The sequence below is a fragment of the Colletotrichum karsti genome (genome assembly GCF_011947395.1).
Source record: "Colletotrichum karsti strain CkLH20 chromosome Unknown Scaffold8, whole genome shotgun sequence".
NCBI classification, from domain to species: Eukaryota; Fungi; Ascomycota; class Sordariomycetes; order Glomerellales; family Glomerellaceae; genus Colletotrichum; species Colletotrichum karsti.
The window spans coordinates 1,202,590-1,432,724 of NW_024065908.1; the positions used below are offsets into that span (position 1 = coordinate 1,202,590).

The 230,135-nt window shown below is 54.5% G+C and overlaps 65 protein-coding genes across 65 annotated transcripts; 34 read left to right on the forward strand and 31 right to left on the reverse strand.

The window, feature by feature from the left end:
* Positions 1–10,029: 10,029 nt before the first annotated feature.
* Positions 10,030–14,157, forward strand: CkaCkLH20_03486 (hsp90-like protein; the record flags this gene model as incomplete). Its single annotated transcript, XM_038886205.1, has 5 exons — positions 10,030–10,867; positions 10,922–10,954; positions 11,007–12,100; positions 12,154–13,656; positions 13,717–14,157. The coding sequence occupies 5 exons, from the start codon at positions 10,030–10,032 to the stop codon at positions 14,155–14,157; spliced, it is 3,909 nt and encodes a 1,302-aa protein (XP_038748714.1).
* Positions 14,158–16,446: 2,289 nt separating this feature from the next.
* On the reverse strand, positions 16,447–18,491 carry CkaCkLH20_03487 (uncharacterized protein; the record flags this gene model as incomplete). The annotated part of the gene is made up of 2 exons (XM_038886206.1): positions 16,447–16,677; positions 18,408–18,491. 2 exons carry the CDS (start codon positions 18,489–18,491, stop codon positions 16,447–16,449), a joined length of 315 nt encoding a protein of 104 aa, XP_038748715.1.
* Positions 18,492–25,154: 6,663 nt separating this feature from the next.
* On the forward strand, positions 25,155–26,010 carry CkaCkLH20_03488 (hmg box protein; the record flags this gene model as incomplete). The annotated part of the gene is made up of 5 exons (XM_038886207.1): positions 25,155–25,273; positions 25,328–25,361; positions 25,417–25,593; positions 25,647–25,701; positions 25,754–26,010. The coding sequence occupies 5 exons, from the start codon at positions 25,155–25,157 to the stop codon at positions 26,008–26,010; spliced, it is 642 nt and encodes a 213-aa protein (XP_038748716.1).
* A 3,082-nt stretch (positions 26,011–29,092) lies between these two features.
* CkaCkLH20_03489 (condensin complex component cnd2) lies at positions 29,093–31,818 on the reverse strand (the record flags this gene model as incomplete). Its single annotated transcript, XM_038886208.1, has 4 exons — positions 29,093–29,341; positions 29,399–30,994; positions 31,044–31,662; positions 31,727–31,818. The coding sequence occupies 4 exons, from the start codon at positions 31,816–31,818 to the stop codon at positions 29,093–29,095; spliced, it is 2,556 nt and encodes an 851-aa protein (XP_038748717.1).
* Positions 31,819–32,556: 738 nt separating this feature from the next.
* On the forward strand, positions 32,557–35,623 carry CkaCkLH20_03490 (sodium/calcium exchanger protein; the record flags this gene model as incomplete). The annotated part of the gene is made up of 2 exons (XM_038886209.1): positions 32,557–35,225; positions 35,278–35,623. 2 exons carry the CDS (start codon positions 32,557–32,559, stop codon positions 35,621–35,623), a joined length of 3,015 nt encoding a protein of 1,004 aa, XP_038748718.1.
* Positions 35,624–36,543: 920 nt separating this feature from the next.
* CkaCkLH20_03491 (uncharacterized protein) lies at positions 36,544–37,378 on the forward strand (the record flags this gene model as incomplete). Its single annotated transcript, XM_038886210.1, has 3 exons — positions 36,544–37,147; positions 37,213–37,280; positions 37,334–37,378. The coding sequence occupies 3 exons, from the start codon at positions 36,544–36,546 to the stop codon at positions 37,376–37,378; spliced, it is 717 nt and encodes a 238-aa protein (XP_038748719.1).
* A 1,062-nt stretch (positions 37,379–38,440) lies between these two features.
* CkaCkLH20_03492 (uncharacterized protein) lies at positions 38,441–39,340 on the forward strand (the record flags this gene model as incomplete). Its single annotated transcript, XM_038886211.1, has 2 exons — positions 38,441–38,530; positions 38,633–39,340. The coding sequence occupies 2 exons, from the start codon at positions 38,441–38,443 to the stop codon at positions 39,338–39,340; spliced, it is 798 nt and encodes a 265-aa protein (XP_038748720.1).
* Positions 39,341–39,695: 355 nt separating this feature from the next.
* Positions 39,696–43,439, reverse strand: CkaCkLH20_03493 (uncharacterized protein; the record flags this gene model as incomplete). The annotated part of the gene is made up of 3 exons (XM_038886212.1): positions 39,696–40,159; positions 40,213–40,901; positions 40,951–43,439. 3 exons carry the CDS (start codon positions 43,437–43,439, stop codon positions 39,696–39,698), a joined length of 3,642 nt encoding a protein of 1,213 aa, XP_038748721.1.
* A 2,427-nt stretch (positions 43,440–45,866) lies between these two features.
* CkaCkLH20_03494 (uncharacterized protein) lies at positions 45,867–46,991 on the forward strand (the record flags this gene model as incomplete). Its single annotated transcript, XM_038886213.1, has 1 exon — positions 45,867–46,991. The coding sequence occupies one exon, from the start codon at positions 45,867–45,869 to the stop codon at positions 46,989–46,991; it is 1,125 nt and encodes a 374-aa protein (XP_038748722.1).
* Positions 46,992–48,183: 1,192 nt separating this feature from the next.
* CkaCkLH20_03495 (uncharacterized protein) lies at positions 48,184–51,856 on the forward strand (the record flags this gene model as incomplete). The annotated part of the gene is made up of 6 exons (XM_038886214.1): positions 48,184–48,973; positions 49,857–50,422; positions 50,495–50,805; positions 50,877–51,182; positions 51,253–51,451; positions 51,530–51,856. The coding sequence occupies 6 exons, from the start codon at positions 48,184–48,186 to the stop codon at positions 51,854–51,856; spliced, it is 2,499 nt and encodes an 832-aa protein (XP_038748723.1).
* A 700-nt stretch (positions 51,857–52,556) lies between these two features.
* CkaCkLH20_03496 (uncharacterized protein) lies at positions 52,557–53,588 on the reverse strand (the record flags this gene model as incomplete). Its single annotated transcript, XM_038886215.1, has 1 exon — positions 52,557–53,588. The coding sequence occupies one exon, from the start codon at positions 53,586–53,588 to the stop codon at positions 52,557–52,559; it is 1,032 nt and encodes a 343-aa protein (XP_038748724.1).
* A 3,592-nt stretch (positions 53,589–57,180) lies between these two features.
* Positions 57,181–58,743, reverse strand: CkaCkLH20_03497 (uncharacterized protein; the record flags this gene model as incomplete). The annotated part of the gene is made up of 1 exon (XM_038886216.1): positions 57,181–58,743. The coding sequence occupies one exon, from the start codon at positions 58,741–58,743 to the stop codon at positions 57,181–57,183; it is 1,563 nt and encodes a 520-aa protein (XP_038748725.1).
* A 1,121-nt stretch (positions 58,744–59,864) lies between these two features.
* Positions 59,865–61,532, reverse strand: CkaCkLH20_03498 (uncharacterized protein; the record flags this gene model as incomplete). The annotated part of the gene is made up of 3 exons (XM_038886217.1): positions 59,865–60,754; positions 60,808–61,000; positions 61,053–61,532. The coding sequence occupies 3 exons, from the start codon at positions 61,530–61,532 to the stop codon at positions 59,865–59,867; spliced, it is 1,563 nt and encodes a 520-aa protein (XP_038748726.1).
* A 3,097-nt stretch (positions 61,533–64,629) lies between these two features.
* CkaCkLH20_03499 (eukaryotic translation initiation factor 2 gamma subunit) lies at positions 64,630–66,294 on the forward strand (the record flags this gene model as incomplete). Its single annotated transcript, XM_038886218.1, has 3 exons — positions 64,630–65,153; positions 65,222–66,208; positions 66,264–66,294. The coding sequence occupies 3 exons, from the start codon at positions 64,630–64,632 to the stop codon at positions 66,292–66,294; spliced, it is 1,542 nt and encodes a 513-aa protein (XP_038748727.1).
* Positions 66,295–66,607: 313 nt separating this feature from the next.
* On the reverse strand, positions 66,608–68,245 carry CkaCkLH20_03500 (uncharacterized protein; the record flags this gene model as incomplete). The annotated part of the gene is made up of 4 exons (XM_038886219.1): positions 66,608–67,300; positions 67,354–67,652; positions 67,715–68,110; positions 68,176–68,245. The coding sequence occupies 4 exons, from the start codon at positions 68,243–68,245 to the stop codon at positions 66,608–66,610; spliced, it is 1,458 nt and encodes a 485-aa protein (XP_038748728.1).
* A 789-nt stretch (positions 68,246–69,034) lies between these two features.
* On the forward strand, positions 69,035–71,299 carry CkaCkLH20_03501 (uncharacterized protein; the record flags this gene model as incomplete). Its single annotated transcript, XM_038886220.1, has 2 exons — positions 69,035–71,059; positions 71,111–71,299. The coding sequence occupies 2 exons, from the start codon at positions 69,035–69,037 to the stop codon at positions 71,297–71,299; spliced, it is 2,214 nt and encodes a 737-aa protein (XP_038748729.1).
* Positions 71,300–71,675: 376 nt separating this feature from the next.
* CkaCkLH20_03502 (mitochondrial ATPase) lies at positions 71,676–72,174 on the reverse strand (the record flags this gene model as incomplete). The annotated part of the gene is made up of 3 exons (XM_038886221.1): positions 71,676–71,715; positions 71,785–71,916; positions 72,044–72,174. 3 exons carry the CDS (start codon positions 72,172–72,174, stop codon positions 71,676–71,678), a joined length of 303 nt encoding a protein of 100 aa, XP_038748730.1.
* Positions 72,175–75,046: 2,872 nt separating this feature from the next.
* Positions 75,047–76,079, forward strand: CkaCkLH20_03503 (14-3-3 family protein; the record flags this gene model as incomplete). The annotated part of the gene is made up of 5 exons (XM_038886222.1): positions 75,047–75,107; positions 75,164–75,470; positions 75,526–75,767; positions 75,820–75,890; positions 75,945–76,079. 5 exons carry the CDS (start codon positions 75,047–75,049, stop codon positions 76,077–76,079), a joined length of 816 nt encoding a protein of 271 aa, XP_038748731.1.
* A 536-nt stretch (positions 76,080–76,615) lies between these two features.
* CkaCkLH20_03504 (DnaJ domain-containing protein) lies at positions 76,616–77,176 on the reverse strand (the record flags this gene model as incomplete). The annotated part of the gene is made up of 1 exon (XM_038886223.1): positions 76,616–77,176. One exon carries the CDS (start codon positions 77,174–77,176, stop codon positions 76,616–76,618), a length of 561 nt encoding a protein of 186 aa, XP_038748732.1.
* A 413-nt stretch (positions 77,177–77,589) lies between these two features.
* CkaCkLH20_03505 (60s ribosomal protein l25) lies at positions 77,590–78,183 on the reverse strand (the record flags this gene model as incomplete). The annotated part of the gene is made up of 3 exons (XM_038886224.1): positions 77,590–77,625; positions 77,682–77,742; positions 77,807–78,183. 3 exons carry the CDS (start codon positions 78,181–78,183, stop codon positions 77,590–77,592), a joined length of 474 nt encoding a protein of 157 aa, XP_038748733.1.
* A 715-nt stretch (positions 78,184–78,898) lies between these two features.
* Positions 78,899–81,091, forward strand: CkaCkLH20_03506 (pre-mRNA-splicing ATP-dependent RNA helicase PRP28; the record flags this gene model as incomplete). The annotated part of the gene is made up of 1 exon (XM_038886225.1): positions 78,899–81,091. The coding sequence occupies one exon, from the start codon at positions 78,899–78,901 to the stop codon at positions 81,089–81,091; it is 2,193 nt and encodes a 730-aa protein (XP_038748734.1).
* A 1,159-nt stretch (positions 81,092–82,250) lies between these two features.
* CkaCkLH20_03507 (amino-acid transporter Arg-13) lies at positions 82,251–83,317 on the forward strand (the record flags this gene model as incomplete). Its single annotated transcript, XM_038886226.1, has 2 exons — positions 82,251–82,364; positions 82,427–83,317. 2 exons carry the CDS (start codon positions 82,251–82,253, stop codon positions 83,315–83,317), a joined length of 1,005 nt encoding a protein of 334 aa, XP_038748735.1.
* Positions 83,318–83,629: 312 nt separating this feature from the next.
* Positions 83,630–84,332, reverse strand: CkaCkLH20_03508 (benzodiazepine receptor family protein; the record flags this gene model as incomplete). Its single annotated transcript, XM_038886227.1, has 3 exons — positions 83,630–84,002; positions 84,070–84,163; positions 84,221–84,332. 3 exons carry the CDS (start codon positions 84,330–84,332, stop codon positions 83,630–83,632), a joined length of 579 nt encoding a protein of 192 aa, XP_038748736.1.
* Positions 84,333–85,893: 1,561 nt separating this feature from the next.
* CkaCkLH20_03509 (arsenite resistance protein ars2) lies at positions 85,894–88,704 on the forward strand (the record flags this gene model as incomplete). Its single annotated transcript, XM_038886228.1, has 3 exons — positions 85,894–86,017; positions 86,121–88,126; positions 88,183–88,704. 3 exons carry the CDS (start codon positions 85,894–85,896, stop codon positions 88,702–88,704), a joined length of 2,652 nt encoding a protein of 883 aa, XP_038748737.1.
* A 1,469-nt stretch (positions 88,705–90,173) lies between these two features.
* On the reverse strand, positions 90,174–92,192 carry CkaCkLH20_03510 (uncharacterized protein; the record flags this gene model as incomplete). Its single annotated transcript, XM_038886229.1, has 8 exons — positions 90,174–90,260; positions 90,308–91,239; positions 91,292–91,396; positions 91,445–91,472; positions 91,525–91,530; positions 91,586–91,613; positions 91,668–91,873; positions 92,046–92,192. The coding sequence occupies 8 exons, from the start codon at positions 92,190–92,192 to the stop codon at positions 90,174–90,176; spliced, it is 1,539 nt and encodes a 512-aa protein (XP_038748738.1).
* Positions 92,193–94,246: 2,054 nt separating this feature from the next.
* On the reverse strand, positions 94,247–96,294 carry CkaCkLH20_03511 (cyclophilin type peptidyl-prolyl cis-trans isomerase/CLD; the record flags this gene model as incomplete). The annotated part of the gene is made up of 3 exons (XM_038886230.1): positions 94,247–94,384; positions 94,442–96,105; positions 96,231–96,294. The coding sequence occupies 3 exons, from the start codon at positions 96,292–96,294 to the stop codon at positions 94,247–94,249; spliced, it is 1,866 nt and encodes a 621-aa protein (XP_038748739.1).
* Positions 96,295–96,951: 657 nt separating this feature from the next.
* Positions 96,952–97,712, forward strand: CkaCkLH20_03512 (uncharacterized protein; the record flags this gene model as incomplete). Its single annotated transcript, XM_038886231.1, has 2 exons — positions 96,952–97,481; positions 97,538–97,712. 2 exons carry the CDS (start codon positions 96,952–96,954, stop codon positions 97,710–97,712), a joined length of 705 nt encoding a protein of 234 aa, XP_038748740.1.
* A 744-nt stretch (positions 97,713–98,456) lies between these two features.
* Positions 98,457–99,751, forward strand: CkaCkLH20_03513 (phospho-2-dehydro-3-deoxyheptonate aldolase; the record flags this gene model as incomplete). Its single annotated transcript, XM_038886232.1, has 3 exons — positions 98,457–98,580; positions 98,637–99,539; positions 99,591–99,751. 3 exons carry the CDS (start codon positions 98,457–98,459, stop codon positions 99,749–99,751), a joined length of 1,188 nt encoding a protein of 395 aa, XP_038748741.1.
* Positions 99,752–100,363: 612 nt separating this feature from the next.
* CkaCkLH20_03514 (cytochrome c1) lies at positions 100,364–101,656 on the forward strand (the record flags this gene model as incomplete). The annotated part of the gene is made up of 4 exons (XM_038886233.1): positions 100,364–100,429; positions 100,570–100,727; positions 100,866–100,928; positions 100,984–101,656. 4 exons carry the CDS (start codon positions 100,364–100,366, stop codon positions 101,654–101,656), a joined length of 960 nt encoding a protein of 319 aa, XP_038748742.1.
* A 1,238-nt stretch (positions 101,657–102,894) lies between these two features.
* Positions 102,895–103,761, forward strand: CkaCkLH20_03515 (uncharacterized protein; the record flags this gene model as incomplete). The annotated part of the gene is made up of 1 exon (XM_038886234.1): positions 102,895–103,761. The coding sequence occupies one exon, from the start codon at positions 102,895–102,897 to the stop codon at positions 103,759–103,761; it is 867 nt and encodes a 288-aa protein (XP_038748743.1).
* An 868-nt stretch (positions 103,762–104,629) lies between these two features.
* On the reverse strand, positions 104,630–105,961 carry CkaCkLH20_03516 (putative 26S protease regulatory subunit 7; the record flags this gene model as incomplete). Its single annotated transcript, XM_038886235.1, has 2 exons — positions 104,630–105,739; positions 105,788–105,961. The coding sequence occupies 2 exons, from the start codon at positions 105,959–105,961 to the stop codon at positions 104,630–104,632; spliced, it is 1,284 nt and encodes a 427-aa protein (XP_038748744.1).
* A 631-nt stretch (positions 105,962–106,592) lies between these two features.
* Positions 106,593–108,367, forward strand: CkaCkLH20_03517 (t-complex protein 1 subunit delta; the record flags this gene model as incomplete). The annotated part of the gene is made up of 4 exons (XM_038886236.1): positions 106,593–106,646; positions 106,706–106,757; positions 106,820–107,475; positions 107,525–108,367. The coding sequence occupies 4 exons, from the start codon at positions 106,593–106,595 to the stop codon at positions 108,365–108,367; spliced, it is 1,605 nt and encodes a 534-aa protein (XP_038748745.1).
* A 1,131-nt stretch (positions 108,368–109,498) lies between these two features.
* On the forward strand, positions 109,499–110,651 carry CkaCkLH20_03518 (uncharacterized protein; the record flags this gene model as incomplete). Its single annotated transcript, XM_038886237.1, has 4 exons — positions 109,499–109,614; positions 109,671–109,815; positions 109,916–110,443; positions 110,505–110,651. 4 exons carry the CDS (start codon positions 109,499–109,501, stop codon positions 110,649–110,651), a joined length of 936 nt encoding a protein of 311 aa, XP_038748746.1.
* A 264-nt stretch (positions 110,652–110,915) lies between these two features.
* Positions 110,916–112,276, reverse strand: CkaCkLH20_03519 (fmn dependent; the record flags this gene model as incomplete). Its single annotated transcript, XM_038886238.1, has 3 exons — positions 110,916–111,534; positions 111,605–111,923; positions 111,973–112,276. 3 exons carry the CDS (start codon positions 112,274–112,276, stop codon positions 110,916–110,918), a joined length of 1,242 nt encoding a protein of 413 aa, XP_038748747.1.
* Positions 112,277–113,013: 737 nt separating this feature from the next.
* CkaCkLH20_03520 (uncharacterized protein) lies at positions 113,014–113,754 on the forward strand (the record flags this gene model as incomplete). Its single annotated transcript, XM_038886239.1, has 2 exons — positions 113,014–113,138; positions 113,214–113,754. 2 exons carry the CDS (start codon positions 113,014–113,016, stop codon positions 113,752–113,754), a joined length of 666 nt encoding a protein of 221 aa, XP_038748748.1.
* Positions 113,755–114,656: 902 nt separating this feature from the next.
* On the reverse strand, positions 114,657–118,268 carry CkaCkLH20_03521 (uncharacterized protein; the record flags this gene model as incomplete). The annotated part of the gene is made up of 1 exon (XM_038886240.1): positions 114,657–118,268. The coding sequence occupies one exon, from the start codon at positions 118,266–118,268 to the stop codon at positions 114,657–114,659; it is 3,612 nt and encodes a 1,203-aa protein (XP_038748749.1).
* A 5,887-nt stretch (positions 118,269–124,155) lies between these two features.
* Positions 124,156–125,082, forward strand: CkaCkLH20_03522 (uncharacterized protein; the record flags this gene model as incomplete). Its single annotated transcript, XM_038886241.1, has 2 exons — positions 124,156–124,836; positions 124,891–125,082. 2 exons carry the CDS (start codon positions 124,156–124,158, stop codon positions 125,080–125,082), a joined length of 873 nt encoding a protein of 290 aa, XP_038748750.1.
* Positions 125,083–125,251: 169 nt separating this feature from the next.
* Positions 125,252–127,030, reverse strand: CkaCkLH20_03523 (putative U3 small nucleolar RNA-associated protein; the record flags this gene model as incomplete). The annotated part of the gene is made up of 1 exon (XM_038886242.1): positions 125,252–127,030. One exon carries the CDS (start codon positions 127,028–127,030, stop codon positions 125,252–125,254), a length of 1,779 nt encoding a protein of 592 aa, XP_038748751.1.
* A 1,682-nt stretch (positions 127,031–128,712) lies between these two features.
* CkaCkLH20_03524 (uncharacterized protein) lies at positions 128,713–131,175 on the forward strand (the record flags this gene model as incomplete). The annotated part of the gene is made up of 4 exons (XM_038886243.1): positions 128,713–129,024; positions 129,109–129,776; positions 129,844–130,140; positions 130,200–131,175. The coding sequence occupies 4 exons, from the start codon at positions 128,713–128,715 to the stop codon at positions 131,173–131,175; spliced, it is 2,253 nt and encodes a 750-aa protein (XP_038748752.1).
* Positions 131,176–131,964: 789 nt separating this feature from the next.
* Positions 131,965–133,196, reverse strand: CkaCkLH20_03525 (uncharacterized protein; the record flags this gene model as incomplete). Its single annotated transcript, XM_038886244.1, has 2 exons — positions 131,965–132,725; positions 132,803–133,196. The coding sequence occupies 2 exons, from the start codon at positions 133,194–133,196 to the stop codon at positions 131,965–131,967; spliced, it is 1,155 nt and encodes a 384-aa protein (XP_038748753.1).
* Positions 133,197–134,373: 1,177 nt separating this feature from the next.
* On the reverse strand, positions 134,374–135,287 carry CkaCkLH20_03526 (uncharacterized protein; the record flags this gene model as incomplete). The annotated part of the gene is made up of 3 exons (XM_038886245.1): positions 134,374–134,739; positions 134,790–135,082; positions 135,137–135,287. The coding sequence occupies 3 exons, from the start codon at positions 135,285–135,287 to the stop codon at positions 134,374–134,376; spliced, it is 810 nt and encodes a 269-aa protein (XP_038748754.1).
* A 1,339-nt stretch (positions 135,288–136,626) lies between these two features.
* Positions 136,627–137,751, forward strand: CkaCkLH20_03527 (uncharacterized protein; the record flags this gene model as incomplete). Its single annotated transcript, XM_038886246.1, has 1 exon — positions 136,627–137,751. The coding sequence occupies one exon, from the start codon at positions 136,627–136,629 to the stop codon at positions 137,749–137,751; it is 1,125 nt and encodes a 374-aa protein (XP_038748755.1).
* A 620-nt stretch (positions 137,752–138,371) lies between these two features.
* Positions 138,372–141,526, reverse strand: CkaCkLH20_03528 (putative MCM2/3/5 family protein; the record flags this gene model as incomplete). The annotated part of the gene is made up of 3 exons (XM_038886247.1): positions 138,372–138,950; positions 139,000–141,092; positions 141,145–141,526. The coding sequence occupies 3 exons, from the start codon at positions 141,524–141,526 to the stop codon at positions 138,372–138,374; spliced, it is 3,054 nt and encodes a 1,017-aa protein (XP_038748756.1).
* A 449-nt stretch (positions 141,527–141,975) lies between these two features.
* CkaCkLH20_03529 (coatomer zeta subunit) lies at positions 141,976–142,703 on the forward strand (the record flags this gene model as incomplete). The annotated part of the gene is made up of 3 exons (XM_038886248.1): positions 141,976–142,102; positions 142,165–142,402; positions 142,463–142,703. The coding sequence occupies 3 exons, from the start codon at positions 141,976–141,978 to the stop codon at positions 142,701–142,703; spliced, it is 606 nt and encodes a 201-aa protein (XP_038748757.1).
* Positions 142,704–142,880: 177 nt separating this feature from the next.
* Positions 142,881–144,215, reverse strand: CkaCkLH20_03530 (translation initiation protein sua5; the record flags this gene model as incomplete). Its single annotated transcript, XM_038886249.1, has 1 exon — positions 142,881–144,215. One exon carries the CDS (start codon positions 144,213–144,215, stop codon positions 142,881–142,883), a length of 1,335 nt encoding a protein of 444 aa, XP_038748758.1.
* Positions 144,216–145,198: 983 nt separating this feature from the next.
* CkaCkLH20_03531 (putative calcium-transporting atpase type 2c member 1 protein) lies at positions 145,199–151,459 on the reverse strand (the record flags this gene model as incomplete). The annotated part of the gene is made up of 6 exons (XM_038886250.1): positions 145,199–146,413; positions 146,466–147,815; positions 148,447–148,643; positions 148,694–150,007; positions 150,054–151,227; positions 151,292–151,459. The coding sequence occupies 6 exons, from the start codon at positions 151,457–151,459 to the stop codon at positions 145,199–145,201; spliced, it is 5,418 nt and encodes a 1,805-aa protein (XP_038748759.1).
* Positions 151,460–157,083: 5,624 nt separating this feature from the next.
* CkaCkLH20_03532 (double-strand-break repair protein rad21) lies at positions 157,084–159,065 on the forward strand (the record flags this gene model as incomplete). Its single annotated transcript, XM_038886251.1, has 2 exons — positions 157,084–157,347; positions 157,398–159,065. The coding sequence occupies 2 exons, from the start codon at positions 157,084–157,086 to the stop codon at positions 159,063–159,065; spliced, it is 1,932 nt and encodes a 643-aa protein (XP_038748760.1).
* A 1,028-nt stretch (positions 159,066–160,093) lies between these two features.
* CkaCkLH20_03533 (quinate permease) lies at positions 160,094–161,856 on the forward strand (the record flags this gene model as incomplete). Its single annotated transcript, XM_038886252.1, has 4 exons — positions 160,094–160,193; positions 160,247–161,062; positions 161,115–161,639; positions 161,702–161,856. The coding sequence occupies 4 exons, from the start codon at positions 160,094–160,096 to the stop codon at positions 161,854–161,856; spliced, it is 1,596 nt and encodes a 531-aa protein (XP_038748761.1).
* Positions 161,857–162,511: 655 nt separating this feature from the next.
* CkaCkLH20_03534 (AMP-binding enzyme) lies at positions 162,512–164,313 on the forward strand (the record flags this gene model as incomplete). The annotated part of the gene is made up of 2 exons (XM_038886253.1): positions 162,512–164,158; positions 164,227–164,313. The coding sequence occupies 2 exons, from the start codon at positions 162,512–162,514 to the stop codon at positions 164,311–164,313; spliced, it is 1,734 nt and encodes a 577-aa protein (XP_038748762.1).
* A 187-nt stretch (positions 164,314–164,500) lies between these two features.
* Positions 164,501–165,673, reverse strand: CkaCkLH20_03535 (uncharacterized protein; the record flags this gene model as incomplete). The annotated part of the gene is made up of 4 exons (XM_038886254.1): positions 164,501–165,051; positions 165,121–165,259; positions 165,319–165,412; positions 165,477–165,673. The coding sequence occupies 4 exons, from the start codon at positions 165,671–165,673 to the stop codon at positions 164,501–164,503; spliced, it is 981 nt and encodes a 326-aa protein (XP_038748763.1).
* A 3,238-nt stretch (positions 165,674–168,911) lies between these two features.
* On the forward strand, positions 168,912–170,243 carry CkaCkLH20_03536 (uncharacterized protein; the record flags this gene model as incomplete). The annotated part of the gene is made up of 2 exons (XM_038886255.1): positions 168,912–169,223; positions 169,275–170,243. The coding sequence occupies 2 exons, from the start codon at positions 168,912–168,914 to the stop codon at positions 170,241–170,243; spliced, it is 1,281 nt and encodes a 426-aa protein (XP_038748764.1).
* A 650-nt stretch (positions 170,244–170,893) lies between these two features.
* CkaCkLH20_03537 (major facilitator superfamily transporter) lies at positions 170,894–172,650 on the reverse strand (the record flags this gene model as incomplete). The annotated part of the gene is made up of 5 exons (XM_038886256.1): positions 170,894–171,729; positions 171,792–171,989; positions 172,054–172,183; positions 172,234–172,384; positions 172,442–172,650. 5 exons carry the CDS (start codon positions 172,648–172,650, stop codon positions 170,894–170,896), a joined length of 1,524 nt encoding a protein of 507 aa, XP_038748765.1.
* Positions 172,651–174,078: 1,428 nt separating this feature from the next.
* Positions 174,079–177,456, forward strand: CkaCkLH20_03538 (CoA-transferase family III; the record flags this gene model as incomplete). Its single annotated transcript, XM_038886257.1, has 2 exons — positions 174,079–174,602; positions 174,660–177,456. 2 exons carry the CDS (start codon positions 174,079–174,081, stop codon positions 177,454–177,456), a joined length of 3,321 nt encoding a protein of 1,106 aa, XP_038748766.1.
* A 3,407-nt stretch (positions 177,457–180,863) lies between these two features.
* CkaCkLH20_03539 (uncharacterized protein) lies at positions 180,864–181,280 on the forward strand (the record flags this gene model as incomplete). Its single annotated transcript, XM_038886258.1, has 1 exon — positions 180,864–181,280. The coding sequence occupies one exon, from the start codon at positions 180,864–180,866 to the stop codon at positions 181,278–181,280; it is 417 nt and encodes a 138-aa protein (XP_038748767.1).
* Positions 181,281–182,139: 859 nt separating this feature from the next.
* On the forward strand, positions 182,140–184,007 carry CkaCkLH20_03540 (cystathionine gamma-synthase; the record flags this gene model as incomplete). The annotated part of the gene is made up of 3 exons (XM_038886259.1): positions 182,140–182,322; positions 182,428–183,177; positions 183,231–184,007. The coding sequence occupies 3 exons, from the start codon at positions 182,140–182,142 to the stop codon at positions 184,005–184,007; spliced, it is 1,710 nt and encodes a 569-aa protein (XP_038748768.1).
* Positions 184,008–184,560: 553 nt separating this feature from the next.
* CkaCkLH20_03541 (uncharacterized protein) lies at positions 184,561–185,785 on the reverse strand (the record flags this gene model as incomplete). Its single annotated transcript, XM_038886260.1, has 2 exons — positions 184,561–185,184; positions 185,237–185,785. 2 exons carry the CDS (start codon positions 185,783–185,785, stop codon positions 184,561–184,563), a joined length of 1,173 nt encoding a protein of 390 aa, XP_038748769.1.
* Positions 185,786–188,057: 2,272 nt separating this feature from the next.
* On the reverse strand, positions 188,058–189,437 carry CkaCkLH20_03542 (uncharacterized protein; the record flags this gene model as incomplete). The annotated part of the gene is made up of 1 exon (XM_038886261.1): positions 188,058–189,437. One exon carries the CDS (start codon positions 189,435–189,437, stop codon positions 188,058–188,060), a length of 1,380 nt encoding a protein of 459 aa, XP_038748770.1.
* Positions 189,438–191,437: 2,000 nt separating this feature from the next.
* On the forward strand, positions 191,438–193,777 carry CkaCkLH20_03543 (uncharacterized protein; the record flags this gene model as incomplete). Its single annotated transcript, XM_038886262.1, has 2 exons — positions 191,438–192,100; positions 192,152–193,777. 2 exons carry the CDS (start codon positions 191,438–191,440, stop codon positions 193,775–193,777), a joined length of 2,289 nt encoding a protein of 762 aa, XP_038748771.1.
* An 887-nt stretch (positions 193,778–194,664) lies between these two features.
* CkaCkLH20_03544 (GDSL-like Lipase/Acylhydrolase) lies at positions 194,665–196,006 on the reverse strand (the record flags this gene model as incomplete). Its single annotated transcript, XM_038886263.1, has 2 exons — positions 194,665–195,798; positions 195,848–196,006. 2 exons carry the CDS (start codon positions 196,004–196,006, stop codon positions 194,665–194,667), a joined length of 1,293 nt encoding a protein of 430 aa, XP_038748772.1.
* A 718-nt stretch (positions 196,007–196,724) lies between these two features.
* On the reverse strand, positions 196,725–197,345 carry CkaCkLH20_03545 (uncharacterized protein; the record flags this gene model as incomplete). Its single annotated transcript, XM_038886264.1, has 1 exon — positions 196,725–197,345. One exon carries the CDS (start codon positions 197,343–197,345, stop codon positions 196,725–196,727), a length of 621 nt encoding a protein of 206 aa, XP_038748773.1.
* Positions 197,346–201,981: 4,636 nt separating this feature from the next.
* On the reverse strand, positions 201,982–203,912 carry CkaCkLH20_03546 (patatin-like serine; the record flags this gene model as incomplete). Its single annotated transcript, XM_038886265.1, has 3 exons — positions 201,982–202,695; positions 202,746–203,562; positions 203,632–203,912. 3 exons carry the CDS (start codon positions 203,910–203,912, stop codon positions 201,982–201,984), a joined length of 1,812 nt encoding a protein of 603 aa, XP_038748774.1.
* Positions 203,913–205,507: 1,595 nt separating this feature from the next.
* On the reverse strand, positions 205,508–206,780 carry CkaCkLH20_03547 (uncharacterized protein; the record flags this gene model as incomplete). The annotated part of the gene is made up of 2 exons (XM_038886266.1): positions 205,508–206,476; positions 206,529–206,780. The coding sequence occupies 2 exons, from the start codon at positions 206,778–206,780 to the stop codon at positions 205,508–205,510; spliced, it is 1,221 nt and encodes a 406-aa protein (XP_038748775.1).
* A 2,096-nt stretch (positions 206,781–208,876) lies between these two features.
* CkaCkLH20_03548 (protein kinase activator) lies at positions 208,877–210,002 on the forward strand (the record flags this gene model as incomplete). The annotated part of the gene is made up of 3 exons (XM_038886267.1): positions 208,877–209,243; positions 209,296–209,407; positions 209,459–210,002. The coding sequence occupies 3 exons, from the start codon at positions 208,877–208,879 to the stop codon at positions 210,000–210,002; spliced, it is 1,023 nt and encodes a 340-aa protein (XP_038748776.1).
* A 2,422-nt stretch (positions 210,003–212,424) lies between these two features.
* On the reverse strand, positions 212,425–213,141 carry CkaCkLH20_03549 (uncharacterized protein; the record flags this gene model as incomplete). The annotated part of the gene is made up of 3 exons (XM_038886268.1): positions 212,425–212,564; positions 212,646–212,976; positions 213,100–213,141. The coding sequence occupies 3 exons, from the start codon at positions 213,139–213,141 to the stop codon at positions 212,425–212,427; spliced, it is 513 nt and encodes a 170-aa protein (XP_038748777.1).
* An 11,162-nt stretch (positions 213,142–224,303) lies between these two features.
* On the forward strand, positions 224,304–226,170 carry CkaCkLH20_03550 (bZIP transcription factor; the record flags this gene model as incomplete). Its single annotated transcript, XM_038886269.1, has 2 exons — positions 224,304–225,070; positions 225,123–226,170. 2 exons carry the CDS (start codon positions 224,304–224,306, stop codon positions 226,168–226,170), a joined length of 1,815 nt encoding a protein of 604 aa, XP_038748778.1.
* Positions 226,171–230,135: the final 3,965 nt, after the last annotated feature.

Genomic DNA, 230,135 nt, shown 5'->3' on the forward strand with positions numbered 1-230,135 from the left:
TATGCTCAGTCTCAATATACACAACGAGTGCACTCTAGGACTTGATGTGTTCTTTCATCCGATGCTGTCTATGTTGCTGACCAAAGTGATGCCGGATCTTCTGGATCTTCTTTCTGGTTCTTTTGTCACCCGCGCCCAACTCGCTTTCTCCTTTCTTCTTCATTCTCAAGCACACACAACACATTATATAACTGACCTTCTGCATCTTCCCTCGTTCATCTCGTGGCCCCTTTTGCCCTGGTCAGTCCAAGAGCCCGCGATATCCTACTTCCCATATCGTGCTTCTTCATTGTTCCAATCGATCAATACCAGGCCAGTTGTTGGTGTTGGTCGTGATCACGGTTGGAACATTCGGCATCTATGCCACCACGCATACGCATGTCTTACCTAGATTTCCATCCCGGACCTTTGTCCTCGTGCTCTCGGGTCAACTGTCTTTGGGCAGGCAGGCATCTGGCAGACATCATATTCGCCCAAAAGCGCTCTGAGGTCTATGTCTTATGGGCGGGAGCCACGAGGGAAGCATCTCGATACACCGGGAGGATTTGACGGTATTGGGCAAGCAAGATGGGAGGAATCGGAGTAACGTGTCACCCACCCACCTCCATGTGTTGATTCGGATCATGAGTTGGGGCACGACTGGGATACGAAAAGGTTCTATGTCTTGTCCGTTGAAGAATCTCCTAGATCCATACTCCACGGCAGAAGAATTGTTTTTCCCGCGATCTGTAGAAACACACCACGCCATGGCTGAAGGACGGAAAACCCATCTTGGCTCTCATATCAGACGATTCGATGCAAACAAAGAGAGCCGACATCGCAAACCCTCACCTTCTGAGTCTCAAGTCCTTGGGGGATATCTGCTTCTGCAAGCCTGGCTCTCCGCGGCAGACGACTTCCGATTGTGAGCTGCTTCGTCATCTGGGCTTTCTTCCCCCACCACGACTACGTGTTGTTGAACGGTCCTGAGAGAAACCCAACGACAGACACCACGGGAACAACTTCAACGTCCAAACACAATCCCTCTACCACGTTGCAAGGTTCCTTTTCCCAAGCCGGGCCCCAGCAATCCTGTGCTCCAACAGGTCCAAAGTCGAACACCCAAAAACTCGAGCCACATCAGAAACGAACATCGGTTTTCCGTACCTCCTCTCCTCAGTCCCCCTCTCGAGAGAAAATTCGTCGCGGGATCCGTAAAACCCAAGAGCAGCTCTACCAGACCCTCACCGTTTGAAACACGAAGATCATTGAGATCTCCCCCTCCCGAGCGTCCAGAGAACGGGGTGGTGCGATCTACCGATCATCGTCCCCCCCCCCTCTCATTTGGCTCCTCCGCGCCCCCACGGTGAGTGACTTCCTCACGGACACAACAATCTTACTTCTGCGCGAACGTATCAGGCGAACCGCACATCGTCCCCGAGTAAAATTCAGAAGGGACGGCATATCGTAGGCTCACTCGTAGCCTTTTAGCCTTGGCTGTTGGCCGAGGGGCGACGTGGTGCGTGATGTTTGATATCATCATCAACACTCGGTGTCCCTGATATCTCGGATGGGGAGAGCCTCATCTCGTGGACCCCACACAAGCTGTATCGAGAATATCAGTTCTCTACTTTTGTGGCTTCCAGGTCGCCGAGTCTGTCATGACGTATCCGTTGTTCTATATGTGCCTTTGCTCGGTTTGAACCTCGCGCGTTGTTCTCAACTTTGGTACTGATCAAACTAGAAGAACGCAAACCAGTATTCTAACGACCAGGGGCGTGGTCTTCTAGCCGCACCACAACGTAGGAAAATGGGTCAGAGTGCGTTCATCACCAGTTCGAACTTTGAACCGGATGAGATGGCGTCGTCTGCCACTTGGCTTTACGAGTCTGCGAAATATGATGCATCAGAGAGCCCCCTTCTGTGGAGTACTGACCAAGATTGACGGCTCGTACGTATTTGAAGGCATCGTGGCCACGGTTTACGCTCCACGAGACGCCGATCTGTAAATGAAATACGCTCGGGGATATGGGTCTAAGTCAGCTGCTTAGACGGCAGCTCAAGCCCATCCTCTGTATGGAGACACGTGCGCTGTTATAGCTGGTCTTCGGCGTTCGCGGTGAACCTCGATGGCAGCTTGGAGGCACGAGTGACGTGACAAGTACGCCACGATGTAGCCGTGTACAGGCGAGAGCACACGCCCTGCTTATTGCTACACATGAACTTCTGCGAGCACCAAGTGACTGCAGATCGTGGTCACGAAGCGTAGCACTCGGCACGATGCGAGCCATCAAGTGGCATACCGACAGCTTGTCCGGGCGTGGTTGTGTAATGCCACAGTACCACCACACGCAATCGTGCGTACGGTGACAAACACACATGCCTAGTATTGTAAATCGCGATCCAAGTTGGTCTCATGAGATTCTTCGCCGGGAACCGAACACGGCTTCTAACCCGGATACGCATCCCTCGGTCAAACCCACTCGAAGGCCTGGAGTCATCGTAAGCCTTCTTTCAAAATAACCCAAGTCCGAGACTGTCACAAGCGCATGAACACGCACGGAAAGATATGATTCCCCGTGGGATGCAGCTTGATATGCGGCCGAGGAAGCTTCGCGGAGGGGAGTTCCGGGGCTGCTCCACCTTACGTCCCTTCAAACGGTCATCGACGTAAGTTTGTTAAGGGCATACTGCGTAGTATTAGTGCCCAAGCATGACGCGGGGCCGGCCGAGAGAAAGTCATCAGAGACCCCTGCCAGTCAGACCTCAGACAGAATAAACGAGGAGAAAAAGCATCTTTCTAAGGTTGCCAAGGTTCCGTCGTCGTTCGAATGAAGGCATCGTGAAGCGTAACCAGGCGATGCAACCCCAGCCGAACCATGCGCCGTGCGCATGTGAAAGCGCAACACGTCCCCAACTCAAAATGCTGCGCGACCCTGCTGTAAACTTCAGACCAAAGCTCTTCAAGAGATATTGCGATCGGCCCCCTCTGTTTCTAACGCGGGGCCGCCGGGGACGGGGCAGCTCATCTCTGCGCAAATGCTGCGTTTCTCAACCCGGTCTGGTAAGCCTTGGTAATCCTGGGGAAGTCGGGTCTGCCTGGTTAGGGGGCCGAAGCCAAAGTAAAAAAAGGCTCTGGCATGTATGAGATATATTTTCTCCGAATGCAGCTGGAAGCTTCCCGTGTCATGAGCTCTCCGTTCTATGACGTGGTACGGGGTACGGAATCGTGATGGCATGCGATAGCGCGCGATTTGCAGCAAAGCAACTGCCAGACAGATGGTTTGCGTGTGGAGCAGGATTGAGTTCGACTGCCAGGATGACCCCATACGCTTGGGCTTCTAGGTCGCAGTAACGCGAAAGCATATTGGAGGTTGAAGCTCTTGTCGCCTGAGCATTGGATCAGGGCCCGAGGTTCGGAAGAAAATGAGGTCGTCTCAGAATCAAGAACCATAGAAACGGATGAGCGTCCGTAATAACAGACGGGGTTATGAGCAGACCCGTCCAGCGTGGACCCCTTTTTCTGGTCGTTGGACACCTGCTATTGGTGAATGATGCCAGCTGCGGTGTCCCCGATCGACGAGAGCTTGACTCGAACAGCGATGTCGAAGCTCTCTGGAGTCTGTTCCGGTGGCCAGCGTCACTTGACAGCGATGGAGAGCTCCCCATCTTTGCCAAATCAGGCAGCACGTAATGCATCCCAACGTTACATCACACTCTGCGTCCTGAAACCTCAGAATCCACGTGTGCCAATACGCAAGTCGAGAATCCACAGACCGGCGAGGATTTGACGTTTGGATTTTGACGGGCCGGAGGAGCCAGCTTTAGGGCGACGACCGGCCGGTCATGCCAGCTGATCAAGCCACAATAGCTCCGAAGGACGTCCGATGGACACCGGCCGTGGAGCCGGCAGCTCGAATTCATTCGACTTGAACACGCCAAGAGGGCGCACAACCACCGCCGCAGCTTTGCGGATGCTCAGTCAGTGGATTTGGCGCTCGAACCGCATGGTGGTCTTCGACTCTCGTTGTCTCGCCAGTCGGTGGTCCACATTTACGGGAGTAAGGTAGAGGCTGGGTAGCGTGACATTTGGCTCCAGACGACATCCCAAGCAACATAGTATTTTCAACGTTTGGACTTGTCAAACGGACCCTACGGACCCCCTTCGAAAAAGATGGTGACTGTACCCGTACGGATAACGAAGTCGGGGTTCAAGGAAGCCGTTGAGACTGTCGGGTCAGGCCTCGCATTTCCTCCAACCGGTAAACACCGACTCGATGGAAGGCCCAGCAAGTGACCTGTCGCTAACACGACATGCGTGCTGAAGCGGTGACCGGCATGTAGCCCAGGGTCAAGTGGACGTTGCCTCGCAGTGGCAACTGTGCCGAGCCCGATCTCAATACAGGGTTCCGTAGTCTTCGTCCATTCAACTGGACAAGACGAGCGGGGGGGAGACGAACGCATCCGTGATCCAGAAAAAAGTCTGTACAAAAGTCTTAGCGCAAGCAAAAGGAACGGCCCCGTTTCGTGGCTCACGGAGTGACCGCTCCCAAAAACTGTCTAGTATCGTCTCGCGGTGAGTTCCACCCATTCTTTTTTTACTTCTTTTTTCTGTAGTTTGTCGGAGACTTGTGGCTGGAGGGCGGCTTCGCAACAGAGTTTCTGTCGAGAACAATGCTGAGGTTACCAAGTTACCCAATGAGGACAACGGCTTGGCGGACGGCTAGTGCGGAGGTGATCGTACCCTTGAATTCGCGACTCACGAGTAGGAAGCGTATTGGCCGATGCGCCGATACGAGTCAATCGCTGCTGCAGGGTCCTCCGTGGGAGAGTGAGATTTGATACGTTGTTTAGCCCAAAAACCCGGCATCGTGTAACCGCTGCCCGAAGTACTAGCAGCCTGTAGTTCCGGCGGAGACAATGCTCGGGTTAGAGGTCTGCTTCTTGGTGTCTACCATATGGCCTGAACGACGCCTTACGGTGTGATTTCCTAGGAAGCACCCAGCAACGTGCGAGCCGGAGCGATAACGCATCACTCCGAGAGTCAACCATCTCAATGGTCGCAAGCGAGCAGCCAGAAAGGATGTCGTCACTGACGGGCGCCCAGCTGCTGAAAAGGCTCATATGAGAAACCGTGGCGCCTGTCGATCAAAAATGAAGTCCAAGCGAGATGGCAGTGCTCTCCTCGCCAGGTTGAGGCGCGCGTCAGTAAGCTGTGTGCAAGTGAACTATGTTCCTAGCTCGTGGTCTTACTCTTCGCTGTGTTCCATGTTGATGCACAAAGTAGACGGGGTAGTGCACATTGCCCTCTCCCTGTTCTGTTGGTACCCGAGCCAAGTGGTTACGGAGATATCGTAGCTGGTCACCGTGATGTCACCGGAAAACGTCCGGAATTCCAATCGCTTGCAGCAAATATTGAGTAGTTCGGTGGCGTTATTAAACGCCAGCTGGCGGACAGCGCTTGTCTTGAATGGAATCCGGGCTGTCTGAAGCAGACGAGGCGTAACGGGCTTTGGCTATGGCAAAGGCACACGAGAACCGTCGAAGACGCCGTCCACATCAGACCACGACGTGAGGATTTGGACTGCATTAGCCCTTGACGGAAGATGTGATGTAGGGGTTCCCGCTCCCGCTATGTATGCTGCTAAAAAAGTCAATCTGGCGCTCGTGCATTGTCAAGACGCACGTCGAAATAGGGGTTCAAAAGTGTGGTCTAGGCGCCATCTCGAGTCTCTTGCAGCCAGTTCTTGACCAGAAACAACTGGGTGGCCAGTCGGACTTCTGGTGCGGATTCTGGCGATGGGACGGTTGGTCGGTGAAGTTCCAGACTGAGCTGATCCAGATAGGCAATCCAAGTGTGTGTGGCTAAAGCAATCGTGACCGACAATGTGAGGGAGATTCCGATGTCGATACTGGCATTGACCTCGTTCCGATGGGATTGTTAAACAGGTACGTCCCGCCAGGGACGGCTAGGAATCGGAACACCCTTGGCGGCAGGCTACGGTCGAGTCAACCGATTGTACTCGAGGCAGGGCGGTGTGGCTCAGGGCCGAATCAGATTAGCGACCTCCAGAACCACAGTGACGTCGGCGGCTTGGGCATCTCGGCAGGCAGCAGGGAGCCGATATCGTGGTCGCAATGTTTGGCGGAAGAGATAGGATAGGGAGCGGTGGAAAGCTCGGTTGGATTGTCTCGCTTTCTCAGGGCCACCGGTTGACATGAATTCAGCTCCTGTAGGAACGTTTCTGGGGAAAGTGACGCGCGGGGAAATGTGCTGTAGACTCGGGAGGGAGTTGGAGGCCTGTTGGGTTGATCAACATGGTGATAGGGTGCCAGCTGAACGGATTAATATGAAAGGATGAGCGACGCGAGGGTCTTGAAACGGGCGAACGAGGCCATGCGCGACGATCTTAGGACGGCATTTCGGTTTTGTCTTTTCTGACAAGTGGAAACCTTGAAAGTGACCCTGACGATCGGGTGCTTGCTTGCTGAATTCTGATGGCGAGAGCCAAAAAGTGTGGCAGTCTGCAGAGTGTTTGTCGTTGGCGAGTATGGTGTTGGTGGTGGTGGTGGTGGTGCTAGCTCGTCAGAGTCAGAGTAGAAAGCTGCAGCCGAACGGGCGGCCACTCGCCCGGGGTAGCGGTTGGCGGTTGGCGGCGCACGCGCATACGCATTTTCAAGGGAGACAGTCGCAGTCCAGCTTGGTTGCACCGAGAGGCACCTGAGAATCGTAAGGTAAAGAAAAAATAATAAAAAATCAGTGAGTGGCTCCTTTCTTTTTCGTTTGAGTGGAGAGAAAGAGAGGAGGGGGAAGGAATACCTTACCTTAGGTGGGAGAGTGGGATGGGACGACGGGACCGAGACCCGGACCCTGCGCGCTTCCTTCCATTCTTCTCTTTCCCAACTGGACGCTGCAGCAGCAGTCGTCACTCACAGTCCAACCTCACACCCTCAGACTTTCACTTTTCAGGAGCCCACCGCGTGCCTTTGGTGAGGAGGTGACTGTGCAGGAGAGTACGGTCACGTACTGTGCGGCTACATCGCTTCATTCCATTCCTCTTCCATCCATCTGATAGAGCCCCCCGTTTCGCTTCCTTCGCTACGGGTTCGGACAGTCGGACTCTCTTCGAATTTTCTCGGTCTACTCCCGGCTGGCTATCTGTGGAGGAGTAACGAATGCCGCAGGCAAGCAGTCATTCAAACATCATCAGCCAGACGCTGGATGGATGTTCCTTCTTGTTGATTTCCGGCTGACGATCGAAGAAAAAAGATCTCGATCTTCTTCGTCATGTGCAAAAATCTGGAACCTGTTCCCACTGCTTGCAAACAGCTCAGTAGGGAAGGCATGGCTTGGAAGCGCAACCAAACACGGGAAGTCCCTGGTGAGCCATGTGACAGCCCAGCGCAGGACTCGCCTCCCGTCCTGTCTAGAACTCCTTCTGGGGCTCTAAAAGTGCCTCTGGACTCGCCTCTGGACTCGACTCGACGGGACTCGACCTGGAACCTCTGCTGGAGCTCCGAGGAGCAGCACCATTCGTCGCGGCCTGGTTCAGCGCAGCGGTACGGCGGTGCAAGGTGTGGAGACCAAGGGAATGCAACGCAACGCTACGCTGCTGGGAGGTCGATGCTCAATACTCGATGCTGGATGGCCGCAACATGGGACGCTGTACAGTTATTCCGTACCGTTGCCGCAATTCTCTGGATATGGATGGAGAGATGGGGGCCGCCAGGAGCCTCCCGCCGTCACCAGCCTAACAATGCTACCTTGGCTCCCGCTGTCGTTACCAATCGATGGCATTTTTGGAGACGCCGGTCCTCTCTCGGACTTGTCACGCTCCAATGTAACATGGAGAGTCTTGAGGACGAGAACGACGAATCGACTCCCAGAAGCAGTAAACGGCGACGAAACCCCTTTTCATGAAAAATTGCTCTCAAAAGTATCTCCACAGTGAGGAAATGCGTTGGTTTTCCCCACACCAATGCGAGAGAAAACGGTTCCAATCCACAGACTAGGCCGTCTCGGGACGCTCCTGCAAGTGCCCAAGCAGCCACACGGTACACACATCAGCGCATGCGCTGACAGACCGGGATGACAGTACATGCGGTATCACCCCTGCGACGTCGAGGTCGTCTGAGGTATCCGTACCGTTAGCGTTAGTGTGGTCTCTCTCCGAGATGCATTGCCTTAGCTGACCAACCTCAAGGCTCGCATACAAGTACACTCGACTGATGGAAAAAAAAAAAAACGAGCAGGCCCAAGACAAACGACATTGCGGGCAGACGAGCCGGTTCAGTCGGTAGCAACGGCCAATATGTCCCAATGCGTTGGTTGGGGCGGCCTGCTCGCCAGACGGGGAGTAGACTGCTTCAACGGTGTGCGCTAGTCTCTCCGTATTCATTCTTGAGACGAGTCCTTGGGGCCATGGAAAGTCAAGGGAAAAGGGGAAAGGTAAGAAGATTCAGAGGGCAAACAATTGGCAGATGTCGGTTGATAGCATATGATGAGCTGGAACACGACTTGTACTGCACAGTACGAGCGATCAGCCACCGTTCCTCTCGCCTGGATGGAGTGAAGGCTACGAGCATGTATGTATGTACCCTTTGATGATGCTTGCTAAGTGAGTACTCTCAAGTACCTATTCCCAACTTCACGTCGCATCACCAGAAAAATCTCAGGGCAGACTGAGGCTTGGGGGAGGGGCACGACAGCAAAGGATGAGCCAATGTGATACACTGAATCGTCTAGTCGGTTGGGAGAAGTGCACAAGAAACCGCTAACAGCGCCTTCCGGGCGTCGACGCTTGTGCTGCGTTAGGAAAGAAAATTGATCGATCACCATTCGTATTTCCATGTCACGGCGGGTGGGAAGAGAACGAATTGCTGTGCTTTGGAGGCTCCGTGGCTCCTTCTTCCGCCCTTGACGGTGAGCCGTACCCACTCGACCTGACCTCATTCGCTGCGTGTCCTCGGGTCCCGGTCGATTCAGAAAAGTACCCGTTGCCGCACATTCGGCGCGGGCAGGTACGCGCAAGGCTGGACCGAAATGTGTTAGCGTCCTTCTGTCCCATCCGTGACGTTGAATCAGCCAATGACGTTGGGCTTTTGAGACAGGGCCTTTACCGCATGTACCTTTGTATGCGAGTAGGTAGATTCCATGTATCGAGCCTCGGGAAGACGACCCTAACTGAGCCGGAGTTCAAGTACATCCTCTCACACCAATCTCCAGCAGTCCTCTTCAGTCTTCTGTACGGAAGCATGTTTTCGTGCTGCCTCTCTACCCCCCGTGCCTGTCCAATCGACTCCAACCAGCCCAACGCGCCAGAGCCAGCACCGCTGCAACACCTTCACCTGCACCGTCTCTGAGGTTCGCCTCGTCGAACCAATTCTCTCCACCTCCCACAAGCCCCCCCCTTCGCCTGCCCATTCCATCCCACCCCAATCCCTACATCCGCCCTCCTCCATCTGCTGTGGTATTGGATCCGTTAAACCCCCCCTGCTGCGTCTTGTTCCGCCTTATCTCCTCTCTTCTCCAGTGCTGTGGTCCTCCTCTCGCTCTGGCTCTTTGCGACCTCTAGCCTCTAGCAGCAGCTCGTCCTATCCGCCTGACCTTTCTCGGGGCGTGTCTTCTCGCTATTTGCTCGCCTCATTGCTTTTTACCCTCTTTCTTTGCCAGATTTCGACAAACCCACCAACATCACCTCCTTCCCTCCTCTCCTACTCCTCCAGGTTGTCCATCATCCCGCACCTCACCGCAAACACCAGTGTTATCACCTTTTGACGCCTCGGATCGACGAGATTCGGGCGGGTGGAACAGACTCTACCTCCTCCTCACCTTTCACTGTTGTATTTACTTTGGTTCCAGGCCCTGACCAGAGCTAATATGCTGCCGATTGACAACGACTACTCTTCCTAAATCTATACCCGCTCCGTTCCTTTCGTACCGAACCCCTCCACCCTCGACCTTCACCTGTCGACTGCAGACCTCTCTCCCATTGGCAAATCCCTGGGCGAACATCTTTGCTCAGCTTGTCAGCCCGTTGATTAACCAGGATGGTCGACGACTCAGCCTTGGCCGCTGCCGCGGCCATAGTACAATCACTCGCCGCCGATGGTTCGACACCGATGTCCCTACCCCTCAAGGCCGATGCGCGAATCGAGCTCCCCGGTCGTGATACCCCGGCGAAGCGAAGCCTCGAGGCCGAGTTAGCCAAGCTGGCCCAGAGAATCGAGAAGCTCGAGAACAGAGCCCACGCCTCCGTCGCTTTCCCGGAAACACCCAACGAGGTCCACGATTCCCTTTTTGGCGACGACTCCGAGGGCACATCGCCGTCATCATCAAATAGCCGATCCATCCCCAGGCCAAAGTTCCAACGCGAAGGTACCGCCACAGACGACCCAAGCCTCGCAGACAGCCCGCTGACTGACGAAGCTTTGGAAAGCTTGCAAGAGAAGGTGCTTGACCAGGAGAAGGGGATTTCTAGCGCGAGACAGGAAATAAGCAGTGTCAGCGCCCAACTCCTCGAGCAGAAGGAACTGCAGGAGCAGGCCTTCTTCAAGATCGAACAGGAGAGAGTCGCTACCTTGGAACGGGAACTATGGAAACACCAAAAGGCAAACGAGGCTTTCCAAAAGGCCTTGCGCGAAATCGGTGAGATCGTTACAGCTGTCGCGCGTGGAGACCTTTCCAAGAAGGTCCGCATGAACACTGTCGAAATGGACCCGGAAATCACCACCTTCAAACGGACAATCAACACCATGATGGATCAGCTACAGGTATTCTCAAGCGAGGTCTCTCGCGTCGCCCGAGAGGTCGGAACCGAAGGCTTGCTCGGCGGCCAAGCCCGCATCGAAGGTGTCGACGGTACATGGAAAGAACTCACGGACAACGGTATGTTGACTCGTCTCGCGTCGCCCCTGATCAGTCAAACTAACCACGCACCAGTCAACGTAATGGCTCAAAATCTCACGGATCAAGGTAAGTCTTCCCAAGATACAGGCTGGGAATAAGTGATTCTAACCCAATTCAGTGCGCGAAATCGCATCGGTAACCACGGCTGTCGCTCACGGCGACTTGACTAAAAAGATTGAACGCCCTGCCCGAGGAGAAATTCTGCAACTGCAACAAACGATCAACACTATGGTGGACCAACTTCGAACATTCGCATCTGAAGTCACACGCGTCGCCCGCGACGTCGGAACTGAGGGTATACTTGGCGGACAAGCTGACGTCGAAGGTGTGAAGGGCATGTGGAACGAGTTAACGGTCAATGTCAACGCGATGGCAAATAATTTAACGACACAAGTGCGAGATATCATCAAGGTGACGACTGCCGTCGCCAAGGGAGATCTCACACAAAAGGTACAAGCGGATTGCCGGGGCGAGATTTTCGATCTCAAGTCTACCATCAACTCCATGGTCAACCAACTTCAACAGTTTGCCCGGGAGGTCACCAAGATTGCGAGAGAAGTCGGCACTGAGGGCCGACTCGGTGGCCAGGCCACCGTCCACGACGTTGAGGGAACTTGGAGAGACCTTACCGAGAACGTCAACGGTATGGCCATGAATTTGACGACACAAGTGCGCGCCATCGCCAAGGTTACCACCGCCGTCGCCAACGGTGATCTTACGGAGAAAATCAGAGTACCCGTACGCGGTGAGATTCTCGATCTCAAGAACACCATCAACACCATGGTTGACCGTCTCGGAACTTTCGCCTTTGAGGTCAGCAAGGTCGCCAGGGAAGTCGGCACCGACGGAACACTCGGCGGGCAAGCCCAAGTCGACAATGTGGAAGGAAAATGGAAGGATCTCACCGAAAACGTCAATACCATGGCATCGAATCTCACATTACAAGTCCGAAGCATCTCCACTGTCACACAGGCCATTGCGAACGGCGACATGAGTCAGAAGATCGAAGTTGAGGCCCAAGGAGAAATCCGGGTCCTCAAGGAGACCATAAACAACATGGTCGACAGGCTGTCCAACTTCTGCAACGAGGTTCAGAGAGTGGCAAGAGACGTCGGCGTCGACGGCAAGATGGGCGCTCAGGCAGATCCTGCTGGATTGAAGGGCCGCTGGCGTGAGATCACAACGGACGTAAATACCATGGCTAGCAACCTGGTGAGTACAACCACATGACGTAGTGCGGAATATGGCAACTAACCAACCTGCAGACGACCCAAGTGCGCGCCTTCTCGGACATAACCAATTTAGCCACAGACGGGGATTTCACAAAACTCGTCGAAGTCGAAGCATCAGGCGAGATGGACGAGCTCAAACGAAAAATCAACCAGATGGTGTCGAATCTACGGGATAGTATCCAGAGGAACACACAAGCTCGTGAGGCGGCAGAATTGGCCAACAAGACGAAGTCCGAGTTCCTGGCAAATATGTCTCACGAAATCCGCACACCCATGAACGGTATCATCGGCATGACGCAACTCACCCTGGACACAGACTTGACGCAGTACCAGCGAGAAATGTTGAACATCGTCAACAGTCTCGCCAATAGTCTACTGACAATCATCGACGACATCTTAGATTTGTCCAAGATCGAAGCTAGGAGAATGGTCATCGAGGAGATCCCGTATACTTTACGAGGAACCGTCTTCAATGCCCTCAAGACTTTGGCTGTCAAGGCCAACGAGAAATTCCTCGACCTCACGTACCGGGTCGACAGCTCTGTGCCTGATCACGTCATCGGAGATTCTTTCCGTCTTAGGCAGATCATCTTGAACCTGGTTGGCAACGCCATCAAGTTCACCGAGCACGGCGAAGTCAGTCTCACGATCAAGAAGGCCGACCCGGCAGAGTGGAAGTGCAACCCCGACCAATACGCCATCGAATTCATCGTCACCGACACTGGTATCGGCATTGCCGCCGACAAACTCGACCTCATCTTCGACACTTTCCAGCAAGCTGACGGATCAATGACCAGGAAATTCGGCGGTACCGGACTCGGTTTGTCCATTTCGAAGCGCCTAGTGAAGCTCATGGGCGGCGACCTGTGGGTTAAGAGCCAACATGGTCAGGGCTCTGAGTTTCACTTTACGTGTCGCGTTCGTTTGTCTGATCTTGGTGTCGAGTCCATCGAGAAGCAGATCAAGCCGTACAAGGGTCACCAAGTTCTCTTTGTCGACAAAGCGCAGACGTCGTGCGGCCCGCAGATTCGCGAGATGCTCTACAAGATCAGCTTGGTGCCTGTCGTGGTCCAGTCGGAGAAGGATCCGGTGCTTACCGACATCCGCGACGCCCAGGCGATGCCCTACGATGTTATCATCGTCGACTCGATCGATACGGCCAGACGGCTTAGGTCGGTGGATGACTTCAAGTACCTGCCGATCGTTCTCCTGGCACCGGTTGTGCACGTCAACCTCAAGTCTTGCCTGGACCTGGGTATCACGTCCTACATGACGACGCCTTGCACCGCTGTCGACTTGGGTAACGGTATGATCCCTGCTCTTGAAAACAGAGCGACGCCTTCTCTCGCGGACAACACCAGATCTTTCGATATCCTACTCGCCGAAGACAACAGGGTCAACCAGAGGCTCGCCGTCAAGATTCTCGAGAAGTACCACCACGTGGTCACCGTTGTGGGCAACGGTCTTGAAGCTGTCGAGGCAATCAAGCGCAAGAAGTTTGATGTCATTCTCATGGATGTACAGATGCCTATCATGGTAAGTCCCGGAATTTCTATTAAGAGTCTCTCTTGAGTGCGAGCTAACCCCACCCGGTAGGGCGGCTTTGAGGCAACTGGCAAGATTCGTGAGTACGAGCGCAGCCTCGGCACGCATCGTACCCCTATCATTGCCCTGACAGCCCACGCCATGATGGGTGATCGTGAGAAGTGCATCCAGGCCCAGATGGACGAGTACCTGTCCAAGCCTCTGCAGCAGAACCATCTCATCCAGACTATTCTCAAGTGTGCAACCCTCGGCGGTCAGTTACTTGAGAAGAACAGAGAGAGGGATCTGGCTCAGCAGGTCAGGGTCAAGGCCAGCGGCAATGAGCAGCCTCAGTCTCACCTGCGCCCACCCTTGGAGAGCCGGGCCTTCACTTCAAAAGAACCAATGACGGGCCCTAGTCCAGCCAGCCCAGCTGCGGCCACCGCGGACCAGGATGACCCCATAACCAGGGCACGTAACGGCCTTTCCGACTCGCGCAGCCTAACAAGCTAACTTGATTACTTGTTTGTGCGTGTAGCTGCTACTGAGGTCACATAGTTCCTAACTGGGATGTGCAGGGACAGGCTCAGAAAAAACGCAAGTGGCGACCCGAGTAAACCAAACGAGACACATCGTTTTCCGACGAAATACCCAAGAAAGATATAAGAGCAGTAGTGGATGGATGTGGCACACGGACGCCGTCGCTTCCTCATTCTATCCGACATTTCTCTCACTGTTTACACGCGGCACGAGAACTTCAAGCGCCAAGAGGGCATTCCAGGAGAACGATAAATTCTTTTGAGTTTGCCATACATACGGGATGTGCATGTTGTTGAAGCACACGGCAAATGCAACCGGTTTCTTTGTGAGCTGGATGCATTGAATCTCCAGATGGGAGCATGCACACAAGGGGGCAGAGGTCGTTGGGAGTTTCATCTTTCTTGTTGTCTATGAATCAAGGGGCGAGGACAGGCGTCACACTGTCCATCTTCTTCACCTTCTCGTTAACCTTCTATTGTAGTTTTACTTTTTAGTACGCAGGAGTGGAGACAGAAAGGAGAGAACACCTTCTCAGCAGCCAGTGTCGTCGCTTGCTGTCTTTTGGTTCTCTCCTGTACATGGCGATGAATGGTCTGCTGGGCACCAGAGAGGCATCTGCCCCATCTGGTAGTCTGGCAGGGTCTTAGTTGCCATGAGGGATTGGGACAGAGGTTTCCGTTTCTTGAGAACAAGCATGACAGGTGGATAGCGGGGACAGACGGGGTTTTGATTTTTATTTTCCTCCAAACCAGGTTACAGCAACAAGGCGTCAAATATGGGCAGGGTGGGATTGAGACTACTACTACTACATTGATATCAAAGAAGACAAGCCGCCGTATGGCCAGGCCGAATTTCCGAGCTCACCGAGTCCCTTCTTTTCCCACCTTTGACTTTGTCACCTGGACGGATGCTGAGTTACTATTGATGATGACGAGAGTCACCTGCTCCTGACTCACACATACACCACAGGTTTCGCTTGGAGCCGAACTGGAACGAGACATCGTCACTTTTCAAGCCAGGGCCTCTCTCTCGTCCTCGCTGCCCTGCATTCTTTCCTCCACGTTCGTGGGCCGCGCCCGCGCAAGAAGGCTCTCTCTCTCTCTCTCTCTCTCTCTCTCTCTCTCCTTCCTCCCTCCCTCCCGCAAAGTCACATGCGCCGGAGTTCGTCTCCGGATCAATCAAATGGAGTCATGCTCGGCGAACGGCGAAAGACAAGACGAGACAGGAACGAAAAGCCGGATCCGATCGACTCCTGTCTGTCTGTCTTGTCTAGCTTCGGCTGCGATGGATGGCCGCGCCGGATGTGAGTCGGTACCCGCTGAGGGAGGCTACATACATACACATCGCTTGGCCAGAGGAACGCAGAAAGGGGGAGGGGCAAGATGAGGATGGGATTTCCGCCTTTTTGTTCGGTCGGGGTTTGATAATTGTCCATGTTGTTTTGGGCATATGTGTTTTTTGCCACGACAAAACCACAGCCAAGCCCGCAGTTTTCTCAACTGTTTCTGCATCCAACACGTCAAAGATTGTGTGACGTGTTCGGTTCCCTACAATGTCACTCTACCCAGGCAGCGCGGCCGCCCGCCCGCCCTGACGAGCCCGCTGGGAATACAAACACTCCGATCACGATCTCGATACACGGTGTGTCATTGTTATAGGAACCGGATGTCTTGTATTGATGCAGGTCGTAGGTATACCACAAGAAAGCCCCCAAGCGAGTGGCGAACCGAGATATTCGCACGACCCCCTCCTCCTCTTTTTCCCACCTTTTGTCGAATCTAGACCCTCGATGCCCGTCGATTCTGATCCCTCGCCGCCGTCCCCAAAAACCGCAATCTTGCATATTGCTTCCGACGGTGGGAACACGAACGATGGAGAAGCAAGAGTGCGATGTGTGGTCGGCAAGACGAGGCGCGATAGGCCAGGTCGCAGAACGCGGTGCGCCGGCAGGCAAAGTAGGGGTGAGGTTCTCGCCTCTTGATCTTGAATAGAAAAGGATCGTCGGTCGCCCACGCGGGAAAAAAAAACCTCCTCCACCCCTCCAAACATCGCCACCCGGATGTTGTACCGGAAATATGTCAAAACCCCATGTTTTAGTCTCCCTACAGCAGCAATTTCCATTCTTTCGTCGCGGGTAGTTGCAATGGCAAAGCTAAGATCGCGATGATGAGGGTGATCGGCCAAACCGACGAGATTGAGACCGCATTGATCCGCCTTTCGGACGCGAGCCGCCTCGACAGTGCTGGCACTCCTGATATCCGTCTAACGGTCCTTCGACGGCCCAGAAGCAGCGCCATGCCCAGAGCCGTTCTGCTCTTTCTGCCCGTTAGAGGAGTCTCCGTTGTGGGCATCGCCCTTGTTCGGCTTGTCATCCTTGGCGGTTGCGGAACTGTCGCCTTCCTTCTGGGGCTCTTCGGTGGCTTCGAAGGCGGCCAGGAGGGCGTCTAGTCTGTTCTCGAGGTTTGTGAGGTTCGCCTCGAGGGCGCTGGCAGCCTGTTCGCCTCTATTTGCGGTTCCCGGTTAGTCTCATCTCTGAAATCCAGCGTGGAGAAAAAGCGTTTGCAAGAACGCGTCTACATGGGCAAAGGTGAATGGGATTCAGTCTTTTCCGTCCGGCCACTTGGCTGGACCGGACGCAGGAGGGAGGGGTTGGTCGTTTCGGGGCGTTTTGGTAGTCCAGACTGCTGGGCATTGAATTGGGGGAAAATGTTCTCGAGCGATCGCGAGGGCTGTCGGCTGGGACTGGAATGGGAGCTTTAGCCCCGGGCGTGAGTTGTTGAAGGAAGTGTTCGCGCCCGGGATTTGGGCGGATGGTCTGGACCAAAGGCCTAGAACAGCGCCGACGTGGCTTTTGCAGCGGGAGCCGTAGCCGAATGCCATCGTATCGCGGTATCTCGTGACAAGCAAACTCAAGCATTGTCGTGCCACAACTCATCGGCCGACCCTCCCTCTGTGAGATCTGACGACGGAGGCGGGTTTCTCGTGTGAATGCAATGTCCCAGGCGTATCGTCTCGGGCAAAACGGTGAGGGGCGGGCAAGAATTGCGACGGGGTTGATGGATTTCCTCTGTCGGAACAATCCCGTGCATGGTCCAATCCATTTGTTGAAAATGCCATGTCAGATCTAGACCACAGTCTAGACCGGAAACATAGAGCAGCTAAGCACCAACTGACAACCGAGGGTGTCGAGCTGAGTGCACCATGCAGCAGACTAGGGGGAAGAAAAGACGGGATTGCCAATGGTGTCTTAGCCCAGGTACGGGTTAATGCGTGAGGTTTTGCAGCAAAGCGCCAGCGATTTTGGGCGGGCAGGCTTCTGCTGCGCTGTGATGCGCTGTAAGCCGTGGTGTGTCGTACTCGACTGGCCCGGCCCTACGTATTCCTCAGGGGCGGGCTTTCGGAGGCAGCTCCGGCTTGGGCGAAAGGGCAAGCAAGCTATTCTCGACACTGGTTTGTGCTAGGCAGGGGAGGAGGGATGTTTCAGTGGCTCACACCGGGGGCGCGTGTGCATGATGGCGGTGCTGGCATTTGCCTATCCAGACGAGGGACTGGGGAGGAACATAATGGAAAATGCTCGTTGAAGGGGCGTACCGTAGGAGGTCTCTGTAGGCCTAGAACGCGAGCCAAACGTGGTCAGCCCTGGAACATTGTGCGAGGGGTTTCCCATATCGCGCCACCCCCCCGTCTGCCTCGGATGAATTGTCTGTTGATTTCTGCCTCTCTCTCCTCTGGCCTTTCGACCGAGCTGGCTAGCTGCTCCTCAGGTCCTCGGTTGCAACAACACCTGCAATGAGTCGACACCAAATGGCCGCTCGCTGATTCCTGCCCTTTGAACACATTGTCTGTCTTGGAGCCCACCACAACATCCATACGGTACGGTACAGATAAGGGTCCAGACCGCCCCAGTTCCGATGGATGGGAACAATGAGCGAACCAACGAGCGTGCCAGACCATAGGCGGGGGCAAATGATGCCAGATAGCCGGGCGGAGCGCGAACGCGGAATTGAGAAAGCAGAGGAGCCTGAGGAGAAAGCTAGAGCCTGAGGCGCCAGGAGAGAGGGAAACGACAACTGACAAAGCACAGCCAATGGCTGAGAGAAGGGCAAGAGGAACCGGGTTTGCCATGGTTGAAGGCTTGAAGCAGAAGTTCTGCATCAGCATGACCCCCGGCCCCCCTTGCTCCGACGGGGTCGCAAAATAGCATGCAGATACGGACGACATACCTGGGCGATGTTATCCACCGACTCGCCGTCGGGCCTGTTCGTTGTCGGGGAAGCGGGCTCGGGCTCCTGAGACGCTGGGGCCATTTTCGGAGACGGCGACGGAAGCGCGAACGAATCGAAGTCGTCGGAGGGAAGGGAAAAAAGTAGCTGAAAAAAACTGGGAGAATATGGCCTGATTTGGGGGGCTCTTTGATGGAGTGCCGCCCTCTTTTCTTGTATCTGGCGTCTTTCGCCTTTTCTTGCAAGTCTGCCGTAATGTGGGAAATGCGGATACTCGCTCTACTTCTCTCTTGACGGTCGATGCTTGTTCCACGCGCCGTAGCTTCTTTCGAGAAGAGAAAGCGGATTTTGTCGAGCTAGGGCGGAAAGCTGATGAGAATTGGACTCTTGGGGCTCGGTTTTGTTGACGGTGGCCTCAGCTGAACCTCGGTGGCTTCCACTTGAGCGATTCGGTAATGCCGAGCGAAAGGCGAAAATTCGGTGTCGTCTCAAGGGTGTAAAAATGCGGATTTTCCAGGATGGATGAATGGGATTTTGTAGGGGCTTGTTGGTGTTGGGCGGCAGAATTGCGGTCTTGCTCAATCCCCTCACTCGGGTCGTAGTTGTCCCCTCCAGAAGACTGGGACAATGACATCCCTCAGGTCGGTCCCAGTGGAAGGTGGGGGTCCCCTCCAACGGTTGGCGCACGGGCACTGGCATACCGCCCGAAAAAAAAAGGAGAGAAAAAAAAGGAAACGACTGTGACAAATTTGACTCATGCATTGCACCCTTCATATTCTCCAAGTTTTTCCATTCTTCCAATCAGTCGCCCAGATCGTCTAGTTGGTTAGGATGATACGTTGTGGTCTTGTTACGCAGCAGTTCCGTGTTGACGGCGGTTCGAATCCGCCTCTGGGCACATCAATTTTTGCCGTTACCCCAAAATTCTCTTCGATCCCCATCTTGTTAATGCCAGTCTCGACTGCGTCGATTTGACGTCAATTCAAGATCGGGCTCGTTTAGACTTTTTGCTGTTCCTCCAATTCCCTACCCAACTCTCATCGAGATGTCCATGTTGCTTGTAACACCAGGTGAACCTCTAGGCCGCAACTGGAGAAGCCATGCCCGCAATACCGTAAACAACGTCCGCTCTACATCCTTGACATGGAATCGGTTACAACCTGGGCATGGGGATGCAATGGCAAGGGTCCCAAAACTATCGCGGTCTGCTCGGGTTGGTGACAACGCCTGACTCTTGTGGTCGATCGTCATTCGGTAGATGGAAAAGATGGTCTGCTCATCCATGTCGCACGCTGTCAGAAGGTCGAAAAGTCGAAAACTAAGCCCAGGATTACCATCGGTAACCATCAGTGTTGGTCTGATGTTGTCGTACCCTGGAAAGCCGCCGACAGGCCAAGTATCAACTGCAGAGGAGAGTGAACGTCGGCCGGAGTGCACGCCGGAAAGGCAGAAGGAGTGTGTGTCAACCAATCCTATGACGGTATGCCGTCTTGGTGGGAGCTGCAGCGTACGTGCCTCAAGGCGTTCTTGCGAGGTTCTCCAAACTGTCGCTATCCAAATGCTTTCTTCGCCTGTCTTGCAGCCAATTACTGAACATTCATCACACTGTGTAGACACTCACGTAGGCATCGTGAAGTAAAAGTCGCAGGACGAAGTGAAGGCTGACAACAAACCAGAGCGCTTCCTGTACCTCTCCTCCAGTTGAGACCATCGCATCCGATGATCAGTATCGGTACTTTGAAACAAAGCCCCTCTGTACCTCTCACACAGACAAAAACATACACACTGGTGTTGTGCTGGGTCAACCCCACTTGGCGAGCCTATGTACACTGTACCTGGGCACTAGGTAGGTAGGGGGGAAGTTGACAGTTTCCGGTGATCCACTCATCGAGGCGTACTAGGCACACTAGCCTTTCTTGGGATCACTCTGGCTTTTTCGATGCCGCACCGCAAATCAGATGCTGACAACAACCTTCTGTTACTCGGATCTTGATCAAGGCCATGATATCAGATCCCAAACCGAAGCACATGGGATGCTGCCCCTTCTGACGCATTGGCGTCCAATCTTCCCGAGAGCAATTGGTGGCATTTGCTGAATCTCGATGACCTGGAATGGGCGTTCGCGATCGAGATGTTGGGATTTACCGTGTCCCACGACACCCATTTCCGTAACATACGGTTCCTCTCAAACCCGGCATCTTCCATCTTAAGGTACGGCCAACGCGTGCTCTGACAGCGTGGGTGAGTCCCGGTTACATCAGCATCGATCTTTCTCCCACCACCATCCGTACTGCCGCTGCTAAACATCAGCTTCAGCGTCAGCCCTGTTACCGTGCCTGGTCGTGATCTTCTGTGCCGTCCGCGATCGAAAGGTCCCAAGCGTGTAGCTGTTGAGATATCCCTGACACAACGACGTGTTTTCTCACATGGCCCAGAAGCCAAGCGCAAACAACAGTTCTGTGCCAATGGTATGCGTAGTGTCGCAGTAGTGTCCCTTGCAGTGTTTTGTTTCCTCTTCAACTCCTCCCATTTCTCTCACACCAGTGGTCTCCATTCGTGCCGCGCCTGGAGAAGCCGATCCTTAGGCGACGCTGGAAAGCATTTCTTGGCCCATCTAGATGCGCGCTATTTCCCATCTTTGATGAAACTCTGGTCCACGAGCGCCTTGCCGTTACCTACAACTCAACGTCAGCCGGCATGGCCATCGTAAGAGGGCCTTGAGGACCCCAGTGAGTGGTAGGTTTCGCAAGGCGCGCGCCGCATCGAACCTACGTCACGGCGGGAAGCTCAGATCGAAGTAGTCGGGAGGTAGCGTATAAGTGGTTTGCGACGCTAGTTTCTGGACGGTAGCGCGTTCCGCTGTAAACCTCTCAGCAATTGTAGGGTCGATAGATTGACGCCCTCCCTCATCGGTCGGACATACGGATAGGTGGTTGCGTTCAGTTGGATGGCCCAGGCGTTCGCTCCTCAGTGTTCGCTTGAAGAGTCCAGAACATTCACTGATATCTTGACGGTGGCGACGGGATGGATCGTTCTACATATTTTTTTGACAACGGGACGAATTGATGAAGCAAGTGGTCTCGGTCATCGTCGATAATAAATATCTTGCATGCTGGTCCGGCGGGTTCGTTGTCGACTCAGTATCCATGATCCTGGAGTTGAAAGATCGAAGAGCAGGACGTGAGCTGCCTGGCACACCTGGCTAAGACGGATCCCTTGGAAGATTTGATACCTGCAAAAACCGGGTTTGGGTTCATATCTGCAACTCAAGTTGACGAAGCGATTATTGGACGCTCCTTTCCGTGACCTTGGCAACAGAGATACCTGCGCCTGCATCTCTCTGATTTGGCGTCACTTGGTTTGGTCGATGTCTGGCTCGTCCAGTAAGATGGCCCGAGTTCCAGAACGCTCTGATGGATTGTGGAGCCGTGGTGTACATGCCCTCTCAGCCTCACGTTTTGAGAGAGGCCGACAGAAAATACCATCTCCAGCCAGATGCGCAATCTCTAGCTGGCGATGGCCTTTTCTCGCCCCCTTCGCCACAGGACGAATTTCGCGATCGTGCACCGATGGGGTGTGCTGCCAGGCGTGCCGCCGTTGACCTGGCCCGATCATTTCCCAAAGTTTCACCGCATGGTCGTGCCATCAGTAATCGCATTGCGAGAATCCGATTACTCTCGAAAAGAGGAATGCCGTGTGAAGTCGGCGAGAAAAGTGACGAGAGCCTTTCAATCAAGGGGTTCGTCGTATTTCGTGCTTCATGTAGCCCTTAGTTGGAGCTTGGCTGGATTGCATGCTACTCGACCAGTCGTGAATCGCGCGTCTGGTTACTCCCTCCGACACCTGGTCGTTGAACTTGGACGGGCTGGTGTTTCCGTTGAACGCATTTCCCCAAACCGTGAAGACAATAACTGTTGGTCGGCCGTGGAGGTCGACGTATCTGCCTGACGTCCGCCATTCGCCGGCCGCCGTCTCATCCGCGCCGTACCATTCGGAGAAGTAGGCTGTGAGTAGTAGACCGGACTGCGGTGCTACAGTGCTGCGGTACTTCGATACCCGGACGCAGCGTTCCAGTGGGCTCTGCGGTGGCCAGATTCATCCGCGTGAGCGTGCTGCGGCAAGGGTGGTAGGGGATTTCGATGCGCGGCGCAATTTTCGATTTTCAGGTGTCTTCCCAGACTTGGTCTGATGCTCCGTCTCTCCGCATGGAGGGGTGAATGTAACCATGCTGGCTTAGTCTGCTCAGACGCTGACACGTCGAGAAGCGCGACTCTAGCGTGCCTGGGACAGGCGTCTTGAAGTGCACGTCGAAGTCGAAGGTGAGCATCGAGATTCAGGGCCGCGGGCTGGGCTGTGTTTGATTTTTCGACCTTCGTCTAACCCAGGCGTCGATATGTGTTTCTCAAGACCGGCAGGGTCCTTGATGGTGACAATTATGTTCTCCCTCGATTTGCCAGGATGATACCCAGCACATCGAGGTCACTTCGCATCCTCTGCCGCCCATGGTTGTGGTCGCGACCGTGGACTTGACTCCGGGCCGTCTGTCAGAATATCGAGTAACTGTGTTTGATGACGATGGTAGTATTGTAGTGTAGCCAATGCCTTGCAGCGAATTGTGGAACGCGGCGGGCAGTCTGGTGTTTAGTTTGAAAGATTGAAGAATGTTCAGTTCAAAGACAGCTGGAGAGGAATGACGGGCCTGGTCTTGGAGGGCTCGAACATGGCTGCGAAGAAGGTACCTACCTTAGTGAGTGTATTGTTGTTGATCAAGGCACGGATGTATTCGCAGGAGCGGTTGACTGTGCTGCTGCGAGTTTTCGGGCATGGGACGGGAGCAGCCTCCCAAGTGCACCTGGTGGTGGTGATGATGAGGAAGGGGGTGTGGATGTCGATTGGGGGCGTCCCCTGTTCTCTTCTTTCCACTGACAGTTCTGGCCTGAGGTGTGACGGGAAGGAGCAGCTTGCAAGTGCCTGGACTGGTGGTACCTACTTAGGTAAGTGACGGGGAACGGGAAAGAGCACGCAGACATGTACCGGTACGGCTCTGGGGAGCATTTGCGGTACTGAAGGTAGGTAAGGTAGGTACTCCGTAGAAGCCCCCATCTCAAGCGGCCGTTTCCTGTCCCTGACTCGCTGATTATCCTTGTCATCCACGACCCGGGAAAGAATCCCCATTATTTTTGCTGGTGGAATCCCGCTTTTATTTACCATGGGCTTCCAGTGAAAGCTCCTTGTTGATGCTGCTAGATTCCTCTGCGACTTCTCAAAAGTCGGTTTTTGCGATCAGACGCCAGCAAGCTTGTTATTAGGTATTTGGCCTGGGTACCTGGAACTCGCCAAACCGCAGCACCAATACCAACCAGACCTAACAGACTCGTATGTACCCTAACCTCTGCGCCCGGTAGGTAGCTACGAATACATGCCCATGACCCAGGTAGCTCTTGCTGCCTGAGCCGGTTTCCAGAGGCATCACCCCAGATCATATCTTACTTACGAAGGTCTCAGAAGGCTAGAGGTACCTACACTAACTATTCGTACTCTGCGCTACCTACCTTACGTATCTACCTACCTACATCAAGAGACACCCACACCCACCTGACAGATTCCCTTTCGACACCTCTGACCTCACCTTTCCATCCGCGTCGATCACCGCGGGGCTGGCACTGTTCTTCCTGTTATTCTTCGATAAACGGTTCTCTTCCGTCTTCACCTCAGTTCGCTCTACCCGCCCTGTTCTACGAAGACATCCTCCGTCTGCCATAACACCGTCAACGAACCCCCCTGGTGTTTCTTCACCGTTCCCAATTTCCAACTTCCGCAGGGGACAAGAAAAAAAGACTTTTGCTGGCGGGCCTTCATTTTCTTCCCCAAACCCATTGCCAGCCTTTTTCCTTCTTCTCGAACAAGCAACTCTTGGGTCTCGATTCACTCCAGACTTCCACTACATTGGCGCGCCGACTCGTCTTCCCGCCATCCATCCATCCACCCATCCAATTCTTCCCCTCCACTTACTTCCACATACCAAATCTGCCCTTTCCAGGTCCCCGTCGTTCATGCGGCTGTAGACCGCCGAGCAGGCTCTGAAAGACGCAACACTCGCCGCTGTACGTATCCTCTCCAGTCTTCTTGTGTCAATGTACGGAGTACACACATCCCACCTGGATCTTGAAAGCCCCTCTCTGCTTGGCCCATCCCATGTCCCACACCTCAGAGCTCGGTCTCCTTTACCATGTCATCGAGATCCCTCTCGTATATTGCAGCCACCACGTTGGTATATCCACGCCAGACTCGCCGTATGCTTTCGTCCCTGACAACCGTCCGTTAACCTTCTCGACAGATCAGTCTTCCGTCCAGTACACCAAGGGACCTCGACTACTACCACTCTTCCGCCACCGCATCGCTTCCTGCTTCGCCAAACATTCCGAGATAAACTTGTCGCCCACGCATCGCCGTCTCAGTCTATCGTTCGCCGCGTGCCGCCTCTCAGACACGCTTCGTTATCCAGGGGGAAACTCCCAATGATTGTTGGCTGGACTTAGAGCAACAAGAAGTGCTTCGACTTCGAGCTAGGAAATCCGACCGACAACCAGATGGGAACGAATTGACCGACGACAAACGAGTAACAATACGCTGGCACTGAGGCGCTCCTTCATCAAGTTGAGCAGAGAATCGCTGTCGAGGAAATCCGAACACCTCCACAACCCGTCCGACGAGCAGACACGTCCGAAGTCCAAACCCTACCTCATCATGGCGCAAGAACTGGAAAGCATCTTCGCCGAGCTGGGCATTTCTCAGTACCTCGACGCATTTGTCGAACAGGGTTTTGATACTTGGGAGACCATATTAGATATCACCGAGTCCGATCTGTAAGTAGGCGGCCGACCGCGTCGCCTTGCAAACGTGACTGACATTAGTCTCAGGGATGCTCTGCAAGTCAAATTGGGCCATCGACGGGTAGGAACCCAACAACTGTGCGCTTGAAATAAGCATAATCTGACGGAGGAAACAGAAACTGCAAAGACGAATCGCTAATTCCAGAGGTCACGCTCCCGATGCATCGCTGGTCTCGCCGACGAGAGCAAGTGTAGAGGAGCCGAAGCCAGAGGCACAAAGACCAGAGATTCAACGACCTGAAAATAAGGACGGACCCGTTGTAACCAAGCGGAAGTACAGACGTCACCCGAAGGTTCGTATCGACACTCTTGTGATCATGTATAGTGGGTACTAACAATTTATCAGCCTGATGAAAACGCGCCAGAGCGTCCGCCTTCCGCCTACGTGTTATTCTCAAACAGTGAGTCCTAAAACTTTTGAAGACTCCGTTCTCAGTGTTAATTTGGTTTCAGAAATGCGTGACGAGTTGAAAGGTCGCAATTTGACCTTTACAGAAATCGCCAAGCTTGTGGGAGAGCATTGGCAAAACCTCTCTCCTGGGGAAAAGGAGCCATACGAGACATCCGCGTTAAAGGCCAAGGAAAAGTACAACCATGACTTGGCCGAATACAAGAAAACTGCCGAATTCAGGAAGTACACCGCGTACTTGGCTGATTTTAAGGCTAGACAAGCCAGCGCCAATCAAGGTAATGAAGGAAACGCCGTTTAATATTTTGAGACGGCACTGATGCGTACTTAGCAAAAGAGTCTTCCAAACGTCAGAAGCTTGACACGGGAGCAATTCGTCTGCAAAACGGTAGTGCGAGCGCGACGCCAGGAAGTTTAAGCAGTACAGGTAGTGGGAGTGAGAGTCAACCAGGGAGCGAACCACCCCCAAACAGGAAGCAGCGAGTTGGATCCGTGGTGTCTTTGCCCGAGTCGCAGTATTCGACAGCCGTGCCCACGCCCATATTGCAACATCACCAAGCCATCGACGAACCGGTGCACTCGCCTACCAGCACTCAATTCGACCGTGAAAGCCTTCAGTCGACAAGTCCACGCGCATCACACAGCAGAAGCCGACGCCCGACATGGACCGATATCCATCAGGTTCCTCCTGAGGCAGCTCCAACGCATCTACCCCCACTAGCGGATATTGGTGTACCGTTGAACGGGATTTCGAGATCACCGGAGGCAAACGGGTTCGGCGGTTATATTCCCCCAAGGCATCCGCAAGTGCCACCACCGTTGAAACACGAGTATTCGTCAGCAGGAAGCTCTGCGTCATCTGGCTCTCTCCCATCGTATCCCCAAACGCCGAACCTCAATCCGCCCAACAATCATCAACTTCCGATCCGCGACTTGCTTCAACAACCGGACACATTTGCGGCGGTATCGCGAAGTGCGCAAGACCCTAAAGCAGTATTCTCCCCTCAGCTTCAAGGTCCATACGGGGCTAGGAACGGTACTTTCAAACATCCTTAGCATAGCTTTCGGTAGAGGCTAATGAGGTTCCAAGGTTACCACTCGCCGCCGCAGCTGTTGCGGTACCAATCAAGCGCGTCCTCGTCGGGGGCCGAGGGTTCTCTCCCGTCATCGTCGCACGCATCTTCTCATGCATCTTCTCAAACCTCGCTAGGGGTTCAAGAGCGAACCGACTATTTTCCCGATAAGATGAGGGCTCTTATCCAGGCCAGCGAAATGGTAGGCCGCCGTCAATGAGCCGACACGTTTCGTGCAAGACGTCGCTCGAAGAATATGATCGTATTTTGTTATCTGAATCTGCCGCCTTGGGTTTTAAATTGAAATCGGACTCGGGGGGAAAATCGTCGGTGTGTTTTTGTGGATGGACGGCGGGCGTACTGAGCCGTCAAAGGGTCGGTCGATGTTGGTGTGTGTGAGTATCTGAAATACCCTCATGGTTTGGCATCTTGCTGGGCATTGTTTTCCGGGAGTCCTTTACGGCAGTGTGTTTACAAACACCGCCAATGGCGTTTTGGGTTCTGCAGACCTGGCATATTTTCTCTTTCTCGCCCAGTTGGGTTCATGAGTTGTGTGACACGACCAGACGATAGGGTTCATCTTGAAGGGTAGGAATGGGGTGGATATGGCATGACATTTGTGAAGCTCTCTAACAAACCAGAGGGGCCAAAACTTTTATATAAACCAGTTAACAGAGAGAATAAGTTCAATCAACAGGATATAGGGTATGACAGGACGAAATGGTATCAAGTAAGCACTTGCCGACTGATTTGTGAAGGGTGACTGGCCCAACGTGGTAGACTTACCTGAAGTGTATACAGAGAGATAAGATGACGTGAGGTGAACCAACAGACGAAGCGGACGAGACGACCTTTTTACTCATTTTTCATCCTTCACACGCAACAGCCAGCAAATGCCGACGCCCGTTGGGAAACCAGGTAATTAACCAAGGTCGGGTCGGGGTCCGGTCCCGTCTCTGTCTCTCCTGCATACCCTCAGAGCCTCCAACGTCATCATGTGCTCAAAATTTCGGGGTCCCTCACCCTCCTTGTCTTGTTTTTTCTTGCAAGTTGCCGGCCGCGCGCGCGCAGAGGCGGTAGACCGACCAACCAGCCTTGCATTTCGGACCCCACTACTCTTGTACCCCTGGCTTCAATCCCCGCCGATCACTAGACCCTGCTTGTTCGACCGTCATCAGGAGGATGGCCGAGTTTCGAGACGAAAATGTCGAGGTGCGTTGGGTGTTCAGGTGCGTGTAACGTCTTGGGAGCTGAAAAGGAAAACGGAAGATGGAAGAAGGGAATTGATTGCCTACCTGCCTTATTCTTGTCCGATGCGCACAGATGTTCAGATGATATCGCCTACTCGTCATCCTCATCTTCATCCACAAACCACCGCACTCATCAACCCAGGGGAGGCTACCCTTTTTGTTTCCCACGTGCGTTTCTTGTCAATCATACTCGTTCAAGGGACTCAAGCCCCCCTTCCCAACATGCCAGGTTCCTAATACGTCAGTTGCATCGACCAAAGCATGCAGAGCGACCTGGACCACGCGGGTTAGCGCGCAAGGCCCCCAGGCTAAGGCCGAGGCGGGATGACGCGATGCGATGCGTCCCGGAGCGTGTCATCCTTGGAAAAGCATGGCCAATTGCTCTGGTTCGTTCATCCTGACTATTTGGAGCTGGTGTGTGTGTGAGAGAGAGAGAGAGAGATGGTGGGTGTATGTATGTGTGGGTGGTCTTGGCTGAACTAGAGAAGCCGCGTGCGCCTCGCCTCTTCTTCGTCTCTTCTTCAGATGCTTCATCGGATGACATTGTCCCAGAATCCGCGCCTTGCTTTGATGGCATTAGTGTGCCTTTCCTTATGTCTACTACGCAGTAGTCCCGGGTCCAAGGTCTCGGGTAATTCTTGGACATTCGAGCTAGAGGTGAAGTAAGTGCCTAGTGCCACCCGTCATCCCTTCCCGCCTTCGCATGATAGGATGGACTTGCACCAAAGCGCATAGATGCAGACACGACACGGGACAAGCTTAATGCGATCAAAGGTTCAAGAAAATGGAACACCGTGTCAGGGCCGGTTTGGTTTTCTCATTCATTACATAAGACGTCACGCCCAGCAGGACTCCCGGCGCGGGTTTTGGGGTCCCCGAGCGAAAGCAAGGCCTAAGACAAATGGTTTCTTGATAGCCGCCGCCGCCGTCCCAGGTCATTCATTATTGAATCTCGGAAAAACAAAACAGGAAATCAAACATGTCGTCATTACAAGCAGGAGCAGCGCCAGAGGGGGCCGACCCGCCTCTTTTTAAACCTTCCGTCTTCTGCGAACTCGTCTTAATCGCCGCCTGCAGAGATCTCGGCCGTCCAGTCCTTGCGGATCATGAGCTCTGTGAGATCCGGCGTCTTCTCGACAACCAGGCCCTTCTCGTTGGCCAGGTGGAGCAGACTGATGAAGCAGAAACTTGTGGAGATGTCCTCCATCTGCGGCTTGTTGTAGACTGTCTGCAGGTTGTTCATAACGTCGGTGAACTTCAGGGTCGGGTCCTTTGAAGGGTCCTCGGGCGGGCTTGGTGTGGGAGTTGCCTGAGAGAGTATCAGTATCATGTCCGTCTTTCCATGATGGGTTTGTGTTTGACTTACGGTGGCTTCTGGCTCGAGACTCTCGAGACCCATGCCCTTCCAGATTTCTTCCTTTAGTCGCCTGACGTCCACTCTCTTGGCCACACGAGCATATTGCACGTAGTCTGGCCGGAGACGGCGAGTCTGGGTGACTAATGTGGTGCCAAAGGCGCCGGTCAAGGCGTTCGTGACTGCGTCGCTGCCGAGCAGAGCGGTCATACCTGCTGTCTCGGTAGCTCCCGGGTCGCCCTCGGCGCCGGGAGACAGGTGCTCGCGAGCATCGGCAAACTCATCATCCTCGTCCTCGAGACCGCCAGCGAAGGGAAGGGCATCGTCTTGGAAGAAGTTCGCGTCGTAATCTCCCTGGGGCAGTGCCGTTTCCTCCTCGGTGCCGTGCATCGGCTCCTTCTGCTGCGCCCAGAATGCCTCGTCCATCTCGCCCGCTGGAACGTCCATGTCTTGACCTCCATTGCCGAAGGCGCCTCCCTTGTTGCCAAGGACGCGTCTCCTGCTGAGACGAGCCTTGGGCTTGAGGAACAGGTTGAGGAGTGACTTGGAGCTGAAGTGCTTGTCGTCCGGCAGCAGATTCCGCGATTTCGAGATCCAATCCTTTTTGGGCATGGAGATGGCTGAGTTGCTTGAGGCTTTCGTGTACAGGACATCGGCCAAGGTCTGGTCGAGAGGCGCAGCAAAGTCAATTTCGAAGGGCTCCTTTTCCTTGCGCTGCCGAGCAGGGGCCGCGGGCTTGTTGATGTCCTTGATCTTTCTGATTCTCCAGTGTTCGGCGCTGCTCCAGTTCTTCTGCAGAGCGTGATCAAAGTACCCAAGGATATCCTCGTGCATCTTGTCGGCGGTTTGCGCATGGCTCATGGAAATGACAAAGTCGCCGTTATCCTGGTCAAGCATCTCGACATCGCCGCCTTCGCCATTATCGTTGCCAAGGCCGGCATCGTAGACCCGCATTTGCGGTTCGAGAGCTGCTTCCTTGGCCCAAGCCTCACCACCCTCGCCGAATGCGACATCGCCGCCGATATCGAAGCCGCCGAGGCCAAGGTCGTCATCGTCGAAACCTGCAGCGTTGTCGCCGTCGATAAACATGCCGGAGTTATCGCCAAGCGGATCAGCGGTCTTCTCCTTTTCGCCTCTCCAGTCTTCCGGTGCCCTTAGGAAAGGGATGTCCATAGAGCCGGAGGGATTGCCGAGATCGAACGTCTTCAAAGACGGGCAAACGTCCAGCTCATCGACGATGGTCACATCGGGGAAGAATTTCGCACCGAGGGCACCCAGATCGATTTCAACGTCTTCGGTCTGTTCGGGCTCGGGTTCGGGCTCGTCCACCATGGAAGGCTCAGGAGTTCCGTCTTCCTCATCCTCCGCGGTGTCCTTCTTTCTTGTCTTTGAGGTCTTCGCATCGCCAACATCGTCACTGCTGTCGAAGACGATGCGTCCTTGAGAGTCGATCATAAGGTGATTCAGGAGCAAGCCCTTTGCGCCACCCTCATCGAAGTCTGCGGATGTCTTTTTGAACAAGGGGTCGACGGCGAATTCGAGCTCGAACTTCTTGAGTTGGAGAGAGGAGAAGTTTGGTGCGAGAGTCGCTTCTGAGGATCGTTGAGTCTGTTTATGTTAGGGTCATTTTAAGACCGTAAAGCTCTGGGGCGCATACCTTTCGCTTCGACTTCTTCCTCACGTTGCCGTCTTCGTCGACCTCTTCCTCGCTCTCTTCGCCCTCGGCATCATCGCCATCACGGTCCTTCTTCTTGCTGTTATTGTCTGCGAGACCACTAAGAAGCTTGCCGGTCTCTGTTGCGACACTGTCGACTCTGCTGGTGTAGATCTTGACACAGCCATCCAGCGTGCAACTGGCCTTTTGGAAGTTGACGCCATCACCCTCCTTGAGAAGAGACATGTCGTGGAAGTAGTCAATCAGGGCAAAGTTCCAGGAGTTGTTTGCATTGATCTTGTTATCAGTGGCCATCTTCATCCACTCCTCGAAGTTAGCGAGAATCGGGACTCGCTTCATGGGCGTAACAGTGCTTCCGCTAACAACGATATCTTCGTCGTCGTCATCTTCGGCGTGGCGACCGCGGCTGTGTCGAGCGCCGGGTGTCTTGGGTCTGGAACCTCCGGGGGAATTCTCGAGATCTTCTAAGCTTGAGCTCTGCCTCTTCTTGCGCAGCGGTGTCGCGGCAGCAGCTTTCAGTTCGTTCTTCTGTCGCTCTTGCAGCGCATGGCGGGATTGCGCTCGTCGTGCCTTCTCTTCCACATCGTCGTTGAGGGGGATTCTGGGCATTGTTTAGTTTCGTTGCTATGCAAAACATCGGTGAGTCGCCGGCGTCGCAAACATACTTGACAGGAGAATTCTTGAAGGGTGAGGTGTTCATGGACCCGGAGGTCGCTCTGACGCTTCCAGCGCGGGGTACCTGAGCCACTCGAGGCATCTTGTGTTGTTTGCGCTGAGGTTGTCGTCAGGATTTGTTAGTCGGAATTGCTGCGTTTGCGATATGTGTCGGTGCCGGTGCCGGGTGCCCTGTGCCAGTGTTTACTTTCCCCACCGGGACACGCCCCAAGCGACGACGCGAAACAACAATAAAGAGTTTTCTGCCTAAATTGTTAGGTGTCAATTTTACCCTTTTCGGGCCGGACAAGGCGGGGAGCTGAATCACCCCCCAAAAAAGCAGGTACGTTCCGTCGTCCCAACTCCTTATCGATGTGATCAACACGTGACGCAATCATGTCAGTGCCCAGCCCGGATTGGAACCCCTCTCTTACACTTGCCGTTGCAATGCTCCCCCCTCTCTTAAAGTTGCCGCTTCAATCACGCATAGCCACGTTGGAGGGGATTTTCCACGCAAGTCCTCGGCTCGATCAGGGCAGCAGCTTGTGGTCTTGGCCAAGAAACTTGCGACACAACCGTTTCCTAAAGGCGTTGGGCAGGTTTTCCCGGGCTGCCTCCCGCTGTCTCCATGAATCGTACATCAAGACTGAAAAGCGCATGTATTTCGCGGCTCAGTTCGCATCGCTAGTAGCCTTCTTTACTGTACCTTACCGCGACTCGAGACACCCGACCCCGTTCCTCCTCGTGCAGCGGAACGAGCGGCATCACCAAGCACTCGCACGCGACAAGGCTCTTGCCATGGCTTCGACTGAGCCAATTATATCCCGCATTTGACGTCAGCATGCCAACGACCTCCAAGATTAGAGGGAGCGGGCTACGCTTGCGGCCATTCTATGCCACCGTTTTCCTGCTCACCTTGCTGGCTACATGGTCTTACTTTACCAAGGCTACGGAACGCCGTTTCGCCCCGCAGCATGCCGGTCCCGATGCCTCGTCTCCGCTCCTCAAGAGAACCGAGTTGACGGAATGCCGGGATGTCCACCTGGCCGACGATCAGTGTGCCTTTGTGAAGGCTCACTGCGCCGATGATGAGGCCGGCCTCTTATCGTATCTCACCCTCTACTACTGCGACCTTGCTAAAGCCCATACGGTGGCTTTCATTATCTTGGTCTGTTGGCTTGGCCTACTCTTCACCACCATTGGCATCGCCGCGAGCGACTTCTTCAGCGTCAACCTGAACACCATATCCACCATCCTGGGCCTCAGCGAGAGTTTGGCTGGCGTTACCTTCCTCGCCTTTGGAAATGGGTCCCCGGATGTCTTCAGCACCTTTGCGGCCATGGGCTCCAATAGTGCCAGCATGGCGGTTGGGGAACTCATCGGCGCCGCAAGCTTCATTACCGCCGTGGTCGCCGGATCCATGGCCTTGGTTCGCGAGTTTAAAGTGGGGAGAAAGACGTACGTTCGAGACTTGTGCTTCTTCATCGTCGCCGTCTGCTTCACCATGGTGTTCCTGGCAGATGGGCACCTCCATCTATGGGAATGCATAACGATGGTCTGCTACTACATCTTCTACGTGGTCACCGTTGTCACATGGCACTGGTATTCGACAAGGCGGAGCCAGCGGCGGGTCCGGGAAGCAGCCGCACGAGGCCATGTCTACGGAGCTGTGGGGCATCCCAACGATGAGCTGGCCCCGGAGCCATACCGGGATGATCCCGACGACGAGGATCGTCGAGTCACCTCGGCTTCCGCCTCCAACGCTGGAGATCTCAGTGCCTTGGAGGCTGGACCAAGAATCGAAGTCGATGACCAAGACGAAGCCGAAGATGAGGGCGAAGACAGCGACCACGGGAGACATGTGGTGGCTGAGATGGCAAGCAACATGCGCATTCTCCGTCCTCGAGGTCGAAGACGCAACACCCTCACGCCTATCCGTCCCAGTTTGGTTGGTGCCCTCGAGTTTCGATCAGCCCTGGCGCAACTGCAAAGGGAGAGCAACTTGAGGCTTCGGCCAATGCATGGGCGAGCATTCTCGGTCAACAATATCAGGACGAATAGCGAGTCGAATACCGCAATGGGTCCGCCATCTGACTCTGGGCGATACACTATTAGTGGCGGCGAAGGCTTTGGCGGGAGTAGGAATCGAGCCATGTCTTCCGGAGACGTTCCTGGGTCATTAATCAATAGCCGCAACGTCAGCCGTGATCACTCCCCTTGGCGTTTCCCTCCTCAGGGCGTGTATGCGAATCCCATCCAACAAGTCAAGGCAGAAGAGGCTCGGAAACGGAGCCCGTCCCCAGCCTACAAGATTGGCGGCAACCTCGCCCCCCCTCCCATCGACTCGGCACCACATCGGCAGGACACTGGAGGCAGCGAGCCCCTCGACCCTCGTCCCTTCGGCCAGCTCTCGCTACAAATCCCAACAAGCAGACGTACGAGCGTCAGCGACAGGTCTTCACCAGCATCACCTTTTCCCGGCTACACGGAGTCTCCCATGATGTTGACGCCAGCGGCCCAACCTGACCCGCCCGAGTTCATCATGCCTCCAGGCCTAGCTCGAATGGAAGTTCCCTTTGCACCATACGAGATGGCCGACCCCAAGCCTGTGAGATGGTGGCCGTATGCCATCCTCCCTCCTCCCCACATCTTCTGGAGAACGTTATTCCCCACACTTTTGGGTTGGCAACAAAAAAGCTACTGGGACAGGTTTGTCAGTACGATATCAGTGCCCAGCATTTTGTTGCTGGTGCTCACTCTTCCGGTTGTCGAGAGCGAGAGTCCAGATGACTTGTCGGATGAGACCATGGTAGACCCACTGACGGATACCAATGTCGACGGCTCCGTAACGTTACCAGAGGGCGAACCCATCGAGCAAGAGTCGGAATGGCAGCGCTTCAGACGGGCTACGTTAACGCACTCTCGTATGCCCTCTATGGAGCGAACTTACTCACCCAAGGGCTCTCCAGCGTTGATCGCCATCGATGACCCCAGCGGCGCACGCGTCGCTACCGAAGCGCCCACCAGTCATCCACAACCTACGAAGCCAGCAGCGCCATTGCCATCAGAGAGCAGTATTGCCGTTGACGACTCGGGCCAATGGAACAGATGGCTGGTGGCCATTCAGATATTTACCGGCCCGCTGTTTGCTGTGGTCATTCTTTGGGCGAACATGATGGACGACTTCGCGCACCCGTACAGGGTCCTCGTTCGATTCATCCTCTACACTCTTCTGGGATCCGCCATTCTGCTTGGCATCTTACTTATGACGACGAACCCAGACAAGAGACCCAAGTTCCACTTCTTGCTGTGTTTCATGGGATTTATCATTGCCATCGCTTGGATTTCTACCATTGCTGGCGAGGTCGTCGGTGTTTTGAAGGCATTTGGTGTCATTTTGGGAATCTCAGAAGCTCTCCTTGGATTGACCATTTTCGCGGCGGGTAACAGTGTGGGCGACCTGATTGCCGACATCACTGTTGCCCGGCTTGGCTACCCTGTCATGGCATTGTAAGTTGCAACGTAGCTGATACGTCCTCATCGCGTGCTAACACCCGATCAGATCCGCTTGCTTCGGCGGTCCCATGCTCAACATTCTCTTGGGCATCGGCATTGGTGGCGTCTATATGATGGTACAGGCCGCCAACCATCGACACAAGAAACACCCCGACAAACCCTTCAAGTATCACTCCTATCAGATCCAGATCGGAGGCACCTTGATGATATCAGCCATTACGCTGTTAGTCACACTGCTGGGTCTCCTGATTATCGTCCCGATGAACAAGTGGGTGATGTCACGGAAGATCGGCTGGGGACTGATTGCCATCTGGACGGTCAGCACCATCGTCAACGTCGTCATCGAGGTTACGGGGGTATGGACTGACGTGTCCTACTCCTTCGTCGTTTAATTCTTTTTCTTTCCGAGCACATACTCACAGACTGTACCAGTATTCGACCAGTATATTATTACACACACAAATGAGTATACCCTGCATAGCGTGCGATGAGCAACAAACAACATGGCGTGTTTTTCCTATTCTATGGTTGCGAAACAGTCTCTTCCGAGTTCAGACCGAGCAGGTCACGGGGAAATATACATCTACACATATACACTTAGTAGTTCATAAAACATATTACAAGTTCACCCAAACCTTGACAACAAACACTCGTAACGTTGCCATCGGTTATCTTTTCTCGCCATTGGTCGCAGTCGCAATTCCGCGACTGACGAAGACGCGTCTCATTTAGCGAAACCCTCGATCCAACGACGTTCCTGGAGCTCCTGCCAGGCACGGTCCCACGTATCACCATCCGATGTGTACCCCATCCTCCCTCGCACGGAGGCATACGCAGCTCCTGCTTCGTCAAACGGGAGGCAACTGCTAACGACCGCGAAATCGCGTGGTTCGAATTGGACGAACGGTGATCTTGCCCCTTTGCCAAGCCAGGGCTTCATCCGTAGTGACGCGCTTTTCAGCTGGCCGTACGTGCTCTCCTTTGCCAAGGATTCATCCGTTATGTCGTTTTGTTTCTTGTCAGCTTCTTGTGATGCCAAGAAAGCGGGAAGGACGCACGTCACTCAGGCGCCTAAGTGTGTTCGGCGTCGTTCGTGGGAGGCCGCCTTGTCGGGTGCTCACATGGTCGAAAATGGCCGACCAGGAACGGAACCGAGGATTGGGAACCGGAATTTTGAGTATAAAACGACGCTGCCAGACTCGGAGAAATCGTGAATCTGTCTCTCATCTCGAATCATCTCAGACATCACATCTTCACTTACTTTGCAGAACACTTTTTCTTCACAGACTCTGACCATTTCCCGCTCGACAAAATGACCAACATGAACTTCGGCAAATTCACGGACGTCGCCAAGCAACTCTCCGGTCAAAAGGACGCCTCCAAGGACAACCAGAAGGAGGGGGCCTCGTCCCAGACTTCTGACCAACAGGGATGGGACAAGGTCGGCGATGACGCCAAGAAGGCCTTCGCCAACTACCAGGCCGGCCAGGCCCAGGGCAAGGACCCCAACTACACGGAGATCGGGGGCGTCGCACAGGCGGCGTTCTCGGCGTACAACCGCGGCAGCGGTGCTGAGGGAGCCGTCGGCGACGGGCAGGACAAGGAGGACATCGGGAAGAAGGTTGTTGCCGGCCTCGACTCCGCCACCGGGACCGGCGAGGAGGGCCTGAAGACGGACGACGAGGTCAAGCTCTCGCAGGGCGAGGAGGGCACCCAGACGCTCGAGAAGCTACAGGGTTTGGGAGGGGAGGCGGAGACGGAGGGCGAGGGCGGGTTGTACGGGGAGAGCAAGCGGACGACGAGGAGTCAGGGGCTGAAGGGGGAGACGACTTTTTCGGCGGGGTATCCTGAGTTGCAAACGTCTGCCGATGTGCAGAGTTCAGCAGAGATCAAGAGGCGGCTTAGGGAGGCGAGAGGTATGTGGTGCCCTTCCCATCATCGGAATCGACGCGTTGAAGACGTATTACTTACACCGGGTTAGAGCGAGACAGCAAAATCGACTCTACCGGTGAGACGCAGAAGGACACCGATTGCCTCGGTAAGCCCTCGGTAAGAAATCCTTCACGTCTAATTCGAGACTCGCACTAACTTGTCAATCTCAGGACTGTTCTTCGGGTTGCGACAAGACGAACAGCCGGGAGGAGTGAGTCGCTCAGTGAATAGAGGAGAGAAGGGGGAAAAGAGAGACAAAACTGCAGTCGAATTGTTTCGTTTTCGTAGGGCACCAACCAATACAGTCATTACCGATATCTGTCTTAATGGCCGCTCCATAATGTCTCAGTGAAGGTCGTGAGAGCATCCCGGAAGACACACCCAATCGCCGACCCGGAGCCGCGCACGATCCCACCGCCGGCCCCCGGGCCCCTCATCCCTGTCCCCGGGGCCCGCAGGGGTGGCTCACTTCGGCGCAGCGAGCACCCTGGCGTCCTGCAATCATCCACCGTAAAAATGGTGTTGCCCTGCGGTAAACAGCGGCCGCTAACAAGAAGGCTTACAAGTTCGAGGGGTCTTCAGGACACGATTGTCTTGTTGTATTGAACACGTTCCTGGCTCTTTCGTTTCTTATTACCCAGATGCATAGCTACAGAACGGGATAAACACGAACATCGTCATCGAAGCACTGCCACCCGGATTGCGTAGACAGGTTTCAGACAAGGCTCTCCAGCTCATCTCATTTCAATGCCAATCTCGTGTTTTGCTGGGCCAAGGTAGGTAATGAAGCTACCCCGCGAGTCTGTCCAGCGCCAAAGACAGGACAGATCATCATCAAAGGTGAACAACTGTGATCTGTCAACTTCCAGATGCTTTGATTGATCACCAAATGCTGAACTGAGTGAACAGCTTTGCTCCAAGTCTTTGGGAATATAAATCATACAAACACCTGCCTCCATTGAACTCAATTGAAAGCCTTTGATTCTTTGACTCCAAATCTCCAATCACATTCACCACCCAACTGGCAGCGTCCAGACCCTTGAACCCACCCATCCACCCCCTGCCCCGCCATCTCAAAGCAACCCCGCGCCCCCAACTCAACTGCCACATCCCGAAAGGAAGCTCCTCCAAACCGGTCCCTCCTCCGCCTCCACGACTTTCTTCCTCTGACCGCTTCCCTTCTTTTTTTCTACTTTGACGCAGGAAACCCTTGCGACAGATAGCTACGAACGCTCCATACGCCAATTCACCTCACAAACCACATACCGACCGTCACAATGGCCACCTACCCCCCTCTCGAGGACCGTCCTCTCAAGAACACCATCTGCCTCTTCGACGTCGACGAGACCCTCACTCCCGCCCGTCGCGTACGTCCTCCTCCTCCTCCTACAACCTTTTCCCAGACCTCCAAAACACCCACACAGCCGAGATCCCCAATCCCAAGCTAACACCTTTTCTTCTCTCTCCAGCATGCCACCCCTGAGATGCTCGACCTCCTCGCCCGCCTGCGCCAGAAGTGCGCCGTCGGCTACGTCGGCGGCTCCGACTTCTCCAAGCAGCAGGAGCAGCTCGGCGACGCCTCGACGCCCGTCACCACCCTCTTCGACTACTGCTTCTCCGAGAACGGCCTGACGGCCTTCAAGCTGGGCCAGCCGCTGCCCTCCAACAGCTTCATCGAGTACATCGGCGAGGCCAACTATAAGGAGCTCGTCCGCTTCGCCCTCCACCACATCGCCGACCTCGACATCCCCGTCAAGCGCGGCACCTTCGTCGAGTTCCGCAACGGCATGGTCAACATCTCCCCCGTCGGCCGCAACGCCTCCAACGACGAGCGCAAGGCCTTCAACGAGTACGACGACGTCCACCACGTCCGCCGCGACTTCGTCGCCAAGATGCGCGAGAAGTTCGGCCACCTCGGCCTAACCTTCTCCATCGGCGGCATGATCTCCTTCGACGTCTTCCCCACCGGCTGGGACAAGACCTACTGCCTGCGCCACCTCGAGAGCGAGGCCAAGAAGGAGGGCGGCATCACCTACGACACCATCCACTTCTTCGGCGACAAGACGAGCGAGGGCGGCAACGACTACGAGATCTACACCGACGAGCGCACCATCGGACACGCCGTCAACGGCCCCGAGGAGACCATGCGCATCGTCAAGGAGCTTTTCGATTTGTGAAGCGAGGGTGCGGGCTTTGAAAATTGGATGGGACTACATGATTTGAACGGGCGCGCGCGGGCCGTTAAAAAGGGGCGATGATACCAAGACCCAGCCGGTTTTGTAGATGGGATTGCGGCAATTTCTTCTACTTGATTTTAGACGAGCACAAAACATCAACACGAACACTCATGAGCAGATGCTACGGAGCTAACATGTGAAACTTGAAATGTGTAAATTGGGGATATGGATAGTAAATGTGTGATGTCGTCAGGTCGTCAAGCACTCGCTTTATGTCTTGTCGTATCTTCAAGTCGCCTGAAATGGTGTGAAATATTAAAAATATTCAAGAAGACCCCCTTCCCAGACCCCTCCTCTACCGACCAAACTCCAGATGAGGCACAATCACCGGGCCGTACTTCGTCGGCGCCGTGAAAGCGCCGTCACCCTGAACCACAAAGTCCACCGCGAGACTCAGCTTCGTCAGACCCTGTCCGTTTGCTGTGTTGGCGGGGTGCTGCTGGCCAGGGATGGCATCGGGGTCGTAGGCGACCACGGCCACGTAGTTTCTGCGACCCATGAGCTTCTTGAGCTCACGCGCCGACCCGCTGGCGTCCGTGTGGAAGATTTCCATCATGTCCTCCTTGGTATCCGAGACCTCATGGTTCGACTTGTGGCCGTTCTGGGGCACGTAGAGGCTCTTGTTGTTGTGGAGCAGTTTCAGGATGTAGTTGCTAGCTGGCTGCGCGACGATGGGAGACGTGATGATTTGGTACATAGTCTTGTGGTCACTTGGGTGCGTAGGATCATGGACCAGACCAGCTCCGGCACAGTTGACATCTAGATTCGAGTTAGCGACGAATATTAAAGATAGGAAGACTGAGTGAGCTCACCTCCGGACATGAACGTCATACGGATACCCTTCTGCTGCGCGATGCCCTGGAGAGTCCGAATGAGGTATGTTCTCTCCAGATCCTTGGAATCGTGTGTCCACATGTCCTTGAGGACTTCGGCAAGGTCAATCTCTCCGAACTGGTTCAAAACGTTGCCCATAAGGCCAGACTTTCCGACGGCCTTCTTCACCTGAGTGAAACCCTGTGCCACCACCTCCTTGCCGCCGACAACGCCGGCCACTGAGCTGGTGACCTTGCCGAGCAGGTTGTATGACATGTTGACCGCCTTCTTACCAGTAGTAACGGCAGTGGCCAAGCTCTCGACTGCTTCGAGGCGAGGGTAGACGAGAGGGACTGAAACCATCCAGATGCAGTGCTGGACGCTGGGAGGCAGTGTTGCGACCTTGGGGAAGAGACCCTGGTAGGTCGGGCCGGCCATGACTCTACTCTGGTTTCTCTCGGATCGGCAGTCGGGTCCAACAACCACAACGGCAGGGCCAAGGTACTTCACAAAGTGCCAGCCCTGGCCGGTGATCGTGAAAAGGTCTGTGTCATTGCTGACATTGCGAAGGATCTCCACAGTCGTGTGGTGCTGGAAGAGCAAGTACATTTCGATGGCTATACGGCCAACATTCTTGAACATTTGAGAGCCCTGCATGTACTCAGGGTATGAACCAAAGCCGTCAAAACTGCAAGAGTCAGCACTGAAAACACAGCATTCGGACATACACAACTTACATATCATGGTCGTCGACCTGCAAGATGTGTGGGATTTGAGCAAACGCTTCTCTCAGGTAAGGTTGGTCAAAGTGGCTGGTGTAGTAGTGGAAGTAAGCATGCGAGACGTCCTCTTCGTGCCGAGCAGTCCACTGTGCATTTTTCCTGTTGTCCCTGCCGCTCATTGCCAGCCATTGCTTCAGCAAGGGCACTTCTTTCCATAACCTGTCGCCGTAAATCTGGTCGCCGAGGCCGAGTTGGACGTGGAACCCTCCGCAGTCGACGTTTTTCTGCAATACATCTTTCCACATGAAGCCCACGCCTCCGAGCTTTGATCTCTCGTTCTGGGACGTGGACGCAGCGAAATCATTGTTGGAGTGGGCAATAAATCTCCAGCCGTTCTCATGGCGACCAGCAACGACGAATTCATATCTGGTACATCCCAGGTGAGACGTGACCGCGTATGTCCACCTCTCAGTGCCATTCTCGCTCATAGGTAGCTCAATATCATACTTGTAAAACGTCCAGCGCTGGTGAGTGAAGATATTGTGCGGCACCAACTGTCGCGGGTTGGGAGACAAGTCGGCGCTCAAGTGCAGGTGAATAGTCGGGGGCTGAGGCGCATCAGTCACGATCATGATACTGCCCAGCCATGAACCCTTCTCCATGTCCATATTGCAGTACCGCAGGTACGGGCCAAAATACACGCCGTTGGTGGGCTGGATCTTGTACATATCGACGCCAGCACTCGGAGGCGGCCCAGAGAAGCCGGCCGTGGTAGGAGTCTGAGAAACGGCAACGCTCATGATGCTCTCGGCATAACCGGGAGTAGACGGGGGGAACATCGGAGATCCCATACTTTGCTTGCCGAACATCGTGGGAGATGCGAGAGGGTTGCCGTAAGTCGACGCAGTAGGTGACAGGGGAGCTTGCTCATGATGAATCGGGTTGGGGCCCTTAGGAAACTCCCACTGCGTGGCCTGGGAGGCCAGATGAATGTAGTAATACTGTCCAGAGTTCTGGTCGAGATGCGCAATCCAGCCCTCAGGCAACGGAGGCGGAGAGGATGGCCCGGCATTTTGAAAGCTAGCAGGAGCTTGAGCAGTCTGCGTGACCGGAGTTGCCGCAGGTTGTGCTTGTGGCTGCGCCTGTTGCGCAGGTCCTGGAGAACCATTCTGCTGCTCTGGTCGGGGATCGTTGGCGAAGGCCGGGTGACCTTGTAAAGCTGGTGAAGCGAGTCCTGCTGCAGCAGGGCCAGCTGTCGCGGGCTTCTTTGGGGGTGATTGTGCGACGGCCGTAGCCACTGAGGGCTGCGAGTCTGCTCTCTGCTGAGCTGGACGTTGCTTCTCGGCGGGGTAGGACGAGTTGCCTCCGGGGTTGACGCTGGAGTAAGCTGGGGGAGGCTCGTTCATATCCATTCGCTGGAAGTCTTGCTCCAAGACGCTCACTTGCAGAGCAGGCTGGTCACCTTGGTTTACGGGCTGTTGAGGCGGAGGACTGAACGTGGGCTGAGTAGGACTTGCTACGGGGTTCATCCCCTGGTACACAGTTGGAGGTCCATGAGGTTGATTCTCTGGGTTCTCTGTAGGTGTCCAAGGTCGAGCTGGCGGCGGTGCCCCGCCATACTGCGCGAGCCTTTGAGACGCAGCAGAGCTCTGAGCTTGCTGCGCTTGAAGGCTAGTCAATGTCGCCGTGCCCGAGATACCGGAAGCAGCGTAACGAGCCTCAATACCACCACCAGGGATCACGCCCGGTTCCACGATTGGGGTTTCCGGAGGAGGTGGAGATCCTCGGCTGGCACGTGTTGTTGAGGTGGAAGCAGTAGACGCGAACCTATTCACATTACTTTGGCCAGGCATATCGAGATGCTCAGAGCTGTGGGTTTGAGGCTGCGGAGGTGGTCTCTGGACGTGGCTCTGAGCGGGAGGCGTGGAGCTTGCTGATCCTCCAGGAGGAGGATAATACGGCTTCTTGGTGTAAGAGGGGTAGTTCGTTGTTGCGGCGACCGGGCGCTGAGGCTGAGGCTGGCTCAAAGGCTTTGCAAAGAGGTTGCCCTCCTCGCCGGAAGGGCTCGTAGGAGACGTGGCTCCCAGAGGTCTCGGGCCGGCGCCGCGACGTTCAGCAAGGGTCGGACTCTTGGTCTCAACAGGGCTGGTAGCGTTTATACGCGGAGTGGTATCATTGTAGTCGGAGCCAAAACGCTTCGGGGCAGTAATCGCAGGCTTGCTTGGTTTGCTAGGTCGGAGGTCTTCTTCGTCGGGGTAAGGAAGAGGAGCGGCGGAGCTTGAGGCGCCCGGAGGCAGAGGAAAGGTCGGTTTCGAGGTGAAGGACGAGGGGGTGCCGGATGCCGACGGAGGAGCGGGGTACTTGAATCGGTCGGTCGAGGACGACGGCTTGGGGCTCTGAGGCTTGAATATCCTCAGAGGCTCGACAGTCGGGCTGTCGCAGTCCTCCTCAGAAGGCTTGTTCAGAAACAACTCTGCGTCAGGGACGCCGCGACTGCGCTCCATGGCGATGGGTCGGATCTAGACAGACCAGTATCTAGAACGACTTGCGCAGGTACGCGACAGGCTTGGTGCAGTCCGAGTATGCGAATGACGCACGGCGAAAGCTCAAGTCTGCAGGTCAGGGGGAAAAGTTATTTATAGGAGCTATGAAAGCTGGCCGATTGTTGTGTCTGCCGTTGGCTATGGTGCTCTGAGAGGATCGCAGCAGCAGATGGGGGGTTGGTGGGGTTCGAGTCTCACGGGGGAGGTCGCAGAAATGGCCGGCCGCTCGATATGTCCCGATAAATGGTCGAAACAAATGCGATGCGGCACAGAAACGACTGAAGAGTATGTTGGATCTCAAAGCGAAAGAGAGAAGAGAAGAATCGCAGAGTAGACGGAAGGGCGATCTTGAAAAAGAGTAAAACTTGCCAGATAGGACGACAGGAGTCCAGGTTAGGTAGGTAGGGTTTGGGTGCGGCGGGAAGCATTGGGCAAAGTGCAAGTCAAGCGGCATGGGATGGGATGGAACGGGGATCTGGGGGCTTCGTTCTGTCTGCAGCGGCAGCGGCAGCGAAAGCGAAGGAGGGGAAAACGTCCCCTCCCGTCACCACCTGCCTACCTACTGCGTACACACACCTCACATTCACGGCGCCTGCACGGGAGGCCTGGCCGAACTGGCATGGCATTTGCAGGGAATGACCCATCTGGGCCGTTGGCCGTTGGAGACAGCTGCCCGGATGGGAGAGCACAACCGGTTTGCTCAAAGGTGATTCGAGGTCGAGGAGGGCGGCATCAGGAGCCAAAGAGCCTGAAGCACCACAACTATGGAGCCATGCATGGTGGCATCTTGCCTTAACCAAGCTTCGTGATTGGTTGCAAGTCGTGGGCGCTTACCTTGGAGACCGGGCAGCAGCAAATGGCATCTTCACCTTGAAGTTGCAAGCGCCTGCCCATGAAAGCGCATTGCTTGGCTTGAGCCTCCAACAGAGCCTAGAGCATGCCAGAGGTGCCACTCGACTTCGTAATGCGCGCACAGCGAGATGAGAGATGGATTTGTTGAAATTGGGGATGCTGTATCTCTATCCGGTATCCGGTGAGTCGACGGTGCGCCGAAAAAGGGGGAACACCAAGGAGGTGTCCACTCGTCTGCGTCTCTTGGAATGTGAACCATCACTCGATGGAAGCGCCAGCAGAAAATCAATGCAGCATGTGGCACAGAGGGGTGAATGCTTCATAAGTATTTCGTGGGCGAGAGCAATATCTTGCACACTGGAAGACAGCCTGAATGTTGGCGGATAAGTTGGGAAAATCGAAGAAAAATGCCCGAAGAGGATCCGAAGCACAGACGAACGGGACTGGCCGAAAGCTGGTCAAAGCTCCCTCGGTGAATTACCTAATCACACTTAAAATGGCCCAAGCTTCCAGCGTCGTGGACTTCGCCCCCGACGAGACGAAATGTTACTGGCCAACGTCGGACTTGTTGGTTCTCGTCACTTCATAATTCATATGATTCTCCGCTTCGGTATATTGATTGAGAAACTCGGACTTCGTTGCAACGCCATCCCGGCAACTTATCCCGAAAACGACTCATTCTCAGGGGCATTCGAAGCATTTGACTCATACTTCAAGCCTTACGACAAAGTCCACGCACCCAGCTAGACCGACCGCGTAGTGAGGCCTCAACCTGGCGTGCGCGTCCTTTTCCCCGTCGGTGGCGAGCCGCCAGAATGTCACTGTGGCACATGCGCTTCAGCTGCCCCTCAGCGGTGCCGCACTCCGGGACCGAGCAAGCCACATCCCCCACAGCGATGTCCTTGCAACTTTCGGCCCCGAACATTGGCCTTTCCCTAGTCTGAACTTCACATCTGTTCCCGCAGGGACGCGGACTGCGTAATACCTTGAAGACCCGAAACAATGACAACAGGCAAGCAGCACGACGCGGCCTCGACGTCTAGGATGTTCCCTAGAGTCATTGCGGCGCCGTCTCAACTCGGTCTCCGAACGCCACGGTGATTTCCCATGTGGCAGTAGGCCTTTGTGTAGGTCGGAGCTCGGTGAGCATGTCTCCCGCCCTCCGGCTCCGACCAATGGGCTGATCCCCCTCCTCGGGACGCGTGGCGATATCGTGCCTCAATGTACACCATTCGAAACCTTTCTGCTCCCTTCGACAAGGGAATTGCTGGTGTAGTGTACGTACGTCTGACTGGTTCAAGTTGGCGTCGCAAGTGCTTTTGCCTTCTATTATGCCGATATCAGATGGAGGTTTACGCATGCTTCTGCCTCCTAGTAAACCACCGAACGCAATATATAAGATGACTTCCGCCTCGATATGAAGTTTGATTTAATTCCCCATCCACAGCTACACTAGCTTTACGATACTTACACCTCACCCACACTCACCAACAAACCTAACCAATCCGAAAATACCAAGCAAAAGCAACAGCAATCATGTCTTGGGCAGGGCCAAACGGCAACAACAATCCCTTTTCCCGTCCAGGCGGCCCCCAGCCGTTCTGGAACTGGGTTCACTCTCTCGACCCTAACTTCCGCGCCGGAGCAGGTGTCGACCACTCCGCCGGCCCCTGGGCCAACGGCTTCCCCTTCCACGGCGCCGAATTCACCTTTGGCGGTCCCGCCTGGGGAGCCTACGGCGGATGGGGCGAGCCCAGACGCGGAGGACCCGGTGGCCATCGCCGCGGTGGTGGTCGCTGCGGCAGCCGCGGCCATCACGGCCGACACGATCACCGCCACAGCGGTAACGAAGGCGAGGAGACGGCCGAGGACATTATGCGCGACGTCGAGGACGTCGAGATCACCGATAAGGAGAAGGACGACTCTCCCGATACCATGCGCGATAGCCCCGAGGAGGGTGCTCCCGAGCCCGGCAACCCTCACGGCCCAGGCCGTCGCGGTCGCGGGCGCTTCGGCCGCGGCGACCCCTGGCGCCACAGCAGACACCACCACGGACACCGGGGCCCACACCCGCCTCCGCCACCCCCACCTCCGTTCGGCGCCGGTCCGCCTCCGCCTCCACCCTACGGCGGTCAGGGTCCCCCGCCCCCGCCTCCTCCCGGCTTCGACTTCAGCAGCTTCCTGAGCCAATTCGCCAACCACCCTCTCGCCCAGAACATCCGCGACTGGGCATCCCGCTTCGAGGGCCCCGGCGGTGCCCGCGGCGGCGGTCCGGACTTCGGCGCCACCAACAACGACGACTCCTCCTTCACCCCGCCCGTCGACATCTTCGTCACGGAGAAGTCCTACGTCTTGCACTTTGCTCTTCCCGGAGCCAAGAAGGAGGACATCGGTGTCGACTGGGACGCCGACAAGGGCGAGCTCCGCGTCGCGGGCGTCGTCTACCGCCCCGGCGACGAGGACTTCCTCGCCAGCATGGCCTCGAGCGAGCGCAGGGTCGGCATGTTCACCCGCTCCGTGCCTCTGCCGCCCGCGGGCTCGGAGAGGGAGGACATCGACGCTCTCTCCATCACCGCCAAGATGGAGGACGGTGTGCTCATCGTCATCGTCCCCAAGCTTGAGAAGGAGTGGACTGAGATCCACAAGGTCGATATCGAGTAGACCGTCTATTGAAAGACAAACTCGGGATTTTTTTGGTGTGGAACGGTTTCATTGTGTTCTGAAATAATAGGGTTATATCATGAAGGATTTTGAATTTTGGATATTTTGTTTTTAGTAGTTTCGAACTAGGTAGTTATCAATAACCGTTTCATACCACACATTCTGCAATGAGAACAATGCCCGAGGTGAAGTTTGTGATGATGAAAAACGCTGCCTTTGCATTCCTTGTTTAATAGCTTGAAGTCAACTTGCCCAGCTACCCGACAGCACACCCCTCAGCTTGGGTTTAGTTTGCAGTGAAAGTGAAGGTAACCACAGACTGACCGGGGTACGTACCCAAAGCCTCTACTGCAGTGAAGATGCAGCATCTGACCAGGGTACTTGCCTCTCTCGGTATCACCGTAGCTGCTCTTGGGACATCTCTCGACTCGGAACATTTCCTTATCTCTCACTGCCTGATATCACTTCTTTCACTAGGGATATCAGACGTGACCCGTGCATGTCAGGCCTCAATATGGTTCTGGAAAAGTGTTAGCTGAGGTGGTTCAAGAACTTGACAGCGTGCTCTCCGAGGCAATAAAACATGTATGAGCTACCTAGGTAGCGCTTGATGACCTTTAGTGCTTGGTCTAACATCTATCGCCAAAGATCATTGTTCCCTCATCACCTAGACGCCAAATCTTCCACATGCTCGTCGGCCGATGAACTCCGACTACGTGCCCTTCTCGAGGAACACCTAACCCTTCAACGTCGCCCTATCAGCCCCCTGTCACCTTGATTGCCGCCGTGGGTATCGGTCTCCGGGACCAGCCCGGCGTCGCCATGAGGTGCCGGAGTTCTCGTGGACGGGAGCCCGCCGAGCGGAGTATCAGACACCAACCAATCTCCGACGAAGGCCGATGGTCTCAAGCTCCTCCGGTGAAGACTGGACCATCGGACATATTCGGCCTCGTTTTGAAATCGGCCAGCAAGATATAAACCAGAGGAAGCATTCTTTCTTGATATTCCCAAACAGCCTTTTCATGACTTCATGTTGTGTTTGTTAGAACAGTATTTGGGTAGATGTCGTCGTTTTGATCACAATCGCCAGACGTCTATTTCCCCAGTACTCCCATAATCCCACTCATCTCACCACGATCAGCGCATTTATCAAAAAGGAACTATCATTCGACCACGGCCTTTTCGTGGAAAAATGAAGTACCCAAAGGGACCCGTCAACAAGGTTCACCGACTGGAGGACAAACGAGCAGACTACGACCTCGAAACCGTCCACAGCATAATCAACCAATGCATGTCTCTGCATGTGTCCTTCGCACCGGGCGCCGAGAACGAATTCCCGGCCGTCATCCCCATGACCGGCGCCATGGGCAGTTTCGACCGCCCGAGCTCCGACATCGACGAGCCGCTCGACTGCTACATCCACGGCTACGTCTCGGCGCGGATGGCCAACCTCGCCAGGGATAAAATCGCCCAGGGGCTGCCGGGCCTCCTCGTCTGCGTGTCGGCCGCCAAGGTGGACGGCATCGTCCTCGCCCTCAGCTCCTTCGCGCACTCGTGCAACTACCGCTCGGCTTCTCTGTTCGGGTACGCGAGTCTGGTCACGGACGACGAGGAGAAACTGTGGGCGCTGAGGCTCATCACCGACGGCCTCGTTGCGGGACGGTGGGAGCAAGTGCGCCAGCCTCCGTCGTCGAACGAGCTGCTGCAGACGCAGGTTCTGCGTATCCGCGTCAAGAGCGGCAGCGCAAAGGTCCGGATGGGACCGGTTGCGGAGGTCAAGGAAGACTTGCAAAACCCCGAAACGAGAAAGGCCGTGTGGTCGGGGTATATTACTTTGGTCGAGCAGCTGCTTGAACCGGTTCCGTCGAGGCATAACCTGGTGGAGAAAGTTCCTGATCACATCAAGGAGTACAGAGAGGTCTTCAATGGGGATGCAGAGGCATATAACTCCGAGATTGTTCAGCGGGTGCTGGAGGATCCGGGTGCGTTTCAAAATGTTTAGATTTTTGTAGAGAAGATGCCATGTAGGAATAAGCAAACTAAAGAATAAGACTCTCTAGTCATGTAACACCAGGAATCTTCGTATTATCTTCCTGGTATTGGAAGCTAGAAAATCTTCAGTGACACGGAACCCTGCATCGGGCATTGACTCCGTCAAAAGGCAGGGAATCCTGATCACTAATCACAGGACTGTCGTAGATACATGTAACAGCTTATCTTATTTATCTAACTAGGTTGACTCAGTTAGTTAAATCTAGCTCTTCGTACCATCTCCCCACTTAAAGCAGACCTGATATGTTCCGACATCGATGAGGTCCGACGAAGTACTACTCATCTCCACCTTCTTTATTCCTCGTCAACGACAAGACTCGGTTTACCACTAGTAACTGGATGATGCAGCACCTCCGGCAGGGAACACTTGCCGACCCATGATTCGATGGCAAGAATCCGAAAAATGCCAGGTCATCTCGAGCCCTCTGAACCCCGACCGGTTCAAACACCACCAAGCCTGTCAGGGCCGAGGAAGCCAAAAGCGTGTCAGCGGTGCCGGACAAGGAAGCAAAGATGTGAAGGCCCACCAGCCTGCCGGAACTGCGCTTCGGCCAATGAAGGTCAGTCGAGTTCTATCCTCGTCTCTGGTATTGCTTTACAAAGATTCGATATAGCCCGTGGAAAGTAGCCTCGCCAGACCTCTAATTCATGAGAATCGGCCAACCACTTTGAACAACATGTGCTACGCCACTGTCATTTGGCTATAATGAGGCATAACAGTTATGAATTTAACGGCTTTAATTTATAGCGCAGTGTCCAGATCCATCTTCTAGTCACCACTTAGTGAATTGGACTTACACTGACTCCTCGCAGAATGCATTCCCTCCGACCGCGAGCGCATGGCACTGTACTCAGTTCAGTACATCGAGTCACTCGAAGCACGGGTCTCTGATATTCAGCATGAAGCGGCCTTTGTAAATCCGCGAATATCACTTGATCAGCCACATGATGACCCTTCTCGACTCCTCCCTGATTCCCGGATCACCAATGAGTTTTCCAACCCCCAAACCGCTTCTGATCAGCTGGACATGACATTCGTGGCTCCTCTGGACAGCTCAAACAACATGTTCTATGGTCTGGACATGATGCCATCAGAAGGCAACCTCTTTACTTTCAGCGATGTGGCTAACCACGAGACGACTACGAATTCCGTCGCGCATAGCGATCAGGCCATGCCGGTATACCTTTTGGGGCAAGAATCTGCTCCAACACTCGCAGAGGTCTCCATCCACGAGGGTGCTCTATATTTCCAGACCTATTTCGAAGTCATTCACCCGCGGTATCCGTTCCTGGATGTGGAAGAATGCAGCAGAGGGTACCAAGACTGGAAGACGGGCGAACTCTCCAAACCGTCCAGCGATGCCTGGAGATCATGCCTCGTCAAAATGGCATGTGAAGCAGCCTGCTTGTCCTCTTTGCTTTGACAGTCCTCATCTAACAACAAACACCAGATCTTCGCCGTCGGCTCCCTTTTGCGGCAGGCACAACTCGACTGCTCCACGCCTCGGCAGCATCACAATTTGATGCTCCAAGTTCAGGCCGAACATACCATACTGACGGATCACTCGTATAAGCCACTGGTTCGCCTCCAAGCAATGCTTCTGTACGCCATTCACGCGCTGCATGGCGAGAGCACTCCCCGGGTAGTACACATCCTCGGCGTGGCCATGCGTTTCGCAGTGATAAAAAGGTTCCACTGTCTTGTGCCTGACGGGACCGAAGAGACCGCAACGGCCATCAAAGCTTGGTGGTGTATCTACTCGTAAGCCCACCGGATGGCTCCACGCCTCTACGCCAGATTCCCGGCTTGCTATTCTTCTGACAGCACACAAGGCTAGATAAGGTGGTCGCCATTACACTCCGAATCCCTCCCTATCCTCCCGAAGACTGGATCACGACGCCTGTATACGTAACCGGAGTCGAGCCCCAATACATGATGCCTTGGTCGTCAGATGTGCCTGGCGCGAATGCTGGCTCAACGTATAATTTTAACCTGAGCTATTATGCCCACATGTGTCGCGTACGCCAGATTCATTCCAAGATTCTGTCTACCACGCAAACTATCGCCCCCGAAGCTAGAGCGGCGTTCATAGATGAGACTCGAGCTGAGATTGATCAGTGGTCACACGACGGCCAGATGTATGGATACGGATAGGTTTCGATCCTGTGGTAGCAAGGAGAAGAAGCACGCTGACATACATATCCCTAGTCGTGTTAATACCGAAGGATACGCAAGTTCCCTGGGGCTGATGCATGTCGCGGCCATCACGCGGGTGATTCTGTACAGATTGGACCCTGCCGATATCAACTCCCCGTACACCGAGGAATATCTACAGTCTTGCTGCGACCTCGTCGGTATATTCCGCGCGTTGCAGAAGAAGCGCCAGATCCCGAAACACTGGATTGATGTACGTAATGCCTCGAGAGGGGGTTCGCTCGACTACAAGTATACACACCACTGACCTACCATTTTGCCCCCCTACCAGATGCTATTCACATTCCAAGCCGGCGTAACGATGATTTACATCCTCTATCGTCGGGCCGTTCCCGGTCCCAAGAACGTCGACCGTGCCATTCGCGACGTCACCTCGACGTTTGCGATATTCGCCGACCGGTCGGGGATGGCAGATATCTACCGCGACTGCCTGGACGTGTTGGCAAGCTGCGTCTCGAGATCCTGCACGCCTGGGACGATTGATGAGGATTCTCGGAGGGAGATTTCCGGCTTGGCTCAGCAGATCATCGAGAGCGGCACCTCCCCTGACGTTGCTGCGATGTTGTCGGAGATGAGCCAGGACCCGGGTGACGGCTAAATGACACCAGAGTTTATTTTTGCCAAAAGGTCACAGGTTTCTAATATCTGCGTGGGAAAAGTCAAAACTTTGCCCGTGCGGATATTTTATCCTTTTCTTTTCTCGAGCGGCCCATAACAACAACAACACTCATCTATTCTGCTCATCTGGAGCTATCTTCAACTCCAAGACGACCCATCGAAGAGGCGTCCTCCACGTCACTACTCGAACATCTACAATACCCATGCCCGGAAGCTAATACCCAGCCATCCGGATAGAAAACCGAGAACCCAGTCCAGGAATCTAATGTTCTAGTTTTGGAGTTACCCGTTCTGCGTCTAAAGTAAGCTCTCCCAGGCTAAACTTCGACATAAGCTTCGTAAACGACCGCCTATCATCCGCGTATCTGCGAGCAACTAAGTGCAATAACGTTGATTCCCAGTTATTGATATATTGCTCACTATGTACCTATCTGTAGTCTGGCATTTTATATCGGCCTGGCTAAAGATTGTAGCTAGGTCGACAGGTGACATCAGCAAATGCTCCCAACCCACTTCCCCCTTTAAACTCATCTAGCTCACAACTATATTACATATAACAATACCTACCAGAGAACTCAGGATCCCTTGAGTTTGGGCCTCTGGTCGACAGGTTTTAGCCGACTTGATACAACGACGACGGAATGCCGGCCCATGGCCGATGATGTAGACTCGGGCTGCCCTCACTGGCCTTCCGGGGGAGCCCCGGTGTAGCCGTTCCAGCCAACCTCCCACCAGTTGTTCGGCGGACCAACCGGTGCGTGCAACGGGAACGTGTCTGGATTCGGCCGGCACGGCGCGCCGGCCATGGTCGCGTGTGGGCAGGGCTGCTCCTTGGACCGCCAGCACAGACAAGGCGGCACACCGGCGGCAATTTTGGCTGCCTCTCGGGCCTTCCTCTCCGCCTCGGCCGCCCTGATGGCCGGCTGCCCGGCCCACCTCTGGAACGTGTCGTCCCACCCCGTCGGGGGGCGCGATGTCGACTGCAAGATGACGTCCCGGTCGCCGACGAGGTCGACGCCGTCGAATCTCACGGTCGGGTCCACGTACAGCACCTCATCGGGTCGGACGTCGGACTGGCAGTCGCCGTGCATGACGCCGCGACAGGCCAGGATGTTTTCCCTCTCCCGATCGATCAGCGCATGCATGCCCTTAATCCAGTCGCCAATGGTAAGCACCCCTCCGTCGCCCGTTCCGTGGATTGTTGCACGCGGCACATCGGCGGGCGGCCGATCGAGCCCGCAGTAGACGCGCCTGCAGGCCGGCATCTCAAAGTCATCGTCGTCCACGTCCTTGCCCTGCTCCTCCGCCAGGTCCTCGACCATCCACCACTCGTCATCGGTCGGGTTAGGGACGGCCAGGCGCGCGCCAAAAGATTCCAGGCCCTCGTCGTCGTCCAAATCGGCGTGTGTGCCGTGCTCGGCGAGCCAGGCTTCCTCCCACATGTCCTGGGAGGAAATGGAAACGACCATCGTGGACACGGGCTGGAGGGTGAGCGGCTCTGCGGCGATGGGGTGCGTGGCCAGGCCGTAGGACTGCTGGGGGGAGTCGGCATCCGTGGCGTCTTCGAGCACGCGGATGGACTCGATGGGATCCCACGCGCGCCAGCGGAGGCGTAGCAGATGCGGGGAGAGATCCACGCCGCCGTTATGGCGGCGCCACTCGTAGGTGGGAGGGAGATCAGCTGGGATGGATGAGGGGGGAATTTCTGCCATGATGAAGGAGGGGGAGGAGGGAGATGAGCTGTGAGATACTAATGAGTTTTGCTAGCCGGGCAGTGTCTCCACTCTGCGGTCTTTAGCCACCGGCGCAAACGCTGAGCAAGTGCCAAGGCCTATAAGGCTTGCTGCCATACTTAATAATGCTCTTTTTAGTAGCAGCACCCGCTAAATTGGCATCCTTGTTGATGTACTTAAATGAAGACTGACTGCAGCGGATGCTGGCCCTTATACCCGGCCGCCCAGGCCGGGCCTCCACGCCGGGCCTTAATGCCGGCAGCGGGCGCGGGGCCTCAACGTCCGGGCGCCCGGAGGATTAATGTGGGCTTCTGGCGCGCTAGAGATTTATGTCTTCCTATTGGCTGATCTGCCTGGGATAAGTGTTCTATTGGCTGAAAGACCGCAAAGTGGAGACACTGCCCGGCTCGCAAAACTCCACGTCTATTCAAAATAGTCGACGTTCAACATGCCACCAGCACACACGCCTAGGCGTACAGGCATGACGCTCATTTTCCAAGCAAATTGCGTGCCGCCCATGCTGCAAAACACGTGTCTGTGACTACCGGCGCAAATATAACGATACCGACGACCTGCCCAAAACCCCAGTCGTTTGCGCTATAGTGCACTTCTAACCTCTCAAGAGTAGCCGCCTGCACTGAGCGTAAACGAAAGATGCCCCAAAGCAACGGGATCGCCAAAACGGTAGGGAGTGACATAAGGAGCATCCGGACTGCCGAACCGTTTTTCCATGGCCGCTCAACAAAACTTTTCATTCTGAGAAGAAGTACGGTGATGCGCCGCTCTTCACCCAGGGTCTGGTCTTGAGCTATCATTGTTTGAATACCGGCTTCGAGGGCAGACCATACAAAGACGAGAAAGATCGTCATGGAAGAAATCAGCTCCCAAACGGCCAGGAATCTATTTTCTGGCCCAGACAGTCTTTCGGAACCCAAGCATATACTTTCAACACTGTCCCATTCTTCCTCGGATGCAAGCGTCTCGCCGTCGGGGCCTTTCCCTTCCCCTATCCGAGACGGAGCCCAGTTGTGGATACACTGAGATAGGAACGGGTAGAAAAACAGCAACGAGAGCAGCGCAAAAAGTGTGAGGCGAACACTTCCGGGATCGACACGGCTGTTGTCGGCCATCTCAGACGCGTCGTGCCTTTGCGGCTCGGGGTGATGTGATCGGGCCGGCAGCAATGCGATTGCATACAGTAGCGGCAGAATGCAGACGACTGATACGGCCAGGATGATGCGGGCCTCGCTGTCTCCGAGTCCGAGTGTGGAAACGCCGAAGTCTTTGTTGACGAGCATGTAAATCGCGGCCACTTCGAGTGAGATCGCGAAGTACATGGCAGAGCCGAAGAACGCTTCAAACCCCGCTTTGGTTACAAGCTGGTAAAACTCCCACCTAGGCCCTTTACGCTGGCGTACGCTCAGTATGCTGACGGCAAAAAGAAGCCCCAGTGCTACTTCCAGTACGTATCCAATGGAAATCTGCCATACTTCATCAGTCGGTTATTCGTTTTCTCTTCGATAAGTCATGAGAAAGAAGCTTTATCGCACCCCAATACCAGATATGTCGGGATTACTCTCTCCCCAGATTGCGCCACAAATCTGCGTTGAGCAACTTTCTATCAGGACCGGGTCGAATTTGGTTATAAGGCGAACTTCCCGTAGGTAATCATCAAAGCCGTTCAATAGTTCTAGACTTGTGCAATTTGGCCTGGCAAGCGAAGACATGTTGTAAGCGACGTTTCGTCAATTCTTGGTATTAGATGGCGACAAGAAAGAGCGAGCGACAGCTATGAGTAACCTTCAAGGAGGGTATGCAGGAATATATGTAAATGGTAATTGCTCCACACATGCAGCTTCACACCACCTCATACGCTGGCGGCGCAAAGAATGCAAGGTCAGCCGACAGTCTTGGATGCCTCCTATTACCAACGAGAGAGCCGCAACCAAGGTTATGTGTGGCACTGAATTCACGGCTGAAGATGGAGAAGATGTGTGACTGATAGTTGAACCAATTACAGTAGTCGAAATCATGCGAGATAACGAAATATTTGCCTTGCGCCGCCACAGATCGCCGTTTGTGAACTAGTAAGCTGATGTTGTGTAACCTGCAAGATATTTTCAGACAAGGCTGGCTGGAGTATCAGCCTGTGTACTCGTATAGATAGAGCCGTAAAAGCAGCCCCTGGAGTCAGATTCTCCACGTTGTGAATGAATGCTTCGCGTGTTTAATTTCAAAGCTTACCTTTCTCATCCGAGATGGCTTATGCCATCGGCTCCGTCCTCCTAATCTTGAGTAGCTTTGGTGTTCTAAGCAGTCTTGCACATCCGCACTCCACCGTTCCAGTTCATGCTCCTGTACCCTTCATTACCGAGAGTCCTCAGGGCGTGAGGGGCAGCGAAAAGCTTCTCGGACGACAGAACGATGCTCGAGGGGAATGCCCAAGATTCAATGGTACGACCTAAATTACTCTAGATGAAATTGCTTTCCCAAGTGCTAAACACGTATGACAGGTGTCTCTCTCGAATGCCCGGAGGGAAGTTTTTGCAACGCAACCATTTCTCAAAACAAACTATTTCTTGGTTGTTGTTCAAGGGACGACAGCTGCGTCCCTAACACTGGGTGCGTCGGGACTGGGCGCTCTCTAGACGCGTCTGCGTCATTCGTACTCACATGGTAAGGATTATCGAATCGAAGAAAGATTTCGACTGAACTCTCCTCTGACTATACCTACCTAGTGCTGGAAACGCCCCGTTTTGCGCAGAATATGTGTGGAACTCTGGCGTCGCAACATCGTTCTTTTGCGCTGCAACACCAACAACTACATTGGTAAACATCACGGCCACTTCGACGACGAGTTCGCCCACGAGCTCTCGGACTAACGTCCCAGCCGAACCACCAGGTAGTGGTGGTGGCGTGACTCAAGGTGAGCTCAATAAAACCCACCGAGGCTTTACTAGAGCTCAGAAATAAAACAGACTTGGATAAAGGCCAAAGAATCGGCATCGGGGTTGGTTGCGGCAGCGCGGCTGTGTTGACGATCGCCGGCATCACGTGAGTTTCTGGCTCCCCAAACAGATCAGCGAGTTTGGTGTAAAGCTGATCTATCGTGATCTAGATACTGTGCCAGGGTTTCGCGTCGCAGCAGAAAGCGTGCTTCTGAGAAGACGGACAAAGAGCAAAAGAAAACTCAATCCTCCCTGGAGAAGTCCGACAGAGCGGAAAGCGCTGTTAGTCATATTGACACCAACCATAAGCTAGTTTTTCGATCAACAGCTTAATGGGGTTTTGGAATGATAGATAGATTTCAAACTACGGGAGTTTATACTCTTCTAATAGAGTGACATACAAAGCTAATTTTCTTTTCGTAAAAGAGCCTGCTTCAGGAGGCTCTGGGAACTATTGAAATCATCCTGAAGGACTTTTTAGCTAGTTATAACATAGAGGAATGCCCGGTGTTCCATGTCTCTTTGCCCATGTGGACCTTGCCTTGGTTTTTTCTTGGACGGCCCGCAGCAACAACACCCATCTGTCCAGCCTATCTAGAGTGATCGTAAACCCCAAACCGACCCTATCGAAGAGCTCGTTTCTGCGAGCCTCTGACGAAACCCTCCGGCAACGCGTCCGGCTTACGGGGGTCCCAGTCCCAGGTCCGTTCGAACCTAGGCTCGAACGCGTCTCTCTCGATCCCCACACCCCTTTCCAACCTGCGCCCGTCTTCGCAGCGCAAGTAGCGGTCTTCGCAGCGGTCGTAGGGGTTCTCGGCGTCGCCGTAGAGATACTCCTCCACCTCCTCGTCGATCCACACCGCGCGCCCTGCGAGAGAGGAGTCAGACGGCAGCGCGATGCTCACGCGCGGCTTGATGGCTCTCTCGCGCCATCCCAAGTCGTTACGGATGCTGGACAGAAGGCCCTTGTAGTTGCCACTGTTCTCCATGAACTCGAGGAAGCTGAGCTCAACCGAGCGGAGCGTGGACGGTAGAGACCTGAGGAGGTCTAGGAGGTCGTCTTGTTTGACGAGGAAACCCGAGAGCCCGAAGTGCCGCAGGTTGGTCCACGCTTCGACCGGAAAGATGGAGCGCAGAGGGACAAAGTGGTCGGGCTTGCCTGCACTTTCCCAGGCCATGTTCTCGTTCAGATCGGCCTCGAACGTGAAGTGCCGCAAGTCGGCATTAAGAGCCTCACGGAGCCGCCCACTGCGGAACGCGGGCCAGTTCTGCCAGTCCTGGCCTCCCACCATGAGGTTGAGCCTAAGCGTCGTGAAGCCCGGTTTCCGTATCACGCTGACGAGGTTCTCGTACTCTTCACTCGGCTCTGCGGCGGTCTGGAAGATCTCGCAAGTGAGGCCCGTGTTGACCTGGCGGCCGTCGATGATGAATTCAGGGACCTTTGTGCGCTGCTGTCGCGCAAGCGCGCGGGTGACGATGCAGAAACCGCGGTACCTGTCCTTGTCCGCGTCGGTCGCCCAGTCCCCGGCGCCGATGCTGCTTCTTTTGTATGGCGTGGGCCAGCTGCGGGGGAGCGGGTAGTTGAAGCCGTATGGGAACTCCCGGATCATCGGCGTTGGGTACAAGGGGTTGAAGATCATGCCGTGGGCTACTGGCGTGACCGTGATCCGTCTCAGGTTCGGAAATCTGTCGTTGTCCAGAACCCAATCGAACGCGATGCGGTCGGCCTCCGTGGCCAGGACCTCGCTCTGCTGCTGAAGCAGCTTTTGGTAGTAGGTGTGCGCAACTCCGTAGGGGAGCTGCGCGGCGCGCTGTTCCGCGAACTCGACATGCTCCGGGAGGCTCTTCGGGTCTCTGCCCTGTCGTTCCTTTGCCCTCTCTATGTTCTCCCGGCATGCTCGCCAGAAGTCGCGAGGGCATTTTTCCGGAGGCTCCTCGTCGTCGGAAGGTTCGTAGAAATCTTCATCGTGCATCGGCTCATACCCGTTTTCTTCCACGTGTTCACTGAGGGATCTCAACAAGCGCGCGTCGTCCCAAACGATCTCTTGAACCCGATGGCGGAATGATTCGTGTTCTGCGACGGCCCTGAAAACTTCTACGTTGCGAGGATTGGCCGATATGAAGACGCGCTGGATGCGGAAATGGGGCTGGACGAGATCACGGAGCTGCTTGGAGGCCAGGCGCATGCTCTTGATATCGCGGTTGGGGAGGTGTGAGCATATCACCCCGTGAATCTCGGGTGCGAGGCTGGCAAAAGAGTCGAACGTTATTTCCGTTGGGGGTGTTATAAAACAGTCCTGTTGGAGGGGTCGTTTCTCCTCGATGATGAGACCAGGGCGAACGGGTCTCGGCATGATTGCTCTCAGTATTTACTGTCCTCAAGTTAGCATTCAGGCCCGAATCACGTTCTGCGAAACTTACCAATAGTTAAACTTGGAAAATTCAGAACAAAGAAAGATAGGGAGTGAACAGCTACCGGAGCAAATCATGGGAGGAGAGGGGACTTATGTTGGTTGAGTGAGACCACTAGAGCCCAGGCAGCAGTGGCCCATGTTCGAGACCAACTCGTAGACCAGGGGAGAATCAGACCCTGGTGGTCCAAGGGAGGAGAGAACCAACGAGTGCCAAGCACTCATACACCGAGCGACGAGCCAAAAATCATGATAATACAAAAAAAAAACTGCCAAAAATGAAGTTGCTGGACAATCGCGGACGGGAATTGAGCCCGACGTGGGGGTCGAACCCACAACCTTGAGATTAAGAGTCTCACGCTCTACCGATTGAGCTAGCCGGGCGATTGGAACCCAGCTTGTTGGATGACGATTCCGGAGCGTGGAGAGGATCATGATGAGAATTGTTCTGTGGTGGAGGAAGGGCAAGGGTATGAGGAGCCGGTAAACTGGGGCTATCCCTCTCCGACCACACCGGGACTGGCTCGCAATCCCCATAATTCCATCAGTACTGAGAAAGTCTTCAAAAGTCTTGAGTCTCGGCAGAGGAGTACGATGATTCAAAGTAGAGATGATTGTACAATGTTTGTAATTACTGCTATGAGCTACGCTATGTCCAAAGAGCCGGTCCTCATGAGCTGCGGACGAAGTAAACGGACGTAGTCTTTCCCGTCTTGCCTTTCCCAACGCCAGAATGGTATATAGATCGATTTAGGTCGATAAAGAAAATGAGATGTAAAACCCAGCTCAGCTGAAACAAAAAAAAAATTGTAAAAAAGTTCTCCTTTTGGGACGGGTCACATCGTCGCACACGTCAAGCATATCCTTCCAATCTCATACTTCATATCAATTTCTCATCACCTCGCATAACCGAAGGAGTTCTGGTGAGGAGGTGGGCTCTTCACCGGAGCATCGGCGTAGGCTCCGGGGATAGGCACGGCCTCATATACGGGCTCGTCAGCGGCCATCGGTGCGTGCTCTTGCGGCGCCTGCTGTTGCTGCTGTTGCTGTTGCTGCACAGGAGGGAAGTTGGGCGCAGGGCCGGTGGCTGAGGTGGGCGTGAAACCAGTTGGGTTGGTTCTGGGCGTCGCTGACGGGGCCTTGATAGGAGGAGCCTGCAGCTTGAAGGTGGACTTAGGCTTGGCGAAGCTGGATTCTGGCTCAACGAAACGGGTTCCCGGGGTGAAGGGAGAGGCCTCCTCGATGCGGGACATGTTCTCAAAGGTCTTCTCGGGGTGGCGAGGAGACATGGTGTACTGCGAGTAGAGACCAGGGGACTTGAGTCCGGGGGTGTTGGGTGCGGACTGGGAGCGGAGCTGAGCGAGGTAGAGGTCGGAGCGGGCGCGGTCGCGCATGTCCATGGACTTGTGGAGGCGGCGCTTCGTGTAGTAGCGGTAGAAGACGATGCTGTAGAGGAGGACGCAGATGACATCGATGACGATCTCGATGACCATGCAGATGAGGGCCCAGTTCTGGAGGCGGCAGAGAAGGGCATAGTCGACCTTCTCGCTGAAGACCTCGGCGCGCTTGTTCTCCTTGCAACTCCATCCCCACATGTCCTTGCCGTTTCCGTTGTTTCGACTGGATTGGAATATGCCAGCGGCGACGGCCCACATGATCATGGAAAGAATGAACCATCCGATAGCGAAGAGGGTGTAGTAGGTTGCAACTTTCTCGGCTCGCCCGTGTCCGCCACGGCAGTAAGCGACGAAAACACCAATGCAGACTGTGAGGGAAATGGAGGCCACTGTATGTTGGTTAGCACGGAAGTCTTCATCTCCATATGATTTTGTGACTCACTGGTAATAACGAGAATTTGGGGCCACTTGGCAGTGCCTTCAGCCCATGGTGGCAGGCCACTCTGAGCAGGAAGTTTCCTCGTAGCGTTGAAGATCTGGAGGGTCGCAGCGATCATGGTGATGATGATTAGACTGCAGCTGAAGTTGACGCCACGGAGAGCGAACTTGGCCATGCGAACACGAGTCTTGATTTTCTGCAGAGAGTGTTAGTAACAGTCAGGGTTTGAGTGGCTTGATACCACATACCAGATCGCGGGCTTGTTCCACGTCGGTTGCAGCTTCACGCTTCTCCAGTATATCTTCCTCCCGGAAAGTCGGGCTGAGAGGGTTCTCGATCTTGCGAGCCGGGGTGCCAGGCACTCTCATGGCGCTCTTGAGTGGCGATCTAGGTGTCATGGGGACGGCTACAGACTCGCGGTTGTCGTTGTTGCTGATGTAGCCGAAGCCGATGTCTCCAGGTTGAGATTGTGGTACTTCTGACCTCGCCGGAGGGTCGGCGAACGGCGATCGAGAGCCTTCGACGGGGGAGTGAACTGAGGTGGCTTCCGCAAAGCGAGGAGTTCGAGGGGGCTTCAACGACGAGTCCGACGAGGAAGAGTCTGTGGAGGCTGATCGGGTAGGTCCGAGGTTAAGTGCGGCAGGCCGCCTCTTGTCGTCTAAGAAAGATGTAAGTCTGGGTTCTTGTGAGCATTGAAAGTTCTGAATAGACATACCTAGAGGACCCATTGTGTGTGTTGTGCTTCTTCGTCTGTATCTCCAGAGATCACAGAGAACAAGAGAGGTATGTCAAGTATATAGGAAAGGCAACTTAGACTTGGGTCGCCGACAGAAAGGACCAACTCAGGACATGCGACAGATGACGAAGATCAAAGCAGTAATGAAGCACGATAGGAATCAAATTTGGCGAGACCAGCTGTCGAAAAGGAGGAGATCAAGGTCCAGCAGGTCGGATACTCGGGGAAGTTGATGGTTTTGAATAGGCGCTGCCACAGAGTAGGCCGGAAGGCAAGGCCTTTTGGCTGCAGGAGGGAGATCAGCAGTGTAAGTGGGACGAAGCGGAAAGACAATTCCTACCTGCAGCGTGGAAGGGTAGGATAGCGCGAGTTGAGCAGTGATCTGATAGGTGAGCCGCCGAGTTCCAGGCCGGCGATTCGGTCGTGATAGAAATAGACGCCCACGAGAGTGGACGGGGTGGCGCCGAGCTATGGTTGGCCCGAAGGTTGGATTGCAGTCCCGGAAAGTCGCCTGTTCCTAGCTGGCGGGTACTAAATCGAGCGGAGTCGTTTTTGACAGCGACTATTGAGACAACACAACGGCGATTTGCAGCGATATCAGGAGATTGCAGAGACGATCATGAGCAGGCAGTTGCAATCAAGAGAAGATATGAGAAAGAAGAGCGGGAGGGAAAGGCACAACGACACGGAGGAACTTTCAACAGAGCCAAGGTATGCGCAATTTTTCCAACAACGGGACGAATATAGAATATCCAAAGCAACCCCAAATGTCCTTAGAGAGGGGAAAGAGAGGCGTGGAGGAGGAGTGGCATGCACACTTGTCCATCTCTCGCAATAACCGACCTCACTAAGGTGGTCTTGTACGTACTGACTGAAGCAGTGAGCATTCTCGACAAAGCTCACTGGAGCTTGGCAGCACCTGTCGTTGCATCCGCATGGTTCGACGATGCACGTAAGGATGTTGATTGGACATGGCTATTCAAATCGAGAGGAGGCAGGTCAGTGGTAACGGGTAGGACAACGATGTGGTTGGACGGAGGATGGAAGAGCAGGCTTGCGGAACCCTTGCAACTGATTTACAACCGGCGCCAACTCTGCCAAATCGACAACTTGACCCTTGCTGCCGCCCGCCTCCCCTGTCGGCCAACTGCAGTCGTGATAGGCTGAATAGATGCAGCCGCTCTGGATACCACATGCTTGCACGTTGGCGCAAGAACATACGGCCAATCAGAGACCAGAAGTGCGTGATGGACGACCAGCCACATGCAGAGCCGGCGGTAAGCAAAAGATGGGGGGAGGATGGGTGAATGGCAAACAATGGTCACAACGCCTGCCATGGCGTGTCCTTTTTCGTCCCTTTCGACTACTCGCCCACTCGAGGCATCCGAGTCTTGCTGGACTTCCAGCCCGAGTTCTTGGGTTGCAACATTCATTTGAACGGGCGTCGTCGGCTTTGGTGGGGCTTCGAACCATCAATCATGGTCTGCTTGTTCTTGGCTTTCGGTGAAGCTCTGGAGTGGCCAGCTAGGCCGAGTGACTGGTAGTATGCAGGCAGAAGTACAGAGTACGGATACACAGCGACGTGTGTAATAGCCGTGGCAATTGCGACCGTCCACCTTCACCGGCGCCCCCAAATATCACGTTGGCTATGCTGGTATTCTGAGTAACCGATAGTTGGAGACGGAGTCCGGGTATCCGTAGGCATCACATTCAGTTGATGGCGGTATCGCAAGTACAACGAGGATCGCGCAGAGCCTTGCTGTGATGGTCGAGTACCGGCGATCTGTGTGATGGACGAGCAAAGAATAGAAACGCTGGTTATCCTGCTAGGCGAGCTTCCATTCTGAGAAATGAGCTTGATGCCGTCAAGGCTGTCAGCAGTCAGCGTCAGCGATCCCCCTTGTAAGATGTGATGATGGTGGGAGGCGGGTTTTAAGGTAAGACTTGGCCCGTGTTCCGCCGTTGGCCTCGTGCTCCGTCCGAACAAATGGGAACCAAATCTGAAATGGTGTCCGTGCTTGCATATAATTGAACTCGGGCTCTATTTTTATCGGAGGTTGAGGTGCTGGAAGGCACTCGTTTCTCTTCCGTGCCTTGAATGCCGGTTGAAGTGATCGCGGACGAAGCCGGCTCATCTGGGAAGTAGCATTTTTCTTTTCTGGAAGAGGTCCAATGTGACCTGTGGTCTTCAATGATGCGGGCAGACGCTGCTAGCCAAAACCAAGCTAGGCCTGACCCTGAATATGGAACTGCGTTCGCTTGAGTGTGCAAAGCGACATCTTGCTGGTTGCACAGTTGTTCGTCTCTGGAACCAAAGCGATGCTGGATTGCATCATACTCCTTTGTCAAGAAGTGTCAAGAAGCGACGACCGTGCTCGACCCCTCGAGAAACCGAAGAGGCTATGACTGTTGGAATTGAAGGCGGCTTTCGTTTCATATGTCGCGAGACAAAAGTATCCGAGATTCAAAGGCTTCAAGTCCAGTCGCACTCTGGGGTTTCTTCATCAATAGGTAATTCCCTCATGGATTGGCGTTGGAGGAGTCTTGAATGTAAAAGAGCCTCATCGGAGCCGATCAAATTCGTGGTAGTCTGGGCTCTGCCAGTTTTCGAATGTTTCCGTTGATGATGACCGAAATTTGACTGTACTGGTTTGAAGAAATGAATGACTCCCAAGTTCCAGGACCCGGAAGGCTGGGAATTTGCGTGGCGCCAATCGTGATATCTCGAGGATGCTTTGGTAAGAATTGCGACTTCAATGGTAACTTTAGGTCGGGGCGATTCACCAGTGTGTTTTTCCGCCCGGCGGGGCTTATCTTATCAGTACCAAAAGGGCTTAGCGTGCGAGTCACACACTGGGCTGCACTTTTTCGATTCGAGGCTTCAGCGAGGCAAAAATCCACGATCGCCCCAACCCGACGTCACGAAACCCACGAACTAACGCCATCCTCCTCGAAGCTCGTCGAAACCGTCAAGGCAATCGGTGAACCACACGGCGAACTCGAATTTCAAGAAAATTCACGCCCTCCGCCCGTCGCAAAACCCCCTCGACAACCTACCCCGCCATCAAAAACCACAACCAATCGCGACAATGTCTGCCAACGGCGAACCCAAGTACGACGACATCGAGTCGGAGTCTGACTCTGGCGAGTCCGTCGAGGAGCAGACCGAGCTCAACGAGAACGAGGAGAAGCCCATCAAGTCGGCCCTCAAGAAGTCCTCCAACCCCGTCACCGCCGACACCACAGTCCAGCGCCCTCCTCTGCCCCCGCAAACCGATCCCAAAGACCTCGACGTCAAGACCCTCACCCCTCTGACCCCCGAGATTATCGCCCGCCAAGCAACAATCAACATCGGCACCATCGGCCACGTCGCTCACGGAAAGTCCACCGTCGTCAAGGCCATCTCCGGAGTCCAGACCGTTCGTTTCAAGAACGAGCTGATCCGTAACATTACCATCAAGCTTGGTTACGCCAACGCCAAGATCTACCAGTGCGATAACAAGGAGTGCCCTCGCCCGGGATGCTTCAGGAGTTACAAGAGTGAGAAGGAGGTCGACCCTCCCTGCGAGCGCGAGGGATGCAGCGGTACCTACAGATTATTGCGCCACGTCTCGTGAGTCTCCTCCGAAAGAGCTTACCCCGGAATCGTGAATGCAAGGTGGCTAATCATGCTCCACTTAGGTTCGTCGACTGCCCCGGTCACGACATTCTCATGAGCACCATGTTGTCAGGTGCCGCCGTCATGGACGCCGCCCTGCTGCTCATTGCAGGCAACGAAACCTGCCCCCAGCCCCAGACCTCCGAGCACTTGGCTGCTATTGAGATTATGAAGCTGGACAAGATTATCATTCTGCAGAACAAGGTCGATCTGATGCGCGAGGAGGCTGCTCAGCAACACTACCAGTCCATCCTGAAGTTCATCAGAGGTACCGTCGCCGGAAAGTCTCCCGTTATCCCCATCTCTGCCCAGCTCAAGTTCAACATCGACGCCGTCAACGAGGCCATCGTCAACACCATCCCCGTCCCCGTCCGTGACTTCAGCCAGGCCCCCCACATGATCGTCATTCGATCCTTCGACGTCAACAAGCCCGGTGCTGAGATCGACGACCTGAAGGGTGGTGTCGCCGGTGGTTCCATCTTGCACGGTGTCCTGAAGCTCGGCGACGAGATCGAGATCCGCCCCGGTATCGTCACGAGAGACGACAAGGGTGCCCTCAAGTGCACGCCCATCTTCAGCAGAATCGTCTCCCTCAACTCCGAGTTCAACGACCTCAAGTACGCCGTCCCCGGTGGTCTCATCGGTGTCGGTACTCGCATCGACCCCACCCTCTGCAGAGCCGATCGTCTCGTCGGTTTCGTCCTCGGTCTCAAGGGCCAGCTGCCCGAGATCTACAGCGAGATCGAGGTCAACTTCTACCTCCTGCGCCGTCTCCTCGGTGTCAGAACCGCCGACGGCAAGCAGGCCAAGGTCGCCAAGCTCACCAAGAACGAGGTCATCATGGTCAACATCGGTTCTACTTCAACTGGTGCCAAGGTTGCCGCTATCAAGAACGATGCCGCTAAGCTTGTCCTGACCAGCCCTGCCTGCACAAACATTGGCGAGAAGGTTGCTCTGTCCCGTCGTATCGAGAAGCACTGGCGTCTCATTGGATGGGCCACCATCGCTGCGTAAGTTATCCTCCACCCCCCCTGAAGACAGTAACGAAGTACTGACGGTCAACAGCGGTGTCACCCTCGAGCCCAGCACGGCCTAAGTGCAGCCTAGCAAAGAATCAAAAATTCAAAATCTCAAAAGCCTATTCTTCAGCATCACAGGAGTCTAAAAACGAATCAGTCTGGTAGAGCTGGTGGGGAGCGGGAGGGGGTTGATGGCAAATTTTGAGTACCAGGCGGGTAATGAATGCTTATGATAAGACACCACCGCGTTAGACTTGATGTGGCCGGGGAGATTGAGAGCTCTCAACGATTCGAGACGGTGTCACGGATTCACAGGGAAAACGCAAAAGTAACCTTAGACGGTGTATGCTGGCAGATAGGCCCGGAAGACGAATGAGCCCTCTTCTATTATCATTTCCTGACTTTGCGTGCATGCTTGACCAGGTTTTCTATCACGCCTTCGAAGGCTTCCCGATCGCCTATTTTCTCATCCGTCTTCTTGGTCCAGTATTCCAGGACCTCCTTGGCCGTGCCCTCCATCGCTTTCAGTTTGGCGACGTGCGCCTTGAGCTCCTCATCCGTCATGCCGTTGAGCGCCTCCTCCGTCGTCGTGCAAAGCTGCTTGGCGGACACCAGGTCCAGGTCTGGTACAGGTGGCGGTCCCTTCTTCTTGGGTGCTGCGGGCTTCCCCTTGGAATCGACCGATGTCGTGGACGCGTTCGCTTCTTGTCGCACCCTTGATAAGGAGCGCGAGTCTGACGATGTTCGTGGGGAGCCTGAAGAGTTGACTTGTAGCGACGGAAGTACAAGCTTCTTTTGCTTGGAAGCTGGGAGAATTTCGTCTAAGTCAACCGGCACGCCGAGCGAAACGAGGAACAGACGCCTGATGCGGGATCGGATCCAGTCTGGTGGTGCCAGCGGCGGTGGCGCTACCAATTGTGACCATAGTGATGCACTTCGGGGTGTGAGGAAGATTGGATTGTCCTTGGTGATTGGTGGAGGTGACGATACGTCGAGGTCTTCCGGAGGAAAGAGTGTGTTTAGGTATGGGTCGACAGCTTGTAATACGTCTTCACCATCTAGGCCGTCGAAATCGGGTATGGACTGAATTCCGCTGTCAGCTTTATTGGGCAATGGCAATCCCGAGAGGTACTCACAAACGGTAATGAGGGTATTTGCGGAGCAGGCGCAGGAGCAGGAGCAGCAGGGGCCTCGAACTCGGGTTGTTGGAATCCGTCCTCAAAGTCGTCGAAATCACCATCCGCTTCCTCTCCCTCCTCAAAATCGTCAAAGTCGTCACCGAAATCGTCATCATCGCCGTCTCCGTCCTCTCCGTTAGGCGGCGGCGCAAGGCTGGCACTTGAAGGGGCAGAGGACAGAGCGTTCTTGGACGGTTTCCGCCTCATTCGAGGGGAGCTTGGGGGAGCGGAGAGCGCAGGTGATACAGGTGGGATATCTACGGAGGACGCCAGGTCAACGACGATTGCTCTTTGAATTTCAGGGATCTCTACATCGTACCGGTACTGCTGCCGCCCTCCTTGGTGTCGTCCTCCTTCTTCAGGACCAAGTCGGCCGGTGCATCTGCCTTACGCTTCTCCTCATACTCCTCTGAATGCGGCCCTGACGAGCCCGGAACCTCCTCGACGACTGTCTTGGGGATGGGCTGTCCACCCGGCGACGCTGGGGGCACAGGTTCCGAGGAGGTCTCTTCTTCGCTCTTGTTCTCCTGGATCGCAATCTCATCTGGCTCTGCGTCGCCCTCCCTCAACCGGTAGGCCTCCGTGCCAGGGACCTCGCCGTATGACGGTTCGTCGTCGACCTTCTCTACGCGGGTCTTGGGGATGGGGGACGTTCCCGGGCTGAGAGGAGCGGATTGCGCATCGGAGAAGTGATCTTCTGAGTCGGAGGATTCAGCTAGAGAATGTCAGACAACGACTGGGACAGTCATCTAGGGAGAACAGAGTGACTAGGGGGCTTACCCAGGTCGTGGGCACCAGGGTCGCTAATGCTAGACCGCTTGGGAGGCGTAAGGGTATCGTCGTCCTTCATGGTGCTGTTTCGAGTGCAATTGCGAGCTGTGAAGAGGTACTTTTTGGCGATTCGAGGAATTATGCCAACTTGGGAGTTATCGATGATGGAGGAATAGGAGTGGGTGTGGAGGGGGGAACCTGTCGATTAGCGGATACGTAATGCGTGGGCCAAGCAAGAAGCTACGATATCCCCAGATCCAGTATTTGAGCTCCTGCAACTACTCTGGACCAAAAGTTGAGGAAGGCTGGCGGCACCTTTTAAGAAGACCAGAAAGAGCAACCTTTTGGGCACAGAGACAGGCAGGGCACGAAAGCAGGCTCTCGTAGACGCCATCAGCAACCCAAAGGTGCAGCTGTCAGGAGCCAGCAAGCATCACGTGGGTCTAGACCCGGCTAATTCCGCGCTAGTACCAATTCGTGAAGATGTACTGAAATGGTGCAGGCCATCAGCTGAAGGTACCTGAAGGTACCTTGGCTGCACAGTCCCCGGTCGCGTTAGTCGCGTGGAGGCCAAAGGCTGGAGCATCGCAAAAAAAAAGCTGCCAGCCATTGTCAACAGCTACCCTCACCCCAACAACCAGCAAAAATACCCGTCACCAAATCCTTAAGCAGCTCGACCGACGACAACCGACTGCTGTACGACGACGAGAAAATATTTTGAGGTCGATTCGCACCTCAATGCGACGATAAGGAATCGCGCGAGCCCACAGCAGCCGAATCACGAAGCCCCTGTGACTCGCAACCTGCGAGCAGCCATCAACCATCACCCAGACAACTCCCGATCGATTATTCACGAAGCTTCGATACAATGTCTTTCAGCTTTGGAAACCCATCCGGTACGCCGGCTTCGAGCAGCGGCACGAACCCGACGACATCTGCGCCGGCCAGCGGAGGCCTTTTTGGCGGCGCTGCCGCTGGAGGCAGCGGCTTCTCCTTTGGTAACTTGGGCAGCAATACGCCTGGAGGAGCAACCGCTGGTTCAAGCAGCAGCACTCCTGCGGCGGGCGGAGGTCTCTTTGGTGCCAGTACAGGACAGAAGCCGGCGGGCGGTCTCTTCGGCAACGCGACACCGGCAGCGTCGTCCTCAGGAACACCCGCCTCGGCCGGCGGTCTTTTTGGAGCGAAGCCTGCAACTGGCGCATCTTCGACTCCAGCGGCTTCTGGAGGTCTCTTTGGAAACACGAGCTCGAGCACACCAGGCGCGTCTGCGCCTGCCTCAGGAGGTCTATTCGGTGGTGCCGCAGCTAGCAGCACTCCTGCTGCGTCATCTGGCGGTCTTTTTGGAGGTGCTGCCGCGTCAAAGCCGACTACAAACCTCTTCGGTGGTGGAAACACAGGAACATCTACACCATCTGCTGGAGGTCTCTTCGGCCAGAACGCTTCTTCAACACCCTCATCGGCACCTGCACCCTCTGCTGGAGCTGGAGGACTGTTCGGTAACATGAACAAGCCTGCTGCCAGCACGCCAACCGCCTCAGCAACCACAGCTACCCCTGCGAAGCCTGCACTTTCATTCGGAGGATCGACTACTCCGGCTGGAGCCCCCCCTGCTGGCGCAAGTAAGCCTGCCACTGGCGGTCTCTTTGGTGGTGCCGCAGCATCTGGCTCGGCTGCTCCATCTCCATTTGGAGCCGCGGCCGCCGCGAAGCCTGCAGAGAGCAGCGGCGCTGGTGGTCTCTTCGGTGGTGCTGCTCAGTCCAAGGCTGCTTCGACGGCTCAGCCTGCCAGCACAGGAGGTCTTTTCGGTGGTGCGCAGGCACAACAACCTGCTGCTGCTGCCGGCGGCCTATTCGGTGCTCCGAAGCCGGCGGCATCGCCCGCCCCCGCCTCCGGCGGCCTGTTCGGTCAAGCTGCTACTACCAGTGCGGCTCAGCCTGCCTCAACTCCGGCTACCGCTCCTGCTGCCTCCGGTGGCCTCTTTGGCAATGCAGCTTCCACGCCGGCCGCGTCCACAGCACAACCCGCAGCCAGCGCCGGTGGTCTGTTTGGAGCGAAGCCCGCGGCCACTTCCGCCTCTACTCCGACTACCACCGCAGCTCCGTCCTCTCTGTTCGGTGGTGCGACTACTGCTGCTCCGGCGGCTAAGCCTGCCAGCGGCGGTCTCTTCGGAGCCGCTCCGGCAGCCAGCACGTCTCAGCCGGCAGCTGCTGCCACAACCACGGCGCCGGCCGCTACCCCTGCCGCTGCCACAACATCTACAGCCCCCAGTGCGACTCCCGCTGCCGCCGGCGGTCTTTTCGGTGCGAAGCCATCCACCCCTGCAGCTCCGGCGACGACTCAGACCGGCACTGCACCTGCTACTACTACTGCTGCCGCTACTGCCACATCAAACACCCTTGGTGCCTCAACCACTGGCCCAACTTCCCAGCTGCCTCGCCTAAAGAACAAGTCAATGGATGACATTATCACTCGCTGGGCCTCTGATCTGTCCAAGTACCAGAAAGACTTCAAGCACTACGCCAACCAGGTTGCCGACTGGGACTTGGGCCTGGTCGACAACGGCGAGAAGATTCAGAAGCTTTACTTGAACACGTTCGAGGCTGAGAAGGCCAGCCACGAGATTGAGCGTCAGCTTCAGGCCGTCGAAAGCCAGCAGGACGAGCTCGAGGAGTGGTTGAACCGCTACGAGAGTGAGGTCAAGGAGATGTTCTCCAAGCAGATGGGCCAGGGCGAGACACTCGCCGGACCTGACCAGGAGCGCGAGCGCACCTACAAGCTGGCCGAGAAGCTGACTCAAAACCTTGATGAGAAGAGCAGAGACCTGTCCAAGATGGTCAAGGAAATCAACGACATTTCCGGTACTCTGAGCAAGGGCACCAAGCCAGAGGATCCCGTAAGTTGCTCCGTATCCTACTCACATACGCAGTCGCTAATACATTTCCAGTTGAGCCAGATTGTCCGTGTTCTCAACGGCCATCTCTCGCAATTGCAGTGGATCGACACCAGTGCGGCATCTTTGCAAGCCAAGGTGTCTGCCGCTCAAAAGGCGAACAACAACATGGGCAGTCAATATGGAGCCCCGGAGACGGACGCAGCAGAGAGCTTCTACCGGTCTTATATGGGACGGCGTTGAGATGGATTAGGGTAGAGCATTTAATGTTTTCTTTTACGGTAGCACACGAGAGAATTGGGAACCCGCATGAAAACTCCGAAACGGAGAGATGTTAATGGCTCGGTCCAGGACTTTGAACTCGCTCGCATTGAGTGGGATGGGCGGCACGCGGAGTGCATCCCGTACCTTATGTACATGTACACTAGCCTAGAATGTGGTGAATACCAGGCGTTGACAAGACAGTTTTTTTTTCGATTTCTCATGACCTGTTGCAAGCGTCTGCAGCTACCAATATGCGCCGGATCCTGCGGATATCAATCTTCCTCTCGCCTAGGTCGTGCCGGGCCTCTCGCCCATATTACGGCCGGAATTGCAGGTGTGCGTGAATATCGTCGCTTTAGTTGTGCTCACCACCCTGCTCCTTGGTGATCTCGTCACTTTGAGGGGGGGAAAATTGTTAGCGGGAACTCCGAGGGCATCATCGTTTTCTCCGGGGGTGGACGAACATGTGGTCGGACAGCTGCTGGAGGTGGGCCTGCTGCTCGGAAACCTTCTTCCTCAGCTCCAGGAGCTTCTCCTTCTCGCGCTGGCGGATGGCGTAGTCCTCGTTGGCCTTCTCGCGGCGCTGGAAGGCATCGCTGCAGTGCGGGAAAAAATCAATTGGTTAGCTCAGGGAGGTCTTGACACAAGTGGGAGCGAGCGAGCAATCAATCGCAACCATGCGCGGTCGTACGATGGATGGATGCTCTGTAGACAGGCACTTACCCTTGTCCGCCCATCTTCGGGGGAGCTCCAGTGTCTCCCTCGCCCATAGCTCTGGCGGTGGTGGTGAAGGCGGCTCTGGAAGTAAAGGTCAAGGGGCGGGCGGCGGCCTTGGCGACGGTGACGCGAAGCATTTTGACGGTTGTGGTGTTTTTGGAGGAGGAGGAGGTGGTGATGTGCGGTGGTGGTTGTGGTGTGCAATTGCAGGAGTTGGTTTTGTAGGTCGAAGATGGGTTCAACGGGAGAGGGCGATGACGATATGTTGCCGGGACCGTCGCTTTTTGTGATAGGTGGGCGTGTGGAGGTGGGTGGTCGGTGCTGACAGCTGACGGGATGGGGGAAAAGAGGGAGTCTGGCGCGCCGTGGGTTTCTGCTGGCTGCGGCCTGCGGATACTGCCATGATCTGATTCTTGGACGGGGGGCCCGGGGAGCTTCGGTCAGCTTCTCTTTGTTGCGTACCCGAGTACGGGAAGTGATACGTCATTTTGGGCGGCTGGTGAGGTACTTTGCTAACATGGAGACGGCCGGCATTTTTCGGCTCGGTGGAAGTAGGAACAAGGCAATATGTTTTCCTCAGGCCACTGAAGGAGCCACGAGGGAGTCATTTGCTTGCAGAGACGTACGCTCCGCCATGTTCAGCTCGTGCTTGACCGCTATGGTTCAGAGCACCACCCGGAATCCCGCGATAATGGATAGCCGTCCTTGAGGCATCACGATATGGACCATGGCCTGCCGGAAATAACATATAAACCCACTTTGTAAACAGCAGCCTAGGAACTATCGTCCGCGTGACTTGTTCTACCCGGCTGTGACTACTGACCTTGTCATCCTCATTACTGCTATTATTTTGCAGGTGTTCCTCAATGATACTATTGGACGTGCCTGCTTAGTATGAGGATTTATGAGAAGCCTGGTTTACTGCTTGATGGACAATTCAGACGGGTACTGTTGCCGCCGAATCTACAATGCTCACGTTTTGTTGGACAACAGAACAAATAAGAGAAGGATACGACCAATCACTCCCAATCTCACGGACTACCGTCCGAGAGCAGCCGTAAGGTATCGTTATCCCCGGCAAGGCTGAATCTCGGCGACGACTGGGATGTTCCCCGGGCTAGGAAGAGGGATTTCGGGCGATCTGTCTCTTGCCAGATGGTCCGGCCGATGGGGTTTTGCTGCGTGCGAGTGGTGCGACGTTCTGTGTCTTTGTCTCGCAAAGGTAAGAAGTGGAGAGGGAGCCGCCAGACAGGTACTGCGTGGTGTTGGCCGCGTGTGTAAGTGTGCTGCCTCTGACGATAGCGCCAACATTGACATTTCGAGGGAAAGATGTGGCTTCCTTTGGTCTAGAACACAGATAAGTAGGGGACTAAGGTTCGGCAGAGCACCGAAATACGGTTCAGACTGCAGTGACACCGCCACAACCTAACTTCTGGTAAGGCAGCGGGACTGCACGAGTGCCTGAACTCAAAAGACGGTACCAATGAGCACGGTGGAAGATGATTGCATGAAAAGAAGAGATGAAGTGGGATTGAGCACGGGAAGGAGGGGTAAAAATCGGCTTCGGGGTCCCTGACTGATTGAGGCGGCGGACTGCAAAGCTGTAGAAGAGGTCAGGGCCTCGCAAATTAGTCTTGGAAGTTGCAATAGCATCAGAAGCAGAACCGTGACGTGATCCAGTCCAGCAGCCGTCAAGTCAATGGAAGTCGGTTACCCTCCAGCCGGTGCCTTGGATTGGCGCCAGGTGTTGCTTGTCTGGCTGAGGTGCCAGAGTCCACTGCTTCAAGGCCGACGACGCTGCACCGGGGAAGGAGCGCTGTGCTGGGGAAGTCGATCCACGCAAATCACCTTACCTAAGACAATTGGAAGTACCGATTTGTATCTCCGTACTTATCCTCCACTGTCTGTCGCAGAGTCAGGTTCGCGGTAAATGGGAAGCAACGCATGAAGTCGCTGGAGAAGGGCACGCATCGAGCCAACTTTGGGGGCATTGGAAGCACCTTCCCACCATCAGGCCTCAATTAGGTGTTGCAGTCTCAGCCGCAACGCACAGCCGCGATACCTTCTGATACATCACCCCAATCAATTCACGTGAGCCGGCCATTCCAGGGCTAGCACGAACAAAACACAAGGGCACCTGCTACAGTGGATGCGGAAAGGGGATTGGCCAACGTGCTTGCCCATTCAGGCCAACCAGTCAAGTCGGCCCCCCGTTCCCAGTTGGCAGTCCCAGTCGGTCCCAGTCCCAGTGTGCCAGTGTGCCAGCGTCCCAGGCGAAGGCCCGCCGCCGCCCAGTCAGTCGCCGCCTTGTCCTCTGCCCGGGCCATGTATTGTGCAGTCCAGAGCCCCTTCCTCAATTTCCATCCATCACCTTTTCGTCTCATCAACTTTCCCAACTTCAAAACTCTCGCACTCCATTAGCAAACGTCAACACCACCGACTATTTTTCCCTTTCGACACGCTCCCTTCCCCTGCTCCGGATCTTTCGAGTCTTGACACGGGAATTATCCATTGCCTCCTATCCGTCGTTCCACCAGAACATCCCCGCCCTTCTCAAAACATCGCACCAAGGTACGTGGTCCCCTCCCCCCATCCCCCCGTGCCCCCTCTGTCGTCATCGCATCCCTCGCCGCAATCTCCTTCCACCGATCCTCAACAACCGCCGTCGATACGGACCGGGCGACCGCTTCGAGACGATACCGTTCCTGCCTCGTCCTGTCCCCGATTGAACGCCTCAACAAGTCTGCGCGCCCTATCTTGATCGGTCAGGCGCGAAACCCCACCAGGAGCGGGGGGCCGAACCAAGTGATGAAGTCAGCGAGGCGCATACGCTGCGACTCGCCCTATCCGTCCTGAATCACCTCGCCCGTCTCGCCGCCATCAACCCGCGCTCCACGGAACACGCTTTTTCGATTTCATCTTGATTTGTCATTGGGAGCGCAAAATTCACCGTCGTCGCTGGCCACGCGTGCTAATCAATATCAACCAACACAGATCACAACCGTCACAATGGGTCAGGAAGATGCTGTGTACTTGGCCAAGCTTGCTGAGCAGGCTGAGCGCTACGAGGGTACGTCGTCTTCACCGCTCCCCTCCGATGGAATATACTGATGAATGGGCCTCCAGAGATGGTCGAGAACATGAAGATCGTCGCCTCTGAGGACCGTGACCTGACCGTCGAGGAGCGCAACCTTCTGTCCGTTGCCTACAAGAACGTCATTGGCGCCCGCCGTGCCTCCTGGAGAATCGTCACCTCCATTGAGCAGAAGGAGGAGTCTAAGGGCAACTCTTCTCAGGTTGGCCTGATCAAGGAGTACCGTCAGAAGATCGAGGCCGAGCTTGCCAAGATCTGCGATGACATTCTCGACGTCCTCGACAAGCACCTCATCCCATCTGCTAAGTCTGGCGAGTCTAAGGTGTTCTACCACAAGATGTAAGAACGAACGTTGAAATTGGCCAGCAAGGAGAGGTACTGATTACGTGAATAGGAAGGGTGACTACCACCGCTACCTGGCCGAGTTCGCCGTTGGCGACCGCCGCAAGGACTCTGCCGACAAGTCCCTCGAGGCCTACAAGGCTGCCACCGAGGTTGCCCAGACCGAGCTTCCTCCTACTCACCCCATCCGCCTTGGCCTCGCCCTTAACTTCTCCGTCTTCTACTACGAGATCCTGAACGCCCCCGACCAGGCCTGCCACCTGGCCAAGCAGGCTTTCGATGATGCTATTGCCGGTTAGTGTCACTGCCATCTGATTTCAGGTACATTACTGACAACGTGATGCAGAGCTCGACACCCTTAGCGAGGAGTCGTACAAGGACTCTACCCTCATCATGCAGCTGCTCCGTGACAACCTGGTAAGCCCCCCTCTGTTTCTCTTGGAAGACACCAAACGCTGACTTATCGTCTAGACCCTCTGGACCTCTTCTGAGGCTGAGCCCGCGGCGTCAGGCTCTGCCGAGGCCCCTGCTGCCGCTAAGGAGGAGGGTGCTTCTGCTGAGGCGCCGGCTGCCGCCGCCGCGTCTGAGGAGCCCAAGGCTGAGTAAGGGTGTGGTCTGGTAGCATTCTCTGCAAACCTGCGTTTATCGCCGGAATTGGGTGGACTGGTGTCTACGGAGTGTGGACTGGAGATTTCCTTTTTGCGAATCGGCATTGTTTAGGCACTACACACAAGAACTGTGAAGGGGTTGATTTCTCCTTACGGAACTGGCAGGGGGCTAAATAAGAGCATTTTGGAGGTCGATTGCACCCACGTTGCTTTTTTAGACTCTAATGCAAGACCGTCTGGACAACAACAAAAAAAGACTAAAATTGCTTTCAATAGAGCACAACTCTCACTAGTTTCGTCGCTTCTGGCTCCGTTGCGCTGCTGTTCACTCTTTTTTTCCTAATCAACAGTTTCGCTGTAGCCGGTAATGTCGATGAAATCTGCTCACATGAGAAGCAATAGCGTTGAGAATGGCTACAGTGATTCGGCATGTCACGGCTACGTGCCAAACAGCCTATTGAAGTGACAAGTATTTGAAGATGACAGTCAAGGCGTGCATTTGGCCAGACGAGATGCATTAATGACGATGTCCATTTAGTCATCTACTACTGCAAAATGAACCTTCATCCATAAGCTGCAGTCCTGACAGCCGACCAGCAATTCCCCGTTCTCTCCCGCTTCCTCCAAATCGGTCTCCGTAAACAGAAAACCCCGAGGGTTGCCGCACCTGCAGTTACGATACCAGCACTCGGCCCCTTCGTCGAATTCCAGATCGTCGAGATCCACGTTCTCGATGCCCGTCTGGAAGGCCTGCTCGCGCTTGAGACCTTGGTTGTTCGGGGCGAGGTCGAGCGACCGGTCGTACTCGGCCTTGGACCTGGGGTCGGCGAGGACCTTGTACGCCGAGGAGATCTGGTCGACCGTGAAGGTTTCTGATTTTGTTGTTGATCTCGTCGGGTTTGATGTTGACGACGACCCTTGGCTCTTGAGCTGTGGGTACTTGTCCGGGTGGTTCTGGAGGAGGGCCCGGTGGTAGGCCCTCTTGATGACCTGCTGCGCCTGTTCGGGGGCCTGGTCCTGGAGGAGCTTGCGGGTGAGGCCGAGGACTGTGTAGTGGGTGTGACCGCCGGGGGCCGCCGGGGGTGTTGTGCTCATGTTGATGAGGTTGCGGCTGGGCGCCCCGTGAGGTTGTTCGGCGGCGCGGGTTTGCACGTGAAATTTTTGACGAATCGGGAGTTGAGGAGTCTTTGATGGGTCACGTGAGGAGTGGGAAGCGGACGACGCAACTTTGGTCCAGAAATGAAGACACGGAACGAGGCTTTTTTGGGTTTTGATGCGGATTGGTACTGGGAAATTGTTACCGAGATACGTTTAAGTTTTCTTCTGCAGTGTGCAGTTGGAGGATTGTGTGTTGGTTGAAAAAATCCAATGGTTTGAAGTGGTAGCACGAGAACGGGGGCTTCGAGAGTTGTTTGATTCGTTTCTTGTACATGATAATACATGATGTATGTTCCATACACCGTCTATAGTAGTCGACACATCGTATCTCGAAAGTCCAAATGAGTTGCTTATTTGGGGAACTTTGTCCAGTTCTTCTTTCCAACCTGTTCTCATCGTCAGTACACGAACCGCACTGGGGCAAGATACCAAACGAACTCACCTTCTTCCACTCCTTGATAAGCTTGGGCATGGCGAGTATAGCCTCTCTCCTCTTCTCCATCCTGCAGAAAAACTAAGTCAGTTGCCGCCGTCTTCAAGAGCCGCCACAGCACCAAGATGACGAACCTGGGCATCACCATTCTCTCGTGGATCTTTCCCTTGACCTTCTGTCCGACACCGGTACCCTTGACCCTCAGACCGAACTCGACGCGCTTGGCGATGCGGTTCTCGGTGCCCTTGACCGTGGGCGGGAGGAGCTCCTCGACGCCGTGCTCGCGCGCGAGCTTGACGATCTCGGCCTGCCGGCGCAGCGAGTACTTGGGGTCGTGGTACAGGCCCGTCACGGGGTGTTTCGTGGCGGCGAACGGGTTCGGGGCCTGCAGCTGGAAGCCGGTCGGGACGTGGTTCGGCGGCACGATCGAGGGGTGCGGCCACCGGGCCAGGATGCGCTGGAGGCGTCCCGGCAGGGCCTTGGCCAGCTGGATGTGCTGTTGCGCTGACATTTTCGGATCGAGGTCGTATCCTCCTATACTGACAACGCTTTCTCACGGGGCGGACGGGTCGTGGCGATGGGAGTTTTCTCTCCCTCCCGTGGAACTTCGGGGTACCGCGGGTGATCGTTCGGGTTGGGAGGGGGGTTTCGGTCGACGCAAGGCCTCGTCGATTCAAGGTTGGCTCGCGACGATATTGGATGCAGGATAATTTTGGCCAGCCTTATCCACACCCCTGTACATGCGGGAGCTGCAGGGGTGAGAAGCTCGGTGCGAGGGGCAAGAATTGCCGACAGTAACGCTACATGATTGGCTACTTGTAGATTCGAGCTGTGGCGCAAATTGTAGCCTCTTCGTGATTCTCGTCTTCCTTGCCACTACGAGTCTCCCGTCCTTGCTGCAAATGGGGTCCCTAGCTTTCTCCCGTGATCATTTATTACACAATATGAGCACTTAGTGACAAACACGATCACAGATATTAGGCAAAACTCTTGAGGTCTCTAACTAAGGCACCTGGATATTCCAAGCTTCGCGGTACCTGGATCGTTGAAGTGGTCTGTGCACTTACTCACCAGCCCCAAGTACATAAGGCTGCCAGTCGCAAATCGCATCGTTGCTCTGTTGGTGCTACACTTACGGATCCTTCACTTGGTCGACGACGCCGCCTTCGTCTCTCAAATACGCCTCACGAATCAACAGCTTTATTAACCGAAAGACCGCCGGCGAGATGAACAACAACAAAAAGGCACCCCTCGATCTCGAAGAGATCATCCGAAAGAAGAAGGCCGCCGACGCAGCGTCCTCAAAACTTCGATTCATCCCGAAGAAAGAACGAGAGAGGCAGGCGGCAGAACGCGCAAAAGCCGAAGAGGAGGAACGCAAGAAGAAGGCGGAGGAGGATGCGAGGAGAAAGGCCGACCTCGAGAGAAAATGGGCGGCTGAGGCCAGCAACGGCACAAATGGCGTCAACGGATATGGCAACGGCAACGGCAACGGCCACAGCCGGGTGCCTACCGGACCGAAAGCCATGAACAACGGCCAGAATCAGAACGACGACGGACGTCGGGGACGACGAGAAAAAGCTGAGACGAAAGCGACGACAAAGGATGGCAAGGAGAAGAAGTCGGCAGACACAATAGAAGCAGAGCTGTTGCGAAACCGCTACCTGGGGCCCGAGGTGAACAAGGAGTCGAACTTCAGCGTGAAGAAGAAGCGGAAGCGAGCGACGGAGTTCAAGTTCGAGTGGGACGCGGCCGAAGACACCACCCTCGACAACGACCCGATCTACGACTCACGCATGTCACTCAAGTCGTTTACATATGGTAGTCTGGCGGGCGAGTTCAACGAAGAGGCCGAAGAGATCGCGCGGAGGAGGGCCCGGATGATCGAGGAGCGGGATCCCGAGTTCGGGAAGCGGCGCGCACAGGAGTACATGGAGGATTTCTATAACGCACGGGATCGCGCAAAGGAACGCGCAAACCGGACCGGCCTCGGCAAACACTGGTCGAAGAAGGCGCTGGACGAGATGCGCGAGCGAGACTGGAGAATTTTCAAGGAGGACTTTGGTATTGCGACAAAGGGTGGCCTTATTCCCAACCCCATGCGCAGCTGGCAGGAATCCGGCCTGCCCCGGCGCCTGCTTGACATCGTCGACCGAGTCGGCTACACGGAGCCCACACCGATTCAACGGGCGGCCATCCCGATTGCACTGCAAGCCCGAGATCTCATCGGTGTCGCCGTCACCGGTTCCGGTAAAACTGCGGCATTCTTGCTACCGCTGCTCGTCTACATTTCAGACTTACCGCCGCTCACCGAGGTTAACCGCAACGACGGCCCCTACGCCCTCATTCTCGCACCGACGCGTGAGTTGGTCCAGCAAATCGAGACGGAAGCAAAGAAGTTCGCCGAACCGCTTGGCTTTAGAGTCGTCAGTATCGTCGGTGGTCACTCCCTCGAGGAACAAGTGTTTTCGCTGCGCAACGGAGCCGAAATCATCGTCGCGACACCCGGTCGTCTGGTGGACTGTATCGAAAGACGTCTTTTGGTCTTGTCGCAGTGCTGCTACATCATCATGGACGAAGCAGATCGTATGATTGACCTGGGTTTTGAGGATTCGGTGAACAAGATTCTCGATGCTCTGCCAGTGACGAACGAGAAGCCAGACACGGACGATGCTGAAAACGCAGCGATGATGAAGAGGTACCTTGGCGGCAGAGACAAGTACAGACAAACCATGATGTACACGGCCACGATGCCGCCGCTGGTTGAGAAAATCGCAAGAAAGTACCTGCGACGCCCTGCCATTGTCACGATCGGTAACGCGGGCGAGGCCGTCGAAACAGTCGAGCAGAGAGTGGAGTTTGTGTCCGGAGAAGACAAGCGCAAGAAGCGCCTGCAGGAAATCCTGCGCTCGGGAGACTTTGCTCCACCCATCATCGTATTCGTCAACATCAAGCGGAACTGCGACGCTGTGGCGCGAGACGTCAAGCAGATGGGTTACTCAGCGGTAACACTGCACGGAAGCAAGACCCAGGAACAGAGAGAAGCGGCACTGGCGTCCGTCCGAAACGGTCAAACAGACGTGCTGGTTGCCACGGACTTGGCCGGAAGAGGTATCGATGTGCCGGACGTATCGCTCGTCATCAACTTCAACATGGCGACCAGCATCGAGAGCTACACGCATCGTATCGGTCGTACGGGTCGCGCGGGCAAGAGCGGTGTCGCCATTACGTTTTTGGGCAACGAGGACGCGGATTTATTGTACGACCTCAAGCAGATGCTTTCCAAGAGCTCGATCTCGAGGGTACCCGAGGAGCTGCGTCGGCACGAGGCCGCACAGTCGAAGCCCACCAGAGGACACAAGAGGGCAGGTGGTGGTGGAGAGGAGTCGTCAGGCAAGGGGGGTCAGTGGGGCGCCTAATGTGTGGTTATGGATGATGGTAGCACGGCGAGTGGATGAGGGGACTGGGCGACGGCAAATGGACGCAAAGAGCGGAAAAGATCTTGTCTCAGAGATTATCGTGATTAATAGATTATCGTGATAATCTCTCTATGTCCGAGCCAAAAGCGTTCGGCACCTCGGGGCTTGTGGCGGGGCATCAGCTGCTCCCTGCCAATTGTGCCTGACAGCGGGGAAGGATTCGGGGTTTCCAAGGCTAGCTCCCGCCGACCAAGTCGACACAACCCCACCACTGGTCACTTTTTCCAGGTCTGATGTCAGGGCCGGGGCGTTCTAGGCGCATAGCACCTCTGCAAAAAGAGTCGGATATACAAAGAGGTAGACATGGAATCAGAAGAAAAATTGCTGGGTATGTTGAAGAGAATTTTCTGCAACCCAAACCTCCTCCTGCCTGCTGCTGCGCCCAAATCTCCACCGTTCCGGTTTCTCACCGTTCCTTTCACATGGTTGTCAATATAAATCCTCGGAGGGCGCCTGCCACGAGAAATGATCGTCTTGGGTTGACAATTATTTCCCTCTCGTTCGCCTCCTAGCGTGAGCGTTTTTTCCCGTTCAACAGACAACGCAGTGACTCCAGACGCTAAGCCCGCCCCGGTATCGGTGGGCTCCTCTCATTCGCGCGCTCGACACAGACACACGGAGGGAGCGCAAAAGGAAAAGAAAAAAAAAAAGGACATTCCGAGTGACCGACACTCTGTACGGCCACTTTCGCTCTTGCCCCGCGCATCCATCCTATGGTCATCCCACCTCCCTGATTCAACTCAGCACGAGGGGGAGCAGTGAGGACAGTGCTGAATAGACTTCTATTCATCCGTCCTGCACTTGCTCCTTTCTGGAAACAACCTGTTACACTGTTTGCCTGCGGCCGCAGCAAGCTTGGTGAGCGATATCTGCTGAGCGGCAACTCGGCCAGCCCACAGGCGCAAGCTAGGTAGCAAGCGACAAGCAAGCAGCAAACAGCAAACAGCAAACATCTTCCCCTTTTTCTCCCTTTCCACCGACCTTTGTCGCCGTATTACTGCCAAGGCGTTGTGGCCCGTCACCCTTTTAGTCCCACCGTCGAAGGCGTTTTCCAGAAGCTCAGGTAGCTTTCCACATCATTCTTCGTCCGATTGCCAACATGATGGACACAGCTGGAGCAGCCATGGAAATCCCCCACCATGACGCACCGGTCTCGCTGAAGAAAAGCCGCACCGCGGCGTTGGAGGCGGTTGAAGACATTGTCTACGGATCGGTAAGTCGCACATCCTACACCTGGAGCTTAGGGATTGCTTTTCTGACGAGGGCGTTGTACAGGTCGCCGGTGTTGTCGGCAAATACATCGAATACCCTTTCGACACGGTCAAAGTCCGACTTCAATCCCAGCCCGACAACCAGCCCCTCCGCTACAAGGGCCCGCTTGACTGCTTCCGCCAATCGATCAAGGCGGAGGGCGTCCTCGGGCTCTACCGCGGCATCAGCGCCCCGCTCGTCGGCGCCGCCCTCGAGAACAGCAGCTTGTTCTTCTTCGAACGCATCGGTCGCTCCGTCGTATACTCCTCCGGCATCGTCTCGAAGGGCCAGGACCTCTCGCTCGGCGCGCTGTGGTTCACCGGCGCCTTCTCCGGCTTCTTCACGTCGTACGTCCTGACGCCCGTCGAGCTCGTCAAGTGCAAGATCCAGGCCCCCGCGAGGGCGGACGGCTCTGCGCCGCCGCAGCTGCGCCCGCTCGCCGTCATCCGCGACATCTACAGACACAACGGCCTTAGAGGCTTCTGGGTCGGCCAGACGGGCACGCTGATCCGCGAGTCAGGCGGGTGCGCCGCGTGGTTTGGCAGCAAGGAGACGGTGACCAGGTTGTTCTACCACCTCAACAGCCGGGCCGCCAAGAGCAAGTCGGAGAAGGAAGCCCTCGCGGCGAAGCCGCTGCCGCTGTGGCAGCAGGCGCTGGCGGGCGCTTCGGGTGGTGTGTCGTATAACTTCCTCTTCTTCCCCGCCGACACCATCAAGTCGCGCATGCAGACGGCGGCCATCGGCGATGCGACGCGGAACCGCACGTTCTTGCAAGAAGGCGTGGCGGTGTGGCAGCATTACGGTCTGAGGGGCTTGTACAGAGGCTGCGGCATCACCTGCTTGCGGTCTGCTCCCAGCTCGGCCTTCATTTTCATGGTTTTTGACGGCCTCAAGCAACGATTCCCTTTGCAGTAGAGGGCCTTGTTTTTGCGTTTTGATATCCTAGACTTCGGGCACGTGGAAACGGTTGCTTTATTTACAAAAAGGCATTTTAGAGGCGTAAAGGAACAGCTTAGGCTGATGGTATATATACACATATATGAGTGGTGGTCAGTGACTCCTGTGAGACAGTGGGAGGTAGATGTGAGCGTGGATATCAACTTTTTTTGGGCTGGATTGTTGGTTTTCTAAAAACAAACTAGGAACATGCTTAGACGACGAATAGAACGCCTTTTAGACATTTCACAGGTTGGTACGAGTATCAGCACAGCCTTGACCCAATCGACTTTACTGCTTCTTGCCGGCGGCGGCTTTCTCCTCGGCACCCTTCAGATCCCAGTTGTTGAGGTATCCAGCACCAGCACAGAGGTAGGTCGCGAAGCCGAGCCAGCCGAGGTAGGGGACGAGCAAGCCTCCGGCGACGCGGTCAACGGAACCCCAGAGGTAGGTCAGGTACGAGTTGACACCGAGGAGGGCGACGATGTCGACGGTGGCCTCGATGGGGCGCTTCCAGACGAAGAAGAGAGGCATCCAGATGAGGTTGAGGCCGAGCTGGATGGTGTAGAGCGTCGCGCCCTGCTTGGTCATGTTGATCTGCTCAATCGTGGAGAACGGGGAGAGGCCGTTGTGGATGGCGCGGTAGGCGGCGTAACCCATCATGCTGTTTGACATTCGTGTTAGATGGTTGGCGGTCAAAATGAGATCGGGATGGGATGTTGTTGACTTACCCGTAAAGGAGAGTCCATACGGGGCCGAAGACGTACGGCGGTGGGCGCAGGGGCGGGTTCTTGATGGCGGCGTATGTCTTTTGGGTTTCCTTGGCTGTGGTGATCGTGTTAGCCTGTGTTCGGTTCTGCGACGGGATGAGGAAGGGCTCACGTCGCGACGAGTAGCCGACGGCCGTTCCCAGAGCTATGGGGAGCAGGATCGAGGCCGCGGCATTCTCGAATATCTGGTGGGGCAGCGTCAGGGCGGGGATGAAGGTTGTCATTGTTGCGATCGTTGATCTCTTATATCTTCAATTGCAGAATCTTGGCGACAAAGTGTCAGTAAAAGCCTCAGGAGAGTTCGTGGTGTTTTGTTTTATAGCGTGTGTTGACGTGGACTCTTGTTCGTCTGGAACATGCGATGGTAATGTGCCTCGGGGCGGGTCCCAGTCCGACCTGCGAGATGTGATGGATAGCTCTACAGAGCTATGACGCAATGCACTGACCTCTGACGGGCAATTGGCACTTGTCGCGACGTTCAGATTCACTTGAATGGGAGGAGTCGGGTGTTGGAGGGAAATACTGGCTGTAAAAAACTTACGATTCAACAGGTGATTGGCAATTCTCGAAAGAAGACTGGCTGGGCGAGAATGCGACAGCTCTCTTTTTAATCGGGCAGATGGGGTCTCCGTTCCTCAGATGGGCATGTTCATGTTGCTACAGGGGTGAAGCTCTGGAGATCGCTGGGGATCGGCCACTGCTGCGCAGCTCAATTACGGGCATCTCAGGTCGAACTGACCCACGGGCGGCGGCTGGCAGCTGTGATGAGCTGAACCGCTATGTGAGGTCGGACGCAAACTGCCGACAGCCTTGCGAGAGACCATCGCGACTTCCTCCTGCTCGGTGCGAATTCCAGTGCCTCTGGTCTTTTTCAATTCTGGCAAACTCCTTCCACAACCAAACCTGAAGACGGAACAATCACCAAACTCATGCGGAAACGCGAGGTATGCACTTAAACAGTATACCAACCTATCCGGGTATCCCGGCAAACTCGCGCTAAGCCCCGTTGGTACCGGTGGATCTCTCCAGCCGACTCTTTGTTCGTGTCTCGTCGCCTTCCATCGCGGCCGCAGTCAGCCTTCCGATCCCCATCTTTACTTCGTGCATCCCAAGGTCTCGCTTTGGATTACAACAACTTCACGCTTCATCGTCGAGGCATACGCCCTCGCAACCGAAATAGTTCGTTCTTCCCTTTCTTTCTGCATCATCTTTACTCGCTGCACCCATTGTCCCTCCTCCATCCTCTCGATCCGAGTCCCCCAAAATACAATTACTCCTGTCTTCCCTCCCCAACAACCACCATTCAATCTGTTTCCCACCCGGCTCCCTGCCCTCCGTTTGTCAATCCATATGATCAAGCCGGCCTCACTTGGCGCCTTACTTTCTTCTTCCGTTTGCTCCGTTGCTCCTATCAGAGACGAGCCGTTTTTTCCTCAATCTTTGCCGTCTGGCAATTGCACCACTTTTTACTGCTGCTACCCTCCCGAATTCTCAATTCTCTCTTTCTCTTGTCGCCCCGTTTTCCCACTTGAAAACCGTACCTTCCTGCAAGAATGATTTCTCTAACCGCAATCGCGTCGCCAAACAATAGGCTTCCTCTTTTTCTCCCTCTCACCTCTTCCGATCGAGCAAACGGGCGGCGACACATGAGAAGCGACCGCGCCACTACCCGACGCGATACTTAATCTGGGCTGAAGGGCTGCCAATTCCCCAACCTTAACAAAGAACGGCAGAGGCCATCCATTCTTGTTTTGTTCGCGACGACTCAGACTCGGCAAAGCAAAGATGGACTCTTACTCCTCTCACCGCGACTCCTCCGCGCGCTCGCCGGGCGACAGGACGTGGAGCAGTCGCGACGAGCCACGAAAAGAGGAACGTGGCGACACATTCTATCGCGGCAGATCTCCTGGTGCGTAACTTATCTTGTCAATTGAGCCGCCACGGCGATGGCGCCTGTCGTCATGAGATTTCATCTTGTGCAGGTCTGTGCATTTACTTACATCTTTCCTCAGGCCACGATCGCCGTGATAGACGTCGCTCTCGATCTCCCGCACCCGTCGATCGATACGAGCCTCGAGGTCGCGGTCGCGACGAATACACAAGCGGACGCGACAGAGACGACCGTCGAGGAAACAGAGATGACCGGGATAGGCGCATGGGATCTCCCCCGGCCAACATCGATCGATACGTTCCAGGACAAGACAGCGGTCCTACTCCATTGACCGTCAACCCTCTCGCGGATCCGGTTAAGCTCCCTTACCAAGTGGGCTTTTCGTACTTTGGAGAATGGTGGAGGATGAATGAGAAGATCAAGGAGGAGAAGGAACGCCAGCGTACTGGTCGCCGTCGCGAGCCTGAACGCGTTCGAGGTCCCCGCGAGGCCCAAGAAGAGCGCGAGAAGGAGAAGGCAAAGATCCAAGTTGCTTATGACGCCTACAAAGAAGAGCTTCAGGCCAAGATGGCACGCACTTTCGTTGCAGAGCACAAGAAAGAGCAGTGGTTCCGCGAGCGCTACGTCCCTGAGATCCGCGACGGCTTCAGGTCACAGCTTAACGAGTTCCGCCGAGGCACGTACGGTCAGTGGGAGCAGGATCTCGAATCGGGAACCTTTGACGAGTTCTCCTTAGAGGGCCTGCCCAAGAGTGAGAGCAACGGCGTTGGTGGCATAGTCGAGAAGGAGGAGGGTGAGGCGACGGCAGCCAACGAGATTTTGGGTGTCGGAGACCTTGTCCCCGCCAATGGCGCAGACATTAGGGATGAGAACCTGTATCAGCCAACCCTTCTTATCAAGACCATCGCACCCCATGTTAGCCGGCAAAACCTCGAGACCTTCTGCAAGGAGCATCTTGGAGAGGACGAAGGGGGCTTCAAGTGGCTTTCACTGTCAGATCCGAACCCCAGCAAGCGGTACCATCGCATTGGATGGGTCATGCTGCATCCGTCTTCAGAGGTCGCCCCGACAGTCGTTGACCGCGCGGATCCCAAGGATGAAGACGAGGACATGCCTTTGAAGTCGCCCGCTGTCGTGTCTACGGCTGACAAGGCCTTGGACGCTATCAACGGCAAGACTGTCAAGGACGAGGTTAGAGGCGACTTCGTCTGCCACGTTGGTGTACACAACCCACCCACTCACCCTCGAAAGAAGGCGTTGTGGGATCTCTTCTCCGCACCCGAGCGAATTGAAAAAGATTTGGGCCTCGTCCAGCGCCTCATCAACAAATTCGAGGAGGACTTTGGCTCAGATTTCAACGCTGTGCTCAAGATTGAAGAGAGAGTCGACGATCTCAAGAATGCGGGACGTCTTCAGCCTGTTGTCAGCGCTACCAAGAAGCCAAAGGCCAAGCGCGAGCGTGATCTCGATGTCGACGACGGCATGGAAGACGGCGAAGACGGTGCCATTGATGAGGATGAGGAGGAGGGCGCTGTGGATGAGGACGAGACTGACGACGAGGATCTGCTTGTCAAGAAGAAGCAATTGGATCTCATGATTGAGTATCTCAGGCGTGTCTTCAACTTCTGCTTCTTCTGCGTTTTTGAGAGTGACTCTATCCATGAGCTCACCCGCAAGTGTCCTGGTGGTCACTTGCGTCGTCCCAGAAGCACTCTCGGCTCTGCAGCAAAGGCTGTAGCGCGTGCAAGCGCCAGTGGAGAACCGTTCCCTGGCAAGAAGCGCAGTGAGATTGAAGAGGAAGGCGAGGCGGCTGATACCGACAAGAAGTTCCGCAGTGCCACGGGTAAGGCGGAACAGCAGCTGCTCCGCGCATACAACTGGGTCAAGACTTTCGAGGACAAGATCACCCAAATCCTCGAGCCCGAATCTAGTGATCTTCGCAAGCTCGGAGGACGGCCGGTGGAGGATGCTATCAGCGAGGAGCTCCTCAAGTACGTCAAGCAGGAAGACGAGCACAAGTGGAGGTGCAGGGTTCCAGAGTGCATCAAGCTGTTCAAGGAGGAACACTTCTGGCGCAAGCATGTTGAGAAGCGTCACGGCGACTGGCTCGAAAGTATTGAGCAAGAGGTTAGTAATCCTGTTTCTGTTGTTACGTTCCCGTACGGTAAGCTAACAAACCGCAGTTCCGTCTCATCAATGCCTACGTGATGGACCCGTCTCACATTGCTCCGTCAAGGACGGACGCCAACTCCAATGGTCACTTCCCGCCTTCCAACGGCCAGCCTGCCACTGGAACTCCCAGGGGCTTCAACCTGCAAAACTTCACCATGAATGGCATGATGCCAATTCCGGGCTTCCCAATGCCTCCTGGTGGTTTTGGCCAGTTCATGGGCGGAGGGCATCCGGGAGCGCAAGCCGGCTGGAACGCCGGCGGTGATGAGCGCGGTGGCCCCGGTCCCATTCGCCGTGGAGGCATGGGTGGTGGTCGTGGCAACTACCGAAGCGGCCCCTACGATCGTCGTCCCAACCCTCGCTGGGATGGCGGCATGGGCGGAAGAGGCCGCCCCAGCGGTGGAAAATGGGGAGATGGCGCGGCCGGAGGTGCTGCCGTTGGCCCTCGCGAGGCCACTCAGGGACGTAGTCTCAAGAGCTACGAAGATCTCGACCACGTTGCAGGCGGTGGCGGTGGAGAGCTGAATTATTAGGGCATGGATCGTTCCCAACGTCTCGGCCGTCTACAGGTTAAGATTGAGAACTCTGGGACTTGACTTTGAGGGGCGTTACCATTCTAGCAGCGGGTAGATGACTTGCAGTTGAAGGGGCACGAGAGGCTTTTGTGCTCTACCCACAAAGCTGACCCCGTTGCTTCTTTGCACCATTGGGCATCAGTGCCATGTACTTTGTAAAAATACGCAGAAAAATAGGGAATAGTTAGGGACTGGGAATATGATATTTCCTTTACTTTGTCTGGGTCTTTGTTGGTGACCTGGTTCTTGACCCCCCAGGTCTGCTTTCTTCTCATCGTTGTGAGATTGGATTGCGTTGCCACATCAACTGAAAGAGAGCAAGATGGACTTTTGTGTTTGTTGGTAATTAGAGAACGATAAGAAAGAACGATGAGACCATTGCGTCTTGTTTGCAGGCAACCTCATGGACGAGCAGCCCAGATGAGCCAGCCGCCTGTTCAAAACTTTCTGTTCAAACCCGTACTGATTTACTCACGCCTCGAAGCAGTCTGCAAAGGGAGTTGGAATGTTATATCAAAAGAGGAGCTGCTTCTGATGGTGGCGCCTTCCATCTCACTCCCTCCCCCTCCCTCCTCCTTCCTGCCTTCTACTTCCGCTCCTTCCCCCCCAGTTTTCCGAGATCCACCGATCTGCTTCACTTACAACTTCTCCCCCAAGATGATGGAAGGAAAATACGGTTTTATCTATATACTGTTGTAAAGAATTCATATCAGCAGCAATACTTCGAGCTTACTTGAGAGATCGGGGAGGAGGGTATTTAGCAAAAATAAAAAGAGGTCAAAAAAAAAACCGAAAAAAAAACCCAAAAAGTTCAGGTTCGAACCGTCGGTTCGAACCCTATGAAAAGCAGCACTTTGGCCGCTTTTACCACTGGGTTAGGCTAACCCCTCGCCCATCGGGCTGGTTGGATGCGTCCCATCCTAGGCACGTCTGCCTGGCAGTGGTGGCCGCACTTGCTCTTATATAGGTTACTCGCGTGCTGAGGTGAAGCAGGCAGGAGCCCGTGGACAAGGAGGTATGGATAAAGAGGTAGGTAGGTGCCTTACTTTGGCGTTGATACTCTCCTACGGTATATCTCGACAGTGTACACCAAAATACTGAGTATTCTGCTGCGGGTTGATTCAAGATTACTGCAGGATGATGACGACGTGTTGTTTTCCGCGTTCATTTATAGAACTCCCTCATGATCGGAATATTGGAAATGATGCATTACAAAGTCAAGCAGCAGCAGTTTATTAAATATCGTAATGTGCCCCCCTGTACTCCGTCCATCTTATGCCAACCTAGCCGTGTATGCTGATATCATCATGGTCATAACGTCGTGAACAACACCGGGCTTACAATACGTCTCGTGTCCAACCGGGACTCCAAGCCATCCGACCCTCCTAGAAGTAGGAACGTTCAGCTAATCCAACAAACAAAAAGCATCAACCAATGAACTCCGTGCAAAGAAGAGGTTCCCACGCTTGTCCCGTCACCCAAACCCTCTCCATCAATCTTCTAGCCTTATGTACCTGTACCGTCATGTTAGCGACGCCGAGCGCGAGAGCTTGTCACATACCTGGGTCATCCCGTTACTCTCCACGCTCCTGAATCTCCCCAGGATCCGTGTCCGCTGGCCCTCGTCCAGCGTGTTACACCCGGCAGTGAACATGGGAAACAGAAACCCCGTCTCTGCAGTCCCCCCGGATCGGATGTACTCCATACACGAGAAGATCCTCTGTACGGGGCCCTGCACGTCCGCGTGAGCGGACAGCTTGCCGAACACCCTGCTGTGCAAGTGGACGAGCCCGGCCAAGTGGAAAGCCTCATTCATGAGCACCATCTCCTGCCTGTCCCTGGCCTCGACGTTTTGCACATGCCTGCAGGGGCGAGAAGGCTGTGCCATGCTTTCCCTCAACTCGCTCTCGAGCTGCCGGGCCAGGCGGACGCAGTCTGGAGAAGGATTCCATCCGAGTCTCGTCTGCCTGTCAGGCCCGATGCGCTGCATGTCGCAGTGTCGTGCCAGTTCGGACACACGCGCCAGGAGCTGGACGCACCTGTTCGTGAAACCCATGATGCAGTCTATCTCGTACTGATCATCAACGTCAGTGAAGGTTGCGTACTCGAGCACCCAGGATCTGGACGGCTCGTTCGCTGGCGCTCCGCCGCTGAGACTGCCCAGGACGTCTAGATACGCGAACCAACTCCACAGAAAGGAGCAGACGCGTTCTTCGTCGGGATCGTAGGAGGTGCGACGGAGATCGGCCAGCCGCCTCTGCATAAGATCCCGAGCGAGGTTCAGGTGCGTCTGCCAGGGTATCTCGTAGCCGAATGCCGTGGGCGAAATGATCTCCAGGGAGGCGAGCATGATTGCGGTGGCTAGACTGGTGTTCGAGATAATTTGTTCTCTATCTCCCAGGGCACGCCGCAGAGCGGGAAAGATGTCTTGGACCCAGAGTGCTATTCTCATCTCGGGCTCCCTCTGTCGAAGAAGTCTTGCTCGGTGGGAAGCTGCAAAGTCATGAGTTGAAGTTGGGGCAAAGTCTCAGGTGCGTTTGCTTACCGGAATATGCCAATAAGAGGCTGAGAAGATGATCATTACGGACTGCCATCTGGGGAAGAATTGTACGGAAAGGATTGGACTTTGGATCATCGTAAGGCACAAGAACTAAGATCATTAGTATGAAGCTCTTGAGTAAAGAAATGCAAAGCTCACTCTTCGCCGTATGATTCAGGAAATGATGCTGCGGACGTCAATTAATTACATGTTACCCCGGCAGATCTCAGCAAACGTACGAAGTACTACGAACATGTTAGTGCGGATCCGTTCGCTCTGGAATAGAACGATATGACTAACTAGGATGTTCATGGGATTATCCCGAAGCCTTCAATACGTTAGTCTCTCGACTGCGTTCCATTACAACCAGCCCAGAACTTACTTCGAGGGCAAAGGCTCAATGCTTCGAGGTATCCATATCGATATTGGCCGCTCATAATATCCTCCTGTTATACCGGGTATGGCGCTGTGCTGGATATTGGCGTTGAAATGCTGAAGCGAAGAGGCGCTGCCATAGTTGCTATTTAAGACGCTCGATCCTTTCGAACCGATTGGACCAGTGCGTGAAATGGCACCCGCATCGTTGTTCTGGTTGATATCAGCATCTTGAATCCCAAGGTCATAGCCATAGAAAATGGCATCGTCCGGTGCTTCTGCATCGGATCTTGTATCAGTCAAAGGGGGGCCGAATGTGTGTTGTACTTCTTTCTTGGGACGATGGGGTAATTCAGGAGACCTAGACAGCAGGTAGTTCACTGACAGTCTGCTGCTCTCGGGGGATGCCGATGCCGGCGACGGGAGCGCGAGGATTGGTGTTCTTGGCTCGTCTTCCGACTTCATATGCGAAGACAAAGGCGTCAACGGGGTGGTTTGAGGCGCAGAGTATGTGCCGGAGCGGGGACGGCATGCCGGAGGGCTGGCGCTGATGAGTGATGCCGGAGATGCAAGAAGCGTGGGCTGACGATAGGCCTTGGAGTCACTTGATTCGGCAAAGGACTTAGATCTCTTGTGCGGCCTCTGTGATGATGGACTTGCGGTTGCTGAAGGACTTCGACGGAGCTGGGAGGCAGATGAGAAACTGTCAATGACATGTTTGGGAATGGTGGGTGATGGAGCAGATGTCTGGTCTTGAGGTGGTGTCGCATAGAAGGAGCCAGCCCCAATGACGGTGTTGTCTTCGGCATGCGTGTCCGAAGGCTCTTGCTTCCTCTTTGTGGGTTGGATACTTCCTGGCGCCGTTTGTACTCGTCGTGCTATGGGTTTTGGCAAGATCTTTGCGGGTGGATCATTGATTGAAAACGTATGAGTGAATGATGGTTGCTGTATTTGCGTCGTCGCGTTCTGTTGCTGTGAGGACTGGCCGGGTTGACTAGAGGTCCCAAACGACTCGGATCTTTTCGTTCGACGCCCTTCCCAGTTCAGCCGAACACTGTAGTCGCATACTTCGCCTGTCTTTTGGCAACTAGTTTGGAAGATCATGTTAGCCCATGTTTGTTCAAGTCGAAAGCTCAGGTATACATCGCCAGTCTCCAAGGGATTGTGTAAGTGAACGGGTGAGGGCCAAGGGTGAATGATTCATATAATTGTTCTCAGTAGGCTGTCACAAAGCCATCCAACAAAAAGTCCGTCCTATCAAGCTACGTACAATTCGGAATGTGAATAGTATAAGAGATGATTTTGAGCTCTTAATATACAGAGACTGAGAGTGCGAGCCATGGTATCCACATGATGGAAGAGCACTTTCCAAATAATAAGAACGGTAAACTTACTTTAGACATGTTGGATGTTCCTCGCCACACTTAACCTTGCGACCTTTGCAGGGCCTGCGGTCGTGTAAGCAGCTACAAACAACATCCAGAGCTGGACGCAACGTCTTTGACTCCGTACAGCAAACTCACCAACATCCGTTCCGACTTCGCCTTTTCGGTTCTGGCGCCCCTGGCTTCTTCGGGCGCGGCATGCTACAACACGGGGGTCCTGACCCCGATCTGAAAATGACAGCCTGGGCGAGCCGGGGGAAATGGCGGGGTCGAAGGAGGATGATTGGTCGGGTGTGATATGTACGCAGGACGTGCAGCGCGGGTACGCAGTGCAATGTTTGTGTGTCTATGCAATCTCGACTGCGGCGAAGTTGTGAGTTGTCTTCTACTCTTGACGACGTCTATCGCGAGGACTGGACGACGATAGGTGATGTTGAAAACAACATCAGTTTCATACAATGACCGAGAAGAAGGGAGCATTGCGTCCCAAAGCTCGTCCTTAAGTAAAGCCATTGGCCGACGAGATCGGGCCCGAATTGGGTTGCGGTGATGCAGCGCCGATTGCGGGATTGTAAGCGATCCAATGCTGTCCTCTTTCATCCACGTGAGCAACAGCCTCACTAAGTTGGGTGGACTCGAGTTGATATGCGGCCGCATCGTGAAGCTCATTTGACTAGGCGCCGCCTCGGCGGACTTGCGGGGATACTGCATGATTGCATTGCTTTTTCTCGGGGGCGCATGTTAGACGCCCATGAGACCTGCTCGACCCCCTCTGAGCATGCCTCGTCGAACCACATATTTAAGACCATCATCTCTGATTCCTACTATGTAACCATTTTGCCTCGGTATCTGTCGTCACTGTCTGTCCGATGGTGTTGGTCTCACTCTCCTGACGCTGTTCTTTCCTGCTCTAACGGTATACATGACCAGCAACCGATGGCGGTAGGGATGCGTTGAGAGCACTAGAAGAATCATCAACAGCACCGATAAGAACAGCCAGGCACGAAAGACAATAACAACGGGGGAGACACTCGAGCGCTGTGGCTGAGGGGGTGTTCAAGAGTCTCTTACACGAGGGGTGTCAACCAAGCGGCCCCCATTTCACCCAATCCGTGCGTGGGGGTATCCGGGGAATAGCGTGTTTTCTTTCATTTCATGAGGCGCCGTCTGGCGGCTCTCCGCTGCGTTACCGCCCTGGAGCCTATACAATGTCGATGTTCAGAATCTTGATGTCTTCCTCGGGCTTTTCCTTGTACGTCCGCACGTTCTCGATCTTGTGGATGACGTCCAGGCCTTGCGTGGCACGTCCGAAAATTGTATGCTTGCCATCCAGCCAAGGCTTCATGGCACCTCTACGTCAGTGAAGTACATTCAAGGAGGCTGGGCTTCCACTCACCGTCTTTTCTGTGGTAATAAAGAACTGACTGCCATTGGTGTTTGGGCCTGCATTAGCCATGCTGACAGTGTATGGCTTGTCGTGCTTCAGGCTGCTGAACTCGTCCTCGAATTCCTTCCCCCATATGCTCTCGCCGCCGGTACCGTCGCCGAGGGGATCTCCACACTGAATCATGAACTTCCTGATAACGCGATGGAAGATCGTGTTGTTGTAATAGCCCTTCTTCGAGTGGGTGACGAAGTTCTCAACGGCCTTCGGTGCGGCATCAGGGAAGAGGCGGATATGAATGTCGCCGTAAGTAGTATGAATCACTGCTGCAGTTCCAGTCTCTGCCTTCTTGGCCTCTGCAGCCTTCTTTTGACCGAGCATGGTAGGTTTCTCATTCTGCACATCTCTGACCGACTTGGAGATGTCCTCGTCATTGGTGAACATGTAGAATCGCACCTTGTTCACCCCTGTCGCGATCAGAATAGGGTCTCTTGACTCAGACTCCTGTAGTAGGGGGTTGCTAGAGGCACCCATCTCCACCGTGGTAATGCCTTTCTTCTGTGGCTGACCTTGGTATATCGCCAAGTTGACAGCTCTGAAGTTCTCATCTTTGCCGTAGACCTTGACTACCTGGTTGGTGTAAGTATTGAGCACCTTAATGCCGGCGATGGAGCCGTAGAGGATGAAGTTTCCGGATTCGTCGAAGATGACATTTGCTTTGTGCATGTATGCTGGCGAGTCGATCTCCCGCTCGACAGCAAATCTGCGACCAAACTCTACGGGATCCAGCTTTTGAAGCGCAGATCCAGCTTGCTGCATCTCCTCAATCACCTGCAGAGACTCATCATACGTCCTGTAAAGCTTGCCCGATGCGAAGTCAAAAATCCGGATCTTTCTGTCCGGTTGTGAGAAAGCCGCGAATTGCTTGCCTGTCGGTGAGATGGTGATTGACGTTGGAACCGATTTTGCCTTTTTGAACTCGAACAAATTGGTAGACGCTTTGAACTCGAAGACATTGTCCGGCTTCTCATAGTCTCCGCTCGGCCGCCAGTATTCCAACATACCCTTGTCATCGGCAGAGATCACGCAATCGTAGGCGCTATTGAAAGCCATGATAGAGACTGGGCTCCTGTGCAATGACTTAATAGTGTGAATGGGATCTTGCCTTTCGCCTCTCCCGTCGAAGATGTGTATGCTGGAGTTGGCGTCCTCGGAAACGGCAAGCAAGGGAAGCGAAGCACCCCTGTTGTGTACCCAGCATATGCAGCGAGGGACGAACTTGAGCTTCACCATAGCCAACAGGTCAAATGTAATGACATCGAAAATCTTTACTGTCTCATCCGCTCCAGCCGTAGCAAAGCTTCTGCCGTCCTGGCTCACCGAGACAGACTTGATCTCGCCGTTGTGTGCCTTGAATTCTTTGACGAACTCGATGCCCTCCGCCACCTTCTTCCAGAACTTGACAACCCCATCGGTCGAAGAGGTGATGATGAAGTCGGTTAAAGGCGTGACAGTCACAAAAGACAGCTGCTCCTTGTGCATCAATGACTTAGAGTATCGAACAGACTTAGGCAGGGCGGCGACGTAGAGCTTCTCATAGGGGAGGATTCGGCGCTTCTTCTTTGGGGCGGCCGCGCTGGGGAGCTGAGGTCCCATGTCGTCGTCCGAGGAGCTGTCTGTCAAGATATAGTTAGCATATGTGTTCCTAAGCTCCAACCATCATTCTATACCGGGCATTGTAGCTGTCGAACTGGAGGCTCAACGCTCGTCTCCATCCCCGTCCTCTTGTCTTGACACTTACCATCATCTTGTCCAGCAAAGTCCTCGTGCGTCCTTTTGTTCGATTTCGAATCGTCGTCTGCCATTGTGTCGGAGTACGTGGATAGTTGGCCTCGTCGTCTGAATATTCGAGCAAGCTCGTGATGTAAGGCTGGAAAGTGAGTTCTGGGAAGCTTTTGCTGTATCCAATCAGATAGTAATTGGAAAGCGCTAGTGCAGCCTTGCACCGCAGTGTTTCCCCAGCTAAGTAGCTCCACCGGAGGCTTATTCATAAGGCAACGGCCCCTGGGCAACTGACAGCCCCTGGAGCACATGCCGATTGGAGTGCACGATGAAGTGGATCGCTTGTGATCAGGGACCACCGCTCTGGCGGGCTCCAGGCTCCATCAGTGACCTCATGACGAAGCCTGCCTGCCGAAAGCACCGGGAAGTTGTAAGAAGCCGCGGTCCCGTCACTTTGACGATATATCGCATGCTGCCTTGATTGGTCGTATAAAACTCCGCCGGAATCTAGAAAAAGCTTCGAAAATTATGTCTTCAATGCTCCTCTCCTCAAGACAAGGTTCGTCTCAAAATACAAAAACCAGTGGCTCGGACGTGATCCTCCCTGTGCCCTCCCTTTGAACCTCTCATTTCTTCGAAAGACCCGCCGCCTTGGACCTGCCATCCCTTCACAGCAACTTACACCAAAACAAACACGAATCGCGTCAGATCAAGACCAATTGAGGATCGAATCGGACAAAATGGCTAAACATCATATTCAACGGCTCAACTCGCCTTCCAGAACACTATCCTTGGTGCTTCACACTGCCGGCCTCTGCTCGTTCTTCGCTTCGTTCCAGTTTCTGAACACGCTCACTCATGATATTTCTATGGGCTTCGGAGGGAATTACCAGCATCTCACCAACATCGGATTGATTCTTTCCGCCGTCACTTTTGCGACTGGTCTCTTGGCCGACATCACTCTCAGCACTAAATTGTTTGCCGTCAAGAACGCGCTTTCGACCACGGCCGCACCTCTCGAGGTTCTCATCAGCATCTTGTACTGGGGAATCCGGGCCATCGACGAGCGCCTTCTGATCCCCGAGGGCTTCGAGCTTCACTGGCTGCCTGATGTCGGCTTCCACCTGGTTCCGGCTGTCGTCCTGACACTCGATCTGATCTTCTTCAGCCCGCCATGGACCATCCGCGCTTACTCGGCCATGGCCGTCAGCATGGTTTTCGCTTTCTTGTACTGGGGCTGGGTTGAGCTGTGCTTCAGCAAAAACGGAATGTAAGCACGGAGACGTCCGAGTGAGGTGAAATGCAGACGGTTAACGAGTGTCGCAGGTACCCCTACCCCATTTTCGCAATCCTGAACACTGCGCAGAGAGTCGGCCTGTTTACTTTCTCGGCCATGCTCATGACGGCCAGCTCAAGTTTCCTGAAGCTCGTCTATGGACGCTTCAACGGTTACGAGCAAATGGAGAAGGAAGCTTTCAAGCCCCTGAAGAAGACGCTGTAGGTGGGGTTCGTGGTGTTGGTATTAGTGTTGGGCATAGGTATTGTACGAATACGCTTTTTGTATGATTGAACGAGAATGACAGCGAGATCGGCCAGGGTAGAGTTGCGAGGTAATTAGATTGGATGTCGCTAGAAAGAGTATAGAATGAGAATGAAACGCCATGTGCTATGAGCACATCTCCCCGATAGGTTGGATGCATGGGATGAGTTGAGATGCATCCAGGTGAACTTGCACTGAGTGCCGTTTGCTCCGGGCCTCGCACCGCCTGCAGAAGCCCGGTCTTCGGTGGTGTCGGGGAGGTCTTCCAGGCGGTGAGACCCAGTGTGTGGCGCCATTCGCAGTGTTCCGGACGGTTGAATTGTTCCACAGTGGCACGTCACACTTAGAGAGTCAGTGAGAACAATGTGAAGGAGGGCGACAAGGATGCCCCTCAATAGTGGCGAGTTGCAGGTCGACCAACTTTTTTTTCGAGCCGTCCTCGGCGGGGTACCGCCGGTGGGCAAGGGGGCATACTGCAGGGGACGAATGAGTCTTCGCCCATTGCTGATACCCGGACCTTATTCCTCGAAGCTCCTACCTGCTCGTACCTTTCTTCTCGACACAACCTCCGAGGGGCAGAAAAAAGTTTAATTCTTCCCTATTCACTTCTCTACTACGAGCGCATCTTGTCGCAAGTTCAACCTCACCCCTAAGTTGTTGTTTTCTAGCTGAGCGTCTGTGTTACTTCTCTTCCCCGCAGTCACCATGTCTGTAAGTCGGCGCCTCTCGCTCCCCTGTTTGCGCCTACCTCTGACTCACCTTTCACCACAGGCCTTCTACATTGAGAACAAGAATGTTGGCAACAAGGCCGAGAGTGAAGATTGGAGAAGTACGAAGCCAATTGATAACTTATGGTATGTTTTAGAAGGCTAATTGGCGCTGCAGTTCGCGGATACAACCCTCTGACTCCTCCCGGTCTGCTCCAACACGAGATCGCCCAAACTCCCAAGTCGAAGCAAACCGTGATCGAGGGTCGCGAGGAGGCTGCCGCTATTGTCAATGGAACCGACGAGAAGGGCAGGCTTTTGGTCATTATTGGCCCCTGTTCTATCCATGACCCCAAGGCCGCCCTCGAGTACTGCGACATGCTCATCGAGGCAAAGAAGAAGCACAAGGACGAGCTGCTCATCGTGATGCGCTCTTACCTGGAGAAGCCGCGCACAACTGTTGGGTGGAAGGGTCTGATTAATGACCCTGATATCGACAACAGCTTCAAGATCAACAAGGGTCTGCGTCTGTCGAGGCAGCTGTTTGTCGACTTGACGGACAAGGGCATGCCTATTGCTAGCGAGATGCTTGATACTATCTCTCCCCAGTTCCTTGCTGATCTGCTGTCTGTTGGCGCAGTCGGTGCGAGAACCACGGAGAGTCAACTGCACCGCGAGCTTGCCAGTGGTCTCAGTTTCCCCGTCGGCTTCAAGAACGGTACCGATGGCTCGCTCGGCGTCGCGATCGACGCCATTGGCGCCGTGAGACACCCTCACCACTTCCTCTCCGTCACCAAGCCTGGTGTCGTCGCCATTGTTGGTACCGTCGGCAATGAGGACTGCTTCGTTATCCTGAGAGGTGGCACTAAGGGCACCAACTACGATGCCAAGAGCATTACTGAAGCAAAGGCTGCCCTGGAGAAGGCCGGTCTGCCCCAGAGACTGATGGTCGACTGCAGCCACGGCAACTCCCTGAAGAACCACAAGAACCAGCCCAAGGTTGCTGGCGAGCTTGCTGACCAGATTTCCAAGGGCGAGACCGCCATTATGGGAGTCATGATTGAGAGCAACATCAACGAGGGTCAGTATTCTCCGATGCGATGTATCCGATTCACAATCTAACACCTTACAGGCAACCAAAAGGTTCCCAAGGAGGGTCCGAGTGCTCTGAAGTACGGCGTCAGCATCACGGACGCGTGCATCCACTGGGACGACACCGTCTCAGTCCTCGATGACCTCGCCAACGCGGTCAAGCAGCGCCGCGAGGTTCTCAGCAGAAATGGACATGCCTGAGAGAGAGAAGCTTTCTGATTTTATAGCATCGCGAAGTTCGACTAGGTTAAAGGGGGCTGTGCATATACCATGAACTCGCCCGCCATTGGTTTCGGCGGGCACTACATAAGCCTGCGGGCTAGAGATTAAAAGTTTGCGTCTTTTTCTTTTTCTGAAATAAAACGGCGGTTGATACCCAGAAAATATGTTGTCCCCTTGCACTGCAAACTGTAACCGTGTGAGGGATCGTCAAGTAGCATAAATGTTCGTCCAATGTGGTTGCATCACGATGCAGGTCCGTTGGCTCAAACCAATCAAGTGGAGCATATTTCTCAGGAAAGATGCATGACGACAGGTCGGCGGTGCTATTAAGGGCGATCGGAGCTGACGGGCAACACCGGGTAAGAGGAAGCAGGCGAAAAGTGGCCGGAACGGAACATGTCATCGGCCGACAACGCCAGCCAATCAGAGCGTTCCCATACCTAAGGCACTCGAAAACTGCCTCAAGCGATTTTCTCCTGCCTCGACTACCCGTATCATAGAAACGACCTCCGTCACGAGAGGACCAACCACCCATTGCCCCATCATTTTGTTCGCGGCTGTCTCTGTAGCTGCGGATACAGCTCGCCCATCATGTTGGCAAGGTCCTGCTTGCGCTCAGCGCGCACCTTCACAAATGGCGCCCTCACCATTTCTAAGGTACGCACATGAGCTGATCACCAAGTCCAATTTCCCGAGGCAATCCGACCTACCGCCATTGGACACCCCGGAGCCGCCTCAATTGGCATTCGGAGGTCACCAAGAAGACTCGGACCCAAGACTGACAATGTTTGATACAGCGTGCGGCCTCTACTTCCACCGGTGCTGGTGCCGAAGCCTCCCACTCCAAATTGAACATCTCCGCCATCGCGTCGACGTCTCTCGCCCTGGGCTCGATGGCCTGGTACTACCACCTTTACGGACCTTCCGCGAACGCTGCCACGCCTGCTGAGGAGGGGTGAGTTTTCTCCGGTCGACTGGGATTGTTGCGGGGTGGAATTGTTCGGATGCCGAGATCCCTTTGATATGAGGCATAATCGACGAACGCACCGGAGCAACCCAGCAACAGGAACACCGAGCTGACTATCAATGCCAGTCTGCACTCCACCCACTACCCTTGGGTTCACGAGCAATGGTTCAGGACCTTCGACCACCAGGCGTAAGAAATCCCGCTTTCTGGCCACCTGGTGACTATGACGCTCACATTGTTGCAGTCTCCGCCGTGGTTTCCAGGTCTACCGTGAGGTCTGCGCCTCTTGCCACTCCCTCAGCCGTGTCCCCTACCGTGCTCTGGTCGGTACCGTCCTGACCGTCGACGAGGCCAAGGCCATGGCCGAGGAGAACGAGTACCCCGGTGAGCCCAACGACCAGGGCGACATCGAAATGCGCCCCGGAAAGCTGTCCGACTACATCCCCGACCCCTACAAGAACGAGGAGGCTGCCCGTTTCGCCAACAACGGTGCTCTCCCTCCCGATCTGTCTCTGATCATTAAGGCCCGTCACGGCGGCTGCGACTACATCTTCAGCTTGCTCACCGGTTACCCCGAGGAGCCCCCCGCCGGTGCCGTTGTCGCCCCCGGCATGAACTTCAACCCCTACTTCCCCGGTACCGGTATCGCCATGGCCCGTGTCCTCTACGACGGCCTCGTCGACTACGAGGACGAGACCCCCGCTTCTACCTCCCAGATGGCCAAGGACGTCGTCGAGTTCCTCAACTGGGCTGCCGAGCCCGAGATGGACGACCGCAAGCGCATGGGTATGAAGGTTCTCGTCGTCTCGGCCTCTCTCTGGGCCATTTCCGTCTGGGTCAAGAAGTACAAGTGGGCCTGGCTCAAGTCGAGGAAGCTCGCGTACGACCCCCCCAAGGAGACCAAGGTCCGCCACTAAATTACGGAAACTTTTGGTTGTCTCTGTGTATGTTATACTAGGCTCTCTAAAACAGCTCCTTTGTTCGTGGAGGCGGCAGAGACGAGATTCATCGTTGGGAGCAAATGGGGGAGCGATAGAGTGTAAATCAGATGGTCCTTTTTTCATACCTGATTTCTTGATAATGACAAGTCTTCTATGTCTTTCACGTGTTTATGAAATGCTTCGTGCCTCATTCAATCAAGCGGCTTTGTGACAAAACCTAATTCATAGAGGCTAACCAAAGAAACGACTTGTCCCTTCCAGTATATAGGGCGAGTCGAGATTATCATACTGACCAAATTCTTTGACGGAGTCACAAGTAGCAAACTGTCGTTCTGTCGAGACGGCAAACAATGACCACCTCATCTGCAGACTCACCTCGGCGAATCCATGACCGAGACGGAGTCAATCTACAAAGGGCAGAATGCAACGTCGGAGGCACCTAACAAATGGCTTTTGTTGGCCAGTCACAACGTTTCGTCCGAATTGCTTTCAAGACCCCTAATTCGCAGAAAGTTCCAGGACTTCGTCCAAAACCCCTCATGGTTCTGGGTTCACAACGGCTTTCGTGAGGGGGACGAACAAGAAGTGCAATGAAATGGAGGCTGGGGTGGGCTAGTAGCACAGTGTAAGCTCTAGAGTCAATTGGAGCCTGGAGGGCGATGATAAAGGCTTCAGTGGGTCCGGTCACTCGTCTCCGGGGCAAGCAGAAGCTCCTCTTCGAAACAGCGCCAACAGAACAGCGGATTTTCCAGCGGCCGGCGCGGTTTCCGAACACTTGGACAGAGCGCTGTGAGTCCGCTGACAGCAGCCGGTACCACCTTTGCCTCTCTGAGCTGAAATCCACTACGACTCCCACCAGGCAAATCGGGCAGGCTCGAAAGCTCCGCGCCGTGCCTGGCCACCCTCATTTACCACTCGGCGTGCTGCCCACCTATGTTGACTGCCTGCAGGAGGAGGTAGCAACCAACTCGGAAAGAGAATCACACCTTTCCCATCATCACCATACTCTCTCCTCTCTTTACTTCTTCCCTTCTCCTCCTTTTTCCTTCTTGAGACCAAAAACCTAGGTCTTCTCTCGCCCTTATCTTCCCTTCCGAGAGTCCTCCATCGCACATCAGAATTCACGAGCCAAAAGACAACCACGAACGTCACCATTTCGCCTCCTCCCCTCAACAACTGGGCCTCACCTTGATAACCGTCCTAAAACACACCACATGCCGTCCGTCGCCGAGGAGCAGCCCCGGCTGACGATGCCCGGCCGGAAGCGCAGACGAGACAACGACGTGAACGACCTGCAGATACAGGGCCCCTTGTACGAGAAACTCGCTCAGTACTCGGCTGCCGCCGTCGCCTCGACGAACTGGAACGCTGACGCCGGCGTTTTTGGCAGGCCCATCCAGCAGCAGCTGCACCACCAACAACCGAACTTCTTTCCCCAGTACCCCAGCAATGGCCTCATTTTCCAACACGGCGGTCTCGAGGGTAACCAGCAGCACACAAACCTCGACGCCGTCCCGAGGAAGATAGCGCCCCTCCCAGGCGCCAAGAGACAGCGTATGTTCGATGAAGAGGAGGATAACGGCCCATGGGGAGCAGACTCGACAACATCGCCGCAGAGACAACGGCGAAGCAGCAAATCTCCTTCAGCCCGTGTGCTGCAAGATCAGACCGACGCGGGAAACAGACCAAAGACGCCGTCGTTGAGCCCCTGCCATATCTGCCATCGCCGGCCTACCAAGAAATCGGACCTCGACTCCTTTGCGGACTGCCAGGGCTGCGGCCAACGGACGTGTTACGTGTGCATCAGACAGTGCAAAGGCTGGAACAGAGACGGACGGCCCAGCGAAGGAGATGAACCGGAGCGGGAGGACGATCTCTCGAGATCTTTCCACATGGACGATGTCGATGACGAGCGACAACGACAGAAAAGCGAGGAGCACGACGTCGGACGGGCCAAGAGGCAGGACGGTTGGACAGGGGGCGGACACAGGACCATGATCTGCAGCCGATGCTGTATCGAGAGCGGCACCGAGGGCGAGCCTGTCTGCCTTGGATGCCTCTCGCGGATGGAGTCTGTTTAGGGCCCAAGGAGGAACGGGTTTCTTTCATGTTCACACAATTCATACGGGTTTCTTATTATCATGGGTTAAGCACGACAACACCAGCCGTCGTCGACACGGACTGGAGTACAGTACCCACAGGCGCGCGGCGCTTTGCTAATGAAGGCATGCATTCACAACCCTGGCACGGGGGACTTTTTGGGCACTGCTGAAGCAGAATATTTTGGGAAATCAATGTCGTGGTGGAAAGGAAGGAAGGGCCAGTATCATCAGTAGTTAGGAGCGAGGACAAGAAATCCTCGCTAAGAATGGGAGTCAGAAACCCCATAGGTAAATGTAATTCCACGACTCAAATGTCAAACCCAAGCCAAAGGCAGTCTAGCCGTATCTTATTTTGGTGATTTCAAGCTGTCGTAGTTCGCTCCCATATCGACCGGCAGCCCGCCTATGTCTACTCTTACGACGCAAAAGCGGTGCTTACCTTGACCTCTACTGATGCTAACTAAGGCTTCCAATACCTCATTGCCATTCAGCAATTCAAGTGCGGAGATTCCCACACTGCTCGCTGTTCTACTATAATGCCTACTGGCATGGGTCAGAAGTGCTATCAGTACCTTTTATAGACTGCTTCTGTTATTGGGTAGATGCGAGATTCGCAGGCCATGCCAGGCACCAGCATTCTTACTTGGTATTGCCCTCGCCGAAGACTTTCAATAGTCATGATCATATCATTCTCGAGACTGTTTACATTTTGATAACGGCGCATGGAAAGCATGATCTATTTCTGTCGAGCAAGGCATCCCGCCCCTCTAGACCTTCCCCGGTCCCAAGCCTATTCTTACAGCCTGAAAAGACGCGACTAACTCCGTGCCCCTTCTCCTTGAATTCCTTAGTTGTATTGCATGTAACTGGCGGTAGAGTTGAACTTGAGGTTGGCCTTGATGACCTTGTCGACGGCGCTGAGGAAGTCCTTCTCCGTGGCCACCTTTCTGCGGGCACGAATGGCGAACATACCAGCCTCTGTGCACACACTGCGAAGCTCGGCACCCGTGGCGTTGGGGCAGAGACGAGAGATGAGCTCCCAACGGATGTCGCGCTCCACGGACATGCTCTTGGCGTGGATACGCAGGATGTTGGCGCGACCCTCGAGGTCGGGCAGGGAGAACTCGATCTTACGATCGATACGACCAGGTCTCATCAAGGCGGGGTCGAGGGTAGAAGGTCTGTTGGTGGCGAACATGACCTTGATGTTTCCACGAGCGTCGAAACCGTCGAGTTGCGTGATCAGTTCCAGCATAGTTCTCTGGACCTCGTTATCTCCACCGGCACCGTCGTCGAAACGAGCTCCACCAATGGCGTCGATTTCGTCGAAGAAGATAATGCAGGCCTTCTTCGTCCGCGCCATCTCGAACAGCTCGCGCACCATTCTCGCTCCCTCACCGACGTACTTCTGAACCAGCTCACTGCCAATGACACGAATGAAGGTGGCATCCGTTCTGTTGGCGACGGCTCGCGCGCACAGGGTCTTTCCAGTACCGGGGGGTCCATACAGCAGAGCACCCTTCGGGGGGTCGATACCGAGGTTGACGAAGCGTTCCGGCGACAGGAGGGGCATCTCGACGACCTCGCGCAGCTTCTCGACCTGCTCCTTCGATCCACCAACATCTCCGTATGTAACGTCGGGCTTCTCCTCGACCGTCATCATCGTAACACTGGCGTCGATCTTAGGGGGGAGAGGCAGGAGGATCTGGTATTTGTTCCGATCGACACCGACTCGCATGCCCTCCTCGATATCCGTCGGGGACACTCTCTCGCCGAGCTGGACGACAAACTTGGCGATTTGCTTGACGTTAATGACATATTTGCTCTTAGAGTCATCTTTCTCGTCGGGGATAATCTTTGTACACCGCGCAACCTGAAGCGGCTGTTCCTCTGACATTCGTTGACGGTCGGCTGCGACGTCCCAGAGATGGGGAGGGGCAAGACCCGTGTCGGATTCCTAGTCGAGTCAGTCCATGATTCATCAGCGATAGGTTTTAGGAGCTACCTTGACTCCAATCTTCTCATCCACACTTGTTTGCTTCTCCTTGATCTGTTGCTCGAGCTTCTTGATGGCAGCGCCGTAAGGCGCGGCGCCGTAGGTCTTCAGCACCTGGATATCTCTGGGTATCGTCAGTTGGTGGTGACATGCGTTTGGTAGCCAGTGAGACAACGCACTCATCGGTCAATGGTGTGATTTTCTTCTCCTCAACCTCGTCGTCTGCGTAGGTCTTCTGGTACTTCTCCCAGTTCTGGCCGGTAGCGGAAGGCTAACGATGCCCTGGTTAGCACCTGTCACCGGGACGAAGCTGTCAGGGCCATACCATGATGGGGGGTGAGGACTAGGCGTCCTGCGGCCGGAATTTCTGTAGAGAGGTCTTGGGGGTTTTCCTAATTACTATGGCGATTCGGCGTAAATTCGTAAGGTTCTCGAGTGATCGCGTCGGTCGTCAAGGAGCGTGCAGTATTTGGGTGGGTTGGAGATGGTGATGGAAGACGGTTCCGTAATCCAGGTTGCCTTGAGCTCCAAAGCACGGACCACAGCTGCGAGGCTGCTGTGGAGCTAGGCCGGTTGGGGGAAAATGCAAACAGAGGTACCGGGGCAGGAACAACCTGCCGCCCGCTAAAAAATATCCCACCGCTGGGGGGGTGGGTTGCTACCTAAGAGAAAGTGAGCGATCGCAAAAGAAGGCGACAAGCACTGAGCGGGACAGGACCAAGACGATATCGATATCTCTCCCCGCCGAGCTCCGCTAGCTTTTCCGACCTCGAACTTTTCGAAAACAAGCACAACACAAGCAGAAACCACCAAAATGGCCACAACTGCACCTGCCCCCGCCACGGGCGGTAACCAGGCTGCCTTCAAGGTACGGCGGGATGGATACCGGTGACGAAGCTTCGAGAGCTCTTACTAACGTGTCTTCAGGACAAGGAGAAGCCCGTCGCCGTCCGCTCTTCCAACATCGTTGCTGCCAGAGGTGAGCAATGCGATACCGCTCCGAGCTTCACGAAGCAGAAGCTGACTTCCTACCTTCCCTAGCCGTCGCCGATGCTATCCGAACCTCCTTGGGCCCTCGAGGCATGGACAAGATGATCCGCAGTGGAAAGGGCGAGACGATTATCACCAACGACGGAAACACTATGCTCAAGAGCATGTCGGTCATGCACCCCACAGCGAAGATGTTGGTCAACCTTTCGGCGGCGCAAGATGTGGAGGCAGGAGATGGCACAACATCAGTCGTTGTCATCTGCGGTAGCTTGCTGGGAGCTGCGGATCGCCTTCTTTCAAAAGGAATCCACCCCTCCGTGATCTCGGAGTCTTTCCAAAGAGCTGCGGCGGCTGCCGTCGAGGTCCTCCACGACATGTCACAACCCATTTCCCTCACCGATACCGCTTCCCTGCTCCAGGCCGCGAACACCTCCCTCTCCTCGAAGATTGTGTCGCAATACTCGAACATCCTTGGTCCCATGGCCGTCAACTCCGTTGTCAAGACCATTGACCTTAAGACAGCCGACAACGTCGACTTGAAGAACATCAGAATAATTAAGAAGGTCGGCGGGACCATTGAGGACAGTGAGCTTGTGGACGGCTTGGTTTTGACCCAGCCCGTTCTCAAGGGTGCTGGAGGACCTGCGAGAATTGAGAAGGCCAAGATCGGTCTCATTCAATTCCAGCTCAGCCCTCCTAAGCCTGATGTAAGTTGCCCCTGAACAACCCCTATTCTGCAGATGCTGACCAATCCAGATGGAAAACACCATTCAGGTCAACGACTACAGACAGATGGACAAGATCGTGAAGGAGGAGCGTCTTTACCTTCTTAACATGGTCAAGAAGATCAAGAAGGCGAAGTGCAACGTTCTGTTCATTCAGAAGTCTATTCTCCGTGACGCCGTCAACGATCTGTCCCTTCACTTCCTTGCCAAACTTGGTATCCTTGCCGTCAAGGACATCGAGCGTGACGAGGTTGAGTTCATCTGCAAGTCTACCGGCTGCAAGCCCATTGCCGACATCGACTCTTTCACGGAGGACAAGCTTGGTACCGCCGACCTTGTCGAGGAGGTTCAGTCCAACGGTGCTCGCATGGTGAAGGTGAGCGGTGCTAAGGCTACGGGCAAGACTGTTTCCGTTGTCGTCCGCGGTGCCAACTCCCTCATTCTGGATGAGGCCGAGCGCAGTCTGCACGACGCTCACTGTGTCGTTCGCTGCTTGGTGAAGAAGAAGGCTCTTATCGCCGGTGGTGGTGCTGCTGAGATTGAGATCGCTTCCCAGCTGGCGAAGCAGGCTCGCGCTCTGACCGGCACGGAAGCCATCTGCTGGAAGGCTTTCGCCGATGCTATGGAGGTGGTTCCTACCACGCTGGCTGAGAACGCAGGCCTCAACAGTATCAAGGTTGTGACCGAGCTCCGCCACAGGCACGAGCTGGGCGAGAGGAACGCTGGTGTCAGCATCAAGTCCGGCGGCGTCAACACCAACATCTCCAAGGAGAACGTCCTTCAACCGTTGTTGGTGAGCACCAGCGCCATCGAGCTGGCCGCCGAGACGGTCAAGATGATTCTCAGAATAGACGACATTGCTCTCACCCGATAAAGGGGGTTATGAGTCACGAAATGAAAATAAAGAGTAAAAGGGGATATCCAGGCTTGATGATCATGTAAAATACGGCTACCCTGGTTTGATCACGGTATAGACGTGGGCCTGGGTTGAGGCGTCAAAACTATTAGAGGCTGAGAGCAATTGATCACCAACAGATACCTTGATGACATTTTATGCTCAGAACTTTTTCACGCGGTGGATGTGCATTGCCGGCAATTCGACCGTTGCCAACGGTCGAGCCCGACTATCTATCTTTCGTCCGCGGACTCTCCCTCATCGTTTTCTCATTTTGATCCAAAAAAGGGGTCAATCTCCAGAACTCGGAATGTGCATCCCCCTGACAAGCTCGACGGCGGGAATGCGGAAATCCACCAGGTTAACCACTCGGCTCTCGTCGTGGCTCTGGGCCAAAACACTAATTCCAATGCCAATCTCTCTGGATACCGCGAGCATTTCAGGACTGCTTCTCACTCTCGATGCATTCCGTACTACAGCCCGGCCGGGTCTGCAGTCAATACGTTGTTTAGAAGGTCAGTTCATCCATCACCACACAATGGAGTTTGTCGCCTCACGCTATCCTTCATTTTGATCCAAGACACGAGCTAAAGTGTTTCTCGTTTCGTCGGATACCGGTTGTGATTGGAACGGACTGCACTCCAGTTCTCGGCCCAGCTCAAATTGAGAAGCATGCGAGGCTCGTCACCTCCATCGTGTGCTCGGCGACAGGATGCGTAGTCCTCGTCGCGGAATGCTGACGGTCTCTATCGCGACATTGGCCACCGCTAGCACGCATCCAGCTGCGTTCACTGAGCATAGCTCGCGGGAGCAGAGATTATACTTCAGAAAATCCCCAGAGGATGTGGCACAAATTTGTGAATAGACGTATCTTGTCTCTGAGCAATCTCATGACATTTCCTGCCTTATTGTGTGGCATTATACAAGATGTCAAGCATCGCGGATACATAACACCGGCTTCGGCACCGTCGTAGAGCTTGGAAAGTACGCCTCTCATCTCACTCACCCTCAGTCCTTCTTTTCAGACCCGTACCTTCCAAGTGGTACTTATCGCCGTATTCTTTTCGTATTCTTTTTACGTTTCTAATACTAGTGATAATCGACATCAACATGCGTGCCTCCACACTCGTTCTCGGCGCGGCCTCAGTGGCATCTGTACTCGGTGCTCCCTTGGAGAAGAGGGCCAACTACGACCCTCTCCCCGGTGGTGATGTCGACATTCTCAAGTAAGTCTTTCTCTTTGTGCCAAAATGATAGTTCAAGGCTAACCACGCAAAACTAGCTACGCCTTGATCCTCGAGTATCTCGAGCGCGAGTTCTACAGCCAAGGTCTCCGCAACTACACCGAGGCAGACTTCTGCGAATTCGCCGGCAACGATGGCAGCAGGTTTTACAAGAACCTCCAGAACATCTACGAGGACGAGAAGGTCAGTCCAAATCCCACCCCACCCTCGCAACAACAATCACCGTCGGTCCACGGGGTTGTAAGACGCATCTGATCAGAATCACTAACACCCACCGCCCCAGACCCACGTAGACTTCCTCAAGACAGCCCTCAAGACAGCTGCCGTCCCCGAACCCTCCTTCGACTTCCCCTCCACCACAGCCCAGTCCTTCCTCGCCCTCGCTTCCGTCCTCGAGGGCGTCGGCGTGTCCGCCTACCTCGGCGCCGCGGCCGTCATCGCCGACAAGGCCTACGTCCCCGCCGCCGGCTCCATCCTGACCGTGGAAGCCCGCCACTCCGCCTTCGTCCGCCAGGCCCTCGGCGCCAAGCCCTTCCCCAAGCCCTTCGACACGCCCCTCGACTTCAACCAGGTACACAGCCTGGCCATCCCCTTCATCACGGGCTTCGCGCCCGGCACCCCGGCGTTGCCGTTCAAGGCCTTCCCCAAGCTCGACGTCGGCTTCGTTCAGGGACACGACATGGTCGTCTTCGAGAACGCGTACGCGAAGGCGGTCGCCGCCGGTACTCTCCCGCAGGGCTCCAAGGTTTACGCCGTCTTCTTCAGCGGTTTGGATATCTACTACGAGGAGGTTGTCATCAACGGCAACGACGTGAGTCTACCCTCGAGCTTTTCCGTACCTTGTGTGTGATTCTTGCTGACGTGTTTTGCAGTACGTTGCTACCAACGTCCCTGATGGTTGCGAGGGCCAGGTCTACGTCGTCCTCAGCACGGCCGACGGCGTGAACGCCAAGGTCGCGGACGAGAACACCGTTGCTGGTGTTGGTATCGTCGAGGTCGGTGACTCCAACTACCACTAAGCCTCCGTGGCTATGACGGAGAGATGGTGCGGGGAGCAAGATATATACTTGGAATACTAATGAATCTTTTCTTTTCTTCTGTCTGAGCAATGATTAACTCCCTGCCTCTGTCTCTCTATACCAAAATCATGAAAATGTATAGAGATGAAATCAGCCGTAACATGTAGCTAGGCTGTCTTCTAGTGAGCACTGAGAAATAGTAACGAATTTTGAACGAGCAAGATTGTGAGTGAAACGCGATCGATATGTTGGAATGATCCACCATTACAAATTGGATTTGAGGTCCCCGCCGTAACGGACCTGGCGAAGGATCGATGGCTTCAAGTCCGATACGCTCTTGAACCCAGACAACCCCATGGTCAGATCGAGATCGGCGAGCAGGCCAGCAATAACAGCCTTCGCGCCTTCCTTGCCGGCAATGCCTAGACCGTAGATAGCAGGCCTGCCGACGAAGACAGCCTTGGCTCCCAGGGCAAGCGCCTTCACGATGTCGGCACCAGTTCGGATGCCCGAGTCGAACATGACGGTAAGCTTGTCCCCGACAGCCTCCACGATCTCAGGAAGCATCTCCAGCGAGGCCACGCCGCCGTCCAGCTGTCTTCCGCCGTGGTTGCTCACGATGATGCCCGACGCACCATGCTCGACGGCCAACTTTGCGTCCTCTACACTCAACACTCCTTTGAGAACGATGGGGCCATCCCAGTGCTTCTTCAGCAACGCGAGGTCTTTCCATGTGTGGTGATCACCTGGGAAGGCCTGGCTGATCCAATATCGTGACGCACTAATCACGTTGTCCTCGACCTCATCCCCATCATTCTCCGCCGAGAACTTCTTGCGGAAAACAGGGTCACTGAAGCCCACCGCGTTGCCAGTGCCAGTGATGCTGATCAGCATGTCAGTATATGATGCCTTGAAGAAATGATTGTAGCAAACGATTCGATCGCGAAACTTACAAAGGGAGATAGGCTTTGTTCAAGTCCTCTGGACGCCACGCCAGCGTCACAGTATCGAGCGTTACGACGAGGACCTTGTATCCATTGGCCTTGGCCCTTCTCAGAAGAGAGCCGGTAATATCATCGTCCATGGGCCAGTACAGCTGGAACCAGCGATGAGCGTCACCCAACTCGGACGCAACCTCCTCGATCGTGGAGGTTGCCGCCGTGCTGAGGGTGTACGGCACGCCGAGCTCCGCGCAGGCGGACGCCAGACCGACTTCCTTGTCTTCGTGGAAGATGCCCTGGACACCGATGGGGGCCATCAGCACCGGTGAGTCTGCTGACGTGTTAGAGCTGGGTGGTATTTGTTTGAACCTTGAACTAACCATAAGTCACACCAAAGAGCTCCGTCTTCAGGTCTCGGGGGCTGGTCGGTCTGAGGAAACGAGGAATGATCTTCCACTGTCTGAAGGCGAGACGGTTGGCGTCCATCGTGGAGAGCTCGCCGGCGCCTCCGAAGACGTAACCGAAGCACTCCTTGCCCATCGCCTTCTTGGCCTGCTCCTCCAGGCCGTTCGGGTCCGTCGTCACGATGGGCAGCTGACCGGACATGATGCCGTTCTGGTAGATGCTGACGGCGTAGGAGGAGTACGGGGGGCGGCCTTCGCCGTCGTCGTTTCTATCGGCCATTGCGAGTGATCAAAGCGTGCTATTCTGTGAGATGTGCTGTTTGAGCTTAAGATTTGCCGACAATTGAGAAATGATCTGACGAGAGCGAAGTGAAGTGTTATATTCTTCCAAAATCTCACAGATGCGAGGAGTTTAGAGAGTAAGCTGAATGAGAAAGGACGGTTTAGGTAGGTGTTTTGCGTAGGATTCTTGTCTGAAGAGCTAGAGAGTTGAGACCGAGCTGTCCGATGTACAATGTGCCTCGGCACAGGCTTTCCGTGTAATTCGTCATAGTAACATCAATAGAGGGCGCTACATGATAGCTGCGAAGTAAGATCCCACTGGGGCCGTTTTTCATGGTAGCCTTTTTCGAAGCAAGTTTCCTCCAACAATGCGAATGAATAGATCTACGATATCGTCAATGAAGTTGCAGAGTGTGTCGAAGAGGCACCTAATACAGAAGTATGAACGGTTGAAGACAGCTCTGAGGGATGAATAACACTCTGAATGGAAGATGAGGGTCCCCACAATGTACCCCATTCACAGTGTTCCCTTCAAGACACTGGACCCCTGCCGCCCTGCTGCAGCTCCGCGCTCCAGCGCGACCCCACCATCGAATTGAATTCCACCCCGCGATTCTGGTCCGTCACATCCCACCACCGACTCCTCGACACTGCCGCGTCCAACCGCGAAAAAAGCTGCAAATACCACGATGACATAGCACCCAATCAACCCCAACCCGACAAGATATCGATAAAATGGACATCGACGACATCCTCCGTGAGGTCGACCCCGTCTCGCACTCCATCCCCGCCGAGACACGCGACCTCCAAGCCCTGACGCGCGCCTGGGTAGCAGAGCGCTCCGCCCCAGAACTCCTCGAGTCCGTTCCCCTTCTCCCTCCCCCTAGAACGATCACGACAAAAACCCAGCATTGACACAAGTATAACACACGCAGATGGCCCCCAGACGGCCTCTTCGAGCGCGTCAACGACCGCATTAAGTCCCAGATCGAAAAAGTCGAAGACATGACGGGTGACATGGACCCCAAGACCAACTTCGCCCTCATCGTCATCCAGACCGAGCTCGAGCGCTTCAAGTTCATCGTCCGCTCCTACCTGCGCGCCCGCATCGCCAAGATCGACCGCCACGCCCTGCACTACCTCTCCTCCCCAGCCCTCCGCGCCCGCCTCTCCGAGACCGAGCTCGCCTACGCCACCCGCCACCAGGCCCTCCTGCACAACCACTACCTCTCGTCCTTCCTGTCCTCCTTCCCGCCCGGGCTGCAGAACCTCAACGACACGGCGGGCAACATCAGCATGATCGACGGGCCCGACGTGGACACGGCCGTGTTCATCAGGCTGTTGAGGGACGCGACGGTCGAGGGCAAGGGGACGGATTCGGACGGCAGTGTGGATGGGAAGGCGGGGGATATTTTGATTCTGAGGTGGTCGAGCGCGAAGGTCGTTGTTGACGCGGGGGATGCTGAGCTTGTGTGAGGCTCGGTTAGTGCGACGGCGGATACGGACGATGTCGCCGATGCGGACGCGGACTCTCAGGCGACGACGGGCGGCGGGCAACGCGCCGACGGCACGGCCGGGGCCGGAAGGCTGACTGACCTGACTAGCCCCTGCCCCGCGAAGATGAGCCCCCCTGCGACAGTGGCGTGACGATGACCTCGCCAAGCCCACGTGGTGACCTCGGCTCAGATAAAGGATCCGGCGTCAGGTTACTATTCTGGGGATTGCGATGGAAACGCGGAGACAGGCCCCGCGTGTTCGGAAATGACGGTCGTACGTCTGCCCCGCGTCGGACCTCTCCGACGTCAGGCCGAGCCTCGTCATGTTGCCGGGCTACGGAATCGATCGCAATCAAAGGTGGTCAGATGAAGACATGACCATACTTGCTCCGGTGAGCTGTGCTACCAGGCTGGTAGCACGTAGGCCGAAATTCATCATTTTTGGGTGGGAGGCTCGCGATTGAATTCGCACCACTGGGTGCACGGAGAGTCAGCTAGATCCAAATGATTCAATGAGACATGATTGCAAAAAATTTGAATTGCTCAAAAGATAGTGTCTATATCACTACTCAGCATGGTATTTGGTGGTTGCCCTGCTGATATATCTTTCTCCTTCCTGAATCAAGTTGCTCGCCATGCTTCGCTTGCGAGATGAATCAGAAAATCCCCCAAAAATAAAAAAAAATGCCCCTAAACGCCGGTTGATGCGAGTCAACGGATCTTCGTCCGGACAGCCTATTCCAGTCCCAAATGTCCCAATATTCCCAGTTGTTCAATGGTCCATTGATACCTTCCCAATCCCACCCGTTCCATTCCTAATCCCAAACCATTCCGCTTCGTTTTCTATCAACGAACTGTGCAACTGGCAATTTTTAGGACCTCTTAGAAGGCATAAGCACTTCCCAGACCCAACACACCAGCACCACCGATTCCTCTAGCATCGCTATTGCGGCGACTGCCTGGATTGCTATGGCTACCCGGTACGATGACCATACCCTTGTTGTTCTCCAGCTTCAACAGAACTTGTGAATTACTTCGCTCGAGCTTGCCCTGCTTCCGCAACCTGGCCAGCCCGAAGAGGGCACCGCGAAGTCCAATGTCAAGCCGATTCGGCTCATGAATGCCGAAGAGTCCTGCAGTTGGCGAGGAGAACTGACGCTTGTGCGAAAAAGGCCCGCTCAAGGACGTCATACTCGAGTTTGGCCGCATGTACAGTGACCTCGGGATAGACATCTTTCGGTTTGGACCGAAATAATTGTCGATGACGTCGTCGGCAATGAAAGAAGCTCTTGACGGCGCCCACACAGCTAATGACTTCGACTCGTCGTGGTCGACAGTCTCGACGGCGAGATCGGGGAAGGGCACAGATGGTTCGGAAGGCTCTTCGGAAGGCTCTGAATAGTCCGAGTCTTCAGTCTCTGTCATCAGTGGAGGGGTAGTCGGTTCGCGAGGCTCATCCCTGTCACTGAACGAAGGAGCCGATTCTGATGTCGGCGTGTGAGGAACATCCGACGAGACAGAGGGCGCTTCGTTCAAAACGAGGAAGGATGGGCCTCGATGAACCTCGGAGGAGGGGTCAAGTCTCGGCTCGCAAGGTTCGGTAGAGAACAAAGGAGACTCTTCTGCTTCGGTGGTAGGAAGGGGCTCGGCGCTCTCAGAAGCAAGTGGGGTTGGAGTAGGCTCAACCGTGTTAGGTGAGGACGTACAGGCAACGACCGGAGCGGTCGAGACGCAGTTTGAAGCTGCCTCCTCAACAACCGGTTCGGCCTCCGTCACTTCCACTTCGAGTGGTGTGGAGACAGCTTCCAGTGCGAGAGGCGAAGCTAATCCGGAGATATTAGTCGTATTTGTTGCCGTTGCGGTCTTGTCCATATCGAAGTTGGGAGAAGCCGCAAAGTCGAGGCTAATGGGAGAGTTAAGACCAGTCTCAGCGGCAGTAGCGAAGCTCGAAGGACTGGAGACGATCACTGCTGGAGCGATAGAATCAGCATCGTGATATTCGGCGTCTGAGTCTTCTTCATCTTCCTCGACGATGGTCTCGATGGTGTATTCCAGAAATCCCTCGCAGGGACGGGGAGGCAGTTCCGGCGGTATCTGCGCTTGTTCGGGAGTGACAACAATCATAGGCTCTTCCGTGTATGACTCCTTGGGCTCAAGGTTTGCAGTCGATTGTTCAGCCGAATTCTCCGACTCTTCCTCGTCGACTGGCACGCAACAATACTCCAGCCAACCCTCCAAAGTGGGTTCGTGAGCAGCGACTTCTTGTTGGGATTCGACCAACTTGGAAGATGGCATGTCGTTTGCCAACGTCAACTCTGACTTCTGCAGGTGGGCGTCATCACGTTCGGGTTCGGGAGCATGCTCGGATCCGGCCAACGATCGGCTCTCAGCTTCATATTCGGTTGATACGAGAGACTGCCGCGATACTGAATGGGCGCCCTTTCCAAAAAGGTTGAACTGTCGTGGTCCATTGAAGCGCGTCATTGTCGGGGTAGAATCTCCTAGAACTGAATCCTCAATTAGCTCGCTGTCGGACGTCTCGGAACCCGCAATGTTTGGGTTCGCATCAAAGGGCTGAGGACGACCCGATGATGTTCGCAAGAAGGTGGGCGTAACCAGCAGACTATCGCGGGGCGTACCAATATCGCCGTCGACAAGGCTTGGAGTTGACGAAGAAGATGAACGGTATGTGGATAGTATATCCTCTGATAAGTCGAAAGAAAAACTGCTGCGTTCGTCGAATTGATCCTTCTTTGGTGCTTTAACTGGGGTTTCAGGCTGTTGCGTCTGCCCCACGGGGCCTATGACGCCGTCGGCCATCGTTTCAACCCAAGCACCATCCTGAAGCGTTTCACCTTGTGCCAAAGGTTCGGACGGTTCGTTGGAACTGCCATCGAAAGAATCCGGCACGGGCCCAGTCGGCGTCGGGATCGAGAGCGGACTGCTTGACGGCAAAGCTTCCATTTCAGCAGGGTCATTCGCTGCAGGAACGGGACGCTCGATGACTCGGATATTCTGGGGTTCGGAGTCGGACAACGAGCACGTGTCTTTGACCACCATGGAAATGTCGGATCGGATTCGTTCCTTGAGTTTTGTTAAGAACAAATCCTTCACAGTCTCGGGATCTTCGCCTTGGCGTTGTCCCGTGGCATAGTATGGCGAACGGGCCACGAGAGTTTTGTCCAAAACCAAATGGCCACGCTTGTGAACCATGAGAGTGATACTCATGTCGTTACCGCCAAGGATATCTGCGACTCCAGTCTGAACTCGGTCCAAGATGGCTTTGATTGTCCTCCGAGAGTAGCAGGCGGTTGAGTCGAGACAGATGGCGAAGGGCTTCTCTGCTTTCCAGCCTCGGCCAGATAATTCGTAAACTGTGAGACGAAGGTCGTCCATCTCTGTCAACTCTTTATCAGTATCATCCCGAACTGCGGTGAACGCATGCTCAAGTTGATTAACAAACTGTTGGCAATCCTGTCCATCAGGATCCTGGAAAAGAAGCAGGTTGCTATCGATCTCGCGACGGAGATGTCTGTGGTCCAGGCCTAGCTGATTCCGAATTTGGAAGCTGACATGGACTGCATTCTGCTCGGAGTGGTGGCATTCTTCTAGGAAATCATATCGGTTGCATGACCGATGTTGTCTGTCGAAAGCCATTTTCCTGGAATCCAAAGACCGTTGCATAGCTGTTGATAAAACCCAGGCCATGTCCTCGCCATGTGACAAGGTTAGTGGGGAACTCTGTGTGCTCTGGAGGGTGATGGTGCGTTCCCATTCCCTCTGTCTACGAGACTTGCATCGACTCCGGAAGTGCAGGGTGATCTCGTAGCCGGGGATGAACTCCCAGTTCTGGGTAGCATCGATGAAACGTGACTGTGGGATGTGAAGAAGAGATACTGGGTTGCTCAAAGGCTTGAGGAGCTCCAAATCGCTTCCCGATCGTTCGCGTATCCTGCCGTGTGTCCACCTGAAAGATCTATCGTGAAGCTTCAGGAAAGAGCCGACGATACGGTCAGTGGAACGGGCGACCTCCATTGCGGTCGACTTATCCAGAGGGTATTTTTGATACGATTTGAAGGACTTGGTGGCCCATGGCTCCGGTCCTCCTCTGTAAATCTGATAGATTAGCTCGAACCGCAGAGGCTTGCCATCACCAATCTGGGGAATGGTCTGCTCGAGAGCAGTCGAGTCTCTGCGGGTGAGCAGCTCGTCAGAGCAGTGTGTTAGGCGACGGAGGAGAGCATAACATATTTGATCCGTCGGCGTGAAGTCGTGGGAGGCCTGGTATTGCCTCTCGTATGTGAGGTCGAGTGATGGTTGAAACTTGATCGTGACTTTTACAGATAAGGCGGCTGGTGGTGTCGATTTGGATTTAGAATCGCCGAGTCCGGACGCAGTACGAGGCCGCCCCGGGCTCGAGAGAAGAAACCTCCTCTGAGAACCCGAGGTGCCGGAGTACGACGTTGATGGACGGACGAGGTCAAGTTCGGCCATGGCCGTCAGATGATGTTGAGGTGAAGAAACACCAATGGTTTGGTGTGAATACCGAAGTTGGTTGCCAGTGTCCACCAGACTCAAACCAACTCTCCTTCAGAAGGCGTCCGGGGGAGGGGAGGGACGCCGGGGTATAAAAAAGCGGTTTCGAATGGAGAAAGACAAAAAGTCGTAATGGGGGCCCTAATGCAGGAAGGCTCCATCGAATCATCCATTTAAGTGCAGTAGCACCAAAGGGTGAAGCAAGGTCCAAGAGTTCCAAGACTACCTTAGCTTGATAAGGTAGCCAGAACCAAGGAACACTCGAAGTATCGAAAAAGGGCAGGAGAAACCGCGGGTGCAGACAAGGCGTAAGACAAAGAAACACGGGCACCACCACCGCGGTTGCGGGTCACGCGAGGAATAAGTATGAGATGTTATCGCTACGATTGTGGTGTGGTCGTGACGCGCCGCCACTAAAGGTTGGGCGACCCATGGCATGATTTTGCCCATTACAGCCCAGGACAGGGAAGAGCCGGCCAACCGGAGGAGCCTTCCCTATGGCGCTGAGGAGGCTTTCCCAGTGCAGGACGACCTCAGATTGCCCATCTTACACCTGGTGAGATTAGGTCGGGGTATTCGGGCCATGCCAGGGGAAATAAGGCTGAAAATGGAAGGGAAACAAGAATGTTATGGAAGCATAGCCGCATCGATTGGACGAAGAAGAAAGCGTGAGGCTTCACCAGAAGGTCGATTGCCGTGGTGATTGACTCCCTCCCGTCAGGGACGGCTGGCTGCATTGTGTGGTTGCAGCGAATGGCGATAAGACAACACAACAAGACAACACTCCAGCACACCCATTTGTTCCGTTCTGTAACCTCTCACACCTCTGATGTCCAGATCGAGAAGCCCGAATGGCAACCTAACCGACGTCTTTGCCGAAGGAGTTCCGGATAAGCTGGTATTACTCTGAGAACAAGATGGAAAGCAGTCAGAACTTGGCCTCAAAAGTCCCGCTTGGCCGCGTGCCGAGTATTCCTCGTCCTGCTTCTCAACTCCGCTTCTAATTGCTTGCATCTGCACGCTGTGAGGTGTTTTCCTGCTTCTTGCATGTGCATCGCCGCGATACTGCTTCTTCGCAACGCATGACAGCGCCTAACTGGAGTGACATGGGTCGCAAAAGCGGGCATGGATGGATGGGCGGTAGTCCGTACCGTTTGGGGACAGACGGGCTGTTTTCCTAGTCGTCGGCGTCAGCGACTCAGAGAGCCGATCGACGACTCAGCGCTGTGGTAATTGCCCAAGGGTCAGACGCACGACAGAGGGTCGCGGATGCGGATGGCTAGACTGAACCTGGGCATCGGGAACTCTCGCTAACGCGCTTGAGGAAAGACGGACCCGTCACCAGATCCTGGCATGATCTCCATCAAAACCAGCTGCCAGATGCCGGTCAAGGGTGAGAGAGGAAGACGGCACAGATCGGAGAAGGGCGGCCAGCGGAGGCCGGCGGGCTCGCGGGAGCGAACTTTTCCTGGGTTCGTTTCTCCCTTGGACGGGTGACAGCTGGAGGAGTCATCGAAAAGGCGCCGTTTGGACTTGTCTGGCGGTGATTCATAGCGCCGATAAATGACGAAAGGTCCGGTTCGGGGCGCCCGCCAACACATTCTTCAACCCGTTGGCTGTCATATTCGCCTAGGACGAGTTCGGACGCGAGGGATAACTGCGAGGGGGAAAAGAAAAGGATAGAATGATTGATGTTCAAGCAAAAGGCTTGCTTTGAAGAAAGCCCGTAAATAACTTTGTTTAACCAATAATGCGCCTTGCATGAAGTCTGAAAGAATCAACATGCTCCACTGGTATTGCAGACCACCAATCGGGGTTGTGCATTACATAAGTGAGAGCTCCCCACGTAAAGCAACATCAGAATGAACAGGTGCAACCCCGGAATGCCAAGGGGCCCGTCAAGGACGACACCATCCTTGTCAAATCCACCAACATGTCGTGGTCTGTCCACTCCGACGGGACAGTCCACCCAAGTGGAAATCCGTGGAGCTCCCAGGGGGCATTTTTTTTTTACGAGCTAAGTCTTCGACGCGGAAGTTTTGGCGTCATTCAGTCCAGCCACGCACATTCTCTATGTTCGCCTCATTCCGATTGTCTCGTGCCCGCGCCGCCTCAAATGCTGGACCCCTTCCCGAGCCGATGACAGAGTGGCTACTGTTCCAGCGGCATGCAACCACTTAAGGTAGCTCAGAGATATGTACCCGCCAACCGTCATTCTCGAAATCTCTGTCGCGGACAATTTCGATTCGTGGTGGATCTCGAATGCCTGTGACTTGGGGTCTTAATAACCGTGAGATATATCAACACCTACACGTAGGCGCAAGTGTACGGCGGTATCCCAGTCACGAAGTCTAGCGGTCTGCTAGCCTGCGATTCGAAGAAGAGTCATCAGTGGAATATCCATCCCACTGCAGCTGGGAAAACATCAAACCCTAAACTCTAACATGAGCGCACAGATCAGTTCGTCTCGATCGACTCGTAGACACCGCATCGAAGAAGCTCAAGGCCGAGCTCTCTGCTACTTTGACATTTTGAGGGATGGAATAAGAGGGAGGCGGGAAGAGGTCATAACGACGTCGAACATCTGAGCGTTTCTGGCGTCACTCACACGTCTGAAATGGCGTTCGTCCGGCCCGCAAACGGGCGAAACTCTAACCAACATGCCCGAAGCTGATCAATCGTCATCGATGTCAGCCTCAAAGCATCATCGTTCTAACTTTTTGCTCGAAGATTCCGAGTGATTTGAGTGACTCCGGAGTCCAGACCCGTCGTCTGTTCCGACTCATTCCAGAACGAACATGCTTGCAGTCTCGGATAAGCTGTTCAGCTGGTCTTAGACATGAGACGGTTTACGTTTCTTGATCATTCCTCACTGCGCGGCCACAGCTTGGACCTTTGCTGCAGAAAGTACATCGAGGTCTGGAAGGTGAGCCACCATGGGTATCATGAAGACCCTTTCATGTTCAGCATTTGTGAGTGACAGCAGATGAGAAGAGAATAATTTCATCAAGTGCGACTTGATGTTCACATACACGACATATGCATATCGCTTGCAGATCTCATCTCTATTCGGCTCCTGAGTGCAGGCAGCTTGGCGTAGCTTGATGTGTCGGTGAGCGTAGCTATCAACCAATGCGATCGCTCATTCGCTCTTGCGAAACCACATCAAACTGGCATGTGAACAGGAGTTTGAGACTCGTGAGCAAACCTTCTATCCGACTGGTTAAACTCACATGCATTTAATCCTGCTACAAGACGAATTCAAAGAGAATGCTCAGGAGCGTTGGGGATCAAGATCTCACGAGCTCACCGCTTGAGACCACTCACCATTGGATGTTCTCACCGCTCATAGAAAGACCGCTTAAACTTGGCTATGATCATCTAAAGTAACGACCTCTAGTATGTATCTCTTGTTTTATCGATATTCTCACACACATACTAGGCTCAGAGCTGGGCATGAGCATCCGTCGCTTTTCATTGAAGTCCTCCGATTTCAGCAGTTCTGTCTGGCAAGGCAGGTCATCAAGCATGGAAGGCAGTGTAGAATGAGATTCTCAGAACAGACGAACGTTCTCATGGACGAACTGAGAACCGGGTCATTCCCCAATAGTGTTAAGTGAAATTGGCTTAAGCTGCACCTGAATGCTGATCTATGTACGGGTTAGAATGGCTACCCTTTAAGCCAGACATTGATTTCGCCACGACTGCCGTGAGTTTCAGAGACATGCTTGCTGCCCTGGACACTCTCAAACCTCGTATATTCATCCATGATTCTCCCAACCGCCCTCGCAATGTTGATGCTAGTGGTGCGAGCCTTAGGTTCCTACGTAATTGTCGACTGGTGCCAGAAAGAAGGGACTTATCGTGAATAGTCTTACCAAGTTGTCGAGACACCAATATTCACATCTGCCGATGTGCAGTACACCTCAAACCTCGGAAACTTTGCAAACGTGTTAGCGTCATAACATCTGAACTCCGTTTCACCTGGAGCAGCGATGTACTTGATCCATTTCACAGCGTCAAGAGCCTAGTTGTGGTTTGTCAATTTCATCCATGAAGAGCCATCATGTTGGAGGGGGCTGGGACAGAGGCAAGTCGAAGCTTCCGTAGGCATCGCGCTCGGGATCTAGGGAACAAGTAGCTTGCTTCTGGACAGGACTGCCTTCAGCGGCAGAAGAGTCATTCCAGACCCTTTGGAACTTTTCTCCCAAGACTCAATAGCTCAGGGTTGGCAATAATGCTGCCAATCCACTTCTCAAAAGAGAATGGCTCAACAATGCCACGCTGAAATGAAGCCGCCGCAGCGAAGGTGAGAGAGGCAAGAGCCAGAAGGGATAGAGTACTGATGGCAAACATGATTATTGTGGTTGATGTTGATAATGAGGCTTAGGGTAGCAGCGGTGTTGTTGTTAGTTGAAGACAAAAGAGGGACTTTGATCCTGTCTCTTTAGGTGATTTGCAACAGGATGTGTAGGTAAGTGAGCTTCTATTCCATAATCTATAGTTCATCAGCATATCAAGTCTCGCCTCTCTGTTCCAAAGCTCATGTTGGCCATGTCTAGACAAGCTAGCAACTCACATCGTTCAAGTGCTACAAGTCAGCAATGCGAACCAAACGTACGGTGCACATTGCCTTTTCAGGTAATTAGGGGTCGTCAAGAAAGGCTGCATAAGAGATTGAGACGACTTGGACGTTAAACCCATATATGAAGTCTCACTCCTACTGTGATGGCCAGCTCTCCTGAACACCGTCTTTACAGAAATTGGGACCACCACCTATCCTGCGGCGGATGTCATGTCAAGTCAAGGTTTAGATGAAGCTTGTTCCTTGTATCTGCTTCCTCTTAATAAAACAAGAATGAGGTGATACAATGTTTCTGTTCGCATGGCTATTAAACTACTTTCTCATCAGTTGCTGCTGGTCCTCCAATCAAGCAGGCAAAGCATTTCATCCACATAAGCTTTAGATCTAGTCGTACGTATATCTTAATTCATCTAAACTATTTCTCCAAGCCATCAAAGAAGAATCATCAGACATCTACACAGAGCTATTGTCAATGCAAGCTAATGAGAGGTTATATACACAGACCCTAACTTGATGGCATAGCAATTCTCTCAAATAGAGCCCAAATGTGTTTATTTAGCATTGTATCGTCAAATTCGGCAACCAAGTGTTCAAGTTGTTAAATTTTCTCATCATGAATGAAGGCTCTGTGAGTACTCACGACGATTAACATGCCGGGTAGAAAAGTAGGTAGTCATCGTCAAATACCCTCAGCGGCGCGATCTCGCTACTGATCTGGATTGACTGATTGCCTATAATACTCAACTATTCCGCAATGACTGGTTTACCTTAGACGTATAATAACGTGATATTTGTGAAGAAGTGACCTTGCTATGAAGATTGCAGTCTTTAAAGTGCATCACATCAAGGTCTCATTTTGGTGGGAAATGTGGTAGATGCAGGTAGGAAGATCACTGAAACTTTAATTTTCCCCGCCGTCGGCGACAAACGGCCGAACCGCAGCGGGCTCGCGCTTCCGACCTCTTTGTTCCCGCATCTCAGCCTACCTCTTGGTGCCCAGCCACAGGACAAACAAAAATCGCAAAAGGTTCGTTTGGCGCTCGAGTTCCCCTGCTCTTCCATCAGGGTGCTGAACGAACGGCCAAACATTCCTGCAAACCACTGCAACACCCGCCCGCACGGGGTTTCGGACACCTGGCTCAACGAACCCAACTTCACCTCACCGTACCCGACCGAGGGCAAGTCGCAGACACACGCACACAACACAATCGCTCACGTCTCATTGGCGAAAATTGCATTCTTTTTTCACCATCGCCGAAGATGACTATTAAGAAGGTCACCCGGATGAATGAGGGCGCCCGGTTGGATGCCGGAGACGATCTGGCTGAGCAGCTGGCTCAGATGAAGATCGCACAGGAGAAGCTCAGCAAGCAGCTCGACGGCAAGGTCGCAGAGGGTAGTTCCGCCACCGCCGCCCAGATGAAGCAGCAGCAGGACGACAAGGAGGAGTACGACGCCGAGAGCGACGACCAGGAGCTCTCGGAGCAGCTTGCCACGCTGGTTCTCGGCGATCCCAACCCGGAGAAGAAGAAGCGTAAGAAGCGCCGCGGCAAGAAGAGCAAGAAGAGCGCCGAGCAGAAGGCGGCCGACGAGAAGACGGCCCAGGAGAAGGAGGAGGCCCGGCAGAAGGAGATTGTTGAGATGGCGCAGAAGATGGCCGACGACATCGTCAAGAAGATGGGCGTCCTCAACCTCTACAGGTACCCCAACTCGACGAATACGACCCAGAAGGAGACGGAGACGGCGTCCAGAGAGATGACTACGAAGCAGGCGCTGCCGGTTGAGAAGACTTCTACCAAGGGCAAGAAGAAAATGAACACCGACAAACTGATCGAGGATTGGAACGAGTACTTCGGCGAAGGCGAGCTCGAGGACTGGCGGCGTCTCTGCCGCGACCTCGGTCTACCCGACGATCTGCCCAGCAAGACCAAGTGTCGCGATGTAAGTTGACCCGAACTTTATTTCATTTGTTCTGTACTAAACTCTTGCTTTTAGGCTGTCAAGGGTGTTCACGTCAACATCAGACAGTTCCTTGACGCCCAGCGCAAGCCCGAGGACGTCATCTTCTTCAAGAACGTCTGGAAGCTCGCCAGCTGGACCTTCAACAAGAGACTCAGAGTTCGCCTCGACGCCATTCCCCGCGGCACACCCTTGCGGTCCCTCATGCGTGAGCTTAGTCGCTACTAACGGAAATTCGAGGTCACCTTAGAGGAGCGAACGACTGAACGAACGATGGATGGAAAGGCGTTTTGGGGTATGGATGTGTCTTGGCATTCATGGATTTGAGAATTAGTATCCGGCAGTTGCCTCTTTTTTGCGCCCTGTCTATAACATTGCCTTCCTGTACATTTCCCCCTTAGCTCCTTATCTCCCACATCCTAATCTTGCCAGTGTCGTTACCGACAGCAAGTACATCACTCTGCCTTCCGAACGCAACGCATGTGACCCTGCCCAGTGGCGTCTGCTCTGTAGGCCAATTCCTGTAAACGGTGCAGGTCGGCAGGTGGACCAGACGCAGCGCATCCTTCTTTTCGTAAGAGCCAAACGCCATCAGCTGGCCGTCGGGAGAGAACGTGATCACCGAGATGGGCGTAATGAGCTGCTCGAGGATACGAGTCGGCTCAGGACGCTCCACGAAGCTTGTCTCGCCAGCGGCGGACGTCTTGACGAGTGTTTGGCGGTCGTAGATGTTGGTGATACCGCTGGAGGAACCAATGGCCACCCACCGGTCCTCGCCCAACACCTCGGGGCCCTGGTGACCTCCCAGGCCGATGACGATACCACCCACGCAGCCGTCGTCGCGCCAGATGGCGAGGAACTTGCGCTGAGCCATGCTGTACTCGCCGATAGAGCCATCCTTGCCGAGAATCGCCAGACCCTCGCCGTTTCTCCACCAAACAAAGTCCGCAACACCGTGCCTGCTGTCGAGGCGGGCAGCGGCGATCCACTGTCGGGAGTCGGTGCTGATGATGTTGATGATACCGCCGCCCTTCTTCGTAGACGCGACGAGACCGATGTACCGTCCGCAGGGGCTGAGCTTGAACCTCTCCATGGACTTGTGCTCGAGCCGGTGGCCCTGGATCTGCGACGTCTTCTGCACGTGTCCGGACTCGAGGTTCCAGCTGTGGAAGTACCTGCGGCGGCCGGCGAAGAAGACCTGGTCGCCCGCGGGGTACAGGAACTCGGCCCGGCGCACGTCGACGCCCTTGGCCTGAACGGAGGTGAGCATCGGGTTCGGTGTCGGGTGGGCCGTAGGGTTGAGGTGGTGCAGGTAGAGCACGGACGAGGTGCTGGAGGAGAGAAGGACGGGGTACTTGGGGTGGAAGGAGAGGTTGTTGACGGCGGCCTTGTGGGTATCGGGAATGTCGCGCGTGCGCTGGATGTCGATGGTCTCTGGCCTGAGGCGAGCCCTGGCTGTCGAGTCCCTGCCGGCGAGGCGCTGGACGTCGCGGAGGAACTTCTCGAGAGGCTCGGCGGAGACATCTGAGTCGCTGCCCTCCTCGTCAGAGCTGATGGAGGAATCGGAGGCGGCGGCGGAGGATCTTCTTCTCCTCTTCGCGGGGCGTTCTTCGGATGCTTGCGCCCACTTCGGGAGGGGGTTGAGTCGGAGGTATTGTTGTCGCAGTCTTCTGCTGTACTCGGAGCCGCTGACCACGTCCTCGCCCTCGCTGATTCTCAGTTTCCGTAACCTCGTCGCATTCGCCAGAGAAACGCTCAATCGCTCGTCGTCGCTGTCCTCCCACGCCGGGGCATCTGCGGCCGCCGCAGTGGGCTCCTGCTTGGCACCCTTGCCAGCCTGCGAGCCCTTGGCCGAGGGAGCACCTGTGTCGAGGAAGAAGAGGTCGTGATCGGCGACGTCCTCTAGTGTGGGCTCGTCCTGCTTAACAAGTTGTTGGTTCTGCTCCTTCTCCAATCGTTCGATATCGCCAAGCACATCGTTGCGGAAGAGTTGTTCGCGGAAGTCGGCCTTTCCTCCCAGGACCAATCGCTCGAGCTCCTCCTCGTCTGAATCCTTCTCGTCGAAGACTGGCTTCGGTTTGCGCTGGCGGGGTGTCTCCTCGAGTTCAGACTGCTCGGACTCCGAAGAGGAGACCTCCTCGTCGGAGAATTCTGCGAATGGCTGCTCTTTGGACATTGTCGCGGTGTGGCAGTTCGGCAAGGACGTTTCGGTCTGCAGCGCAGCAAGAAGAATTGGCGGGTCGTAGTGAGGAAGAACGTCCAGAATTTTTTTACTGGGGCTTTCAGCCTTGCATATCTTCAGTCGACCATAATTGGCTTTCATTCCAAGCCACATATGGCTTTCAACCAATGACGGCGTGTAAGAATACGCGGCTGAAAGTGGGGTATATCAAAAAACCCCTCCAGCATGTGGCTTTGCCGACCGGAAGCTTAGACCAGGGTTCGATTCCTCGTCTCATTGGCGATGGTTTCCTCCACGACGTAGATGTAGACAAAATAATCATCAGAGATCATCACTAGCAAACGTCAACACGATGGGTCGTGGCCACCCCGGCTCTCTTTGCACTCGGTTCCGCCGCTCGGAGGATGTCTCGCGAGCTGGGGTGGCAGGGGTTTTGGTTCATCTACCTGTGTATGAAATACACTGTCATCAGCATTGGTCTTTGTTATTCATTTGCTATTTCAAGTGTGCACAGATTACTTCTTCTTATGAATAACAGCGACATACCGGATGGAGAGACGAAGATAATGATGCCGACAATCCTAGATGCAATGTTATCGTTGCCAGACGTTCTTGAAAGCGAGACTGCCGCCACCGCTGCTGTCTACTGCCTGGCCTTCCATTTGCTGTGTAGCTCGCCCACTCCCTCTTGACCAGCTTCTTTTGGCACCTGACAATAGGAAATATATTATATACAAGTCATAGGGGCGATTAAAGTGCTATCCCTGGCGGGAGAACGACTGAGTCCACAGATTAATAATCCCCGGGACACAACCTTCAACCCTTCTCAATGACAGATCTTTTGCCCCCTCCCCCTCTGAAAGGCCTCTGCTTAGGCCTAAAGAACCTTCAAGCGCGAGCCTGTCTCAAAGCTGAGAGCGTGCGCGCCCGACTCAGCGCTGCGCTTAAGCACAGCGCGCTACTTGGCGGCCAACTCAGCCTCTTTACTCAACAACAACATCAATCCCCGATAGTCTAGTGGTGAGGATATCTGCTTGTCATGGAAACACGATTCGCAGGGGACCGGGGTTCAATTCCCCGTCGAGGAGTATACTTTTGCTTTTGTCGTTATGCTGGAATCATTTATCAAATGTTTGTAATTTGACGATGTCTTTTTTGAAGTTGGTTGAAAATCAATTGAGTTGAGAAGAAGTTTGCTTGAGTTCAGAGTTTCAATTGGGCTAAGCCTCAGAAAGTCTGGTTCAGCGGGCCCCCGATGCCTTCTTCAGTGGATCGCCCTTCCGACGACACTCTATCTGCAAGGGCGTGTACCCCGGCCGCGCCCCGGCGAGCTCCGACTTCACCTTATAAAATCCTCCGCAACACCAAGAACGACAATCGGTTTGGAGGCATCTCTACTCAATTGGACTATAATTTCAACATAACAGGCTATTTAACTGCTTCCAGCCAACAATTGACTCATTAGCCAGCATTGACCTTCCCCAACCAAGACCAACCCCGCCATCAGATCACCATCAACGCCGAGGCCCGGCTGAACAGCCACGTTCGTCGATATGATCGTCCCGCGCTCGTCTAGCCGGTTGGCGAGACATGCACTCTCTCAAACTCAGTTTTGCCGCAACTCAAGCCGCATCGCACCAGCGGGTGTATCGTTCGGCCGCCAAAACCAACGGTACATGAGTGCCGCCGCTTATCAGACCCCTGCCGGCCTGAAGGATCTTCTGCGCGTGTCAGATGAAGTCCGCGACGCCGTTGCGACGAACAAACCGGTTGTAGCTCTGGAATCAACAATCTACACCCACGGAGCTTTGGGCAATGACCTCGGCCTTGAGGACATCGTTCGCCAGGGCGGTGGCGTGCCCGCAGTCTGCGGTGTCTTGAACGGCGAGCCCGTGGTTGGTCTCACTGAGGAGGAGGTTGCGGTCATGGTCAACTCTGGAAATGCTAGCAAGGTTTCGAGGAGAGATTTTGCGCATATTGTCGGCTTGGTGAGTTTCTTGAATCAACATCGTTTTTTCCAGCCTGCGGCGTGGTGATTCTTTTCGCTTCATTGTAGCTTACACAAAACACAGGGCCTGACAGGCCGCAAACTCCACGGCGGCACCACCATCGCCGGCACCATGCTCCTCGCCCGCCTGGCCGGCATCCGCGTCTTCGGCACCGGCGGCCTCGGCGGCGTCCACCGCGACGGCGAGAACACCATGGACGTCTCCGCCGACCTCACGGAGCTCGGCCGCACCCGCGTCGCCGTCGTCAGCGCCGGCTGCAAGGGCTTCCTCGACATCCCGCGCACCCTCGAGTTCCTCGAGACCCACGGCGCCTTCGTCGCCACCTTCGCCGACGGCCGCACCGGCAAGGTCGACTTCCCCGCCTTCTGGGCCCGCGAGAGCGGCACCAAGAGCCCCCTCGTCGTCCACACCGAGCGCGAGGCCGCCGCCATGATCCTCGCGCAGGAGAGGCTCAACATCGAGTCCGGCATGCTGTTCGCCAGCCCCATCCCGGAGAAGGACGAGGTGCCCCGCGTGGAGATGGACGTGGTCATCGAGACAGCCGTCAGAGAGGCCAAGGAGAAGGGCTTCACGGGCTCGACTAACACACCGTATATCCTTGGCAGAATCAGGCAGCTCACCGAGGAGAGGAGCACGCTGGCCAACGTGGCGCTGGTGAGGTCGAATGTGGCGCGGGCGACCAAGATTGCGGCCGAGCTGTCGAACATGTTGAAGGAGGGGACGGAATCCGCGTAAGTGAGCTTGCATATCAAACGTACATAGCCTCAGCCAGAAAATAGGTTCTGACTGCGTAGATAGCCCATCAAACAAACAATTCTCCGGATTTGACGCGGCTCCCAAACCCGCGACGAAAGTTCAGACCCCGAAGTCGAGCAAAGCGGACGTTCTTGTCGCGGGATCCGTTGCTGTTGACCTCAGCTGTGACTACCAACCCCTTAACAGCAAAAGTAAAGAAGTCTCTCCTCACATGCATACATCCAACCCGGCCTGTATCAACCAATCCATCGGCGGCGTCGGTCACAACGTCGCTCTCGCTGCGCATAGGGTGAGCAAGGACGTAAGCGTGCGCCTCTGCAGCATGGTCGGAGACGATGTGTAAGTCGCCCACCTCCCTTTCCGTCTCACAATCGTGTTACTAACCGCCCCTTTTCAAGCGCTGGAAAGACTGTCCTCTCCTCCCTCGAATCCTCGGGCCTCGACACGACCTACATCCGCCAGCTCGGCTCCGAGTACCACCACTCGAACCGCACGGCGCAGTACGTGGCCGTCAACGACGCTGAGAAGAACCTCGTCGTCGCCATGGCGGACATGGGCATTTTCGCCAACCACTCGTTCCCGGACTACTGGAAGTCGGCCGTCTCGGGCGCGCGGCCGGGCTGGCTCGTCGTCGACGGCAACTGGAGCCCCAAGGACATCCGGGCGTGGGTGCAGGCCGGGCGGGAGCAGGGGTGCGGCGTGGCCTTCGAGCCCGTGTCGACGGCCAAGTCGGTCGGTCTCTTCCATAAGGAGCACCCGTACCTGGGCGTGTTCCCGGACCCCGGCATCGATCTCGCATCGCCCAACAACTTTGAGCTCTCGGCCATGTACGCCGCCGCGAAGGAGAACGGCTTCTTCGACACGCCGGAGTGGTTCGGGGTCATCGACGCGTTTAACATGCGCGGGGCGCGGGACCGATTTGTGCGGCTTACGTCCGCGGAGATGACGGACGCTGGGATCCCCGTGCAGACGATCCACTTGCTGCCGTATATTCCCACGCTGGTCACGAAGCTGGGGTCCAGGGGAGTTCTGTTGACGACGATTCTGGGGCGGGATGACCCCCGTCTAAAGGACAGGAACGAGGAGAGGTGGCTGCTGACGAGGGCGCCGGTTGACCATCCTACCGTCGGAGGAGTCTACATGCGTCTTTTCCCGCCGGCGGAGAAGGTCCCGCTGGAGGAGATCGTGTCCGTGAACGGCGTGGGAGATACGTTCCTGGGAGTCATGATCGCGGGTCTGGCGAAGGGTGGCAAGGTTGAGAAGTTGATTGACGTTGCGCAGAAGGCGGCGGTGTTGACGCTGAAAAGCCACGAGAGTGTGAGTCCTGATCTGGGACGGTTGGACGAGGCGTTGAAGGCCGCTGTGAGGTCTTAGTTGCTGTGAGCCAGATGTTCTGTTTATACACTGAGGTCCTTGGACGCGTTCAAAATGTATTTGCCCGTCTAATTCAAGGCCATTATAGGCGGTGCTCGCTGTCGATGGAATTGTCGGAAGTTATCCATGTAGACAAACATGAACGAACAGAATTGAACAACGTTCGTGGTAATATTTGCTTGGTTTTATATGTAAAGCCTCCCCAACGCAATGGAGTTAAAAATCTCATATGTCAACGAAGACTGAGGAACAAAATACGCTCTACATAAGTAACTACTTAAACACAAAGTCTAACCACCTTTCTCACAATATCTCGCAGAGATAGTTGGCCCTTTGGCATTCTCATTGCGAGTAATATCTGATTGTTGTAGGGGCGTTGTCACATATTCTGCCGCCTTCGTCGACATCGTATTCGGAGAGTTTGACAGTGCTTAGTATATATCTCCCTAGGCTTCATTACTTTCGTACTACACGTCCGGAGAGATCAATATACACGTCTCAGTGTAAACCTCCCAAATCAAGTCCACGAACGCAACCAGACTAGAGGATTGAGAAGACTAAGCTGGGTTTTGAGCCATACGTACGATAAGTTTTAATTATGATAATAGCTTGAATCGCCTCAAACCGTATGTTGAAGGAACCTCAGTCGACGAATCCCCGCATCGCCATAGCGGAGATATCCACATTGGACAACAATTAGAGTTACACTTTCCCCATCCGAGCGTAACCTCACTCGACATGATATATAATCTTAACCAGCCAATGAAAACCAAATCCGGCTCGTCTGGTCTATTCAATACCGTTCGCGGTGGGCTGCTCCCCGACGAGCACGGTGCTCTCCTCCGTCTTCTCCTGGTGCTGCTCCTTGTCGGCGTAGTACTTCTCAACGTCCTTCACGACTTGCCTGCCGGCGAAGTTCTTCATCAGCTTCTTCCCGTCGCACCGCATGTGGTGTTGATACCAGTGCGGTAGCGCCCTCAACGCCGGCAGCGTGCTTCCGGTACCAGGCAGAATGACCTGCCCGCTGGTGCCCTCGAGCACCTTCTTCACGATCGCCTCCGCCACAGTCTCGGGCTCCAGCGCGGGGATCAGGAACTGCAGGCCTTGCTCGTATCCCGTGAACAGCGGCGTCTTGGTGTAGCCTTGGTTGACGATGACGGTGCGGATGCGCGGCGCATTGTATGTGGTCACAAGTTCTGCCGAGAGGCCCTCGTGGAAGGCCATGGCGGCGGCCTTGGAGGCGCCGTAGTCGACCATAGAGGGCACCGTCAGCCAGGCGGCGTAGGAGGCGATGGTGACGACCATGCCATGGTTCTTCTCGACCATGTGCGGGAGGAACTCCTTGACGATCCAGTAGTGGGCGAGCGTGTTGACGTCAAAAGTGAACCGGACATCGCGCTCGGTAGCATCGAGGACGGTTTTGCCGCGGGCGACACCGGCGTTATTGATGAGGATCGTCGGGTTTCCGACACGGTCGCGGATATCTCGCGCGACAGCGGCCAGCTTGTCGGTTGAGGTGATATCGCACTTGAAGTAGTGGACATTTGATGCTGTTCAATGTCAGTGTCAGGCGACTGCGCAATGCGAAGACGGGGCTCTAAAGAACGTGGTTGAGGGAAAAGCTTACCCGCAGTGAAGGTCATCTCTTGGATGTCCAGCACCACAACGGTGATGCCACGCTCAGCGAGCAGCTGCACGACGTGTCCTCCGATACCGCCAGCGCCGCCGGTTACGAGGACGATCTCCTTGGACCAGTTGTAGCGGTCAGAGACCCAGTTGTTTATGGAGCGCGCCGACAACCAGTTGTTCGCCCACCGCGCGACGGAAAGCCATGCTAACGTCTTGAGGTTTGAAAAGGCTGTCGGGTGCAGGATCGTGAGGTCACCACCCTTCTTAGTGTAGCGGGCCAGGAGCAGCAACGGCAGTATGAGGGCAGGGTTGAGGGCGGTGCGGCCGATGAGGCGGAAGATGGGGTCCGCGACGAAGCCCTCGCGAGGGAGCTGGCCCTGGTGCATCGGCATTGTGAGGTCTGCGGTGTTTACAACGCGTACAGTGTTCCACGAGGGTGAGTTGGCGCCGATAGGGAGACTTGTGCAACCGGTCTTCTTAAGTATAAAAGAGAGCCGAAAGCGAGGAGGTGTGGTTGAAGGCTGCCCGTGCAATTGAAATCGGATGGCAGCTCAGGGGCGGAACGAAGCTTGGCGAGAGTTGGGAGCAACAACTGTAAACCGGCCCAACTTCTTCGCGAATTCAACCTTTTTCGTTGAAGCTTCCCCAAGTGCGAGCTACAACGTTATCAAGTTTCGAGAACGACGTTGGAAAAGCGAAGAGAGACGCGAACCAGGCCCAACATCGCACCACCGAACCGGCATGCGACCCCATACTTAAGGAAGTTTCAACGACTGGGGAAACGGCAGCCGGTCTGCCAAATACCAAGACGAGCAAGGGTCGTGGAGAGCTCGAGGCAAGGTAGTTGATCCCTAGCAACAGCTGCCGCTGCTGATCCATGTGCTGTGCCTTCCTCATGGCCCAGTATTTTGCAGCTGTAATGCGCAGCCGAGGTTTAGTGCACCCGGCTCAAAGTGCGGGGAATCCGGGGGGAATGGATGCAATCGTTGCAATTGACTGGCGCCTGGGATGCGAAGGCCGCGTAGGGCGCGATCTGATAGGACAGTTCCATCAGCGGGTGAAATGTTGCGGTAAGAGAGAGCCAGGCCATGAATTGAGTGTGGTCGGTGTGGGTGGGAGGTTTGCGCGCATGTGAGGCGGGTGCGCATTGCCATTTTTGGAGAGCAGTTCGTCGGGCGGGTGAAGGTGCCACGGCATGGCCATGGACACCGCGGAAGGCCACCGAGCCGGGAGGAGGAGGAGTGGGCCCGGGAATGAGTTTCCTACTGCGTAATAGACTAGGCATGTTGATCGCGGGTGGGATTGATTTGTGATAGTTGAGACTGAAATTCCTTTCTTTTCTTTTCCAAAAAGTAACAACCCTGAAGACTCGTCAGAGCTTAAATATGGTTTTTCTAGAAGGGGAATCCTGAGCGCCCATTGAAAATATGGGTGCGAAACACTGTCGTCGACGAATACGAGCGACTTCTTCGGCTCGATTAAGAAATAACTGTGTAACTGTACACCACTTCGTCCCGGGTATCATGAATGCAAATGTGAAAAAGAAAACCGTCTGATCCGCCGTCTCAACTACAGCATTACCGCAGCTCCGATGCTCAACAAGCACAACCAGTGCGCGCCGTCCCTCCAACTGAGGGTGCTCCCGGCCCCGAGCCCGTCGCCGGGGGTGGCCTCGGGCTTGGTACCGCTGAGTCCGTCGTCGTTGCCGTTGCCGGACTTGACCTCAATCTGCGTCGAGTCGCCCGGGGCAAAGAGCACACCAACAGAGTTTGCGGCCGTGGCGTTGATCTCCTGCTCGCTGAGGAGAGGGTTGTTCAGCACATCGCAGGAAGGGCGCGAGTCTTTCTTCGAGATGCTGTTGGTGACTGAGATGGGAACATCGAAAATTGTGTAATGATCTTCGTTGTTGAGGCGGAAGTTTTGGCGGATGGAGATCTGTAAAACGTCTTAGCCCGTGGCAATGGCGACTCGAGCTTGCTTCTCACGTTATAGGCACCGCGGTCGCTGCCTGTCGACGATGGCTGCCCATCGCCAACAAGGCAGTCAGGCCAGATCCAGTTAACATGCTTCACCGTGCTGCCGGGCTCCTGGAACATGATGTCGCCCAAGCTAGCGTTGTTGGCCGATGCCGTGCCGTTGGTGATGGTAAAGTTACGACCGGTGGTGTAACTGTACAGGAACATGGTTACGTTGAAGATCTTTGTCGGGCTGTCCGATGCATATGGCGGCAACGGCATCTTGCCGTTCGTCGACACGTCTAACGCGACATGGAGGTTGTCTGGCTTGGGTCAATACTGTAACGTTCTCCTTCCGCGACGTCTTGATGGCTTACCTCCTCCGAGAGGTGTACCGGGCTGTGGGGCATCGAGAATGACTAGACCAGGCGTGAAGATCTGGCCGTTGGCAATCGTGAAGTTTTGGGCCGAGCCGGAGACCGCGAAAAGAGACAGCAGCGCCGCTGCATACGAAGAAGAGGAAACCATCCTGAGGAGGAACGATGTGGCGCTGCGTCGCAGCTGACTGGTGAGAACAGAACTGTGAGTCGCACAGAAGATCGGAAGAAATGCACAGGAAGTTTCGGACGGACGGGCTGCAGTTGGTATTTAGGCCACCTGAAGCATCCAAGACTCTGAGCTGAACAGGGTCCTGGATTCAGCGGAACGAAAGAAAAAAGTGGGAATGCGGCACTAAATCAGAGGATATTTCGATGCAATCAACTCAGGAAATGAAATGAGGGTTTAGCCACGGCGGAAGATGGACGGGGATATGTAGACTGAGAGGGTGGGAGGACGGAAAAGCAGGGCCAAAACAAAAATCCCAAGAGATTGGGACGTCAGCAGGTAGGCATTGGCTCGTCTAAAAGAGCCAACTCTTGCAGAGGCAAAAAAAAAGTCTGGAACCTCTCATCCGTGCCGTAAACACCTCCTCGCCCGTTGACGGCGGCGATCCGACGTGAGGAACTGCAAATAACCTTGATCTTAAGACCCTCGCAATCATGCCGTGTTCTTCCCGAATGACAGCACCGGGCCAGGCGTTCCATCTCTGCGGGCAACAGCACGATACGCGATGCCCTTTCGTCTGTGCATGACGTGGGTAAGGGCGAGGCGAATGGTCACGAAGGAGAGAAGCAATAACAGCTGGGAATTAAGATGGCAGCCCTGCGGGTGTCGAAGGGTGTGACGCCCTCTTGATGCAGGGCAGGTTTCAGATTGAACAGGCGTAAAGAGGACGGATTCCTGCAGTATCCATTGCGGTGTTTCTCGAGGCGAGTTGGCGAGGTCGACTGGCCGCCCCCGTCCGATGGAAATGAGACGTTAGGAAAGCACGGGCCAACGCTAAATTAAACCAAGGTGTTATTCGGTGCCCTCGGCATCGCTTCCCGCCGCCAAGGAGCTTCCATCCATTCTCGAACAACTACAGTTCAATCTCACAAGACCTCTCGATCTGATAAGGAGGACGTCGAAGTCAGAACTGCCCCCAAAATCAGCATCTTCTGCATCGCATCCGTGAAGTCACGGGTCCCATCTCCTTGGTCTAGTCTGCTTTCGCCTTCGCCTTCGCCTCGGCAAGAAGGTTTTCTTTTGCTTCGAGTCCTGCTACCGCTATGTCTTCGTCGTCAATAAGATGGCTCTTCGCGGTACGACAGACGCCTCAAGGTGCCCTGGCGAGGGGAGCGTCGTAATCAACCAACCAACCGAGGATCAGAGCATCTGCAACCCTTTTGGCAGCGATCCAACTACAAAACTAACCCCGATCCTTCGCGACCATCCGCATCATGATGTTTGCTAACTTAGACAACCACTCGCTGAGCTTTCAGAAAAGATGCCGCGACGCAGAAAGCTTCCGAAAGAGTCGAGTCTCTTTGTCCCCGGCAAGCTTCCGAAGAATGCGTTTGCTCGCATACTGCCGCCCGAACTCGTCCTCGTTGTTCTCAGCTTCCTGCCGACTGAGGCGGTCTTTTCATTCGCTCTGACCTGTCGCTTTTTCTATGCGTCCTTCTTTCCCAATTCACGAACCCTAGACCTCGACTCGAAGACCGCACTTCTCACTCTTCTGGAAAGGGACATACCGAATCTTCTGGTTTGTCATGGCTGCACCATCCTTCTCCATTGGAAGCAACAGGATTTCAACCCGGATCCGGACAGCACCAGTATCGGACATCAGTGCTCGCATGTTGTGCCCGCCACGTTTTTTGCGCCCCTCGGCTACATCAACCGCTTGGAATATGCGAAAGCACGACTGGTCATGAACCGCCATCTGTATGGATCCTCGCATGGGTTGCCTGTGGAGATGCTCAACTGGGACGGTCATGGCAAGTTGTTCTTGGACGGAGACCACTTCAAAGCCGCCACAGCCGCTTGGCGGGCGCGCATCACCGGCGACAGCCGCCATGTGATCTTTGCCAAGATCGACTACACACAGACTTGGCGCGCGCGCATCGTCGACGACGAGCTCTACCTAGCCATATTCCAGACAGCATATCATCCAAGCAGCCAGATCGAAAATATTGAGACGTGCCTCAGACACCGCTTCGGTAGGATCTGCCGCCATGTCACCATATGGAATATGCGCGACCCCCCTCCAAACTGGATCACGATCACACGAGACACGGCTGAGCCACCCCACTTCGCCGCCTACATACACCACAATACGATTCTTTCATGCCCGATATGCTTCACGGACGCCCAAGTAAATACCACATGGTGCAGCATACGCGGGCAGTGGTCTGTACAGATGACCACATGGCGGCAGTTCGGAAAATGTCGCTCGCCCTCCGATCCCAAGTGGAACAGCTTTGTATCGGGGTTCCGGGACTCGTGGGTTCCAAGGGAACGTGGTCATCCGCCGGGAGCCATCAGACATAGATGGAGCAGAGGTGACGAGGTGCTACTGGGCATGGAAGGGGTCTTTCTAGACGCCCCCCTTTCTGGTTATCAAGGTAGTTGATTTTGATGAAATAACTAAATTATCGACCGGTAATAAATGAAATAAATTCTGTGACGATGTCTTGTCCATCTTCGACTCCTACACCTGCCAATTTGACTTAGCTATCATATTGTGAGATTTGACGTAGGTCTCGGAAAGCAACCGCCCTCATCGTCCGTCACCTTATTTTCATTGTCTTCGGCGTTATCTTCATCCTCTTCGACGTACGTATAAGGGCTCGAACCAGTCCCGTGTAAGCAATCCGGGCCGCGAATGGTTGCAGATGCACAATCAGTATAAGACTGTATACATGACAAGCTCTGGCTTGGGATTGCCGACTCAAGCTGGTTAGATTTGTGATAACGAAAGCGGACTCGAAGTTGAGGCTGAACTCGATACGTGCAAGACAATACGAGCAAGCCTAGGTTGACCATCGTTTTGATGAAGTATCGGCGAATAGATTGAACTCGAGAATCAAAATTCATCGTATTGTCAAGTCAAAGGCAAGGCACATAACTCTAACAGAATGCCGACGCCCAAGTCCCTTTCTTGCCAGCCCAATTATCTATCAAAAGACCGCATTCCACATGATCTCATTCATCTCTTCGCCACGCTAAAAAGCTTTTTTCCATTTCCTCCTCTTACACGGCCGCAACTCTTCTGATGCTCCTCCTCGCGCCCTCGCCGCTGATCATGATCAGGCCCTCCATCTCCAACGTACGCATCGTCTCGTTGAAGTCGGCCTGCTCGACCGGCACGCTGGCACCCTCGCCAAGTCTTCTCGCGACCTCGCTCCACCTCACAGTCTGGCCGCCGCTGGTGAGCTCGTCGAGGAGATGGAGAACAGCCTCCTTGATCTCCTCCTTCCTGCGGCGGTCCGCGGAACTCGTGCCCTCAGTCAGCAGACTCATGTCGATACGACCCTGAGAGTCGGTGGCGGCGGTCTTGAGAGCAGAGCGGATGAGGCGGGCGGCTTCCTGGACGTCATGCTTGGTGACGGTCTCGGACAGACGCATCTTGGCGTGGGCCTCGGACAGACGAATCATGGATTCAAGCTGTCTCGTGGTGGCGGTGATACGCTTCTCTGCGGCGCGAACGTCCTGGCCGAGCTTGCGCATTTCGATGTACTGATCGACAAGCTCTTGTGCGGCATCCTGTGCGATGGTAGGGTGGATGTTGGAACGAGCATAGGAGATGTACAAAGTAAGGAACTCGACGGGCTGGAAACGGGTTAGCTTTCTTCAATAACACTGTGATGAGTCAACCTACGAGAATGTCTTCCTTCGTGTGAGCGGAATCAGGCTTGTCCTCCAAGTACAGGGAGAGAAGATGGCGAGCAAGGCGTGAATCGCTCTTCTCATCGACGCGGTCAAGGATGAGGTAGACCAGGTCGAAACGAGACAGCAGTGTAGGAGGAAGGTCGATGTTTTGAGGAACAGGGAGGTCGGGGTTGTAGCGACTGCCGATAGGGTTGGCAGACGCCAGGATACTTGTGCGGGCGTTGAGAGTGGTGATGATACCAGCTTTGGCGACGGATACCGTCTGTTGCTCCATGACTTCGTGCAGAACGGAACGGGTGGCTTCCGACATCTTGTCGAACTCATCGATACAGCAGACACCACCGTCTGAGAGAACGAGAGCACCAGACTCGAGGACGAGCTGGCGCGTCTCAGGGTCTCGTGTGACGTACGCAGTCAAACCGACGGCAGAAGAACCCTTACCGCTGGTGTAAACTCCACGAGGGGCGATCTTGTGCACGTAAGAGAGCAACTGAGACTTCGAAGTAGACGGGTCACCACACAGCAAGACGTTAATGTCTCCTCTGTATCTGGGACTACCACCCTTCGAGAAAGTCTTGTTGGTGCCTCCAAACAGCTGAAGAAGGATACCCTTCTTGACGTCGTCCATCTCGTAGATTGATGGCGCGAGCGAACGAGAGAGCAAGTCGTAGATGTCGCTTCTCGCGGCAGTCTCCTTGATTTGCTCCTCCTCCTCCGGGGTGATCTTGCGAGTCTCCTCGACGTTTTCGTCGCCAGTCTCGCCCTCGTCACCCTCAACACCGAGAGTGCTAGCGTCGACACCCATCCTCTTCTTGTCCACCTTGCCAACGTGCAGAACGTCGACGTACGTCTTGTACACACTCTTGATAGTTCTTTGGCGAGGGTTCACCCGCACAGGGCTGACTCGGAAGATACCGGTGAGCTGGACACGGTCACCTGCCTTGCAGAAATCCACGAGTTCGTTGTACACGCAAACGGAAACAGAATGAGGTGTTTGGCCAGCAGGAACAGCGTCAGGAGTTTCCTGCAACTTGATGACCTGCTTGTCCTCAAATGTGCAACGGTTGTGGACGATCTGCATGGAGTTCTTGGAGGCACATCGCTGTCGGGGGCACTCAGTGGGTTCGCGGATCTTGCCACGGTCAAGACCAACGTTGATGCAGTGCCCGCAGACATTGCAACGGAAGAAAGCCTCCTTCATATCGGGAATGACTGGTGTAGTTCGGATGACCAAACCCTTGACAGCGATAAGACGGTCCATGTCTGAAGGGTTCAGGTCTCGAAGATTTGTGGTCTTTTCAAGACCGTAAGGTCTGACCATGTAAACCGTCTGATGGACCTCGTCTTCCTTCGAAGGTTGACCGTGAGATGCGCGAGGTGTTGGGGCATCTGAAGGTGTATCAGGGTGGTCTGAGCTGGGGAAAGCAGGCTCAGAGCTCAGGGCCGTGTTGCTTCGTCTAGAGACATCACCGGCACCGTTCTGAGAAGCCCGTTGCCTCGCATCCTCGGCTCTAGCCAATTCACTCATCAAATCGTGCACAGACTGATCCATGACGGGAATGATCTCTTGGGGATAAGCTTGGATGTGATGCCAAAGCATGCGAGTAGGCGGGTAGGTACTCAGGTCGGCGACGTTGAGGGTCATTCTGGTGGTACCCAGAAGAAGCATGGTCTCGAGAGCTTCCCAGTACGGCTTGGATTCGGCGTCAGGGGCGGCTCGAACTTCTGCTTCAGACCACCCATCTCTGTAGTACTGATACTTCTTTGTGAAATTCCTCACAAAATCCTTGAAGGCCGCGAAGGTATCGTCGAGCGAAACCGTCGTACCCCAGATAGTGCTTTGCTGTTCAGAAGAGCCTGGTGCATCAGAGCCGGGTGCATCTGAGGTGACTCTACCGGAGGGGTCCAAGACAATGCGTCGGCGCGGGGTGCTGAGACCCTCAGAGTGAATGTCACCTCTTCGTGAACGAGCGCGATCAGAGACGAAGAGACCGCTGGCATCGCTGCGCAAGTCTGATTGTGGCGGTCTTGGTGCTGAGCGGCCGGGACTAGAACTGGGATCGTATCGGATGGGCGAAGAGTCTTTGATTGATGTCAGTATCAACACTTGTTCTCAGGCTTCGCATATTCATACCTCTCGCCATTCCACTGGCACGCGGGGTCCTGTCACCGTCACCGGTTGACTGGGTGTCAATGTCTTGACGCAGCGGTGAGCTAGGAGGCGGGCCGACATTGGTGTTCTGGCTGCTGCTACCGCCCCGCAGAGGGGAAGAAACATCGCCATTGGCAGGCGCATTGCGACGACTGCTAGCCGATTGCGCAGGAGAAGACTCGTAAAAAAGAGGGCTCGATGCGAGTTGCGAGCGGCGGGTTGTGCGAGGGGTTTCGGCCGGGCGCTGCTGCTCTTCCGCAGGCGCGGGGCTGCTTCGGCCGGCATCTGGGTTATTTCTCGTGGACCGGCGGGGAGTGCTGCCGGCCGTCGAGCTTCTCGTCGACCTTTTCGTGGGCGAAGACATCTTTTCTGAGTTGTTGATGACTTCACGTCGTTGTCTTTGCGGAGAATTGTGTCGACGTAGGAGGCGGATGCGGGATGCGACAAAAGAAGTGCGTTGCTGGGCAGAAGGGAGATGTGGAGAGCACTCCCCTAAAATTGAACAGAGGTGGGTTGAAAGGCAATTTACGCGCTTTCGCGTTCTGGAAAGAAAGGGGCGCGTTTTCGCGTAAAGAGGTGGTCCGTGCATGTGCGTATCGCAGCTGCCAGGGTGGCCTCCACTCCGCGATCCCTGCTATCCGGCCATCGGCGAAACCACCCACCGACTTGTACCGATTCTGGGCTGCTGAGGTGGTCAATTGCATCCCGTTAGAGCTCCTTACAAGGCACCGTGGACTTACAGCTTCGCGATACAACAAGTCCTCCAACAAAAGCGCATTCCCAGCGCAAAACACCACAGACGAAACCGCCAAGATGGCTCCCGGAATGTCCCTTTTCTCGGTCAATGCGATCCTCATCCTCAGCACAGAGGACGGATCGCGGTTATTCTCCAAGTACTACACCGCACCCCACCACGGCCCCTCGGCGACACAGAAGGACGGTATGCGCTCGTACTCTTGAAGCTGGCCTCGACCTTGGGACTGACAGATAGCTTTCAAACAGGAGTCGCCTCTCCGAGCAACCCCTACCCCGATGTCAAGTCCCAAAAGGCCTTCGAGAAGGGCCTCCTCGACAAGACGGCCAAGCAGACCGGCGATATCATCCTCTACGACAACCGTATCGTTCTGTACAAGATGGAGTCGGACGTCATGATGTACGTCGTCGGCGGTGTTGATGAGAACGAGGTGCTGCTGTATAACGTCATTCTGGCCCTGAGGGACTCTCTTCACCTGCTCTTCAAGTAAGTTCACAGCTCTTTCCCTAGCTCCAGAGCTTCCCTTCGTCTAACAAACCCCTGCAGGCAATCTGTCGACAAGCGCACAATCGTCGAGAACTACGACCTCGTTTCCCTCGCCATCGACGAGATCGTCGACGACGGCATCATCCTGGAGACCGACCCCACCATCATCGTGCAACGAGTTAGTAAGGCACCGGCGCAGGATGTGGACCTCCGTCGTATCGATCTCAGCGAACAGGGTGTCAACAACCTCGCCCAACTGGGCAAGTCGAAACTGGCGGACTGGCTGCGACAAGGATTGTAAAGGGGTTGTGTAAGAGAGAAAAGGAGTCGGCGACACGAGAACAGACGGGTTGCACATGGGAGTTTTATGGTGGCTTCTAAAGGGAACGCATCATTAAAAGTACAGTCCCGTTGAGGGATGGTCATGACGAATGCTCAAATTTATGCCTAAATTCTATTTGCTTTTCCCCAGCCCCGTCTATGCCCGAATTTCGGAGGCAGCCTTGCGGAGCCTGTTCATTACCGCCTCTGCAATGTCGTTTCTGTCGTCGATACCATCTACGAAGATGACGCTGGCGCCCCTTCTATCCAAATCTCTGAGCGCCGAAAATAAGCCCTGCGCGATCCCTCTAATATCGTCTCCCAAGTCGATGTCAAGCACCGTAGCCATAGGCCTGTCCTCGGCATCTTGAAGCTCGCCTTCTTGGACTTCGTACGTCGCTTCATCCCTCGCGTTCGCCTCCGCAGCACCGTCTACGTGGACCTTGGAAACCTGGAGCGCACCGTGGTGCAAGCCTCCAGCAATCTTCCACCTCCTCGTCCGGATGATTCCTATCCTGACAGAAGCCGCACCGTCGCCGTTTACCGCCGTGGCATCTCCATTCTGTTGGAGCAGCGCCTTGTGCAGATCCTCCGCCACGATGCCCTCGGCACCCGCTGGGCAAGCATACTCGTAGAGCACAACCTTCGCCTTGGGGCTGTAGTGCTTGTACTTCATACCCGGTGCCCGCGGCGCCGACTTCCCCGTCTCGCTCTCGTCCTTGTACCCCTTGACAACGCCCTCCCATCCAGGACAGCTTCGCAGCTCCTCCATACTAACTCCTCCCGGCCTCAACACCACCGGCGGGTCACAAAGACCATCCACGACTGTGCTCTCCACGCCGACTTGGCACGCTCCGCCGTCTAGAATAAGCTCAATGCGGCCCTCTAGGTCGTGGAAGACGTGCTGCGCGGTAGTCGGCGAAGGCTTAGTGGACGCATTCGCTGAAGGCGCAGCCAGAGGGACGTTCGCTAGCTTGATGAGCGTCAACGCCAAAGGCGATGAGGGCATCCTCACACCGAAGCTCGTCAACCCCGCCGTGACTTCAGGCGCGAGCTTGCTCGGCGAAGGGTTCTTGAGAAGAATCGTCAGGGGTCCGGGCCAGAACTTCTCAATGAGCGGTTTGTAAATCTCAGGAATCGGGTCCTTGGCAGCATCGCCGTTCGTCTCGCGTGATCGCAGCAGACCTCTGAGCATGTCGAGATCGCAGACGTGGGATATCAGCGGGTTGTCCGAAGGCCGGCCCTTGGCCGAGTAGATGCCCTTTACAGCATCGCTCCTGGTGGCGTCGGCGCCCAGGCCGTAAACCGTCTCGGTTGGGAAGGCCACGGGCGTGGCCTCGGTGCGCATGTACTCTGCCGCATCACGGAGGGCAGTTATTGAGTGGCCTGAAGCGGAGGAGCTAATCTGCCAGGTGCTGAGTCTCTCAGGCCCCGTGTTGTTCGTGAAGCTACCCAGCCCTTGGGCGTCTACTTTGACGATGCGGGTCTGCATGGTGAATTGTTGTGTCGAGAGAAGTCGTATGTGTGTGCGGCCAAAAGTCGATATTTCTGTCGCGAGATGGCGACTTATACGATGAGTGAGAGCCAATGTGAAAGGCTTGAGATATCGTGAGAACTCAAAAGTCAATTTCAGAAGAAAATTAGAGTTGGCAGAGAAAGAGGGTCCGGGGTAGATATCTCCGATGCTGAAGAAGGATCTAGATCGTCGTCATTGGGATAAAATGGGTATCAAAAAGAGAGTATTGTGTGGATGCGAAAGATTATCAGTTGAGTCATATCAAAAAAATCTTTCTTGGACGTGAGACTTAGTGCAATCGAGGTGAGCGGTTGTGGCGGCGATAATTCCGAATCCAGCCCGGCGGTCGGGGTTTGCCTGCCAAGCCCACTGAGAGAACGCTGAGGTCACACACTGCAACCGCTGAGGTCCCCTCCCGCTGATCGGGGTTTAGTGGAACCGGTGATGTGGTTTCGGTGGAGATTGGCTTCCTTCAGGTGCTGCGCCGTTCCCGTCCCACATGTCGGCGTGCCGGCCGAAAAACCGGCGTACCACCGGCCGGCAACAACGCGGTTCCTAGCCGTACCAAAAGCATGAGGCGAGGGATGAAGCCGAACGAACGGATTTGTTTGGCTTACTTCAATCCTACAAGACTGTCGCGTCATTTCCGATGTCCCTCCTAAAGATCGATGACATCTGAGTGCCGTGCAAGACTCAAGTCTACAAGGATCCGTTTGTCCAACGGGACCAGAAAACTGAGGACCTCTAAACTCGGACATACTTCATAACAATATCGTAGCATTTTTTAATGGTTCTTCGTCTACGACATCTACCTTTCCCGGCAGATGTCTCATGATCCGCGCGCTCTGGAAAACATGTCATCTCTCATAGTCGTCCCTTCAAACTTTTCTGTATTCCAACCGTCGCTCGGGGAAGGCCTCGCTCTCCGTATTTCCTTTCCCCAATCCTCTCTAGCTCTGTCATGCTCTACGCTCTCTCGTCGTGAGCTGTCTAGCCCGCCGCCTCTCATCCTCAGTGAGCACCCAGATCATGCCGTCCTCATCCTCGTCGTCCGCCGCGGAGATCTCCTCCCACTCTTCCTCCTCCATGTTTGCCACCATCAGAATCTGCGACACGCGCGCAAATAGCTCCCTGACGCCGTAGTTGCCTTTGGAGACCGTACTGATGACGCTGGAGAAATCGCGCTCCATGCGGATGACGCCGTACGCGTTGGCTCTGGCGTCCCAGACCCTTCGCTCGAGAACGCGCGCGAGGTATCGCGCCGTGAGATCATGCAGCGTTGTGAAGGTGTGCGGCGTCATGAGGCGCGCGATGGGCTTCATGAGGAGATCCCAGCCGTGCTCAAAGCGGCGGGAGACCTGGTCGAGCACCTCTTCCTCGTCTTCGTCATTCTGCTCAGCGTACTCCGCAAGCTCTTCTTCCGAGAGGGAGTAATCTATGTCGCGGAATGTTTCCAGTAGCACGGGGCGCAGTCGCGGCTGAACTACTTGCTTGAAGAGGACCTGGATGCCTTCGTTGAGGAGCTCGGTCGTCTTCGTGGTGAACGAGCTGTGCAGAGTGTTCAGGGCGGACGTTGCAAAAGTGACGTCCTTGTCGAAAGGGAAAGAGTCCTTCAGTGATGGCTCGTGAGAGTCCCCATTCGCCTTCGTCGGGTCGTTGGCGCTGCCCACGTTGCTCGTTATAATGCGGCCAAGGTACTCATTGGCCGTGTCAAGACTGTTGATCAGGACAATGAATTGGATGATTCTGTCCTCTGGCGGGAAACCACCCTGCACAATGGGCTTGGGGTAGGACTCATCGCGCATCTTTCGTTGGATCATGCCGATGAAATCAGAGCTGAGAACTCGTTGAATTGTGGGAACAACAGACGCGATAATATCCCTCTGTGATGTTGATGTTGACTTTTGTATAACAGCGCTGACGACGTACATGACATCGTCGACGGCGGAAATGATGAATGGCTGGTTGGTATCGATCTGCTTGCTCATGCTGAGAGACAGGTTGCTTGCAGGAGACTCATCTAGCTGGAAGGCCTTCTCGACCGATCTCCTGAAGAAGAAGGTCATCATGGTATTATATGGGAATGTTAGCTTGTCTGAAATCTTGCGTCTGAGATTCGACTTGATAACTACGTCCGGCATGGAAAGCGGAGCGTCTTCAGGAACAGAAGGCTCCTATGAATTTCGTTAGCAGGCATGAGCGCAATTAAGGATGACAGTAACCTACCCGTGTTTTTCCTGCTAAAAAGCGGGAGTATAATGTCCAACGTCCTAACATAACGGCGATCTCGCTGAGAATACCGTCGACCTCCCTCATGTTGACGCCTTCGTCCTCGCTGGCAGGTTGGTTTGCGCCTGCGCCCATTGCAGGGGAGTTGACCCGCGGCGTCCCGCCTCTTTGCGGAGGCAAGAAGCTCTGCACCAGGAATGAGAAGGGATAACTCTTGACGTCCTTTAGTCGGCGGTCAACATCTCGCTCGTCGCTCCATGAGTCGAGGATGATACCACCCTGCACGTCGGCTTCTTGCTGCAGCCGCTCGATGACGCGGACCATCTTCCCAGAACCGTAGTGTAGTTCGACGAGACCTCCATGTCCATCAACAATGCGCGCGATGTGATCGAACAACCTTGTAAGGGCGTTGGCGTAGAAGAAGCCTTCTTTCCTGGCCTGCACACCGGGTCCTTCTTTCAGAACAGACCTTGCCGTGCCGGCCACGCCTTGACAAACATACCGCCCGTACACATCGAGACCGACATCACCCCTCCCAATCAACGGGAAAAGCTTGAAGAACCTCGTGACCTTGGCACCGTCACCTTCCTTGGTTGCCTTCTCGAACTCCCTGAGGAACAGCCCACACAAGCTCTCCTTGGCGTTTTCGAGTGTTACCCAAGGCGGGTCGGGTACCTCGACAGACGGCACAATACTCGATGCGAACTTGCCCTTCGTAATGTCCTCGGGTACTTGCGCAGCGCGCGCGAGATACGCCGCGGCGGCCTCCCAGTCCTGTGGGGCGCCCATACTGCCGACGACGCCCTGAACGCAAGCCTTGAGCTCGACGACCTGCTTGACGACCTCGAGCGTATCCTCGACGCGGCTCTTCTCCAAGTCCAGCTCTTTGACCTTATTACTCAGCCGCCCCGCCGTGTCTGCCGCCGTGGAGAGCATGTCGTTACCGATGGACCGCGCAGCGATGACCTGGCCACCGAGCCCCGCGCGCAGCAGGTCGAGGCGGCCCAGCTCGCGGGCGAGGTCGGCCTGGGAACCGAGGAGGGCATCGAGACGGCTCGTGATGGTGGATTCGCGGGCGTGGAGGGCGTCTAAGGCGGCGCGCACCTCGGCGACGCTCGAAGCGGCGTAGATAGAGGTAGTGTTGGAGCTACTGCCAGGTCGGGCAGCTGCGGCGACGTGTGCTGCGCTGTCGGCGGCATTGTCGCTGTCCGCGCGATGGGAGGAGACGCCATTCGTGAGGTTTGACATTGGCGCGAGCTGGCTAGGAGGTGCATAGCTACCTGAGCCTGCCAGCAGAGGTAGGGTGGGTGTAATTTGGACCGTGGGATGGTTGAGGTCGAGGTGAAGCTGTAGGTGCTAGCTGGCCCGAATTGCAAGGTAGCACTCTCGGTGAACCCTGCACACCGATAAGCGAGCCAGGTGTAGGCGCAGGGAGGAAGGCAGACAAGGATTGGGCTGATGTGCAAACTGGCAAGTTGAAAATGAAATCCCAAAGCGACATAGATTGGAAATTCAATGTGGTTTTTGGATAGGCCGTTAATTATTTACCGTAATCAAAGTTTACATATATGCTTAGGCCGTTGACAAGCACAAGTCGCCTGGGCTGTTTCTTCTTACACGAACGATGCTCCCACCTCTACACTGCCTGACTGTATCCACCGGCCAGCCTCCGTCTGGCATATTTCCAGTATTTTCTAAATTCATCCGCCCAAAACACCGTGCTGCAAAGCATCAATAGGCCGATTAGATCGAAGAGACCCAACGCTTCTGTTTGGAAGACTTCTTGTAACCAGGGGAAGTATATAACGAGCAACTGGCCCAGGATACTGAGCGAGACCGCCCAGTTGAAAAGTGTATTTGAGAAAAGTCCAACCTCGCCTCGCAGAATCGATTTTGACTCCGAGCGGCAAGCCAAGGCATTGAACATGTCGAAAAATACGAAGCAGGTGAATGTCATCGTTGTATCACGACGGTTCACCTCTCCATCCGCGAGCATCTCACGGCTGTAGATGAGCATAGTGCCTATCATGATGATAGATGCCGAAGTGAGGACCCGATATAGCACAGCTTTCGTGAGAACTGCGTCGTTTCGCTTGCGAGGTGGACGGTTCATGACGTCGGCGTCTACTGCTTCCACGCCAAGTGATTGAGCGGGAGGTCCATCCATGATGATGTCTGAGATTTGTTAGTCTGATCCAATGGATACCTTAGAGAAGAAAGCTTACTGATCCAGAGAATCTGCATGGCATTCAGGGGTGATTTGAAGCCAAGCAGAGTGCAAAAGAAGACCAAAGACAGACCAGCAGCACTTGTGCTGAGTTGGAAAGTCAAGAAGTTTTGGATGTTGTTAAAGATACCCTTGCCCTCCTCGATCGCGCGGAGGATAGTCGAAAAATCATCATCTGTCAGAATCATATCCGCAGCCTCTTTTGCGACGTCAGTTCCGTGTAAACCCATGGAAATGCCGATGTCGGCCCGCTTCAACGCAGGGGCATCATTCACACCATCGCCAGTCATGGCGACGATATCGCCTCGGGCCTGGAAAGCACGAATGATCTTGAGCTTATGGTCAGGATTGGTGCGAGCAAAAATCGTCGTGTGCTGGATCGCGTGAGACAGCTCCTCCTCAGACATCGCATCAACGTCCTCCCCCCTCAGGACGGGGCGTACGGCGCCCTGGCTGGAGGTGTGCTCACTCGGCTTTGCAATTGGCATGCCAAGTTGTCTGCCAATCGCTACTGCGGTTGTCTCAGCGTCTCCGGTGATCATGACAACCCTGACGCCTCCGCGAAGCAACTTTCTGATCGAGCGGCCAACTCCTGGCCTGGGCGGATCACTCATACCAACCAACCCAGCAAAAGTGAGTCCTCGATATGTGTCATCCTGTTGAGGACGAGGGCTCCCGGGGGTGCTGCTACGGGTAGTCGGCGCCAATGTCGATCTACCCTTAGAAGATCTCGACACGGCACCACTGGCGAAAGCAAGCACTCGAAGACCCTTCGCGGCCATGGCCTCTGCCGCTTGAATGGCTTCGTCGCGACGCGCGGAATCGAGAACGATTTCTCGCCCATCGCGGGTGAGATACGTGTCGCATGCGTCGAGGACCCTGTCGATTGCACCTTTCATGTATGCGAATTCCTTAGAATCGGTTCCAATAGTGACGCCCATCCATTTACGTTCGGAACTGAAAGGGGTCTCGCTGAGGCGCGGACCAATAGACTCGCGAACGTCATGCTCTTTGAATCTGTCCAAGAGATCAAGCATAGCTACGTCCGTAGGCTGTCCGCACCAGCGCGTAAAGGTCGAAGCAAAGTCAGCTCCCTGAGTTGACGAAAGCACGGCCCTGGCTGCTGCGCCATTCTCGGTGTATTGCTGGGCGAGACGGCCATTGTTTGCGATGTTTCCAATTCGTAAAATGCGCAGAGTAGCAGAATCAGGCTTGGTCTCCGTAGCTTCGTCGTCAGAGTCAACATCAATGGCATCGTTGGCGCCGAAGTACCACATCTTGGCAGTAGTCATATGGTTCATCGTGAGAGTTCCTGAGAGATGTCAGCAAAGTCACTCATGAGACAGCATGCGTCTTACCTGTCTTGTCGGTGCATACGACATTCACCGAGCCCAGAGTCTCTACTTTAGGCATCCTACGCACAATGGCATTGTGGCGGGCCATTCTATGAACGCCGAGGGCCAGGGTAACAGTCACGATGATTGGTAGGCCTTCTGGGATGGCTGCAACAGCAAGAGAGATCGAAATAGTAAAGATCTCCAGCAGTTTCTTGCCCTGCAACCAGCCCACCAGCGAAATCATCCCAATAATGACGAAAGACACCTTGCTCAGCTGAGAGCCAAGGTCATCCATGGATAACTGGAGGGGCGAACGGGGGCTTTCGGTGCCAGAAACGCTCGTCGCAATGGTTCCGAAATTCGTGTTTCCACCTGTTGCGAACACAATTCCCTGGCCGTGACCGGACCTCACCAAGGTCCCCATCCAAGCAATGTTGTTCTCGCTGTTCCCACTAGCATCCATGCTGTCAGACAACGCAGACGGGCTCGGGAGTTGAAGCGAGTTCGCGCCGTACGCTGGCGAGAGTATGCCGCGGGTTTTTGGCTCTGCGGTGATTCTCACTGGCTCGTTCTCGCCAGTCAAATTGGACTCGTCGATGGTCAAGTCCGCGGCCTTGGTAACACGAATATCGGCTGGGATACGGTCGCCCGTAGTGAAGTATACCAGGTCTCCCGGAACCAGTTGCGAGGCCATAACCTTCGACGATGTCGCCTCGAGCATTTCTTCTCCCGGCGTGCTTGATGCGACCGACTCATCTCCATCCATCGGGGGCTTCGGTGGCCAAGTAGGGGTTCGGGCACTGCCTGGTGGCTTGTTGGTAGCTGATCGAACCAGGTGGGCGTGGTTCGGGACCAAATGACTGAGTGCTTCTATCGACTTTTCCGACCTGTATTCCTGCACGAAACCAACCGTGACCACAATAGTAACCGCTACGGTGATGCTGACTGCATCGTCCATGTTGCCCAGGAAGATGGAAGCTCCAGCTGACACCAGGAGGAGCATGATGAGGGGTTCCTGGAACTGTTTGATGAATCGCAACCAGAGCGGTTCTGGTGGTTCATGAGGAATTTCGTTCGTTCCCCAATCGCGCAGTCGATTCAAGGCTTCGGCGGCTGAGAGACCGTGGGTAAGAGAGGTTTGGAGCCGGCTAGCGGCTTCTGCTGCCGTTATGAAGGAGAACTCGTCGGCAACGCTCTGCGGACCACCATTATTAGCTGAATGCAGCGAAACTATAGGATTTCAAGGGTATGCTCCATACTCGTGACTGAGCGGACGTCGTCCGAAAGTGTCCCGGCCTCTCTTGCGATCGTTCCGCCTCGAGAGGCTCCATCGACAAACTGGTCGTGCCTGGCGCCTTTGCGGCCAGGGGGAGCAGGTATTCGCCATCATCGTCGGAGGCTTTCCGCTTGTGCCACGGCCACTGCATCTCTGCGAATGGCAGGCAAAGTACGTCGATCACGACCTTTCAGTGATTGTAGGACGCCCAAATACCGATCATTTGTCACGGGGCCGAGCGAAAAGGGGACATGCGCCAAGGTGGGACAAGTCGTCGTCGGGTCGGGGGAAACGGTCTCGTTCGGAGGACAGAGAGCCCTTTGTCGGCAAGGTATCAATTGGAGAGAGCTTGGTCCGAAGACATAGTTTCGTGGGCGCTGTTGACAGGTAAAGGAGACCGGATGTCGTGGTAGAAATTGAGAAAACGTATGCCTTTCTGCCAGGGTAGCAAATGCTAGGCCTAGAAATCTGAGGTGGTCCCCAGGTACAGGGCCACAGGGCGTGTGCGAGCGCGTCTCTGGGGCGGGTCCGTGGTTATTGGACAGGGGAGCCCTGGAACGAGGACTCGGGAGCGAAGTCGCCGCTCCGCAGGTTCCAGTGGAGAGACACCCGACTGTAGTACCATCCATCGCAATAAGCATTTGATGCCGTGTTCGGACGTCAGACAAGTGCATCATATGCCGGTAACGTGCCTGTCTCGTGGCTGCAGCACATTGTAGAGTCGTCATTACAATTCGGGAGTCTATATCTAGGTGCGTTAGGGTATTTGCTACGCCCTATACTGACTAGCGAGATCTCTCCTACCGCTGGGAAGTGCGCGGATGACTGTAAGTTGTGCAAACAAGTAAAGTTGTACTCCGATGTGTTGGAAGTCTCCAACCTATTTTTACCAGGATTTCTGAGGGCAACCAAGCAAGGTTATCTCACAATTTGGACGAGCTCTTCCGACCAAATCGGGTTAGCGCTGTTGCTGCCGTAACCCAGGCTCAGCAAACGTCCCGTCTAGAGCGTGAATTTACGTCTTATCTATGACCTGGAATAGTTTCGCGGTGGCTCTATTCGTAACACTTGAGTCTACTGAGATGTTTATGAAAAGAAGAATCTAATAACTATTGGACTTCCTTCGACATATTAACGAAGCCGCCCGTTTGAGGGTTTGGATAGTAGCGCTCTGTCTCCTTGAAACCCAGTGATCTGTACAGCGCGATTGCAGCCTTCATTGAATCGAGAGTGTCCAACAGTGCCTCGTGGTATCCTTGTTCTCGAGCAAGTCGAAGAACTTCCGTGACTAATTTCTTCGCGATATTTCTCCCTCGTGCTGACGGATACACATACAGCCTCTTCAATTCGCAGTATTTTATGTCGGGTGCCCGGTTGATTCTGAATTCGGGTTGAAGCTCGATCGGTCTCATGGCAATGCAGCCAAGCACTTCGTCTGTGGCTAGATCGCGTGCCAACAGCAAAGCACCTTTTGGGGGCGCGTATTTTCCGGGCAAGGTGCTCAACTCGGTAGCAAAGTCTTGAAAGGTCAAATCCAGGTCCAGCCATTGGGCATATGCGCTGAAACAGTCTGAGATGGACTTAAGGTCCTCTGGAGAAGCGGCGGACCGGATGTAGAAGTTTGGTTTAGAGGAAAATGACATGACTTGGGTTTGGGATGTGGCAGCCGACTCGGTGATGGGTAGCAGTGCGCTTTGAGGTGATAGGCGTTGAACATCTGGCATCAGCTTCCCACGACAATGGTTCTTCATTCATGACAATAAATAGTATCCTGACCCTCGTGTCACTTACAGCGTCCTCGGGGGTTGCGATTAGTTGCCGAAAATGACTCAAAAAGGGCAATTCGTCCCGCGGTGTTGTGTACCTCATCAGAAGCGGTCAGTCGGGGCAAAACACAGTCGCCGCGTGTAAGTACACTTCCTCGTCGTCTCGATCTTCCGGTCGTTTTCTAAGTCCCCGAAAAACGAAGAGAACCTGAAAATCCATGCCAACATCCAGAAGTATCGTTTGTTACTCAGCCAAGTGAATCTCTTGGGAACAGGTCACCTCACCATGTCTGCGGGGCCAGTGAACAAAACGGTGCCCATATTGGGAAAGACGAAGTTTGTTGCGTGAGTAATCATCTACAGCTCAGGGTTAGTGCTTTGGAATAACAAACCAAAAAGATGCCGAAAATGTCATGCGAGAAAAGTTAAGTGCCCAGGTGGCCAACCCTGTAAAACTTGCGTGCAGTTGGATTGTCCGTCCGAGTGTGTCTATCCTAAGCGTGATAGGCAGATCAGAGTTAGTGAAAGGTGCGCAAGAACTTTCCTCTAAGTGGTTTTCAAACAGTCTCACTGATGCTGCTTCAAGTCACATCAACTCTATACTCCAACAAAACCAAGCATTACGAGCGCGTCTTCAGTCCATCCAAAACACAGAGGACGCCTCGAAGACACAGCACCGTTCGCCTCCTCGGGAGAACGGTTCCTCACAGCAAGAAGAACCAAGTCACAATCCGCTCCTCGGTGATACTCCTTGGTTTGTTCACCTGCCATCGTTCAATGTCCCTTTACGTGTTGGCGAGGGAGCAGATACCGCTTTCGCAACGCGGTTTCGTCAGGCTATCTCGCCGCATGCGAGGCATCCTCCACGCCTACAGTATCCGAATGAAGCCTTGATAATGTCCTTTTCCGAAATGGCAATTCAACCGAGTTCAACTCAAGCGCGTTTTCTAGTCCAGGCAGCGTTGGCCAGCATTGATCAGTCTTACCATATAGTGCGAAAGAGCTCGGTTTGGGCTCTGCTAGACCGCTTCCTTGAGGCGCCAATGAAGCTAGATTTGCTAGCGAAGTGTAAGATATACGCACTCTTTGCCTTGGGTGAGCTCTATTCAAGTCATTACAAAGCTCCAGAGAACAACCTCCCTGGACTTGCGTACTTTGGTATTGCTTTCAAAGCTCACGGCTATCTTCTCGAACGTCCATGCGTGGACAGTATTGAAACCACCTTGCTATTAGTAAGGCCCCATATCTCCCACGGATTGGTACATAGCTGAATGTCCAATTACTTAGTCTATTTACTCTGTTTGCATTAACAGATGGCATTCGGCATACTTCCTAGCCAACTCCGCCATTCGCCATTGTGCCAACATGGGCCTGCATTTCAACATACCGGAAGCCCACCTCCCAGACAAGGCAGCTAGAGAGCATCTGTGTCGACTGTGGTGGACTTCATACGTTCTTGAGCACACTTGTGCTGTCAATAGCTGGCAACTGATCCTGATTCAAGAGGACGAGATACTGGTCGACCTCCCTTCTAACGCACGCCTTTCTGATGCACAGAAGTCTGATTTCACAGACGCTGCTTGTATCTGTGCAACGATAAAGCTCGCGAGGCTGTCCCGGAGCATAGTCAATGACATTTATGGAAGAGGAAAGCATAGCGCATCTTTCTTGACCCGAGTCCAAAGAGGACTAAGGGACCTCAAGGAATGGTTCAAAACTCTGCCTGATCACCTAAAATTCAACTCAGAAGAGGGAAGCCTTTGGCCTGAACGTTTCAAGACATTGCACTTGCTATTCAACCAGGTAAGTGGGAGAAAATCACTACAAATGTGTCGTTGTGACGTCTAATAGAGTCAGTGCATGATACTCACGACTCGGCCACTTCTACTTCATTTGGTTCGATCACATGGGAAATCCAAACCTACAGAGACACCGAGTGCTTCCAGCCAAATACAGGTGGTCATTTATACCCTGGTGCAAGCGTGTGTTCGATCTGCCCGCCAGTCGTATGCCATTTTGACCGAATCATGGATTTCTGGGTCATTCAAACCCTTCGACTACACACGCACTCAGTATCTCTTTTCGGCAGCCACCATACTTGCGATTTCTGGCTTTCTAGATGGCATTGACGGTTCAAGAGACCGTGACGACTTTGACATGGCCTTCAAGTTGATGCAAGACCTCGTAAAGTCCGGAAGCGTTGCGGCTGCTGAGTTTCATCAGCACCTAGAGGCAATCAAGGTCGACATTCGCAATCACTCTGCAGAGAATAGAATGTCGGAAACCAGAAATGACCAAAGGCCCGAAGACTCACAGCCTACGACTGAGCAGCCGACGGCAGACTCGGGTTCTTCAGAGCCATGCCTGCATGTGGCAACGGAGGCCGCGGCGGCCGACATGGTTCTCGATGGGCCGTTCTTTGATGCTTTCCTGCAACGAGGTCAGCCAGATGCCGAAGATTTCAGCCTCTTGGATGGATGTCAGTCGGAAGATCTGTATTGGCCTTTATTTGACACCTCGTTGACGTAGCCGCTGGGAACTGTCCCAAGTACGATCTCAGCTTGGTTATACCAGCTCAATATAGCAAAGAAAATTTCAACGAAGGATCCTATTCATGTTGTACATGAGTAGAGTGTGTCCATTTGCAATGCTCTCGTTAACTCACACTCGTGATAACAGGGCAGCTTTGTGTGTGCTTCGTCAGAACGTGTTGAACGTCATTGAAGAAGCCACAGAATTTTCACCTCTCTATGTGTCGGTTGTGCCTCAAGGTGGGAATCCGCAGTTTGCAAAGACGTCTCGAGCTTGATCGTACAATTCCCAGTAGAAATCTTGATTTGTAGTTTCTATGTATGAGATACTAGACTGAGTGAAAGATTGGGAGTAAAATTTGCCTTGACGTTCTTAGATTGAGAGGTATCCTAATTGGCTGTGAAAAGAATGTTGGCTTACGCTTATTAAGTGGGCGGTTGTTCTTCCCTTTCTATGGCGATAAGCTGGTCCTTAAGGCGCTGGGAATAAAACATCTTCTTTCTGCTAGGAAGTAGACTCCGATCTAGTGGCACCTTGTGTAAGTTGATAGGATATAGTTGCCGTGTTATTGGCCCTGGATAGAACGTATCTCCCTTGGTTGTTGAATCCCCTGGGGAAGTCTAATAGCAGTTTAAAAATGGCTTTGCCCGTTTTCTATTTCACCCCATCCAGGTGAGATGCAGCAACATGAACTCCAGGGTGAAGGTAAGGGGAAGTCCAGACTCGAGTCCACAAGGTTTCTTGGACACACGGACTCGGAGCTGCAGGCAAGGTACATGGGCTTGCACAGCGGGCCTGTGGGAGGCATGTTACCTTACCTGACGGTAATAAGGTACCTGACGGTAAGGTCTCCGTACCTTGCTGAATGCACGGGGCAACGGCCTCCCTCAAATCAGCTTCCGGTTTGGTGTTCCTGACCGAGCTTAGCTAAGCTTGGCCCCACTGATCCGTACCTGCCGCCGGTTCCGACATGGTCGTCGGGACAGCAGATGGATGATTCAACAGTGGAGCAACGGCCACACGTGATGTGGCTGGTGCCACCAAATTCTGCGCGGACCAATCCCTGCCCCATATCCCAGCCCCGTCATTTTGCGTCCACTGGGCACCGGCGACGAGAAGACCACCGTACCTTGACTCCCCCCTCCTACTCATTTCCTCCATCTCCCTCATCGCCGCACATCGCGCTTTTGCACCCATCGCTATCGCTTCACTTGCGGTTTTCGTCCTTCGCGATCCAGACGATTTGCTTCATGTCGCCGCGACTCACATTTTGCGCGTGCTAGACTCGACTCCGACCGCTATATACCCTACGCGACCGATTTTGCACAATAACGCGTCCTCTTGTTTACCAGAGCAAGCTTCCATCCCCCCCTCCAACATTGGCGCGTGTCGCTATATAATACCTCAAGAGCAATAGCTTCTACTCTTTGCTCCTTTCACCTACCCATTCGCAACATAACGATATCGAGCCGCCGCCATGTTCTATTCGGACGCGCTCCTCGGCAAGAGCGGGCCTCTAGTCCGCGTCTGGCTCTCTGCCAACCTCGAGCGCAAGCTCTCCAAAACGCACATCCTGCAGTCCAACTTGCCCGACAGTGTAGAGGCAATCATCACACCTGGCCAGGCCCCGATGGCCCTTCGTCTCAGCGGTCAACTGCTGCTTGGTGTCGTCAGAATTTACAACCGCAAAGCTCGCTACCTGTTGGAGGACTGCAATGAGGCTTCCATGAAGATTAAGATGGTATGCCCCGCCCTTCGCGTCGTAGATGACGCGCTTACTAACGTGTACAGGCTTTCCGCTCAAGCGATAACCATGATATCCCCGCCGCAAACTTGTACGCCAACAACCGCGAAGCGCTGCTGCTGCCTGACAAGATCACTCCACTCGACAACCTCGATCTGCCCCCGCCTCCCGATGCTGCCTGGCTCTTGTCGCAAATGGACGATGTGACGGCCACACCTGTGGGTCGCAAGGGCCGTGTCAGCAACCGCGATATCAACTTGCAGGAGGACTTCAACAACAGTCAGTTCCTTAACCAGGCGGATAATCTCGACGATGAGCTGGAGTTGGCTCCGATGGAGGATCTTGACTTGGAGCTCGACTTTGGCATGGACGTTGACGAGCCTATTGGCCGGATGGACACCACTATCGAAATGGGAAGAGAAGCGCCTCTTGCTCGCTCTGTCGAGGATGACATGTTCAGCGAGCTCGACATCATGCCTCGCGGAAAGGACCAGCCCGAGCGCGAAGCATCCTTGGGATTGGACCTTAACTTCGGCGACGACAATGTCCGCATTGCTGACGAGGAGGGCGATATCCAAATGGGCGACGACAACGAATTCCAGTTCCCGATCGCCGATCAGTCAGTCGTTCCTGGCGCTCCTCTCGAGATGGGACGCGCACGTATCTCTGAATCCCCGCTCTCAGAGATCGACCCGGAATTTGCAAGGGAAGTCGAGGAAGAGTACTCCCGTATCCAGCACACCGATCTCTACGAGCCAGACGAAGACCAGGATCAGTCTGTTGTTCGACACCCCCAACGCGCCAAGAAGAGGAAGGTACTTCTGCCCGATGAGCAGACCATGCTCTCCAGCACTCACATCAAAGACCAACAAGCCAACCACGCGAACATCTTGAGAGCGCAGTCATTCTTGCCCAAGGATCCCTTTGTTCTCGCCTTGATGGAAATGCAGAAAAACGGCGGCTTTGTTAGTAACATTATGCTCGAGGGACGCGGAGTCAACTGGGCGCCTGAGTTGAGGGGCATGCTTTCGCTCGAGGCCGTTAGCCGATCTAGCGAGTTGAAGAGAAAGCGGGACAGCGGTATCGCGGATGTCGAGAGCGACCAGGGCGTCTTGTCCAAGTCACCACGCATCGACGTCGAGGAGGAAGATGCATTTGCTGTTGAGGACGCCGGCCTCGGCAACCAGAGTATTGCTGCTGACGGCACTATTATGGAGATCCCGGCCGACGAGGAGGGCATGGGCTTCGGAGGAGACGACGACACCGCTAGACCCGTCTCGCGCGAGGCGAGCCCCATGCCAAACTTCGACGACACAGTTGCTCCCAATGTCCACCCTCAAGACAGCGGACCGGTTTCTCTTGGCACCAAGCATGCCGTTCACGTGCTCAGGGATATTTTCGGACCCGACGCGGAGCACGATGCCGATAAGCGAAAGAAGAGCGCTGTTGTCTTCCAAGACTTGCTGCCAGAGAAGAGAACGACAAAGGCAGACGCGACGAAGATGTTCTTTGAGTGCCTCGTACTCGCGACCAAGGACGCCATCAAGGTTGAACAAGGCGAGAACCTCGGCGCACCTATCAAGGTCCGCGCAAAGCGCGGTCTCTGGGGTGCTTGGGCCGAGCGTGAAGCTGGCGGTGAGATCGCAGAGGAGGAGGAGGCCAACCAGCCTGAGCCAGCTGCTGTCAGTGCACCTGCCGTGGCTGTGGAGGCATAGATGCCAGTCGCTTGTTTTGACGAAGATATTCCGATTGATGCATAGCTATTGGGTCGGTGTCTTGGCATGTAAAGTATATCATTCTTTCTGTCTGTTGGACTACGTTGGGGGTCGGTCCTGGAAATGGTACCCGGCCAAGTGGCGTTTGGAGTAACCGGAGGCTGGAGAGATACCAGATGCTGTTGCGGCCTGGAGGGGAAAAGCTTGATTTGGGTTCCAGAGCCGCGTCTCTTTGTTTGAGTTTTTTTTGGAGGTTTAATGTCGTTTTCTGGGCTTTGCGCGTTGCTAGTATAGCCGTTTTGAGGCCACAGGCCTGGAAGGATACCGCAGTACTTGTTCGCTGTTCTTCACCGTCAATGAAGCTAGACATTTCCTACCAACTTCATCCACTCTGCACTTGACTTGTGACATGACCTAATACCGTAAGTTCAAAATGACCGGCATGCTAATGGAAGAGTATGATCCTTGGCTTTCGGGATCATCACCTACTTACCGAACATTCCGCCAGCGACACCTTCACAAACATATCCTCAACGCCCTGATGCCGAACTCGCAAACAATACATAACCAAGGCTAAGGCCCCGGATGTTTGCGGTAGCCTCCTCTTCCCCACCTCAAATTCACTCCCGCGTGCCTCGACACGCTGTATTTTAAGAAGCCGTGGAGTGGACAGACGCGGAGAATCCTGGTTGAACATGCAGCCCAACCCTACCTCTGCATATAGGATCTGGATGCGTTGGGCAAGATCAGCCACTCGCAAAAGGATATCCTGCAGGACGCTCACCACATCTCTCCTCACACCTCATGTGACTCCACGAGAACCCCAAGTTTTCCCCGGAATCGGTTTCCTGCAACATAACTGGTCAAAGAGATGCCGGCATCTTGCGCCTTCGGCATCATATAAGACAGGTGTTGTGGCCAGTGATGGACTTCCCACGTTCTGTCTGCGGTCATTTCTTATTCATGGCAACCGACGCACGGTAGCTTTTACTCCAGAGCCGTCATAGCTATTTCGGAGCACGCACAACATGGGGTTCGCAGCCGCCACAGGGACAAACGATCCCCCGGAAGTCCGCAACTGGACTATCCATTACATAGCCCTGGTTGCTTCTATGGCAGCCCTTTCAAGTCAGTGGTGTTTCCTTACTGCTACGACGTCTACAGACTCACACAAAATCTAGTGGGCTATGACACCGCCGTCATTGGTGGCACCATGTCCCTTGACTCCTTCGTCAGCCACTTCGGCATCGACAACATGACCTCCTCGGAGCGCGACAACTCCCAAGCCAACATCGCCTCCATGTTCCAAGTCGGCGCCTTCTTCGGCGCCCTGCTGACATTCCCAGTCGCCGAGAAATACGGCCGCAAAAAGGCCATCATGACCGCGGCCCTCATCTTCTGCGTAGGCGGCGCCATGATGTCCGGCGCGAACGGCATGTTGGAGCTCATCTATGCCGGGCGGGCGATCGGCGGCCTCGGCATCGGCATGGCGACGATGACGGTCCCGGTATACATCGCGGAGACCTCACCTCCAAGCATCCGCGGGCGTCTCGTGGGCATCTTCGAGATCTTCTCCCAGGGGGGCGGGATGCTCGGTTTCTGGATCAACTACGCCACGGACCGAACTATCGATGTTCGGAATAGATCTCAGTGGATCGTGCCGTTGACGCTTCAACTCCTTCCGGCTGTGATGCTCTTCATCGGCATCATCTTCTGCCCGGAGTCGCCGCGCTGGCTCGCTCGAGGAGATAACTTCGAGGCCGCGGAGAAGGTTCTGGTGCATATCCGCGGTCTTCCCGCCGATCATCCGTATGTCCAGAACGAGATGAGTGAGATTCGGCAGCAGGTCGAGGAGCGGAGCACGATGAGGCTCAGCAAGAGACAGCAAATCCAGAAGCTGTTGGCGCCGGGCACCAGAAACCGGGTCGCGGTCGGGGCGTTCCTCATGTTTCTGCAGAGTTACACGGGAGTTAACATTATGACGTACTATAGCCCGCGTGAGTCCACCTGTTCTACACATCGACACATGACTGACTGGATTCAACACAGGCATCTTTGAGACTCTAGGCATCGTAGGTACCAGCAACAAGTTATTCTCCACGGGTATTTACGGCGTTGCCAAGATGCTCGGAATGATCTTGTTCGCGGTGTGGGTAGTCGAGAAGGTCGGTCGTCGCGGCGGTCTCCTCTGGGGATCGCTCCTGGGCAGTCTGCCACTCTGGTATGTTGGTGGCTACGTGATGGTCGCCGACCCGTCCGCCAATGCAACGGAGGGCAACATCCAGCTGAGTGGATGGGGTTACCTCGCGATGGTCTGTATATATCTGCATTCCTTCATCATCTGCGCCACGATCCAAGGAATCACCTGGACATACGCCGCGGAAATCTTCCCCTTGGATATCAGAATGGCTTGCGTCGCGATATCGACGGCGAGCACGTGGCTGGGATCGTTCGTGGTCGCGAGGGCCACGCCGTTCATGATAACGGACCTTGGCTACGGGACGTACTTCATGTTTGCTGGGTTTTTGATTGGCATCGGTGTTTGGTCTTTCTTCTGCGTCCCCGAGACGAAAGGTTGGTCCTTGCCTTGGGCCTCGAGCAATATTGATTCTTCGATACTAACTCTTTCGGTCCAGGGATCTCTCTTGAGGAGATGGATGCTCTGTTTTCGAGGCCTACTCATATCGTTGTCTGGTCACAGCTTCGTGGTCGACCAACCCTCGCCAGGGACAACGCTTCAATTGCTGGGTCCATGGGCAAGGGAGGGGCGAAGGTCGAGACCGTAGCTTAGAGTGTAGCTCGCTGTGGTGAGTTGAAGGATCTATCAGGGACATATTTCGACCGAAAATCTAGGGAGATAAATCCTGTAATGAGACAAATGATTCTGGTTGTCTTTAGATGCTGTCTCCGTCTATCGGCCCCACTGCGCCGACGTGCATTCCGGTCGGCATTTGTCCATATCGGCCCCGCTCCGATTTGGTCTCCGATCCGTAGCACGACGGAAGGGGCAAGTGCCGATATATCCGTTTGAGATGCCCGACGAGGTGCTTACTTCAAGAATAATCGCTAGCCTGATTACCTTGCTTGAAAGACAAGAGCGTCATTCAAGCGCTTATCTGCACCGTCAGCAGCTGATGTGGAAAACTGGAGGCCGGCGAGTCCTCGGCGTGGACCTCAGCATCGAATCAACCTGTGATGGCTGGTACATCCTAGGCTCTTGCGCATTAGCAGATAAGAAAGTCCGAATTGCCAAATTATTTTACTTTCTCAATTTCAACCTGGATTCTTGGTAATATGAATCTCAATTCTGACTGTGTTTTTGATAGCACGTAGCTACATATATAAACTCGGTAAAGTTTTTCAACCCCTCTCAGCTCAGGATCTCTCAATAGTTTTCCACCGAGAAAAATTCTTCATCGTCGCAATTGTACGCTCGAAAGTCTACAATGACCATCCGATCGCGCTTTTGCGAACCGATTCCCGCCTCTTCTCTTCCAACATGGGTATTCGGCTCAGCGTCCGGCCCGATATCGAACCCCCATAAGCCGGTCTTCATCGATGCCGACCGACCAAAATCCCATTCGCTGTCCACCGCAGAGTTCAGGCTGCTTTCCAAAAAAATCGCGTTGGGACTTATCAGCGATGGCCTTGTCTCAGAAGACAGGGTACTGGTATTTTCAGGGAACAACATCATCTACCCGAGCCTGTTTCTCGGCGTGCTGATGGCCGGCGGCATCTACACCGGAGCCAGCCCACATTTCACAGCTCGCGAGCTCTTGCATCAGCTCCAGGATTCCGCCGCCAAGTATATCTTCGTCGCCCCAGAGAGGCTTCCTATTGCGATAGAAGCTGCTTCGACCATTCCGGGGTTCCCCTTGAGTCAAATCTTCATCTTCGGCGCTGACGACTACAGCGCCGTTCCGCAGTTCGCATCTTTGGGAGATGCGCACGGCAATGGTCCCAGACATTGGACTGAACTTACGTTCGGCAACGAAATAGAGGCCAGAACTTGGGATTGGGTTGAGCCGAAAGACCCTTCATCGACGACATGCTGTCTGAACTACAGCAGTGGAACTACTGGAGTACCAAAGGGCGTCGAGGTGACGCACAAATCTTACATCGCGAACTGCGTCCAAGTCATACACCTCATGGACAGAGCTCCCAGCGCTAAGGAGTTCCGGAAGCGCGAGAGAGTGTTATGCTTCCTCCCGCTTTACCACGCCTTTGCGCAGACGTACTTCGGCGCCATATTCCCGCGCCTTCGAGTTCCGGTCTACATCATGCCAGCGTACCAGTTCGATAAGATGCTTCAGCACATCGAAGCTTTCCGCATCACAACTCTAGTCGCTGTCCCGCCAGTTCTCGTCAGCATGGCCAAGAATCCAGCCACCAAGAAGCACGACCTTACTTGTCTGGAGAAAATCAGTTGCGGCGCGGCTCCTTTATCGGGTGATGTCATCGAAGAAGTCGAGAAGCTATGCTCGCCTAGGGCTTCAGTGACGCAAGGCTGGGGGATGACAGAGATGACGTGTTACATCACAGACTGGGATGCCAACATCAAAGCAAACAGCGCGGCCGTCGGGGAGCTCATGCCCAACTGCTCTGCGCGGTTGATGCAACTCGACGGCAAAACACCGATCACGAAGCCGTATGAACGCGGCGAACTCTGGGTCACGGGACCGACGGTCATGAAGGGTTACTGGAGAAACCAAAAGGCGACGCATGAGACGGTACACGTGGATGCTGATGGGACTAGGTGGATGAAGACGGGCGATGTTGGCTTTGTCGACCGATACGAGCCAGGGGCGATCTTCCACATTGTTGATCGAATTAAGGAGTTGATCAAGGTTAAGGGTATCCAGGTCGCGCCAGCCGAGCTGGAGGCTATCCTGTTGGAGAATGTGAATGTTGCGGATGCTGCGGTTGTCGGAGTTACGATCAACGGACAGGAGCTGCCTCGCGCTTACATCGTGAAATCTGCCGGCTCCGTTGTTACCGAGAAAGAGATTGCCGAATGGATGGAAGGTAAATTTGCGAGGCATAAGCATCTTACAGGCGGTGTTTCTTTCGTCGAGGCAATACCTAAAAATCCCGTGAGTAGCTTGCCACGTATTTAGTATTCGGCACTTTTGACGAAGCATGCTGACCATCTTCCTCTCAGTCTGGAAAGATCCTGCGCAGGGCCCTGAGGGAAAATGCTCAAAGAGAAGTCGGCGATAGGAAACCTTTCCAGTCGAAGATTGCTTGAAAGTGTTCATTTGATGGTCTCTTCGTGGAGCGAACGCCCTGTTATTCACCCAACTCGAGGCGAGGCAACAACTACAAATTAGTATTGAAATGGAGCATCAACGTCGATCTCGGAGGGGAGGAACAATAAAACGAAAGAATCTCGACGTATACTTCAATAAACTCCTGTGGCAGCATCGACTCATTGTCTACAAAATAGCCACAGCCCCTGGTGGACTCGCAACCCCTCCAGGAACGGCCAACGGCACACTGACAAACATGAAAGACCACCTTTGTTCTTGTTTGCATCTTGAAGCCAACTCTTCCAAGTCGAAACTCTCTCCAATCGGCATTCCCCATCCGCTAAGGAAAACTTCGTGCATGCTCACGCCCCACGGCTTCGGGCTCGGCCACGCTTCGTAGGCAACGGTGTCAGATGCCACAGCGGCAAACGCATTATCCCAGTGCCAACGAACTGCCTCCTCGCTCGCCTCCACCCCGCAACTAGAGCGGACTTTCCGATGTGGCAATGCGGCCTGTTCCTCCAGAGGGAGGGCTCTGTAGGACTGAAGCCACCCGGTGCGGACGAGAAGGATGTCACCGGGTTGGAACTGAACTTTCTGTGCAGCTGCTACGGCCTCCAGCTCGGACAGGGGAATGCCGTGAGCTGAAAAGGGATCGATGCTGATGTTTTGCTCAGTAGCCCAGGAGAACCAATCCAAAAGTACTCCACGTCCAGTGATAGTCTTTTGAGCTATGTCTATGAGATGTAAGTAAGAGTTTTGTTTCCTCGGGGTAACTTGAACTGCTGTTTCTCTCGGGGACTTACTATGCACTCCGAGTTTCGAATTCGCGTTCGAGCCAGAAATATCATCTTGTGTCACGCCGTTGTAATATTGAAGGGTTTCTTGGTAGGGATAATGCCGGAGGCCATCCCAATGACTTGATCCTTGAGTGTTCATGTCTAACTACAGGGGCAGGTTAGCTCGGTAATTGTCCGCGATTGCCCGAAAAGAGCACAAGATACCTCGTCGTCGTTCGCGTGGCCCTTTGCAATGAGTTTATGAGAACATGGCTTTCTAACAGGGTTCATGGGCTGTATGAAGGCGTTCAACGGGAGACTGACAAGCACGTCGATAAGCTCAATGTATCCCGAGTAAAGAACGCTTACAACCGGCGACCTACTTGAGCGGTATTGTCTCTCCGTGAATCACACCTGACGCAGCACTCTTGATCGAAGATGAGTTGAGAATATTCAAAGTCCCCAACTCATCATCGCCTCCCCATAAGCCCCACGCGGATGCTTTGGGGTCGCCCTGGCGAAGAGGCAGAGCATCAAAGCTAGGCCGCGAGCCTTTTCTCAGCAATGTTGTACTTCCCATATTGTCGTGAGTGAAATCAATGATAAGATTTGAAACCTCAAGCTTTGAGTGAATTGAAGAATCTCCATGAAGATTGCAGCCCGGAGAGGTAATTGAGTTCCGCTGTCACAAGTTCCGTGGCAATCCCGGCGTTTGCCCCGACGCTAAATACCGATCCGGCCCCACATTCGCGGCATCTTCGTGATGACATACCGAATACTCCAGTGAGTAATATGAGGCGTCAGGCGATACTTGATTCGAAGACGCGCTCATGTCAGTCACTATGCAACCACGAAATATTCGTGTTAAGTTGGTCCGAAAACCCCGGTCACCACAATGTTTGACAAGGATGCCGAAACGTCAAGATGCCGAAGCTTTGTCAATCCCGCTAGAACTAGACCCGTCATGCTACTTGACAGCTACTTCCATCAAGCGCTTTATTCATTGAAGTTCCTCAGTTTGAGGAAGTGATTGCCACACCATCCCTGATCCTGAGAAGTTTGAGAGGCCAGCAACTCCCCAGGGGAAGGCATCGGGGTGGAAACCGGCGCCGGTATCTAGATCGCCAGTCCATATAGCGTCGGACGAATTGAAGAACGCATTTTCGACAATATCCATAGGCTCAGCCGCTGACGAAGATTGTGCGTCGTTTCCGCCCACGTACTGGCCTACAGATGTCTCGAAAGACCCAGATCCTCCAACCTGCTCTTGCCCTTCTCTACCGCTGCCCGCGGTCGTTGTCCTCGGCTGTCGGCGCTGCGGCTGCGTGAGAGAAGCCCTTGTAGGATTCCCGCTGGAAATATCTGCGACTTTGGGCTGTCCTGTGCTTAGAAGCCTGCGAATGGTGTCGAGACTCCTTCCACTTCCAGGGGTGTGGGATGCCTCCTTCTGCAGGATTCTAAATGCAGCCGCAAGTCGGGCTGCCGCATCTTCTCTGGACTGCTGTGTCGAGGCGCTTTTCAACTCCTCGGTCTCAACCGTAGCGGCTGTATAGATACAGTAGCTTACTTGATACGTCATTAGCCGATGAGGGAACGTTCGTGAATACAATGAGTGAATTGCGTGTATCCTTTTCGAATGCTCAATGCAAGTTCTGAGGCTTTTCTCCTTAAGTTCCTTGTTAGAGGAACTAAGATACGGTCTTCTGAGAAGGATATGAAGTGCGTGGTAGAGGAGACTGTTGAACTGTCAGTTTCAGAAGCCAAGGGTTCTCTACACTCCTACTTACTTGAGCGACACGATATGAGGCGGATGGCTTTGTTCCGAATTCGAGAGTCCATCAATTTTCAAAGCACCCGGTAAGTCTTCATACCATTGGCGGACCCTGCCATCAAGTTCATCGATCTGTGAGGTGAACTCTTCGTTCTTCGTCACGCTGGAGAAGAGAAGCATCATGTCCGTCGTGACTTCATGGAGGCTACAAAAAGCACAGAACGTTGATGTTGTCCATGAAGGCGAAGCAATGAAGCTCTCGGAAACCTCAGTAGCGTGTACAGGTTTCCAGAGACGCTGGTCGTCAACCTTATCCAGAATATCCTGCGCCGGATATGGACGCCTTGTCAAAGACGGTGGACGCCCAAGAGCTAGGCTCAAAGTTTTGTCCCATATGTAGGCAGAATTGTAAAGTCGTTTTCGGGTCTCGACTTCAGCCGGAGTCCACCGTTCTAGCTTGGAAAGCTTCGAAATATCCAGGTGAAGCCCAACATCTTTCATCATTCGAATAGCCATGCCAGTGTAAAGCCAGCCCTCGGAGCTCTTCCCCATGGCACATTGTCGTCCACCAAGTATCAAGAGTCCTTGTATCGTAGGAATAGCAGGCTTCTTTGCTGCCATCTCCTCTAAAAGTAACTCCCGAGCACGGGCAATGAAGTGCTCCCCCTTTCCTACACCGGACAGATTCGATGTTGGTTCGGGCAGATGCCTGGCTGCAAGTCCGAAGATGCATAGAAGCAGGAAGTCAGAACAGTATGGCCCTCCCAAAGCAAGGTCCATCATCAGAATTGGTCGATAGACGCAGCTGTGGAGTGGGTGCAACCACGACCAATAAATGTCAAGCAGAGCCATGCCGGTGGTTGCGTCCACTCCTGTCCCGTCCATGCCTGGTTTGGCAGCGATGAGAGGTAGCCAGACGGAATCCATCAGCGCGTACTGGGACTGCAAGGTTTCGATCTGGCCTCGTCTCGGATCACTCTCCTCTGCGAGGTTGTCTTCTTCCAAGGAGCCCGCATGAAAGCGACTGGTTGGACCATTGTAAATCACTGCGCCGTCCTCGCCAATGCCGACTTGGAACCATAACGAACCCTCGACTTCAGTATTGGCGTTAGCCAGAGGCCGAGCACCACTACCGTTGGACTGGCCATGACTGCCAACAGATGTCGCGTTTGTCTGTGGGGTGTAAGATGACTCGGGTCCTTGAACAGGGTCAGGAGATCTCGTGCCATCGTTATCAGGGTTTCTTGTCGAAGCTTCTAGGCTCCGAATCCGGGCATTGGCCTCCCGGAGACGAGCCTCTGTCGAGATTTGTGCTGGCCAGATGCACTCCTCGCCCGATCGACGACATCCTACGCAGACTGGCCGGTGTCCGCTGCACTTGACTTTCCGAGACTTGCAACTGGAACATGCAAAACCATAACGGCGTGCTTTCCGAGTCGCCGAAGTTGATGGTCCGGAATTCGAGTGACTCGGTGCCTCGGCCTGGATCCCGCCGCCGTCTCCGCGGGTGCTTGGTGTCGTCATTTACACTGCAGCTGCGGGGAAGTCTTCGGTTTTCTAGAGATCGGAATTTTCGAGATTCAAAAAGTAATGGTAGCAAAAGCTTACTGGCCTGACAAGTTGTTGTCGGAATCATGACTGAAATTGAAGTCCAGGACAGCTAGACTTTGGCGGAATCTGCGGGGTTGTAGCCGAGATGCCGGTTACCCCGCGAACTTCTGCCCCTAACCCTGAGCCAAGAACTCTGCGCCGGCATTTGTTCAAATGTCACCAATATGAAAGCCTGTTTGGCTGGTCGCGCCGTTCAATTCAGTCTGGTGCGTGTCTTCTCAAGTGGAACAGTCAACCGTCTAACGGTCTTGTCCTCTCCACCTACAATCTCTTGGGTCTTGGCTGATGACTTAGGGTGGAAACGTTTACAATGTGTATTTATCGTAGAAGAGATTGCTATAAGTAGAAGTTATATCTAGCTCAGCGGAAGTTGACGGAGAATTAAGCGAGCCACACTCAACAGCAACTCCTAGTCTATCTCTTCTTGGCGAGAACGATGATTTTGTCCTCCGATATCTTGGTCTTCGTTACCTTTGTCGCCTCATTTTGGCGCTGTATTGCCAAAACTCCTTTTGCGGAGGCGGCGAGCATCCCAGCAACTCGTTTCAGGCCTAGGAACGAACCCATTGTTTTTGAGGTGCCGGTTAGTTTGAGAAACGTTTTCCCGGCTGTGAACTTCAACCGCAACGTCACGACCACTTGGTGGGATACCGAAGTTCTCGATGGTCATCCAACAGAAGAAGCCTTCAAGGTCACAGAGGCTATGAAGAAGGCTTCATTCGTCGTTCTGGATAAGGACATGTACCAGGTACTGGCATGCCGTGGCGCGTCTTTATGACTCTGGTTGACTCTTGAACAGATTCTGAAAAGGGACGAAGGAGCAGGTTTTACTGCCGTGGAGACAATCTTCGACTTTCCTCCTGGCCCTTCGTTCGCTCAACGAATTGTGCATGATGGAACGGTTTTCTCCCCAGAGTGTAACTGCATATTTTTTGCCGAGTTGCATCCACCAAAGCCGGGATTCTCAGCTGCTGCGATTCCGTGGGTCTGGCGTGTAAATCTCAACAACACTTTGCCCCTTACTGAGAAGGTGTATCCTTCGCCGCAACTCACAGTTCCGAACGGCGCATACTACCACAATGGCAGTGTTTATTGGGCCCAGGAAGGCAACTTCACAAGTCCTGGTGGGCTAGTCCGGATGGATCCCGTCACTCTGAAAACAGAGGTGGTCCTGAACAATTTCCTTGGACACCGCTTCAACAGTCCTAACGATGTTGTCATTACGAAGGATGGAGTGGCTTACTTCACAGATGGCTATTACGGATTTGACAACTTCAATGATACTTTGAAGCCCGAATTAGCCAACGGTGTATGGAGATGGGACGCCAAGACGGGTGACTTGAGAATGGTCGCAGGTGCCGCCGGTGGTCCATTCACCAATCCCAATGGTGTAGCCCTGAACATTGAAGAAGACAAGCTCTACGTCACCAACCGCGGTAACACGTCGTCAAACCCTGCGGGAGGTCGGACGATCTATGAGTTTCAACTTCACCAGTCAGGAATCCCCTTACGCGGGGGCGATGTTTTTACATACGCTGATTCGGGATTTCCGGATGGAGTCAAGCTGGACAGAGACGGACGGGTTTACGGCGGTGTCACAGGCGGGGTCAGTGTTTTCGACGCCGATGGCAAGCAGCTCGGAATTATCAAGGTCGAGGAAGGCGATGTCGCTGTGAACATGCAGTGGGTGAACGATTGGCTGTACATAGCTGGCAGAGACCACCTGTACCGGGTCAGGTTGAACACAGGTGGCGTTCAGTCATTTTAGATAGTTTGGCGAAGTGACTGCCGATAACTCTCTCGTTCTCGCCGTCTTTACCCGCAGGATCTCACTTTACTATGCATCGATTTAAAGTTGATAACCTAATACTACCACAAGTATACCGATGCTGACAAGAATGATGTAAACGATAATGAGTACTCGATATTTGCAGAATGGATGTGATTTTGCTCGCCCCTATTTATATCAATATGTTAAGATACCAGCAAGACACTTAGTCTAGGATGCCGCAAGATTGCATGAAAAAGTTTGTTACGTTACAACTCAGACAAATACATCACTTTCGTCTCATTACAATTTCCTGGCGGGTTAGGGCGCTGTTGAGTGATCTGCGAAGTTAAGTTATTTCCCAGTTTCTTCAGGCCTTCATAAATAGTTGGTTATGCTTCGAAAAAGACGTTGAACTCTGTATTTCTCCAGACTGCCATCTTAGGTACACCTGAGTAGACTTAAGAAAAAAAGCTGCACTTCGATGCAACATTGAGAGTCTATCAACGTCCAGTACCATACACGATTCAAGCGTAACAACTTCCAATGCTGCGCCCGAGAGAAACTCCTATCCCCAAGATGTACTAAAATTCAAGACGACTTCTGTATACTTGGAATTCGATAAAACTCTGGGAGATTGACTCGGAAATTCAAGGGACGAAGCGATACATAGGATGATCATCGCCCTTGTCCACGACCTCAGCCGGAACAAAGTCCAAGTCACTCTTGCCATGTTTCTCGTCTCGCTTTCTGTTCTGGAATCTCAAGCACAAGCTCAGAATGGCAGCCAGAGCTGCGGCAGCGAACAGAATCCCAGCGCAAATCCACATCCCCTTGGAATACCACGGCTGTTCCGTCTTGGGAAAAAGGCGTGCTCCTAAAATAGGACCACACTGGCCTACCATGCCGAAGATGGCGAGTCCGGCTCCGCGCTTGGAAGCCGAACCTTGGTTGTCCGTCACCCACGTAAATGTGAGGGCTACCGCCGGAAAGACGCCGGCGCAGACGAGAAACGTCGCGAAGTAGCGGACCCCGGTGGTATGTACGGTTGCAAGAAGAACGTAACCAGCGGCCCCAGCACAGCAGAAGAAGACGATGAAAATCCCACGGGACCGGAATCGATCGGAGACAAAACTTGCCGTGACGCAAACCACATAGGCGGCTAGGTAAGGACAAGCCGAGAAGCCTTGTGCGTGCAGTGATGTGTATCCCATGGCTTGAAGAATCGTCGGTAGATACGCAGGCAAAGAACCAAATGCGGTATTGAGACAGAAGATGATCAGAGCCTGCAAGTAGTTCTTATAGTCGTAGAAAGCTGCGAAAACCTGCTTCAGGTTGAGCTTGCCTTCTCTCTTCTCGCCTCGCCCTTTGAAAGCGCGGTGGCTAATGATCTCGTTTTGTCGGGGTGAAAGAAATCGGCACTCAGAGGGTGAGGCAGGAAGGTAGAAGTATGCGACGATGGCGAGAAGAATGGTGGGAGCACCCTCTGCAAATGCAACTCGTTAGGAGATGAAGTAAAGTGATGTTAAGGATGAAGGTTCAACTTACCCACAAGGAAGAGCAATCTCCAGTTCTCAATGGATACCTTCGCGCTGACGATTCCGTATGCAAGTGCAGACGCAAAGCAGCTTGCAAGGGGAGAAAATGATATGAACAGGCCGTACCGAAGTCCCATTTCACCTCGGTGATAGAAGAAAGTCATGTAAAGCGCAACGGCCGGCACGAAACCAGCTTCGAATGCTCCAACTGCGAATAATGGGCTTATCAGCTTCGGTTTGAACATGAAGTTCGTCAAGCTTCAATATCTTACCAAGAAAACGCAATACCATAACACCTGCGAAATTGTGCGTTGCGGCCTGAAGCATGCTCATGGAACCCCAACCGATTGCCATCATTGCTGTCCAGAGTGGCAGTGAGACAAAAGTCCAGACGAGAATAAGCTGCGCAACAGTTAATAGCCAGAACGAATTCGAAGCCGGCATGATCTTACCCAGTGAAACAGAATGTAGCCAATGTAGAGGATCGTAACGACCCATGAATAGTCTTCCGAAGTTATCCCCCATTCTTTGCCCATTCCAGCCGTATAAGCGTTCCCAACATTGCCTCGATCAATGTAAGACACAAGATACAACGATCCAAGTCTGTATGCTGAAGGTCAGTCAATGTTTCCATGGTGTGCAGAAGAGATTTTGGCTTACAGGGGAATCAGGTTCCAGTCGAGCTTTCTCAGAGCTTGACCTTCCTCTTCTTTTGTCCATGTAGGCGCAGTGTTGTCTCCGAAGTTCTTGGGGTCGTCGGCTGAATCGTTTTCCTCGACATGGAACGTCTGGCGACCGTCGTTGTCTTCGACATGGGCATGGCATTGTTCGTTGCTGTTCTCCTCCTCCTTGTGATGTGAAGGCATCATTTTGGGAGAAGTAAACTTGCAGTTTCCGGCTTTTGAGGGGGAGATCGATACTTTGAGTGAAGAGAACAATTTGGAACTGAGGAAGAGACATCAAGTTGACAACCATCCCGAAGCCAGTTCCTTGAGTCCAACTTTATCTTTACTGAATAGGCCACCGGAAACTCGGCCTAAAGGAGTCTGAACTGGCAGTCAATATTTGGATGATCCTAGCACAACACAAGAGACCCCACGGGGAAGCTCTGCTTGGCTGACCCAAACAAAGTGGCACTAAGTTACCCAGCAAGGATGCCCGCGGGGACTGCAAAGTTGCTTGAGCTCCAGTTTGATTTGTCTCGGAATTAATGCCGACCACGATCAGACCAAGAACCTCGACTCTCCGCAGACTTAGGTTCTTCCCCAGATTTCGGCCGAACGGGATGGAGTGTTTTCAGTCTTGAACTTCCAAATGATACGAGACACCGGTATTCTCACGATCTACTTACGTCCATCCCAATGCTTGATTTGTCAGATGTTCCTTAGGCATCGGTTTGCACAAGAGGTACCGGTGAACATGAGGATTGTTACGATAGGCCAACTCGAGCCATATGGCGGTGGAGTATTCAATTGTCATCGAGGGGTTGAAAGGCTGAGAGCCTTTCATGACGCATATCTACGAAATTGGGAGGTAGCAGCATATTCGCACATCCGTCTCAAACATTCAGATTTTTACATGTATACCAAATCGGAGACTTCATAATACCCCAAGACCAAGTTGAAAGGTTGTCTACTGCACGTCTAGTCTTGCTAAGTGTTCAACTATATTTGTCAACGTCCATGTGTTCTTGCCATTGTTTTCCGTCAGTCTCACGCCGTCGTCAATCATGATTTTGCTGTGATATTTGTCCTCAGATTATGTGATAACGTTCAGTGTGTGCGTTTAACAGCATGGACGCGCTGCATTGATTATGATGATATCCGACAAAGCAGTTGTTACTCGTGATTCGTGACAAATGACCTACGAATACAGGACGAATCAGGAATTCGATTGGACATTATGGGCTGAGATACAACACACAACTGACATGCAACAATCATGTCGAAGATACCGAAGTGCGATGTGCGGAGATGCCGACATGAACCCCGCGCCACGGAATCTAATACCGAAACCCCAACTCCGGGGTAAGGGAAGGGGAATGGGGAGCTGAATGCCGCAGCACCGCACTGGACCGACGTCGGATGTAATTGAAGTGGAAGATCTGCAGAAAGCGGCCTCACGTTATCTCTTTTGATGAATAACTGTTTCCTTGGGAAAGATCGTGGCCGAAATCGATATCTACGTTCAATGAGAACTGAATCCAGGAGCGGCCTAATAAAACAAACTCACCTGCCACACGACCACATCTACTGCATGCGTTTCTGCCATCATTAGGCTACGTCACAACCGCAAAGATGTCAGGAACCACTCCCACGATGAACGGGTCTCACCAATCCATTGAGGAATTCACAATCCTTACGCCGAATGCCATGCTTGGCTATGGCTATGAATCGGACCACTTTTGGTACGGAATCACCAAGTACAAGCCAGCTGCCATCATTGTCGACAGTGGTTCAACCGATGGCGGCCCTTACAAGCTCGGTATGGGAAAGATGACCTGCGGACGAGGATCATATATTCGAGATCTTGAGCCAATTCTAGCAGCATGCTTTCACCACAAGATCAAGGTTCTCATCGGGTCCGCTGGGGGTGACGGCAGTAACAAGCACGTTGCCGAGATGCTGAATCTGGTGGAAGAGCTTGCCGAGAAGAACGGCTACTCCTTCAACGTAGCCACGATCCAGGCCGGTATGGATCGCCAATGGATCAAGTCGAGAATATCGCAGAACCGCGTCGGCCCTTGCGGCCCGGTTGAAGAATTGTTGCCGGATGTGGTAGATGGCGCAGTAGATGTTGTCGCTCAGATGGGATCTGAACCGTAAGTCTTGTCCCAAGATAAAAGCCGATTGCTCGGGACTAATGATTTAAATCAAAGGTACTTGGAAGCCTTGAAAGGCAATCCTGATATCATCATTGGTGGCCGATCGTATGACCCGGCACCTTTTGCTGCTTTCTCTATCGCTAGAGGGGTCCTTCCCGACGTCGCTTGGCATATGGGAAAGATCATGGAATGCGGCGGCATCTGCGCCGTTCCCAAAGGTCGATCCATGATCGCAACTCTGAGAAGAGACTCCTTTGATCTTACTCCACTATCTCCTGCCGAGAGATGCACTCCTCTATCGGTCGCTGCGCATACCCTCTACGAGAAAACGCGTCCTGACCGTCTGCCCGGACCTGGAGGCATCCTCAACCTCGACGGAGCCAAGTACGAGCAAGTCACTCCTAAGACGTGTCGTGTATCGGGCGCCAAGTTCGAGAGAACGCCTTATCAAGTCAAGTTGGAAGGCGTTACCCATCTCGGTTATCGCACCATCTTCATCGGCGGCATTCGCGACCCAATTCTTATCGACCAGATCGATGCCTTCCTGGAGCGAGTTCGCGTGTACTCTCAGAACCTGTTTCCGGAGCTGGATAAGACGGAACAGTGCCGACTGTTGTACCATGTCTATGGCAAGAACGGTGTGATGGGCCCTTTGGAACCGGTTCAAGCTCGGCCACACGAGATTGCTGTGCTTGGAGAGGTTGTTGCACCAACTTCCGAGCTGTCTCATACGATTGCAAACAACGTTCGTGCCTCTATCTTGCACTTCGCCTACCCCGACCAAGTTGCAACCACTGGCAACTTTGCCAGTCCTCTTTCACCGCATGAGCAGGATGCGGGAGCTGTTTTCAAGTTCAGTCTTTATCATCTTGTGGACTTGGACAACGGTGAAGAATCTTCAATCTTTCCAGTTCAGAACCATGCCATCGACTTTGCGGCATCGTCTACCAAGCCCTTGGAACAGTTAAAACCCGAGACCTTCGATAGGATCGACAACGGCAAACTCGCACCCTTGACGTCGAAGATTGTCCCTATGAACGAGGCTCCTCTCAGCCAAGTTGCCCGAATCATCCGATCGAAAAATTCGGGTCCATTTGAGATGACTTTCGACGTCATGTTCGACGATCCGGCTGTCTATAGCCGCGTGAAGGAAGCCAATGTCTTCACGAACGAGACCATCAAAGCTCTCTATCGCGTTACCGACGAAGACATCTTGACCAACATGTACTTTGACCCCGCCCTTGCTTGGAAGTGCACCATTAAACGGCCATGGGCTCAAGGTAGCGTCGGAGAGCGCGATACTCTGGGAACCCAGCAACATGCGCCGCTTCTTGCCATTCGCATCCCTGCAGCCAACTCTACACGCCAACCGCACGTCAATGGTGTTTCTTCCATAAGCAATCTGGACACCAAGTCAAAGGAAAGCTTCACGGCTCAAGACGTTGTTCAGGACATCTGGAGCAGGTTGGACCTTCCCCTCGAGGCTCTCAGCTCAGTCAACCTCGAGAACGATGGGTTACCAACTTTGCCTTCATCTTATAAGCTTGGGGTACTCGCCCAGAGCACCATCGCCTTGTCCGCCCTCGCGGCAGCTCAGATTCATGCTCTTCGCAATGGCATTTCTGTTCCTAAGATTGATGTTCCCTTGGCGCATGCAACCATCGAGTTCAAGTCTGAGAGACTCTACATCTTGAATGGAAAGCCAACTCCCTCTCCGTGGGGACCTATCGGAGGTTTACATGAGACCTCTGACGGCCACGTCAGAGTCCATGATTCCTTTCCAAACCACCACGATGGCATCCTCCAGCTGGTAGGCTTACCACTTGAATCTACCAGACAGCAACTCTCAGACAAGATCGCCGACTGGGCAAGCATCGATCTCGAGACCGCCGCAACAGTGGAAGGCAACCTAGCTACGTATGCCTTGAGAACGTATCGCCAGTGGGACGCCCTTCCCCAGTCTAGGGCCATCAGCGATTTCCCCATTGACGTCAACCAACTGTCTCCGGAGGGTCCTAAGGCATTTCCTTCAAGGATAGCGAGTGGCAACTCCAAGTGTCTCCAAGGCCTTCGTGTGGTAGAGATGAGCCGCGTGATTGCCGCCCCTTTGTGCGGCAAAACGCTCGCGGCCCATGGTGCGGATATTATCTGGGTCACCTCACCCAACCTCCCAGACCTTCCAACCATGGACCGTGACTTCGGCCGTGGCAAGCGGACTGTCCAGCTCGACATCCACAAAACCTCCGACAAAGTACGCCTGATTGAGTTGATAAGAACGGCAGACGTGTTCATTCAGGGTTTCCGTCCTGGCAGTCTCGCCGCTTACGGACTCTCGCCTGAGGAGGTCATCAAAATCAACCCTTCTATCATCATTGCCAATATGTCAGCATTCGGACCTCGAGGACCCTGGTCCGGCCGAAGAGGTTATGACTCTCTGGTGCAGACTTGCTCAGGAATGAACGTCTCTGAAGCCGAGCACGCTGGAAAGGGGGAAGCGGCGCGACCAACTCCATGCCAGGCACTTGATCATGCTGGGGGTTATCTGCTTGCAACTGGAGTTCTCGTAGCTCTGTACAAACGGGCAACTCAAGGCGGTTCTTGGAAGGTCGACGTGTCTCTTGCTGGCGTAATGAAGTACCTTCGGAGTTTGGGCCAGTACGAGGGCGATTCTGGCTTCGACAGCAAAGACTACGAGAAGCCGGATGATGTACCGAAGGAGTACTTCGAGACAAGAGAGACGGGTTTCGGTTCTATGACAGCCATTAAACACAGCGCGCATGTGGAGGGGGTTGAAGTTGGTTGGGATATTATGCCGAAGCCTTTGGGTTCAGATTCCCCTGAATGGATTTAAACTAGTTTCCTGTTTTTCGTACCTAGATCTTTGCAATGTAGTTGACACAGAATTCACGTACTCGCCAGTTCACTTGCCTTAAGTGCACATACGAATGATCGAGTAGTTTCTGTAGTGAGTTCAAAGATTGTCCAAGATCTTGTCATCTCCGCAATTGCTTTTCTCCTCAGACGTCATTACCTGCTCATTTTTAAACTATGCCGATCAGAAGAAGAAGAGCATATAGTAATGGCCGTGGCCGAGGCCGCAAAAACCGCGTCTTGTCTCCTCAGCCTGGAGAGACGTCTTGCACTTCTTGCACTGCCCGTCAAGGCAGCCGACCACGACTTCACTTCGTCTCAACTCATCACTCAGTTTCGTTCTAATCTTGAATTCAAGCAGAGATGGAAATGAAACATGACCCATCCTGTCTGTATATTTCCACGAGGTTATTGCCGAAAACAAGGCGACCTCGGCGCTGCACAGGCACGCCGAGCCCGCACGCATCGGCCTCCCGCGCGGAAACATCCATGATTCAGGTATTCTGCCGAATAGTCTCCAAGTTGAGTCGTTGCGGTCGGCATAGGAGCCGGAAATACGACCCGCTCACTTGGGACCGATGAGCGACTGATTCACGCGGCCCACGCACATCTCCCGCTGCGGGGTGTGTGTCCCAGATCCCAAGTCCGGACAAGCTTTCGAGGATCGACCGTTGAAGCGTGCCATTTTCCGTCCCCGCGTCCGTGTGTGCTCGATGATGAGTTGGCATTTCATCTTCGAGATGAACAACCGCCGACGCTTCCGAGCGTTACTTACAAGACATCCCCTACTGAGCAGATTATTACCGTCGTGTTAATGATTCTTATCCGTTCGTAGCTCAAGGCCTTCCTTGTGAATACACGGCTTTCGAGGGGAAGTAAAACCGGACTTGTTGGTCTCAGGAGCTGAGCCCTTGATGTTGGAGTGGTGGTCTTTCGGAGGTTCCATGACGCGCGTATTGTGTACCCTAACCCGGACGATGCGAAGTTGAGCCGCTGTGCTACCTCACGCCCGTCTTCTCGCGCCCGTATCGGCCGTTTTGCACACACTGCTGACCGTCTAGTTAAGGTTCATGCTCTGGGCCGCGCGGCGGCTCCGTGGGGTTCTCGGAGTATAATTTGACAGGGTCTTCCTGGCTCCCTCCCGCACGACGGCCTGCTCACGCGGTTGGCCCATTAGTTCGGATCTCTCACAGCTCATAGTCTTCGCTTTCGCAGTTTGAAAGGCATGGCCGCAACAGCTATGTGGCCTGTCCGTTCGGCGCGGCTCCGGTAACTCCTCGCAGTCTCGGAGCTGAGGGTTCTTGATGCGGAGATTGATCTATCGTTTCTGCCCGACGACTTCAATGATCAAACGGATCAATCAGGAAGTTTTCAGATACTATAAGCTTCAAATTTGCATTTCGCCTCGAAGACGCCCACATTCCGTTAAGGACTTGTCAGAAAGAAGGTTCTCTTCCCTTTTTTGTTAGTTGGTTGAAGAACAAGTCTAGATTACTCGCATTAGTTCAAAGTTTGAGCCGTTTGAGAGTACGTTAAAAGGCATAATTCAGCCTCATCTGGCGACAGGACCTAAATTCTCGTATCATATGCACTTCACTGGGTGACCACGGTAGCACGCCCGTCCATCTGATGCGCGTATGTTGGTGGAAATTCCGAGGTTTGATTCACACCATCTTCATCAATATCACAAACAAGCTTGTTCGTGTAGCTTTCGAAAATTGATCAGACCAGGTACGGCGGTTGTAACTTTGAGGCAGTTACGTCCGTGTAGCTCTCACGATGCAGGCATCCATCACTGCCGGTCTTGCTTGCCGGTTGTTTCTGATAGTCAAGACTGAACAATTCGGCAGTCTCGGCCCTCCAGGATTATTGTCATGAAACCATCACTGTGCACTTTCTGTCTTCTCCAGAGTCCCACAGCTTGTTCTAGCGTCTCGATACTCGGAACAGCTTGGACCAGTTCTTGAGTCGAAATGAGCAAGTTTCTCAACAAACAGCTCCGTCCGCGCCCTAGGGGACCCGGGGGGGCTCTCCGACTTCAAGCAAAGCTTTTGAAGGTGCCGGCTTTTACACAAGCAGAGTTTCTGCCAAAACCACAAGGATCCATCGTGGAGAGGCGGGGCCGGGTGCGCGGGGTGGCGGGCGACGTCCGAGTCCGAAGCGGCCGTTCCTGTCACCCTTGACACTTTCCTGACAACGACCTTCCCCTCCTGGGACACCGCCCACGACGTGTGACTCAGGAGGTGTGCCGACTGTTCCAAGGAGTTGGTTCGAGATGCCAAGGATGTCGCATTGAGATGTCATCGATGAACGACGTTTTTGGAAGTCTTGGATGAAAGGCAACTTCGGACTGAAGAGGGGTGTTGCGAGTTACGACGGACTTACGCGGCTATCATGGCGAAGCTGCCGTGCGGACGGCCCTTTACGGCGGTAGGTAAGTCATGTACCTCCGGATATCCAGATGCGTCCTGTGCTTCGCTTGCGAGGGTAATTTGGATTCCAAGACACGTTTACAAGATGGCATCTGGTCTGTTGATCATCATTAGTGAGTTGTTGACTGTGACAACTGAAAGTGAACCGAAAGAACTCTGTAAGCTGGAAGTATGGATAGACATGGGAGGTAATAGGATCTGGAGGGAATAGTGCCTTCTTCGGGTTAAACTCTTGGGCTCAAGTTGTCCGCAAGCTCATCGTCCGAATACGAAATGGTCTCAAAAACAAGGCGGAACAGTCCTCACTGCCTCCACGCTCTCCTCCGCGTTGCGCTACCAGATAAGCATAACACCAAACGCACTAAAACCCGTAAGGGCCCGAGTAGTAAACAGAACAAGTTTACCTCCTTGGCGCCGCAGGGCCTCCTCGGCAGTGCGGGTGAAGTCTAATCGGCAAAAGTGCCCGACGCCCTTCCCGTCCCTGCTCGGGGTGGTCCCTGGTTCACACGCATTCCCGTCTGGAGCTCCCATCCCTACCGATCGACGACGCATGAACGTCGCCTTGCCTTGGGCATCGAGCCTCTAGCAAGTACGTCTTCGTGACTTTTGACTTCCATGATACGACCTGCAGACCACAGTCCGTCTCAAAGTCTAACGGGCACTTTTCCTGTTCCTATCAAGGAATGAGGGAAAATGGCCGGCTGCATGATGCAGAGAGACTTACGCAAGTCATCGCGGGTAACGAGTTTGGGACGAGAAGTTCAGACAAAGCGGTGCCTGCTTTTACTATATAAGAGTCGTTGTTGTCCTCGTCAACCAGACAATGTTCATCAGCTCTCATCTACTCATCACACTACAAGATAACTCATCTCATCTACATCCAACAATACCACCTCAATTACTTCATCAAACCAAACCACACAAACCACCCCAAACCACCAACCAAACAACCAAAATGCGCTTCTCCGCCACCGTCATCATCGCCGCCCTCGCCGCCACCGTCGCCGGCCTGCCCGTGAGCAGCCCAGCCGACATCAGCCCGGCCTTCGCCTCGGCCCTCAAAGAAGGCGTCGTCGTCGAGGAAGCCAATGTCGTCGAGACCAGAGCCAACACCCCCGCGGACGTCAAGAAGCACGACGACAACCACGCCAAGAAGGCCGCGAACAACTGCGGCCAGGGCTGCGAGGACTCGCTCAAGTCATTCCACTCCCAGGCCTCCAAGGACTCGAAGGCGTCCAAGGCGTCCAAGGCCTCGCAGGCCTCCAAGGACTCCAAGGCGTCCAAGGCGTCTCAGGCCTCGAAGAACTCCCAGAACTCCAAGAACTCCAAGCCTCGCGATGTCGCGAACCTTGAGGAGGAGATGGAGGAGTAGAGGTGGCGGGCAGTTTGGTAGACGGAGCGAATTGACTTAGACGGAGACTGCGGCGAGATACATAAGAACGATCAGTATATATTATGATATGAGACAGTAAATAAAGGAGCGTTATGGAAGACGAAACAAAAAAGAAATACTCGTTGTACTCGTTGTGAAGCTCAGTATTGCAGTGTTGGTTTTCGCTCTAGCACGCTCTGCTGTAACTCTACCCACCTCATCCCATTGACCAATCTCAATGCCACTCTAATCTGCAGTCCGCGTATCCTTCTCCAATCGAAATCCTCTCTTAATCCCAAAAGAACCTCAATCTGACGTGAGCGAACCAAAGCTTCGGGACCTTTAGATATCAGAACGGTGCCGAAATAGTGTTGCTTAACCGACCTTACCAATTAAACAGCCGCCGATCGCCACAAAGCTTGTCCTCCATAGCCAGCCCTTCATCCATCGTTCCCTCACGCTGAGATTGTTGACCAATTGGGGAGGTAAGATACATCATGGACTTTTCGTAAGCTCAATTCGATAGTTACAAAATGGCAATGTATCGCTGAGAAGGCTACCGGTGTACGTGGCACACAGTGGGATAAATGGGTACAAAGGAAGCGAAGGAATGCAGTTCCCCTCCCCATGTCTAAGTATCTCTAAGGGGGATGGTGGCCGTGTCTTACATGCCCCTCATGCCCCTCTCCTGCGGCGCCAGAACTGGACGACATCTCGAGGCGCTAGAGGTAGACTCTCTATATAATGACCTAGTGAACTTCATATGTTCATATTATCTTGGCGTGAACTTGAACTTCAAGACAGATCAAACCCATCTTACAGTCGCACCAGCTTCAGCTAGCTACAGACATCACAAACCATGCCCGTCCTCAAACCAGCGTCAGAATGGGGCCACTGCATCCCCCCCGAGTCCAACTACGGCATCACGACCTACGCCCCGGGCTGGGACTCGGCCATCAAGTTCCGCGAGGGTGACCAGGCTCTTATGGCGCGCGTCGTACACATATACCCGCGCTTCGGTCCGTTCCGGACAGTCAGCGAGGTGAGTTCCATTTCCCAGCCGGTTCCCTCACTCCACGATGTCCGTCCATCTCCGGCACGAGCACCCTCGCCGAGAAACGTAAAACTCACACACACATCCTCACAGACCCTCATGGCCATCTGCGCCAAACTATTCACCGCCCAAGGCCTCGGCGCCCTCTACTTCACATCCCCGGAAGCCCTCGCCGCCGTCCGCGCCCACGCCACCCACCCGAACCGCAAAGACCACGTCCTGACCCCGGACCAACTCGCCTACCGCTGCGTCGACATCGCCGGCGTCCGCATCTACCTCGTCACCTACCCCCTCCCAAAAACCCCCGGCGTCATCGGTGCCTGGCAGAACCCGGGCGTCGGCGTCTCCATCCGCCTCGCCGAGCACCTCCAGGCCAACCTCGACGCCCTGACGGAGGTGGACTTCCCCGCGGGCTCATCGCAGCCGCCGCCGACGAGCTACCTCCCCGAGGGCGACGCCCACCCCAGGCTCAGGGAGCGCGTCGCCGGCCTGCTGCGCTGCGCCGCCGTGGACCCGGGGAAGGTGGCGGTGCGGAGCGGGGACGTGTTCCTGTACATGACGGGCATGGCGGCCATCTTCGGGGCCCACCGGGCGCTGTTGCGGTACCGGCCCGGCGCGGTGGTCATCCTGGGCATCGCGTTCCACAGCACCATCCACTACCTCCAGGACGCCTCTCCGCACGGCTACAAGCACTTTGGGCGCGTCGACGAGGACGGGTTGGACGTTTTCGAGGCGTGGCTGGACGAGAGGGCTGCCGCCGGCGAGGACGTGAGCTATGTTATTACCGAGTTCCCGAGTAACCCGCTACTGGCGAGCATCGATATCGTCCGTCTGAAGACGCTCGTGAGTATTCCTCAACTTCAAACGGTAGAGCTCCAGGAACTGACCTACCCTAGTCCGTGAAGCACAACTTCGTCTTCATCATCGACGACACCGTCGGCTCCTTCGCCAACATCGACGTCCTCGCCCACTCCGACATCCTCATATCGTCCCTCACCAAGTCCTTCTCGGGCTACGCGAACGTCATGGGCGGCAGCGTCGTCCTCAACCCGCTATCGCCGCACTACGGCGCCCTCTCCCCGCTCTGGACCTCGACCTTCCACAACGAGCTCTACACCGGCGACGCGGACGTCCTCCTCTCCAACTCGGAGGACTACCTCGCCCGGACGGCGATCCTCAACCGCAACGCCGCGGCCATGACGTCCCACCTCGAGTCCCTGACCAAAGACCCCTCCTCGCCCGTCACCAGGGTGCTCTACCCGCCGCTGCTCCCAGACTACCCCCTCTACAAGCGCTTCCTCCGCCGGTCTACCCCCGAGCTGGAGGAGCCCGGTGCGGGATGCCTGTTCAGCGTGGACTTCGAGTCGCTCGAAACGGCGCGGGCCTTCTACAACCGGCTGGCCTTCTACCCCGGCCCGCACCTCGGCGCGCACCGCACGCTCAGCTTCTGCTATAACACGCTCGCGTTCGGCAAGGACGCCGACGAGGCCGCGTACCACCGCACGCACGGCATCCTGGAGGAATCGGTGCGGATCTCGGCAGGGCTGGAGGATGTGCAGGACCTGCTGGATACGCTAGACGACGCTCTCGCCGTTGCGAACGCGGCGAAGGAGGAGTCCGCCAAGGGGCCGAGGACGGTTGAGGCCGCGGCGGGGACGGGTGTTGCTGCGTGAGAGTCAGACCTGGTTGCGCTGTCACCTCTTTTCTAACGTAGCGTAGTTAGCTTGAATATCCTTTCGGCCGAGATCGATTTGTCGCGGATGGAATGTTCCGAAATGTTCTAGCCATCTGAGAGACAGTGTCTCTGGTTGTGTTAGCGCCTGCCATTCCAAGGCCATGCACAGGGGGGAAGTGACAATGTGATGGCAATAAAGGAGTCCAAATTGAAACAGTCATGTGTACTTGGCATGACCGCGGCTTGTTGTTGAACTGCCTCGTGAGAATCTGGTTGGAATAATCCGTTTGGTTTCAGGGTAACTTTCAGAGTGTGAAGTGAGGTTTGACACAAAAATAAGGCCTTGATTGTGCCAACTGGCGGTCGCGCATCGTGTGCTGCATCCAACGCCAGTTGTATTGCTCGTGGTAGCACGATAGTGTTTGATAATTAAAGCAACGCTGCATGATAGATACGAAATATAAGCCATATCCATATTGTTACAACCCGAAGAGACCATCTAGCCCCGTACCTATACATGTTCTAGCCTCGATCTTCTTTCAAGGGTTACATTACTCCTTGGGGAAGAGTTCCGCCGAGATGTCCTTCCTCTGGTGGTTGGACCTGCTCGAGCTGCTTCCAATCACTGTCGGCGCGTCGCCGTCGAAGTCAGGGTCGTACTCCGCGTCGTCTGCGTTCTTTGCCTTCTTCAATTTCAAACTCGCACGATCATCCGCGTCGGCCTCTTCATCGCTCTCGTCCCTGTCATCGTACGGGCTTACTCCGCTGTGCCTGGAGCTCCACTCGGGGTCTTCGTCGGGCACGCGCTCGTGCTCGGTCTGGGGCTGCTTGATGAAGGAGTCGATGATGTAATACTGCAGCGCATTCATAATGAGCGGGAAGAACATCATGACGAAGAAGATCTGCAGTTGCTCGTTGCCCTCGGTCCATCGCAAGGCCCAGTCGCCGACACGCGAGATCCACGGCAACAGGAGGAAGATGATGAGAACACAGAGCTTCATGCCAAACAGGCCGCAGAAGTAGATGGTAGACTGCTTCAACCACCACCAGGCGTTTGGTGGTGTGCCATAGTGGCCGGACTTTATCGATTCGGCGGGCTTGCCCATCGGTGTGTAGGCCGCGAGACCGGTGAGGATTCGGAGGAGCACGATGAGGATGGGAATGCCGATCGTTGTCTAGGACACACGTTAGTCGTATGCAATAGTACGCAGGGAGCAGAGCACTCACATCGATTGCGAGATTGAGCAGGTAAAACGAGCAAGGATTCGGCGTGTAGTCCTCGTCGCGCGTGACCAACCTCCGCACGTTGGTCGTCGTCGCGGGATCCAGCGTGACGGAGAAGCGACCTGACGTCAACATGGACATGAAGACGTTGGCGATGTGCACCAGAACCGAGCCAAACACCTGCTTCGATACGTCAAAGAACCAGATCTTGACAGGACGCTGCGGTCGTTCCCTCCACCGCTTGTATACCAAGGACAAAAGCGCAAGGCCACCGAGGGCGGCCTGGACGATGAGGGCAAAGGAGCCGAGAAGGCTGCACTCGCCGTTGCCGCCAGATTCGCCTCCTTCCTTCATGGTAGCGGTCGCAGTCGCGGCGGCGGCGGATGAGACAACAGTGGCGACGATACCAGCGAGGGTATCTGCTGCTGCCGGGTTCGTGATGGGAATCATGGTGGATGTTGCTGCAGCAGCTACGGCGGCGGCGAGTGTTGTTGATGTTGGCAGCGCATCTTCGGCGCCAGTCGCTATTGCGTAGGGCGGTGGGGGGGCCATTGGAGTGGCCGATCCGGGGAATAAGTACGACTAAGGGAGGGCGAGACGCGGTCTGTCTTTGTGACGTCTTTGACGAGGGAGGGGCGAGATGCGGCGTCGGAATGTGGATGACGTTTTGGGGAATCGGGGTGGTGGGCGGTCTCTCTTTTGGGGTCGGGTGAGAGGTTTGGCTGACTAGCTGCGAGACACAAGCATGCAGGTCGAAAGACGGACACCGCTCGAGGTAATGGTAGAAGACCGAAGACGAAGACGGACGGACGGGGGAGGAAGAGAAGAAAAAGAAAGGAACAAGAAACGCGCTTGCAGGCCGTTGCAAACACACACTTTCAGGAGGGGCGGTTGTTCAAAGAAGAAAAAGGGAGAAACAAGCGTGGTAGAAAAGGGTTTAGAATAAGGTGAAGAATAAGCGGTTAGGCAGAAGAGATGAGGAAAAGAAACAAGGCACTTTTTAGGTACGGACGCCAAAAAGGTGATGATCCACGAGATGGATCAAGTGGAAGGCTGTCACGAGGCGGAGTAGTAAAAGTGACATGCAAGCACGGACTTTTAGGTGAGGGAGGTGCAAGTTACAAATACACGAACTGCGGCGGTGGCAGGACTTGGAACTGGCTTTTTCTTTCGAGGGGGCCCAAGGTCAGTGCAGCCAGCAGGTAAGAAGACAGGCAGCTAAAATAACGGAAGTCTATTCGCGAGTTGGAGCATGGGAGGCCGAGCTTCCCTGGGGATTGTCCGCGATTGCCAATGTCGGGTCGCGATTGCGGTGGTCTGGCACCCCGAGTCGACAGGTCATCGAGCCATCAGCAACATCAGCGAACATCAGCGTAAAACACACAAGGGCATTTGGGTGGGATTGGGATTGGGGGAGAAAAGGACCTTGGGACCCTCCGCCCCCCCGTTTGACTTTGTTGATGGACTCCCAGTTGGCTCCCAGTTGGCTCCAGGTTCTGACACAAGCTTACTTCTGATTGGGCTTAGCGTCCCCGCATTGGACGGACCTGGCTTGCCGCGAAGATTCGGCTCCAAGCGAGAGCGATACGATAGATGATAGGGGGGGCATTTCTAGGTAGGTATGGCGCTAGGAAAAGGCTCCCAAGAGAGGTCGGGGGACTTTATTTCGCTGTGGAGCAGCACCGATGTATTTCACGATGCACCGGAAGAAAAGAAGCGCGGAACAAACGAGGAAATAGGGGACCCGCGGACACCTTTTTCTAACGGGGATCCAAGACCGCCGAGCCACCGAAACCACTTTCCGGGCAGGAGAAGGCAACAAAACACCACCATCGCACCACGGAGGCGCAGCGGCCAATGTCCGTCCAATCTCGTCCGCACGCGAAGGTTTGAACCCGTTGATCTGACAGTCCCGCACTAAACAGATTTACGACGGGCACAGATCTTTCCCTGTGATCTTTACCTTAATACCCCCTAGCTGCTCTGCTACTCGTCGCGATGCGAACTTCATACATGACCCATCTAACCCCGTCACAGCATCGCATCCACCGCCGGCGCGTAGGTAAGTCGATGTTCGGCGGCTTGGGAATTACTTAATAGTCGTACTCTGTAATTACATCCTTAGGTAACGGCAGACTAAGTGAAACACATGACAAGAAATCGACCCGCCGAGAGACACACTACTGCTCGGCACCTTTGAGTCGAACAATCAATCCAGATACCCGACCCGAATTCTTTAACCTCAGTTCCCCCGTCTCACCTCTACTGTCCGCACCGCACGACTCGTCGGCTATCAATAGCAACGTCCCTCCCAACCCAGCAACATCTTCCTCTATTGTCTCAGTGCCCAGCCCGTCGGCCGTCTCGTGTCTCTTAGCGCCGCTGACGAGAGCCTCCCTCAGGGTCCAGTCCCGAAGCCCTGGTTGTCCCGGTGTCTGGGTTTGTCAACTCAGCCGTCTGCGTGGAAGCTGCATGGAACGTTGACTTGGGCTCCCGCATTGCGATCGTGTGTTACATTACATCTCACAATCTGCCGACTAAACCCGTCGTGGCTCTCATTGTCCATTGCGGTGGAATGGGCGGGCATGTCCTAGGGGAAGGTCTAGCCAGAGCGGAATGTTGTTCAATGTTCCAGCCTATTCGTCCATTTCCAAGAGAGGAATGAGAAGAACGAGGTAAATCGCCGTCTAAATGACATATGATGCAAATAAAAAACGCAACAAGCTCGCTTTTCCCATATCGAAGGACCTCGCGGTTCATGAGCTACTGCGTGTACGTCGTCCATATCCTGTGGCAACCCAAAATCGTTCAAGAAACCTTACGCCTAAGCAATCACCAGCTTGTCCAAAGCAACCCTGGCCATCTCTATGATTTTCAAGCAATTCCGGTCCTCCTTGCTGTCGCTCTTGTTTTCCGGCACCATCAGACTGTACTGCGTATGGAGCATTGGGTGTGGGTGGCCCGCCGCCACCATTGCGTCCAGTGCATCGTGTCGGTTGTTTGATCTGTCCTCCATCTCTTTAATGGCGTCCCTGAGACCAAAGTGGTGGTACGGCGCCCTCTTTCCCGTCGAATCCTTCCGTTCGAAATCGTATCCGTAGACGTCAATCTTCAGAAGAGCTCTGACCGACTGCCTCCAGATGTCGGGGTCCATCTCGCGGTTATCATATCTTTCGACAGCACCGCATTCATCGTCCCCTCTGCTCATTTCGCCCCAGAGACCACCGTACTCGGCGAATCGGAATGTGATTTTTCGCTTTTCTTGTTTGGCCCGTGTGGCCTCGTCGTCGATTAATTCGAGGATTTTGGCGTACGCATTAGCTGTTGCTGGGAGGATCGTGCCCAGCATCATCATGTTCTGAAATGACTGCATGGGAGGAGGCTTCGAAATATCGGTATTTGCACACAACGGGCAATTGATAACGTCGTGGGCTGTTCGGGAGGCTTGCCTAGCCATGGTCATGGCGATCTTGACGTCGTTCGGAAGTCGTGACAGGGCGTCGAGGGAGAGGAATATCTGGGAAAGACATGAACACGAGATGTTGGCGTACGCCTTAATGATAGTGCCCTCGTTTTCGGGTTCAGAATTCGTGTCATTCGTCTTGGGAGATGATGATTCTGGCGTGCTGTTGTTGATGGTATTGGAAGAATCTGACAATGCGGTGGGTGAGACAGAGAGATTGTCGGGCACTTGCGCCGACAGCAATTCTGTTAAACTTTTACTGATATCTTGAGGCAAGTCCTCGTCAGCAGAGTCACTTTCGTCGAAGTTGATGCCACCTAACAGGTCAACACCCCCAACCCCAAACTGGAAGTCTCCAGTAGGGTACCGTGGCTCGGTGTAAGCCATGGTGTTGAGGCTCGACAGCTCAGGCGGCAGCGTCGAACCCGGCAGCCCGTTCAGGGGAGAGAGCAGGTCAAGGTAGTCCATGTTGAAGTCCTGGTTGAAGAAGGCAGAGAAATCGGTGTCTAAGGTCGGTTGTGTGATGAGTGGCACTTGCGGCAGCTGCTCCTGGCTTTGCGGTTTCGTCGAGGGTTGCCCTGCGGCTTCTTCGACATGTCTACGCTTCCTCGGCCGACCCATCTGCTTCTGAGGCGAGTAGACACATCTCAGACCCTCTCTCATGCACCGCGAACAGCCTTCTGGCTCTTTGGTGCAAGCAAGCTTTCGTGATCCTGGTTGGGCTTGTGAGTTACCGAGCATGGGTTGAAAGCAGGATGCGTCTACTTACGGCACTCATCACACGCGCGATGCTTGACGACACCGTTCGCCGACTTGGACTGGCTACTACTCTGGGGCATGACTGAGAGTGACAAGGATTTAAGGGGATGATAGAGGCTTTGTCGTGATGTGCCTGACTATTTGCGATGGACGAACTATTCCGATTACTCAGAACTTTCCACACTGTCGGGGTGCGGCGTCCGGGAGGGTTATATGTTGATGGAGGGGAATGTGTGTAAGGTGACGACAGCGTTCGGTCTGTGACTCTAGAACGTGGCAGCAACAACGGCGATGGGCCACACGATGATGCCCTGGCTAGTTCGTGGCTTGCCCCTTCAGCTGGTTCTCGGGGTGTTTCTCTACGGCCACGGTCTCCACGAGGTGGAATTGCGAATGGCGACGCCGAAGGGTGTGATGCAGAAGCAATGTAGTGAGCCTGAAGGGACAGGCCGGGGAGAATGCAAGACAAACACGAGCGGGTGTGAGCAGAAAGGGAAAGCTTGTCTGCGGCGGAGGTAGTCGAGTCCAAAGATAGGTAAATGTGGTTGACATGGACTGGACAAGTTTAGGCATGTCTAAGGTTGGTGGCAGCCACGCAGCGCAGCTTACCTTAGCACAGAAGGAGTGGCCGCCTAAGACTAAGACCAACTCAGTGGTACGTCTACCTACGGCAAGGCACCTGGGCCAAGTACACCACAGCAAGCCCCCTTTTGCGTCCTCACCAGCAAAAAGAGTCGTCACTCACTGGCCGAAGAGGGGAAAGGATTCGAGGCGGCGTAAGCATCACCCCGACCTTGCATATTCTGGAGCCCAAATATGATGTATCTTTGCTAGGTGTTTGAGATGGCTCGGTATTGAAATCACTGTGTGGAAGGAGCTTTTCTATCCTGGGTACTCAATGTGCAAGGAACTCACTCACACGACGAATACTCACTCACTCATTCACACCACGCACTCATTCAACATGGGCACTAATCAGGCTTTTTTGTCAGGTCTCAGTCTCTGCTCAACCTGATGAAGCCACAGAAATTGACACCCTCATAAGATAGGGAAAGCTACGAGATCGAGAAGGACGAAGTGTCTTGGCATCATTTGAGGCGGTTTTCGCGGCGGCGTGATTGGCCAAGTTCATCTAATTTACACGCGTTTGAGTCATCGACAGACCAAGATAGCATCACTTACATACTGCATGTGGCCGACATGGATCACCTTTGGACAACGTTGAATGCGTGTCGGGGCGTCCTAGGGGTGTCTGGCATGAGTGAGTTGACAATTGGGATAGAAAGCCATCTCAACCCATCTCGCACCACTTGGGCCCCTTCAGGCATGGTGACATGCTGTATCTTCCGTAAGGCGCCGCCGTCAGGAACCTTACGGGATCGTGGGAGATTCCCATTCATCTCTAAGAGGCGTTTCCTACGTCCACTCTTGCCAAGAATATCCATCTGTCTTGGTGGCTTTGCTAGCTACTGTACGGATAGAATAGTCTCATGCTACGTTGTAGTGTTTTCAGTGTACCTCAGTAAATTGCTTCGGGTTAGCGATGGGACGGCTGAAAGACGCCCTGTAAAGCCCAACACAGGCCATCCCAGCTGCATAAGCTGCCCGCCGGTGCGTGAGGAAATATCCGGAGAATGCACTCGGTGATGCTGGGCATTCAGGTGACTCGACCAGCGACAGCCACCGTGGCGCTGCATCATTCTCACGGCGTCCAGCACTTCTTCGAGAACTGCGATGCTGGGCTGGCTACCAGGTTAAACCGTTCCAAAGTCCAGCCACTGAGAAACCATGCGATTGCAGTGCCCCACTTTTGATTTCGGTCAACCCCGCCAGGCGGTGTGGAACGCGCTCGCACTCGGACGGCAGAAACCTCCACTGGGAAAAAAAAAATTTGGGCAGGCGCAAACCGCCATGCACCTGCATCGCGAAGCTCCAAAAATAGCCCACTCCAAGGCAACCTTTTTCGCTTTCAAACCAACTCAATGGCACGACAAGCGTTAGGAAAGCGGAAGACACCGCAGGCTACGGCCCCTGTCGAGGACGAGCTGACAAATGCAACGTTGGATGGTATCTTGTCTCAGAGCGAGGATGATTCCGACTACGAGGAGTCTTCCGGTGACGAGGTCGAGCTGGACGGCGAGTTGTCGGAAGACGAGGACAATGATGACGAGGAGGACATCCTGAGCGACGATATTCCCTCCGACGCCGAGGACGACCTGTCCGCGAAACTCAAATCATCAAAGCTGAACAAGGACGCCGCCGGAGAGGACGACGACGAGCCCAACTACAGGGTCGTCAAGGACGCCAATGGCAACGACCGCTACGAGTACGATGAGATTGACCCCGTCTACGACTCCGATGACTCCGACGCGCAGGAGCAGACCAATACCATTGGCAACATCCCTCTGTCCTTCTACGACTCCTACCCGCACATCGGCTACGACATCAATGGCAAGAAGATCATGCGCCCGGCTACTGGTGAAGCGCTAGACGCTCTGCTCGAGACCATTGAGATCCCCAAGGGATGGACTGGCTTGACGGACCCCGCGACTGGCAAGCCCCTCAACCTGAGCCAGGATGAGCTTGAACTTCTGCGCCGCGTCCAGATGAACGAGGTTCCCGAGGAGGGCTACGATCCGTACCCCGTAAGTAGCAATTGCGCCTAGACGGTTATCCCCACGACTAACAAGGTAAAGGAAATGGTCCACTGGTTTACCGCCCACGAGGAGAAGATGCCGCTTAGCGCCGCACCCGAACCGAAACGCCGCTTCATCCCTTCCAAGCACGAAGCCAAGAGAGTCGCCAAGCTGGTCAGGGCTATCAAGGAGGGACGCATCCTGCCATACAAGCCTGAGGAAGAGAGGGAGAAGGAGGAGGCCGAGAAGGAAGAGAACTACTACGACATCTGGGCGAACGAGGAGGAGCGCCCACCACACATCATGAACATCCCGGCACCAAAGCTCCCGCCGCCCGGCTACGACCTCAGTTACAACCCCCCTCCTGAGTACCTCCCGACCGAGGCCGAGAGGGAAGAGTGGGAGAAGGCCGATCCCGAGGACAGAGAAAAGGAATACCTCCCCGCCAAGTTTGATTCGCTGCGCAAGGTTCCTGCCTACGGCGAATTCGTCAAGGAGCGCTTCGAGCGCTGTCTCGACCTCTACCTCGCCCCCCGCGTGCGCAAGAACAGGCTCAACATCGATCCTGCATCCCTCCTTCCCAAGCTCCCCCGTCCCGAGGAACTCAGACCTTTCCCCACGTCCAGTCAAACTGTCTTCCGGGGTCATGAAGGCCGTGTGCGGTCGGCCGCCATCAGCCCTGACGGAGAATGGCTCGCAAGCGGTGGTGACGACGGTACCATCCGCCTGTGGCACCTCCGTACCGGCCGCCAGGAGTGGTCCGCCAAGATCAGCCTCGACGAGGCCGTCAACGTCGTCCGTTGGCGCCCGACCAAGGAGACCTTCATCCTCGCCGCCGCCGCCGGAGAGGACATCTTCTTTGCCGTGCCCCCTCGCGGCGCCGACGGCGTCGACAAGGCCAGCCGCGACATCCTCGACGCTGGGTTTGGTTACGCCGCCCAGAACCCCCAGCCCACCGTCGCCGTCACCAAGGAGCAGCCCGGCAAGTGGGCTCGCCCCGGCTCCAAGCTCGAGGCCCTCGGTGTCCTGCTCAAGGCCACCGTCAGATCGACGGTCAAGGTCATCAACTGGCACCGACGTGGCGACTTCCTGAGCACCGTCTCCCCCACAGGCCAACGCAGCGCCGTTGCCATCCACACCCTCTCGAAGCATCTGACTCAGATCCCCTTCAGGAAGCTCCCCGGCCTCGCCCAAACCGCCCAGTTCCACCCCTCGCGCCCCCTCTTCTTCGTCGCCACGCAGCGCATGATCCGCTGCTACGACCTCCAGCGACAGGAGCTCATCAAGGTCATCCAGCCCGGCGCCCGCTGGATCTCCTCCTTCGACGTCCACTCCGGCGGCGACAACATCATCGTCGGCTCCTACGACCGCCGCCTCCTCTGGCACGACCTCGACCTCTCCAACCGCCCCTACAAGACCATGCGCTTCCACGCCGAGGCCATCCGCGCCGTCAAGTTCCACCGCGGCCTGCCCCTCTTCGCCGACGCCTCCGACGACGGCACCCTCCAGGTCTTCCACGGCAAGGTCGTCAGCGACCTCATGGAGAACCCCACCATCGTCCCCGTCAAGATGCTCAAGGGCCACAAGGTCGTCAACAAGCTCGGCGTCCTCGACGTCGACTGGCACCCCTCGGAGCCCTGGTGCGTCAGCGCCGGCGCCGACGGCACCTGTATCCTCTGGACCTAGGGTTGCCCAGTGTATGGAGGATACTTGTATGTTTTTACATAAAAAAAAGACAGCGAGGCGTTTGGAAGAACCAAAAAAAGAAAACAAGAAATCCCACATGGAAGATTCACCCGTTGCTTTTTATTTGCTTTTGCATCATATTAAATATGCCTTGGATTATCCAAAAACTCGTATTATAATGGACGTCGATTTCGCACATACAATGATTTTCATAAACAGTCGTACGTCTCCGGCTCTCCCGGGCCAATCCATCCTCCTCGAGTGACAAGAAAAGGCCGGTACGTTCGTGTTCGTGCCATTGGTTCGTACCCGGATTCATTGGCTACAAGACACTGCCACGTTCCAGAGTCACCTCAGATCGTGAACTCCCTGGTCCAATCACATTGTTCTTTTACCCACTTTCTCACATCTGCCCGACGATGGTAACACCCCCCTCCCTCTCATTTGAGACGTGTGTCTCTCCATGGGCGTGTGCGTGTACCTAAGGTAAGGTAGCTTACGCGAATAGCGGCGTCGCGGACATGATGTCGCCGAGGGGGGTTGTAAGCGACGGGTGCCTAAACGTGGGACCGGGGGATCAGTCATGCCTTCTTCATTACTAAACCTCTCCTCTTCCCCCTCCGCTGCTTGAACTTGACGACGCAGGTTTACTGATGGTGTTACGAAACCTTTGGCGTACCTCTTCGTCACTCTCTCGGCGTTTATGAAGAGTAACAACTACAACATGGCGTCCTTGCGTTGGCTGGTAGGCCGACATATTCAGACAGAATCGGCACCTATGCATTTCACTCGATACGAATCCGAAAATATTGGGGGATATTTGAGGATGGCCTTGTCTTGACTACCTACTTCACAGCATCCTCGGCAGCAGCGAACCTCGACATCCTTCACGTCAACCCCCAGACCCCCTCCCTAAACCTCTCAAAAACACCCAGATCGATCCCGGCAGCCATGGCCTCATACCCGGCCGGGTTGAGATGCAGGTGATCCCCCGTATCAAACTCCACCCTCAACCTCTCCGGCGCCGCGGGGTCCCTGACCATCTCGTCGAAATCGAACACGGCGTCGAACCGCCCGCCCTCCCGAATCCACGCGTTCACCCGCTGCCGCGTCCTCTCCCTCTCCGGGTCCGAGTACGCCTGCCCCTCGCCCGTCAGCGGCGTGATCGTGGCCCCGAACACGGCGATCCCGAAGCGGTGCAGCCGCGTGACGATCTGGTCGTACGCGGCCACGAGCCTGTCGCCGACGGCCTTCTGCGTCGCGGCGTCCGTCGCGGCGGTGCCGATGTCGTTGACGCCGATGAAGACGACCGCGTAGCGGACCCCCGTGTGGGCGATGACGTCGCGGTCGACGCGGCCGAGGGCGTTGGGGCCCAGGCCGTCCGCGAGGACCCTGTTCCCCCCCGCGGCCTGGTTCACGATGGCGACGTCCTGCGTGGAGGACGTGTTCTGGAGGCGTGCGAGGAGGCGGTCGGGCCAGCGGTTGTTCGCGTTCGTGGTCGAGCCGCGGCCGTCGCTGATGGAGTCGCCCACGATGGCGACGGCGGAGGAGCCCTTGGGGACGTAGGACTCGATGGCGCTGATGAGGTACCAGTGGTCGGTGGTGGTGGCGTCGGCCAGGTCCTGGTCGGCGACGTGGTTGCCGTTGACGAGGAACGAGGTGGTCCGGCTGCCGGGGTGGCCCGTGATGCTGTTTGTGGACTGGCCGTTGGCGAGGTATATGGTGACGGAGACGACGGACTGGGCGTCGGCTGCGAGGTCGATGGGGTCGGAGAAGAGGACGGCGCCGTTGGGGACGGTGAAGGCGCCGCCGCCGGAGAAGGTGACGACCTGGAGGGAGTCTGGGTCGATTGCGCTTGTGCCGGCGGTGTTGTTTGCGGTGCGGGCGATTGTGACGGCCGTGATGGGGAGGTCGGAGGCGCCGAAGGCGTTGCTGATCTGTAGGCGGAGGGTCGAGGACGGGAGGGAGAGTTTGACTGTCTGGCGGAGGGATGCGTCGTTGAAGACGCGGCCTGTTTCGTTCTGGGCTGGGGTCAGTTGAGGTTCCGTTCGAGGACGAGGTTGGACTTACGAAGGGCGCGGGAGGGAGGTTAGCTGGCTCGGTGAGTTGAGGCATCGTGCCCCAGACGGTCACCCATTCCCTCTCGTCTCTGGTGGGACAGCGCGGGCGTGCTTGTGCCAAGGGTGAGGCCAGAAGAAGGGCCGCGAGGGCCGTCTTGAGGGAGAACATTGTCACGATGTGAAGTCACTCGGGTCCTGGGAGATCATCACACCAGCCTCAGCTGCGGGAGATGAGCAAGATATATGAACGTAAGTCACGGCTAATCTCATTGCGTCCGATGCCCCTCAATATGTCATGCTTTTCAATTGGCATCATTGCTACCCTCGCCATGTGGGTGCGCGCGATGTTCCGGCAATACGGAATTTATGGGTGAGGATGATTGGGGTTGAACCTAGTCGAAGTTCAGGCTAAATTCAAACTCCGTGGAGATTTGGAGAAAAAAGATGAGTTCATCCCATGCGATACGACGCCGTCCCTGGGTTCGTCCCGCTTTAGGGAATAGTTTCCCCGCATGACGGCGATTCATTGGAGTGTTGATGGCGGAAGATCTGGAGTTGGAGACACCGAAGAGTGGTCCGAGATTAATTAGACTCGGTGACGGGAGAAAATGTAACGGTAGCGAAAGGTGGGATAATGATCGAGGATTGACATTTCGACGTTACGCTAATATGCTCACCAAAGTGAGCACATAGGAGAGCACTAGTACGAAGATTCCAAAAAAGGGAAGGAAAAAAAAGACTCTGTTTGATTTCTCCAAAGTACACACATCCTTCGCATCGCAAACGTGACAAAAAGAAACCCGAGATGATGACAATTCGGGTTACAGGGAAACGAAAAGGAGGAACGCCAACGAACAAGGCCAGGCGTGGTAGTTGACCATGCTGCCTTACAAGTCGAGTTCGCGAAAATCGGCCGGCAGAGAAGTCTCAGCAGCCCAGTCGCCAGCGCCCGTGACGAAAGACTCGGACTCGTGGTTCACCATGCCGTAGTTGTCATCATGGGTTGCAGTCGAGTGACTGACGCGAGAGGGACAGCGGACCTTGATGCTCGCTTTGGAAGAGATATCCTTGACGTCGAAATCACCGGGACACCGGCGACCATGCATCCACTCGTAGATGGTGCGTGCCCCAGATGGCTGGCTTTCCAGATTGTGGATAGTTATGTTGCTCGAAGTCAGCGTGAATGCGCTTCCGGGCAACATCGGCGGTGGGGCGATGCTGGTCGGCTTCCGGTTCATAACGGTGCCGTTAGATCCCGCGCCTTCGGACGGAGGCGGCGAGACGGTGTCGGAGTGGCTGATGAAGACAATATCATCATCATTGCCCACCAGGCTGTCGTGGGCCCCATCTGATGTATTTGGAGCAACACGGCGCTGTGCGATGGAGGGCGAGGATTCGTTCGATATGTTCCACTGAGGACTTCGATGCTCCTGGTAACGGCTGTCGTGCTGGAATTCTCCAGCATGGAAGGGGATGTGGGTATGCTTATGGCCTTCCAGACGTTCCATTGTGAAGTTGTGGGCGTTGGGATCGTTGCGGAGGGGAGGTAGGTATTATCGAATCGCGTGTCTGGCCAGACGTTGAGTGATGCTGGCTGAAGGTCGGTGATGCTGATGGCACAGCTGTGTTAGCCCTCCGCTTGAGCGATGGCAATGGAGAGCCCGGCGGGTGAGACTCACCACAGAACTTTGAGGACGGCTCGGACTGTGCAGGGCGTGTTCTCGGAAGATCAAGTGGAAGGAATGGTGACAAGCTGGTGACTTGCGAGATCACCGACTGTTGGGGGTTGGCTTTCTTTTCAGAGAAGCGCGGGTTGTTGTTGCCGTTCCAGGTCAACTTCTACAATGTCTCTTTCAGATGATATGATGGAGGGGTGAGATATATGAGGAATGATTTTGTATACTGAGGAAGGGAAGCAAAAGCGGAAGGGAAGGGGAGCGGAGGGGAACAGCCGATATATACGGCCGCGGTGGTTTGGTGTGGGTGAGGTGGACTGGCGATGGATGTCGGAACTTGGGGTCACTGAACGTTTTAATGTTTTCACTACCGTCTTATTCCCCTCGTACCTTACCTACCTTACCTCGCAGTGTCTACATCACTTCATCTTCGACTGGCCTAAGCAAGTTAGGTGCAGCAGTGGCAGTACGTAGGCGCATGCATTGCGTCCCGTCTGACGCAGGCGTGGTAGGTAAGGTAGAGGAAAGAGAGGGTCTGGAGGAAGGAGCAAAGACAGTGGAGAGCCAAGACAGGTGGAGGGGGCAGTCTGGGCAGGTGGAGGGGGGGAGGGGCGGGGCGTGGATGCGCAAGGAAGGTACTCAGATTCGTAAAGACACCTCGTTACCTGTCTCTGAGTGTCTCTTTACTCCTTCTGATTTACCTCCATGTCAGGTATCTGCCTTCTTTCCTCAAGCAAGATATGCGAGTGAAATGCTCTACTTGCAGAGGTACGTAGGTATGCACTTTATTCTCTCCTGCCCCAAGTCAACAACCAATGTCTCGTACCAATGTAAGGTACCTTGCATTAGCAGTCCATCCGTTAGGACAGTCAACCGGCCGGCCATCTTGTTCAACAGGAATCCACTCGAGAAGCCCGCGCCTACAAGAGAGACCTACCTGATGTCTGCTTTTCAGACCAACTTGCGAGAGACAAATCCAGAATCGTCCGATGGCTTTCTTGGCACTCTCGGGAAAGGCACATCGGTCGGTGCACCTGGTCTTGCTCTTGCTCGTCCACAGTTTTTGGCCTCAGGTCCAGCATCCTTCCTCCGCCCTCCTACCCTCCCTTCCTCTCACTAATGCTCTTTCCGTCCTTTTCGCCAGCCTCACTTTTCCTCTCGTCACGGCGGTCTTCTCTGGGCAGCACGTCAAGCTCCGCGCATTTGCGCTTGGACGTTCGCTTTTAGGCCATGTGCGTCAACTTTTCTGCGTTTCTCTTCGTGGCACAAGACCACAATCCATGTCGATCGAGTTGACAGGTTACAGTCTCTGTCAGTGAGACATTCCGACGCCGAGACTACTGTCAAAAGAACGACCCGAGTCCCGGCCGTAAGAACCCCTGTTTGTTTCTTCAATGTCAAGAATTCTGACGTACTGTATCGCGACAGCGTGGCTCTGTTGTATGGAGTTCGAGATGCTCACAAATGGGGGTTGAGTTACACCACAAGACGCGCTAAAAAGTACTGGGCCACACTGATCTCCGCACGATGCTATGCGGGTTGATATGTCACCCGCGTCAATCTGGACCCTCAAACAGAATTCTTGGGGCCGGGCAGCATCTTCAATTCGGGCAGCAACCCGTGATATCTCAATTCTATCGCACTTGATATACGTCTATCTCCAAGACTCGGTCTGGTTCTCCTCGCGACACGATCAACCCAAGATGACCCCAAGGGCAGGCCAACGCTGCCCGTGAACCGCCCACGCCCAGATCAGCAACAAAAACCTCGGCTCAGGGATTCGCGAATGACGTCCCTGCCCTTGAGCTTCGCAAGTTTGTGTAACACACCGTCTGTACGAAGTACTTTGGGATCCGGCAACACTGCCAGCCACACGAAAGTACACACCCTCACTCAACACCATCTTCGAGATCGTTCAGTTCATTTTGCGATAGACGTCGGCTTCAGTCTTGTCTCCAGAGAAAAAAACCCAATAAATTGCCCAAATTCAACCGCTCAAATTCAACGACCGGCAAGATTGGCGAGCACGACACCGATATCAACGGCTACACTCGGCGCATCCTTCACCGAAGACATGGCTGTTGTTATCAAAGATAACGAACGGCGCGTGAACGTCTGGACTCGCCTCGCAACGATTCCGCATTCGTCGCTTATCACCTTGAAACACGCCGCCGACTTTTAGCAAGTTGCCAGAGCTGCTGTCACGTTCTGTCATCTTCATCCATTTTGGTGACTCACTTCCGGCCGGAACACTTTCCAATGCCACCAAATGTCTTGACCTCGCCCAGTCCCTAAAGCCGGGCTTGAAAGCCTCTCGACATCGGCCGTTCATCAAATCAGCAGCATCTTGGGCCAGCCAGCAATACCTAGTTGCACTTCAGACGATCTCGTTCGACGGTCAGTGTCAACAACTCTGAAGGTTCGGACTTTTGTCGTGCATCAAAGCCAAATCACGTTCGGAGATCGATCATCTGAACAGGAACGAGCCAGGGTCAGAATCTGGGATGCAGACAAGTGGAATCCCAGTCTCGAACACACGTCACCACGGTCACGGGAACTTCAATGTCGAATCCCAATATCTTTTGCGACAGATGCCCAACACCAACCATTGGCTATCCCTTGCCACAAGCTGTGATAGGATGCCGTATGGTTCTCCCGGTCTTCCTCCGTTGAACGGTCACCCGGCTGGCACGCTGTGCAGATGCACTGCCGGCGACGCCGAACGCAGCGCCAGGGATATGCGACAAGCTAGCTATGCGTGCTGACAGCTCTGAGATCATCGAACATAACAACACATAACACTGCAAAACTATTGAAGACGCATCGAATAACACAGCCACGGGTTCAATGGCTCATCAATGATAGGAAAGATCTTCGACGCAGCTCTCCCGTCACCTGATACAAGAAACACCCGGCCTGCGCCGAAAAACCGGCGGAATGGCTCCCGGGGATCCATAATTCTCGGGCGAAGTGGAAGTCCTGGGAGGAGCATCTGTAACTCCCGCCGTCCAGTGACAACGCAGTTTTGAGGTGTGTAGTATCGCTTGCCCTCGCCGGTCTCAGATGTCGTCAACAAGGAAAGCAGGGTGTCCAGCCAGGAACCTCGAGCATTCGTCGAAAGAGTACGAGCCCGATGGGAATCCAACGCCGCACCCCTGAAATTGATCGAGACACATGATCTGTGTTCCGGGCCGGGAGCGTTCCCCGGGGACGCGCAGAGAACCAAACACACACACACACACACACACACACACACACACAAAAAACAACGCATCTCAAAATCGCGAATTGTCCGTAAACCAAAATAGCTGGGCAAAGCGCCGCGGTCACTCAAGATGGGCGTACTCTCGTGACAGTCGGATCCGCCCTGAGGGAAATACTTCCCCTCCAAGTACCACTCACAGTCCTATCTCACGAGCGATTTTGGAGCCGATCTTCCAAGAAGCCAAGACCTGCGAATATTCATCATAGCAAAGATGCATTTTTGAGCGTCCTCCGGGCTGCAATTCCGCCTTCCTAGTGGTCACTTCTAGAGAATACCCCGACACACGCGAGGCACACTGCCACCATGCTCGTCAGTCCCGTGGCCCCCTTCGAGAAATGTTCTAGCGCCGCGGATCCTCCCCATTCCCCCAGCCCCCAAGCCCCCCGAACCCTGGTCCTAGACCTTGACCTGCATCAAGCTTGAGCTTGCTTCCCCTTCCACTGGATCTGCGCCGCGCATCTGTTATCATTGTGTGTGCCGCTCGTGGAGGTGTGAGGGTGTGCACCTCGTCGACGCAGGACTCCCGCGGAAAGTTGAGATGCCATCCGGACGGTCGACGAGGCTTACGCCCGTTCAGGGGCGACGACAAGGAGGTTATGAGGGATAAACGACATGCAGGAGCTCGTGCGGGGGTTTGTGTGCGCGCGCGGCAAGGCGTTCTTCGAGAACAATTCCATCATCCATGTTCACTGGCCGGTGTCCAAGTTTGGGTTCAGGTAAGGATTCTTGTTTATTCAAGGTCATCCGACTCGTCAACTGGACGCGTCTATCTGTGCGCACGATGAATGCCCCCCGGCTGATGCAGCACGCCGCTTACATGCATCCTCTGGAAGCCCAGCCAAGCTGGACCTCCTGCATACCTCGATACCATCAGTCCTGACCGAGTGTCCAAAACAGGTAACCTTCGAGAGCGTCTATGACCTTCGTCTTTGGCGGTCGGTCTGCCCATGTTCTCCGGGACTCCACGCCTCCAACACGGCGCCATTCCTCGTTATTCCATGTACGCTGAATCTGTCCCGCCCGGGTCTGGTTGGTCATGTCAGTGGATGAGCCACGCCAAGCTGCAGCACTTGGTTGCGATGCGCCTCGAACATCGTGGTCATGATCGTGTACAAGACGACATGCGAGACCTGGCGGCGTGGCTTTGTGTTTGTTTTCCGATCATTGGCTGCGTTTTGCAGCCTGCTTCTCTCTCGACGTCCATCAATATGCCGCACCCATGCTGCTAGCTCTCCGGTCTTTGTCCAGGGTCGCCGCCGCCGCCGTTGACCCCTTCCTCCTGAGCCCACCCGCCTTGAACCTTCGGACTGTTTGATACGACCTGTCCAGCTCGTTTTCGACGGCGCAGCGAATGCGCAACGCGGCGACCGCAGGCCAGACGCTCCGCTCGCCCCTTGAGATCCAATAGTCCAGCGTTTCTCTCGTGGGCGTCTCGAGCAGGCGCACAAAGTCACCGGCGGTCACTTCTGGTACTAGGGTCATGGATGCTCCTGGCACCCGCTCGTCGACGAGGAACCGACGGATGCCAGCAGGCAGAAGATGCAAAGTGTCGAGCTGGCGTAGGCGATGCCTGAGCTCCAGCCCAACCATGCGAACCAAGAAGGCCGTGATCGAAGTCGTGCTGTTACGCGTCTCCATGAGCGAAGGCCCGTGCATGTCGCTCTGCAAGAAAGGGATGAGGTATGGCCGGGCCTGGCTGACTATAAAGTGATTTACGTTGAAGAGCTCGGCGATTCGAAGAAGCGGCGACTCTCGGTCAGAATACGATACGTGAGTCCAATGGCGGAAGTCGATCGTGTTTGCTGGTGCCCATGGCACGATGTTTCCGTGTGCATCTTTGCAGAGCACAGTTGTTTCTCGATGGCCGTATAGGCTGGGTGAGGAGGCATTCGATGCCACTGCCGCAGTCCATATCAGCTGTACAGTGTTAGTTCGGTTCCATGCCAAAGATCGTTATCTTTACTCACAACATTCGGCGCCGTTAGGTAGTTGAGGAGTGTCGGGACGCCACCCTGTCCTGCTGTTGCTACTGTGATATTCAGCACCCTCTTGCTGCGGTTGTACGCTTCTTCGAATGTCAGATCGCCGACGTTGGCCCGTACACACTCCTCTAGTACCTTGACGTCGAGGAAATAGCCCTCGCGAGAGAACCTCTTGATCCGCCTCCAAAGGGTGCTCCACCTCGTAGTGTAGGATTGCTCCTTTTGAGGGCCTTTTTCAGACTTGCCCTTGCCGGAAAAAGCGGACAAGTCGATGCCTTCTCCTTTGAGCACATTTGGTAGTTCTTCCTCGGTGTGAATCGCAACAAGAGCCGCAATCAGAGCGCCCGTAGCAGTCCCAGTGATGATGCGCGGTAGCAGCCCTCGGAGAAACAGCGCTTTCACGACGCCGAGATGGCACACACCGAATATGGCACCGCCCTGTAAGACAAGAGTGCTCCTCCCAAAAGCTTGTCTGGTATCATGGATAAAGTCCAACTTCATCTGGTTCGTCAATCCGATGGGAGCGCCATTGCCTTCGGAGGTCGGCGTAGTCGGCAGATGGGTAATGTCCTCGACCGCCTCGGCGATTTGAGTAATATATTCTTCAATCAGATATTTTGTGCCGGCGAATGACCGGTTATACAGCGTGGGCGAGGTGATGTTGCCCAAGTTCCGGATCAGGCCGGAGCGCAGGAGGTTGACCAGCGCGTGAAGGTTGCCATCCTCCCTCGCTGTGATTAGGGAATTGAGACGCTCGTTGATCAGACGGTAATCGTAGTATTTCGATGTCGGGTTATTCCTCCTGTAGCGGCGCGCGCAGGCGTTAGCATGTGGCTCTGAGACACGAACACCGAATCGAAAAGTGCCTTACCACAAGTCCAATCCCAGCAGGTTGTCGAGGTGTAGGGCGGATTCTTCCCAATCTTCGAAGGCTTCGGCATGGCGGAGGAGCTCCAACCACAATTCGACGGGGGTCTTGCGTGTGTACCAATCGCGGAGTTTCTGCATGTGCGCAACGACGCAGCGAATGTCAGCCGCGGCTTCGTCCCAGGTTACCGGGGGGTTCGGTCGGTCGGCCGGCCGGTCTGCAGCTGCAGGAGCAGCAGCAACATCCGGCCCAAATGAAGTGCGAGGTTCGGCGATTCCCAACATACCTTATTCCAGAACTGCGACACGTCTACGGCTACTTGCCAGAGCGCGACGACTACCCCCATGGTTGCGCGACGGCGACGACTCGGATGGTGCAGACCATGGAGGATCCCAAGCTGGCGGGGGAAAGCAATGCTAATGAGGATACTGAGGACTGATATGCGGTGGTCATGGCATTATGGCATAATGGACGGTTGGAGCGTCGTGAGCGTCGTGTGTCTCTGGCTAGGCGGGTGTCCGCATTCCAATGCCGAGGACAGGTTGGGGGTTGGACGGGAAAGACAGGTGGGTGGTATCGATGGAAATAGGAACAGATAGAGGGAGAGACGATGGGTGGGAGGATGTCTCGCGTTCTCGGAGACTGAAGAAGCAAAGTATGAGTGATCAAGATTAAGAGGAAATCAAGGAGCGTGGAGGACGGGCGTACAACAGACGCTAGGCAAGGCAGACGACGAGCTTCCTCCGATCCACGGTGGTAAAGAAGCCTGTGTGTTCTTTTCGTGTTACCTTACTGATCCACGCGCGACCAGGAGAGTCAGTCACCTCCGGGTTGGCAAGTCAGACCAGCCCGAGAACCTTCCAGGTCGTTACACTTATGACCAGCAGCTGCTCTATGCTCCGTGGTGTGTGGTTTTGGCTGCCGTCGGCTCAAGTAAAAATAAGAGCAGCCAAGGCCATCAATGGACAAGAAGCAGCAGCAGCAGCAGCAGCAGCAAGTACACGTTAGCTCCGGGTTTGCCGTGGCTCCTTCATCCCAGCATTTAAGTCCGTGGTGGTCTGGAGACTCTGGGGAAGCAGACGTCAGGCCCCATTCACGCGCATTGAATTCGCCTGGGGTGGATGGCATCAGGTGCCTCAAGTGTTGCCCATTGCTTCTTTTTGTATGGTGCAGCGCGGTTCCAGCTGTCCACGAGACCTGGTCCCACACTCGCAGCGTCGCGTTGCTTCCCGAGCTGGAAAATTGGGGGTGGGCAGCTCCCTCAGCTGCTTGGCTGCGGTGCGAGTGCCGTCCCATGGTGGTGCTTGGCACTCCAGGTGAGAAGAGGGCACCTGTCCGACATGTGACAATGCCTTTGATTCCTTTCCGCCGTCCACAACCAGCAGTCTCCGATGGCCCATACACAGCGCCGTTCATGTCGCGCTCGACGGAGAAGACCACAACTGACTATCGTTTGTAATTTTACAGTAACGCGATGTTGTGCCGCAAAAACTCGGCCTTCAGATCGAATCACCGAGTTGAGTCGCCGCGAGCCTAATTCCCAACAAAGTGTATCGCGCAGTCAACGGCCTATTTCCGTGACAAAGAGACTCGCCAACTGCAGCACGTGTTCCACCGTTATCGACGCCAGACCAGGTCTAGCCTGATATGGCAGGGTTACTCTCGTCAAACAACCGTCGATGAGCTCATCATTTAGACATCACGGCACTTGATGATTGCCAGTAGTCCTTAGGTGTTCGCACGAGCGTCGCGCACCTCAATTTTGTTCTATGGGTTGCCCGTCTTGCCCATTCCGCGGAATGAAAATCTTGATATTATACAATGCATGGCGAATATTCTGTGTTGTCTCGCCGTGTAAACGCCCTTCAGCTGAAATCCTTTACTCCGAATCGTCGTCGTCGACAACATGACGACGTCTGCCTCTGCCACTCGGCTCCATCATATCGTCCTCGTCGCCATCAGCATCTTCGTCGTCCGACATCTTCTGTCTCTTCTTCGACCGCGGCCTCTCGTCTTCGTCATCGTCGTCCAGAATCTCTTCGTTATCGTCATCCGGGCCTTCGCTGATGTCTTCGTCGCTGCCAACAATGAAGTCGTCCTCCATGTCGTAGTCGTTCTGCCTGTAAGCTCCAGCGGGTGCATCATCGTCAGAGTCGTATTCGGGGCGTCTCCTCTTTTGCTTCGGTGCACCGGCCGCACCCCTCTTGCGAGAGCCTCCGGCGCGGCGTCCACCCTCCAGGTCACCGATGGAGAGACCACCGCCGCGTCCGTAGCCCCGGCTGGCGTCTGTCAACTTGGCGGCCGCGTTTTCGCGACGACGCTGCGCCTTCATGCGTTCCTTCTCTGCCTGCTCCGCCTGCCGCTTTCTGAGCTCCGGGTCCTGAATGGTGTTGATGATCATGTCCTTCTCTTGCGGCTTCTGCGTGACAGTGGCCATGCGCTCTGCAAGAGCCGCAAGCGCATCATCCTGCACTTCCTTGCCTGGGCGCACAATGAACTGGTCGGTGACATGACCCACAAACATGAGGAAGTTACTCGAGTACTCGGCAGCGGCGGCGTAATAGTGGCCGTCTTGCAGATCGGAGTATGGCTGATCCGGGCCGGGAGCCAGCGCCTTGTGCGTCACTTCGAGATGCTCGTCGCCAACTGTGATTGTGACCGACCCGTCGCTCCATCTGTGGATCATGGCATTGCTTTGTAACTTGTTGCCATGTCTGCGAACACGAACATCCATCTTGGGCGTGTCGGCTTTCGCATTCTCGATGTCTTCCTCGGTGGGTTCGAATGTATCGGGGTCGTACAGCGTGGGAATGAATCTCAAGAACTTGGGCACGCGAAGAGATCCGAGCTATGGAAGATCAGCGCACGTCGCGAGCAAGTGAATGGTCGCGTCAGCTCACTCTTTGTTCCTTCGCTTTCGGGGTGCGATGGCGCTGCATTTCAACAGCTTCGATCACTTTGGTCTCGTAATCCGTCGATGTCGGAGCTGCATCAAATCTTTCTCCGTCTTCGCCCGCATCTTGGTCGGATGCGGCGCGTTCACTGCCAGCGCGGCTGCGGTCTTCCTGGACGTCGTCCGCGAGCTCATCGCCAAAGAGGTCATCACCCTCCTCATCCTCGGGGAGCTCAACCAATTCTTCCGAGTCGGACATGATGGTGTTCAGACGCTGGTAGGGTAGTGTTGGAAGTGTGGAATGGGAATGGCGATAGTCGTGAAAATTGTCGTCGCTGATGGTTGTAACGTAGTAGCTTCGTTGCGAAGAGCAAGGCGGCTTGTTGGATCCCTGCTCTGAAAATTTGACCCACTCAATTGACGCGGAAGCTCAGTTTTGTGGCTGGTGAATGTGACACCGCCACAGGCAGCACTCCAACTCCACTCCGGGTTCCGGAGGCAAGAGCGACCGAATTGATGGGAGATCCCCGCTTCGGCACCGACTGCCGTTTGACAGGTTTTGGCAGGTTTATGCCGAAATACTTGGCCTCTGTGGAGTGAAATTGGAACTCCCGGCTACGAGATGGCTACTCCTTTCTTTAGAGGGGATTTTAGGTGATGAAATTCTACACCGTCTGTTTGCCAACCTCCCCTGCACGCCACACGAGGCTGAGAAGGACCCTTATTTCCGCCTAGCGGCAGTCCAATGGCGAAGGGGCGAGGGACCATTGGGACCCAAGGCTGTGGAGGTGAAGACCGTGCACTCGCTTAATGTAACACTTTGAGTCTAGCGTCCCTCATGCTGCTACTCCTGTTTGGATGCAGGAGCGAACGTAGTCCGAAGAAGCTCACCTTCAACCGCCCCTTTTCAGCTTAACCCTTTCTCCTTGCTTGATATCCGACCACTTTTCGATTGTCAAACGGTCTGAATTTTGAATCGTCAGCCCGGAGAACCTATCCCCCAGCCCCTACTGCGTACTGCCCTCCAAGGAGGTGTGCCGGTCGACCCAGCCATATAACCCCCTCCGCCTCCCCCTCACCGCGGTACCTTCCTTCTACCATGTCGAACCTCTTCTCAGGAATGTGAGTTACTTTCAGCTTTGTTCGATTGCTTTTCTTCTGCTTTTGCTTTTTGCTCATCCTTGTCTGTCTCCCCCCGATCCCAAACGTCTTTTTCCATTTTGTATCTTGAAGATCGCTCTGTCAGGGAGGGTGTCATGGCGGCTGCACAGCAGACAGCTGTGAAGTTGGCTCCTCGGCTAGTGCCGCAGCCCGCAGCCGTTACTTGGTACATGCAACCGGCCCGGCCCCGAGACATGGGGTGCATCTCAATCTGAGGACAGTCCGAGGTTGTCAACATGTAGAGGCGCTTTGCATCTCATGTTTGACTTCGTCAGTCCTTTTGATAGATGTTGCCACAACTCGGTTGTGTTAGACAGCAACCTGTCCCCTGCGCTGCGATTGCGGGGTGAGTTGGACTGTCGCGCCCCAGAGCCTCAGAACGGAACACATACACAAAGACTTCAGTCGAAACTGAGCACTCGGTGTTTGGATCACGATGGCTTCAATGGCCGAATCCAAACACCTGCTGCCTGGTCACTTCATTCCCCGGTACTCTGATTGAGGGATGCGGGAATGGTGACACAAAGATTCGAAACCAAGTTCGACACCGTCATCGCCACGGCCTCGATGCACAATATACAACTTGAGGCACCGTTATGGAATCACCGGCCTCGGAGGAAATGATGGACGACACATCGAATCTCGACCAGCACAGTTGTGTCGCCACGGAATTTCGAGACACGACATCTCCACATCAGTCAACATCAGAGCTTTTGGCCAACTCACCCTGATCAGAGAGGTTTCATGAGTCTCTGACCGCCTCCTCGACCCCGCTTTGTCAACACATCAACTTGGCGGCTTCGAATTCCATCATTATTTCCATGGATCAGAGCAACGGCAAAACACTCGACTTCACTTCCAACTAGGCCAGGTCAGAATTCTGGCTACTTCCCGAATCTGTCATATTCAAACTGTCTCTTGGCCAAAGAAATCTTCATCAACTGCGGCGTCGTCAGACACCTGGCTTGCTCGATGCTTCTGGTCGCTCCTGGTCTCAGACATCCCTAGATTGTCAACAACCCCCTGTGGGCTCCTGCTATGCCTTGCCTCAGGCAAACCCTCTCGATTTGAACAGTCTGGGGTATTGTAACCCACTCGTAGCGGGCCTAGTGGCCGCTGTTACTACCAGACACGACTGTTTTCTTTGCATTACTATGTTTACTTTCAGTATCAAGTTTCATCAACTAACCAAACATGAACAGCAACGCCCGCTTTCGGGGTGCCGCCGCTAAACCGCCTGGACAGAACAAGTCCCCTACGTCTTCTACCGCTGGCCAGCCTTCATCGCCGACTGTACCGCACGCCCCTCAGAGTCAAGCTCCCGTCAAGGCGCCAAGTGTCCCGCCTCTGCCCAACTCTCCTTCTCTTGCGCAGACGATTGGTATGGACGATCAGGGCGGTATGGCTAACGGCGACGATCTCCTCAACTCCTACCACCTGCCTCGGCCCATGCCGATCTGGCTCAACACCAACTATGGCAAGCACATCGTCAAGGGCAACTTCATGACCTTGAGTGCGAGACCCAAGACGGTCGAGCAGGGCGAGTGGATTGCTCACCAAGGTATGCGATGCCCTTTGTTCCTAGAGCCTGTGTCATTCTAACCCAGCCATAGTCGTCGAGCATTATAGAAATTTGTGGAACTTTGTCCGTGTTCTCCACGAGAAGGAAGAGGATGGCACGACTATCTGCAACGCGACAACCTGTCCCAGAATGTCTGCCGGAGTGTGAGTTGCCCGAACACGCTCACTGTCATTCATGGCCTAATACGTCTGCAGTAACCACTCTTTCACTTGGTTGAACAGCCGCCGAGAGCCCGTCGAACTTCCCGCTTATGAATACATGACTCTTATGCAGAGATGGATCTCGGGCAAGATCGACGACACCAACATCTTCCCTACGGATCACTCCGGCGTCTCCTACGCGCACAACCCTGCCATCACCACAACGCCGCTCTCCCAGCTTACGAACCCGGGCGAGCCCGACTGGATCGGCAAGCGCTCTGGCTTCCCCCAGAACTTCATCGACGTGTGCCAGACCATCTTCCGTCAGATGTTCCGCGTCTACTCTCACCTCTACTGGGCCCACTTTGTCGAGCCTTTCTACCACCTCAACTTGGAGAAGTCTCTCAACAGTTGCTTCAGTCACTTCATCCTCACCGCCACCGCGTTGGACATGCTCAAGCCCCACGAGCTCGAGCCCATGCAGCCCCTCATCGACCTCTGGGCTGCCAACGGCACCTTCCCTCCCGAATCAAAGGCGTATGAGTACGCCAATCTCAGAGCCGGCGAGCGCCTCATGCAGTTGGCTGGCGGTTCCTAAATGCGTGCGGGGGAGCATGGGAACAGGCACGGTCTGCCAGGGCAATAGTACTGGAGTCTTGGTCCGGTTTTGAGTATTTCGAGCACCTCTCTTGACATCGAAATCCGACGACTTGCCGTTCTCGCACTGCGGAGCCCTGCCACATAGACTGGGAAGGGGTCCACGTTCAGGACTACAACAACAAAGATATACTTACACAAACACGCATTGCATTTGCTGCAGCAGAGGGCTGTATGTTGGAGTTTCGGATTTCGCTACACGGCCAGGCAGGCAACTTTGTCACTCAGTCACGAGGGACTCAGACAGACAGACGCACAGAGGATGGTAAGACGTCTCACATGAAGTGCTTTTTGGAAGGGGGAGGAGGGGGGTGAAAGACTGTAGACGAGAATATCTATCCAGAGGCAAATCCACGCACTTAAGAAGGCTCGTTGGTCTCGACGATGATCGGTGATGTCATGAGGTATGTGATGTTGTCTGTCGACACATCGGGCTCTGAGTCTGAAAAGACAATACGAAGTCACAATACTCGATCAATTTCGTCAGATAGATCGACAGAACTGACCCAGCCTGTACAACTAATTCATGCTACGAAGTCTTCCAGACGTAACGCAGACGTTATCATGTAACTTTTCAAGCGACTCGTCCACTTTTCTCGCCAATGTCAAGCTTCAGCACAACTTTCTCGTCACGCACGTCTAGCTTGCCAACGCCTGCAAATGTCTTTTCTTGCAACACTCTCAGCTCACTGTGTTCCGACCCAAACTTGATATCTTTCGGTTCAACTGCCTATCATCAGTCCTCGCCTAAACTTGTCTTACAGCAGGAGGCCAAAAGAACTTGCGCGACAACACTGCAGAACCCCCTTCCCTCCCGAAAGGAACAGTAAACGCGAGAAAATAGGAGAATCAAAAACAAGATAACTCACTCGACTGTGCAGAGCTAACCGCACGGCCACTCAATATCGCCATTACCTCATCTGATTTTGAAACGTCAAAGTTGCAGCTGAACTGGATGACAGCGCCGATGCGGGTTTTCTGGTCTATCATCGTGCTCGAGACCTCAAGGCACATTTTCTTATTCTTTGGGCCGAAGCGGATGTCAGACCCAGGGAGGAGAACGGCATGAACCTTCGGCGAGTATTGCGGGTGTGCGTCCGGGTGTGAGATAAGCAAACCGGACGTCATGCGTAGAGGGGACGAAGTATCAAGTTGGATCTGTGATAGGAAGGCCGGTTTTGTCAGTTCTCTGTAGTCAATGCGGCGGTGGGATGGGTAACTGCATTGTGTATACATTCTATAGTTGGGGATGCAAATAGAACAATGACAATGCTATATGGTGGGAGCATTGCTTAGGGCATATGTGTATGACAGTGTCCAGGAAAGCTTGCGTGGGTGCTCTGGATTGGGTTTGCGGGAGAAAGAAGAAGAAAAAGGGATTGGGAGGTAGGCTGGACGTACTTCGAGGGTGAATGCCAACTGAAGGTTGAGTGTGCTGGCCATCTTGTAATGCCTTCCCCTACTGGTCAAGAGTACAGATGAGTCCTATGATAGCTATAAAGCAAGGCTTTCAGCGTAATTGATATCGGATTGCGAAGACCGCATAGGGACGCGTGTTTTCTGATGTAGCAAGTAAATAATGAAATCGCCGCGGAAACAGCTAGACCCTGTCTCTTGTAGCTTATCATCCTTCTCACCTAGTTCTACGGCTGAAGATATAGTCGCGGAATTTACGAGTGAGGGGTTCGCCCATCCGCAGCCTCCAATGCTGACGGCCGAGGCTCGGGTGAAGCAAGTGGCTGCAGAACATCATGCATGAAGTACAACATACGGAAAGCCGAAGAGAGAAACGAGGACCGATCAACGCCTTGTCAGAGTTGATCTATTGGTCGCCTCATCTTCGGCGTGTGATTGTGTTGTTACGTTGGGCATGCGGCTGGCCTGATCGAGAATCCAAGAAGCGCTGCATTTACCCGCGCGGTTGAAAAGCTTCAGATCCTCCTTGGCACGATTTGTGAGGCGAGCTGTAGAGAAAGCGTCCAGATCTGGGCCTGCTCTAAGATGTACCATACCACATTTGCAAGAATTAACAACGTTAGTGTTTCCCGTAGAGTATACGGCGACTGCGCTCAAACATAGGAGGTTATAATGGAACATACAAACAACATCGGCAGGGAAGACGCATGGATCATGATTCTCAGGTTATCAGCCTGTTCTTCTTGTATGTGTAAGTAACCATTATAGCTACTCGAGTAACCTCATTCCTGCCAGATGTTCTGTATCGATAACAATCAGTGATGTAATCAGATATACCTCCTCTTTGGGCTCTACGAGTCTGATAAGACAAACCGAAATCACAATGCATGACCAAGAAAATCTCAACATACATTGATGGAAACAACCCGAAAGCTTCCCTGTCCAACTTATGCCGCGACTTCACTGATCTTATACTCCACCACAGTCGGCTTCCCTTCCTCAAGGACAAACCGTCCAGACCCGACATAGATCTTATTCTGCAACTCCCTCAGCGTCTCGTGCCCCGACTCGAACTTAACCTGCGTGACTACCACCCGCCGTCAGCTCCCCATCAAACAAGCGACCAATTCAAGCAAAGACACGGGGAAAGAGTTAAAAAACAACTCACAAGCATCCCCAAACCCCGTCGTGGCCGCCCCCTCAAGCCCCTTCAACACCGCCCCTGCCGGGCCCGAGACGTCAATGACGCCCGTGTAATCGAACCGGATCACCGCCCCTGACCCCCCTTTATCCTTTAACGCGCTCGAGACCTCGAGCCGCGCGTGCCGGCCGTCCGGGTCGAAGCGGAGGTAGTCGGACCCGTGGAGGAAGACGGCGTCGACGCGGAGCGGGTACGTGGGCTCCGAGACGAGGGAGCCGGAGTCCGGGAGGAAGGGCGCGTGGAGCTGCGAGGGGCCGTGGGCGAGGGTGCCGATGGGGGAGGGGGTGCCGAGGTGGACCTGGCCGCGGGGTGGTCAGTCAGTCAGTGGTCGTAAGGGGAGTATGATTTTCGTGGAAGTGATTGGGGAGGTTTTCCATGGGAGCTTTGAATTGGGTTTTGTTGGATGGAGGGTTGGACGTACTCGGACGGTGAAGGCCGGGATGAGCTTGGGGAAGTCTGACATGCTGGAATATCCCGTTCTAACCGGTCCGGAATTCAGATCGGTTCTTCTGTTGAAGTTTCTCGGTATGAAGATATCGGATTGCGATTACCGATAGGATGTATGTACCTTACGTACAATACAGGTGTGTCTTCAGATGTGGTGGTTACGGGATATCCTCGCGGCAAAAGAGTCAGATCGATCACTTACGTGATGTGATGGTTTCCTGCACCTCGTCTACCCTTTCCCCTCACCTGCTTCTGCTGGCTGACAGGATGACCTGCAGATGGAAAGGTGAGGGGGTTTCTCTCACCTGCAGATGCCTACGGCCGAAGCTTGGGCGAGGTAGGTGGCTGCAGGAGATGTGCATGAACTATGACTTACAGAAAGCTGGATAATACTCGAAGGTCGGTAAACGCCATCTACTGGGTATATTGTCGTTGCTATAGAAGTGTGCGAATTTGATGCACCGTCTGGTCTGCTTAACAATCGACGCATTCACCCCGCGTGATCGTAAACCTTGAGATCCTCCTACATGAAACTGGCGATATGAGCTGCAGAGAGGGGAGTACCGCGTATGCAGGTCCAGTCCTACTTTCACAAAACCAACACCGGCACGCAACCCGTCCACCGCACAGATCATCATCTCCTCCATGGACTCAGTCTGCTCCCCGTGAATGTGTAAGCAACACCACACCTACTCCAACAACCGTCCTGATACCGATCAGCCTAATCAGACGAAGGCTGCATTCTCAAACGTCCCGCCCTCCCGCCGTCGAGAGCTCCGATCCCAAAGCACCCAATGACAACCTCGAGCCCCAACCGCGCCATCTCCAAGAATTACCAAAGCTCCAAATGGACATGAACTCAATGCCGGCACGGCCGGTGAGAACTGGTGGGATCAAAGTCAGCAACCAGAAACTCTGACCGGAGACGGCTTCCGTGAACCGGGGGTGCCTGCTTGTTAACATATCACTGTCTTCTTTCGCCACTGGTTCATGATAGAGTTGCACCTTTTTTTTCGATGTTGGGGAGAGTGAACGGAAGTATACGATGGAGGGGGGAGAAGACGAAAAACTCTGAAATATCCGAACTCGTCTTATGACAGACAAGGAGGTGGTGGTGTTCTTTCCCCTCCCGCCAAAGTCTATATGCGAGACTCTATTCAAGTAAACGAGAACATCTGAGGAGATGGAGCAGATATGCTTTTCCGCACTACACCCACGCCAAGACCGACGAGAACAAGCCGAGAAGAAGTCTATTCCCAAGTTCGTGTTACTAATCTTGCTTCCTGGAAGACACTTTTCTTCACTTGCAAACAATATCGGGACCTCCCTTGGACTGATAATCCGAGAGGGAACACACACGCACACACGCTTCCAAAGTACCGGTCCCCCCCGCCCGTCACAGTCATCCGACCCGGCGGCCGGTCCTCCGGCGTCACACGACCGAAAAGAACGGCGGACCCGGAGGTGTAATTGATTTTCGAATCTCGTATACACTGATAATCGTCCTGTAGCAAATCGTAAAGAACGAGTACGCCGATGCGTTTGGAAATCCTATCCAAGGGTTGGGGGTCGGGGTGGTCAAACGGGGGCGCACGTGAACGACTTTGCACGACGAGGCCGCCAGGTCTTTGCGAGTAGGCATCCCTTAAGCGTCGATTCACGCCGGATGACCCCGTGCTTGCATTGTTCTGCGTAGGGAACGTGTCGATTCGTGAGAGCCGTGGAGAGACGAGAGTACATAGTTTCCCGCCAACTTCTAATCGAGTTCAACGTGCAGGAATTCAGTGAGGTGATGTTCAACCAAGAACTCGTCGAGCAGCACCTTCACCAACATCAGATCGTGGTATGGTCCAATAAAGTCCACCACGGCCAGCGTCTAACCCCTCTTCTCCTTCTGATATTCGGGCGGAATGGACGAAAAGACGCCCAGACAGCCGGCAAAACCTTCCCCTCAGCATCAAACTTCAGCGCAAGGAACTCTGAGAGCACACCTCTTATTGTAGCATAGAATATGTGCCCGAACTCACAAAAACGATTATGAGTTACGTAGGTAAGAATGAATACGCAAGTAGAGGGGGGCAATGCAAGCCTGACTTTCACTTCCATCGTCAGAACAGAGGCCGATGTCCAACCTTGATCAAAGCCATTGCGGAACATCATCTGAAGAGCCCTCGCTCTCTCCATTCGCATGCCTTTCTACTTTCAGATCTGATGTAATCCGTGGCAGCGGCGAAGGATCCCGTCTCGGTACACCTCCCCTCGACACTCCGCTTTGGTAAACGGGAAGGGAAAGCTCTCCTACACCACGACATCAGAAGGACTGACGGGTGAAGGAATGTTCGAGGCTCACGTCAACAAGCTGTTCCTTGCACCGCCCGATACACTGACAGCAAGCACGCCATCACGCCCCGCGAACTGGACTACGGCCAAGGGTTCCGATTACAAAGTCCCCCAAAACTCAAATCATCACACGAAACGAGGACAGCCCGACGACGTGGACGCGCCGATCCGATGTTGCCGTGCTTACACGTGCCTGGGACTCTCTTCATCCTGCCCCCAAGTTGGAAACACGTACTATGGTAGTCAGCTTATGCCTCGCAGCTCGTGCCATTGTTTGAGAAGAAGCATGGCTGGCCGGGATATCGCAGTCATCCAAGACCACCAACATCCAAAATCCGATCCGTTAACCCGTATATGGATATCGGGCTCGGAGAAGATCGACCTTCGGCATCCATTGATGTTCTCCGTCCGTTGTATCGCATCATTCTGACAGACGTTGTCCCTCTCCAACGCATCGCCGATACCTTCTCGCAGCTTCTATCAGAACTGACGGTGAAGAGGTGACTAATACGCATCTGGTGCAGCCGCAGCCGCAGCCGCAGCCGCAGCCAAGCACCGAGGCTCGATGCGTGTATGTACCTTAAATTTTAGAATCGTCGACCGCCTCACCCGAGAGACTTTCGTGACGTCTTGAAGTCTCAGTCGTATGAGCGGTGGATATGTCCATCGCCTCTCTGCAGTCCGTAAATTGACGATCAGGGTACTCTGTATCCCGGATACTAGTGCCCGCGGCGCGGCTTGCGTAGGCGACAGCACAAGCTCCGTTTCAGAATATCCGTCAAACACGCATACGAGTGGCCCGGAGCTGGACCAAGGACCCGATCTGTTTTTAACTTGGTACCAAGACGTCAAGCGGGAAGGCAGGGGGTCCGGATTCGGAAACGCGGGCCAGAGGGAAGGCGAGGGAGGCAAAGGGAAGGACGAAATCCCTGAGCCTCTTCACCGCCAACCTGGGATGAGGCGTCTGGCTGGCGCAAGAGGACGGAAATGTGGGACCATCGAGAAGCAACTCTGCCCAACTCTGGACAGGGAAGGATGAGTCAACTCTCCAACATCCAGAGACTGGAGAGTAGCATCTCAGCGATCGGGGCTGGGAAAGGAAGACGATGGAAGTGGCTGGTCGCGGTTTGTTTGCCGGCTGATCTTGACGACAATCAGAGGTTTGCCCTAATAATCCGAAACCCAGCTCCCTGTATTGCTTTACCAGGATATGACGACAAAGAAAGCTCATGAGCCCTTGGTATCTCGCGAATTGGTGACTCGCCGAATTGGAGGATTTGATGACTCCCGCGTGATTCGACCTACTGTTGTCTCGACGATTTGACGATTCTGCAACGCGCCTACCGCGTTCTGCAGCTGACCGTGGCATGCGCATGGGCCGAGGTGCCAATTGAACGTCGGATTGTCGTGGCACAGGATCTTGATCTCCGGGGTCCATTTGGGGGCCGCGATAACGCATGCGCAGCTGCGATGCGCCTTAAGGTTTCCGCCCGCGTATGTGGAGGTTTGCTGAGAAGTGACGAGTGATGGGTTGACAAGATCCTTTGGCGGAGACCGCGCTCCCTCCCTTCGTGATGTCTGGTCGATTGATAGGACGCGCCGACAGGCTCCGGCGCCCAGAAGGCAGAGTTTTCACTCCAAGAGTCATTGCTCTGGAGACTGAAGTTTTTTCGTCCTTTTCGAGATTTGCCCTTCAGACGGGATGATAGCCGTAGGTGGATTGGGGTGATGCACGATGTCCGTTCACCGCCATGGAGGCGTAGATTTTGTGGACGGGGAAAGGTTCCGGCGACTTACGGAATCCACCGGTCTCAGTCACCTTGTTTGCGAGAGAGCGGGAACCCTGGGTGTGTGCATGAATGGGAATCTGGAACCGAATGATCCAAGCTCCCAAAAGATTCAACGTCGGAGAGAGAGCTCTCGTCGAAGCTCCATGTAGAAGGCCGTACCGTGCGCGCATCGGTTGTGCTGCTGTTTTGGCAGGGAGATGCTGAATGAGGGGAGAGACCCAGACGGACCCAGACGGACCCAGGGCTCTGGATGACGTCGGAAGAGTGAAACGGAAGCTGTGGATCGCGGTATCGCATCATGAGCTCGCGGCGGGGGTTCGGCTCCATCGCTTGAAGTTCAATCTCCGACTTCAAAGCTGGGAAAACAAGGGAGAATGTCTGAGTGTAGGTCCGGAGTGGATCCCGGGGATGAGAAGCTTAAGCTGCCGGCGGGGGACTCACCGACAAAACGGACTGGAACGACCGTCATGTCATTAAGTGATCAATCGTTCCAGCCGCCGCGATCATCGAAGAGGCCGCGTAGGTTTTTGGATATCTTGGTCTCTCGCAACATCGGCCGCAGACCTGAACTGGGAACCCTTTCCTCGGAAAATGATTTGAGACCGGGGATCCTCACCGGGATGCTAATTCGGAAGAGACAGTCTTGGATCTAGCCATAACGTCCAGGGAACAGGGGTCACTTGAACTTCAGATGCCCCGCTGGGGTCAGCCCTGTCAGGATAGTGCCTCTAGAGTGGCTGAACGAGATATTTCTTCTCATCTTCAGCCATTGACCTTGTTGGAAATTGGACGATTTTCTCGGGAGAACAGGTCGAGAATGGTTGTTGAACGACCGGATTTGTGCGAATTTTTGCTTTGCGACCACCGGATCCCTGGGCATCGCGAGGGCTGAGCGACCTAACCCAACCAACCGAGCATGCATGGTAAGACCAATAAGCCTATTCCAACTGCCGATAGAAACAAAGGCACGAATGTGGCTTTGAGTCAGTCGATAGATTATTTCTCCGTTCCCCGAGGTACCTGCGGCAGAGGAAAAAAAAACTTGGAGTCGGAAAGCAATGACAGAATCAACCCACGGCTGATTACCAACCGATCTCGATCGTGTCGTTGGGCAACAACGTACGTTTGGGTACGAGGCCGAGGTCAGCCGTGCCCCTTTCGAGAGGGAGACTTGGCAGGCGGAGCACGGCAAGGCGAGGGGAACTGGACGGTCGGCCGTGATGGAGACCCAGGAACGCAAATGTTGACTTCTCTCGTTCATGCAAGGCGCAGGAGAAGCACGATGAGGCAACGAGATCAGTAAGAGGAAGGGGAAGAGTTCCGTGTGGACAGTCGAATCAGCGTGACCGTCGAGTGCGGGCGTTGGGCGCAATTGGAGAAGATTCCGCTGTCGACATGTTTCGCAGTGCGCGCTTGTGAGGGGTGATTCTGGCGGTCTGAGGCTCTTGCTCAGATATCAAATGCTTCAGATTAGGGGTCGTGGGCCGGTGGTCTGGTCTAGCCAACAGGTTGGGCTCGGTCGTCAGGAACGCGCGATACGCAGCGGGGGAGGAACGACGTATTGGAGCTGCTGTAGGTTGGGTTGACTGTAGCGAGATGCTGCGTGCTAGGCCGAGGCCGAAGACGATGCTGGGTTGATGGTGTAAGTACCTCGGATCTTTGGTTGGCGAGGTGAGGTACATGGACCGTGGTGAATGCGTGAGATTCTCACAGAATGAATTGGCAAGGGATGGAAGATGTAGCCGGCCAAGAGCTGTTGGACTGAGATTATTGGAGGATACAGCGTAGAAGCAGGCGTCGATAGTCATAAAAAATAAAATAAAAATAAAGATGCAGTCCAGAGAAGGAGAGTCCGCCCGCCTCACTCGGACGATTGGCTCATGACGGGGACGGTGTCGGTCCATAACGGGTCGTTATATGGGCGGTCCACTTTTCAAACGGCGCCGTCAGGACTCTAAGACTGAGTGGAAGTCTCTAGCGCGGCTTCCACCTTCCGGCTTTCGCGGCGGCCGAGTTTTTCCAGAAGGTGAGGAGACGCTCCACGCTCCACCGGGCCTCACCTTCCAACTTCTGGTCTAACGTAACTGCCCGCAAGGTCAGGGAAGGTGAGGGTGCCTTAGGATGTAAGGTAGGTAGGTACCTTAGGTGACTGTTGAGAGCCTAAGGCACCTTGAGGGTTGTTGCAGCACGATGCATCGCAGCAGTCGCAAGGGCCTCGTCTCTCCTCTCCTCTCCTCTCCTCAGTCAACCTCAGGTCAACCTCACAGAAGGCGCGGAGAGCGTTGGTCTGGTCCAACGGTGGAGCCTCGCATGAATCACGTCCCCGGTGGACATGCGTGACGTCGCGAATCCTGCAGCGGTCGCGGGCTTGGTCGGGTTTGGCGCGCAACGACGACGCGAAACGCGTTGCCATGAATCAACGATGCCGATGGGTAGCAAACCTCGACGTCTCGAGACTCGGCCTCGAGTGAGGTGAGGTGCTGGTGAGGTCAGGGTAAGGCCATGTACCCGACCCGCGATTCTGTGAGTCGAGGTACATCCGCGGAGAGGCCTCTCACTCTTTTTCTTCCGTTTGAAGCCCGGAGTCGAGAGGCCCAAACAAGCACCAATCCATGGCCCATGGCACACCGACAAAGCAGAGAGGCTTCGGAGAGGGTCTTCACCTGCTGACGATGGGCCGCGCTGTATGCGGCCATGAAGCACAGTGGAGCTGAGGGCTCACGCGTCTCTTCAGGATGAGTGGCTGGTCGGTGTTGACATTCCTGCTTGGGCATCATCGGCGCCGCTGGAAACGCTTCCGGATGTTATTTCCCAGCCACCGACTTTTTTTTTCGCGGATTTTTCTTCTGTCTCCTCCTTGGAGTGCTCCGTAACCTGCTGCAGCCCCTCCGCGTTTCTGTTGGATGTCAGAATTGACTTTGGCTGTCGGCCAGGGCGTCCGAGAAATAGGCGAACGGTGGCTGTTTTGCTCCAGGGATGTGGCTGAGATGTCGTCTGAGAGTGCGAGCATCATCCTGACTTATATCAGACGAGGTTGGCCAATTGCGCTTTGTTCTACGGCGCATCGAGAAGCGAAATGGGGGGCTTTGGGACGGGGGAAAAATTCACAGGCGGCAGTCATGGCTGTTGAGGAGATCGATCGGATCGGGAGCATTGCCGTCTTGTGGGATTTCTCATGTTGGGCTGGCCGGATGATCTAGGGAATAAGTGACGATACCACTCTAGATGGGGACTCGTCATGCGATATCTCTGTCGCTCCGGATACCTTCAAGGTTATCCGGTTCGGCCATGGCGAAGTGCACATTGATGCCGTGTTAGTTCGCCCTGCCCTGCCTTGCCTTGTTGCTTTACTCGGTTGCAATCACACCGGCATCTTCAAGCATGGCAGCTGAATGGTAGAGCATCAATGTCATCTCAGGTCATTTAGTTCGCTTGAGACCAAAATAAGATGGGTAGGCAAGGGAGGTTCGATGCTACCACTGCCACATCCAGTCTGATGAGCTGAAGTAAGCATTCAAGTCCCTTCATGAGTCCACGGCCAGTACCTTGGCTCGCTCGCCCTGTAACCAAAGAGCCCATGTGCGTGTGGTCGCCTCCATGAAGCGCTGAGCAATAGGAGCAAACGGACGAGAAACAGTGGCTGATTAGTGGATGCAGGAGCAGGAGCAGGAGCAGGAGGGCTGCACTGGGCTCTGGGCTCTCCTCGGGTCACGTCTTGTGGGAGATAATGGGACAATTCTCTCTCCTGGTCTCGGGCTTTAGGTATCAATGGCAGCCGGGACTAGGACGAGCCTATCGCGGAAGAGAGCGGTCGTCGGTGCCCAACCTACTGGAGCTTGCAGGTGTTGTTGTCTCTCGTCCAGTGGATTGGGTCAGCAGGGACTCGAAGCTCACCACTCAGAGCTCACCTCTTATTTTTGCATCTTTCCTTCCGTTTTTGGTCATCACAACGGCTTCAGCCCATCCACTCTGCACCTTCGCACCTTTTTGGGGCAGGTACAACGGTACGTCATTCTCGCCCCACCGTCTGCCGTCCACTTTCTACCGTTTGTCGTCCATTCAGGCAGAAAGTGGCTCTCTCGTGTTGCTCCACCGACTCCTGCCTGCTGCATCGTCGTCGTCGTCGTCGTCTTCGTCTGGGTCGATTCAACGGTTGCTGCTGCACTGCAAACAATAACGGTGCAGGTGCAGGTACGGATGGGGCCTGGGACCTGGATGCCTTGCGTCCTTAGCGGAAACGGCGCCCATTTCTTTCACCATTCCAGCCCTCTGCGCACCCAATCGCCGGACCGGACGGCCGATGGCCCAAGCTGCCTGCCCTGCGAGCCAACCCCCACCGTCTGTGACCGTGGCCGTGACTGAGGTGTGACCGCCATTCCATTTTCAAACCGGCTGTTTGCTTGGTGTTTCCCCCCCCCTCCGTCTTTTTTTTTTTCTTTCCTTCTCGGAAAAATTCTTTTTGTTCTTCCCTCTATTGGCCCCCCGGGCTCACGGCCGAGCCGTCGCCTCCATAATCTCCATCTATCACGGTCTTTTCTCTCCCTTGACTGACCCGCCCGTCTCTTGCCTGTCTTCCGGCAGTATCCCCGTCGAGCTAGAACCGGCGCATCGAAGGTCAAGACCCAAGGGCCCAGAACCCAGAATCTCTTGTCATCCTCGTCCTCTCTGACCTCATTCGCCCGGCGACCTCTGTCGTCTCCAGCGGCCCTGGACTGACACACGCATACCCGGCCACAATCCCCCAACTGAGAGCCACAAGACCGAGAGAGCGCACAGAGAATCCAGTCGGAGCACATCGGCTGGGCGTGGGGTTGGGTATCGCTTTGGCGATTTACGGTTTATCCCATCTACAGAGTACCTTTCCATGCCATCCCGTCCGTATCTCGAAGCCTCAGACCTCGATTCCCAACACAGGTACCAAGTGTTGCCGACCTCGCCTGGTTCTACCCTGCCTCTCCCGCGGCCGCGTTTCCAATCCCACATGGCCGTCATGATGGGATCACATAGCACAAGCCCCGAACCTCATTCTTAGCCTCTCTTCAGACCTTAGGTACCTTGCCCTACCTTAGCCTGCTGGCCAGTACCTTAGCTCATCCCCATGTCCTCTTCTCGGGTACCAAGGCAAGAAAAAAAAAAGAAGGACCGCCACAGACGAAGTCTATCGAGTTGATAGAGTCCGTGGGGAGAGTTCAAGGCGGTCTAAAGCCAAACAGACAACCCCTGCTCAGTCTTCCTCATTTGTCTTGTCCGTGTCTCGTTCCAAGAAAACCATTCTAACGTATTGTGCCGGCCGTCAGTCTGTGCTTGTCAGCCATCAAGCCGGCCACACTGCATACACTTCTATGGCTAAATCAAACCATCATGACAAGATACTGCCAGGATTCCGGGAATATGCCGCGGTCTCGCGAGGGAGAGATGCCGGGCAAGAAAAACAAAGTCGTCGTAGACGAGGCACGGTCACGGACCCGGGATCCAGGGAAGCAGGGAATGAGACGAGTTTCGGCTTCTTGGCATCATGATCTCTATCTCTTCTGTCTGACCAAGTCTCTCCCACTTGCTCCTACGGACACAGATACGGTCTCTGATGTTTCCTGAGAAGTCTCGTTCGCTCGCTGCACACCCACCCCAGTCGTCTTGTCGGCCACCCTCCACAAGTGACAACCACCACCACCACCACCACCACCCACACAGCACCGCAAATCCCACCCGCCGTCTGGTCCTCCGTTCTGCTGCTACTGCTGCCGCTGTCGCTGCCGCTGCCGCTGCTCGCCGTAAAGAGCTCTGGCCCCATCGTCTCGATTCCCCATCCCGGCTCGGTCGCGCGTTCGTCCCTCTTGTTCTTGACTTTTCCCCACTAAACGCTACCATCTGCTCTCTCTCTCTGTGAGGTAAGGTATCTCAGTATCCAGATCCTTGCCCAGGATTGGGACCCGGACCAGCCTGACCTACCTTACACCATCCATCCGCAACTCTACCCTCCCCTCCTCATCCATGCCCACCGTATTCTTCTCGAAGCCAAGCAAAGTACCTCCCCCCGGCCACCGTTTATGACCAAGTACCTCGTCCCCGGTCTCCCGCAGAAGTGCCACCTTTCCAGTCAAAGGTACAAAACCATCTGCCCTCCTCTCCCAGCTCTACCTTGCCTGCCATCAACCCAAGACCCCAAGACCCAAAGACCACAAGAACGAGATCCATCCCACACCACAAACTCACACAACTGCGTCCGCCGTACATACCTACATACATATACATACTTTCCGGCACCCCATCTTTCGACGATTCCCTCGTTGTTGCAACACACACACAACTGTTTATTGTTGTCCCATCGTCCATCCTTCTTCAGACCTGCCTCACCTCACATATCGGCCTGCCGACTCTCACAACACACACTCAACACTCACACTCACACACACAAACGCACATACATACTCAGGCCTTCCCCGCCCTGTGTCTGACTGAACCTGCTCTTCAACTTGCCACAAGATCTGGAGTGCATCGCAACACCGTACTACTCGAAACAAGAATCGAGTCCCGAGCCTGTGAGTATGGGTGTTTTCTCTTCCGTCCTTTAGACTACTCTCCTCCTACTGCACGCACTGCTGCCATAAAACTTTCCGGCCTCCTCCCACCCGCTTCTCTTCCTGATCCCCACCAGCCTCTCTTATCACTCCCTCACTCCGCTCACCCGCTCCCACCTCTTTTCTTTTTGCTCTTTTTTCTCGTCCTCACTCCAGCAGCGAACTTGCTCTGCGATTTCACAAAAGCCCCCTTCTCGCTATTTCTCCAGCATTTTGCATGCATCCTTTTCACATCAGACTTGCTGCACACAGCCTGAGTGCATCCCCTCACCTGCGAGTCTCCCGGAATCCGCAGCATTGTCTCCACATCTCACTCAACCCAAAAATAAACCCTGGATGATCATCCTCACCGCCGCCGCCTACGACTAACACATCTTCCAAGATTTTTTTGGAAAAAATCATAGGCAACATTTTGCTCGCATAGCAGCATTTCGCAGTCATCACCAGACTGCCCATCACAAACACCAGAAATGGTCTCAACGTACCAGATGCCGAATTACTTCAGACCGACACCTTTGACCGTGGACACAAGTCAGGCGCAAAAGTACTACGAAGAGGAGGATCACAGCATTCTGGACGAGAACATCTTGGATCACAGCGCCCTCGACTCAGGTTTGGAAATGTCGCCCCCCATGGCCGGCAGCCGGAGGGAGTCTTTTGCCGTTGGCTCTTCTCTCTTCTCGCCCAAGACGGAAGAATGGCAATCAGTCGACATGCAGTCGGTGCCCTCCAACAACCCGTTCATCGAGCAGCACAGCAACAACCCCTTCATGCAACCCTCTCCTTTTGGACACCAGGGCAACGCCTGGTCCTTGAGCAACACCTCCGGCTCTTGCACTCCTCTGCAACAGTTCGACGGTATGCCGGCGGAATATGACAACAGCGGCATGTTCCAAAGACCCGTCCAAGGCCAAACGCCCTTCACCAACCCTACCGGTCAGATCAACATGTTCGCTCCCATCGGCTCAGGCAACCAGTCCATCCCTACCTCACCACAGAAGGGCTGGATCGGCCAGGCAGAGTCCATGGCCAAGAAGATGCGCCCGGGAAGCCCTACCATCCGCTCGCATAACGACATGAGGAGAGGTGACGGCATTCGCAAGAAGAACGCCCGCTTCGACATCCCCGCCGAGCGCAACCTCAGCAACATCGACCACCTCATTGCCCAGTCCACCGATGAGCAGGAGATCAAGGAGCTCAAGCAGCAGAAGCGCCTGTTGAGGAATCGGCAAGCAGCGTGAGTACAGTCATCCATCCCGAGTATCTTCCATCCACTAACATGTATACAGGCTCGACTCTCGCCAGAGGAAAAAGCAGCACACTGAGCGCCTCGAGGACGAGAAGAAGCAGTTCACTGCCGTCCTCACCGACATGGAGGAGGAGCTCGCCGACATGAGGAAACAAATGGAGCAGCTCATGAGGGAGAAGCAGTCCTACCAGGAGTATGTCGAGTCCCTCACGATGGAGAAGGAGGAGATGATCCGCACCCACACCATCGAGACGGGCGAACTCCGCAAGAAGGTCAGCGTCCTCACCGACCACGTCCAGCGTCTGGAGAGCGCCGCCATGACGGCCCCTCCCAACAACGGCTTCGTCTCCGGCTTCGACGACATAGAGGGCATGACCATGCCCGGCACCTGGGACAACGTCAACTTCCTCGGCGAGTACCCCATGGAGGCCGAGGTCAAGCAAGAGCTCCAGGTCGTCCCGACCAAGAAGACAGAGGTTCCCTTCCCCGTCGACTCCGAGAAGTCCTCTTCCCAGGGCGGCATCCTCTTCATGCTCTTCCTCGTCGGCGCCTTCGTCCTCTCCAGCCGCTCTACCCCCGCCATTCCCCGCGTCTCCGACGACGTCCGCGCCGAAGCAGCCACTCTCCTCCAGAACGTCTTCAAGGATGCCGGCGTCAACGAGGCTTCCAACACCCTCAACGCCCTCGCTCCCCAGCCTTCCGGCGGCTCCTGGGTCGACCAACCCGTCGTCGGCCTCGGCGATGCCCAGATGTCCGGCGTGGCTCCTTCCATGCTCGGCCACCTCGGTGACTCGCTCACCCAGCCCACCGAGGAGCAAGCTAACGAGCAACTCTTCGGCCTCTCCGCCGCCCAGTACAACGGCGTCAACTCCCAAGACTTCCTCCACAACGCCCCCGACCGCTCCACCACGAGCCAGGGACGGAAGAACCTCGCCGACGCCCTCGCCGCGATGCGCAACTCCAAGCAGTCCGCCGCCGACGTCTACACTAGATCGCTACTTTGGGACCAGATCCCCAGCGAAGTAGTCAGGAATTTTGCCAAAATGGTGTCCGAAACCAACAGCGCCAAGATCGGCGCTGACGAATAACGATTCAAACGCGAACACACAAAAAAAAAATGAAGAAGAAAGAGGTCACGATCCCATGATCAACATTGAACGAAACTCAACTCTGGCGCAAAAACATTTTACCTTCATCTGGAAACCTTTATCTTGTCTCTTTTGGTCTCCGAAGCTACTCTCATCATCATCATACACTTCTTTACCGCTCCCGCGGGACCCCCCAGACATTGTTGCTCACGCACCAAACAAATCCTATCGAAAGCCTCTTCGGACATAACTTTTATCTGCTTTTTCCTTTTTTTCTGTATTTTCTTTTGTGTTTATGTGTGTGTATTTCGGGATGACTCTTTCCTGTCTACCCCCCTTGGTATCTCTAGCAAGCAAGCGAGCGAGCATTTGGATTTTTCGTGTGTAGTCTGGTATCAGTTTGTTGTTTTCCACATATCGAGTTCTGCTGCTTTTGCCCAGTGCGGGATGAGGCGATGCGATAAAAACTTCGAATGGGTTTAGGGTAGCGGGTGGTGGTGGAAGGGACACCGGACGGACGGGCACAACGGGACGGCCGCACATTGTGTACACTGGGATGGATGGGGTGGTTGGGTTTTTGGTGGGCAAGGGCATGGGAAGGGACTTCATTCGGAGGAAGAACAGGTCTCACGAGACTGGCGGGGGCGGTGGTGTTTGCTTTTTTTTTTTTCCTTGATTGATTTATTTGGCATTTCTTTTGTTTTGATTTCTTATGAAAGCGTTGCTGCAAACTGTAACGAAGGGGGAGGAAGAGATTGGAAAGAAACGTCTCACGACGTTTTTTTTGTTTTTTAACGCGACAAACATGACAGTCGAAACGAAACCCTGATGATGCATGGGAAATATGAAGAATCAAACGAAACGAAACCAGTTACTACTTTTTCTTCGAAACGCACTTTTTACTTTGTTTGAACCACACACACATACACACATACCTTGATACGAAACAACAGTTCACCCCTCGCCCCAGCACTGCGAGAGAAAGGGAAAGACATTGGAAAGGGAATACGGTGGGACGGACAGACGAACAGGCTGTTTTCCCACCGCTTTTTTCATGTTTACTTTGGAAAAGGGATCCCAGATCAAACAACAACCTTGGAAGAGAGGTGTTTATGGGGTTTCCTACTTTCTATTCATGTAGCTACTTCTGCGCAAAACACAAAAGAATTAACTTGCTCGATTACACACACACACGCAAAAGATACCATGACATTTTCTCTCCGTACAACAGTCTTTGCGATTTTGAATAGTGTGCATCTGACCGCGAGTAAACCTGATCTCTCCAGACGGCGAGAATAATCTGGTTGGTTATTGATTGATACGGCCAGTCAAGAAGTCTAAAAAAGCATATCAAAGGTCATCCGGGGTCAGGTTGATCGTTGATCCGGATCCGCGCTCAGCGCCGGGGTAGGTAGGTCACTCAGAGCAGAGAAGGGGATAACGGGGACGGTATTAAGACGATGATCTGCTGCTGCTGCCGTGGTCATTTACACACCCATTAACGGGCGTGTTATCGCTGGAGAAGAAGGAGGGAGGGAGGGGGGAGGCGAAAAAACGGACGACGACTAAACTTGAAAGCAGGAAATACTGCCAGGTTTCTTTCGGGGGGACCATCGCAAATGCGAACGTCTTATTGGCGTCCGACGGGGGAAACGGTTTGGCGATTACGGTGGCCGCGTCACTCCCTCCCCCTCCCAAAGAACGTCGCGAGGCGTATGTAATCCTCGATATGGGATTTCTCGCCTCGATGGGAAGGTCCATTCCGTTGACTGACAAGTCCCGGGAGTGGCACCCGGTTGAGAGAGAGCCAAAGTCTGGGTTCTCGATAGGCTCTATCTACTTCAGCTAACCTTGGTGTGTCACTATGGCATTGGGAAGTAAAACGGATGGGAGCTGCGGCATTAGCGCGGTGTCGCCCCGGAGGTTCGGGGTAGGTAGGTATGTCGTCTGGATTGGTTGATAATGGGATTGTTCGACTGGCCGCGTGAGATGGGCGCAGGTAGGCTGGACTGGGCATGCGGATGGCAATAGTGGTGGTGGTGGGAGGGGGGTGGAGGGAGGGAAGATAGATAGATCTAAGGTTGTGTGTCTCTTTTTTTGGTGTTTTACGGTAGGTACCGCGGGGCGATCTTGAATGGGATTGTTTCTTCGCGCCCTTTGTTTTTTTTCGTTTCATACGGGACGGAACAGACTAAGGGATTTGTTTCGCGCGGTTGAAGAAAGCAAGCCACGCCCGCCCCAGGTCAATCCCGACGGTTCTGTCTAAGTCATGGGAGGAGGCTGGTTGTGGGATTCCGTCTACATTGTCTGTGGGTGGATGGACGGCGTGTGTAGCCAGCCCGACGTTTAGATCAGTCCGAGGGAGGAGGATCCTTTGCGCTAACCGGGCTGGGGATTTTGAAAGATGTCATCCGGCCTCTTCTTGCCTTGCAGACGAGCTGATGCAAGTCTTTCGTTCGGCTTCGGGTCCATGAGGTCAGATAATCTCTGAATAGATCTTTTTTTATTGGCGCTAAATAGTGAGGCGCGTTGGGAACGAGTGGAAGCTAGGTGTTCTTCCTAACTCGCAAATCTGATATCACTGCAGACCAGCTCCAAGCGGGAAATGGGAAGATGTGGTGAGACGGGAAGGAGTAGGCGATGAAAGATTGATAACTGGTTGAACGGCAGGTGGTGTAAGACGGCAGCTAATTCCCCATCTTAGGCAGACGTATTGAGCTGAGGAAAGCAGGGGCAGAGAAGGGTTGCTGTTGTGTCTGAGACATTTGGGGATGGCGCATGCTTGGGTCTTTGCTCACGGGAGCAGCACTCTCTCTCTTTCTCGCGGGGAGGTACCCAGGGTGAGCGGTTCAGGTGTGTAAGGTGTGTGTGTACTTATCCGTGTATCATCGTCATTCTTTGCGACAGGATCTTGAGTTTTTGGTCCTGGTGTTTCTTGGGCTGAGATTATTTCCGGATAGTGGGTGTGGGAGATGCCCGATGCCGCTTGAACGAACAAGCTAACTAGTCTTCCATCCTCCTTAGCTTTGGAAAGGAAATGTGGCTAAGGCAAGACCGAAGTTAACGGTGAAGACGGTGAGCTCGCCCACCTTAGTCTGCCGCTTCTTCTCTCCTTGACGGGTGGCGACGCGAATCCGGACGGTTCACCAGCCACACATGTAGGTGAGTGAGCAGGTGAGCACCTTCAGTCCGCCCGCGGGTTCGGATGGGTTCATCCGGTTTTCCCGGGTTCACCTAGGTCACGGATCTAAGGTGAAGCCAAGGTCAGTCCAGTCCGCGGTTCTTGATGACGTTGCAGTCGTTTATTGGACATTCCTCGTGATGCTTAAGTCATTAGGTCTTTGGAGGATGATGGAAGAGATGAACTGCTGCTACGGCCTACTGCTGACATTCATGGTTTGCGTCTATGATATGCAATGCAGTGTTTAGTTTCGTCCGAGTAGAAGCCAAATGCATCTGCGGGGCGAGATGCTTCTCTTCCCCGGGAGCCGAAGACGCGAGGCTATGAGCATGGCTAAGGCACGACCTACTGTAGGCCAAAGTGAGCAGGTGAGGTCGCAAGTTTCTCTTTACTGGTTGCGTCTAAGGGGAAGCTGCGTGAACAGGAGTTAGGTAGTCCCGCGTCCAAGACGGCACGGCGAGCACATCCTGCGTGATCGGTGACGATGCGCGTGGACCGTTAGACGACATCCGGGGCGAGAACTTCCCTTTCCCTCTCCCCTTGCTTTAGCTCGAACGCATGTTACCTTCACTTCATCACGTCTTCGCCGTGAACCTCGTGGAGACCGGGATGTGACAGGCGGGGGGGGGGGGGGGGGGGGTGGTGGGGGGGGGGGGGGGGGGGGGGTTTTTTGGGGGGGGGGGGGGGGGGGGGGGGCCGGCCCGCCGGAGGGGTCGTCGTCGTCGGAGTCTTCGGCGCCGACGTGCAGCTGGACGAGGTCGCAGTACTCCTCGCCGAGGGTGCG